The 288,358-nt window shown below is 47.1% G+C and overlaps 3 protein-coding genes and 1 long non-coding RNA gene across 5 annotated transcripts in view; all 4 read right to left on the bottom strand.

The window, feature by feature from the left end:
* Positions 1-52,567: 52,567 nt before the first annotated feature.
* LOC135057084 (uncharacterized) lies at positions 52,568-193,270 on the bottom strand. The gene is made up of 11 exons (XM_063962983.1): positions 193,188-193,270; positions 179,857-180,004; positions 177,275-177,466; positions 175,908-175,986; positions 175,692-175,789; positions 174,444-175,161; positions 155,045-156,519; positions 73,564-73,630; positions 73,347-73,444; positions 72,045-72,813; positions 52,568-54,685 (listed from the first exon to the last, which is right to left on the bottom strand). Exons 2-11 carry the CDS (start codon positions 179,959-179,961, stop codon positions 53,208-53,210), a joined length of 5,079 nt encoding a protein of 1,692 aa, XP_063819053.1. The 5' UTR covers positions 179,962-180,004; positions 193,188-193,270; the 3' UTR covers positions 52,568-53,207.
* Positions 75,978-95,759, bottom strand: LOC135054564 (uncharacterized). Of its 2 annotated transcripts, none has more exons than XR_010243534.1 (3): positions 95,639-95,759; positions 82,536-82,683; positions 75,978-76,164 (listed from the first exon to the last, which is right to left on the bottom strand). It is a non-coding gene; the product is annotated as an uncharacterized LOC135054564 (long non-coding RNA). The 2 variants fall into 2 exon arrangements; XR_010243535.1 differs by lacking the exon at positions 95,639-95,759 and adding an exon at positions 94,603-94,867.
* A 52,964-nt stretch (positions 193,271-246,234) lies between the features above and the next one.
* LOC135057083 (oocyte zinc finger protein XlCOF6.1-like) lies at positions 246,235-248,197 on the bottom strand (the record flags this gene model as incomplete). The annotated part of the gene is made up of 2 exons (XM_063962982.1): positions 246,235-247,203; positions 247,372-248,197. Coding segments are annotated over 2 exons (1,332 nt in total), but the record flags the coding sequence as incomplete, so codon positions are not given.
* A 27,025-nt stretch (positions 248,198-275,222) lies between these two features.
* LOC135057466 (uncharacterized) overlaps positions 275,223-288,358 on the bottom strand; it is a 13,375-nt gene continuing 239 nt past the window's right edge. Inside the window, exons 2-6 of the mRNA XM_063963354.1 lie at positions 282,043-282,190; positions 279,150-279,341; positions 277,192-277,270; positions 276,975-277,072; positions 275,223-276,440 (exon numbers count right to left, since the gene is read on the bottom strand). Of these exons, the coding sequence (XP_063819424.1) occupies positions 276,012-276,440; positions 276,975-277,072; positions 277,192-277,270; positions 279,150-279,341; positions 282,043-282,147 (903 nt within the window). The 5' untranslated portion in view covers positions 282,148-282,190 and the 3' untranslated portion in view covers positions 275,223-276,011. The remainder of the gene's footprint in view (positions 276,441-276,974; positions 277,073-277,191; positions 277,271-279,149; positions 279,342-282,042; positions 282,191-288,358) is intronic.

Here is a 288,358-nt window from a genome sequence, read left to right as displayed (position 1 = left end):
ACTGAAGCCAAACGGCTCGGTGAGATCTGAAATATTTGAACACTTACATACAAGCGTTCAAATCAAGATGGAGTCACTCAGAACAGTGATGGCGAACCAGGAAGAAGGGGACGATATGGTGTCACTGGATATCAGGGACACTTACCTACATGTCCAAAATTGCCCTTCTCACCAAGGGTACCTCAGGTTCGTGGTACAGAACTGTCACTATCAGTTCAGACGCTGCCGTTTGGATTGTCCACGGCGCCCCGGGTCTTTTCCAAGGTAATGGCCGAAATGATGATTCTTCTTAAAAGAAACTTGGACGCTTTCCTGATAAGGGCAAGGTCCAGAGAACAGTTGGAGGTCGGAGTAGCACTATCTTTAATAGTTCTACGACAGCACGAGTGGATTCTAAATATTCCAAAATCGCAGCTTTTCCGAGGACACGTCTACTGTTCCTAGGGATGATTCTGGACACAGTCCAGAAAAAGGTGTTTCTCCCAGAGGAGAAAGCCAGGGAGTTATCCGAGCTAATCGGGATCCTCCTAAAACCAGGAAAAGTGTCAGTGCATCATTGCATAAGAGTCCTGGTAAAAATGGTGGCTTATTACGAAGCAATTCCATTCGGCAGATTTCACGCAAGAACTCTTCAGTGGGATCTGCTGGACAAATGGTCCGGATCGCATCTTCAGATGCATCAGCGGATAGCCCTATATCCAAGGAAAAGGGTGTCTCTCCTGTGGTGATTACAGAGTGCTCATCTTCTAGAGGGCCACAGATTCAGCATTCAGGATTGGATGCTGGTGACCACGGAGGCCAGCCTGAGAGGCTGGGGAGCAGTCACACAGGGAAAAAAAAAATTTCCAGGAAAGTGTGATCAAGTCTGGAGAATTCTCTCCACATAGATGGAGCTAAGAGCAAAATTATAATGCTCTAAACTTAGCAAGACCTCTGCTTCAAGGTCAGCCGGTATTGATCCAGTGGGATAACATCACGGCAGTCGCCCACGTAAACAGAAAGGGCGGCACAAGAAGCTGGAGGGCAGTGAAAAAACTGCAAGGATTTTTCGCTAGGCGGAAAATCATGTGATAGCACTGTCAGCAGTGTTCTCTCCGGGAGTGGACGACTGGGAAGCAGACTTCCTCAGCAGGCATGACCTCCACCCGGGAGAGTGGGAACTTCATAGGGAAGTTTTTCCGCATGATTGTGAACCATTGGCAAAGACCAAAGGTGGAAATGATGGCGTCCCGCCCGAACAAAAAACGGGACAGGTATTGCGCCAGGTCATGAGACCTTCAGGCGATAGCTGTGGATGTCCTGGTAACACCGTGGGTGTAACAGTCGGTGTATGTGTTCCCTCCTCTGCTTCTCATAACCAAGGTATTGAGAATTATAAGACATAGAGGAGTATGAACTATACTCGTGACTCCGGATTGGCCAAGAGGGACTTGGTACCCGGAACTTCAAGAGATGCTCACAGAGGACTAAGGGCCTGGGGAGCTAAGAAGGGACTTGCTTCAGCAGGTACCATGTCTATTCCAAGACTTACCGCGGCTGCGTTTTGACGGCATGGCGGTTGAATGCCGGATCCTGAAGGGAAAAGGCATTCCATAAGAGGTCATACCTACCCTGGTCAAAGCCAGGAAGGAGGTGACCGCACAACGTCATCGCCACATGTGGTGAAAATATGTTGCGTGGGTGAGGCCAGGAAGGCCCCACGAAGAGAATTCAACTAGGTCGATTTCTACACTTCCTGAAAACAGGAGTGTTTTGAGCCTAAAATTGGGGTTCTTTAAGGTTTTAAGTTTCGGCCCTGTAGAATTTCTTCCGGAAGGAATTGACTTCAGTTCCTGAAGTCCAGATTGTCAAGGGAGTATTGCATATACACCCCTTTTTGTGCCTCTAGTGGCACCGTGGGATCTCAACATAGTGTTGGGATTCCTTAAAATCATATTGGTTTGAACCGCTCAAATCTGTGGATTTGAAATATCTCACATGGAAAGTGAACATGCTGTTGACCAATATCTCACATGGACAGTGACCATGCTGTTGGTCCTGGCCTCGGCCAGGCGATTGTCTGAATGGGCGGTTTTGTCTTACAAAAGCCCATATTTAATTTTCCATTCGGACAGGGCAGAACTGGGACTCGTCTCCAGTTTCTTCCTAAGGGGGTGTCAGGTTTTCACCTGAAACAACCTATTATGGTGCCTGCGGCTACTAGGGACTTGGAGGACTCCAAGTTACTAGACGTTGTCAGGACCCTAAATATATATATATATATATATATATATATATATATAGTTTAGGACGGCTGGAGTCAGAAAGTCTGACTTGCTGTTTATATTGTATGCACCCAACAAGATGGGTGCTCCTGCGTCTAAACAGACGATTGCACGTTGGATCTGTAGCACAATCCAACTTGCACATTCTGTGGCAGGCCTGCCACAGCCTAAATCTGTAAAGGCCCACTCCACTAGGAAAGTGGGCGCATCTTGGGCGGCTGCCCGAGGGGTCTCGGCATTACAACTTTGCCGAGCAGCTACGTGGTCAGGGGAGAACACGTTTGTAAAATTTTACAAATTTGATACTCTGGCTAAGGAGGACCTGGAGTTCTCTCATTCGGTGCTGCAGAGTCATCCGCACTCTCCCGCCCGTTTGGGAGCTTTGGTATAATCCCCATGGTCCTGACGGAGTCCCCAGCATCCACTAGGACGTTAGAGAAAATAAGAATTTACTTACCGATAATTCTATTTCTCGTAGTCCGTAGTGGATGCTGGGCGCCCATCCCAAGTGCGGATTGTCTGCAATGCTTGTACATAGTTATTGTTACAAAAATCGGGTTATTACTATTGTTGTGAGCCATCTTTTCAGAGGCTACTTCGTTTTGTTATCATACTGTTAACTGGGTTCAGATCACAAGTTGTACGGTGTGATTGGTGTGGCTGGTATGAGTCTTACCCGGGATTCAAGATCCTTCCTTATTGTGTACGCTCGTCCGGGCACAGTACCTAACTGAGGCTTGGAGGAGGGTCATAGGGGGAGGAGCCAGTACGCACCATGTGACCTAAAAGCTTTTTTAGATGTGCCCTGTCTCCTGCGGAGCCCGCTATTCCCCATGGTCCTGACAGAGTCCCCAGCATCCACTACGGACTACGAGAAATAGAATTATCGGTAAGTAAATTCTTATTTTCTCTGACGTCCTAGTGGATGCTGGGGACTCCGTAAGGACCATGGGGAATAGACGGCTCTGCAGGAGACTGGGCACATCTAAAGAAAGATTTAGGACTATCTGGTGTGCACTGGCTCCTCCCCCTATGACCCTCCTCCAAGCCTCAGTTAGATTTCTGTGCCTGGCCGAGCTGGATGCACACTAGGGGCTCTCCTGAGCTCCTAGAAAGAAAGTATAGTTTAGGTTTTTTATTTTACAGTGAGACCTGCTGGCAACAGGCTCACTGCAACGTGGGACTAAGGGGAGAAGAAGCGAACCTACCTAACTGGTGGTAGCTTGGGCTTCTTAGGCTACTGGACACCATTAGCTCCAGAGGGATCGAACACAGGACCCGACCTCATCGTCCATTTCCGGAGCCGCGCCGCCGTCCCCCTTACAGAGCCAGAAGCAAGAAGGTCCAGGAAAATCGGCGGCTGAAGACTTCTGTCTTCTCCAAGGTAGCGCACTGCAGCTGTACGCCATTGCTCCTCATGCACACCACACACTGCGGTCACTGATGGGTGCAGGGCGCTGGGGGGCGCCCTGAGCAGCAATTAAAAACACATTGGCTGGCAAACTGACACCATATATAGCCCCAGGGGCTATATAGGTGTAAATTAACCCCTGCCAGAATTATTAAAATAGCGGGAGAAAGCCCGCCGAAAAAGGTGCGGAGCCATCTCCCTCAGCACACTGGCGCCATTTTCCCTCACAGCTCCGCTGGAAGGATCGCTCCCTGGCTCTCCCCTGCAGTCCTGCACTACAGAAAGGGTAAAAAAGAGAGGGGGGGCACAAATTTAGGCGCAGTATACAATATATATGCAGCTATAAGGGAAAACACTTTTTATAGGTGATATCCCTGTGTTATATAGCGCTCTGGTGTGTGCTGGCATACTCTCCCTCTGTCTCCCCAAAGGGCTTTGTGGGGTCCTGTCCTCTGTCAGAGCATTCCCTGTGTGTGTGCTGTGTGTCGGTACTGCTGTGTCGACATGTATGATGAGGAAAATGATGTGGAGGCGGAGCAAATGCCTGTGAATGTGCTGTCACCCCCATGCGGGGTCGACACCTGTGTGGATGGACTTATGGAAGGAATTGACGACATAGGGCAGCCGGCTACTCAGCTTGTGCCTGTTCCAGCGTCTCAAATGTCATCAGGGGCTTAAAAACGCCCGCTACCTCAGATGACAGATACAGATGTCGACACGAATACCGACTCCAGTGTCGACGACGATGAGACTAGTGTACCCTCCAATAGGTCCACCCGTTACATGATTGAGGCAATGAAAAATGTATTACACATTTCTGATAATACCCCAGGTACCACAAAAAAGGGTATTATGTTTGGTGAGAAAAAACTACCAGTAGTTTTTCCTACATCTGAGGAATTAAATGAGGTGTGTGAGGAAGCGTGGACTTCCCCAGATAAGAAATGGATAATTTCAAAACGGTTATTGGCAGCGTACCCTTTTCCGCCAGAGGATAGGTAACGTTGGGAAACACCCCCTAGGGTAGATAAAGCGCTGACACGCTTATCAAAAAAGGTGGCACTACCGTCTCCGGATACGGCTGCCCTAAAGGAACCTGCTGATAGAAAGCAGGAGGCTACCCTTAAAGCTATATACACACACACGGGCATTATATTGCGACCAGCTATTGCATCGGCATGGATGTGCAGTGCTGCAGCTGCGTGGTCAGATTCCCTGTCGGATAATATTGATACTATTGATAGGGACAATATTTTGCTGACGATAGAGCATATAAAAGACGCTGTCTTATACATGCGTGATGCACAGAGGGATATTTGCCGGCTGGCATCAAAAATAAGCGTTATGTCCATTGCCGCCAGACGGGGGTTATGGACTCGGCAATGGTCTGGCGATGCCGACTCGAAGCGGCACATGGAAGTTTTGCCCTATAAGGGGGTGGAACTGTTTGGGGATGGTCTTTCAGACCTCGTTTCCACAGCTACTGCTGGGAAATCGACTTTTTTGCCACAGACTACCCCACAGCAAAAGAAAGCACCGTATTATCAGGTACAGTCCTTTTCGGTCCCAGAAAAGCAAGAGGGTTAGAGGCTCATCCTTTCTGCCGAGAGGCAGAGGTAGAGGGAAAAAGCTGCAGCACACAGCTAGTTCCCAAGAGCAGAAGTCCTCCCCTGCGTCCGGTAAGTCCACAGCATGACGCTGGGGCTGCTCAGGCGGACCCGGGTACGGTGGGGGCCCGTCTCAGGACTTTCAGCGCACAGTGGGCTCTCTCACAGGTGGATCCCTGGGTCCTTCAAGTAGTATCTCAGGGGTACAGTCTGGAATTCGAGACGTCTCCCCCCTGCCGTTTCCTAAAATCTGCCTTACCGGCAACTCCCTCTGCCAGGGAGGCAGTGTTGGTGGCTATTCAAAAACTGTATTCACAGCATGTGATTGTCAAGGTATCCCTCCTTCAACAAGAAAGGGTTACTATTCCACAATGTTTGTGGTACCGAAACCGGACGGTTCGGTGAGACCCATCTTAAATTTAAAATCCTTGAACACTTGTATCAAAAGATTCAAGTTCAAGATGGAATCGCTCAGGGCGGTTATTGCGAGCCTGGACGAGGGGGATTACATGGTCTCCCTGGACATCAAGGATGCGTACCTGCATGTCCCCATTTACCCTCCTCACCAGGAATACCTCAGATTTGTGGTACAGGACTGTCACTATCCGTTCCAGACGCTGCCGTTTGGGTTATCCACGGCACCGAGGGTCTTTACCAAGGTAATGGCCGAAATGATGATACTCCTTCGCAAGAAGGGAGTTTTAATTATCCCGTACTTGGATGATCTCCTGATAAAGGCGAGGTCCAAGGAACAGTTGGTAGTGGGGGTAGCACTTTCCCGGGAAGTGCTGCAACAGCACGGCTGGATTCTCAATATTCCAAAGTCATAGCTGGTCCCGACGACACGTCTTCTGTTCCTGGGAATGATTCTGGACACAGATCAGAAAAAAGTGTTTCTTCCAGTGGAAAATGCAGAGGAGTTGTCATCTCTAGTCAGAAACCTCCTAAAACCAGGACAGGTGTCGGTACATCAATGCACACGAGTCCTGGGAAAAATGGTAGCTTCGTACGAAGCAATTCCATTCGGAAGGTTCCACGCAAGGATTTTCCAGTGGGACCTGTTGGACAAATGGTCCGGGTCCCATCTCCAGATGCAGCAGCGGATAACCCTGTCGGCAAGGACCAGGGTGTCGCTGCTGTGGTGGCTGCAGAGGGCTCATCTACTAGAGGGCCGCAGATTCGGAATACAGGACTGGGTCCTGGTGACCACGGATGCCAGCCTTCGGGGCTGGGGTGCAGTCACACAGGGAAGAAATTTCCAAGGACAACTCAGGAGATTTCACTTCACATAAATATTCTGGAGCTAAGGACCATTTACAATGCCCTAAGCCAAGCAAGACCCCTGCTTCAGAGCCAGCCGGTACTGATCCAATCAGACAACATCACGGCGGTCGCCCATGTAAACAGACAGGGCGGCACTAGAAGCAGGAGGGCAATGGCAGAAGCCACAAGGATTCTCCGATGGGCGGAAAATCACGTGTTAGCACTGACAGCAGTGTTCATTCCGGGAGTGGACAACTGGGAAGCAGACTTCCTCAGCAGGCACGACCTCCACCCAGGAGAATGGGGACTTCATCCAGAAGTCTTCCAAATGCTGGTAAACCGTTGGGAAAGACCACAGGTGGACATGATGGCGTCCCGCTGTTAGGGTCTCCTGCCCTGTGCTGCCACGTCGTCATGGCAACCGGGAGACAAGTGCTAGCGGAGTAACCTGAGCGCAGCTGATACTCCGGTTCGGGTCTTTTGCTGTGCAGTGGTTACAAGCTCTGTACACGGCAGGGGATCCGGTGCTGGTTTTTGTGCTCACAGTCTGTGAGGTCTGAGTGGGGCGTGGACAGCACCTGCTTTATAAACCCTCTTCTCAGGTTAAGCAGATGCTGCTGAATCTTTGTTGGTTAGTTAGTTCCTGAAAGTTAGCCAGTACTGTGTAGCTTTGTATTTGTTGTTGCTTACTGCAAATAGGCCTGGGGATTTGGTACTACACTCTGCCAATCCAGACCTAGCAGTAAGACTGGAGTCTTACGGGCGATTAGTAATCCTTCTTCCAGTGGAAGACCTTCCCCTCTTCTGATACGTGGCCAGAGGGAGTTTGTTGTTGAAAGGATTCTTGACTCCAAGGTGGTTCGGGGTCGGCTGTCATTTTTGGTGCACTGGAAGGGGTATGGCCCGGAGGAGCGGTCGTGGGTGCGCAGTTGTGATCTTCATGCCCCCAGACTGATACGCTCTTCTTCTCGCAGTTCCCTGATAAACCCGGTGGTAGGGGTTCTTTGACCCCTCGTCAGAGGGGGGGGGGTACTGTTAGGGTCTCCTGCCCTGTGCTGCCACGTCGTCATGGCAACCGGGAGACAAGTGCTAGTGGTGTGGCCTGAGCGCAGCTGATACTCCGGTTCGGGTCTTTTGCTGTGCAGTGGTTATGGGCTCTGTGCACGGCAGGGGATCCGGTGCTGGTTTTTGTGCTCACAGTCTGTGAGGTCTGAGTGGGGCGTGGACAGCACCTGCTTTATAAGGCCTCTTTTCAGGGTAAGCAGATGCTGCTGAATCTTTGTTGGTTAGTCAGTTCATGAAAGTTAGCCAGTACTGTGTAGCTTTGTATTTGTTTGTTGCTTACTGCAAATAGGCCTGGGGATTTGGTATTGCACTCTGCCAATCCAGACCTAGCAGTAAGACTGGAGTCAGTCGTTTAGCTTGTTGGGGTTCTGTTACTATTCTGTGAACTTAGCAAGTTTGCGGCTGTATTCTAAGACTTGCCTGTCTAATCCTGTCTCACTGTGCTAGGTGTCAGGGGTCAGTTTAGTGGCAGTAAGCTAAAACCTGTGCACTGCAAGTGAGAATTAGGATTGTGGAGATTCTCCTTGTGTCTATCATTCCATCTCTGACCAAGGAGTTTACTGCCACACCCGTTGGTAACCCTTTAGGGTTTTGCTGTTGCCCTTAGCAACAGCATTTCGGGTTCTCTACGTATTAAAACACAACATCTTGCTTTTCCATCTGAGCAGTTCTAATACAAGGGAGATACCCAGTTCCTTAGCCTCTGGGCTTCTCTGTTCACTTTGTGTGTATTTTGTTACCCTATCACCTTCTGTGTACATTATGTCATATCCCCCAGTTTGTCTGTGAGTCCATCTGTTTTGCATAACAGTTCAAACACCAGTACATTCCTGCAGACACTGGAGTGCATAACAGTTCTGACACCAGTACTTTCCTGCAGGCACTGGTGTGCATAACAGTCACATACTAAAATGGACAGAACTCCATCATCCAGCCTTGTCCGCAGTATTTATTCTGGGAGTCCTAATCTGGGAAGTGGACTTTCTCAGTCGACACAGCATTCAAGCAAGCGAATGGGCTCTACACCCGGAGGTCTTCCAGACTCTAGTAGACAAATGGAGGTTGCCAGAGATAGAGCTCATGGCATCCCGTCTGATTAATAAAGTGCCCGCATACGGGTCAAGAACATAGGATCCCAGAGCAATCTTTGTGGACGCTTTGTTGGTGAGATGGGACTTCCATCTGACTTATGTGTTTCCTCGGGTCTGGGACTCAGGGTCGACAGCACAAAGGTCGACACACTTTAGGTCGACACCAATTGGTCGACACACATTAGGTCGACAGGGTCAAAAGGTTGACAGGGGTCAAAAGGTCGACAGGAACAAGGTCGACATGGAAAAAGGTCGACATGAGGTTTTTATGTTTTTTTGGTGTCGTTTTCTTCGTAGAGTGACCGGGAACCCGAATTAGTGCACCGCGTCCCCTCGCATGGCTCGCTTCGCTCGCCATGCTTCGGGCATGGTGCCTTCGCTCCGCTACCGCTTCGCTCGGCACACTTTACCGTTCCAATCGTAGTCCACGTGGATCGTTAAGTATGAAAAGGTTCAAAAAAAGAAAAAAATCATGAAAAACTCATGTCGACCTTTTTCCATGTCGACCTTGTTCATGTCGACCTTTTGACCCTGTCGACCTTTTGACCCTGTCGAACTAATGTGTGTCGACCAATTGGTGTCGACCTAAAGTCTGTCGACCTTTGTGCTGTCGACCTGGAGTCCGGATACCGTTTCCTCTGATCACCCTATTACCCAGGGTGGTGAGGAAAATAAAGCAAGCAAAGGGTGCCGTGATTCTAATAGCTCTGGCTTGTCCCAGAAGACATTGGTATATGGATCTGTAGATAATGTCAATGGATGCTCCATTTCTGCTCCCTCAATGTCCAGACCTACTGACGCAGGGTCCTCGTTATCACGAACATCTGACTCTACAGTCTTTGATGGCATGGCTCTTGAAACCTCTATTCTGAAGTCAAGAGGATTCTCACAACAGGTAATTCAAACAATGATCAGAGCAAGGAAACCTTCCTCAGCTCGTATTTATCACCAAATATGGCAAACCTATATTCATTGGTGTAGTGAAAGAAAGGAGGATCCTAAATCTTTCATCATTTCCACAGTCCTAGCATTCCTGCAGGCATGAATGGATAAATGTTTGAAGGTGGCTTCTTTTAGAGTACAAGTATCGGCATTGACTGTATGGTTCCAAAAGAAAATTGCCATGCAATCTTGCACATTCAGCCTTTGTTTGTTCCACCTACAGTGCCTTGGGACTTAAATTTAGTCCTAAAGGCCCTTCAAGTGGCCCCATTTGAACCACATAATAAAGTGGATCTTAAATGGTTGACAGCTAAAGTGCTCTTTCTACTGACTATGGCATTAGCTAGAAGAGTATCAGATTTAGGAGTGCTGTCATATCGTTCCCCATTTCTGATTTTTTTTTATCCAGATAAAGCAGTTCTCAGAACTAAGTCTAGGTATCTTCCTAAGGTGGTGTCTAAATTCCGCCTTAATGAAGAAATTGTAGTCCTGGCTTTTCAGGTACTGGGACTTTCTGCGGGAGATGCATCGCTGGACATGGTCCGGGCATAAAGGATCTACGTGGACCGTACCAGTGCCATCAGAAAGACAGATTCTCTCTTCATTCTCTACGGATTTCACAAAAGAGGATGGCCTGCTAGTAAACAGACGCTGGCAAGATGGCTTCGAATGACGATTTCAGAAGCATATTCTCATGCTGCTCTCCCTGTTCCGTTCAATATCTCTGCTCACTCTACTCATAAGGTAGGTCCATCATGGGCAGCACAACATGGTTCTTCAGCAGAACAGATATGTAAGGGCAGCCACATGGTCTTCCATTAACACATTCATTAGACATTATGCCTTGGATACCTTTGCCTCTCATGACGCTGAATTCGGGCGTAGGGTTCTCCTGTCCGATCAGGAGCGTCCCCACCACTAAGTTGCTTCGGGAAATCCCATTGTTATCCTGTGGATAACCTGTGGACCCTGCCGGAGAAATATATGTTATGGTAAGAACTTACTGTTGATAACTGTATTTCTCCTAAGTCCACAGGATACTCACTAACCTCTTTCTTCTTGTATGGAAAGGTGTGCATGTGTGTTCTTATCGCCTGATTAGGATTTTACATTATGCTCCTTCCTTATGCTTTGGAATACAACCCATTTGCCGGAGCCAGTGGGTGGGGATTTATGGAAGGGCCCGTTGCATCCTGAGAGGCCAGAAAGCTTTGATCGATTGGTGCCAATCCGCTGTCGCTCCATCATATCTCATTGTTATCATGGGGACTTAGGACAAATACCATTATCAACGGTAAGTTCTTACCATAACGTATATTTTTTCTTGCAGGTTGGTCTATAAATAGGTAAAAAAAAACTTTATTGAAAATACCAGAAATGCCCGGAACCAGGAGTTAAAATCGGCGGCAGCCTCATGTTTTTGATAATGTTGTGATATGCTTTTAAGGAAAGAAAAAAGTAGGTGGGAGAAATTAACTTAAAGAATGGAAATAAAGTGAGAAGAATGATGACACTGTGGAAACAAATTTATCTTTCACTCATTTCAACCACCTATAGGCGTGGTGGTGAAAATGAGCCATATGTGGTGGAAATTAGTGAAAGATAAATAAAAATGAAAAAAGCAAAGTATAGAGAAGAAAAAAGTAAACATAAAAATGAAAAAATATAAACAAAGATAAAATAAAAATAATAAAAGATGAAATTAAAATTAAAATTGAAGCAATGAATGAAAAAAATAAGGTAGTGAAAATATGAATATAAAAATAAAATTTAAGTTCAAAATAAAGAAAGACATGGGACAAAATATTGAAATAAGTAAACCAAGAATTTGGTGTTGCTGAGTGTAAAGGGCCCTACACACTATGCGATCCGCCACCGAGCTGCCCGATGGCGGGGACGGGCGACCCGGCGGTGGGGGGGAGATGACAGGGGGACTGAAGTTTCTTCACTATCCCGTCACCCGGCTCCATAGCAGTGCAGGCAAATATTAATAAAAGCAGCCATATTGGTCTGCATGCAAAAGCGACGGGGCACCAACGATGAACGAGCGCGGGGCCGCGCATCGTTCATCGCTGGTGCCTCCACACTGAAAGATATGAACGGTATCTCGTTCATTAATGAACGAGATCGTTCATATCTTTCAGTAATATCGCCCAGTGTGTAGGGCCTATACGTGTTAAGGTTACATTTTTCAAATGATGTATGTGGGTTGCAGGATCCTTTAGTGGATTAAAGGAAAGTATTCGGCTTACTATCTATATTCAGGCCTTGTGTCGCCGTGAGACACACACACCTGCGATTGAGTGTGTAATGATGTTTGCAATCTAGAAATGTTATACAAGAATGATAGAAACATCACTGTTAAAAATCAAACTCACGGGGCGTGGCCTAGCTGGAGCTGTAGCAGGATGTGTGCTTGAAGAGCTCCTGCTTGCTAAGGTCTCCTTCGGCCATAAATACCTGGGGTGGCTGGAAAATTTCCCCCATTACTAACAGCCTGCACTGTCCTGGGACCCCTAGACGTGAGCTGCGGAGCCGGGAGGTCCTTTACTGGGCCTCTGCAGGGTTGCGGCCTACGCCGGTTCCTGAATCCCCGGGCTCGATTTCTACATCACCCGAGCCGCGGGCCCGCGATCGGCAGAGAGGACACCTGCCCTTCCCCACGTTTCTACCACTGGGTGCCTGGTCCCCTGGGCCCCGTGGACCGGTGCTTGCGGTCCGGGCGTGTTCCCTCCAGCAACTACGATGGAGAGCTCGGGAGCCGGAGGCGGCGGCGGGAGCCTGAATGCGGGTGTGCGGCTGGCGGCTTCTCGGCGGCACCCGGCGCAGTGATCTCCGGAGCGGGAGCTGAAGCACAGCTGACTCCCTGGACCCTGGCAGCGGCGGTGGGGGTCCAATCGGAGGGCGGAGGTGAGATAGACCCCTCATATATAAGAGAGGCCGGGTCTCCCCTGGATCCCCCCCCCCTGCTCCTAGGTGGTGGAAGAGAGAAAGGCCCCACAGATTATACGGTGGCCTGGTTGATAGACCTCAGGGTTGATTCCCCTGCACAGCTGTTCTCCTCTTTTCTTCTCCAGTACAGACCCCCCTAAGGATTACCCCTGTCCCCCAATATCTTACATTGCCTGCTACATTATAGCTGGCTGCTGGCCTGGAGGCTCCATCTAGTGTTCACTTTGATATACTACGCTCTCCCTGGAAGGGAGGCTCTGCTCACACATGATGGCTGCGATTTGATTTGATTACTACTTCTCCCTCCACCGTCCCAGCCCGGGATGTGCACCGATTGGTAACCCATCGCGTGGAACCCTCGCTCTCAACACTTGCAACTTTGACAGTTCCCCCAGATCATCCTGACCTCTGTTATGGCTCCCAAGCGTCAGAAAGCCTCCAAATCTGTGTCGCAAATATCATTCTTTAAATCTTCCCCTCAACCTCCTAAAAAAATGTTAGATAAACCTCAGATGAAGAAGGCTGACCCCCCGCCTCCACCTCTTACCTCTGACATATCTCCCCCGAGAAAGCCCTCCCATCCGTGGAAGCTGTCAACGACTCTGATGCGTTAACAGTGGGTACAATGAAATTGCTCTTGTCACAATTTAAATCAGACATCGCGGCGGAGTTTGGCTCCACTCTCCAGGCATGTCAGCAATCCATCGACGAGATAGGAGATCATACCAACCATCTGGAAACAAAAATGGAGGAGGTGGTGGGGTCCCACAACCAACTATTGGACTCCCACGATAACCTAGAGGATGAGGTGCACAAACTTAGAGATAAGATCGCAGATCTCGAGGACAGATCTAGACGAAGCAATATTAAACTGCGCGGGGTCCCTGAGGAGATATCTAACAGTAGCCTTCATGATTTCGCCGTTAACCTATTCGGAAAACTCCTACCGCAGGCCGCATCGGCTGATCTCCTTATTGACAGGATCCACAGACTTCCTAAAGCCAGAGCAGCCCCGGCCCACGCTACAAGGGATGTTTTGATGAAAATGCACTATTTTCATATTAAAGAGGCAATCCTTAAAGCAGGCATGTCCAAACTGTGGCCCTACAGCTGTTGTGAAACTACATATCCCAGCATACCCTGACACAGTTTTGCTGTCAGAGAATGCTAAAGCTGTGTCAAGGCATGCTGGGATGTGTAGTTTCTCAACAGCTGGAGGCCCGCAGTTTGGACATGCCTGCCTTAAAGCATCAAGACCATCATCAGATACCGCAAAGGCTCTTGGGGACCTGCAACTGTTTGGAGACCTGTCTCAAACTACCCTCCTCAGACGTCGCTCCTTTCAACCCATTACACTGGCACTAAGGAAAGCCAATATCTCTTACCGTTGGGGATTTCCTGTCAAGCTTCTCATTGCACGTGAGGGTTCCACGATCGTGATTGATAATGTCGATGAAGGAATGAAGCTCCTAAACTCCTGGAACATTACGAGTCCATCCGGGGGAGATTCCTCCCCTCAGCGTAGACTCCCAACAGGACTGGTCCACGGTGATGTAGGAGTCAAGTCTAGGCGATGGCTGACTCTTCATTTGTCGCATTTAAAGTATATATTGCTTTGATACATGCATTCCCTCCTTTCACCTTCACGGGTTAATGTTTTCTCCAGATTCTTATGTGTTCTGTTATATACATGTTCTTTGAGAGGTTTAAATTCTAGAGGAGGGTGAGTGTGGCCAGGAACTACCTCTAAGATAGACCGGTCAATTCAAAGTGTTATTTTTTCTCTCCTCCTTCTTGATATTGTTGCCTATTTCAGTATATTATAACACGTAGATTTAGCGATGATGGGCTCCTGGCTTGGCTCCCCCCACCCCGGGGTCCCCCCTCCCTCCTCCGTAGTGCCATGGGTGAGTCCCGGGTGGTGTGGTGGGGGGAAGGGGTCTCGGGGGGGGGGGGGGGGGGGGGCTGAGTCGGGGGTTCACACATATCCCTGGGTGGGGGTGGTGGATGGCTGTCATGCCACTAACCCCCAACGGTTCTACACAGACGCCTGGTCAATGCGTCTGGTTCTGGTCTCAAGGGAGACTAGTTATGTTCTTTGCTGTTTTTTATTTCTTGCGTTTTGTTTTTGTTTTTTCTCCTGCTCCCAGTTTTGCAAGCCATTCTATGTTACCTCTATTGTCGAGTATGTTTTATTTACATCCTTTGATTCGCTTATGCTACGCAGTTCCTTTTCTTGACCCATGGTGAATGTTATCTCAATTAATGCTAAGGGAATAAACTCTCCCCACAAGAGGAAACTAGCCCTTACTTATTTCGCTAAACAAAAAGCACATATTGCATCTGTGCAAGAGACACACTTCCCAATTACTAATCCCCCGCGTTTCTCTAACCCTAAATACCCCCAATGTTATACGGCTAATGGCCCTGTTAAGAAGGCTGGGGTAGCTATTCTTATAGCCCATAACTGCCCGTTTGTGCTCTCGACCCAATACTCAGACCCAGATGGTAGATACCTAATACTGGTTGGCCATCTGGAAAAAGTTGAGGTAACCATTGCCTGCTGCTACGCGCCTAACACCAAGCAGATTCCCTTTTGTAGAAAGCTCTTTCAAACCCTCCAGGAGAAGTCCAGGGGAGCTGTTTTGCTTCTGGGCGATTTTAATATAGCCCCGGATCCTAACATAGATAGATCCAACCCGCCTATACTTCCTCATCCGCTAAAACCCCACATGTCAGCCGGGCCCTTTAAAACATTATTAGCTGACTACAACTGGTATGATGCCTGGCGAGTTAAACATCCCATGACACGAGATTACACCTTCTATTCGCATGTACATAGATCATACTCCCGAATTGACATGGCCATTGTAGATAGACCAACGTTAGCCTCTATACACAAGATTACCATCTTGCCAATGACTTGGTCGGATCATTCCCCTCTACTTCTGAGCTGGGATGTCTTCTCATATAATGCTCCCCCGGGACCCTGGAGATTAGGCTCCCACCTTTTAAATAGGCCTGAGGGTCTACAGGCTGTACAGGCAGCTCTGGAACTGTACTTATGCACTAATCAACCATCAGACACTTCCACGTTCACCCATTGGTGCGCGTTGAAAGCCGTGGTCCGAGGCTCAGCGATACAAATCGCGGCTAAATTGAAACGAGACTCACGCCAACAGCTTGCCTCCGTGGAGCAGGAGTTCGCCTCCCTAGAAAAGGCCCATAAAAAAGACCCCTCAAACAAAACCATTTTCTCTAAGCTATTATCAGCCAGGGACAAAGTTAATTCCTTTGCGCTTGCTGAGGTCCACCGCAACATTCAGCGGCTTAATCAAACATATTACTCCCTAGGCAATAGAGCGGGTAGACTTCTTGCTCGCAAACTTCGTGGACGCAGAGCTCGGGAACGGATACAGGCAGTATATAATTCCAAAGGCACCAAAGTTATGGACCCCTCAGATATAGCCAACACGTTCGCGGACTACTATTGCCAATTATATAATTTAAAAAATGACCCTGATACTCCTCAACCTGAGCCTCTGGAAATTTCTGAGTTCCTCCAGACTCTTCCTCTCCCATCTTTGTCGAAACAAGACACTGAACACATTAACTCCCCATGGACTCCGGAGGAAATAGATACTGCTATTACCTCCCTTCCTCTTAATAAGGCCCCTGGCCCCGACGGTTACCCGTCTAACTTCTATAAGCAATTTAATAAACTGCTCGCCCCTACCTTATTGAATGTGTTTCATGAAGCCTCCACCAATTCCTATTTCCCGAAAGAAATGCTAGAATCCCAAATTGTAACAATTCCGAAACCCAGTAAATCACCCACTTCCGTCCAAAACTATCGCCCCATAGCTTTGCTTAACGTTGATGTCAAACTTTTTGCAAAACTAATAGCAAATAGACTTGCTCCCCTTTTACCCGCCCTGATCGACCCAGATCAGGTTGGATTTGTAGTAGGTAGACAGGCTTCTGATAACACTAGGAGAGTGATCAATATCATTGAACACTGCCGACAGGCCGATCAACCTTTCTTGCTTATGTCACTAGATGCCGAAAAGGCATTCGACAGGCTCCATTGGAAATATATGCAGCACACGCTCCGCAGGTTTGGCAATAGAGGTCACTTTCTCAACTCTTAGCCCTATATTCCTGTCCATCGGCTAGAGTGTTCACAAATGGGTGCCACTCTACGAGATTTGAAATTACTAATGGTACCCGACAGGGATGCCCCTTATCCCCGTTAATATTCGCTCTTGCGATTGAACCATTAGCGGAATGTATTAGAAGAGATAATCTAATCTTGGGTCCCCATATAGGCGGGAAACAGCACAAAATAAGTCTCTTTGCAGATGACATTTTGCTCTGTCTCTTGCAACCGAGATCCTCCTTACCCCGCCTACATGCTGTCCTTGACGATATGCTAAAATGTCGTATTACAAGCTCAATACCGCTAAAACCGAAGCCCTCCCATTGAACATAAATACAGACGAGGTCCTCTCCTTGAAAACAAAGTATAAATACTCCTGGCAATCACTATCTCTTCGATACCTGGGAGTTCACCTCTCTAGGGAGGCATATCTCCTGACATGTAACTTCGGCCCACTTCTCGCAGCATTTAGAACACTTACCAAAGATTGGATGTTGCAGGATGTCTCCTGGCTTGGGCGCATGGCGGCGGCAAAAATGGTGCTTCTACCGAAGCTAATGTACCTTTTTAGAACTATCCTTCGCCCCCTCCCAAAGAAAACTTGTAACGATTTCAATAAGATCCTTTCCAACTACATCTGGGTGAAAGGGGGGAACTAAAATAGCTAGATCCACCCTTTCAGCCCCTAAGGTCAAGGGAGGAGCGGCCTACCCTGATATAGAAAACTACCACAAAGCGTGCATTTTGAGCCACATCAGAGATTGGGTCGACGTGGATATAGTGAAACCATGGGTACTTGTCGAACAGACAACAGTGTCTCCATACTGCCTTGCAGATCTGTTGTGGCTCCCAATGTCTGCTATCCCTACGTCAGTTCATAAAAGTAAAGCGATCCAATGCACACTAAATGCCTGGCATACTCTTCTCTCACCAGAGGCTAAGCAATCTCTCCCCTTCCTCCAGCTTTCATTAAAAACGATAACTCTAATGATCCCCAACCTGTCCCTACTCTCCTGGTCAGACCGGGGCCTACAGACGCTTCAGGATATTCATTCACAGGGTATGTTGGTCTCATTCACCCATTTACAAACGCATTTCCATATTCAGAAACAGGACTTCTATAAGTATCTCCAAATACGAAACTGGCTTTCCAGGTATCGCCCTAATCCCTCAGCCTCTAAATCTCTCCCCAAGATGCTCCCTCTCCTGGTCCGCACTAAACAGAGTCGAGGCAATGTCTCCAGATGGTATAATTACTTGATTTCAGAAATGACGACCCATACGTTTGGGTCCCAAGGTAGATGGGAGGCTGACCTGCCCAATGTTTTCACTGAAGAGATATGGTTGAGAATTTATCACTCATGCTTTAAAATTTCACGCTGTATGGGTCATTCCGAAATGTTTTTTAAACTAATCCACAGAGCGTACCTCACCCCAGATCGGCTGCATAAGATATGGCCGGATGTCTCCCCCTACTGTTGGAGAGGGTGTGGACAAATTGGGAACATTATGCATGTGTTTTGGTCCTGCCCAATGTTACAACCCTTGTGGGAAGAAGTTTTTGTCTTGATCTCAGATGTGCTTGGATATACGGTCCCCTTAGATCCCCTTATAGCCCTATTTCACTACCCCCATCCGCACGTAGCTGTCTCAGATACGTACTTGCTGGGACACATACTTATAGCTTCGAAAGCCTCCATAGCCCAATTATGGAAATCAGCAAAATTACCTGACATTATAGCCATTAAAAAGAAAATTCATAATCATCATGTCTTTGAAACGTCAGGTAAACTATATTCCCAGTCTGGCTCTCGTGTTTTTGATGGCTGGTTGAAATGGGATGAATATATCAGAAGAAGTACCCCCTGGGCTGGCATCCCACACCTTACCATGGATAATCTTATGTCACCCCCCTTATGCACATAAATTTTAGCCAGAAATGAGTTTGACCACATAGACCTCAGGTCAGGAGATCTCCTAATTTCCTATGGATTCATGTGTCTCAATGAATATGATATTCTCGACTATAATGTTTGCCATACAGATAGACATGTTGGCTTCCCCCCTCCCCCTCCCCTTTTTTCTTTTTTTTTTCTTTCTGCTCTATCTTTTTCTCTTTCTTTTCTCTGATTACATGTTTAACCAACTTCTTTATAGAAATGATAGCTAATGCTCCGCTGTTTGATATCTGCGTGTTCTTTCATTGTAACTGCTATTCATAAACTTCAATAAAAACTATTGTAAAAAAAAATAAAACTCACTTTACCAATGTTACTTTCCTAATTACACCCATATCAAACCAATTATCTAAACAACTGAAATTATTTTAATATCTAATCCCTTCTGTTTTTGTAAACCCAAATTGTATAAGAAAATTCATGTTGAAATATGATATTGAATTTTGTAAAAACATTTTTAAACAACCCTAAGAAACACATTACCTATGTACCTCCCCTAATTAATACCATTAATGCTTTTTCTGTATACATTCTCACCTCTAATACCTTAACTGACAATGTAAATGTGTATATTATTTATAATGTCTCATGAAATGAGTAATGAGTATGCATTGTAAAATGGAATAATAAATAATTTAACTTTTAGGGAGGAATTCAATTAGCCACATAATTTACAATGATTTCTCTTCTCACAGCTTTTTTACGCTCCCGCGATTCATTTATTGAATTGCAAATTCACGAAAATGGGATTACTGCAAAATCGTTGCCGGCAGTGAAAAATGAAATATCGGTAAATCTGCCTGTACCCCCCAATAAAGCTAAAGTAACATCAGATAACAGGATAGAAGTTTATTATTGGTTATAATAAAAGTATTTATGGTGCTTAAACTGGGTCACATGACTCTTGTATGCATTTTTGTGGTAGCAGAAAAGGGGTGGTCATTATCATTGCCCTGCTTGCTTCTTCTACAGTGTGACTGTATACTGTATCTTATATTTTCTAGGTATTGTGAGTGGTGGAGGCTGTGCCACTACCCACTGACATGCCGTGCAGTGCAAGCAGATCAGAAGTTATCTTTAATGGTTACGTGTAAATCGTGTAGTGTGTACGGCCAACCAGACATATATTGTTAATGATCAAATGACCAAACAATGCAAGACATCATTCGGTCATTTGAAGGATTGCACAGTGTGTACGCACTATGGGGGTCATTCCGAGTTGATCGCTCACTGTCTACTTTTTGCAGCCGTGCAAACACATAGATGCCGCCCACAGGGGAGTGTACTTTCGCTTTGCAAGTGTGTGAACGCGTGTGCAGCCGAGCGGGACAAAAAAGTTTTTGCAGTTTCTCAGTAGCTCTGAACTTACTCTGCCCTTGCGATCACTTCAGTTTTCTCTGACGTCCTAGTGGATGCTGGGACTCCGTAAGGACCATGGGGAATAGCGGCTCCGCAGGAGACAGGGCACACGAATAAAAGCTTTAGGATCAGGTGGTGTGCACTGGCTCCTCCCCCTATGACCCTCCTCCAAGCCTCAGCTAGGGGGGGGGGGGGCGCCCTGAGACGCAATATAACAGATATACCTTAGGTTGGCAAATAGAAATACATCACATATAGCTCCTGGGCTATATGGATGTATTTAACCCCTGCCATTTTTACAGAAAAGAGCGGGAGATAAGGACGTCGTGAAGGGGCGGAGCCTATCTCCTCAGCACACAAGCGCCATTTTCCCTCACAGCTCCGCTGGAAGGACGGCTCCCTGACTCTCCCCTGCAGACCTGCTACAGAATCAGGGTAAAAAAGAGAAGGGGGGGCACTATTGGCAGCTAATAATAATAAAAAGCAGCTATAAAGGGAATAACACTTATAAAAGTTATCCCTGTATATATATATATATATATATATATATAGGGCTTGGTGTGTGCTGGCAAACTCTCCCTCTGTCTCTCCAAAGGGCTAGTGGGGTCCTGTCCTCTATCAGAGCATTCCCGGTGTGTGTGCTGTGTGTCGGTACGTGTGTGTCGACATGTATGAGGAGGAAAATGATGTGGAGGCGGAGCAGTTGCCTGTGTTAGTGATGTCACCCCCTAGGGAGTCGACACCTGACTGGATGATCGTATTTAAAGAATTACGTGACAATGTCAGCAACTTGCAAAAAACTGTTGACGACATGAGACAGCCGGCAAATCAATTAGTGCCTGTCCAGGCGTCTCAGACACCGTCAGGGGCCCTAAAACGCCCGTTACCTCAGTGGGTCGACACAGACCCAGACACAGATACTGAGTCTAGTGTCGACGGTGAGGAGACAAACGTAATGTCCAGTAGGGCCACACGTTACATGATCACGGCAATGAAGGAGGCATTGAACATTTCTGACACTACAAGTACCACAAAGATGGGTATTATGTGGGGGGTGAAAAAACTACCAATAGTTTTTCCTGAGTCAGACGAATTAAATGAGGTGTGTGATAAAGCGTGGGTTTCCCCCGACAAAAAACTGCTAATTTCTAAGAAATTATTGGCACTATATCCTTTCCCGCCAGAGGTTAGGGTGCGTTGGGAAACACCCCCTAGGGTAGATAAGGCGCTCACACGTTTATCTAAACAAGTAGCGTTACCGTCTCCTGATACGGCCACCCTCAAAGAACCAGCTGATAGAAGGCTGGAAAATATACTAAAAAGTATATACACACATACTGGTGTTATACTGCGACCAGCAATCGCTTCAGCCTGGATGTGCAGTGCTGGAGTAGCGTGGTCGGATTCCCTGACTGAAAATATTGATACCCTGGACAGGGACAATATATTGTTAACTATAGAGCATTTGAAGGATGCATTACTATATATGCGTGATGCACAGAGGGATATTTGCACCCTGGCATCAAGAGTAAGTGCTATGTCCATTTCTGCCAGAAGAGCGTTATGGACGCGACAGTGGTCAGGGGATGCAGATTCCAAACGACATATGGAAGTATTGCCGTATAAAGGGGACACATCAGCAGAAAAAGACACCGTCTTTTCAAACTCAGTCCTTTCGTTCCCATAAGTACAAGCGAGCAAAAGGCCACTCATTTCTGCCCCGGGGCAGAGGAAGAGGAAAAAGACTGCACCATGCAGCCGCTTCCCAGGAGCAGAAGCCCTCCCCTGCTTCTGCCAAGTCTTCAGCATGACGCTGGGGCTTTACAAGCAGACGCAGACACGGTGGGGACCCGTCTCAAGAATTTCAACGCGCAGTGGGCTCACTCGCAAGTGGACCCCTGGATTCTACAGGTAGTATCGCAGGGGTACAAACTGGAATTCGAGGCGTTTCCCCCTCGCCGGTTCCTGAAGTCTGCTCTACCAAAGTCTCCCTCCGACAGGGAGGCAGTTTTGGAAGCCATTCACAAGCTGTATTCCCAGCAAGTGATAATCAAGGTACCCCTCCTACAACAGGGAAAGGGGTATTATTCCACACTGTTTGTGGTACCGAAGCCGGACGGCTCGGTGAGACCAATTTTAAATCTGAAATCCTTGAACACTTACATAAAAAGGTTCAAATTCAAGATGGAGTCACTCAGAGCAGTGATAGCGAACCTGGAAGAAGGGGACTATATGGTGTCTCTGGACATCAAGGATGCTTATCTCCACGTCCCAATCTACCCTTCTCACCAAGGGTACCTCAGGTTTGTAGTACAAAACTGTCATTATCAGTTTCAGACGCTGCCGTTTGGGTTGTCCACGGCACCTCGAGTCTTTACCAAGGTAATGGCCGAAATGATGATTCTTCTTCGAAGAAAAGGTATATTAATTATCCCTTACTTGGGCGATCTCCTGATAAGGGCAAGGTCCAGGGAACAGTTAGAAGTCGGAGTAGCACTATCGCAGGTAGTGTTACGTCCGCACGGGTGGATCCTAAATATCCCAAAATCGCAGCTGATTCCAACGACACGTCTACTGTTCCTAGGAATGATTCTGGACACAGTCCAGAAGAAGGTGTTTCTCCCGGAGGAGAAAGCCAGGGAGTTATCCGAGCTAGTCAGGAACCTCCTAAAACCAGGCCAGGTGTCAGTGCATCAGTGCACGAGGGTCCTGGGGAAAATGGTGGCTTCTTACGAAGCGATTCCATTCAGAAGATTCCATGCAAGATTGGATCCTGGTGACCACGGATGCCAGCCTGAGAGGCTGGGGGGCAGTCACACAGGGAAAAAATTTCCAGGGCTTGTGGTCAAGCATGGAAATATCTCTTCATATAAACATTCTGGAACTAAGGGCCATTTACAATGCCCTAAGTCAAGCGAAACCCCTGCTTCAGGGTCAGGCGGTATTGATCCAATCGGACAACATCACGTCAGTCGCCCACGTAAACAGACAGGGCGGCACGAGAAGCAGGAGGGCAATGGCAGAAGCTGCAAGGATTCTTCGCTGGGCGGAAAATCATGTGATAGCACTGTCAGCCGTGTTCATTCCGAGAGTGGACAACTGGGAAGCAGACTTCCTCAGCAGACACGACCTTCACCCGGGAGAGTGGGGACTTCACCCAGAAGTCTTCCCCCTGATTGTAAACCGTTGGGAAAAACCAAAGGTGGACATGATGGCGTCCCGTCTAAACAAAAAACTAGACAGATATTGCGCCAGGTCAAGGGACCCTCAGGCAATAGCGGTGGACGCTCTGGTAACACCGTGGGTGTACCAGTCAGTGTATGTGTTCCCTCCTCTGCCTCTCATACCAAAAGTACTGAGAATCATAAGAAGGAGAGGAGTAAGAACTATACTCGTGGTTCCGGGTTGGCCAAGAAGGACTTGGTACCCGGAACTGCAAGAGATGCTCACGGAAGACCCGTGGCCTCTACCTCTAAGAAAGGACCTGCTCCAGCAGGGGCCTTGTCTGTTCCAAGACTTACCGCGGCTGCGTTTGACGGCATGGCGGTTGAACGCCGGATCCTGAAGGAAAAAGGCATTCCAGATGAAGTCATCCCTACCCTGATCAACGCCAGGAAGGATGTAACCGCAAAGCATTATCACCGCATTTGGCGAAAATATGTTGCGTGGTGTGAGGCCAAAAAGGCCCCTACAGAGGAATTTCAACTGGGTCGTTTCCTCCATTTCCTGCAAACAGAACTGTCTATGGGCCTAAAATTAGGGTCCATTAAGGTTCAAATTTCGGCCCTGTCGATTTTCTTCCAGAGAGAACTGGCTTCAGTGCCTGAAGTTCAGACATTTGTAAAAGGGGTACTGCATATACAGCCTCCTTTTGTGCCTTCAGTGGCACCTTGGGATCTCAATGTTGTTTTGAGTTTCCTAAAATCACATTGGTTTGAACCACTCACCACTGTGGACTTAAAATATCTCACATGGAAGGTGACGATGCTGTTAGCCCTGGCTTCAGCCAGGCGTGTGTCAGAATTGGCGGCTTTATCATATAAAAGCCCTTACTTAATTTTTCATTCTGACAGGGCAGAATTGAGGACTCGTCCTCAATTTCTCCCTAAGGTGGTTTCTGCGTTTCACATGAACCAACCTATTGTGGTACCTGCGGCTACTAGGGACTTGGAGGACTCCAAGTTGCTTGACGTAGTCAGGGCCCTGAAAATATATGTTTCCAGGACGGCTGGAGTCAGAAAATCTGACTCGCTGTTTATCCTGTATGCACCCAACAAGCTGGGTGCTCCTGCTTCTAAGCAGACGATTGCTCGTTGGATTTGTAGTACAATTCAGCTTGCGCATTCTGTGGCAGGCCTGCCACAGCCAAAATCTGTAAAAGCCCATTCCACAAGGAAAGTGGGCTCATCTTGGGCGGCTGCCCGAGGGGTCTCAGCTTTACAACTTTGCCGAGCAGCTACTTGGTTAGGAGCAAACACGTTTGCTAAATTCTACAAATTTGATACCCTGGCTGTGGAGGACCTGGAGTTCTCTCATTCGGTGCTGCAGAGTCATCCGCACTCTCCCGCCCGTTTGGGAGCTTTGGTATAATCCCCATGGTCCTTACGGAGTCCCAGCATCCACTAGGACGTCAGAGAAAATAAGATTTTACTCACCGATAAATCTATTTCTCGTAGTCCGTAGTGGATGCTGGGCGCCCATCCCAAGTGCGGATTGTCTGCAATACTTGTACATAGTTATTGTTACAAAAATCGGGTTATTCTTGTTGTGAGCCATCTTTTCAGAGGCTCCGTCGTTGTTATCATACTGTTAACTGGGTTCAGATCACAAGTTGTACGGTGTGATTGGTGTGGCTGGTATGAGTCTTACCCGGGATTCAATATCCTTCCTTATTATGTACGCTCGTCCGGGCACAGTATCCTAACTGAGGCTTGGAGGAGGGTCATAGGGGGAGGAGCCAGTGCACACCACCTGATCCTAAAGCTTTTATTCTTGTGCCCTGTCTCCTGCGGAGCCGCTATTCCCCATGGTCCTTACGGAGTCCCAGCATCCACTACGGACTACGAGAAATAGATTTATCGGTGAGTAAAATCTTATTTTTTTTGGTTCCGGAATTGACGTCAGACACCCGCCCTGCAAACGCTTGGACACGCCTGCGCTTTTACAAACACTCCCAGAAAATGGTCAGTTGCCACCCACAAACGCCTTTTTCCTGTCAATCTCCTTTCGATCGATTGTGCAAAAGGATTCTTCATTACATCTATCGCCCAGCAACGATCCGTTTTGTAACCGTACGATGCGCATGCGCAGTTTTGCAGAGTTTTGACCTGATCGCAGCAAAAAGTTGCTAGCGAGCGATCAACGTGGAATGACCCCCTATATCACTTGTTCTGAGGATGAAGGGAAATCAAGATGACCATCACGTCATTTGCACAATGTCTAGTGTGTTCCCACCTTAAAGGTCTGAATTCTCCTAATAAAAGGAGGTCGGCCTTGCAATATATAAAGATAATCTCCTTACCTAGAAAAAAAACACAGGTGCACTCTCCAAACATTACTAATCAGAATAATTGTAATACATTTTGCAATTTTACATCAAGTAAAAGTGAGGTTATTAGCATAATTTTGGCCAAAAGTATGAGCCTATCCACTGCGTCCAGGAAAGCTCATCAGGTAGGTCCCGAACATTATAAAGGTTCAAGTCAAGGTGCAAGCCGTTCAGCCAAACCATACTAAGGCACCACACTAGAGAAAGATATCAAGTAAAGTGTTAGAGGGTGCAGATAATATGACATGGGTGACAGATAATAATAAATGTGTTAAAAATTATTAAAAAAACAAATAATTTTGCTGTAAAGTGCTAAATTAAGGGTTACATTGTGATGCCATGAAGCAGCCTGGCCACACCAACCCAGAGGGTCCCACACCCCAAACTCATCCTCATTACTAACACTATATAAATGTATTCAGGCCTTACCATTATTAATGACTTGTTCAATATCCATTCTGCAAATGCAAGGGTTCATAATTAAAATCACCCAGCGGTAGGTGGGAGGGGTGCCAATCCCGACTGAAGGAGTCTCCACCTTCAACTGTAGAATATTAAGGGCAGGGGGCCCTGAACTGCACACCCTAACTAAATATGAGGTGCTACCATGCTGAAACTTGTAGTGCCACACAGAAAAAAAAGAATGCAGGTGCACTCTCCAAACATTACTAAAATCAAAATAATTTAAAAAAATTTGGCAATTGAACATTAGTAAAAGTAAGGCTCTTTAAATTATTTTTTTCTGTGTGTGGCATGGTAGCCACTTTTATTATGTTTAGTTAGGGTGTGCAGTCCTGACCCCCCCCCCCCCCCCCCTATATAATCTCCATACCTAAAATGAAGGCTGGTTTTGTTGCTGTACAGGAAATCCATCTGAATGCTGACTCTCCTATATTGCTATGAATACCACAGCTATGATGCTAGTGGACCCCATAAACATTTTGCATTTGCCATTTTGAGTGACTGTGGTTGGCCTTTCACTTTGGTTACATTTTCTGATAGCAATGATCCAAGTGGGCTCTGTAGATAATCCAAGTACCTAAATCTCCATATATGCTCCAAACAAACCTCTCTTTCTCCATACTGGGAATAAGAATCAGTACCTGTATAGATACAGGCACAATTCCAGTGGACTGGAAGTGAGCAAATGTAGTTCCACTGTACAAAAGTGAAATCAAGGAAGAAGCAAGTAACTACAGACCAGTAAGCCTTACATCAGTAGTAAGAAAAGTAATGGAAAAACTATTAAAAGAAAGAGTTTTTTGACTCTGTGACTAAAATAATAGATCAACGGGGGCTATAGATGTAGCATAATCTAGACTTCAGTAAGACATTTGACACTGTCTTATATCACAGACTGCTAACTAAACTCAAAAGCTTGGGGTTGGATTATAAAACAAATGGATAAGAACCTGGTTGCAGGAAAGGAAACAGACGGGATACATATGATATCCTGGCAGATGGGATGCCGGCTGTCTTTATACCGTCAGCGGAATCCCGGCTCTGATGCAGCGAGTGCACTCGCTGCGTTCACCATAGGTTATATTACCACTCGGTTGGTGGTGTGGACTCACCAACCGAGTGGGAATACCGGGCGGGTGTCGGGATTCTGGCAGTTGGTAAAATGCTAGCTGCCGGGATTCCGGCATCGGTCTCCTAAACGCCGAGATCCCGACAGCCGGTAAATTGACTGCATCCTGAAACAGACAGTTATAGTAAATGGAGTCCATTTTATGAAGGGAAATGTTACCCGTGGAGTACCCCAAGAATCTGTACTTGGACCAGTGCTTTTTAATATATTTATTAAAATATGCCTTTTTTCACATGATACAAAGATATTATTATTATCCTTTATTTATATTGCGCCACAAGGGTTCCGCAGCGCTCAATTACAGAGTACATAAACAAATAATCAAAACAGGAAAACAGTGACTTAAGGTGTGTACACATGGTGAGATTTATCTGTCCAATCTGTCTGGTGAGAACAAAAATCTGGTAATGGATGAGAGCAAATGACAATAGACCATTTGCTCCCAACCACTGGAAAATAGACAATGGTTGTTCAAACAAATAGGTTATATCAGTTTGTTTGGAAAAATGTGTTAAATCAATAGTTTTAATCCATTTTCCAGTGTTTGGGAGAAAATGGTTGATTGTCATTTGCTCTCATCCATTGCCAGATTTTTCAGATTGTGTCGAGCTTGCGAGAAATGTTGTGCCACCGGTTGTTCGCTTGTGCCAGTTAAAAGAGCGTTCCGTATGGCCGATCTGTGTTGGGTCAACCTAACCTTAAGTTGGCACTCAGTTTTGCCTACAGAGTATAAGCCGCATGGGCACAAGCGAACAACCGGTGGCACGACATTTCTCGCAAGCTCAACACAATCTGGCTAGCCTGAAATACAAAGCAATTGATTGCGTACCAGCCTCCCGCCGAGGCGGCAACCAGGGCAAAAAGCTGTTACAACTAGAGTCCCGTTGGATTTTCAGACTGGATTGTTTATCCAGGCTTAAATGAAACCCTAGATTTATCTCATTTTCTATAAGGCAGGTCCAATGGACTTCTCACTCTTAACGATCACTCTTATGGATTAATTTTTTTAAAAAGGAACCCTTTAAATATAAGCTTGATTAATCCAATGAGTGTAGTTATGATTTTTGGCCAGCAGATGGCAGCAATTCTATGCATTATGTCAGTTGTGCCATTTTACAGTATTTACGCGAGTGACTTTGACAAACATATGGTGATTTTGACACAGGAGAAATGATACATTGTAACCAATTTTTAGAATATTGCACTTTTTCTATATATATATATATATATATATATATATTTTTTTTTTTTTTTAAATGATAGTTCAGCTTAACACTGGTATTTATTAATCATTATGCATTATTTATTGATATTTATTGACGGATTTGTGTGCACAAAGTTTTTTGCAGCTAAACATGTTCACATGATTTGTTTGAGAAGGGGCACTCAGGTGCCCGCACAAGGTGTCATAACGATATGAACATTTTTGTATTTACACATTGTTTTCTATTACAGTGTGTTCCCATAGCAACCGGGGCCGGACAATGTGACGTCACTTCTGGCGCGACGGGAGACCCGCGACCGGAAGTGCCACTACGGGACGGCGGCCGGGAGCATGGGACACACATGGAGGTTGCACAGGAGGGTCACAGGTTAGTTTTTGTTATAAATGTCACTGTTATTCACTATTTGGTTGTCTGTGGAATGGGATTATACCCCGAAACGTTACCAATAAAACGGCCCGGTGGGGTCCTTTTTTTCACTTAATCCGTTTCATACAAATCTCTGAGTGCCGCCCATAAGAGAGGAGATATATATATATATATATATATATATATATAGATATATAGATGAAGGAATATTCTAGAACAAATGATGTCAGGGTTACACATAACATAAGAGTATAAATTCAGGGACACACCCAGATTTGCTGTACTGTACCTGTTAGTTCTGTATAGAACACTAAGAGATATACTTTCTCTTAGCACAAGGGCGAGTCTTTAAATAAATAACTAAGTATTAAGCTGAATCTGATGCAATCTTTTACCTCATGCAACATGGAACAAACAGTATTTCACAAATGATACCAAACTTTTTATTTTTCAAGATTATTTTATTTTTCAAGAATATTCTGTGGGGGTTACTAAAGCCCATAAAGAATTCTCTCCCATTTGTTCCCGTCATATCAAATCAATTCTATAAAGGTGACATTTTGCGTTGCTGTATCCAGCATATCTGTGTATATATGATGGCTCGTCTTATAAAGATTTCCCCAGAGCAGTAGATGCGGAAGGTTTTCTGAAGGAAGAACTGGCAGTTGGAGGTCAAGATACCACCTCTACATCTAATGAGGGTCCTGCTTCTTCATAACTTCTGGATATTTCCATGGCTATTTATGTGACTTTGTCAGCTTATGTTTAAATCACATTCTTCAATGCGATATTGTATTATTTATCAATGACTTGCTTGACTGCTTTTTATTGATCGTGTTTTTTTATTTTATTTTTTATAATTATACATTTTATTGAATAAAATTGAAGTTGACAGCAAATAGAGTCTTTGCAAAAGTAAAGTCACAACAAAAACAATCAAAATCTGCAGTGACAAAGTTATAAAGAACAACAACATTTAGTTTTTTTTAAGTACAGGTATAGTAGCTGAGAGAATATATATGAGATGCGTACATAAGACCTACGTAAGAATGCAGCGGGATTTCCAGAGGACCAGCCAGTGGTACCCTAGGAAAAGCTATAGTGAACTACAAACATTATGAGGGAGGAGAGTGAGTGAGAACCGGATGTAGACTTGAACAGTGGAATCAATACTGAGGGGTAGAAAAGCATCAGAAGAGTGGTGAAGAAAAAAGGAAAAGAGTAGGTGTGTGTGTGTGGAGGGGGGGGGGGGGGGCAGAAGGAAAAGGTAGAATGAGAAAGTGAGGGAGCGAGCCGGAGAAAGGGCAAGGGAAAAAAATAGGAAAATTGCTTCAATGAAGTCCTGGAAGCCGAGTTATACTTTGCATACCAGGGAATCCAAGTGTTATGAAATTTGTCCACTGTGTTGTTCACTAGAGAAGACAGATATTCCATCTTTGCCACGAACCAGATGCGGTTCACAAGTTCAGTGCTGGTAGATGGGTGTATTTGTTTCCACGATTTGGAATTTAGCTGCACAGGCTATATGTAAAATCATTTTATTCTCCTATTTATTTAACTGGCAAGCAGGGGCACACAGAAGAAGCAACGCCGGGGTCAGATACAACTGAGCGTATGAGAATTTGGACCAGGGACCAAAAGGGGATAATCTTAGGACAGCTCCACTAAATATGACAAAAAGAGCCTATTTGGCCGCACTGGCGCCAACAGAGATTCGAAGTGGCTTGGTAAATCTGATGCAATCATTCTGGGACTAGATACCAGCGTGTGGAGACTTTATAGGAATTTCTGCAGCAGGGTACACTGTGTTCCACAGGGAAACAGTGGGGTGTAGAGTGGATCTTGATCCAGAGGCCCCAACAGGCTAAAGCTTTCCCAGGATGCATCCTCCTACTATAACCCCGCCTCCAGGCACTGTGAGCTCAGTTTCGATGCTGGTGCCTGCAGCAACAGGTCACTTAACGGGGGCTTCGCTCGGCAGACCTGAAAAAGCTTTCTAAGAAGACTTCAAGGGCCACAGCACTGTTATGTCAGTGTGACATTCAGAGCTGCAGCTCCATTACCTCACAAGCGTTCCTGTTGCGGTCTGGGGAGATGGACAGCAACGCTCGTGTGAACAGTCACCGAGCAGGGACCCCACTAGACTACCGGGGCGTATTGAGTACAGGTCAGGTGTACTAACACCCCACTTAATAAGGTTCACAGTACCTGGGGTGGAAGTCCAGCATAGGGGAGTCAGCGCTTGACCTGTAGCCACTCCCCGGCCCATGGCACCATCTACTGCATATTTCTGCTGTGGGGTACACTGGACTCCACAAGGAATGGACAATGTGGTGTAGAGTAGGATCTTGATCCGAGGCACCAACAGGCTCAAAGCTTTGACTGTTCCCAGAATGCATAGCGCCGCCTCCTATATCACCCCACCTCCCTGCACAGGATCTGTTTTGTAGTTGGTGCTGCAGTAGCAGGCACTTATCAGAGGGGCTGCTCTAGGCAGCCCTAAGAAGCCCTTTTTTTCTGAGGAAAAGGTGAAGACTTCAAGGGCAGCAGCAGTGTTACATGTCAGTGGACATTCACGGCTGCAGCTCCGGCTCTCCCCAGCGGCGCTGTACAGTCCCAAGCCCTGGTTGCCGGGTAACTACAGCAGGAGGCTCCGGTTTTCTTCTTGTCAGGCACACACACGGGGGCTCTCCGGGATCGTGTGGCCACGCGAGGTGGTAAGTGGGTCCCACTCGCGGGACCCAGTCTTTATCGCGATCCGGCGCGGTCAATGGGAGGCGGGCCACTCGTGCTGGCGGTGGACACTGTGGCAGTACAGGCGATCCCACTAGATCACCAGGGCATGGGACAGGTCAGGTTTTCTCTATAAACCATTTTATTAGAGCCCGCAGTACCCGGTGGTTTTGCCGGCAGGGGGATAGAGCTTGGACGGTCACTCAAACTATGTTGCGGGCCCAGAAACCGACTTCGGCTCGGATTTACAATAGGGTCTGGCATTCTTACTTTGTTTGGTGCGCATCTAACGATTATGACGCTTCCAAGTTTAGTATAGCCAAGTTGTTGGCTTTTCTTCTGCAGGGCCTGGACTTAAGCCTGCGTCTGGCCTCTCTCAAGGTTCAAATATTTGCCTTGTCGGTGTGGTTTCAGAAAAAAATTGTGACCTTACATAATATGCATACCTTTACTCAGGGCATGTTGCGTATCCAACCTCCCTATGTCCCGCCTGTGGCTCCTTGGGACTTGTCGGTTATTTTGGAGGCGTTACAAGAGTCTCCGTTTGAACCTCTAAGTTCAGCTGACCTTAAGTGGCTTTCCCTTAAGGTGGTGTTTCTGCTGGCTATTGCTTCAGCTAGAAGCGGTTTTGGGTGCCTTGTCCTGTAGTTCCCCATATCTGATATTTCACCGTGACCGGGCGGTTCTTAGGACTCGTCCCGGCTATCTACCTAAGGTGGTTTCTTTGTTCTACCTTAATCAGGAGATTGTAGTTCCGGCACTTGTTTCTCCTGATCTGTCTCCCAAAGAGCGGTCTTTGGATGTGGTACGGGCTCTCCGTATCTATGTGAAGAGAACTGCTCCTATTAGGAAATCTGATTCTCTTTTTGTTGTGTTTGGGTTTCACAAACGTGGCTGGACTGCTCACAAGCAAACCCTGCCAGATGGATTAGAATGGTGACTGCACATGCTTATGTGAAGGCTGGTCTCTCTGCTCCTGATCACATTAAGGCCCATTCTTCTCGGTCTGTTGGACCTTCTTGGGCGGCCCTACGTGGTGCGACCCTTGAACAATTGCGCAAGGCGGCTACGTGGTCCTCTGTAAACACGTTCATAAGGTTCTATGCCTTCGATACTGCCGCTTCCCAGGATGCTTCCTTTGGACGCCGGGTTCTTGTGCCCGCTACAGTGCATCCCCTCCCATAAGGAACTGCTTTAGGACATCCCCATTGTCCATTCCTTGTGGAGCCCAGTGTACCCCGCAGCAGAAAATTAGTTTTATGGTAAGAACTTACCTTTGTTAAAACTCTTTCTGCGAGGTACACTGGGCTCCACAAGGCGCCCACCCTGACGCACTTAGCTTCTTTGGGTTGGTATGGCATTAGCCGCTGACACATCTCCTGTCGTGAGAATGCGGTGTTGTGGCTAACCATTGTCGTCTCTTTTCCTGCTACTGCATTAGACTGGTTAACTAAAAATTGAGATCCTGTGCAGGGAGGCGGGGTGATATAGGAGGCGGCGCTATGCATTCTGGGAACAGTCAAAGCTTTGAGCCAGTTGGTGCCTCGGATCAAGATCCTACTCTACACCCCATTGTACATTCCTTGTGGAGCCCAGTGTACCTCGCAGAAAGAGTTTTAACAAAGGAAAGTTCTTACCATAAAACTTGTTTTTCCTGCCCTAGAGCTGCCTCACACTCTCCCTCATGCTGGACGCCATCTTCTAAGCATAGCTGTGGCTGGTCTCCGGGACTGCAGGGCTTGGTCTCCTTGTAAAGCCACCTGTATACAGCGCTGTGACTTTACAAACACTGGAGTATTCTACATGTCTTTACAGAGATAGTGTTAGTTAAGAAAAAGTGTACCTAATACATGATGTATTGTACGAGTATTCTGATATATACCTCCGGTCTAGGACCGCGCTGTTATTTCCATACATATACTAGTCCAGTGCAGTTTTATTGTCATACTAATAATTGTCTGCATTGCCAATGTGACTGTGTGTGTCTGTATCTGCTGTGTGGTTTCACTTTTCAGCGTTTCCCTGATATCTATCACTATATTCTGTACCCTAAAGGACTAGGTGCGTCAGGGTCATTTATATAGTGCATCACAGTATTTACCTATTACGTGTAATCTACTGTGTACTCAGTCACATAATACTGGAATTAATCACTGGTGTGTTGTATACACAGTAGTGTACAGTCACATACTATCTGATTTATTTGCAGGTATTATACTCTATTTGGATTAATCGTACTAAATCGCTCTGTGTTACATTTTTGTACAATGTCTAACAAGAAGGGCAGTAAGTCTGTGAATGCTCCTGCATCATGCAGAGCATGTGCCAAGGATTTACCAGAGAGAAGCTGTGTATAATGGTCTGTGTACTATGTGTCATACACTTAGTCAGTCCGTAGATCCTGTATCCAATCAGGAGCCACCCTGGGCCGTGTTCTCAAACCTACTGGGTACTCTGGTAGACCGCCTAACGCCCCCTATGGGACCACCTGTGCTATTACAGCCACAAATAGTCCCTATGGTTAATCCGCCTTGGGCGGAAAACTTGTCTAACCAGTTGCAGCAGTCAAATCATTCCTTGGTCAGACAAAAATCTACTCCAGGTCACTCCCGTGTCTCTGGGTCATCTAAGCGGGCTGCTTCCTCCTCACAATCCACAAACCTCTCAGATGTTTCATCTGAAAAGGAGGGGGGAGCATACTCTCTTGTCAGACACTAATCAGTGTTAAGGACGAGGATTCTCCATTGCAAATTGATGTCCCTGCTCTAGTGGTTGCTATTAAGCAGATCCTACAAATCACTGATGATGAGGAATCCACTACTGTAGCTAAGAAAACTGATATGTTTAAACGGCAGAAGGTGGTTAAAAATCTATTACTCCATTCTGACCATTTGGTGGACATGAGGTAGGAACCCTGGTCTAATCCAGGGAAGAAATTCCCTGTCAAAACGGGCCTTGGCTCGCTATCCTCTCCTTGCAGAGTTATGTAGCAAGTGGGAAAATTCACTGCCGGTAGATTCTCATGTCACCTGCCTAGTGTTGTCATCTACGCTGCCGGTCACCACTGTCACTTCACTGAAGAATCGACAGATAAGTGTGTGGAGGGATGCCTGAAATGCATCTACTCCCTTATGCTGTACATAGACCCACTATTGCAGCCTCTTGGGCTGCTAAAGGTATTGAAGATTGGGCTCAGGCATTAGAGGAAGAGCTGCCCGAGGATATATCTGACAATACCAGACAATACCTGTCTCACATTACCACCATCACCTATTACATTCAGGAGGCGTCCTCTGAGACAGGTGTGTTGGCGGCCATAGCGTCGACTACGTCTGTCCTGGCTCACCGCATTCTGTGGTTGAGGTCATGGAAGGTGGACCTAGACTCCAAAAAGACCTTGGAGGTATTTCCCTTAAGGGGGACATTTTGTGTGAGGAAGACCTTAATAAAATTGTGTCTGAACCGGTGGCTGCCAAGACTGCCTTTCTCCCAAATACTAATCCTTCTGCACAGAAGACTAAAGGTACCACTTTTTGTTCCTTTCGGCTTCAAGAGAAAGCAAAAGGTCAGGCATACCCGAGACAATCTCGTACTCCCAAAACCCTTAAGCCCAAGGCAAAGCAGTCCTGGGCGGCCTGTCAGCCTGCTCATAAACAAGACAAGACTGCTGCATGACTGGGCGGGCCTCCCCCTAGGGGAACCCAGGGTGGGAGGCCAACTTTTGCTTTTCACCCAGGTCTGGTTAAAGACCACTTCAGAAGCATGAGTGTGAGAAGTTGTCTCTCATGGGTACGCAGTTTCTTTCAAGAGACGTCCCCTTCGTCAGTTTTGCACCACGGAAACCCAATGGGTCTTTCTGGCATATTCTCAACCTCAAATCACTAAACAAGTTTGTGAGAGTGTACAAGTTCTGATCTCAATTGTACTGGCTATGGAACCTAAAGACTATATAGTATCCCTGGATATTCAGGATGCGTACCTGCATATACCTATTGCTAAGTCACATCAGCCCTACCTGCGGTTTGTTATTGGTAACCTACACTATCAGTTCCAGGCTCTACTATTTGGACTGGCTATGGCTCCTCAGATTTCACCAAGATCATGGTCGTAATGACGGCCCATCTCCGTCGACAGGGAGTCAGGATCCTGCCGTATCTGGACGACTTGCTGATTCTGGCAAACTCCCACGATGTCCTCCTCAGTCATCTGCAACTGACGGTAAGCTTCCTACAAGCCCACAGGTGGCATATCAATTGAAAGAAATTCTTGCTGGTCCCAGCTCAGAGCATGGTGCACCTGGGGGCACTCCTGGACACACAGAGTCTAAGTCTGTTTCTGTCTCCAGAGAAAGTCCTGAAGCTTCAGGACAGGATACAATGCTTCTTTTGTCACCCCTGTGTCAATACACTCGACGATGCAAATACCTGGCCTAATGGTATCAGCATTCGACATGGTAGAGTACGCTCAATTTCAATTCTGCCCTATGCAGAGGTTAATCCTTTCCAAGTGGGATGGCCTACCTCATCGGATCAGATCTCACATAATCATTTTGACTCCGGAGGTTCGTCTGTCACTGACCTGGTGGCTACAGGACCAGCAATTGAGCAGGGCCTGTCCCTTTTGGATCCCTGACTGGGTCCTGCTGACAAAGGATGACAGTCTGCGGGGATGGGGTGCTGTGTTGGTCCAGCGACCCTGGAAAGAGTGTTGCTCCAAGGAGGAATCACTCCTCTCGATAAACATTCTGGAGTTGAGGGCAGTGTTCTATGCATTAACTCTCTACCTGCCTCTAGTACAGAACAGGCATGTTCAAGTACGGTGAGACAACGCCACCACAGTGGCATACATAGACCATCAAGGCAGCACTCAAAGCCCAATGGCAATGATGGAAGTGTCAAGAATGCTTCATTGGGCGGAAAGCCATCTGCCAGCAATATCAGCAGTGTTCATTCCGGGCATCCTAAACTGGGAAGCGGACTTCCAGATGTAGAACTGATGGCGTCTTGACACAATCACAAGGTTCTGGATCAAGGACCAGGGATTCTCAAGCAGTGTTCATGGACTCACTAGCCATTCCACTGAACTTTCAGCTGCTTTATGTGTTCCCTCCAGTGTCACTCCTGCCCAGGGTCCTGCGGAAGTTCAAGCAAGAAGGAGGAATATGACTTCTAGTCACTCCAGCGTGGCCCAGAAGGCATTGGTTCTCAGACCTGCAGGGTCTATCGACAGAGCGTCCTCTTCTACTTCCTCTACGCCCAGACCTCCTCATACAGTGCCTTTGTCTCTATCCAGACCTGGCAAGACCGGCTTTGACAGTGTGGCTCTTGAAACATCACTCCTGAGGGCCAAAGGATTTGCCGAGGTGGTTATACAAACTATGTTGAAAGCTCGTAAACCAGCATCTGCCCAGATCTATTACATGGTCTGGAATTCTTACTTCACCTGGTGAGTTGATAAGAATTATGATGCATACAGAGTCAGAACTTACAGAATTCTGGCTTTTCTGCAACAAGGCCTGGAATTAGGCCTTTGTCTGGCCTTCCTCAAGGTTCACATATCTGCCTTGTCCGCATGGTTTCAGAGAAAAATTGCATCTATACCGGACGTTCATGCATTCACTCAGTGTGTTATGGATTCAGCCTCCCTATGTCCCTCCTGTGGCTCCATGGGATCTATATATTGTCCTGAATGCCCTGCAAGAGTCTCCATTTGAACCTCTTGAGTCGATGGACCTTAAATGGCTCATGGCCAAGGTCCTGTTTCTACTGGCTATTGCCTCTGCTAGAAGGGTGTCGGACTTGGGCGCATTGTCCTGTCCTCCCCCCTTTCTGATATTTCATCGTGACCAGGCAGTTCTTAGAACTCGTCCAGGTTATTTACCTAAGGTGGTGTCATCTTTTCACCTAAACAAACAGATTGTGTTCCCGGCCTTAATCTCTAATGACTTGTTCCCCAAAGAGCAGTCTTTGGATGTGGTAGGGACTCTCTCTCTCTCTATATATATATATATATATATATGTGGAGAGGACTGCCTCTATCAGGTCAGATACGCTTTTTGTCCGGTTTGGTTTCCACAAACGTGGCTGGCCTGCGAATAAGCAAACCTTGGCCAGATGGATTAGAATGGTGATTGCACAAGCTTATGCGCAGACTGGTCTCCCAGCTCCTGTTGCTATTAAAGCCCATTCTACTCGGTCTGTTGGACCTCCTTGGGCGGTCCACCGTGTTGCGTCTGCAGAACAATTGTGCAAGGCGGCTACGTGGTCATCAGTGAACACGTTCATTAGGTTCTATGCCTTTGATACTTCCGCCTCCCAGGATGCTTCCTTCGAATGCCGGGTTCTCATACCTGCTAGGGCGCATCCCCTCCCTTGAGGAACTGCTTTAGGACATCCCGGGTGTTTTCCTGTGGAACACAATGTACCCTTCTGCAGAAAAGGAGAAATATGGTACTTACCATGGTTAACTCTCTTTCTGCGAGGTATGTTGGGTTCCACAGGGCACCCGCCCTTACGCACCTAGCCTATGTGGGTTTGTATGGCATTAGCCAATGGTCCCGTCTCCTGTCATGAGAATGTGGTTCTATGTGACTAACATCTGTCTTCTCTCTTGCCTGTTCCTGCATTGGACTGGTTAACAAAATTAAGCTCACAGTGCCTGGAGGCCCCAATGCATCCTGGGACAGCCTAAAGCTTTAGCCTATTGGTGCCTCTGGATCAAGATCCACTCTACACCCCGATGTTTCCCTGTGGAGCCCAATGTACCTTGCAGAGAGTTAAACATGGTAAGACTTCCATAACTTTCCATTTTTCCTCCTTTAAGAGAAATTTCACATACCTAAACAAGTCTTTTATAAGTACCTCCAATTGTGACACTAGCTCTAAGGTTGCCATCACAAATGTCACTGCCACATTGGTCTCCCAAAAATATTGATATCTCTTCTAACGTCTCGAACCAATAGAGGTGGGATTATGGTATCTCGAAGTGTTTCCCTCACAGACCAAATGGGAAAAAGACATTCCTAATGTGTTTACACATGCTATTTAGAAAGACGTATTTCATTCCTGTTTTAAAATCTCCAAATGTGTGAATCATTCCGAAATGTACTACAAGTTGGAGCGACTACATAGGATTTGGCCTGATGTCTCTTCTAGCTGTTGGAGGAATTGTGGGATGGTAGGCGATATCCTTCATATCTACTGGTTGTGTCCGGTGATACAGCCACGTTGGCGAGATGTATTTCTTTTTATTTCCAAAGTATTAGGAGTGGTTATTTTAGCTGATCCCATCTTAGCGCGTTTCCATTACTAGGTGAGATGTCTCGTGGGGATAAATACCTTCTGGGCCATATTCTGCTGGACTCTAAGGCCGCTATCGCCCAAATGTGGAAGTCTGCCCTATTTCTTACTATATTGATCATTGAAAATAAGGTCCATCAACATTTTGTTTTTGAAACGGCGGAATGTAACTATTCTTCGCTGGCTTCCGCTATTCACATGCAATGGTAGAAATGGACCCTATATAAAGAGAGATCAGGCCAATCCTATATTTATAGTGCTTTTGTGGACTTGTGTGCTAAGGCCTCCAAGGTCAGACTCGACCTTGAATCCTTAAATGTTGTAGACTTAATGTTATTTTAACTTACTATGGGTCTAATTCAGTCCTGATCGTAGCTGCGCGGCTACGATTAGTTACTCAGGCATGCGGGGGGACGCCCAGCACAGGGCTAGTCCTCCCCCTGCACAAGTACAAAAGCAATGCACAGCGGCAATGCATCTGTACTTGAGTAGCTCCGTACCCGAGCAGCTCCTGTGCGCTGGCAGGGAGATACCTATCGCTGTCCGGGTCACATTGGCTGCGTGTGACGTCACGTAGCCGCCGTGGCCCGCGTCCCACAGGGTTCGGTCACGCCTGCATTGCGCCCCCTCCCGCCGGGCTGAGATGGCCATCAGCTGTCTGGCATGCACCGGCGCAGTTCAGACCTGATCAGCTGCTGTGTGAAAATGCCCAGCAGCTGATCAGGTCTGAATTAGGCCCCATGTCCTAACTCTGTTAATGTATTCTTCCTTACCCGATATGTCCCCATCCCCCCATGTCCCTATTGGTTTCCTTTTTTTTCTGCACCCCCCCCCCCCCCCCCTTCTTGTTATGTAATTTGGTGTTTATGTAAAACCTCAATTAAAATGTAATATAAAAAAAAAAAAAAGAAAAAGAAGGAAAGTCTTCCGTCCAGCCATCTAGAGCACCCGTATGTAAAGCCAATGCCTTGGTGTTTTACTTATTTATCAGAAATCCTGAAATACTCTGTAAAAGCTGCCGGAAGCCCGGGAATGCTTCTTGGGGTTTAATAAAATATAACAATAGATCGTCTGCATATGGTGACACTTTCAGAGTATTTGGGACCACCGATATTCCTCGCCAAGGAGTATGTAGATAAAAGTGCCTAATTAGGGGATCTAGTGCCAGGTTGAAGAGTAGAGGGGATAGTGGACAGTCCTGTCTGGTGCCACGATAGAGTGTGAGGTTAGTGGTGTTCAAAATTTGGTGTGTGTAAATGGGTCCAGGACACTGTCAAACGCTTCATCTGCGTCTCAGCTGACTTAGAGTGATGTGCCTGAGGGTTCATTCATAGATTGAGTCAGCACCACCATTACCTGTCGAATATTATGCACAGACGATCGGCATTTCACAAAGCAGGTTTGAGAGAGATGGAGCTATTTTGGCAAGATGACCTGTAAACGCTGTGCCGCTATAATTGTTAGTAATTTAAGATTCATTAAGGAAATGGGTCGATATGATTGGACCTGTGTGGGGTCTTTCACAGATTTTGGCGGCATAATGATCCTGGTCTGGTTAAATTTCACCTGACAATATGGAAATTAAATTTTTTAGTGGATGCGGTAATAGATGAGGGGACAGCAGTTTACAGTATTCAGCACCTAGTCCATCAGGACCTGGGACTTTACAGTTAGCTAATCAACTAATAGTAGAACAAATTTCCTGCTCTGAACTAAGGTGTCATGTCCATCCTCTGTTAATGTCGGCGCTGCCGCCTCCCTAATAAATTCCATACCTAGAGACGGGTTATCAGGGGAAGCAGTATATAAACGTGTATAATAATATAAAAACAAATGATCAATGTCAGGAGCAGAGGTCAGTTGTCCTGTGTCTGAGGTGATTTTCAGGATGATTACCGGGGGTTGAGGACTGTGAACCACGGAGGCTAATAACTTGCCAGCTTTATTGCCCCATGTAGAGTTTCAGGGTTTTGGTAGTCCAGGGAGTATTGGGCTTTCTCTGTACATAAAGTATCATACAGTGATTTAGTGTCTGTGTACACCTGACGGGTCTCCGGGGTGTTGCTATTAAGCAGGTCGGAGTAAGAATTGGAGACAGCTAAACTAAGTTCCTGCAGCCTCTTATTTAGTGTTATAGCGTGACATATGCAATAACGTGACCCCGGAGTACCGGCTCGAATGCAGCTCAAAACAAATGTATGTCCTCTGTATGTTGGATATTGTCGTCTGTATAAATTAAAAAGCGATTATCCAAAGTCTGGTGAGTTTACTAAATAAGACAGAATCCTCCAATTAAAGGAGAGCAATCTTAGGGGAAGAGAGCGTCAGTGTGAACCTTGTTGGCGCATGGTCCGGGATAACAATATTTTCTATCTTTGAAAAATGTACTCTGGACATATTTGTGTATCTTATTATATCACTTTTGATGAGACTAAATAGAACATTGATGCACTTTCCATTTTATTTGTGCTATTACATATCTTGTTACACCAGGAGTATTCTCCATAACATTGGCTTTAGAGAGGCTAGAGGCTATAGGTCAGGGAGGAACAAGTTCCATTTTATTTGACCATACTTGTAAAGAACATATGGAGTTATAGCAATAGGTAGATCTACAAGGACATGTGGTATTCCATATATTTTATTTGGGCACCACTATCTCCAATAAGACACACAACTTATGTGTTATTTCTGTAGCATCCTTTAGGGATACTGGGTCTTAATACGATGGTGTATAGATGGTGTCCAAAGGAGCCGGTGCACTTTAAATTTCTTCAACTAGTTGTGCTGGCTCCTCCCCTATGCTCCCTCCCAGAGCCAGTTTAGAAAAATTTGCCTTTAGGGGAGGATACACACTGCAACAGCATACCTGCACCGTGGGAGTTAGGGGGGGCAGACGGTCACTGGCCTCTGTAAGGTGTCAGAGCCGCTTACCCCACTGCAGGACCACCATCCTGAGAGGTTGTGGTACCGCGTGCATGGCGCCTTAAAGAACACAATCACAGCACGCCGCACACACCTAACATTGCCTGAAGGTGAGAAGAGTGGTGATTACAAACCTCAGGCCCCGCTAGGGCGGTCTCCCAGTTCTTGGTGCAGTGCAATCACAAGGACGGCATCCAGACCCCCCCCTGCGTAAACTGGGATCTAGAGACTTGCCAGTATAAATAAATCCACTGCACCGGTGCCATTACAGGGGGCAAAGCTAACTCAGAGCAGGACCAGCGTCTTCTTGGCATCTCCCTCTGCTTACAGCTGCGGCAGCAAGGCACACAGCTCCTCCAGAACACCAAGGATACGCAGGAAACTGCTACAGGGGTGTAAATAAGGGGGGGGGGGCGCTATTATACATAATATAGTGTCCTGAAAAAGACAAACTCTGGTGTTACACCATATAAATACAGCCTGCAGTCTTACGGAGTCTGCTAGGCTTGGGTGTGCTGGTCTTTCTCTCTGGGTCTCCTCCTCACATACCAGTCTGAGCAGGCTTGCTATATATACTTGTCTGTTTGTGTGTGAGTGTTTTGTCTCCTGTAAACATGGTAAAAACACCAATTATGTAAAGTATGTAATACCAGATTCTCTCCCTTCGTGGCTGGTTCCCTCTCATGTGAACAATGCAACCAGTCCTCCCAAGTTAGTGAGGAAGCTGGAGGTGCTGGTGGGGGGGGGGGGGGGGGGGTTCAGGAGCCATCCTGGTTAGGTATGAAAAATCCATGATGGCTGATATGTCTTCTCAGGTCACTGCAAATAGTCAAAAGACACAGCAATTGCAGCAGGCTGTAGCAGACCTGGCTGCAAAAGCTTCTGACAGACATACCCCTTTTCCTAAGCTCAGGGACACAAACATGGGATCCCTGACTTATTTTCTGAAGCTGAAGAGGGACTAGAGGAGGGGGAAGAGCTGGACCCTATTACAGAGGATTCATATCCAGCATAAGTGATTGAACCCCTCATGTTATCAGGGATGCTTTCAAAATCCAAGTGGAAGACGATGCAGCACAGCAGCCATTCTTCTCCTCCCAGAAAAAGGTTAGCATCACTTTCCCTGAATCTAAGGAATTAGATGACATGTTCAAGTTCACCTGGACAAATCCCAGTAGGAAATTCCAGGTAACAAGGCGTTTTCCAAGCACTTTCCCATTTACTCCGGATGGCATGAAAAATTGGGAAGATCTCCCGGCTGTGGACGTGTCAGTCTCATACCTATCTAAAAAGGTATTACCAGTCCCTTGCCTCTCTGCCTTAAAGGGCCCTGGGGTTAGTAAAATAGAGACATTAAAGTCTATTTACACAGCGGCTGGTGTATCACAAAGACCTGTGATAGCGGGTTGCTGGATGACACATGCCATTTATACCTAAGTGAGCCAGATTCAAGAGGGCCTTGCTGGGGATATGTCTCTGGTGAATATGGTTACACTGATCAAACACATTCAGGAAACTGCACATGTCTTGTGTGATTCTATCAAGGAGATAACCGCTATTAATGCTAGGACTACTGCCATGGCAAAGTCTGTGCGTAGAGCTTTGTGGCTGCATCAGTGGATAGCTGATGCAGATTCCAAGCGCAGTGTGGAGTCTCTTCCTTTCTCAGGAGAGTGGCTATTCAGGGTTGAGTTGGATACATGGATTTCGAAAGCTACTTCGGGGAAATACACATTTCTCCCCTATGGGGGCCCACCGGCCAGGTGCTCTTACCTGGGGCCATGTACACAGTCCTTTCAGACCAATGGATTTAGGTCAAGAGCCAGAGGCACCTCAAACGCTTCAAGAGGCACCAGGGGCAAGACAAGAAAACCAGCCGCCGCTGGTTCTCAGGAACAAAGCTCCAGCTCTGCTTCCACCAAGACCTCAGCATGACGGTGTTCCCCCACCCCGAGGGAATCTCGAGGTGGGAGCTTGGTTATGTCACTTCAGCTGCATCTGGGAAAGCTCCTGCCAGGATGCCTGGGTAAAGGAGCAAATTTCTCATGGGTACAAGCTGGAGTTCGACAGTGCTCCTCCCCACCGATTTTTCAAATCAAGCTTACCAATTTTGGAGGATACGCGAGTTACACTGCAACAGGCCATCCTGAAATTGGTCCAGTCCCAAGTCATTGTTCCAGTGCCACTACAACAGGGAAAGGGTTACTACTCCATCCTGTTTGTAGTACCAAAACCGGACAGTTCGGTAAGGCCCATTTTGAATCTAAAATCCTTGAACCTTTACCTAAAGGTTTTCAAGTTCAGGATGGAATCCTTGCGAGCAGTGATTGCAGGTCTGGAAGAATGTTCATGGTTTTGCTGGATAAAAAGGCAGCTTATTTCCATATCGCGAATTGGCTGCCTTGCCAGGCTTACCTACGGATTTTCATGTTGAACGATCACTACCAGTTCCGGGCACTGCCCTTCGGCCTGTCCACAGATTCGAGGGTCTTCACAAAGATGATGGTGGAAATGATGTTCCAACTCCAAGGGGTTAATATTGTCCCTTACCTAGACGATCTAAAGACCGCACTATTCAGCTTCTGTCACGTCATGGCTGGATCCTCATTTTACAGAAGTCTCACCTGGAGCCTACTCAGCGGCTCCTGTTCCTGGGAATGTTTCTGGATACAGTGGCCCAGAAAGTATTCCTCCCAGAGGACAAAGAAAGGACGCTCCAAGAGATGGTCTGAGCGGTTCTACGACCTAATCGGATCTCCATCCATCTTTGCATAAGATTGGGAAAGATGGTAGCCTTAACAAAGGCAATCCAGTACGGAAGGTTCCATACCAGAACTTTTCAATTGGATCTCCTGAGCAAGTGGTCCGGATCACATCTTCAGATGCATCGGATCATACGTCTATCACCTCAGGATTTCCCTCCTATGGTGGCTACAGTCCTCAAACCTGCTGGAAGGTCACAGTTTCGGGATTCAAGATTGGATACTCCTCACAATGGACACAAGTCTGAGAGGATGGGGAGCTGTCACCCGAGTGGCTCAGTTCCAAGGCAGGTGATCAGCCCACAAAGCCCTACAAAGATCAACATTCTGGAACGTCGGGCGATCTACAACGCTCTGCTTCAGGCCTATCCTCTACTTCGAGATCAGGACATTCAAGTTCAGTTGGACAATGCCACGGCCATGGCATACATCAATCGACAAGGTGGAACAAAGAGCAGAGCCTGCATGCGAGACGTGTCAAGGATACTCCTCTAGGCAGAAAGAAATACAAGAGCAATGTTGGCCATCTTTATTCCGGAAGTGGACAACTGGGAAGCAGACCTCCTCAGTCGTCACGACTTACACCCGCAGGAGTGGAGCCCCCCCCCACAGGTATTTTGTCAGATCACTGATCTGAGGGGCTGCCCGCAGATCGACTTAATGGCATCTTGGCTCAACAAGAAACTTCACCAGTATTGTTCGAGGACCAGGGACCCTCAGGCGGGAGCAGTGGATGCACTGACAACCCTGTGGCGTTACAGGTTGGTCTACCTGTTTCCTCCGATTCCGTTGCTTCCGAAGGTGCTAAAGAGAATCGGGCATCAAGGAGTCCAGGCAATTCTGATTGCCCCAGACTGGCCTCAGAGGGTATGGTATGTAGATCTTCTGGACATGTCCGTCGAAGACCCTTGGTCTTTGCCAATGAGAAGAGATCTTCTACAACAAGGACCATTCATCTACCCGGACTTACAGTGGCTTCGTTTGACGGCATGGCGGTTGAGCAGAACATCCTAGCTCGCAAAGGCCTTTCTAAGAAGGTTATTGCAACCATGGTTCAGGCCAGATAACCTGTGACGTCAAAGCACTATCATCATATCTGGAGGAGATATGTCTCTTGGTGTGAGGAGTGCAAGTATCCTCTGGTGGATTTTCACTTGAGACGTTTCTACCGTTTCCTCCTGGCTGGAGCGGATATGGGTTTACATCTGGGTTCTCTTAAGGTCCAGATTTCAGCCCTCTCAATTTTCTTTCAGAAGAAGTTGGCAGTGTTGCCAGAAGTTCAGACCTTCTTGCAAGGGATTCTTCGCATACAGCCTCCCTTTGTGTCACCAATGGCAACCTTGGATCTGAATGTGGTATTGGAATTTCTAGTCCTCGTGGTTTGAACCGTTGAGGATGGTAGAAGACAAATACGTCACGTGGAACACAGTGATGTTACTGACCGTGGCTTCTGCTAGGCATGTCTCAGAATTGGAGGCCTTATTGTGTAAAAGACCATACTTGGTCTTTTATGAAGACAGAGAAGAGCTCAGGACTAGGCAGCAGTTCCTGCTGATGGTTGTCTCTGCATTCCACTTGAACCAACCTATTGTGGTTCCATCAGGTCCTGGCACTTCTGCCCCTCCAGAGGCGCTGGATGTTGTGCGGGCCTTGAAGACCTACGTCAAGAGAACGGCTTGGTTCGGATTCCCTGTTTATGCTTTATGATGTGCAGAAAAAGGGTTACCCTGCTTCTAAGCGGTCCACTAGTCGATGGATTAGGCTGACTACCCAACAGGCCTATGTGTCGGCAGCCTTAGCTATTCCAGTCTTTGAAGGCCCACTCTACAAAATCGGTGGGGTCTTCCTGGGCAGCTGCCCATGGAGTCTCGGCCTTACAACTATGCTGTGCTGCTACCTGGTTGGCGAAGAACACCTTTGTGAAGTTCTACAGGTTTGATACCCTTGACAAAGAGGATACCCAGTTTGGGCAGGCAGTGCTGCAGATGTCTCTGCACATTCCTGCCCGTTCTGGAAGCTTTGGGACGTCCCCATCATGCTAAGACCCCGGTATACCTTATGGATGCTAAAGAAAATAAGAATTTACTCACCGGTAATTCTATTTCTCGTAGTCCGTAGTGGATGCTGGGAACTCCAAAAGGACCATGGGGAATAGCGGGCTCCGAAGGAGGCTGGGCACTCTAGAAAGATTTATGACTACCTGGTGTGCACTGGCTCCTCCCACTATGACCCTCTTCCAAGCCTCAGTTAGGACACTGTGCCCGGACGAGCGTACACAATAAGGAAGGATTTTGAATCCCGGGTAAGACTCATACCAGCCACACCAATCACACCGTATAACTCGTGATATTATACCCAGTTAACAGTATGAAACAACAGAGCCTCTCAACAGATGGCTCAACAATAACCCGATTTAGTTAACAATAACTATGTACAAGTATTGCAGATAAACCGCACTTGGGATGGGCGCCCAGCATCCACTACGGACTACGAGAAATAGAATTACCGGTGAGTAAATTCTTATTTTCTCTGACGTCCTAGTGGATGCTGGGAACTCCGAAAGGACCATGGGGATTATACCAAAGCTCCCAAACAGGCGGGAGAGTGCGGATGACTCTGCAGCACCGAATGAGAGAACTCCAGGTCCTCCTTAGCCAGGGTATCAAATTTGTAGAATTTTGCAAACGTGTTTGCCCCTGACCAAGTAGCTGCTCGGCAAAGTTGTAAAGCCGAGACCCCTCGGGCAGCCGCCCAAGATGAGCCCACCTTCCTTGTGGAATGGGCATTGACAGATTTTGGCTGTGGCAGGCCTGCCACAGAATGTGCAAGCTGAATTGTACTACAAATCCACTGAGCAATAGTCTGCTTAGAAGCAGGAGCACCCAGCTTGTTGGATGCATATAAAATAAACAGCGAGTCAGATTTTCTGACTCCAGCTGTCCTGGAAACATATATTTTCAGGGCCCTGACAACGTCTAGCAACTTGGAGTCCTCCAAGTCCTTAGTTGCCGCAGGCACCACAATAGGCTGGTTCAGGTGAAACGCTGACACCACCTTAAGGAGAAACTGGGGACGAGTCCTCAATTCTGCCCTATCCGTATGGAAAATCAGATAAGGGCTTTTATATGATAAAGCCACCAATTCTGATACTCGCCTGGCCGAAGCCAAGGCCAATAACATGACCACTTTCCACGTGAGATATTTCAGATCCACGGTCTTAAGTGGCTCAAACCAATGTGATTTTAAGAAACTCAACACCACGTTGAGATCCCAAAGTGCCACAGGAGGCACAAACGGGGGTTGAATATGCAGCACTCCTTTCACAAATGTCTGAACTTCAGGTACTGAAGCTAGTTCTTTTTGAAAGAAAATCGACAGAGCCGAGATCTGTACCTTAATGGAACCTAATGTTAGGCCCATGTTCACTCCTGCTTGCAGGAAATGCAGAAATCGACCTAGTTGAAATTCCTCTGTTGGGGCCCTTTCGGCCTCACACCATGCAACATATTTCCGCCATATGCGGTGATAATGATTAGCTGTAACCTCTTTCTTGGCTTTAATAAGCGTAGGAATGACTTCCTCCGGAATGCCCTTTTCCTTCAGGATCCGGCGTTCAACCGCCATGCCGTAAAACGCAGCCACGGTAAGTCTTGGAACAGACAGGGCCCTTGCTGTAGCAGGTCTTGTCTGAGCGGCAGAGGCCACGGGTCCTCTGAGATCATCTCTTGAAGTTCCGGGTACCAGGCTCGTCTTGGCCAATCCGGAACCACGAGAATTGTGTTTACTCCTCGCCTTCTTATTATTCTCAATACCTTTGGTATGAGTGGCAGAGGAGGGAACACAAACTGACTGATACACCCACGGTGTCACTAGAGCGTCCACAGCTATTGCCTGAGGGTTTCTTGACCTGGCGCAATACCTCTTTAGTTTTTTGTTTAGGCGGGACGCCATCATGTCCACCTGTGGACGATCCCACTGATTTACAATCATTTGGAAGACTTCTGGATGAAGTCCCCACTCTCCCGGGTGGAGGTCGTGCCTGCTGAGAAAGTCTGCTTCCCAGTTGTCCACTCCCGGAATGAACACTGCTGACAGTGCTAGTACATGATTTTCCACCCATCGGAAAATTCTTGTGGCTTCTGCCATTGCCATCCTGCTTCTTGTGCCGCCCTGTCGATTCACATGGGCGACTGCCGTGATGTTGTCTGACTGGATCAGCACCGGCTGGTGTAGGAGCAGGGATTTTGCTTGACTTAGGGCATTGTAAATGGCCCTTAGTTCCAGAATATTTATGTGAAGGGAAGTCTCCTGACTTGACCATAGTCCTTGGAAGTTTCTTCCCCGTGTGACTGCCCCCCAGCCTCGAAGGCTGGCATCCGTGGTCACCAGGACCCAGTCCTGAATGCCGAATCTGCGGCCCTCCAGAAGATGAGCACTCTGCAGCCACCACAGAAGAGACACCCTGGTTCTTGGAGACAGGGTTATCAAGCGATGCATCTGAAGATGCGATCCGGACCACTTGTCCAACAGGTCCCACTGAAAAATTCTGGCATGGAACCTGCCGAATGGAATTACTTCGTAAGAAGCCACCATTTTTCCCAGGACCCGCGTGCAGTGATGCACTGATACCTGTTTTGGTTTCAGGAGGTCTCTGACTAGAGAAGACAACTCCCTGGCTTTCTCCTCCGGGAGAAACACTTTTTTCTGGACTGTGTCCAGAATCATCCCCAGGAACATTAGACGTGTCGTCAGAACCAGCTGTGACTTTGGGATATTCAGAATCCAGCCGTGCTGGTGCAGCACTTCCTGAGATAGTGCTACTCCCACCAACAACTGTTCCTTGGACTGTGCCTTTATTAGGAGATCGTCCAAGTACGGGATAATTAAAACTCCCTTTTTTCGAAGGAGTATCATAGTTTCCGCCATAACCTTGGTAAATACCCTCGGTGCCGTGGAGAGTCCAAACAGCAGCGTCTGGAATTGGTAATGGCAATCCTGTACCACAAATCTGAGGTACTCCTGGTGAGGATGGTAAATGGGGACATGCAGGTAAGCATCCTTGATGTCCAGGGATACCATGTAATCCCCCTCGTCCAGGCTTGCAATAACCGCCCTGAGCGATTCCATCTTGAACTTGAATTTTTTTATGTATGTGTTCAAGGATTTCAAATTTAAAATGGGTCTCACCGAACCGTCCGGTTTCGGCACCACAAATAGTGTGGAATAGTAACCCCGGCCTTGTTGAAGTAGGGGTACCCTGATTATCACCTGCTGGGAATACAGCTTGTGAATCGCTGCTAGCACCGCCTCCCTGTCTGAGGGAGCAATCGGCAAGGCAGATTTTACGAACCGGTGGGGTGGAGCCGCCTCGAATTCCAGCTTGTATCCCTGAGATACTATTTGAAGGATCCAGGGATCCACCTGTGAGCGAGCCCACTGATCGCTGAAATTCATGAGGCGGGCCCCCACCGTACCTGGCTCCGCCTGTGGAGCCCCACCGTCATGCGGCGGACTTGGAAGAGGAAGCGGGGGAGGACTTTTGTTCCTGGGAACCTGCTGTTTGCTGCAGCCTTTTTCCCCTACCTCTGCCTCTAGACAGAAAAGATCCTCCTTTTCCCCGCTTGTTTTTCTGGGTCCGAAAGGACTGAACCTGATAAAATGGCGCCTGTGGGGACATGGGGGGGCTGTGAGGGGACATGGGGTAAAAATGCTGACTTCCCAGACGTTGCTGTGGAAACTAGGTCGGAGAGACCATCCCCAAATAATTCCTCCCCTTTATAAGGCAAAACTTCCATGTGCCTTTTGGAATCTGCATCTCCAGTCCACTGGCGAGTCCATAAGCATCTCCTAGCAGAGATGGATAATGCACTTACTTTAGATGCCATCCGGCAGATTTCCCTCTGTGCATCTCTCATGTATAAGACTGAGTCTTTGATATGGTCAATTGTTAGCAGGATCGTGTCTCTGTCTAATTTGTCAATATTTTCTGACAGTTTATCTGACCACGCAGCGGCAGCACTGCACATCCATGCTGACGCAATAGCTGGTCTAAGTATAATGCCTGAGTGTGTATATACAGACTTCAGGATCGCCTCCTGCTTTCTATCAGCAGGTTCCTTAAGGGCGGCTGTATCCTGGGACGGTAGTGCCACCTTTTTAGACAAACGTGTGAGCGCTTTATCCACCCTAGGGGGTGTTTCCCAACGTAACCTATCCTCTGGCGGGAAAGGGAACGCCATTAGTATCTTTTTAGGAATTACCAATTTTTTATCCGGGGAAAGCCACGCTTCTTCACACACTTCATTTAATTCCTCTGATGGGGGAAAAACTACGGGTAGTTTTTTCTCCCCAAACATAATACCCTTTTTAGTGGTACCTGGATGTAAATCAGAAATATTTAACACCTCTTTCATTGCCTCAATCATGCAGTGAATGGCCTTAGTGGGCATCAGATTAGACTCATCGTCGTCGACACTGGTGTATCAGTGTCGACATCAGTCTGAGGTAACGGGCGTTTTACAGCCCCTGAAGACCTTTGAGACACCTGAACAGGCACGAGCTGAGAACTCGGCTGTCCCACATTAGGCATGTCGTCAAATTTTTTATGTAAGGAGTCTATACGTGCACTCATTTCTTTCCATAAGCTCATCCACTCAGGTGTCTGCCCCGCAGGGGGTGACATCCCTTCCACAGGCATCAGCTCCGCCTCCACATCATTATCCTCATCAAACATGTCAACACAGCCGTACCGACACACCGCAGACACACAGGGAATGCTCTAAACGAGGACAGGACCCACAAAAGCCCTTTGGGGGGACAGAGTGTGAGTATGCCAGCACACACCAGAGCGCTATATAATGCAGGGACTAACTGAGTTATGTCCCCTATAGCTGCTTTCATGTATAATATATATATTGCGCCTAAATTTAGTGCCCCCCTTTCTCTTTTTTACCCTTACTGTGGTTGCAGACTGCAGGGGAGAGCCAGGGATCTTCCTTCCAGCGGAGCTGTGAGGGAAAAATGGCGCCAGTGTGCTGAGGGAGATAGCTCCGCCCCTTTTCCCGCGGACTATTCTCCCGCTTTTTTCTGGAATCTGGCAGGGGTATTTACCACATATATAGCCCAGGGGCTATATATTGTGGTATTTTTGCCAGCCAAGGTGTTCTTATTGCTGCTCAGGGTGCCCCCCCCAGCGCCCTGCACCCTCAGTGACCGGAGTGTGAAGTGTGTGTGAGGAGCAATGGCGCACAGCTGCAGTGCTGTGCGCTACCTTGGTGAAGACAGAGTCTTCACGCCGCCGATTTTCCGGACCTCTTCTTGCTTCTGGCTCTGTAAGGGGGACGGCGGCGCGGCTCCGAGACCGAACATCAAGGCTGGGCCTGCGGTCGATCCCTCTGGAGCTAATGGTGTCCAGTAGCCTAAGAAGCCCAATCCGGCTGCAAGCAGGCGAGTTCGCTTCTTCTTCCTAGTCCCTCGCTGCAGTGAGCCTGTTGCCAGCAGGTCTCACTGAAAATAAAAAACCTAAGTCTATCTTTCTAAGAGCTCAGGAGAGCCCCTAGTGTGCAGCCAACCTCGGCCGGGCACAAAATCTAACTGAGGCTTGGAGGAGGGTCATAGTGGGAGGAGCCAGTGCACACCAGGTAGTCATAAATCTTTCTAGAGTGCCCAGCCTCCTTCGGAGCCCGCTATTCCCCATGGTCCTTTCGGAGTTCCCAGCATCCACTAGGACGTCAGAGAAAATAGGATTTTAATTATCTACCGGTAAATCCTTTTCTCGTAGTCCATAAGGGATATTGGGCACCCGCCTCAGTCCGTTTACTTGTCTGCAGGGTTCTCGTTTATAAAAGTTTACCTGTTCAGCTGTTGCTGGTCAGTTACATTGTTGTGGCTGCTGTAAATGTCACCACTCATTATTGTTCTGTTCCTTCTCTCAAGTATGTCCATTCTCCTTCGGGCACAGTTTTACCTAGACTGGCTTTAGGAGGGGTCATAGAGGGGAGGAGCCAGCACATCCAGTTGAAGAAATTTAAAGTGCAACGGCTCCTCTGGACCCCATCTATACCCCCATTGTATTAGGACTCCAGTATAATCCTATTTTTAATCTCTGCTATATTGAGATTTTTTTATGCAAATGACATTTTCTAATATTGAAAGTTACACTTTGATTATTAAATGTTTTATACAAAGTCTCCACATTTTTCTATATCTACACAGAGTCTGCACAGCGCCAGTAACATGTAACAAATTGCCCGTACTATATTGTTTGTAAAGTATTAATAAAAATAATATTAAATCAAGAACAAAATACAATCATAAAAATAATGGTACAATTGTACATGAGCATAGTGTGATGTGCTTGTTAAATCTTTGTATGTTTCTCAAATATATTTATAAATTTTAATTAGGTCACCTCAATGGGGTTTGCTTTTTTTATACAAATTAAACAAATATTTTTGTAAACTCTCTTTATCATTTTTCCATTCCCTTTATTAATGAAGTTGTATTTTGTTCTTTTATTTGAAAGCCAACTCTAGAATATCCTCTCTAAAAATATTGAGTGGATTTGTGTGTAAACATTTCCCACACTCGGAGCATGAAAATGGCCTCTCACCTGTGTGACTTCTCTGATAACAAGCTGTGATTTGTGTATAAAACATTTTCAACATTCAGAAAATGGAAATGGCCTCTCACTTGTGAATTCTCTGATGTCTAACAAGATATGATTTGTGTGTAAAACATTTTCTACACTCAGAACATGTAAATGGCTTCTCACCTGTATGACATCTCACATGTTGATCAAGCTTCGACTTCTGAGTAAAACATTTTGTACACTCAGAGCATGGAAATGGCTTTTCACCTGTGTGACTTCTCTCATGTCTAACAAGATTTGATTTCAGTCTAAAACATTTCCCACACTCAGAGCATGGAAATGGTTTCTCACCTGTGTGATTTATCTGATGTCTAACAAGATTTGATTTCTGTCTGAAACATTTCCCACACTCAAAGCATGGAAATGGTTTCTCACCTATGTGAATTTTCAAATGTTCAACAAGCAGTGATTTTCGAGTAAAACATTTCCCACACTCAGAACATGGAAATGGTTTCTCACCTGTGTGACTTCTCTGATGTGTAACAAGATGTGATTTGTGTTTGAAACATTTTCTACACTCAGAGCATGGAAATGGTTTCTCACCTGTGTGACTTCTCTGATGTGTAACAAGATATGATTTGCGTTTGAAACATTTTCTACACTCAGAGCATGGAAATGGCTTCTCACCTGTGTGATTTCTCTCATGTATAACAAGCTGTATTTTGTCAGCAAAACATTTTGTACACTCAGAGCATGAAAATGGTCTCTCACCTGTATGATGTCTCTCATGCACAACAAGATATGATTTGCGTGTAAAACATTTCCCACACTCAGAGCATGAAAATGGCTTTTCACCTGTGTGAGTTCTCTCATGTCTAACAAGATCTGCTTTGAAACTAAAACATTTCCCACACTCAGAACATGTAAATGGCCTCTCACCTGTATGACATCTCACATGTTGAACAAGCTTCGACTTCTGAGTAAAACATTTTGCACACTCACAACATGTAAATGGCTTCTCACCTGTATGACATCTCACATGTTGAACAAGCTTCGACTTCTTAGTAAAACATTTTGTACACTCAGAGCATGGAAATGGCTTTTCACCTGTGTGACTTCTCTCATGTCTAACAAGATCTAATTTCAGTCTAAAACATTTCCCACACTCAGAGCATGGAAATGGCCTCTCAACTGTATGACATCTCACATGTTTAACAAGCTGTGATTTGTATGTAAAACATTTCCCACACTCAGAGCATGGAAATGGCCTCTCACCTGTCTTAGGTGGCTGATGGGTAATAATCTTGCTCTGAGTAAAACATATGTCATGTGCATCATTGGGAAATGACGTATCTATTCTAAGAGCTGTGATAGATGGACCAATATCTGAGGTATCAGGTGAGATTTCCTCATGATTACAGGTAAGAGATGATATATCTGCACTGTGAGGTACTGGATGTATAATTGGGATCACATGGTCTTCCAGAGAATCTTGCATGATGTCTTTAGCTTCAATTTCACAATCTGGAGATACAATGGGACGTTCAGCCAATATATTTCTTCTGTTACATTCACCTACAGAGAATAAAAAATATATATAAGAAAATTATGTTAATGGAAGAACTATACAGCAGCCATAACTAGGGGGATAAAGCCTCTTCCCCATGAGATACAGGTAAAAGTTCACATCCCCAGAAGGTCTATCCCTGACCTCTCTACCATCCTTGTCTGAAGTGACTTCCACAGCTTTTTCTACAAAATATAAACACATAGAAGGGAGGGATATATGGGGCTACCATGGAGTTCTACAGAGTAACAAAATTATCAGGTAACAACTAATGAGATGTACCAAAGCAGGTTCTATATTGGGGAAACATGTGAAATATACATTATGGTAAGAACTTACCATTGATAATGGTGTTTCTCCTAAGTCTACAGGATCACAATGAGATATGGATGAAGCGACAGCGGATTTGCACCAATCGGTCAAAGCTTTCTGGCCTCCCAGCATTCAATGGGCCCTTCCATATATCCCCGCCTCCTGGCTCAGGCAAATCAGTTGTATTCCAAAGCTCAAGGCAGGAGCATCATAGATAGTCCTAATCAGGCGATAAGAACACACATGCACACCCTTCCGTACAAGAAGGAAGAGATTAGTGAGTAAAAGGATCCACAAATCAGGTGCTTCAGGATGGGACCCCTGTGGATCCTGTGGACTTAGGAGAAATACCGTTATCAACGGTAAGTTCTTACCATAATGTATATTTCTCCGGGAAGGGTCCACAGGTTATCCACAGGATAACAATGGGATTTACCAAAGCAATTTAGTGGTGGGAACGCTCCTGATTGGAAAGGAGAATATTTCGCCTGAATTCAGCGTCATGAGAGGCAAAGGTATCCATGGCATAATGTCTAATGAATGTGTTAATGGAAGACCATGTGGCTGCCTTACATATCTGCTCTGAAGAACCACGTTGTGCTGCCCATAATGGACCTACCTTACAAGTAGAGTGAGCAGAGACATTAGCCAGAACAGGGAGATCGGCTTGAGAATATGCTTCTGAAATCATCACCCGAAGCCATCTTGCCAGTGTCTGCTTATCAGCAGGCCATCCTCTCTTGTGAAATCCATAGAGAATGAAGAGAGAATCTGTCTTTCTGATGGCACTGGTACGATTCACGTAGATCCTTAATGCACGGACCACGTCCAGCAATGCATCTCCCGCAGAGAGGCCCGGTACTTGGAATGCAAGGACTACAATTTCTTCATTAAGGTGGAATTTACACACCACCTTCGGAAGATACCCAGATCTAGTTCCTAGAACTGCTTTATCTAAATAAAAAAAAATCAGAACTGGGGAACGACCTGACAATGCCCCTAAATCTGACACTCTTCTAGCTTACGCCATAGCCAGTAGAAAGAGAACTTTAGCTGTCAAGCATTTAAGATCCACTTTATTAAGTGGTTCAAATGGGGCAACTTGAAGGGCTTTCAGGACTAGACGTAAGTCCCAAGGAACTGTAGGAGGAACAAAAGGAGGTTGAATGCGCAGCATTCCCTGGAAAAAAAGTATGCACATCCTGTAAGTTGGCAATTTTCTTTTGGAACCATACAGTCAATGCCAACACTTGCACTCTCAAGGTAGCCACCTTCAAACCTTTATCCATTCCTGCCTGAAGGAATGCTAAGATCCGGGAAACTCTGAAAGACTTGAGGTCCATTTTCCGTACACTACACCAATGAAAATAGGTTTGCCATATTCGGTGATAAATGCGAGCTGAGGAAGGGTTCCTTGCTCTAAGCATAGTTTGAATTACCTGTTGTGAGAATCCTCTTGACATCAATATAGAGGTTTCAAGAGCCATGCCATCAAAGACTGTAGAGAGTCAGATGTTCGTGATAACGAGGAACCTGCGTCAGTAGGTCTGGACGTTGAGGGAGCAGAAATGGAGCATCCATCGACATTCTCTGCAGATCTGTGTACCAATGCCTTCTGGGCCAGGCTGGAGCGATTAATATCATGGCACCTTTCCCTTGTTTTATCTTTCTCTCCACCCTTGGTAATAGGCTGATTGGAAGAAACACATAAGCCTGATGAAAGTCCCATGTCACCGACAGGGCATCCACAAAGATCGCTCTGGGATCCTTTGTTCTTGACCCATATGCGAGCACTTTGTTGTTCAGACGGGATGCCATGAGATCTATCTCTGGCAACCCCCACTTGTCTACTAGAGTCTGGAAGACCTGTGGGTGCAGAGCCCATTCGCTTGCCCGAATGGTGTGTCGACTGAGAAAGTCTGCTTCCCAGTTTAGGACTCTCGGAACGAATACTGCGGACAAGGCTGGAAGATGAAGTTCTGCCCACTTTAGTATGTGACTTACCTCCTGATGGTTAAGGTACGCTACTGCCGTCACATTGTCCGAGCGGATCTGGACTGGTTTTCCCCAAAGACTGTCCTTTGACTGAATCAGTGCCATGTATATGGCCCGAAGTTCCAATATGTTTATTGGCAGGCAACCTTCTTCCTTGGTCCATTGCCCCAGGAAACACAATCTTCCTGACACTCCTCCCCAGCCCTGGAGACTGGCATTCGTTTTCAGAATTTCCCAATCTGATATCCACAAGGGTCTCCCCTTGTCCAGGTGGGATGTCTGTAGCCACCAGGCTAATGACCTACCTTACTTCTATCGAAAGAACCATAGTCTGTGATTTTATCATGTAATGCAGGCCATTCCATTTGGCAAGACTCAGGCACTGCAGAGGCCTCGAGTGGAATTGTGCATACTCCACCATGTCGATTGTTGACGCCATCAAACCCATCACACGCATTGCTGCGTGAATGGATACCTTTTGACTGTGTAGCAAGTCCTGAATCCTTGACTGAACCTTGGATATCTTGTTCAGAGGTAACATTACTCTATGAAGACTTGATCCAGTACAGCACCCAAGTGAGTCATCCGCTGTGACGGAACCAAAGATGATTTTGCCCAATTTAGGAGCCACCCATGTTTCTGCAGATACATTTCTGTCTGTTGCAGATGACATAGGAGCAATTCTTGCAACTGTACCAGGATTAAAAGGCCGTTGAGGTATGGAAAAATTCGTATGCCCTGCTGTCAGAGATAAGTTACCATTACCACCATAATCTTGGTAAATACTCTGGGGGCTGTGGCTAACCCAAAAGGTAGGGCCTGGAACTGAAAATGCTGTTGGAGGATAGCGAACCTGAGATAGCACTGATGGGACAGTGCTATAGGAACATGTAGGTAATCAAAATCCCCAGGATCTATGGCCAAAATGATGGAATGTAAGGTGTCCATGTGAAACCGAGGTACCCAAATGTATTTGTTCAGCAGTTTCAGATTGAGAATGGGCCGAAATTACCCATTTGGCTTCTGAACTTTAAACAGGTTGGAGTAAAAACCCTGTCCTCGTTGTGCAGGAGGAACTGGAATGACTACTCCTGACTGAAGCTATTTCTGAAATCATTGAATCTGGCCCAGCATTTAATACAGAACAGACATGTTCAAGTACAGTCGGACAACGCCACCCCAGTGGCATACATAAATCATCAAGGCGGCACTCGAAGCCGCATGGCAATGAGGGAAGTATCACGGATTCTCCAGTGGGCGGAAAGTCATCTACCAGCCATATCGGCAATGTTCATTCTGGGGGTCCTGAACTGGGAAGCGGACTTTCTCAGTCGTCAGGACGTACACGCTGGAGAGTGGGGCCTCCATCCAGAAGTGTTTCAACTCCTTGTGGACAGGTGGGGCCTTCCAGACGTGGATCTGATGGCGTCTCGACACAATCACAAGGTTCCGGTCTTCGGAGCAAGAACAAGGGGATCCTCAAGCAACATTAATGGACGCACTGGCAATTCAGCAGGACCCAATTGGAGATCCAGAAAGGGACCACCCCTGCTCAATCGTTGGTCCTGGAGCCACCAGCTCAGTGACAGACGGACCTCCAGATTCAAGGACATCATGTGAGACCTGATCCGGTGAGGCAGGCCATCCAACCTTGCAAGAATCAGCTACTGCAGAGGGTGAGAATGGAATTGAGCATACTCCACCATGTCGAATGCCGACACCATGAGACCTAGCACTTGTATTGCCGCATGTATCGACACTTGCGGATGAGATAGGAAGCATTGAATCCTGTCCTGAAGCTTCAGGACTTTCTCTTGAGACAAGAACAACCACTGGTTGTGAGTGTCCAACAATGCCCCCAGGTGCACCATGCTCTGAGCAGGGACCAGGGAGGATTTCTTTCAGTTGACGGGCTACCCGTGGGTTTGCCGAAACTGGACAGTCAGATGTAGATGACATAGGAGAATATCTGGGGAATTTGCAAGGATCAACAAATCATCCAGGTACGGTAGGATCCTGACCCCTTGACGGCGTAGTACAGTCATCATTACCGCCATGACTTTGGTGAAGACTAGTGGAGCCGTGGTCAAACCAAAAGGTAAAGCCCGAAATTGGTAATGGAGGTTGCCAACCGCAAACCTTAGGTATTGCTGATGCGACATAATAGTGAATAGTACCCCTGCCTCTCTGAGCTAGAGGCACCTGTACCACCACTCCTGTATCCAGGAGGGTCTGTACCACCGAATAAAGAGTTTTTGCCTTCACCTGATACGAAGGGACGTCTGTCAGGCAAAATCAATGAGGCAGACAATTTTTGAAGGACATGGCGTAACCTCGAGTAACGACGTCCCGTACCCAGGCATCGAAAGTGGTCTTCAATCATTCCTGGGTATACCCTAGAAGTTGGCCCCCCCCACCCTGGGATACCCCAGGGTGAGGCCCGTCCCATCATGCGGCAGGCTTATCAGTTTTGGAAGCAGGCTGACTGGCAGCCCAGGCCCGTTTGGGTTTGGGCTTACCGGGTTTGGAAGTGTGACCCTGTTTGGGGTACGCCTGACCCTTTGCTTTCCCTGAAAGACGACAGGAGCGAAAGGAAGTACTTTTAGCCTTCGGCACCGAAGGGGCAGTACTAGGCAGACAGGCTGTTTTAGCAGAAGCCAAGTCAGCCACAATCTTGTTGAGGTCTTCTCCGAAAAGGATGTGTCCCTTAAAAGGGAGACCCTCCAGGGTTTTCTTAGAGTCTAGATCCACAGACCAGGACCACAGGCATAGAATCCGGCGGGCCAGAATGGACGTAGTAGAAGCCTTGGTCGCCAGAATACCGGCATCAGAAGCCGTCTCTTTAACATAATGAGAAGCTGTGACAATATACGACAAGTATTGTCTAACATGATCAGAAGCATCGATGGGCCCACGCTTCAATAGCTTCTGCAGCCCATGTCGCTGCAATAGTGGGCCGATGCGCAGCACCTGCTAGGGTGTAAATCGCCTGTAGACAACCCTCCGCACGCTTATCCGTTGGCTCTTTCAGAGACGTGACGGTAGTGACAGGTAGAGCTGAGGAAACCACCATTCGCACCACATGTGAATCCACCGGCGGGGTGTCTCCCAATTTTTACTCAGCTCCAGGGTGAGGGGATAGTGAGCTAGCATCTTGTGAGGCGTGAACTTCTTTCCTAGATTTTCCCAGGACTCCTGACGTATGTCAACCAGATGGTCAGAATGAGGTAAAACTTGTTTAACCACCTTCTGACGTTTGAATCTATCAGGTTTCTTAGAAGCAACGGTAGGCTCCGGGTCATCAGTAATCTGAAGAATGAGCCTGATAGCATCCAATAAATCCGGAACATCCACCCGTGAAACAACTTCCCCATCAGAAGCATCAGAACCTGTGGGGTCAGTATAAACGCCATCCTCATCAGACGAGGTGTCAGGGACAGTGGTGGATTGTGAGGAAGTAATGGTCTGCTTAGAGGACCCCTTGGTCTTAGGTGGGCGAGGGTTAGACTTCTTAGCAGTCAGTGAGTCATTCAATTGCTGTAACTGAGTGGACAGTTGATCTGCCCATGGCGGATTAACAGCGGGGACCATGAACGGTTGTACCAACACAGGAGGTCCCATAGGGGGCGTCAGTTTAGTTACCAGCGTATTAAGTAGCATGGAGAAGGTAGCCCAAGGTGGGTCATTCTGAACACCCATTGCTACAGTCCCACTGGGGGGCAAGGAACCCCCAGAACCCATAGCGGCTATATTTTCCACAAACGTGTCTGCAGCGTCACCACCACTCACTGTGGGATCAGCCCCAGCACAGTTGCCCTTTGTAGCATATTATAGAGCGCAATATAAGGCAACACAGTACAAAAACAGCAGCACAATACCTGACCAGAACCCCTGCGCAGTGTATCAGCACAAACAGGAATTCAGGAGAGATATGGTGACTAAATATCACAGAGAAAAATACAGAGTATATCCTGTGAACCCTATATATATATATATATATATATATATATATATATATATATATATATAAAAACAAACCTGACGCACCTAGCCCCCACAGGTTATAGAATATAGAGATAGCAATCTGAGTGAGATACAAGAAATGGAGGTCACACAGCAGCTAGATGCACACACATATAGTCACATTGTACAATGCAGAAGTTATGACTGGCAATAATACTGCAATGGACTAGCCATTTAATATAGCTATATATAAGATATATATATAACAATGCACAGTAAAGACTGGATGTATATCACAGGGTACTTGTACTAGATAACCCTGACTAAATGCACTTTTTCTAAACACTGTCAGCAGACATGTAGAATACTTAAGTGTCCTGTAAAATGCACAGCGCTGACATGCAGGCGGCTCTGCAGAGGAGGATATTCCCAAACAATCCCAGGAATAGTGCTGCTCTGTGTAATGGCGCCCAAACACTGACAGGGAGTGAGGGGGAAAGAGATGCAGCTCCAGGGCGGGAACATTTACTCTAAATGGCGCCCTGGGGCTGGGGGAGGGGCTACAGGTTAAAGCCTTATCCCCCTGCTGGACTTCACCATCGGGTACTGTGGGCTGAAATAAACGGTTTTATGAGAGAAAACCGACCTGCGCCCATGCCCTGGTGGTCTAGTGGGGTCCCTGTACTGCCACAGTGTCCACGCCAGCGCGCACGGCCCGCCTCCAACCGTCCGCGCTGCACCGCGACAAAGAGCGTGTCCCGCCGGGGAAACCCACCTACCTCCTCCCTATGTGTGGCCACGCAATCCAGGAGAGCAGCGGTCGTGTGTGCGACTATCCAGAAGAAAATCCGGAGCCTCCGCTATAAGTACCCGGTAACCAGGGTGCGGGAGTGTACAGCGCCGCTGGGGGAGTGATGGAGCTGCAGCAGGAGATGTCTTCTGACATCTAGCACAGACAGTGCCTCTGCTGCAGCCCTTGAAGTCTTTTTTTTCTTCAAAAAGCTTCTTCTCAGGGCTGCTGGAGCAGCCCCCCTGTTGTATGCCTGCTCACTGCAAGCACCAACTACAAAACTGAGCTTCTGTGCACGGAGGCCGTGCTGTACATTCTGGGAACAATCAAAGCTTTGAGCCTGTTGGTGCTTCAGATCAAAATCCTACTCTACATCCTAATGTCAATCCTTGTGGAGCCCAGTGTACCCCGCAGAAGAAATAAATATTTGGACAATCAAAAAGTTTAACTCAATACTTTGTAATATAACCTCGGTTGGCAATTACTGAGGTCAAACATTTCCTATAGTTCTTGACCAGGTTTGAACACACTGTAGCAGGTATTTTGGCCCACTCTTCCATGCAGATCTTCTCTAGATCTGTCATGTTTTGGGGCTATCGCCAGGCAACACGGACTTTCAACTCCCTCCACAGATTTTCTATTGGGTTGAGGTCTGGAGACTGGCTAGACCACTCCAGGACCTTGAAATGTTTCTTACGGAGCCACTCCTTAGTTGCCCGGGCAGTGTGTTTGGGGTCATTGTCATGCTGGAAGACCCAGCCACATTCCATCATCAATGCTCTTACTGAGGGAAGGAGGTTTTTGCCCAAAATCTCACGATACATGGCCCCATTCATCCTCTCCTTAATATGGATCAGTCGTCCTGTCCCCTTTGCAGAAAAGCAGCCCCAAAGCATGATGTTTACACCCCCATGCTTCTTGGGATGCCATTCATCATTCTTCTCCCTCCAAACACGGCAAGTGGAGTTTATACCAAAAAGTTAGATTTTGTTCTCATCTGACATTCTCCCAATCCTCCTCTGGATCATCCAGATGGTCACTGGCAAACTTTAGGCGGGCCTGGACATGTGCTGGCTTAAGCAGGGGGACCTTTCGGGTGCTGCAGGATTTCAATCCATGACGAAGTGTGTTACTAATGGTAACCTTTGTGACTGTGGACCCAGCTCTCTTGAGGTCATTGACCAGGTCCCCCCGTGTAGTTCTGGGCTGATTCCTCACCGTTCTCAAGATCATTGAAACCCCACGAGGTGAGATCTTGCATGGAGCCCCGGATCGAGGGAGACTGTCCGTGATCTTGTATTTCTTCCATTTTTAAATAATTGCGCCAATAGTTGATCTCTTCTCAGCAAGCTGCTTGCCTATTGTCGAGTAGCTCATCCCAGCCTTGTGCAGATCTACAATTGTGTCCCTGGTGTACTTAGACAGCTCTCTGGTCTTGGCCACGGTGGAGAGGTAGCAGTCTGACTGTTTGAGGGTGTGGACAGGTGTCTTTTATACAGATAACCAGTTCAAACAGGTGCCATTAATACAGGTAATGAGTGGAGGATAGAAGAGTCTGTGAGAGCCAGAAATCTTGCTGCTTGGTAGGTGTCCAAATATTTATTTTCCACAAGAATATACAAGTAAATTGTTTAAAAATCATACAATGTGATTTCCTGGGGTTTTTTTTTCTTCAGATTTTGTCTCTCACAGTTGAAGTGTACCTATGATAGAAATTACAGACCTCTCTCAGCTTTTTAAGTGGGTCAACTTGCACAATCGATGGCTGTCCAAATACTTTTTTGCCCCACTGTATGTTAGTACAACTTAAAACGGGTTTGCTCGTTAGAGAAGCTATAAAACTTCCTTAGAGCTACTTGAGTATCTGGAGCGTCACATTTGTGGGTTCGATTGTACTCTCAAAATAGCAAGAAAAAGAGAACTTTCATGTGAAACGCGACAGCATATTCTTGTACTTAGAAATGAAGACTATTCCACGCGAGAAATTGCCATCAAGCTGAACATTTCCTACAACGGTGTGTACTCCTCCATTCAGAGAACAGCACAAACAGGCTCTAACCAGAGTAGAAAGAGAAGTAGGAGGCCCTGGTGCACAACTGAGCAAGAAGACAAGTACATTAGAGTTTCTAGTTGGAAAAATAGACTCCTCACAGGTCCTCAACTGGCAGCATCATTAAATGGTACCCGCAAAACGCCAGTGTCAACGTCTACAGCCAGCATCCCGGCTGCCGGTAAATTATACCCAACCCATCAGAACAGCCAGAATGGGAAGGTCCACATAATTAGAAATCTCATGCAGCTGCACTGCTGCACGTACCCTAAGCATCCAGACTCTTAGGTAACCACAGTCGCCATAGCTATCTGGCATCCTGGTTGCATAGCAACCAGCGGGACCTATGGTGTCCCGGATGCCTATCAACAACTGGGACTTGTCAGGGAGACAAGCCGCCAGCAGTGGCTTTTAACATTTACAAGTCTGAGCAATTGCATGTCTTCTCCACCTTTGGGAAACATATTTCAACTTGGACTCCCTGGTGCTCTTAGATCCTCTATTACTGTGCTTGGCAATCCCTGTGATCAGTGTGACGGAGGGAAACATATCTCAGCTTGGGCTGCATTGCTGCTGTTAGACCATCTATTGCTGCTGCTTGGCAATCCCTGTGATCAGTGTGATGGCGGGAAACATATCTCAGCTTGGGCTCTCCTGGTGCTGTTAGACCCTCTATTGCTGTTGCTTGGCAATCCCTGTGATCAGTGTGACGGAGGGAAACATCTCAGCTTGGGCTCCTCTGGTGCTGTTAGATCCTCTATTACTGTGCTTGGCAATCCCTGTGATCAGTGTGACAGAGGGAAACATATCTCAGCTTGGGCTCTCCTGGTGCTGTTAGACCCTCTATTGCTGCCGCTTGGCAATGCCTGTGATCCGTGTGACGGAGGGAAACATATCTCAGCTTGGGCTCTCCTGGTGCTGTTAGACCCTCTATTGCTGCTGCTTGGCAATCCCTGTGATCAGTGTGACAGAGGGAAACATATCTCAGCTTGGGCTCCTCTGGTGCTGTTAAATCCTCTATTACTGTGCTTGGCAATCCCTGTGATCAGTGTGACAGAGGGAAACCTCTCAGCTTGGGCTCCTCTGGTGCTGTTAGATCCTCTATTACTGTGCTTGGCAATCCCTGTGATCAGTGTGACAGAGGGAAACATCTCAGCTTGGGCTCCTGTGGTGCTGTTAGATCTTCTATTACTGTGCTTGGCAATCCCTGTGATCAGTGTCACGGAGGGAAACATATCTCAGCTTGGGCTCCTCTGGTGCTGTTAGACCCTCTATTGCTGCTGCTTGGCAATCCCTGTGATCAGTGTGACGGAGGGAAACATCTCAGCTTGGGCTCCTCTGGTGCTGTTAGATCCTCTATTACTGTGCTTGGCAATCCCTGTGATCAGTGTGACAGAGGGAAACATATCTCAGCTTGGGCTCTCCTGGTGCTGTTAGACCCTCTATTGCTGCCGCTTGGCAATGCCTGTGATCCGTGTGACGGAGGGAAACATATCTCAGCTTGGGCTCTCCTGGTGCTGTTAGACCCTCTATTGCTGCTGCTTGGCAATCCCTGTGATCAGTGTGACAGAGGGAAACATATCTCAGCTTGGGCTCTCCTGATGCTGTTAGACCATCTATTGCTGCAGCTTGGCAATCCCTGTGATCAGTGTGACGGAGGGAAACATATCTCTGTCCGCAGCAATCATGGATCGGGCGTCTGAGGCCGCCAGGCAAAGTGACATCATCATGTGGGTCCAGGTGCTTGAAGCGGACCTGACTTCTTGCCCGCCGCTGGCATCACAGATAAAGGAGACACACTTATTTAAGGTAACATTGTAACACTTCTTGTTTCTTAACAGTTCTGAGCAGACATTATGCCTGCACATTTAATTTAAGAACTAAATACACGTTATCTTGAGTGATAAATCCGGCGAGTGCCGCCTAGTTCTTGTGTTTTGTCTGTTTCAGGAACCTTATTCTCATATGGTATGAGAGGAAGGCACAGCGGTTAGTGTATTGCATTGGAGTGAATATTACCAACATGGTGACATGATGTGAGGGGAGAGCAGAAGAATAAATAAGAATTTACTCACCGGTAATTCTATTTCTCGTAGTCCGTAGTGGATGCTGGGACTCCGTAAGGACCATGGGGAATAGAAGCTCCGCAGGAGACTGGGCACAACTATAAAGAAAGCTTTAGGTCTAACTGGTGTGCACTGGCTCCTCCCCCTATGACCCTCCTCCAGACTTCAGTTAGGATACTGTGCCCGGAAGAGCTGACACAAGAAGGAAGGATTTTGAATCCCGGGTAAGACTCATACCAGCCACACCAATCACACCGTATAACTCGTGATACAATACCCAGTTAACAGTATGATAACAACTGAGCCTCTCAACAGATAGCTCAACAATAACCCTTTAGTTAAGCAATAACTATATATAAGTATTGCAGACAATCCGCACTTGGGATGGGCGCCCAGCATCCACTACGGACTACGAGAAATAGAATTACCGGTGAGTAAATTCTTATTTTCTCTGACGTCCTAAGTGGATGCTGGGACTCCGTAAGGACCATGGGGATTATACCAAAGCTCCCAAACGGGCGGGAGAGTGCGGATGACTCTGCAGCACCAATTGAGAGAACTCCAGGTCCTCCTCAGCCAGGGTATCAAATTTGTAGAATTTTGCAAACGTGTTTGCCCCTGACCAAGTAGCTGCTCGGCAAAGTTGTAAAGCCGAGACCCCTTGGGCAGCCGCCCAAGATGAGCCCACCTTCCTTGTGGAATGGGCATTTACAGATTTTGGCTGTGGCAGGCCTGCCACAGAATGTGCAAGCTGAATTGTACTACAAATCCAACGAGCAATCGTCTGCTTAGAAGCAGGAGCACCCAGCTTGTTGGGTGCATACAGGATAAACAGCGAGTCAGTCTTTCTGACTCCAGCCGTCCAGGAAACATATATTTTCAGGGCCCTGACAACGTCTAGCAACTTGGAGTCCTCCAAGTCCCTAGTAGCCGCAGGCACCACAATAGGTTGGTTCAGGTGAAACGCTGACACAACCTTAGGAAGAAACTGGGGACGAGTCCGCAGTTCTGCCCTGTCCAAATGGAAAATCAGATATGGGCTTTTGTAAGACAAAGCCGCCAACTCTGACACTCGCCTGGCCGAGGCCAGGGCCAACAGCATGGTCACTTTCCATGTGAGATATTTTAAATCCACAGATTTGAGCGGTTCAAACCAATGTGATTTGAGGAATCCCAGAACTACATTGAGATCCCACGGTGCCACTGGAGGCACAAAAGGGGGTTGTATATGCAGTACTCCCTTGACAAACGTCTGGACTTCAGGAACTGAAGCCAATTCTTTCTGGAAGAAAATCGACAGGGCCGAAATTTGAACCTTAATGGACCCCAATTTGAGGCCCATAGACACTCCTGTTTGCAGGAAATGCAGGAATCGACCGAGTTGAAATTCCTCCGTGGGAGCCCTCCTGGCCTCACACCACGCAACATATTTTCGCCAAATGCGGTGATAATGTTGTGCGGTCACCTCCTTCCTGGCTTTGATCAGGGTAGGAATGACCTCCTACGGAATGCCTTTTTCCTTCAGGATCCGGTGTTCAACCGCCATGCCGTCAAACGCAGCCGCGGTAAGTCTTGGAACAGACAGGGCCCCTGCTGCAGCAGGTCTTGTCTGAGCGGTAGAGGCCATGGGTCCTCTGAGATCATTTCTTGAAGTTCCGGGTACCAAGCTCTTCTTGGCCAATCCGGAACAATGAGTATAGTTCTTACTCCTCTTCTCCGTATTATCCTCAGTGCCTTTGGTATGAGAGGAAGAGGAGGGAACACATAAACCGACCAGTACACCCACGGTGTCACTAGAGCGTCCACAGCTATCGCCTGCGGGTCTCTTGACCTGGCGCAATACTTTTCTAGCTTTTTGTTTAGGCGGGACGCCATCATGTCCACCTGTGGCCTTTCCCAACGGTTTACAATCATTTGGAAGACTTCTGGATGAAGTCCCCACTCTCCCGGGTGGAAGTCGTGCCTGCTGAGGAAGTCTGCTTCCCAGTTGTCCGCTGACAGTGCTAACACGTGATTTTCCGCCCATCGGAGAATCCTTGTGGCTTCTGCCATTGCCGTCCTGCTTCTCGTGCCGCCCTGTCGGTTTACATGGGCGACCGCCGTGATGTTGTCTGACTGGATCAGTACCGGCTGGTTTTGAAGCAGGGGTTTTGCCTGACTTAGGGCATTGTAAATGGCCCTTAGTTCCAGAATATTTATGTGCAGGGAAGTCTCCTGACTTGACCATAGTCCTTGGAAGTTTCTTCCCTGTGTGACTGCCCCCCAGCCTCGAAGGCTGGCATCCGTGGTCACCAGGACCCAGTCCTGTATGCCGAATCTGCGGCCCTCTTGAAGATGAGCACTCTGCAGCCACCACAGCAGAGACACCCTTGTCCTTGGAGACAGGGTTATCAGTCGATGCATCTGAAGATGCGATCCGGACCACTTGTCCAACAGGTCCCACTGAAAGGTTCTTGCATGAAACCTGCCGAATGGAATCGCTTCGTAGGAAGCTACCATTTTTCCCAGGATCCGCGTGCAGTGATGCACCGACACCTGCTTTGGTTTTAGGAGGCCTCTGACTAGAGATGACAGCTCCTTGGCCTTCTCCTCCGGGAGAAACACTTTTTTCTGTTCTGTGTCCAGAACCATCCCCAGGAACAGTAGACGTGTCGTAGGGACCAGCTGTGACTTTGGAATGTTTAGAAGCCAGCCGTGCTGTTGGAGCACTTCCCGAGATAGTGCTACCCCGACCAACAACTGCTCTCTGGACCTCGCCTTTATCAGATCGTCCAAGTACGGGATAATTAAAACTCCCTTCTTTCGATGGAGTATCATCATTTCGGCCATTACCTTGGTAAAGACCCTCAGAGCCGTGGATAGACCGAACGGCAACGTCTGGAATTAGTAATGACAATCCTGTACCACAAATCTGAGGTACTCCTGGTGAGGGTGGTAAATGGGGACATGCAGGTAAGCATCCTTGATGTCCAGGGATACCATGTAATCCCCCTCGTCCAGGCTTGCAATAACCGCCCTGAGCGATTCCATCTTGAACTTGAATTTTTTTATATATGTGTTCAAGGATTTCAAATTTAAAATGGGTCTCACCGAACCGTCCGGTTTCGGTACCACAAACATTGTGGAATAGTAACCCCTTCCTTGTTGAAGTAGGGGTACCTTTACTATCACCTGTTGTGAATACAGCTTGTGAATTGCCTGTAACACTGCCTCCCTGCCTGAGGGAGTGGTTGGTAAGGCAGATTTGAGGAAACAGCGGGGGGGGGGGGGGGGGGAAGACGCCTCGAATTCCAGCTTGTACCCGAGATACTATCTGAAAAATCCAGGGATCCACCCGTGAGCGAGCCCACTGATTGCTGAAATATTTGAGACGGGCCCCCACCGTACCTGGCTCCGCCTGTGGAGCCCCCGCGTCATGCTGTGGACTTAGAGGAAGCGGGGGAGGACTTTTGCTCCTGGGAACTGGCTGTATGCTGCAGCTTCTTTCCCCTACCTCTGCCTCTGGGCAGAAAGGACGCGCCTTTAGCCCGCTTGCCCCTATTGGGCCGAAAGGACTGTACCTGATAATACGGTGCTTTCTTTGGTTGTGATGGAACATGGGGTAAAAATGTAGACTTCCCAGCTGTTGCTGTGGAAACGAGGTCCGAGAGACCATCCCCGAACAACTCCTCACCCTTATAAGGCAGAACTTCCATGTGTCTTTTGGAATCTGCATCTCCTGTCCACTGCCGAGTCCATAACCCTCTCCTGGCAGAAATGGACATTGCACTAATTTTGGATGCCAGCCGGCAAATATCCCTCTGTGCATCCCTCATGTATAAAAGTGCGTCTTTTATATGCTCTACGGTTAGCAATATAGTGTCCCTGTCTAGGGTATCTATATTTTCTGACAGGGAATCTGACCATGCAGCAGCAGCACTGCACATCCAGGCTGAAGCAATAGCCGGTCTCAGTATAACACCTGTGTGTGTATATATAGATTTCAGGATAGCCTCCTGCTTTCTATCAGCAGATTCCTTCAGGGCGGCCGTATCCGGAGACGGTAGTGCCACCTTCTTTGACAAGCGTGTGAGCGCTTTATCCACAATATGGGATGTTTCCCAGCGTGACCTATCCTCTGGCGGGAAAGGGTACGCCATTAGTAACCTCTTAGAAATTAACAGCTTTTTAACAGGGGAAGCCCACGCTTCTTCACACACTTCATTTAACTCCTCAGATGGAGGAAAAGCTACTGGTAGTTTTTTGTCTCCAAACATAATACCCTTTTTTGTTTTACCGGGGTAACATCAGAAATGTGCAACACATTTTTCATTGCCTCAATCATGTAACATGTGGCCCTACTGGAAGTTACATTAGTCTCATCGTCGTCGACACTGGAGTCAGTATCCGCATCGACATCTGTGTCTGCCATCTGAGGTAGCGGGCGTTTTAGAGCCCCTGATGGCTTTTGAGACGCCTGGGCAGGCACAGGCCGAGAAGCCGGCTGTCCCACATTAGGTATGTCGTCAAACCTTTTATGCAAGGAGTCGACACTGTCGTGTAATTCCTTCCACAGAACCATCCACTCAGGTGTCGACCCCGCAGGGGGTGACATCACATTTACAGGCATCTGCTCCGCCTCCACATAAGCCTCCTCATCAAACATGTCGACACAGCCGTAGCGACACACCGCAAACACACAGGGAATGCTCTGACAGAGGACAGGACCCCACAAAGCCCTTTGGGGAGACAGAGAGAGAGTATGCCAGCACACACCAGAGCGCTATATAACACAGGGATCCCACTATAAATGAGTGTTTTCCCTTATAGCTGCTTTTTATATATCAATATATATATATATCTATCCTGCGCCTAAATTTAGTGCCCCCCCCTCTCTTTTTTACCCTTCTGTAGTGTTCAGACTGCAGCCAGGGAGCTTCCTTCCAGTGGAGCTGTGATGGAAAAGTGGCGCCAGTGTGCTGAGGGAGATGGCCCCGCCCCTTTTCCGGCGGACTTCTCCCGCTTTTTCTGGAATACTGGCAGGGGTATTTTTACATCTATATAGCCTCTAGGATTTATATATGATGTAGATTTGCCAGCCAAGGTGTCATATATTGCCCTCAGGGCGCCCCCCCCCCCCCCCCCCCTGCGCCCTGCACCCATCAGTGACCGGAGTGTGAGGTGTGCATGAGGAGCAATGGCGCACAGCTGCAGTGCTGTGCGCTACCTTGGTGAAGACCGAAGTCTTCTGCCGACGATATTCCGGACCTCTTCATGCTTCTGGCTCTGTAAGGGGGACGGCGGCGCGGCTCCGGGAACGAACACCAAGGTCGGGTCTTGCGGTTGATCCCTCTGGAGCTAATGGTGTCCAGTAGCCTAAGAAGCCCAAACTACCACCTGTTAGGTAGGTTCGCTTCTTCTCCCCTTAGTCCCTCGCTGCAGTGAGTCTGTTGCCAGCAGATCTCACTGTAAAATAAAAAACCTAAATATACTTTCTTTCTAGGAGCTCAGGAGAGCCCCTAGTGTGCATCCAGCTCAGCCGGGCACAAGATTCTAACAGAAGTCTGGAGGAGGGTCATAGTGGGAGGAGCCAGTGCACACCAGTTAGACCTAAAGCTTTCTTTATAGTTGTGCCCAGTCTCCTGCAGAGCCGCTATTCCCCATGGTCCTTACGGAGTCCCAGCATCCACTTAGGACGTCAGAGAAATAGGGGCTGATGGATCCTGATGTATGATATACACCAGAGAGTGTGGGGAGGAGACTAGTCAGATCTCTGGGCTGGTAACACACAGTGACATGATGTGAGGGGGAGAGCAGGAGTATAATAGGGGCTGATGGCACCTGATGTATGAGATACACCAGAGAGTGTGGGGAGGAGACTGGTTAGATCTCTCGGCTGGTAACACACAGTGACATGATGTGAAGGGGAGAGCAGGAGTATAATAGGGGCTGATGGATCCTGATGTACGAGATACACCAGAGAGTGTGGGGAGGAGACTGGTCAGATCTCTGGGCTGGTAACACACAGTGACATGATGTGAGGGGGAGAGCAGGAATACAATAGGTGCTGATGGCTCCTGATTCCCCCACTTTACAGATACATTTCCCTCATTAGTATGAAATGACAGGGGAGGGTGAAGTATGGGAGATTTTGTAGTAACTGGACAAGAAGAATATGTGACTATTTCCTGTAATAAGTGCTTATTACTCACCTGTGCTGATATCTGAAGGGATTTTCTCCTCCTTACACTGCTGATCACCCGTCACGTATGTCACTTCTTCTCCCTCTGTATCTTCTGCCTTCATATCAGTCACATACGTCTCTTCTTCTCCCTCTGTATCTTCTGCCTTCATATCAGTCACATACGTCTCTTCTTCTCCCTCTATATCTTCTGCCTTCATATCAGTCACATACGTCTCTTCTTCTCCCTCTATATCTTCTGCTGTCATATCAGCCACATACGTCTCTTCTTCTCCCTCTATATCTTCTGCCTTCATATCAGTCACATACGTCTCTTCTTCTCCCTCTATATCTTCTGCCTTTATATCAGTCACATATGTCTCTTCTTCTCCCTCTATATCTTCTGCCTTCATATCAGTCACATACGTCTCTTCTTCTCCCTCTGTATCTTCTGCCTTCATATCAGTCACATACGTCTCTTCTTCTCTCTCTATACCTTCTGCCTTCATATCAGTCACATACGTCTCTTCTTCTCCCTCTATATCTTCTGCCTTCATATCAGTCACATACGTCTCTTCTTCTCCCTCTATATCTTCTGCCTTCATATCAGTCACATACGTCTCTTCTTCTCCCTCTGTATCTTCTACCTTCATATCAGTTACATACGTCTCTTCTTCTCCCTCTATATCTTCTGCCTTCATATCAGTCACATACGTCTCTTCTTCTCCCTCTGTATCTGCTGGCCTCATATCAGCCACATACGTCTCTTCTTCTCCCTTTATATTAGTCAGATCTTCACCCTGAATAACCCATATATAAATGAATGCGTTATTAATGCCGGACATCATTACTCAGAGTAATCAGGAGACTATCAGAGTATTAGACACACAGCTCTGTACAGACCATATAGTGTAATGGTTCTCAGTCATATCCCGCTGGGTTCCCCCATCCAGTCTATTTGCCTTATTTGTACCCCTGACATTTGCAAAGCAATACATTTGTAATTAATATAATTGCTATCAGATAAAATGTTTAGGTGTCGTTATATAGAAATGAAATAAACATTTAAGAAAAATAACACAATAGAACTAATTGCCCAGATTTCTCACATATTACACTTTATGACATATGTAAAATATACAATAAATCTGTGATCCCCATCTGCTTTCTTATACAGGGATAGATGTTTTGATGTTATCAGGGTCCTACTGTGGTGCATGGGGCTAGAGACCCCCAATTACACTGCTTTCCCTGTGTGTCTCATTATCACCTGGAATGACTGATACAGTGACCGTCACTTTGGTATATTGGTGAGACCCTAAATCCCACCTACCTGATCCTCCTGTGGGATCCTGTGATTCTCCTCTGTACAGTCCTGGGAATACAGAGGACGGGGACATCTCTCTGGGGTATCTCTGTTGCTGGGCCCATCTGTAGGAGACACACAGTGACTGAGTACAGTGTATATATGTGATTATCAGATGATGTGTGTATATAGGGAGCCCCCATACCTGCTCTCCCCTGTACAATACATGACAGTCTCCTCTTACCCAGTGATGTGAGGGGCCGGTGATTCTCCATCATCACGTCCTTGTACAGACCCCTGTGTTCCTCTATATACTCCCCCTCCTGCATGGAGACATAGACAGTGACACCCTGACACCTTATAGGAACCTGACACACACAATGATACAGTCATCACCCAGACACGTCCCCTGGTGTTACTGTATAATGCCCCATTCCCAGCAGTCACCTCTCCAGTCATCACCCAGACACATCCCCTGGTGTTACTGTATAATGTCCCATTCCCAGCAGTCACCTCTCCAGTCATCACCCAGACACATCCCCTAGTGTTACTGTATAATGCCCCATTCCCAGCAGTCACATCTCCAGTCATCACCCAGACACATCCCCTGGTGTTACTGTATAATATCCCATTCCCAGCAGTCACCTCTCCAGTCATCACCCAGACACATCCCCTGGTGTTACTGTATAATGTCCCATTCCCAGCAGTCACCTCTCCAGTTATCACCCAGACACGTCCCCTGGTGTTACTGTATAATATCCCATTCCCAGCAATCACCTCTCCAGTCATCACCCAGACACGTCCCCTGGTGTTACTGTATAATGTCCCATTCCCAGCAGTCACTTCTCCAGTCATCACCCAGACACGTCCCCTGGTGTTACTGTATAATGTCCCATTCCCAGCAGTCACCTCTCCAGTCATCACCCAGACACATCCCCTAGTGTTACTGTATAATGCCCCATTCCCAGCAGTCACCTCTCCAGTCATCACCCAGACACATCCCCTGGTGTTACTGTATAATATCCCATTCCCAGCAGTCACCTCTCCAGTCATCACCCAGACACATCCCCTGGTGTTACTGTATAATGTCCCATTCCCAGCAGTCACCTCTCCAGTCATCACCCAGACACATCCCCTGGTGTTACTGTATAATGTCCCATTCCCAGCAGTCACCTCTCCAGTTATCACCCAGACACGTCCCCTGGTGTTACTGTATAATATCCCGTTCCCAGCAGTCACCTCTCCAGTCATCACCCAGACACATCCCCTGGTGTTACTGTATAATGTCCCATTCCCAGCAGTCACCTCTCCAGTCATCACCCAGACACATCCCCTGGTGTTACTGTATAATGTCCCATTCCCAGCAGTCACCTCTCCAGTCATCACCCAGACACATCCCCTGGTGTTACTGTATAATGTCCCATTCCCAGCAGTCACCTCTCCAGTCATCACCCAGACACATCCCCTGGTGTTACTGTATAATGTCCCATTCCCAGCAGTCACTTCTCCAGTCATCACCCAGACACGTCCCCTGGTGTTACTGTATAATGTCCCATTCCCAGCAGTCACCTCTCCAGTCATCACCCACACACATCCCCGTGTTACTGTATAACGTCCCATTCCCAGCAGTCATCACCCAGACACATCCCCTGGTGTTAGTGTATAATGTCCCACTCCCAGTAGTCACCTCCCAAGTCATCACCCAGACACGTCCCCTGGTGTTACTGTATAATGCCCCATTCCCAGCAGTCACCTCTCCAGTCCTCACCCACACACATCCCCTGGTATTACTGTATAATGACACATTCCCAGCAGTCATCTCTCCAGTCATCACCCAGACACGTCCCCTGGTGTAACTGTATAATGTCCCATTCCCAGCAGTCATCACCCAGACACATCCCCTGGTGTTAGTGTATAATGTCCCACTCCCAGCAGTTACCTCTCCAGTCATCACCCAGACACATCCCCTGGTGTTACTGTATAATGCCCCATTCCCAGCAGTCACCTCTCCAGTCATCACCCAGACACATTCCCTGGTGTTACTGTATAATGTCCCATTCCCAGCAGTTACCTCTCCAGTCATCACCCAGACACATCCCCTGGTGTTACTGTATAATGTCCCATTCCCAGCAGTCATCACCCAGACACATCCCCTCTTGTTACTGTATAATGTCCCACTCCCTGTAGTCACCTCCCCAGTCATCACCCGGACACATTCCCTGGTGTTACTGTATAATGCCCCATTCCCAGCAGTTACCTCTCCAGTCATCACGCAGACACATCCCCTGGTGTTACTGTATAATGCCCCATTCCCAGCAGTCACCTCTCCAGTCATCACCCAGACACGTCCCCTGGTGTTACTGTATAATGTCCCATTCCCAGCAGTCACCTCTCCAATCATCACCCAGACATGTCCCCTGGTGTTACTGTATAATGCCCCATTCCCAGCAGTTACCTCTCCAGTCATCACCCAGACACATCCCCTGGTGTTACTGTATAATGTCCCTTTCCCAGCAGTCACCTCTCCAGTCATCACCCAGACACATTCCCTGGTGTTACTGTATAATGTCCCATTCCCAGCAGTTACCTCTCCAGTCATCACCCAGACACATCCCCTGGTGTTACTGTATAATGTCCCATTCCCAGCAGTCACCTCTCCAGTCAGCAGCTGAATGATCTTGTTGGTGAGTTCCAGGATCTTCTGGTCATTGTCTCTCTCATGTATCAGTGAGTGAGGTGGAGGCACCGTGATGGGGCTCTGGATCCTGCTCAGTCCTCCTGACACAATAGGACTGCTGCTTGGTAATTCACACTCAACAGATATCTTCCTCACTATGGTGTAATCCTTTATTTTGTGAAAGACACCAAATATTACTGCATACACTCCCAGATCCCCTCACCTCCCCAGTAACATAGTAACTAAGGTTGAAAAAAGACAATTGTCCTTCGAGTTCAACCTATTTGTGGTCTCCTATGCAGTCTTATTATAGGACTAGTTATCTTTATGTTAGGACTAGTTATAGTAACTATAATGCGTGCCTACGCACCATAACCCTGAATATCTTTATCCAGTAGGAATTTATCGAACCCATTCTTAAAGGTGTTGACTGAGTCGGCCATTACAACTCCCTCAGGCAGGGAATTCCAAACACGTATTGACCTTACTGTGAAAAAACCTTTTCACCTCAATGTGCGGAAACTCCTCTCCTCTAACCTAAGTGAGTGACCACGTGTCCTCTGTGCTGATCTTATAGGAAACAGGTCCCTCCCATGCTCTGTGTACTGACCCCTTATATAGTTGTAGATGTTGATCATGTCCCCTCTTAATCTCCTCTTTTCCAATGTAAACATGCCTAACCTTGCAAGCCTTTCCTTGTATTCCAGCGTCTCCATGCCCTTGATTAGTTTGGTCGCCCGCCTCTGAACCTTTTCTAGCTCCAGGATATCCTTTTTGTAATATGGTGCCCAAAATTGCACAGAGTATTCAAGATGTGGCCTCACTAGTGATTTATATAATGGGAGTATAATACTCTCGTCCCTTGCATCAATTCTCCGTTTTATGCATGATAATATCTTATTAGCCTTCTTTGCTACAATCCTACTTTGGGTACTGCTGCTTAATTTATCTATGTGAACACCCAAGTATTTTTTCCAGTACAGTATCCCCTAATATTACCCCATTTAGTATGTAGGTGTAATTTTTGGTCTTGCCCCCACAGTGCATTACCTTACACTTGTCTGTGTTTAATCTCACTCTCCATTTTGCTGCCCATGTTTCCAGTTTAGTTAAGTTGTTCTGAAGAGACTCAGCATCCCCCTCCGTATTTATAACCTTACACAATTTGGTATCGTCTGCGAAAATTGACACCATACTCTCTAGACCTACTGTTAGGTCGTTGATGAAAATGTTGAACAAAAGTGGTCCAAGTACAGACCCTTGTGGCACACCACTTCGTACTTTAGTCCAAATTGAAAATGATCCATTGACCACAATGCGCTGCTCCCTGTTAACTAACCAATTACTGACCCAAGTGCATATTGTGCTCCCTAGCCCTATTTTTGTAGTTTATAGATACGACGCATGTGTGGTACAGTGTCGAAAGCTTTGGCAAAGTCTAAAAAGATTATATCCACCTCCTTACCCTGATCCAGGTTCGCACTTACTGTTTCATAAAAGCCAAGTTGGTCTGACATGATCTGTCCTTCACAAATCCATGTTGGTTCCTTTTAATGACCTTATTTGCTTAAACGAACTTTTTAATACTGTCCCTTAGAATACCTTCCAATACTTTCCCCACTATAGATGTAAGACTAACTGGTCTAGAATTACCTGGTTCAGCTATGCTCCCCTTTTTGAATATCGGCTCTACCTCCGCTATACGCCACTCTTTGGGAATCATACCCGATTTAACCGAATCCACAAAGATCAAAAATAGAGGTCTTGCTAGTTCAGCGTGCAGCTCCATAAGAACCCAGGGGTGAATTCCACCGGGACCAGGTGACTTATTAATCTTTAACTTTTTTAATTGGTCACAGACTACCTCCTCACACAAATAATAAGATTTTACTTACCGATAAATCTATTTCTCATAGTCCGTAGTGGATGCTGGGACTCCGTAAGGACCATGGGGAATAGCGGCTCCGCAGGAGACAGGGCACAAAATAAAAGCTTAAGGATCAGGTGGTGTGCACTGGCTCCTCCCCCTATGACCCTCCTCCAAGCCTCAGTTAGGATACTGTGCCCGGACGAGCGTACATAATAAGGAAGGATATTGAATCCCGGGTAAGACTCATACCAGCCACACCAATCACACCGTACAACTCGTGATCTGAACCCAGTTAACAGTATGATAAATGCAAAGGAGCCTCTGAAAAGATGGCTCAACAATAATAACCCAAATTTTTTGTAACAATAACTATATACAAGTATTGCAGACAATACGCACTAGGGATGGGCGCCCAGCATCCACTACGGACTATGAGAAATAGATTTATCGGTAAGTAAAATCTTATTTTCTCTAACGTCCTAAGTGGATGCTGGGACTCCGTAAGGACCATGGGGATTATACCAAAGCTCCCAAACGGGCGGGAGAGTGCGGATGACTCTGCAGCACCGAATGAGAGAACTCCAGGTCCTCCTCAGCCAGGGTATCAAATTTGTAGAATTTAGCAAACGTGTTTGCCCCTGACCAAGTAGCTGCTCGGCAAAGTTGTAAAGCCGAGACCCCTCGGGCAGCCGCCCAAGATGAGCCCACTTTCCTTGTGGAATGGGCTTTTACAGATTTTGGCTGTGGCAATCCTGCCACGGAATGTGCAAGCTGAATTGTACTACAAATCCAACGAGCAATCGTCTGCTTTGAAGCAGGAGCACCCAGCTTGTTGGGTGCATACAGGATAAACAGCGAGTCAGATTTTCTGACTCCAGCCGTCCTGGAAACATATATTTTCAAGGCCCTGACAACGTCAAGCAACTTAGAGTCCTCTAAGTCCCTAGTAGCCGTAGGTACCACAATAGGTTGGTTCATGTGAAATGCAGAAACCACCTTAGGTAGAAATTGAGGACGAGTCCTCAATTCCGCCCTGTCAGAATGAAAAATTAAGTAAGGGCTTTTACATGATAAAGCCGCCAATTCTGACACACGCCTGGCTGAAGCCAAGGCTAACAGCATTGACACCTTCCACGTGAGATATTTTAAGTCTACCGTGGAAAGTGGTTCAAACCAATGTGATTTTAGAAAACTCAACACAACATTGAGATCCCAAGGTGCCACTGGAGGCACAAAAGGAGGCTGTATGTGCAGCACCCCTTTCACAAATGTCTGAACTTCAGGTACTGAAGCCAGTTCTTTCTGGAAGAAAATCGACAAGGCCGAAATTTGAACCTTAATGGAACCTAATTTTAGGCCCATAGACAGTCCTGTTTGCAGGAAATGCAGGAAACGACCCAGTTGAAATTCCTCTGTAGGGGCCTTCTTGGCCTCACACCACGCAACATATTTACGCCAAATACGGTGATAATGTTTTGCGGTTACTTCCTTCCTGGCTTTGACCAGGGTAGGGATGACTTCTTCTGGAATGCCCTTTTCCTTTAGGATCCGGCGTTCAACCGCCATGCCGTCAAACGCAGCCGCGGTAAGTCTTGGAACAGACAAGGCCCTTGTAGTAGCAGGTCCTTTCTTAGAGGTAGAGGCCACGGTTCGTCCGTGAGCATCTCTTGAAGTTCCGGGTACCAAGTCCTTCTTGGCCAATCCGGAACCACGAGTATAGTTCTTACTCCTCTCCTTCTTATGATTCTCAATACTTTTGGTATGAGAGGCAGAGGAGGGAACACATACACTGACTGGTACACCCACGGCGTTACCAGAGCGTCCACTGCTATTGCCTGAGGGTCCCTTGACCTGGCGCAATATCTGTCCAGTTTTTTGTTTAGACGTGACGCCATCATGTCCACCTTTGGTTTTTCCCAATGGTTTACAATCAGGTGGAAGACTTCCGGGTGAAGGTCGTGTCTGCTGAGGAAGTCTGCTTCCCAGTTGTCCACTCCCGGAATGAACACTGCTGACAGTGCTATCACATGATTTTCCGCCCAGCGAAGAATCCTTGCAGCTTCTGCCATTGCCCTCCTGCTTCTCGTGCCGCCCTGTCTGTTTACGTGGGCGACTGACGTGATGTTGTCCGATTGGATCAACACCGCCTGACCCTGAAGCAGAGGTTTTGCTTGACTTAAGGCATTGTAAATGGCCCTTAGTTCCAGAATGTTTATATGAAGAGATGTTTCCATGCTTGACCACAAGCCCTGGAAATTCCTTCCCTGTGTGACTGCTCCCCAGCCTCTCAGGCTGGCATCCGTGGTTACCAGGATCCAATCCTGAATGCCAAATCTGCAGCCCTCTAGTAGATGAGCACTCTGCAGCCACCACAGGAGAGACACCCTTGTCCTTGGCGACAGGGTTATCCGCTGATGCATCTGAAGATGCGATCCGGACCATTTGTCTAGTAGATCCCATTGAAACGTTCTTGCATGGAATCTTCCAAATGGAATCGCTTCGTAAGAAGCCACCATTTTCCCCAGGACCCTCGTGCACTGATGTACTGAGACCTGTCCTGGTTTTAGGAGGTTCCTGACTAGCTCGGATAACTCCCTGGCCTTCTCCTCCGGGAGAAACACCTTCTTCTGGACTGTGTCCAGAATCATTCCTAGGAACAGTTGACGTGTCGTTGGAATCAGCTGCGATTTTGGAATATTTAGAATCCACCCGTGCTGACGTAGTACTACCTGAGATAGTGCCACTCCGACTTCTAACTGTTCCCTGGTTCTTGCCCTTATCAGGAGATCGTCCAAGTAAGGGATAATTAAGATGCCTTTTCTTCGTAGAAGAATCATCATTTCGGCCATTACCTTGGTAAAGACCCGAGGCGCCGTGGACAATCCAAACGGCAGCGTCTGAAACTGATAATGACAGTTTTGTACTACAAACCTGAGGTACCCTTGGTGAGAAGGGTATATTGGGACGTGGAGATAAGCATCCTTGATGTCCAGAGACACCATATAGTCCCCTTCTTCCAGGTTCGCTATCACTGCTCTGAGTGACTCCATCTTGAATTTGAACCTTTTTATGTAAGTGTTCAAAGATTTTAGATTTAAGATTGGTCTCACCGAGCCGTCTGGCTTCGGTACCACAAACAGCGTGGAATAATACCCCTTTCCTTGTTGTAAGAGGGGTACCTTGATTATCACCTGCTGGGAGTACAGCTTGTGAATGGCTTCCAGAACTGCCTCCCTGTCGGAGGGAGACTTTGGTAAAGCAGACTTCAGGAACCGACGAGGAGGAAACGCCTCGAATTCCAGTTTGTACCCCTGTGATACTACCTGTAGAATCCAGGGATCCACTTGCGAGTGAGCCCACTGCGCGTTGAAATTCTTGAGACGGGCCCCCACCATGTCTGAGTCTGCTTGTAAAGCCCCAGCGTCATGCTGAAGACTTGGCAGAAGCAGGGGAGGGCTTCTGCTCCTGGGAAGCGGCTGCATGGTGCAGTCTTTTTCCTCTTCCTCTGCCCTTGGGCAGAAAAGAGTGGCCTTTTGCTCGCTTGTACTTATGGGAACGAAAGGACTGAGTTTGAAAAGACTGTGTCTTTTTCTGCTGATGTGAAGTAACCTGGGGTAAAAAGGTGGATTTTCCAGCCGTTGCCGTGGCCACCAGGTCCGATAGACCAGCCCCAAATAACTTTTATTCTAAGCAGCTCAGGAGAGCCACCTAGATTGCACCCTTCTCGGCCGGGCACAAAAATCTAACTGAGGCTTGGAGGAGGGTCATAGGGGGAGGAGCCAGTGCACACCACCTGATCCTTAAGCTTTTATTTTTTGCCCTGTCTCCTGCGGAGCCGCTATTCCCCATGGTCCTTACGGAGTCCCAGCATCCACTTAGGACGTTAGAGAAAAGCATTTAGCAGTGGGAAATTATCTTTGTTGAGATTTTGTGTTAGACCCAGCATTAGGTTCTCTCTGGTAAATACCGTTGAAAAAAACTTGTTTAGTTTGTTTGCTATGTAATTATCATTTTTGATTAAGACTCCCCCTCCAGTCATGTCCCTGTATTATTACTATAGATATGTGATGTCACTGTGACACTCCCATATCCCCTCACCTCCCTAGTCATGTCCCTGTATTATTACTATAGATATATGATGTTACTGTGACACTCCCATATCCCCTCACCTCCAGTCATGTCCCTGTATTACTACTATAGATATGTGATGTCACTGTGACACTCCCAGATGCCCTCATCTCGCCAGTCATGTCCCTGTATTATTACTATAGATATAAGTGATGTCACTGTGACACTCCCATATCCCCTCATCTCCCCAGTCATGTCCCTGTATTATTACTATAGATATAAATGATGTCACTGTGACACTAACAGATCCCTTCACCTCCCCAGTCATGTCCCTGTATTATTACTATAGATATATGATGTTACTGCATACACTCCCAGATCCCCTCACCTCCCCAGTCATGTCCCTGTATTATTACTATAGATATGTGATGTCACTGTGACACTCCCAGATCCTCACCTCCCCAGTCATGGCCCTGTATTATTACTATAGATATAAATGATGTCACTGTGACACTCACAGATCCCTTCACCTCCCCAGTTATGTCCCTGTATTATTATTATAGATATGTGATGTCACAGTGACAGTCCCAGATCCCCTCACCTCCCCAGTCAGCAGGTAGATGATCTCCAGGGTGAGATTTAGGATCCTCTCAGACATGTGACTCCTGTCGTGCTCCATCCTCAGGGAATCAGTGATGCATCTCATCCTCACGTCTAGTAAACACTCTGGTTCCTCACAGGTCAGTGGTCTAGGAGCAAGTATAATAATCATAAAAACACCACAGAGCACACATGTAATATACTGTAAATATAAAGCACACATGTAATAAAGTCAAATAATAAGCACTGAGTGACCGTTAAATTCTCCTCATATAGCCCTGGGCACACATAAGACTCCCCAGTGACTAACACACACAATGCTGTATTGCTAAATGGTTACACCGCACACCTCATGGCCGGGAGTCTGACACACATCTGCTTCACACTGCTCCGACTATCATCTGTTACACATGTCTGACACGGGGACATTAGGGATATTATGGGCTCTGTTTTAATATATCCTAGAAAATTAGCAATAAGGAGAGTTATGGTAGACTTACCATGGTTAACTCTCTTTCTGCGAGGAACATTGGGTTCCACAGGAAAACATCAGGGGTATAGAGTGGATCTTGATCCAGAGATACCAACAGGCTAAAGCTTTAGGCTGTCCCAGGATGCATTGGGGCCTCCTCTATAACACTGGCTCCAGGCACTGTGAGCTCAGTTTAGTTACCCAGTCTAATTAAGGAGCAGGCAAGAGAGAAGGCAGATGTTAGTCACATAGAACCACATTCTCACAACAGGAGAAGGGACCAGCGGCTAATGCCATACAAACCCATAGATGCTAGGAGCGTCAGGGTGGGCGCCCTGTGGAACCCAATGTACCTCGCAGAAAGAGAGTTAATCATGGTAAGTCTACCATAACTCTCCTTTTCTGCAGCAGGGTACATTGTGTTCCACAGAGAAACATCAGGGATGTCCTAAAGCAGTTCTCAAGGGAGGGGACGCGCCTTAGCGGATAGGAGAACCCGGCGTCCAATGGAACCATCCCGGGATGCGGAAGTATCAAAGGCATAGAACCTAATGAACGTGTTCACTGAGGACCACGTAGCCGCCTTGTACAATTGTTCTGCGGACGCGCCACGGTGGGCCACCTAATAAGGTCCAACAGACCGAGTAGAATGGGCTTTAGAAATAGCAGGAGCTGGGGGACCACCCTGCGCATAAGCTTGTGCAATCACCATTCTAATCCTATTGGCCAAGGATTGCTTATTCGCATGCCAGCCACGTTTGCGGAAACCAAACAGGACAAAAAGGGTATCTGACCTCCTGATAGAGGCAGTCCTCTCCACATATATGCGGAGAGCCCTTACCGCATCCAAAACCCGCTCTTTGGAGGACAAATCAGAAGAGATAAAGGCCGGGACCACAATCTCTTGTTTAAGGTGAAAAGATGACACCACTTTAGACAAAAAACCTGGGTGAGTTCTAAGAACTGCCCGGTCATGATGAAATATCAGAAAGGGTGGACGACAGGACAACACACCTAGTCCAACACCCTTCTAGCAGAGGTAATAGCCAGTAAAAACAGGACCTTGGCCGTGAGCTATTTAAGGTCCACCGACTCAAGAGCTTCAAATAGAGACTCTTGCAGGGCATTCAGGACAACATATAGATCCCATGGAGCCACAGGAGGGACATAGGGAGGCTGAATCTGTAACATACCCTGAGTGAATGTCAGGTATAGACGCAATCTTTCTCTGAAACCATACCGACAAGGCAGATATGTGAACCTTGAGGGAGGCTAGACGAAGGCCTAAGTCCAGACCTTGTTGCAGAAAAGCCAGAATTCTGGAAGTTCTGAATCTGTATGCATCTTAATTCTTATCAGCACACCAGGTGAAATAAGAATTCCAGACCCTATAATAAATACGGGCAGATGCTGGTTTGCGGGCTTTCAACATAGTTTGTATAACAGCCTCGGAAAATCCTTTGGCCCTCAGGAGTGATGCTTCAAGAGTCATGCCATCAAAGGCAGTCTGGCCAGGTCTGGGCAGAGACAAGAGCCCTTTACGAGGAGGTCTGGGTGCTGAGGAAGTAGCAGGGGACGCTCTGTCAATAGACTCTGTAGGTCTGAGAACCAATGCCGTCTGGGCCACGCCGGAGCGACTAGAAGTAGTATTGCTCCTTCTTGCTTGAACTTCCGCAGGACCCTGGGCAGGAGTGACACTGGAGGGAATACGTAGGGCAGCCGAAAGTTCCCTGGAACGGCTAGTGCATCCACAAATGCTTCTTGAGGATCCCTGGTCCTTGATCCGAAGACCAGAACCTTGTGACTGTGTCAAGACGCCATCAGGTCTACATCAGGTAGGCCCCACGTCCACTAGCAGTTGAAAGACTTCTGGATGAAGACTCAACTCTCCTGCGTGCACGTCCGGACGACTGAGGAAGTTTGCTTTCCGGTTCAGGACACCCGGAATGAACACTACCGATATTGCTGGCAGATGGCGCTCCACTCAACAAAGGAATTTTGACACTTCCATCATTGCCATGTGGCTTCGAGTGCCGACTTGATGGTTAATGTATGCCACCACAGTGGCGTTGTCTGACCGTACTTGAACAGGCCTGTTCTGTACCAGAGGCAGGGCGAGAGTTAATGCGTTAAACACTGCCCGCAACTCCAGAATGTTTATTGGGAGGAGTGATTCCTCCTTGGTTCAGCAACCCTGAAAAGAGTGTTGCTCCAACACCGCATCCCATTCCTGCAGACTGGCATATGTTGTCAGGATCCCCAGTCAGGGATCCAGAAGGGACGGCCCCTGCTCAATTGCTGGTCCTGTAGCCACCAGGTCAGCGACAGACGAACCCCCGGAGTCAAAGTGATCATGTGAGATCTGATCTGATGAGGTAGGCAGTCCCACTTGGAACGGATTAACCTCGGCAAAGGGCGAGAATGAAATCGAGCGTACGCCAACATGTCGAATGCCGACACTATTAGGCTATGTACTAGCATCGCCGAGTGCTTTAACACTTCCGGGACAACAAAGGAAGCATCGTATCCTGTCCTGAAGCTTCAGGACTTTCTCCAGAGACAAGAACAGACGTTGACTGTGTGTCTAGGAGTGCCACCATGTGCACCATGCTCTGACCTGGGACCAGCGAGGATTTCTTCCAATTGATGAGCAACCCGTGGGCTTGTAGGAAGTTTATCGTCAGTTGTAGATGACAGAGGAGGACATCGTGGAAGTCTGCCAGAATCAGCAAGTCGTCCATATACGGCAGGATAATGACTCCCTGGCAACGCAGATGGGCCGTTTTTACGGCCATTACCTTGGTGAAGATCCGAGGAGCCATAGCCAGTCCAAATGGCAGAGCCTGGAACGGATAATGGAGGTTGCCAATAGCAAACCGCAGACACTGCTGATGTGACATGGCAATAGGTATATGCAGGTAAGCATCCTAGATATTCAGGGATACCACATAGTCTCCGGGTTCCATCACCAGTACAATAGAGCACAGCATTTCCATACGGAACTTGGACACTCTCACAAACTTGTTCAGTGATTTGAGGTGGAGTATAGGCCGGAAAGACCCATTGGGTTTCTGAACTAGAAACAGGGTCGAGTAGTAACCTCTGCCTCTCTGGGCCAGAGGTACCGGCACTACCACTCCTGTATTCAGGAGAGAACTCGCAACCTTTTGCAGAGCTTGCATCTTTAACGGATCCGAGGAAATAACCGTGGCACAAAACTGGCGAGGGGGACCTCTCTTGAAAGAGACTGCATACCCGTGAGAGACAACTTCTCGCACCCATGCGTCTGAAGTGGTATTTAACCAGACCTGGGTGAACTGCCAAAGTCGGCCTTCCACCCTGGGGTTCCCCAGGGGAAGGCCCGGCCCGCAATGCGGCAGGCTTGTCTTGTTTGGAAGCAGGCTGACGGGTCGCCCAGGACTGCTTTGTCTTGAGCTAAGTGGTTTTGGTAGCACGAGATTGTCTTGGGTATGCCTGATTATTTGCTTTACCTTGAGGCCGAAAGGAACGAAATGTGGTACTTTTAGCCTTCTGTGCAGAAGGATTAGTATTTGGGAGAAAAGCAATCTTAGCATCCGCCAGTTTAGACACAATTTTATTAAGGTCTTCCCCACACAAAATGTCCCCCTTAAAGAGGAGTATCTCCAAGGTCTTTTGGAGTCTAGGTCCACCTTCCATGACCTCAACCACAGAATACGGCAAGCCAGCACAGACGTAGCTGACGCCTTGGCAGCCAACACAACCGCCTCAGAGGACGCCTCCTGAATTTAATAGGCGGCATTGGTAATGTGAGACAGGTATTGTCAGATATATCCTCGGGCAGCTCTCCCTCTAATGCCTGAACCCATGCTTCAATACCTTTAGCAGCCCAGGGGGCAGCCATAGTGGGTCCAGTGATCGCACTGAGCAAAAAAATTTGTGTGTCCCAGGGACCCCTCACTTCCAAAAAATGGGGTCCTACTCCAATATTTCTGGGTCCCATCACATATTATGGGGAGTAAGGGCAGGCAAGGAGGGAGGTAGGTACAAGCAGTACTGGGGGTTTGGAGGCATTACGGGTAAATAGAAGTTTGGGCGGTACTGGGGGAAAGGTGGGGGGTTAGGTTTATAATACACACAATAATAACTAACTATCTATGTACACACACACACACACGTAGAAGGGCACTCCGAGATATGGGGTAAAGCTCTCGGGGTGCCTTCCCAAAGGAATCATTTACAAATACAGGTGTCCCCCAATGGAAAGAAGAGGCAGCACTCCTCCAGTCTCGGAGAAAAAGTGAAGCTATGGTTTTATTGAAGCAACGTGAGAAGGCCAACGGGCCTTTACATACTTTATACTAAATAAAGTAGCATATGGTCTGGCACTCCATTCAACAGAAAAACTATGCCGGTTGCCTCCAGAAACTGTAGCATATCCACACCGGCGGTGACTTTTTCCACTTGTTACATAACTCTGCCGGGAGAGGATAGCGAGCCAAGGCCGGTAGACCAGGGTTCCTGTCTGATGTCCACCAAATGGTCAGACTGGGATAATAGATTTTATAGCCACCTTCTGCCGTTTAAACATGTCCCTTTTCTTGGTGACAGTAGTGGAATCCTGATCATCAGTGATTTGTAGGATCTGCTTAATAGCAACCACAGGGACATCAATTTGCAATGGAGAATCCTCGTCAGAAACACCTGATTCAGTGTGTGACAGGACAGTATGCTCCCCCTCCTCTTCAGATGAAACATCTGAGAGATTAGTGGATTGTCAGGAGGAAGCAGCCGCTTAGATGACCCAGAGACACGGGAGTAACCTGGAGTAGATTTTTGTCTGACCAAGGATTGATTTAACTGCTGCAACTGGGTAGACAAAGTTTCCGCCAAAATCGGATTAACCATAGTGGCAATTTGTGGCTGTAGTGGCACAGGTGGTCCCATAGGGGGAGTAAGGCGTTCCATCAGAGTACCCAGTAGGTTTGAGAATGCAGCCAAGGGTGGCTCCTGATTAGTTATAGGAGCTACAGACTGACTGGGAGATGTATGACACACAGTACACAGACCATCATGCACAGCTTCCCTCTGGTAAATCATTGGCGCCTGCTCTGTATGATGCAGGAGCGTCCCCAGACTTACTGCCCTTCTTGTTAGACATTGTACACAAATGCAACAGAGCAGTTTAGTATGATTAAGCCAGACACCTGCGAAAAAATCCGGTATTATGTGACTGAGTAGAATACACGTATTTGGTAAATACTGTGGCGCATTATATATATATGACCCAGACGCACCTAATCCCTTAGGGTACAGAATGTAGTGATAGATATATCTGGGAAACATTGAAAGTGAAACCACACAGCAGATACAGGCACACACAGTCACAGGCAATGCAGATAATGATCATGACAATATCACTGCACTGGACTAGTATATGTACAGATATATAATAAGAATTTACTTACCGATAATTCTATTTCTCGGAGTCCGTAGTGGATGCTGGGGTTCCTGAAAAGACCAGGGGGATAGCGGCTCCGCAGGAGACAGGGCACAAAAGTTAAGCTTTAGGATCAGGTGGTGTGCACTGGCTCCTCCCCCTATGACCCTCCTCCAAGCCTCAGTTAGGATACTGTGCCCGGACGAGCGTACATAATAAGGAAGGATTTTGAATCCCGGGTAAGACTCATACCAGCCACACCAATCACACTGTACAACCTGTGATCTGAACCCAGTTAACAGTATGAGAACAGAGGAGCCTCTGGAAAGATGGCTCACTACAACAATAACCCGATTTAGTTAACAATAACTATGTACAAGTATTGCAGATAATCCGCACTTGGGATGGGCGCCCAGCATCCACTACGGACTCCGAGAAATAGAATTATCGGTAAGTAAATTCTTATTTTCTCTATCGTCCTAGTGGATGCTGGGGTTCCTGAAAAGACCATGGGGATTATACCAAAGCTCCCAAACGGGCGGGAGAGTGCGGATGACTCTGCAGCACCGAATGAGAGAACTCCAGGTCCTCCTTAGCCAGGGTATCAAATTTGTAGGATTTTACAAACGTGTTCTCCCCCGACCACGTAGCCGCTCGGCAAAGTTGTAAAGCCGAGACCCCTCGGGCAGCCGCCCAAGATGAGCCCACCTTCCTTGTGGAATGGGCATTTACATATTTTTGGCTGTGGCAAGCCTGCCACAGAATGTGCAAGCTGAATTGTACTACAAATCCAACGAGCAATAGTCTGCTTAGAAGCAGGGGCACCCAGCTTGTTGGGTGCATACAGGATAAAACAGCAAGTCAGATTTCCTGACTCCAGCCGACCTGGAAAACTATATTTTCAGGGCCCTGACAACATCCAGCAACTTGGAGTCCTCCAAGTCCCTAGTAGCCGCAGGTACCACAATAAGCTGGTTCAGGTGAAACGCTGACACCACCTTAGGGATAAACTGGGGACGAGTCCGCAGCTTTGCTCTGTCCGAATGGACAATCAGATATGGCTTTGTGAGACAAAGCCGCCAATTTTGACACTCGCCTGGCCGAGGCCAGGACCAACCGCATGTTCACTTTCCATGTGAGATATATCAAATCCACAGATTTGAGTGGTTTAAACCAATGTGATTTTTGGAATCCCCAAAACTACGTTGAGATCCCCCAGTGCCACTGGAGACATCAAAAGGGGTTGTATATGCAGTACTCCCTTGACAAACTTCTGGACTTCAGGAACTGAAGCGAATTCTTTCTGGAAGAAAATCGACAGGCCAAAATTTGAACCTTAATGGACCCCAATTTGAGGCCCATAGACACTCCTGTTTGCAGGAAATATAGGAATTAACCTAGTTGAAATTCTTCCGTGAAGCCTTCCTGGCCTCACACCATGGAACATATTTTCACCTAAACTGTGATAATGTTGTGCGGTCACCTCTTTCCTGGCTCTGACCAGGGTAGGGATGACCTCTTCCGGAATGCCTTTTTTCCCTTAGGATCCGGCGTTCACCCGCCCCTGCGTCAACGCAGCTGCGGTAAGTCTTGGAACAGACATGATTCTTGCTGAATCAAGACCCTTCTTATCTCTTGAAGTTCCGGTTACCAAGTCCTTCTTGGCCAAACCGGAGCCACGAGTATAATTCTTACTCCTCTCCTTCCTATAATTCTCAATACCCTGGGTATGAGAGGCAGAGGAGGGAACACATACCCGACTGGTACACCTACGGTGTTACCAGAGCGACCCAGCTATTGCCTGAGGGTCTCTTGAACTGGCGCTTCAGGTGGGACGCCATCTTATGACCACCTTTGGTCTTTCCCAACGGTTTACAATCATGTGGAAACTTCCAGATGAAGTTCCCACTTCTCCGAGTGGAATTCATTCCTGCTGAGGAAATTCAGTTTTCCACTCCCGGAATGAACACTGCTGACAGTGTTATCACATGATTTTTCGCTCAGCGAAAAGTTCTTGCTGTCATTGCCCTCCTGCTTCTTGTGCCGCCCCGTCTGTTTACGTGGGCAACTGCCATGATGATGTCCGACCAGATCAGCACCGACTGACTTTGAAGCAGAGGTCTTCCTAGGCTCAGAGTATTGTAAATTGCTCTTAGCTCCAGTATATTCATGTGGAGAAAAGTCTCCAGACTTGACCACACTCCTTGGAAATTTCTTCCCTGTGTGACTGCTTCCCAGCCTCTCAGGCTGGCATCCGTGGTCACCAGAACACAGTCCTGAATGCTGAATGTGCTGTCCTCTAGAAGATGAGCACTCTGCAGCCCCCACAGAAGAGACACCCTTGTCCTTGGAGACAGGATTATCTGCTGATGCATCTGAAGATGCGATCCGGACCATTCGTCCAGCAAATCCCCCTGAAAATTTTTTGCGTGAGATCTGCCGAATGGAATTGCTTCGTAAGAAGCCACCATTTTTCCCAGGACTCCTGTGCATTGATGCACTGATACTTGGCCTGGTTTTAGGAGGTTTCAGACTAGTTCGGATAGCTCCCTGGCTTTCTCCTCCAGGAGAAACACCTTTTTCTGGACTATGCCCAGAATCATTCCTAGGAACAGCAGACGTATCGTCGTAAAAACGCTGCGACTTTTGGAATATTTAGAATCCACTCGTGCTGTCGTAGAACTACTTTAGATAGTGCTATTCCGACCTCCAACTGTTCTCTGGACCTTTCCCTTTTCAGTATATCGTCCAAGTAAGGGATAATTAAGATGCCCTTTTCTTTGAAGAGAATCATCTTTTCGGCCATTACCTTGGTAAAGGCCCGGGGTGCCGTGGATAATTCAACGGCAGCGTCAGAAACTGATATTGACAGTTCTGTACCACGAACCATAGGTACCCTTGTTGAGAAGGGCAAATTTGGACATGGAGGTAATCCTTGATGTCCAGGGACACCATATAGTCCCCTTTTTTCCGGTTCGCTATCACTGTTCTGAGTGACTCCATCTTGATTTGAACCTTTGTATGTAAGTGTTCAAAGATTTCAGATTTAGAATATGTCTCACCAAGCCGTCTGGCTTCAGTAACACAATATAGTGTGGAAGACTAATACCCTTTTCCTTGATTGTAGGAGGGGTACTTTGATTATCACCTGCTGGAAATACAGCTTGTGAATTTTTTCCAATACTGCCTCCCTGTCGGAGGGAGCCTTTGGTAAAGCAGACTTCAGGAACCTGCGAGGAAAAGATGTCTCGAATCTCCAAACTGTACCCCTGGGATAATACTTTGTACGATCTAGGGGTCAACTTGCGAGTGATCCCACTGCACGCTGAGACTCTTGAGACGACCCCCCACCTCACCTGAGTCAGCTTGCACGGCCCCAGCGTCCTGCTGAGGACTTGGCAGACTCGGTGGAGGGCTTCTGTTCCTGGAAAGGGGCTGCCTTCTGCAGTCTACTTCCCTTTCCTCTATGTCTGGGCAGATATGACTGACCTTTTGCCCGCATGCCCTTATGGGAACGGAAGGATTGAGGCTGAAAAGACAGTGTCTTTTTCTGCTGAGATGTGACTTGGGGTAAAAAGGTTGGATTTCCCAGCTGTTGCCGTGGCCCCCAGGTCCGATGGACCGACCCCCAAGTTCCTTTATACGACCATACTTTCATGTGCCGTATGGGATCTGCATCACCTGACCACTGTCGTGTCCATAACATCTTCTGGCAGATATGGACAACGCACTTATCTTGATGCCAGAGTGCAAATATCCCTCTGTGCATCTCGCATATATATATATATATATATATATATATATAGACTGCATCCTATTAAATGCTCTATATCACTAAAATATTTTCAGTCAGGAATCCGACCAAGCCAACCCAGTACTGCATTTCCAGGCTGAGGCGATCGCTGGTCGCAGTATAACCACCGTATGTGTGTATATACTTTTTAGGATATTACTCCAGCTTCATATCAGCTGGCTCCTTGAGGGCGGCCGTATCTGGAGACGGTAACGCCACATGATAAGCGTGTGAGCGCCTTATCCACCCTAAGGGGTGTTTCCCAACGCGCCCTAACTTCTGGCGGGAAAAGGTATAACGCCAATATTTGCTATCGGGGTAAACCCACGCCTCATCACACACTTCATTTTATTTTATCTGATTCAGGAAAAACTACGGTAGTTTTTTCACTCCCACATAATACCCATCTTTGTGGTACTTGTAGTATCAGAAATATGTAACACCTCCTTCATTGCCCTTAACGTGTGGCCCTAATGAGGAATACGTTTGTTTATTCACCGTCGACACTGGATTCAGTGTCCGTGTCAATGTCTGTGTCGACCGACTAAGGTAAACGGTCGTTTTAAACCCCTGACGGTGTTTTTGAGACGTCTGGACCGGTACTAATTGTTTGTCGGCCGTCTCATGTCGTCAACCGACCTTGCAGCGTGTTGACATTATCACGTAATTCCCTAAATAAGCCATCCATTCCGGTGTCGACTCCCTAGAGAGTGACATCACCATTACAGGCAATTGCTCCGCCTCCTCACCAACATCGTCCTTATACATGTCGACACACACGTACCGACACACCAGCACACACACAGGGAATGCTCTGATAGAGGACAGGACCCACTAGCCCTTTGGAGAGACAGAGGGAGAGTTTGCCAGCACACACCAAAAACGCTATAATTATATAGGGACAACCTTATATAAGTGTTTTCCCTTATAGCATCCTTATATATATTTCTAACGCCAAATTAGTGCCCCCCCCTCTCTGATTTAACCCTGTTTCTGTAGTGCAGTGCAGTGCAGGGGAGAGCCTGGGAGCCTTCCCTCCAGCCTTTCTGTGAGGGAAAATGGCGCTGTGTGCTGAGGAGATAGGCCCCGCCCCTTTTTCGGCGGGCTCGTCTCCCGCTCTTCAACGGATTCTGGCAGGGGTTAAATATCTCCATATAGCCCCCGGAGGCTATATGTGAGGTATTTTTTTGCCAAATAACAGGTTTCCATTGCTGCCCAGGGCGCCCCCCCCCAGTGCCCTGCACCCTCAGTGACTGCCGTGTGAAGTGTGCTGAGAGCAATGGCGCACAGCTGCAGTGCTGTGCGCTACCTTAAGAAGACTGAAGAGTCTTCTGCCGCCGATTTCTGGACCTCTTCTCTTTTCGGCATCTGCAAGGGGGCCGGCGGCGCGGCTCCGGTGACCCATCCAGGCTGTACCTGTGATCGTCCCTCTGGAGCTAATGTCCAGTAGCCTAAGAAGCCAATCCATCCTGCACGCAGGTGAGTTCACTTCTTCTCCCCTAAGTCCCTCGATGCAGTGATCCTGTTGCCAGCAGGACTCACTGTAAAATAAAAAACCTAAAACTAAACTTTTCTAAGCAGCTCTTTAGGAGAGCCACCTAGATTGCACCCTTCTCGGCCGGGCACAAAAACCTAACTGAGGCTTGGAGGAGGGTCATAGGGGGAGGAGCCAGTGCACACCACCTGATCCTAAAGCTTAACTTTTGTGCCCTGTCTCCTGCGGAGCCGCTATCCCCCTGGTCTTTTCAGGAACCCCAGCAACCACTAGGACGATAGAGAAATATATATATATATATATATATATATAGATAGATATATAGATAGATAGATATATAGATAGATATAGAATGGTCCTAGACCAGAGGTATATATCAGAATACTCGTACAATATATTCTGTAGTAGGTACACTTTTTCTTAACTAATGCTGTCTGTATAAAGACATGTAGAATACTCAAGTGTTTGTAAAGTCACAGCGCTGTATACAGGCGGCTTTACATGGAGACCTAGCCCTGCAGTCCCGAAGACCAGCCACAGCTATGCTTAGAAGATGGCCACAGCTATGCTTAGAAGATGACGCCCAGCGTCTCTGTCAGGGAGTAAGGGAGAGTGTGAGGCAGCTCCACGGTGGGAAAATCTGCAGTAGATGGCGCCCTGGGCCGGGGCTACAAGTCTAGCGACGACTCCCCTATGCTGGACTTCCACCCTGGGTACCGTGAGCCTTATTAATGGGGTGTTAGTACACCCAACCTGTACGCAATACGTCCCGGTGGTCTAGTGGGGTCCCTGCACTGTGGCAGTGTAAACGCCAGCGACGCGGTCCATCACCCTAAACCACAACAGGAACACGATTTAACGGCGGGTCCCGCCTGGGGGATCCTCTTACCTCCTCACCGTAGCAGCCACGCGAACCAGGAGAGTGTCTGTGACTATGTGACTAAAGCCGGAGCATCTCCGCCGTAAGTTACCGGGAACAAACTGCGGAAATATGCGACACCGCTTGGGAGATGATGGCGCCGCAGTTCTGAATGTCACACTGAAATAACAGCGCTGCGGCCCTTGAAGTCTTCTTAGAAAGCTTTTTCAAGGCTGCCTAGCGAAGCCCCCCTGTTAAGTGACCTGCTAAAAACTGAGCTCACGGTGCCTGGAGGCGGGGTTCTAGAGGAGGCCCCAATGCATCCTGGGACAGCCTAAAGCTTTAGCCTGTTGGTGCCCCTTGATCAAGATCCACTCTACACCCCTGATGTTTCCCTGTGGAACACAATGTACCCTGCTGCAGAAATATTAAATCCCTACAATTACATATAATAATAATAAGAAGAAGACACTAAACGTTGCTCCCCGTGTATAAAAATAATAACAGGACACCACTGACCACTCTTCCTGTATAGTAGGACATAACCTACTACTCCCAAAGTAAAACAATAGTAAGGACACCACAGGCTGCTCTCCCTGTATAATAGTAACAGGACACCAAAGGCTGCTCCCCCATATAATAATCATAACAGGACACCACAGGCCGCTCACCCTGTTTAATAATAATAACAGGCCACCACAGGCTGCTCCCCCTGTATAATAATAACATGACACCACAGTCTGCTCCCCCTGTATAATAATAACATGACACCACAGTCTGCTCCCCCTGTATAATACTGTTAACAGGACACCACAGGCTGCTCCCCCTGTATAATAATAACTGGACACCAAAGGCTGCTCCCCCTGTGTAATAATAACAGGACACTACTGGCTGCTCCCCCTGTATAATAAAAATAACAGGACACCACAGGCTGCTCCCCCTGTATAATAAAAGCATGACACCACTGGCTGCTCCCCCTCTATAATAATGTTAACTGGACACCACAGGCTGCTCCCCCTGTATAATAATCATAACAGGACACCCCTGTATATAAAGAAGCCATTACCTGATCACGACGGAAACTGGAAGGCTGCAGCAACCAATAGAATCTCACTTCCTGTGTATGGAACACACAGCCCGGAAGTAAGGTGAAACGCACAGGACGGAATAATGGTATGATTGGCACAGGCTGCTTCCTGATGACTGGCCCCTCCGCTTCTACAGCACCACACTCTGTATTTACTATTACCATACATGTCCTCTGTGTGGGAGGCCGGCGGCCATTTTCTTATAGACCAGTACGGCAGCTGCAGCAGCAATATGTTCCCCCGTCCATGTAGTGACGTCAGGAGCGGCGGCCATTTTCCCCTGGTCTGAGCTCCGCCTTCCTTCTACCATCGGCATCTACCAGCTCCTCCCCCTTGCGTCGTAACTCCTCCCCCTTACGGAAAAGGTCCCTTAGCCCACTTGATTCTAGCATCTACCATTTCCACAAGGCAGCATGAGCAGAGAGCAGCCATTGCTGTGTCTGGCAGCAGGTAATGATATTATTATTATTATTGTTAATATTATTATTATTCTATATGCTGAGCAGCTCTGGTGTCAGGTTGCTGTACTACAGGGGGAGCAGCCTCTTGTTCCTTGTTATAGTGCAGCTGGAGCAGCCTCTGGTGCCGCATTATCCCTGCACAGGTGGCTGACACTCTAGTGTCCTATTACTGTAATACATGTGGCGCAGACCCCGCCGTTACCGTAATACAGGTGGCGCAGACCCCGCCGTTACTGTAATACAGGTGGAGCAGACCCCGCCGTTACCGTAATACAGGTGGCGCAGACCCCGCCGTTACTTAATACAGGTAGCGCAGACCCCGCCGTTACCGTAATACAGGTGGCGCAGACCCCGCCGTTACCGTAATACAGGCTGCGCAGACCCCACCGTTATCGTAATACAGGCGGTCGCAGACCCCACCGTTATCGTAATACAGGCGGTCGCAGACCCCACCGTTACCGTAATACAGATGGCGCAGACCCCGCCGTTACCGTAATACAGGTGGCGCAGACCCTGCCGCTACCGTAATACAGTTGGCGCAGACCCTGCCGCTACCGTAATACAGTTGGCGCAGACCCCGCTGTTACCGTAATAGAGGTGGCGCAGACCCTGTCGTTACCGTAATACAGGTGGTGCAGACACCGTCGTTACCCTAATATAGGTGACGCAGACCCCACCGTTACCGTATTACAGGTGGCGCAGACTTCACCGTTACCGTAATACAGATGACGCAGACTCTACCGTTACCGTAATACAGGTGGCGCAGACTCCGACGTTATCGTAATACAGGTGGCGCAGACCCCGCCGTTACTTAATACAGGTAGCGCAGACCCCGCCGTTACCGTAATACAGGTGGCGCAGACCCCGCCGTTACCGTAATACAGGCTGCGCAGACCCCACCGTTATCGTAATACAGGCGGTCGCAGACCCCACCGTTATCGTAATACAGGCGGTCGCAGACCCCACCGTTACCGTAATACAGATGGCGCAGACCCCGCCGTTACCGTAATACAGGTGGCGCAGACCCTGCCGCTACCGTAATACAGTTGGCGCAGACCCCGCTGTTACCGTAATAGAGGTGGCGCAGACCCTGTCGTTACCGTAATACAGGTGGTGCAGACACCGTCGTTACCCTAATATAGGTGACGCAGACCCCACCGTTACCGTATTACAGGTGGCGCAGACTTCACCGTTACCGTAATACAGATGACGCAGACTCTACCGTTACCGTAATACAGGTGGCGCAGACTCCGACGTTATCGTAATACAGGTGGCGCAGACTCCGACGTTATCGTAATACAGGTGGCGCAGACCTCACCGTTATCATAATACAGGTGGCGCAGACCCCGCCGTTACTGTGATACAATGGCCGCAGACCAATAATATACAGGGGGAGTTGCATGTGACATCCTACTATACAGGAGGAGCGGCCTGAGTTGTCATAATGTAACCCCCTCTTACCACCTATGGGTAATTAATACAGAAGTGCCTCCATCCAAGCTGTAATTAATCTATGGGCGTTGCTTGGGTAAGCACGATTGTGTAGGCAATCTAATAGTCTCCTACATGTAGGTGTGTAATATATTTCTCATAGGTCCTAGAGGATGATGGGGATTCCAAAAGTACCATGGGGTATAGATGGATCCGCAGGAGCTTTTGCACATTATAAAGACTTAAACTGGGTGTGAACTGGCTCCTCCCTCTATGCCCCTCCTCCAGACCTCAGTTAGACTTTGTGCCCAGGAGTGATGGGTCACACACTAGGGGAGCTCTCCTGAGTTTCTCTGAAAGACTTTATGTTAGGTTTTTTATTTTCAGGCAGACCTGCTGGCTACAGGCTCCCTGCAGCGTGGGAGTGAGGGGAGAGAAGCAGGACCTACTTCTGTGAGTTTCAAGGCTCTGCTTCTCGGCTACTGGACACCATTAGCTGCAGAGGGTTCGATCACTTGGTGCGCCTAGCTGCTCGTTCCCGGAGCCACGCCGTCACCCCCTCACAGAAGCCAGAAGAAAGAAGCCGGGTGAGTATGAGAAGAACAGAAGACTTCAGTAACGGAGGTAACAGATTGTGCTACACTCCATGCTCCCACACACCAACGCACTCACTGGGTGCAGGGCGCTGAGGGGGGAGCGCCCTGGGCAGCAGGTTGCTGATGTCTTTTTTTGTTTGTAGCTGGCAAAAAAAGTATCTGGGTGCCTCAGCACCGTATCCCATACCCCCGCCAGCATATAGTGCGCGCCATTACTCCCCCGCCGCAGGCTTCCATGGGTGCAGGGCGCTGGGGGGGGAGCGCCCTGGGAAGATGTGTTATGGCCTCTGTGACTCTGCAGGTGCCGGAGCTCTGTGTTCCGGACACCCGCCACTATGTATAGCGCACTAGGCGCCATTTTTCCACGACAGACTGGCACAGTAAGCTGGCGGGCCAGGGCTCCGTGTCTCGGACCCCACCAGCGTGTTGGAGCGCACTGTGCGCTACCTATTCACCGCCTCCAGCCCCATGGGTGCAGGGCGCTGAGGGGGGGAGCATCCTGGGCAGCATTTTTTAACTTTTCCCGGGCGGGGGGGGGGGGGGGGGTCATACCCGGGCTCCGGGTGTCTTCACCCCGCCAGGGCACCGCAGCGTGAGCACTGTGCTCCATCGCTCCCACACACCAACGAGTTCCGTGGGTGCGGGGCGCAGGGGGCGCCCTGGGCTGCGTGTTGGATATATAGGGATATATACAGGGGATTAGTCCCTAGCTAAATTTCAGTTATATGTTCGGCGGGCTTAAGCGCGCAGGGAGGGGGCGGAGCTTAGCCCTTACACAGGAGTGGGCGACATTTTCCCTCAGGTCCCCGCCAAAATTTACTGAAGGAGGGGGGACACAGTGCTTTTAATGCTATAGGGGTGTAATATAGCATTAGGTTACTTAATGGGCGCATAATCCTGGTTGTGTTAACATAATGTCACTGTTTCCCTTTTTATTTACCCACTATTGGTTAGTCGACATGTGTCGACAGGTGTGAGGGCTTTGTCAAAAGCTCCTGTGGCGATAACTGTCGGTTTCGCCGACGCTTGCCGGTACTTGATTCAAACGACTAAGTATTAGCAGGTTGCTTTTGTGTGCTTAAAAACAAGTAAACACGCTAGGGGAGACACGGCGGTCGGTCGATGCCCTGTCGGCATCAACAGTAATTCCTGGGTAAAAGAATTAACAGGCTGTTATTGCCTTGTACCTGTATTGGTATATATATATATATATATATAATATAAGGAGGGGGAGTGTTATTACAATTGTAGGTGTATGCTTCCCTCAGACCCCTTGGGGTTCCAGGGTTATTATTATTTTTGCCCGCTTACTATTCCGTGCTGTCGACATTTACTTAGTTTCTGTCGGCCGTAAAGTTCCTGGTAGATCCACATCGGGGGCACGTCAGTACATGGTCATACACAGTCACAACACATTACTGTCACTAGGGACCCGACGGGTCTGGACAATCCACTTGCGTATAGGTTATCTCTATATGTATATATGTGTGGTTATAACTTTATATATGCATGGTTAGGATATGGGTGTTTTATTGTGTATTACATGATGTATATCCATGAATGCTGACATAATGGTATTCTTCTCATGTGCTGGTCGCTCTGTTGATTAAGCTCTAGATTGGCCGGGACGAGTCGGATTCGATCCTCTCAAGGAGTCCGAATATTTGTCTCTTCACAACCCGGAGAGAACATTATGACAGTCAACTCCTGGTCGACGCAGAGCCCGGTCGCAAAGGATCTTACACCGGCAGCTAGGTGAAATTTTATTTCTATACTTTGACCTTATTTGCAATGTATGCACTTGAGGGAGTGTGGTAGTTGGGTAAGCATCCGATAGAATGATCCTACCCAGAGTGGGTAGTCTTGCCTATGTTATTTTTCCTTATAACATTACAGCAAGCTGTCACGTGACGACAGGTGGTGTGGCCAGAAAAATGCGGAGGATGTCTCCGGGAGAGGCTGGTGGGAGGTATACGGCTGTTTGGTGTGGCCTCTGTTCAGTCAATCTCGGCGGTATCCGCTGGTAAGTCTAATTTTGTGAGTTAACCTCCTTCACAATGGTGACGCATTCTTTTGTGGGATTCAGTCGTTTAACGGGTTCGATACCATTCCTTTTTCCTTTTCTGTGTAGTCAGTGGAAGGTGAAAAGGTAAGTGTTCTGCAGCCTGGTTAGGTTCGCAGAAGTGGACGTAGTTTCTGTTTCCACTACATCCACCACTTGTCGCTGAGTCTATCTGGCTGGTCCCAACTCCGGTGACCACTTGTCTACTAATTTTCAGTTAGTCCAGGAATAGACTAGGACCTGTGAGTTACTTATAGAAGCCAAAGGGGAACATTCTGAGTTATGGTTGTTTCCCCTTACTGTTTTTTCTAATCGTTTTTTTTTTTTGCCTCTCCCCTATGGTAGGGGAGGTAACACGCGACGCCATACAGAGGTGTGTCATGTTCAGGACATTGTCTGGTTGTCCCTGTAAAAAGGGTGAATATATCTGACTGTTCTTCGGCGCAGAAATTGGCCTGTTGTTCCCAACGACGCAGTTGTCAGACGTGGGTTTCAGAGTAGATACTGACCGGTTAAGGTTCTGTGTTTTTCCTGTGGAAAGAGGTCTGCGGATCCAGAGCTGGATCGGCTTTGAGGTGACACCTCATCAATAGGTTCCATTAATAGATGGATGCGACATAAGAGGCCTTTTTCAAAGAGCAGGTCTAATACCAGAGTGGGTTTCATGGGACCAGTTGGAAATTTGCTTCGGGTCTCACCTGTGCATGCACCGGAATATAATCAAAATGGCCAGGACATCGCGCCTGTGGTGTCTGCTCAGTTCTTTCCTTCTAGAGGAATGAAGGTTAGGGATCCAGGTTTAGATCCTGGTGTCAGTGCATATAGATCTCCGAAGCTGGGGAGCAATCCTTTGCAAGGGACGTATTTCCAGAGGATGAGGTCAAGTTGGGAAACATGTCTGCTGTAGGCTTTCTTGAATTAAGAGCTACTTTAGAAGAACGTATTCTTCGTGTTCTGCCCGTGTTAATTCTGCCAGAAGACTTGTCAGCAATGGCGTAAGTAAGCCGCTAGGGCAGAACAAAGAAAAAGCGGAAATGGCAGAAGTTGCACAGTTTGCAGTTGAGGGGGAAATCTGGTAAACGCTATGTTAGCAGTCTTCGTTACGGAGGTAAACGACGGAGAAATAGATTTCCTTTGCGGACAGGATATCCAGCCGGGAAAAATACTGTCATCATCAAGAAGCTTTCCCAGACGTGACAAGGTCTTTGTGGAGTGTCGCAACTGGACATGTTGGCGTCTCGCCTCAACGAGAGGCCTCGCGGAGATTGTTCCAGGTTAAGGGTCACTCAGGATATAGCGGCGGACATCCTCGTGACGCCGTGGGTGTTTTTGGTCGGTCTAGGTGACCTCTCTGCTTTCACTTTTCTGACAGTGGTAAGCATAAGATGATCGATGGTTCCGATGATCCTCTGAAATCCGGTCTAACTAGAGAGGCTTGGCTATCCAGTTTTTCATGGTTTACTCATAGAAAGTTACTGCCCTTTTCTCTGACTTCCTAGTGGATGCTGGGGACTCCGTAAGGACCATGGGGAATAGACGGCTCTGCAGGAGACTGGGCACATCTAAAGAAAGATTTAGGACTATCTGGTGTGCACTGGCTCCTCCCCCTATGACCCTCCTCCAAGCCTCAGTTAGATTTCTGTGCCTGGCCGAGCTGGATGCACACTAGGGGCTCTCCTGAGCTCCTAGAAAGAAAGTATAGTTTAGGTTTTTTATTTTACAGTGAGACCTGCTGGCAACAGGCTCACTGCAACGTGGGACTAAGGGGAGAAGAAGCGAACCTACCTAACTGGTGGTAGCTTGGGCTTCTTAGGCTACTGGACACCATTAGCTCCAGAGGGATCGAACACAGGACCCGACCTCATCGTCCGTTCCCGGAGCCGCACCGCCGTCCCCCTTACAGAGCCAGAAGCAAGAAGGTCCAGGAAAATCGGCGGCTGAAGACTTCTGTCTTCTCCAAGGTAGCGCACAGCACTGCAGCTGTGCGCCATTGCTCCTCATGCACACCACACACTGCGGTCACTGATGGGTGCAGGGCGCTGGGGAGGGGGGGCGCCCTGAGCAGCAATTAAAAACACCTTGGCTGGCAAACTGACACCATATATAGCCCCAGGGGCTATATAGGTGTAAATTAACCCCTGCCAGAATTATTAAAATAGCGGGAGAAAGCCCGCCGAAAAAGGTGCGGAGCCATCTCCCTCAGCACACTGGCGTCATTTTCCCTCACAGCTCCGCTGGAAGGATCGCTCCCTGGCTCTCCCCTGCAGTCCTGCACTACAGAAAGGGTAAAAAAGAGAGGGGGGGCACAAATTTAGGCGCAGTATACAATATATATGCAGCTATAAGGGAAAACACTTTTTATAGGTGATATCCCTGTGGTATATAGCGCTCTGGTGTGTGCTGGCATACTCTCCCTCTGTCTCCCCAAAGGGCTTTGTGGGGTCCTGTCCTCTGTCAGAGCATTCCCTGTGTGTGTGCTGTGTGTCGGTACTGCTGTGTCGACATGTATGATGAGGAAAATGATGTGGAGGCGGAGCAAATGCCTGTGAATGTGCTGTCACCCCCTGCGGGGTCGACACATGTGTGGATGGACTTATGGAAGGAATTACGTGACAGTGTCAACTCCTTACACAAAAGGTTTGACGACATAGGGCAGCCTGCTACTCAGCTTGTGCCTGTTCCAGCGTCTCAAATGTCATCAGGGGCTTTAAAACGCCCGCTACCTCAGATGACAGATACAGATGTCGACACGAATACCGACTCCAGTGTCGACGACGATGAGACTAGTGTACCCTCCAATAGGTCCACCCGTTACATGATTGAGGCAATGAAAAATGTATTACACATTTCTGATAATACCCCAGGTACCACAAAAAAGGGTATTATGTTTGGTGAGAAAAAACTACCAGTAGTTTTTCCTACATCTGAGGAATTAAATGAGGTGTGTGAGGAAGCGTGGACTTCCCCAGATAAGAAATGGATAATTTCAAAACGGTTATTGGCAGCGTACCCTTTTCCGCCAGAGGATAGGTCACGTTAGGAAACACCCCCTAGGGTAGATAAAGCGCTGACACGCTTATCAAAAAAGGTGGCACTACCGTCTCCGGATACGGCTGCCCTAAAGGAACCTGCTGATAGAAAGCAGGAGGCTACCCTTAAAGCTATATACACACACACGGGCATTATATTGCGACCAGCTATTGCATCGGCATGGATGTGCAGTGCTGCAGCTGCGTGGTCAGATTCCCTGTCGGATAATATTGATACTATTGATAGGGACAATATTTTGCTGACGATAGAGCATATAAAAGACGCTGTCTTATACATGCGTGATGCACAGAGGGATATTTGCCGGCTGGCATAAAAAATAAGCGCTATGTCCATTGCCGCCAGACGGGGGTTATGGACTCGGCAATGGTCAGGCGATGCCGACTTGAAGCGGCACATGGAAGTTTTTTCTGGCTGGGTCCACAGGATTATCCACAGGATAACATTGGGATATTGTCGAGCGACAGCGAAAATTGCACCAACGCAGTCACAAGCTTTCTGGCCTCCCAGGATGCATTGGGGCCTCCACTATATAGTCCCGCCCCCTGACTCAGTCAGATCAGTTTTTTGCTTGGTGTGGCAGGAAGCCGCATGGTCAGGGCTGCTGTGAAAGCAGCCTCAAGTTTTCATTACTTTATTTTTATAGACTTACTGTTTTGGTTTGAGCGACTTCTCTTAACAGCGTCTTAAACGTGTATTAGAAAGAGTCGCTCCAACAACTCTCCACCGGGTCGCAACAACGCTTACCTTCGCGGTACAGTGCTGTCTCGACGGGCGTCTGTGTCGGATGTTCTAGCAGGTCCAGCAGACGTTACCAGGCTGTGGCCGGAGCATGGGGAGACAGTGAGTATATGGACTTCCTCTTACTAGAGGGGTCAGGACACAGCTACGCTGATTTGGTGGAGACTACAAACAGCGTGTTGATGCGCCGAACATCTCGAGTGTGACAGCGCTACGCTCCGGGGATCATAGGCGCCAGGACTAGGTGAGGCCGTGATCCTGGGAGTTTAAGTCAACAGGGGGTTTCAGACGCTCTCCTGGCCGTCCCTCCTCCGAGTTCATGGCCAGTTCCCGCGGGTCTCTCGTTTCATGAACTGAATGACCTCACTTCCGGCTCAGACGCTACCACGAGGGTACTCGGTCGCAGCTTAGACGCTGCGGTTGTGTACACTGGATATAAACCCGCCAGACCGAGTCGCAGGCCTTTAGTGTCTGCATGCACGTAGAGTCGCTCAGCGTCCGTGTCCGTTATCAGTTACCAAGAGCGGCAGTGTACACCAGTAGCGTCTGAATCCACTCAGCGTCTTTCGAGCGTCTTTGCTTGGATATGGAAGTGTGGTGAGTCTCCCTGTATCCCGCTCCCTGGAGGCAGGGTATACAGTACTAAAAATTCCTTCTACTTCTTAGTGTGCACTGTTAATTTTTAGTACCTATTGCATATGAGACCTGTATATTACTGTGTTTTCTGCATGTTATGTTGAAAAAGAACCAGTTAAACAGAAGTACAATTTTCCTACTTATGTATAAGTTATTATGGAGGTTGTATTCTCATATGACAATGTCTAATGCTTTAACATGTGACTGACTGCTAGTATGTGTGCTGACTTTTCTGTGTAATGTCAGTCCTGTTCTGACCCTCAAATCAGGTGCACTGTGGTCAGATTGATTTCACCTCTATATACTGATTATAGGGTGTGGTTCAGTCACAAAATTGTGTAGTCAATATCAGAAAAAATGTCTGTGAGCGGCAAAAGTGATGAGGAGAATTTGTCAAGCACTCCTACAGCCCTAACATGCTTATCTTGTAAGTCAGGGGTAATTGATATGATTCAATTGGTCACTTATGAGGGTTTGTGTGCAAATTGTTTTGCTTTTCAGCGAAGTAAAAAACAGGAGTTAGTTCAACCTCCAGTAGAGCCACCATGGAATATGTTCGCAAAGACTCTGTCTTCAATAGCGGACAGGTTAGCTCCAGTAGCACCACCTCAGGGGTTAGGTTACACTATGAACCCATACATGCAGCTCCCTTCCTATGGTTTGGTTCCAGTAGCCTCTACAAGCAACCAAGGGGTAGGTAAGACTAAGACAGATACGTCTGTATGGCAGACTACACAAGAGGATACATCGGATGATGATGCGGAAACAATAGATTCAACTCCGTATGATGATCAGTCGCAGAGCTTTAGTTCAGATGATGTAGCTGAACTCATTAATGCAGTAAAGGCTGTGCTTTCTCTGGAAGAACCAGCTAAGATGGCGTTAAAAGCAAAAGCACCTGTATTCAAACGAACAAAGTCAGTAAAAGCTGAATTTCCAGCATCAGAGGAGTTGACGGAAATGATGGATGAGTCTTGGGCAGCGCCCGGTAAAAAGTATAAGATTCCTAGGAGATGGGATTCTTATTATCCATTTCCTGCTGGAGATTGTTCGAAGAGAGAAGTTCCTCCAAAAGTAGATGCGCATGTTCTGCGACTCGTGCACAAATCTGCTTTGCCACTGTCATCTACCTCTTTAAATGATGTCACAGACAGGAGGGTAGAGAGCCTATTGAAAAATATTTTTTCTCTTGTGGGTGCAGTGGTAAGACCTGCTATGGCTTCGGCCTGGGTAGCAAAGGCAATGGGCGAATGGATAGAGGAACTAGAGAATGACATCCCCTCTCCTACTAGGGAGCAAGAGGATCGTCTTTGCCGTTTAAGACAATCTGCCCAGTATTTAGAAGAAGCAGCCATTGATGTATGCACTGTTGCTTCTAAAGCTTCAGCCCTGGCAGTAGTCGCTCGCAGAGCAGTCTGGCTACGGACCTGGAAGGCAGATGCGGAGTCCAAGAAGGAATTGGAAGCATTGCTTTTCGTGGGTAATATATTATTTGGAAAACCTTTATCGGATATCCTAGAGTCAGAGGCTGAATCGAAGAAGGTCAGATTTCCGGCTACCTACAACCCTAAGTCCAAGGGTTTAAAATTTCGCTCATTTCGCTGGCAAAGCAAAGCGAAAGGTAAAGAGGAGCCTAAACAACCCCAGGTTAAATCCAGGGGTAGGAAGCAGTGGGCTAGCAAAAAGCCAGCTTCCAAACCTGAACAGAAGCCCTCAGCCTGAAGAGACGGGCCTCCGCCTGGAGGATTCCAGGGTTGGGGGCCGACTCCTGCAATTTGCACACACATGGCAACATTCAACAACAGATGCCTGGGTGCAGAAGGTAGTATCTCAGGGGTATGGGTTCCCATTCAGGAGGCAGCCTCCTCAAAGATTTTTTCGCACCAGCCCGTCTCGTATAGAGTCGAAGGCCAATGCCCTGCAAGAAGCAGTCCAAATATTACTGCAGTCAGGTGTGATTGTCCCAGTACCTCCATCACAAAAGGGACAGGGGTATTACTCCAATCTGTTTCTAATCCAGAAACCAAATGGGTCATATCGACCAATTTTAAATCTGAAGATGTTGAACGATTACATATGGATCCCGAAGTTCCACATGGAAACGTTACGCTCCATAACACCCAGGGTGTTTACCAAGATCATGGTGGTTATGGCAGCTTGTCTGCGCAAACAAGGGATAAGGATATTCCCATACCTAGACGACCTATTAATCTTAGCACAGTCGCAAGATTTACTGTTGAGCCATCTCCGACAGACGATAGTTTGTTTACAGAGACACGGGTGGCTCATAAATTGGGAGAAGTCGTCCCTGAATCCATCACAGCGGATGGTTCATTTGGGAGCCATATTGGATTCAGACCTACAGAGAGTTCTCTTACCAAAGAAGAAAATAGTCAAGGTGCAGGTCATGGCTCAGGAAGCGTTGCAAGCCCAGACAATGTCAGTCCATGCAGCAATGCGACTGTTGGGTCTGATGGTATCAACGTTCGACATGGTGGAATATGCGCAATTCCACTCCAGACCATTGCAGCATCTCATTTTGACAAAATGGAACGGAAATCATCAAACAATAAAGAAGCAGATGATAAAGATTCCAGTAAATGTAAAAAGGTCTCTAGCATGGTGGCTACAGACAGACCATTTAAACAAGGGGAGACCCTTTTGGATAAAAGAGTGGCAAGTCCTGACGACAGATGCCAGCCTGCAAGGTTGGGGGGCGGTACTCGGAAGCCTATGGTTCCAGGGAAAATGGACCGCAAGGGAAAGTCGCCTGCCGATAAATCTGTTAGAAATAAGAGCCATTTACTTGGCCCTAGTTCAGGCAAAGGAAAATCTACAAGGAAGACCAGTCCAGATCCGCTTAGACAATGCGACGGCAGTAGCATACCTAAATCATCAAGGAGGGACTCACAGCAAGAGTCTGATGGAGGAAGTAACTCCCATTCTAAAGTGGGCAGAACTCCATCTCCCAGCATTGTCAGCAGTATTTGTCCCGGGTGTACTAAATTGGGAAGCGGATTTTCTCAGTCGGCACACCATTCAGGAAACCGAATGGGCACTACACCCAGAAGTGTTTCAGACACTGGTGAACAGATGGGGTCTACCGGAGATAGACCTTATGGCGTCTCGTCTAAACAACAAAGTTCCGAGGTACGGAGCAAGAATAAGGGACCCAGGAGCAGTCCTGGTAGACGCACTGTCAGTAGAATGGAGGTTTCAGCTGGCATATCTGTTCCCTCCAATATCTCTGTTACCCAGAGTAGTGAGAAAGATAAACAGGCAAAAGGAGCAATCATTCTAATAGCTCCAGCTTGGCCAAGAAGGCATTGGTACACAGATCTGTGGAGAATGTCTGTGGAAGCACCGATACTGCTCCCTCAACGTCCAGATCTGTTAATGCAGGGTCCTTGTTGTCACAGTCATCTGGATCGCCTGTCTTTGACGGCGTGGCTGTTGAAACCTCTATCTTAGAGGCTAAAGGATTTTCAAAGCAAGTAATCCAAACCATGCTTAGAGCAAGAAAGCCTTCTTCGGCCCGTGTATATCATAGAATATGGCAAGCCTATATTCATTGGTGTTCTGGAAAAAATTACAATCCAAGAGCCTTTAAAGTAGCTAGAATTTTGGATTTTCTGCAGGCAGGATTGGATAAGGGGTTGAAGTTGCTTCCTTGAGGGTGCAAGTCTCAGCGTTGACTGTATGGTTTCAGCAGAAGATTGCTGACCTACAGGATGTACGTACTTTTTTCCAAGGAGTAGTACATATTCAACCTCCATTTGTTCCTCCTGCAGCTCCCTGGTATTTGAATTTAGTTCTTAAATTTCTCCAGGGTCCTTTGTTTGAACCACTTGAGAGAGCAGATCTTAAGTGGTTAACAGTTAAAGTTCTTTTTTTTACTGGCAATGGCGTCAGCCAGAAGAGTGTCAGATTTAGCAGCATTATCATGTAAGTCTCCTTTCCTAAGTTTTTTTCCAGACAGAGCAGTTCTCAGAACGAGATCTAGTTATCTTCCAAAGGTGGTGTCAAAGTTTCACCTGAACGAAGAGATTGTAGTCCCAGCTTTTCAGGTATCGGGACTATCTGCGGGAGAAGCGTCGCTGGACGTGGTCCGGTCTTTAAAAATCTACATAGATCGTACTAGTGCCATCAGGAAAACAGATTCCCTCTTCATCCTCTACGGATTCCATAGGAGAGGTTGGCCTGCTAGTAAACAGACGCTGGCGAGATGGCTCCGAATGGTAATATCTGAAGCTTATTTTCATGCAGATCTCCCTATTCCGGCTAATGTCTCTGCACACTCTACACGTAAGGTAGGTCCTTCTTGGGCAGCACAACAGGGTGCATCAGCAGAACAGATATGTAAGGCAGCCACATGGTCTTCCATAAACACATTCATCAGACATTATGCCTTGGATACTTTTGCCTCTCATGACGCAGACTTCGGGCGAAAGGTCCTCCTGTGCAATCAGGAGCGTCCCCACCACTAAAATGGCTTTGGGAATCCCAATGTTATCCTGTGGATAATCCTGTGGACCCAGCCAGAGAAATAAACGTTATGGTAAGAACTTACCGTTGATAACGTGATTTCTCTTATGTCCACAGGTATCCACAGGGATCCCACCCGGACGCATCTGATTTGAGGATCTAGACAAACACTAAAAACCTCTTCCTTCTTGTATGGAAGGGTGTGCATGTGTGTTCTTATCGCCTGTACAGGTCTCTACCTAATGTTCCTGCCTATAATCGCTGTGGAAAGAACTGATCTGACTGAGTCAGGGGGCGGGACTATATAGTGGAGGCCCCAATGCATCCTGGGAGGCCAGAAAGCTTGTGACCGTGTTGGTGCCATTTTCGCTGTCGCTCGACAATATCCCAATGTTATCCTGTGGATACCTGTGGACATAAGATAAATCACGTTATCAACGGTAAGTTCTTACCATAACGTTTATTTGCCCTATAAGGGGGTGGAACTGTTTGGGGATGGTCTTTCAGACCTCGTTTCCACAGCTACTGCTGGGAAATCGACTTTTTTGCCACAGACTACCCCACAGCAAAAGAAAGCACCGTATTATCAGGTACAGTCCTTTTCGATCCCAGAAAAGCAAGAGGGTTAGAGGCTCATCCTTTCTGCCGAGAGGCAGAGGTAGAGGGAAAAAGCTGCAGCACACAGCTAGTTCCCAAGAGCAGAAGTCCTCCCCTGCGTCCGGTAAGTCCACAGCATGACGCTGGGGCTGCTCAGGCGGACCCGGGTACGGTGGGGGCCCGTCTCAGGACTTTCAGCGCACAGTGGGCTCTCTCACAGGTGGATCCCTGGGTCCTTCAAGTAGTATCTCAGGGGTACAGTCTGGAATTCGAGACGTCTCCCCCCTGCCGTTTCCTAAAATCTGCCTTACCGGCAACTCCCTCTGCCAGGGAGGCAGTGTTGGTGGCTATTCAAAAACTGTATTCACAGCATGTGATTGTCAAGGTATCCCTCCTTCAACAAGAAAGGGTTACTATTCCACAATGTTTGTGGTACCGAAACCGGACAGTTCGGTGAGACCCATCTTAAATTTAAAATCCTTGAACACTTGTATCAAAAGATTCAAGTTCAAGATGGAATCGCTCAGGGCGGTTATTGCGAGCCTGGACGAGGGGGATTACATGGTCTCCCTGGACATCAAGGATGCGTACCTGCATGTCCCCATTTACCCTCCTCACCAGGAATACCTCAGATTTGTGGTACAGGACTGTCACTATCCGTTCCAGACGCTGCCGTTTGGGTTATCCACGGCACCGAGGGTCTTTACCAAGGTAATGGCCGAAATGATGATACTCCTTCACAAGAAGGGAGTTTTAATTATCCCGTACTTGGACGATCTCCTGATAAAGGCGAGGTCCAAGGAACAGTTGGTAGTGGGGGTAGCACTTTCCCGGGAAGTGCTGCAACAGCACGGATGGATTCTCAATATTCCAAAGTCATAGCTGGTCCCGACGACACGTCTTCTGTTCCTGGGAATGATTCTGGACACAGACCAGAAAAAGGTGTTTCTTCCAGTGGAAAAAGCCGAGGAGTTGTCATCTCTAGTCAGAAACCTCCTAAAACCAGGACAGGTGTCGGTACATCAATGCACACGAGTCCTGTGAAAAATGGTAGCTTCGTACGAAGCAATTCCATTCGGAAGGTTCCACGCAAGGATTTTCCAGTGGGACCTGTTGGACAAATGGTCCGGGTCCCATCTCCAGATGCAGCAGCGGATAACCCTGTCGGCAAGGACCAAGGTGTCGCTGCTGTGGTGGCTGCAGAGGGCTCATCTACTAGAGGGCGGCAGATTCGGAATACAGGACTGGGTCCTGGTGACCACGGATGCCAGCCTTCGGGGCTGGGGTGCAGTCACACAGGGAAGAAATTTCCAAGGACAACTCAGGAGATTTCACTTCACATAAATATTCTGGAGCTAAGGACCATTTACAATGCCCTAAGCCAAGCAAGACCCCTGCTTCAGAACCAGCCGGTACTGATCCAATCAGACAACATCACGGCGGTCGCCCATGTAAACAGACAGGGCGGCACTAGAAGCAGGAGGGCAATGGCAGAAGCCACAAGGATTCTCAGATGGGCGGAAAATCACGTGTTAGCACTGACAGCAGTGTTCATTCCGGGAGTGGACAACTGGGAAGCAGACTTCCTCAGCAGGCACGACCTCCACCCAGGAGAATGGGGACTTCATCCAGAAGTCTTCCAAATGCTGGTAAACCGTTGGGAAAGACCACAGGTGGACATGATGGCGTGCCGCTGTTAGGGTCTCCTGCCCTGTGCTGCCACGTCGTCATGGCAACCGGGAGACAAGTGCTAGCGGAGTAACCTGAACGCAGCTGATACTCCGGTTCGGGTCTTTTGCTGTGCAGTGGTTACAGGCTCTGTACACGGCAGGGGATCCGGTGCTGGTTTTTGTGCTCACAGTCTGTGAGGTCTGAGTCGGGCGTGGACAGCACCTGCTTTATAAACCCTCTTCTCAGGTTAAGCAGATGCTGCTGAATCTTTGTTGGTTAGTTAGTTCCTGAAAGTTAGCCAGTACTGTGTAGCTTTGTATTTGTTGTTGCTTACTGCAAATAGGCCTGGGGATTTGGTACTACACTCTGCCAATCCAGACCTAGCAGTAAGACTGGAGTCAGTCGTTTAACTTGCTGGGGTTCTTTTGCTACTCTGTGAACTTAGCAAGTTTGCGGCTGTATTCTCAGACTTGCCTGCCTAAATCCTTTCTCACTGTGCAAGGTGTTCAGGTGTCAGTTTAGTGGCAGTAAGCTGAACCTGTGCACTACAAGTGAGGATTAGGATTGTGGAGACTCTCCTTGTGTCTATCATTCCATCTCTGACCAAGGAGTTTACTGCCAAACCCGTTGGTAACCCTTTAGGGTTTTGCTGTTGCCCTTAGCAACAGCATTTCGGGTTCCCTACGTATTAAAACACAACATCTTGCTTTTTCCATCTGAGCATTCCTAATTCTAGGAAGACACCCAGTTTCTTAGCCTCTGGGCTTCTCTGTTCACTTTGTGTTTGTTTTGTTACCCTATCACCTTCTGTGTACGTAATGTCATATTCCCCAGTCTGTCTGTGAGTTCATTTGTTTTGCATCCCTATCCGTTCAGATACCAGTACATCCCTGCAGGCACTGGTTTGCATAACAGTTCAGACACCAGTACATTCCTGCAGGCACTGGTGTGCATAACAGTTCAGACACCAGTACATTCCTGCAGGCACTGGTGTGCATAACATATTCAGCAGCCAAATACTCCTGTTGAAATTTTGTGGGAATATGGAGCATACCCCTCAAAATACGTTGCAACAGGTGGTCGATCAGGTGCAGGTCCTGACTCGACAATTTAATGATTTATCCATTAAAATGCACACCTCCCAGGCCGCTGGCGGAGCTCCCGCAGCAGCAGCACCTTCAGGGGTTAAGGAGCCGAAAGTAAATCTCCCGGATCGTTTTTCTGGAGATCGCTCGCAGTTCTTTTGTTTCAAGGAGAGCTGCAAGCTATACTTCCGGCTTAGGCCTCAGTCTTCTGGGTCGGAGATTCAGCGGGTGGGCATAGTGATTTCCTTGCTACAAGGAGACCCACAGGTCTGGGCATATGGGTTGCAGCCTGACTGTCCGTCGCTTAAAAGTGTTGATGCTTTTTTTACGGCACTGGGCATGTTGTATGATGACCCTGACAAGACGGCCTCAGCCGAGGCTCAGATTTCGATCCTTAAGCAAGGGCGAAGGCTAGTTGAGGTTTACTGTACGGAGTTTCGGAGGTTGGCCCATGATACCCAGTGGAATGACCCAGCCCTGAGACACCAGTACCGAAGAGGTCTTTCTAACCAGATAAAAGACCAACTGGTACAATATACCTTGCCTGATAGCTTGGATCAGCTCATGCAGTTATCCATCCGGGTGGATAGACGGCTGAGAGAGCGTAGGCTTGAAAGGGAGACCGAGGTTTCCTTCTTTCCCAAGGGAACCTCAGACTCTGAGGAATTTTCCGAGGAGCCTATGCAGATTGGGGCTACCCGCCTCTCCTCGCGTGAGAAGACACGGAGGAGACAGCAGGGGTTGTGTTTGTACTGTGGGAATAAAGGTCATGTGGTAGTATCATGCCCAGAAAAGCCGGAAAACTTCAGGGCCTGAGGGTGATGGTAAATATCCTGTCAGGCCAGAAGTCAGAATTTCCCAAGAAGACTTTTATCATTCCGGTGACCTTGAAGATCCTCGGTCAAACTGTCAAGACTGAGGCCTTTGTGGACAGTGGGGCCGACGGGGTTTTTATGGACCGCCAATTCGCCCTGAAACACTCTGTTCCCTTAGTACCCTTGGCATTGGAAATTGAGATTTGTGGGTTAAACGGGGAACCATTATCCCAAGGTAAAATTACCTCTTGCACTAGCCAGATTTCTTTGTTTATTGGAGCCACACACTCTGAAAAATTGTCCTTTTATGTGACTGTCTGTACTTTTGCCCCAGTGGTGTTGGGTTTACCCTGGTTAAGGGCCCACAATCCTCAATTTGACTGGGTCTCTGGGGAGATTCTTAGTTGGGGTACTGATTGTTTCAGGAGTTGCTTGAGCCTTCCAGTCAGGCTCTCGCAGCTAAGTTTGCCAGGATTGCCAGGGTGTTATGCAGATTTTGCGGACGTGTTCTCCAAAAAAGTTGCAGAGGTACTACCTCCCCATCGCCCTTATGACTGTGCCATTGATTTGCCGAATGCTAAGCTTCCCAAGAGCAGGTTGTACTCCCTGTCACGTCCTGAGACTCAGGCTATGGCAGAGTACATTCAGGAGAACTTGGCTAAGGGATTTATCAGACCTTCACAGTCTCCAGTTGGGTCGGGGTTCTTCTTCGTTGGTAAAAAGGACGGTTCGTTGCGACCCTACATCGACTTCAGGGAATTGAACCGTATCACGATTAAAAACTCATACCCACTGCCTCTCATTTCGGTCTTGTTTGACCAGCTTCGTACTGCCACCATTTATTCTAAGATTGACCTACGCGGGGCATACAATCTAATCCGAATAAGAGAGGGGGATGAATGGAAGACTGCCTTTAATACCCACTCAGGGCATTATGAATATTTGGTGATGCCTTTTGGGCTCTGTAATGCCCCGGCAGTCTTCCAGGATTTCATGAACGATGTACTCAGGGAATATTTGGATAGATTCTTAGTTCTATACTTAGATGACATCCTAATCTTCTCCCATTCCCTGGAGGAACATCGGAAGCATGTACGCTTAGTCCTCCAGAAACTCAGAGACCACCGGCTTGGGGCGAAGCTGGAGAAGTGCGAATTTGAAGTTCAGCAAATCGCATTTCTAGGATATATTATCTCCCCAGACGGTTTCCAAATGGAGGGTTCCAAGGTACAGGCAGTCCTGGATTGGGTGCAGCCCACTAGTTTGAAGGCGCTTCAGCGTTTCCTGGGCTTTGCGAATTTTTATAGACGATTTATCGCTGGATTTTCGTCTATAGTGGCGCCCTTGGTGGCACTCACTAAGAAAGGGGCGGATGTTGCTCACTGGTCTTGTGAGGCTAAAGCGGCTTTTGCCCGTCTCAAAAGGGCATTTGTCTCGGTCAAGGTACTGCGACACCCAGATCCAGAGCGTCCTTTTGTGGTGGAGGTGGATGCCTCTGAGATGGGTATTGGGGCAGTGCTCTCTCAGATGGGAGTGTCTGATAATCACCTTCATCCCTGTGCTTACTTTTCCCGTAAATTTTCGCCTGCCGAGATGAATTATGACGTGGGTAACCGGGAATTGTTGGCTATTAAGGATGCACTCGAGGAGTGGAGACACTGGCTTGAGGGGGCTAAGTTTGTGGTCTCAATTCTCACCGACCATAAGAATCTGGCATATTTAGAGTCAGCGAAGCGTCTCAATGCCAGGCAGGCACGATGGGCTTTGTTTTTTGCTCGCTTTAATTTTTTGATTACATATCGCCCTGGGTCAAAAAACATCAAGGCTGATGCGCTCTCGCAGAGTTTTGCTCCAATCCAGGAGATCACCGAGGAGCCGTTGCCCATTGTGTCCCCATCATGTATTAAAGTGGGCATAACCCAGTTCCTCTTGTTATTAGTCCTTAGAGCACAGAAGCAGGCTCCTCCAGACCTTCCGGTAGGTCTTTTGTTTGTGCCTCCTAGGTTAAGACAGCGAGTGTTCCTGGAATTCCATTACAACTTTGCCGAGCTGTTACTTGGTCAGGGGTAAACACGTTTGCAAAATTCTACAAATTTGATACCCTGGCTGAGGAGGACCTGGAGTTCTCTCATTCGGTGCTGCAGAGTCATCCGCACTCTCCCACCCATTTGGGAGCTTTGGTATAATCCCCATGGTCCTTACGGAGTCCCCAGCATCCACTAGGACGTCAGAGAAAATAAGAATTTACTCACCGGTAATTCTATTTCTCGTAGTCCGTAGTGGATGCTGGGCGCCCATCCCAAGTGCGGATTGTCTGCAATACTTGTAAATAGTTATTGTTACACAAATCGGGTTGTTATTGCGAGCCATCTGTTCAGAGGCTCCGTTGTTATCATACTGTTAACTGGGGTTCCTATCACGAGTTATATGGTGTGATTGGTGTGGCTACACCAGTAAATGACAGAGATAAGTTCCTGGTGGCCCAAAACCTGTGTGATTTGGGCAGTTGAGAATTATTAAAGTAAGAAAAGGGTGAGCACATGAGGGAAGAGGGCCCTACTCGTGAGAGCTTACATTCTACATTCTGTAGCTTGTAATTCTTTAAAGCTTAAAGATGTAGTGATTATTGTCTCAGAAATCAGGGTCAGTTCTCTTAGTATTAAACATAACTCTCCGATCTGATATCAGTGGTAGCTTTCAGTAGTAATGATATCCTTGTGGTTCTCACTGCAAAATGCTACAACAATTTCTGCATAACTGGGATGGAACTCTAGCCATAAGTCTGTTACGGGATGTAGTTAGTCTACCGCCGGTCGGGATCTTAAGGACTTAATGTTAGGATATGGTGTGCTCTGTACCTGTCTCCTTCTGTGTATTAGTCTATGGGTGCATCCCCTAGTGTTAGAGCTCTAGTGCCAGGAGTCACTAAGAGGCGGAGTCATATGATGTAAGTTCCTGTTCCTCCATCTCAGGGAGGGTGTGACACACAGAGAGACTGAGAGACAGAGTCCTGTGTGTACAAGTATGCAGAGCTGAGACTGGGAGCAGATCTCAGCTACAGAGACTCAGTGTTCCAGTGCATGCATCATCTTCTCTGCAGTGGGAGTCAGACTGCACGGCTGTGCAGTCCTCCATGCTTCACCACCACAGACACCTCCTGATAAGTACCACTATCTAATGCTGTTACCTTGTGTGATATATGGGCTCCTGATTACCGCTATTAGTGTTACATCTGAGTCACCTGTGTACACTAAATAAACCTGTATTACTGTTTAAGTCTTCACGTGTGTGGACTGACGTCACTGCACCAGATAGCCCAGTACACTCTGCCAACACTTATCATGTTGTAATGTAACCAAATGCTTTAGAAAAACAATTCTAATTCACAAATCCTCTACTACAGTCTGTGATAATTAGAAGCTAACTGCAGTTATATTAATGTATATAGTTCTATTGCTATACACTAATGCAGTTGCCGATATCTTCCTATCTGAATGCGGCACAGGCAGGGTTATGTGCTGCCACCACTACCGCACTGTAAAGGGTTATGGCTATTAGCCGAGTCCAGTGGTTCCCGAACTTTTTTGAATCATGGCTCCTTAGATTATCCGGCACACAATTTGAGAACCTTTGGGCTAGTATCTGTCATTGCTGAGCCTTGTAGCTTAGATAGACAACCACTATCAAGCAATGCCGCATGTGGCCAATAGGTGGCGCTGGTTTGCTAATAGTGAAGTGTGTTGGCAGCAGCTATAGAATGAATTGCTTCTACTCATGGAGGTTTGTATGAAGACAGAATATATGTATATGCAGAATGGCTGACCTTGCATGTGGTGGTAAGTAGCTCCAGCCTTATCCCTAGACTCTGGTTACCAGTGAGGGGTGCAGCGTGCTTGCTTAGGTCTCACCCTCCAGCTGTTCGTTCCGTTTCTCTCAGCTGCTCATGCTGCTGCTGCCTGTAGCCACTCCCCTGACTCCGCCCTGCACTCTCCTATTGGTGGCCAGTGAATGCTCTCTCAGTCAGGTCACTGAAGCCGGCTTTTCCATCAGCAGCTCCTGCCCCCTGCTGTCACTGCAGTCACATGGCTGTCAGTACTGGGATACTCTCTGCCACAGCTGTCCTCCTGTCACCTCCGCTCAGGCAGCCGGTACCAGCCCCCATCCTGGCACCACTCTCCCACCGCTCACTGCCATTGCCTGTTTACAGCTCTACTGCAGCAGCACTGTAAGCGGGGAGTTTAGCACAGGGTGAATACGGGATGTGAACCCTGACCCCAGGCGGTCTAAACCACACTAACGAATTAAATGATATTTGATACCATATGTTTTTAGTCTCATGTTTTACTAATTACTGGCAACAAAACTTTTATTTGTATATATATATATATATATATATATATATACTGCTCAAAAAAATAAAGGGAACACTTAAACAACACAATGTAACTCCAAGTCAATCACACTTCTGTGAAATCAAACTGTCCACTTAGGAATCAACACTAATTGACAATCAATTTCACATAATATTGTGCAATTAGGTGGAAATTATAGACAATTAGCAAGACACCCCCAATACTGGAGTTGTTCTGCAGGTGGTGACCACAGACCACTTCTCAGCTCCTATGCTTTCTGGCTGATGTTTTGGTCACTTTTGAAAGCTGGCGGTGCTTTCACTCCAGTGGTAGCATGAGACGGAGTCTACAACCCACACAAGTGGCTCAGGTAGTGCAGCTCATCCAGGATGGGACATCAATGCGAGCTGTGGCAAGAAGGTTTGCTGTGTCTGTCAGCGTAGTGTCCAGAGCATGGAGGCGCTACCAGGAGACAGGCCAGTACATCAGGAGACGTGGAGGAGGCCGTAGGAGGGCAACAACTCAGCAGCAGGACTGCTACCTCCGCCTTTGTGCAAGGAGGAGCACTGCCAGAGCCCTGCAAAATGACCTCCAGCAAGCCACAAATGTGCATGTGTCTACTCAAATGATCAGAAACAGACTCCATGAGGGTGGTATGAGGGCCCGACGTCCACAGGTGTGGGTTGTGCTTACAGCCCAACACCGTGCAGGACATTTGGCATTTGCCAGAGAACACCAAGATTGGCAAATTCGCCACTGGCGCCCTGTGCTCTTCACAGATAAAAGCAGGTTCTCACTGAACACATGTGACAGACGTGACAGAGGCTGGAGACACCAAGGAGAACATTGTGCTGCCTGCAACATCCTACAGCATGACCGGTTTGGCAGTGGGTCAGTAATGGTGTGGGGTGGCATTTCTTTGTGGGGCCGCACAGCCCTCCATGTGCTCGCCAGAGGTAGCCTGACTGCCATTAGGTACCGAGATGAGATCCTCAGACCCCTTGTGAGACCATATGCTGGTGCGGTTGGCCCTGGGTTCCTCCTAATGCAAGACAATGCTAGACCTCATGTGGCTGGAGTGTGTCAGCAGTTCCTGCAAGATGAAGGCATTGATGCTATGGACTGGCCCGCCCATTCCCCAGACCTGAATCTAATTGAGCACATCTGGGATATCATGTCTTGCTCCATCCACCAACGCCATGTTGCACCACAGACTGTCCAGGAGTTGGCGGATGCTTTAGTCCAGGTCTGGGAGGAGATCCCTCAGGAGACCATCCGCCACCTCATCAGGAGCATGCCCAGACGTTGTAGGGAGGTCATACAGGCACGTGGAGGCCACACACACTACCGAACCTCATTTAATTTGTTTTAAGGACATTACATCAAAGTTGGATCAGCCTGTATTGTGTTTTTCCACTTTAATTTTGAGTGTAACTCCAAATCCAGACCTCCATGGGTTAATAAATTTGATTTCCATTGATAATTTTTGTGTGATTTTGTTGTCAGCACATTCAACTATGTAAAGAACAAAGGCCCTCATTCTGAGTTGATCGCAGCAGCAAGAAAGTTAGCAATTGGGCAAAACCATGTGCACTGCAGGAGGGGTAGATATAACATGTGTAGAGAGAGTTAGATTTGGGTGGGGTGTGTTCAATCTGCAATCTAATTTGCAGTGTAAAAATAAAGCAGCCAGTATTTACCCTGCACAGAAACAAAATAACCCACCCAAATCTAACTCTCTCTGCACATGATATATCTGCTTCCCCTGCAGTGCACATGGTTTTGCCCAATTGCTAACTTTCTTGCTGCTGCGATCAACTCAGAATGAGGGCCAAAGTATTTAATAATAATATTTCATTCATTCAGATCTAGGATGTGTTATTTTAGTGTTCCCTTTATTTTTTTGTGCAGTGTATATATCCTATGATGTATTTTTATATGCATATACATTTGTTAGTTTATATTATAATTAAGTATTATGTTTTTATATTTGTTGTGAAGTTGTCAAAGGAGATAATATATTGACCGTTAGAATAGAAACAGTAACTTATATAAGAGTACTGATTAGCGCTAATATTATTAGTATTAATAACACTGATAAGAACTGTTGGTATATATATTTGGAGCAAAGGAACGCTGGTAACTGCAGCCGCTGGAACACGGATGTCTGACCAATGGAACGCAAGTCGGAAGGCGATAAAGAGCACTACAGGTGTGCATTATTTAAAGGCATCAATTAAACAAATAGCAGGGTTTAGAAGCCAATCCTGGACAATACAATATAATCCTTACTGTCTGAGGAAGCTGCTGATTACTCACATCGAGAGGCGGGGAAACGCGTTACAGGATTCTCCCTGCATCCACCTTGTCCCGTGATTATCGGGACCCACACTACATATGGCAATTCGGGATGCCAGTGCGCTGCAGGCTAAAAGCTGCTCCCTATTCTTTGAACTAATATCTAATTGCAGGAATCATCTTTTTCTCTGACGTCCTAGTGGATGCTGGGGACTCCGTCAGGACCATGGGGATTAGCGGCTCCGCAGGAGACAGGGCACAAAAGTAAAAGCTTTAGGATCAGGTGGTGTGCACTGGCTCCTCCCCCTATGACCCTCCTCCAAGCCTCAGTTAGATTTTTGTGCCCGGCCGAGAAGGGTGCAATCTAGGTGGCTCTCCTAAAGAGATGCTTAGAGTAAAAGTTTTGAAAGGTTCTTTATTTTCAGTGAGTCCTGCTGGCAACAGGCTCACTGCTACGAGGGACTTAGGGGAGAAGAAGTGAACTCACCTGCGTGCAGGATGGATTGGCTTCTTAGGCTACTGGACACCATTAGCTCCAGAGGGAGTCGGAACACAGGTCTCACCCTGTGGTTCGTCCCGGAGCCGCGCCGCCGACCCCCTTGCAGATGCCGAAAAGTGAAGAGGTCCAGAAACCGGCGGCAGAAGACTCTTCAGTCTTCATAAGGTAGCGCACAGCACTGCAGCTGTGCGCCATTGTTGTCAGCACACTTCATAGCAGCGGTCACTGAGGGTGCAGGGCGCTGGGGGGGGCGCCCTGGGCAGCAATGATAGTACCTTATTATGGCTAAAAATACATCACATATAGCCCCTGGGGGCTATATGGATGTATTTAACCCCTGCCAGGTCTCAGAAAAACGGGAGAAGAAGCCCGCCGAAAAGGGGGCGGGGCCTATTCTCCTCAGCACACAGCGCCATTTTCCCTCACAAAAATGCTGGTGGGAAGGCTCCCATGCTCTCCCCTGCACTGCACTACAGAAACAGGGTTAAAACAGAGAGGGGGGGCACTGATTTGGCGATATGTATATATATATTAAAATGCTATAGGGGAAAAACACTTATATAAAGGTTGTCCCTGTATAATTATAGCGTTTTTGGTGTGTGCTGGCAAACTCTCCCTCTGTCTCCCCAAAGGGCTAGTGGGGTCCTGTCCTCTATCAGAGCATTCCCTGTGTGTGTGCTGTATGTCGGTACGTGTGTGTCGACATGTATGAGGACGATGTTGGTGAGGAGGCGGAGCAATTGCCTGTAATGGTGATGTCACTCTCTAGGGAGTCTACACCGAAATGGATGGCTTATTTATGGAATTACGTGATAATGTCAACATGCTGCAAGGTCGGTTGACGACATGAGACGGCCAGCAAACAAATTAGTACCTGTCCAGGCGTCTCAAACACAGTCAGGGGCTGTAAAACGCCCATTTACCTCAGTCGGTCGACAGACACAGACACGGACACTGATTTCAGTGTCGACGGTGAAGAAACAAACGTATTTTCCTGTAGGGCCACACGTTACTTGTTAAGGGCAATGAAGGAGGTGTTACATATTTCTGATACTACAAGTACCACAAAAAAGGGTATTATGTGGGATGTGAAAAAACTACCTGTAGTTTTTCCTGAATCAGGTAAATTAAATGAAGTGTGTGATGATGCGTGGGTTTCCCCCGATAGAAAATTATTGGCGGTATACCCTTTCCCGCCAGAAGTTAGGGCGCGTTGGGAAACACCCCTTAGGGTGGATAAGGCGCTCACACGCTTATCAAAACAAGTGGCGGTACCGTCTACAGATAGGGCCGTCCTCAAGGAGCCAGCTGATAGGAGGCTGGAAAATATCCTAAAAAGTATATACACACATACTGGTGTTATACTGCGACCAGCAATAGCCTCAGCCTGGATGTGCAGAGCTGGGGTGGCTTGGTCGGATTCCCTGACTAAAAATATTGATACCCTTGACAGGGACAGTATTTTATTGACTATAGAGCATTTAAAGGATGCATTTCTATATATGCGTGATGCACAGAGGGATATTTGCACTCTGGCATCAAGAGTAAGTGCGATGTCCATATCTGCAAGAAGATGTTTATGGACACGACAGTGGTCAGGTGATGCAGATTCCAAACGGCACAAAGATGTATTGCCGTATAAAGGGGAGGAGTTATTTGGGGTCGGTCCATCGGACCTGGTGGCCACGGCAACTGCTGGAAAATCCACAGTTTTTTACCCTAAGTCACATCTCTGCAGAAAAAGACACCGTCTTTTCAGCCTCAGTCCTTTCGTCCCTATAAGAGTCATATCTGCCCAGGGATAGAGGAAAGGGAAGAAGACTGCAGCAGGCAGCCCATTCCCAGGAACAGAAGCCCTCCACCGCTTCTGCCATGTTCTCAGCATGACGCTGGGGCCGTACAGGACCCCTAGATTCTACAAGTAGTATCCCAGGGGTACAGATTGGAATGTCGAGACGTTTCCCCCTCGCAGGTTCCTGAAGTCTGCTTTACCAATGTCTCCCTCCGACAGGGAGGCAGTATTGGAAACAATTCACAAGCTGTATTCCCAGCAGGTGATAATCAAATTACCCCTCCTACAAGAAGGAAAGGGGTATTATTCCACACTATATTGTGGTACTGAAGCCAGACGGCTCGGTGAGACCTATTCTAAATCTGAAATATTTGAACACTTACAAAGGTTCAAATCAAGATGGAGTCACTCAGAGCAGTGATAGCGAACCAGGAAGAAGGGGACTATATGGTGTCCCGGGACATCAGGGATGCTTACCTCCATGTCCCAAATTTGCCCTTCTCACCAAGGGTACCTCAGGTTCGTGGTACAGAACTGTCACTATCAGTTTCAGACGCTGCCGTTTGGATTGTCCACGGCACCCCGGGTCTTTACCAAGGTAATGGCCGAAATGAGGATTCGTCTTCAAAGAAAATGGACGACCTCTTGATAAGAGCAAGGTCCAGAGAACAGTTGGAGGTCGGAGTAGCACTATCTCAAGTAGTTCTACGACAGCACGGGTGGATTCTAAATATTCCAAAACCGCAGTTGTTTCCGACGACACGTCTGCTGGTCCTAGGGATGATTCTGGACACAGTCCAGAAAAAGGTGTTTCTCCCGGAGGAGAAAGCCAGGGAGTTATCCGAGCTAGTCAGGAACCTCCTAAAACCAGGAAAAGTGTCAGTGCATCATTGCACAAGAGTCCTGGGAAAAATGGTGGCTTATTACGAAGCGATTCCATTCGGCAGATTCCACGCAAGAACTCTTCAGTGGGATCTGCTGGACAAATGGTCCGGATCGCATCTTCAGATGCATCAGCGGATAACCCTATATCCAAGGACAAGGGTGTCTCTCCTGTGGTGGTTACAGAGTGCTCATCTTCTAGAGGGCCGCAGATTCGGCATTCAGGATTGGATGCTGGTGACCACGGAGGCCAGCCTGAGAGGCTGGGGAGCAGTCACACGGGGAAAAAATTTCCAGGGAGTGTGATCAAGTCTGGAGTCTTTTCTCCACATAAATATACTGGAGCTAAGGGCAAATTTATAATGCTCTAAGCTTAGCAAGACCTCTGCTTCAAGGTCAGCCGGTATTGATCCAGTGGGACAACATCACGGCAGTCGCCCACGTAAACAGACAGGGCGGCACAAGAAGCAGAAGGGCAATGGCAAAAACTGCAAGGATTTTTCGCTGGGCGGAAAATCATGTGATAGCACTGTCAACAGTGTTCATTCCGGGAGTGGACAACTGGGAAGCAGACTTCCTCAGCAGGCACGACCTCCACCCGGGAGAGTGGGAACTTCATCGGGAAGTTTTCCACATGATTGTGAACCGTTGGGAAAGACCAAAGGTGGACATGATGGCGTCCTGCCTGAACAAAAAACGGGACAGGTATTGTGCCAGGTCAAGAGACCCTCAGGCAATAGCTGTGGACGTCCTGGTAACACCGTGGGTGTACCAGTCGGTGTATGTGTTCCCTCCTCTACTTCTCATACCCAAGGTATTGAGAATTATAAGACGTAGAGGAGTAAGAACTATACTCGTGGCTCCGGATTGGCCAAGAAGGACTTGGTACCCGGAACTTCAAGAAATGCTCAGAGGACTAATGGCCTCGGGAGCTAAGAAGGGATTTGCTTTCAGCAAGTACCATGTCTGTTCCAAGAGGAACCGTGGCATCTGCCTCTAAGAAAGGACCAGCTCCAGCAGGGACCTTGTCTGTTCCAAGACTTACCGCGACTGCGTTTGACGGCATGGCGGTTGAACGCCGAATCCTAAGGGAAAAGGCATTCCGGAAGAGGTCATACCTACCCTGGTCAAAGCCAGGAAGGAGGTGACCGCACAACGTTATCACCACATGTGGTGAAAATATGTTGCGTGGGTGAGGCCAGGAAGGCCCCACGAAAAAATTTCAACTAGGTCGATGTCTGCATTTCCTGCAAACAGGAGTGTCTATGAGCCTCAAATTGGGGTCCATTAAGGTTCAAGTTTCGGCCCTGTAGATTTTCTTCCAGAAAGAATTGGCTTCAGTTCCTGAAGTCCAGACGTTTGTCAAGGGAGTATTGCATATACAGCCCCTTGTGTGCCTCCAGTGGCACCGTGGGATCTCAACATAGTGTTGGGATTCCTCAAATCATATTGGTTTGAACCGCTCAAATCTGTGGATTTGAAATATCTCACATGGAAAGTGACCATGATGTGGCCCTGGCCTCGGCCAGGCGATTGTCAGAATTGGTGGCTTTGTCTTAAAAAAGCCCATATTTGATTTTCCATTCGGACAGGGCAGAACTGCGGACTCGTCCCCAGTTTCTTCCTAAGGTGGTGTCAGCGTTTCACCTGAAACAACCTATTGTGGTGCCTGCGGCTACTAGGGACTTGGAGGACTCCAAGTTGCTAGACGTTGTCGGGGCCCTAAAAATATATAGATATAGATATAGATATATATATATATATATATATATATATATTTCCAGGACGGCTGGAGTCAGAAAGTCTGACTTGCTGTTTATATTGTATGCACCCAAAAAGCTGGGTGCTCCTGCTTCTAAGCAGACTATTGCTCGTTGGATTTGTAGTACAATTCAGCTTGCACATTCTGTGGCAGGCCTGCCACAGCCAAAATCTGTAAATGCCCATTCCACAAGGAAGGTGGGCTCATCCTGGGCGTATGCCCGAGGGGGTCTCGGCTTTAAAACTTTGCCGAGCAGCTACGTGGTCAGGGGGGAACACGTTTGTAAAATTCTACAAATTTGATACCCTGGCTGAGGAGGACCTGGAGTTCTCTCATTCGGTGCTGCAGAGTCATCCGCACTCTCCCGCCCGTTTGGGAGCTTTGGTATAATCCCCATGGTCCTGACGGAGTCCCCAGCATCCACTAGGACGTTAGAGAAAATAAGATTTTACTTACCGATAAATCTATTTCTCATAGTCCGTAGTGGATGCTGGGCGCCCATCCCAAGTGCGGATTGTCTGCATTACTTGTACATAGTTATTGTTACAAAAAATCGGGTTATTATTGTTGTGAGCCATCTTTTTTAGAGGCTACTTCATTGTTATCATACTGTTAACTGGGTTCAAATCACAAGTTGTACGGTGTGATTGGTGTGGCTGGTATGAGTCTTACCCGGGATTCAAGATCCTTCCTTATTGTGTACGCTCGTCCGGGCACAGTACCTAACTGAGGCTTGGAGGAGGGTCATAGGGGGAGGAGCCAGTACACACCATGTGATCCTAAAAAAGCTTGCTTTTGTGCCCTGTCTCCTGCGGAGCCGCTATTCCCCATGGTCCTGACGGAGTCCCCAGCATCCACTACGGACTATGAGAAATAGATTTATCGGTAAGTAAAATCTTATTTTTTAAACAACCCTAAGAAACACGTTACCTATGTACCTCCCCTATTAATACCATTAATGCTTTTTCTGTATACATTCTCACCTCTAATACCTTAACTAACAATGTAAATGTGTATATTATTTATAATGTCTCATGAAATGAGTATGCATTGTAAAATGGAATAATAAATACTTTAACTTATAGGGAGGAATTCAATTAGCCACATAATTACAATGATTTCTCTTCTCGCAGCTTTATTGCACCTTCTGCGATTCACCTATTGAATTGCAAATTCGCAAAAATGGGATTACTGCAAAATCGTTGGCGGCAGTGAAAAGTGAATATGGGTATATCTGCCTGTACCCCCCAATAAAGCTAAAGTAACATCAGATAACAGGATAGAAGTTTATTATTGGTTATATTAAAAGTTATTATGGTGCTTAAACTGGGTCACATGACTCTTGTATGCATTTTTGTGGCAGCAGAAATGGGGTGGTCATTATCATTGCCCCGCTTGCTTCTTCTACAGTGTGACTGTATACTGTATCTTATATTTTCTAGGTATAATGAGTGGTGGAGGCTGTGCCACTACCCACTGACATGCCGTGCAGTGCAGGCAGATCAGAAGTTATCTTCAATGGTTATGTGCAAATCGTGTAGTGTGTACGGCCAACCAGACATATATTGTTAATGATCAAATGACCAAACAATGCAAGATGTATCATTCGGTCATTTGAAGGATTGCACAGTGTGTACACACTGTAGGGGTCATTTCAAGTGCAAACGCATAGATGCCGCCCACAGGGGAGTGTATTTTCGCTTTGCAAGTGTGTGAACGCCTGTGCAGCCGAGCGGGACAAAAACGTTTTTTGCAGTTTCTGAGTAGCTCTGAACTTACTCAGCCCTTGCGATCACTTCAGTCTTTTTGGTTCTGGAACTGACGCCCTGCAAACGCTTGGACACGCCTGCGATTTTACAAACACTCCCAGAAAACGGTCAGTTGCCACCCACAAACGCCTTCTTCCTGTCAATCTCCTTTCGATTGGCTGTGCAAAAGGATTCTTCATTACATCTATCGCCCAGCAACGATCCATTTTGTACCCGTACGATGCACATGCGCAGTTTTGCAGAGTTTTGACCTGATCGCAGCAATGTTCTGAGGATGAAGGGAAATCAAGATGACCATAACGTCATTTGCACAATGTCTAGTGTGTTCCCACCTTAAAGGTCTGTATTATCCTAATAAAAGGAGGTCGGCCTTGCAATATATAAAAATAATCTCCTTACCTAGAAAAAAAAAACCACAGGTGCACTCTCCAAACATTACTAATCAGAATAATTGTAATACATTTTGCAATTTTACATCAAGTAAAAGTGAGGTTATTAGCATAATTTTGGCCAAAAGTATGAGCCTATCCACTGCGTCCAGGAAACCTCATCAGGTAGGTCCTGAACATTATAAAGGTTCAAGTCAAGGTGCAAGCCGCTCAGCCAAACCATACTAAGGCACCACACTAGAGAAAGATATCAAGTAAAGTGTTAGAGGGTGCAGATAATATGACATGGGTGACAGATAATAATAAATGTGTTAAAAATGATTACAAAAACAAATCATTTTGCTGTAAAGTGCTAAATTAAGGGTTACATTGTGATGCCATGAAGCAGCCTGGCCACACCAACCCAGAGGGTCCCACACCCCAAACTCATCCTCATTACTAACACTATATAAATGTATTCAGGCCTTACCATTATTAATGACTTGTTCAATATCCATTCTGCAAATGCAAGGGTTCATAATTAAAATCACCCAGCGGTAGGTGGGTGGGGTGCCAATCCCGACTGAAGGAATCTCCACCTTCAACTGTAGAATATTAAGGGCAGGGGGCCCTGAACTTCACACCCTAACTAAATATGAGGTGCTACCATGCTGAAACTTGTAGTGCCACACAGAAAAAAAGAATGCAGGTGCACTCTCCAAACATTACTAAAATAAAAATAATTTTAAAAAATTTGGCAATTGAACATTAGTAAAAGTAAGGCTCTTTAAATTCTTTTTTTCTGTGTGTGGCATGGTAGCCACTTTTATTATGTTTAGTTAGGGTGTGCAGTCCAGACCCCCCCCCCTATATAATCTCCATACCTAAACTGAAGGCTTGTTTTGTTGCTGTACAGGAAATCCATCTGAATGCTGACTCTCCTATATTGCTATGAATACCACTGCTATGATGCTAGTGGACCCCATAAACATTTTGCATTTGCCATTTTGAGTGACTGTGATTGGCCTTTCACTTTGGTTACATTTTCTGATAGCAATGATCCCAGTGGGCTCTGTAGATAATCCAAGTACCTAAATCTCCATATATGCTCCAAACAAACCTCTCTTTTTCCATACTGGGACTAAGAATCAGTACCTGTATAGATACAGGCACAATTCCAGTGGACTGGAAATGAGCAAATGTAGTTTCACTGGACAAAAGTGGAAGCAAGGAAGAAGCAAGTAACTACAGACCAGTAAGCCTTACATCAGTAGTAAGAAAAGTAATGGAAAAACTATTAAAATAAAGAGTTTTTGACTCTGACTAAAATAATAGATCAACGGGGGCTATAGATGTAGCATAATCTAGACTTCAGTAAGACATTTGACACTGTCCTACATCGCAGACTGCTAACTAAACACGAAAGTTTGGGGTTGGATTATAAAACAAATGGATAAGAACCTGGTTGCAGGAAAGGAAACAGACGGGATACATATGATATCCTGGCAGATGGGATGCCGGCTGTCATTATACTGTCAGCGGAATCCCGGCTCTGATGCATCAAGTGCACTCGCTGCGTTCACCATAGGTTATATTACCACTCGGTTGGTGGTGTGGACTCACCAACCGAGTGGGAATACCGGGCGGGTGTCGGGATTCTGGCAGTTGGTAAAATGCAAGCTGTCGGGATTCCGGCATCGGTCTCCTAAACGCCGAGATCCCGACAGCCTGTAAATTGGCTGCATCCTGAAACAGACAGTTGTAGTAAATGGAGTCCATTTTATGAAGGGAAATGTTACACTTGGAGTACCCCAAGAATCTGTACTTGGACCATTGCTTTTTAATATATTTATAAAAATGTGCCTTTTTTCAGATGATACAAAGATATTATTATCCTTTATTTATATTGCGCCACAAGGGTTCCACAGCGCTCAATTACAGAGTACATAAACAAATAATCAAAACAGGAAAACAGTGACTTACAGTTGAAGACAATATTGGACAAGTACAGAGTAAATAAACATCAGCAGATGACACTGAAATAAGTATCAGGTGGCAGAAGACTGCTGGATTTTGTGCAGTTGAAGATTATTAAAGTAGGAAAAAGGATAAGCACATGAGGAAAGAGGGCCCTGCTCGTGAGAGCTTAAATTCCAAAGGATTCTAATATGCAACAGGGTAGACACACCAGGAGGGGTAGAACAAATGATTGAAGATCTAGGTAGACTAGAGGAATGTCAAGAGTGTGGCAATTAAAGTTTAATGTAAAATCATGCACTTTGGTATAAAAAACCAAAAGGCTAAATATAGTAATGGCAATATACTGCAAACTACTGAGGAAAGGGATCTAGGAGTCACTATTTCATGTGACTTATATGCAGGTAAGCAATGTAACAAAGCAATGAGGAAGGCTAGTCAGATGCTTGGCTGCATTGGGAGAGGAATCAGCAGCAGAAAGAAGTAATAATTACACTGTATAGGTCATTGGTACGGCCTCATCTGGAATACTGGGCCTAATTCAGACCTTATCGCACGATAGCTTTTTTTGCAGTGCTGCGATCAGATCAGAATTGCGCATGCGTATGCGCGTCGCATGAGTACAAAGCGGATTGTTGCTGTGCGATGGGTTTTATGAAGAATCCATTCACACAGCCGATCACAAGGTGATTGACAGGGAAAGGGTGTTTGTGGGTGGCAACTGACCATTTTCTGGGAGTGGTTGGGGAAGCACAGGCGTGTCCAAGCATTTGCAGGGTGGGTGTCTGACATCAATTCCGGCCCCGGACAGGCTGAAGTGATCGCAGCGGCTGAGTAAGTTCTGGGCTACTCAAGAGACTGCACAAAGTTTTTTTGTACCGCTCGGCTGAACATGCGTTCGCACACTTGCAAAGCGAAAATACTCTCCTTTATAGGCGGTGACTATCTGATCGCTGGACTGCAAAAAACTGCTAGTGCGCGATCTGGTCTGAATTAGGCTCACTGTGTCCAGTTCTGGAGGCCATATCTCCAGAAGGATATTAATACATTAGAGACTGTACAAAGAAGGGCAACTAACATGGTGCATGGCCTATATCACACAACATACCCAGAAAGACTAAAAAATCTTAACATGTATAGTTTGGAGCAGAGAAGGGAAAGGGGGGACGTGATAGAAACTTTCACATATACCAAGGGTTTTAGCAAAGTACAGGAGGGAAGAGAAGTATTAGAACATGAGGACATGCACTGAAAATATAATAGATTTTCCTAATTCTATATACATGCTTATTTTGTAGGTATACAGGTATACCTATCATATAATATACAGTACCTTACATGAAAAGTGAGCATATTCCATAAAGGTCCCCTTGAATACACGTTGCACTAAAACATCTCATATCTGTGTAAAAGAATTGGAATTAAACCCAAATAAGGCTATATCTCACCAAGCCCAAAGTCCTAATATATATATATATATATATATAAAGGAATATTCTAGAACGAATGATGTCAGGGTTACACATAACATAAGAGTATAAATTCAGGGACACGCCCAGATTTGCTGTTGCTGTACTGTACCTGTTAGTTCTGTATATAACACTAATGGGCCCTACTCACTGGCCGAGGTGCCCGACGGCCGATACGGCCGACGAGCGACCCGGCGGCGGGGGGGGGGGGGGGGCAGTGACGGGGGGAGTGAAGCTTCTTCACTCCCCCCGTCACCCGGCTCCATAGACGTGCAGGCAAATATGGACGAGATCGTCCATATTGGCCTGCATGCACAGCCGACAGGAGACCAGCGATGAACGAGCGCGGGGACGCACATCGTTCATCGCTTAAGTCTCCACACTGAAAGATATGAACGAGATCTCGTTAATTTATGAACGAGATCGTTCATATCTTTCAAAATATCGGCCAGTGTGTAGGGCCCATAAGAGATATACTTTCTCTTAGCACAAGGGCGAGTCTTTAAATAAATAACTAAGTATTAAGCTGAATCTGATGCAATCTTTTATCTCATGCAACATGGAACAAACAGTATTTCACAAATTATAACAAATGTTTTATTTTTCAAGATTATTTTATTTTTCAAGAATATTCTGTGGGGGTTACTAAAGCCCATAAAGAATTCTCTCCCATTTGTTCCCGTCATATCAAATCAATTCTATAAAGGTGACATTTTGCGTTGCTGTATCCAGCATATCTGTGTATATATGATGGCTCGTCTTATAAAGATTTCCCCAGAGCAGTAGATGCGGAAGGTTTTCTGAAGGAAGAACTGGCAGTTGGAGGTCAAGATACCACCTCTACATCCAATGAGGGTCCTGCTTCTTCATAACTTCTGGATATTTCCATGGCTATTTATGTGACTTTGTCAGCTTATGTTTAAATCACATTCTTCAATGCGATATTGTATTATTTATCAATGACTTGCTTGACTGCTTTTTATTGATCGTGTTTTTTTATTTATTTTTTATAATTATACGTTTTATTGAATAAAATTGAAGTTGACAGCAAATACAGAGTCTTTGCAAAAGTAAAGTCACAACAAAAACAATCAAAATCTGCAGTGACAAAGTTATAAAGAACAACAACATTTAGTTTTTTTTAAGTACAGGTATAGTAGCTGAGAGAATATATATGAGATGCGTACATAAGACCTACGTAAGAATGCAGCGGGATTTCCAGAGAACCAGCCAGTGGTACCCTAGGAAAAGCTATAGTGAACTACAAACATTGGCCCTCATTCCGAGTTGTTCGCTCGGAGATTTTCATCGCATCGCAGTGAGAATTCTCTTAGTGCGCATGCGCAATGTTCGCACTGCGACTGCGCCAAGTAACTTTACTATGAAGTTAGTATTTTTACTCTTGGCTTTTTCATCGCTCCGGCGATCGCATTGTGATTGACTGGAAATGGGTGTTACTGGGCGGAAACACGGCGTTTTATGGGCGTGTGGCTGGAAACGCTACAGTTTCCGGAAAAAACGCAGGAGTGGCCGGGGAAACGGTGGGTGTGCCTGGGCGAACGCTGGGTGTGTTTATGACGTCAGCCAGGAACGAAAAGCACTGAACTGATCGCACAGGCAGAGTAAGTCTGAAGCTACTCAGAAACTGCTAACTCGTTTGTAATCGCAATATTGCGCATACGTCGGTCGCAATTTTAAGAAGCTAAGATTCACTCCCAGTAGGCGGCGGCTTAGCGTGTGTAACTCTGCTACATTCGCCTTGCGAGCGATCAACTCGGAATGAGGGCCCTTATGAGGGAGGAGAGTGAGTGAGAACCGGATGTAGACTTGAACAGTGGAATCAATACTGAGGGGTAGAAAAGCATCAGAAGAGTGGTGAAGAAAAGAGTAGAAGAGTGTGTGTGTGTGTGTGTGTGTGTGTGGGAGGGGGCAGAGCTGGATTAAGGCCTCGGGGGGCCCGGTGTACTTAAGACAGGAGGGCCCTAAGATCTAATATATCATATCAACTCCTGTATGCTTCTTCAAATTATTCAAATTGTCGTCAGGAAACATTTTTTTTTTCTGACGACAATTTGAATAATAAATTGAAACATTGAAGAAGCATACAGGACAGCTGTCCTTTTTTTTACATGAGACAAGCATGAGTGCCGCACCTATGGGACATTTTATATATATATATAAAATATATATAGATAGACACACACATACACCCAAATGCTTGTTCCGGTATAAAAACCATGAAATGTCAATCATAACCTGTGGATTACAGTGTTATTTGCAAGATGCCTTGGAGTGCCACTTCAGAAGCAAATATATATATATATATATATATATTACACATAATACCGTATATACTTGAGTATAAGTCGGCCCGCATATAAGCCGAGGCACCTAATTTTACCACAAAAACCTGGGAAAACTTATTGACTCGAGTATAAGCCTAGGGTGGGAAAAGCAGCTCTAGCCGTACACAGCCATCAGTGCCAGATATGCCCTCATAGTGCCAGATATGCCCTCATACTACCAGATATGCCCCCACAGTGCCAGATATGCCCTCATGCTGCCAGATATGCCCCACAATGCCAGATATGACCTCATACTGCCAGATATGCCCCCACAGTGCCAGATATGCCCTCATGCTGCCAGATATGCCCCCACAGTGCCAGATATGCCCTCATGCTGCCAGATATGCCCTCATGCTGCCAGATGTGCCCCACAGTGCCAGATATGTCCTCATGCTGCCAGATATGCCCTCATGCTGCCAGATGTGCCCCACAGTGCCAGATATGCTTTCATGCTGCCAGATATGCCCCCACAGTGCCAGATATGCCCTCATACTGCCAGATATGCCCCACAGTGCCAGATATGCCCTCATAGTGCCAGATATGCCCCCACAGTGCCAGATATGCCCCACAGTGCCAGATATGCCCTCATGCTGCCAGATGTGCCCCACAGTGCCAGATATGCTTTCATGCTGCCAGATATGCCCCCACAGTGCCAGATATGCCCCACAGTGCCAGATATGCCCTCATGCTGCCAGATATGCCCTCATACTGCCAGATATGCCCCCACAGTGCCAGATATGCCCCCACAGTGCCAGATATGCCCTCATGCTGCCAGATATGCCCCACAATGCCAGATATGCCCTCATGCTGACAGATATGCCCCACAGTACCAGATATGCCCTCATAGTGCCAGATATGCCCCCACAGTGCCAGATATGCCCCACAGTGCCAGATATGCCCCACAGTGCCAGATATGCCCTCATTCTGCCAGATATGACCTCATGCTGCCAGATATGCCCCCACAGTGCCAGATATGCCCTCATGCTGCCAGAAATGCCCTCATGCTGCCAGATATGCCCCACAGTGCCAGATATGCCCTCATGCTGCCAGAAATGCCCTCATGCTGCCAGATATGCCCCACAGTGCCAGATATGCTTTCATGCTGCCAGATATGCCCTCATGCTGCCAGATATGCCCCACAGTGCCAGATATGCCCTCATGCTGCCAGATATGCCCCACAGTGCCAGATATGCCCTCATGCTGACAGCTATGCCCCACAGTGCCAGATATGCCCTCATGCTGCCAGATATGCCCCACAGTGCCAGATATGTCCTCATGCTGCCAGATATGCCCCACAGTGCCAGATGTGCCCTCATGCTGCCAGATATGCCCCACAGTGCCAGATATGCCCTCATACTGCCAGATATGCCCCACAGTGCCAGATATGCCCTCATACTGCCAGATATGCCCTCATGCTGACAGATATGCCCCACAGTGCCAGATATGTCCTCATGCTGCCAGATATGCCCCACAGTGCCAGATATGTCCTCATGCTGCCAGATATGCCCCAAAGTGACAGATGTGCCCTCATGCTGCCAGATATGCCACACAGTGCAAGATATGCCCTCATGCTGCCAGATATGCCCCACAATGGCAGATGTGCCAGATATGCCCTCATGCTGCCAGATATGTCCCACAATGCCAGATATGCCCCACAGTGCCAGATATGCCCCACAGTGCCAGATGTGCCCTCATGCTGCCAGATATGCCCCACAGTGCCAGTTTGTTACTTACCCTCCGTCGCTGTCTTCTGAAGGAGGGACACGGAGGGCACAGCGCTCGGCTCTCCTCTGTCCCTCCTGCGTGTGTGTGTTAAAGGAAGTGCCGGTTCGTGAACTTCGTTTAACACACACACGCCGGAGACGCAGGAGGGACACAGGAGAGCCGAGCGCTGTGCTCTCTGTGTCCCTCCTAAATACTCACACCTAAGCTGGGATGGGTGCAAGCTGGCTCCACAAGCCGCGTCTTCCTTGTTCTCGTCGCTCAGCTGTCCTGCCTCCCTGCAGGCGGCGGCGGGATCCGCCGGGACAGGCATCACTCAGCTGCCCCTGCGTGTGGCACTGCCGGCGGTGTTTGCCAGCACAGTGGGGAGCCAGGACCGGGAGCGCAGCCAGTACAGTGGGGAGTCGGGACCTATCTGTGGAGGTGGTGCTGGCAGGGGGCCCTTTTAAAAAAGGGGGCCCGGGGTACTTAACCCCAGGGCCCCCCTTAATCCGGCTCTGGGGGGGGGGCAGAAGGAAAATGTAGAGTGAGAAAGGGAGGGAGCGAGCCGGAGAAAGGGGAAGGGAAAAAAATAGGAAAATTGCTTCAATGAAGTCCTGGAAGCCGAGTTGTACTTTGCATACCAGGGAATCCAAGTGTTATGAAATTTGTCCACTTTGTTGTTCACTAGAGAAGACAGATATTCCATCTTTGCCACGAACCAGATGCGGTTCACAAGTTCAGTGCTGGTAGATGGGTGTATTTGTTTCCACGATTTGGAATTTAGCTGCACAGGCTATATGTAAAATTATTTTATTCTCCTATTTATTTAACTGGCAAGCAGGGGCACACAGAAGAAGCAACGCCGGGGTCAGATACAACTGAGCGTATGAGAATTTGGACCAGGGACCAAAAGGGGATAATCTTAGGACAGCTCCACTAAATATGAAAAAAAGAGCCTATTTGGCCGCACTGGCGCCAACAGAGAGTCGAAGTGGCTGGGTAAATCTGATGTAATCATTCTGGGACTAGATACCAGCGTGTGGAGACTGTATAGGAATTTCTGCAGCAGTGTACACTGTGTTCCACAGGGAAACATTGGGGTGTAGAGTGGATCTTGATCCAGAGGCACCAACAGGCTAAAGCTTTAGGCTGTCCCAGGATGCATTAGGGCCTCCTCCTATAACCCCGCCTCCAGGCACTCTGAGCTCAGTTTCGATGTTGGTGCCTGCAGCAACAGGTCACTTAACGGGGGCTGCACTGGGCAGTCCTGAAAAAGCTTTCTAAGACGACTTCAAGAGCCGAAGCACTATGTCAGTGTGACATTCAGAGCTGCAGCTCCATCACCTCCCAAGCGGCATTGCATACTCCCGCGGCCTGTTCCCAGGTACTTGTGGCGGAGACGTTGCGGCTTTAGGAACACGGTCGCAGATGCTCTCGTGGTTTGTGTGGCTGCTACGGGGAGGAGGTAAGAGTGTCTACCAGGCTGGATCCGCCATTAAATCATGTTCCTGTCGCAGTCTGGGGAGACGGACAGCGACGCTGGTGTTTACACGGTCACCGAGCAGGGACCCCACTAGACCAGCGGGGCATATTGAGTACAAGTCAGGTGTACTAACACCCCATTTAATAAGGCTCACAGTACCCGGGGTGGAAGTCCAGCATAGGGGAGTCAGCTCTTGACCTGTAGCCAGTCCCCGGCCCATGGCACCATCTACTGCAGATTTTCCTGCCCTAGAGCTGCCTCACACTCTCCCTCACGCTGGACGCCATCTTCTAAGCATAGCTGTGGCTGGTCTCCAGGACTGCAGGGCTCGGTCTCCTTGTAAAGCCGCCTGTATACAGCGCTGTGACTTTACAAACATGTCTTTACAGAGATAGTGTTAGTTAAGAAAAAGTCTACCTAATACATGATATATTTTACGAGCATTCTGATATATACCTCCGGTCTAGGACCGCGCTGTTATTTCCAACATATACTAGTCCAGTACAGTTTTATTGTCATACTAATAACTGTCTGCATTGCCAATGTTACTGTGTGTACCTGTATCTGCTGTGTGGTTTCACTTTTCAGTGTTTCCCAGATATCACTATAACTATATTCTGTACCCTAAAGGACTAGGTGCGTCAGGGTCATTATATAGTGCATCACAGTATTTACCAATTACGTGTAATCTACTGTGTACTCAGTCACATACCAGAATTAATCGCTGGTGTTGTGTACTGTGTATACAGTCACATACTATCTGATTTATTTGCAGGTATTATACTCTGTCTGGCTTAATCGTACTAAATCGCTCTGTGTTACATTTGTACAATGTCTAACAAGAAGGGCAGTAAATCTGTGGATGCTCCTGCATCATGCAGAGTATGTGCCAAGGATTTACCAGAAGGAAGCTGTGTATGATGGTCTGTGTACTGTGTCATACACCTAGTCAGTCCGTAGAACTGTACCCAATCAGGAGCCACCCTGGGCCACGTTCCCAAACCTACTTGGTACTCTGGTAGAACGCCTAACGCCCCCTATGGGACCACCTGTGCTATTACAGCCACAAATAGTCCCTATGGTTAATCCGCCTTGGGCGGAAAACTTGTCTAACCAGTTGCAGCAGTTAAATCATTCCTTGGTCAGACAAAAATCTACTCCAGGTCACTCCCATGTCTCTGGGTCATCTAAGCAGGCTGCTTCCTCCTCACAGTCCACGAACCTCTCAGATGTTTCATCTGAAGAGAAGGGGGAGCATACGGTCCTGTCAGACACTAATCAAGTGTTTCTGATGAGGATTCTCCATTGCAAATTGATGTCCCTGCTCTAGTGGTTGCTATTAAGCAGATCCTATAAATCACTGATGATGAGGAATCCACTACTGTAGCTAAGAAAACTGATATGTTTAAACGGCAGAAGGTGGTTAAAAATCTATTACCCCAATCTGACCATTTGGTGAACCCTGGTCTAATCCAGGGAAGAAATTCTCTGTCTAAACGGGCCTTGGCTCGCTATCCTCTCCTTGCAGAGTTATGTAGCAAGTGGGAAAGTTCACCGCAGGTGGATTCTCATGTCACCTGCCTAGTGGTGTCATCTACTCTGCCGGTCACCACTGTCACTTCACTGAAAGAATTGACAGATAAGTGTGGATGGATGCCTGAAATGCATCTACTCCCTTATAGGTGCTGTACATAAACCCACTATTGCAGCCTCTTGGGCTGCTAAAGGTATTGAAGATTGGGCTCAGGCATTAGAGGAAGAGCTGCCCGAGGATATATCTGACAATACCAGCAAATACCTGTCTCACATTACCACCGCCGCCTATTACATTCAGGAGGCGTCCTCTGAGGCAGGTGTGTTGGCGGCCAAGGCGTCGACTACGTCTGTCCTGGCTCGCCATATTCTGTGGTTGAGGTCATGGAAGGTGGACCTAGACTCCAAAAATAAGTGGGACATTTTGTGTGGGTGGCCCCCCCCCCCCGCCTAGGCCCCCTAGGGGAACCCAGGGTGGGTGGGCCCCCCCTAGGGGAACCCAGGGTGGGAGGCCAACTTTTGCAGTTCATCCAGGTCTGGTTAAAGACCACTTCAGACGCATGAGTGCGATAAGTTGTCTCTCACGGGTACGCAGTTTCTTTTAAGAGACGTCCCCCTCGTCAGTTTTGCACCACGGAAACCCAATGGGTCTTTCTGGCCTATTCTCAACCTCAAATCACTAAACAAGTTTGTGAGAGTGTCCAAGTTCTGCGCTCAATTGTACTGGCTATGGAACCTGGAGACTATATGGTATCCCTGGATATTCAGAATGCGTACCTGCATATACCTATTACTAAGTCACATCAGCCCTACCTGTGGTTTGTTATTGGCAACCTACACTATCAATTCCAGGCTCTGCCATTTGGACTGGCTATGGCTCCTCAGATCTTCACCAAGGTCATGGCCGTAATGACGGCCCATCTCCATCGCCAGGTAGTCAGGATCCTGCTGTATCTGGACGACTTGCTGATTCTGGTAAACTCCCACGATGTCCTCCTCAGTCATCTGCAACTGACGGTAAGCTTCCTACAAGCCTACGGGTGGCATATCAATTGGAAGAAATTCTCGCTGGTCCCAGCTCAGAGCATGGTGCACCTGGGGGCACTCCTGGACACACAGAGTCAAAGTCTGTTTCTGTCTCCGGAGAAAGTCCTGAAGCTTCAGGACAGGATACAATACTTCCTTTGTCACCCCTGTGTCAATACACTCGACGATGCAAATACTTGGCCTAATGGTATCAGCATTCGACATGGTAGAGTACGCTCAATTTAATTGCTGCCCTATACAGAGGTCAATCCTTTCAAAGTGGGAAGGCCTACCTCATCGGATCTGATCGCACATAATCACTTTGACTCCGGAGGTTTGTCTGTCACTGACCCGGTGGCTACAGGACCAGCAATTGAGCAGGGGCCGTCCATTCTGGATCCCCGACTGGGTCCTGCTGATGACAGTCTGTGGGGATGGGGTGCTGTGTTGGTCCAGCAACCCTGGAAAGAGTGTTGCTCCAAGGAGGAATCACTCCTCCCGATAAACATTCTGAAGTTGAGGGCGGTGTTCAATGCATTAACTCTCTCCCTGTCTTTAATACAGAACAGGCATGTTCAAGTACGGTGAGACAACGCCACCACAGTGGCATACATAGACCATCAAGGCAGCTCTCGAAGCCCAATGGCAATGATGGAAGTGTCAAGAATGCTTCATTGGGCGGAATGCCATCTGCCAGCAATATCAGGAGTGTTCATTCCAGGCATCCGAAACTGGGAAGCGGACTTCCAGATGTAGACCTGATGGCGTCTTGACACAATCACAAGGTTCCGATCTTCGGATCAAGGACCAGGGATTCTCAAGCAGTGTTCGTGGACTCACTAGCCATTCTACGGAACTTTCAGCTGCTTTACGTGTTCCCTCCAGTGTCACTCCTGCCCAGGGTCCTGGCCAGACTGGCTTTGACAGTGTGGCTCTTGAAACATAACTCCTGAGGGCCAAAGGATTTTCCAAGGTGGTTATACAAACTATGTTGAAAGCCCGTAAGCCAGCATCTGCGCGGATCTATTACATGGTCTGGAATTCTTACTTCACCCGGTGTGCTGATAAGAATTATGATGCATACAGAGTCAGAACTTCCAGAATTCTGGCTTTTTCTGCAACAAGGCCTGGACTTAGGCCTTCGTCTGGCCTCCCTCAAGGTTCACATATCTGCCTTGGTATGATTTCAGAGAGAAATTGCATCTATACCGGACGTTCATGCATTCACTCAGTGTGTTATGGATTCAGCCTCCCTATGTCCCTCCTGTGGCTCCATGGGATCTATATGTTGTCCTGAATGCCCTGCAAGAGTCTCCATTTGAACCTCTTGAGTCGATGGACCTTAAATGGCTCATGGCCAAGGTCCTGTTTCTACTGGCTATTGCCTCTGCTAGAAGGGTGTTGGACTTGGGCGCATTGTCCTGTCGTCCACCCTTTCTGATATTTCATCGTGACCAGGAAGTTCTTAGAACTTGTCCAGGTTATTTACCTAAGGTGGTGTCATCTTTTCACCTCAACCAACAGATTGTGTTCCCGGCCTTTATCTCTTCTGACTTGTCCCCCAAAGAGCAGTCTTTGGATGTGGTAGGGGCTCTCCGTGTATATATATATATATATATATATATATATGGAGGACTGCCTCCATCAGGAGGTCAGATACACTTTTTGTCCTGTTTGGTTTCCGCAAACGTGGCTGGCCTGCGAATAAGCAAACCTTGGCCAGATGGATTAGAATGGTGATTGCACAAGCTTATGCGCAGGCTGATCTCCCAGCTCCTGTTGCTATTAAAGCCCATTCTACTCGGTCTGTTGGATCTTCTTGGGCGGTCCACCGTGTCGCATCTGCAGAACAATTGTGCGAGGCGGCTACATGGTCCTCAGTGAACACTTTCATTAGGTTCTATGCCTTTGATACTTCCGCCTCCCAGGATGCTTCCTTTGGATGCCGGGTTCTCATACCCGCTAGGGCGCATCCCCTCCCTTGAGGAACTGCTTTAGGACATCCCGGATGTTTCCCTGTGGAACACAATATACCCTTCTGCAGAAAAGGAGAAATATCGTAGACTTACCATGGTTAACTCTTTCTGCGAGGAACATTGGGTTCCACAGGGCACCCACCCTTACGCACCTAGCCTCTATGGGTTTGTATGGCATTAGCCCCTGGTCCCTTCTCCTGTCATGAGAATGTGGTTCTATGTGACTAACATCTACCTTCTCTTTTGCCTGTTCCTACATTGGACTGGTTAACAAAATTAAGCTCACAGTGCCTGGAGGCGGGGTTATAGAGGAGGCCCCAATGCATCCTGGGACAGCCTAAAGCTTTAGCCTGTTGGTGTCTCTGGATCAAGATCCACTCTACACCCCGATGTTTCCCTGTGGAGCCCAATGTACCTTGCAGAGAGTTAAACATGGTAAGTCTTCCATAACTTTCCATTTTTCCTCCTTTATGAGAAATCTCACATACCTAAACAAGACTTTTATAAGTACCTCAAATTGTGACACTGGCTCCAAGGTTGCCATCCCAAATGTCCCTGCCACATTGGTCTCCCTAAAATATTGATATCTCTTCTAACGTCCAGAACCAATAGAGGTGGGATTATGGGATCTCGAAGTGAGGTGTTTACTTCACAGACCAAAAGGGCAAAAGACATTCCTAATGTGTTTACACATGCTATTTAGAAAGACATTTAATGCCGGTTTTAAAATCTCCAAATGTGTGAATCATTCCGAAATGTACAAGTTGGTTCATAGGGTGTATTTTACACCAGAGCGACTACATAGGATTTGGCCTGATGTCTCTTCTAGCTGTTGGAGGAATTGTGGGATGGTAGGCGATATCCTACATATCTACTGGTTGTGTCCGGTGATACAGCCACGTTGGCGAGATGTATTTCTTTTTATTTCCAAAGTATCAGGAGTGGTTATTTTAGCTGATCCCATCTTAGCGCGTTTCCATTACTAGGTGAGATGTCTCGTGGGGATAAATACCTTCTGGGCCATATTCTGCTGGACTCTAAGGCCGCTATCGCCCAAATGTGGAAGTCTGCCCTAATTCTTACTATATTGATCATTGAAATAAGGTCCATCAACATTTTGTTTTTGAAACGGCGGAATGTAAATATTCTTCGCTGGCTTCCGCTATTCACATGCAATGGTAGAAATGGACCCTATATAAAGAGAGATCAGGCCAATCCTATAGTTATAGGGCTTTTGTGGACTTGTGTGCTAAGGCCTCCAAGGTCAGACTCGACCTAGAATCCTTAAATGTTGTAGACTTAATGTTATTTTAACTGAGATGGCCATCAGCTGTCTGGCATGCACCGGCGCATGCGCAGTTCAGACCTGATCAGCTGCTGTGTGGAAATGCACAGCAGCTGATCAGGTCTGAATTAGGCCCCATGTCCTAACTCTGTTAATGTATTCTTCCGTACCCGATATGTCCCCATCCCCCATGTCCCTATTGGTTTCCTTTTTTTTCTGCACCCCCCCCCCCCCCCCTTCTTGTTATGTAATTTGGTGTTTATGTAAAACCACATTCAATTAAAATGTAATATAAAAAAAAAAAAGAAGGAAAGTCTTCCGTCCAGCCATCTAGAGCACCCGTATGTAAAGCCAATGCCTTGGTTTTTTTACTTATTTATCAGAAATCCTGAAATACTCTGTAAAAGCTGCCGGAAGCCCGGGAATGCTTCTTGGGGTTTAATAAAATATAACAATAGATCGTCTGCATATGGTGACACTTTCAGAGTATTTGGGACCACCGATATTCCTCGCCAAGGAGTATGTAGATAAAAGTGCCTAATTAGGGGATCTAGTGCCAGGTTGAAGAGTAGAGGGGATAGTGGACAGTCCTGTCTGGTGCCACGATAGAGTGTGAGGTTAGTGGTGTTCAAAATTTGGTGTGTGTAAATGGGTCCAGGACACGGTCAAACGCTTCATCTGCGTCTCAGCTGACTTAGAGTGATGTGCCTGAGGGTTCATTCAGAGATTGAGTCAGCACCACCATTACCTGTCGAATATTATGCACAGACGATCGGCATTTCACAAAGCAGGTTTGAGAGAGATGGAGCTATTTTGGCAAGATGACCTGTAAACGCTGTGCCGCTATAGTTGTTAGTAATTTAAGATTCATTAAGGAAATGGGTCGATATGATTGGACCTGTGTGGGGTCTTTCACAGATTTTGGCGGTATAATGATCCTGGCCTGGTTAAATTTCACCTGACAATATGGAAATTAAAAATTTTAGTGGATGCAGTAATAGATGAGGGGACAGCAGTTTACAGTATTCAGCACCTAGTCCATCAGGACCTGGGACTTTACAGTTAGCTAATCAACTAATAGTAGAACAAATTTCCTGCTCTGAACTAAGGCGTCATGTCCATCCTCTGTTAATGTCGGCACTGCCGCCTCCCTAATAAATTCCATACCTGGAGACGGGTTAACAGGGGGAGCAGTATATAAACGTGTATAATAATATAAAAACAAATTATCAATGTCAGGAGCAGAAGTCAGTTGTCCTGTGTCTGAGGTGATTTTCAGGATGTTTACCGGGGGTTGTGGACTGTGAACCACGGAGGCTAATAACTTGCCAGCTTTATTGCCCCATGTAAAGTATCAGGGTTTTTTTGGTAGTCCAGGGAGTATTGGCTTTCTCTGTGCATAAAGTATCATACAGTGATTTAGTGTCTGTGTACACCTGATGGGTCTCCAGGGTGTTGTTATTCAGCAGGTCGGAGTAAGAATTGGACACAGCTAAACTAAGTTCCTGCAGCCTCTTATTTAGTGTTATAGTGGTGACATATGCAATAACGTGACCCCGGAGTACCGGCTCGGATGCAGCTCAAAACAAATGTATGTCCTCTGTATGTTGGATATTGTCGTCTGTATAAATTAAAAGCGATGCTCCAAAGTCTGGTGAGTTTACTAAATGAGACGGAATCCTCCAATTAAAGGAGAGCAATCTTAGGGGAAGAGAGCGTCAGTGTGAACCTTGTTGGCGCATGGTCCGGGATAACAATATTTTCTATCTTTGAACAATGTACTCTGGACATATTTGTGTATCTTATTATATCACTTTTGATGAGACTAAATAGAACATTGATGCACTTTCCATATTATTTGTGCTATTACATATCTTGTTACACCAGGAGTATTCTCCATAACATTGGCTTTAGAGAGGCTATAGGTCAGGGAGGAACAAGTTCCATTTTATTTGACCATACTTGTAAAGAACATATGGAGTTATAGCAATAGGTAGATCTACAAGGTCATGTGGTATTCCATATATTTCATTTGGGCACCACTATCTCCAATAAGACACACAACTTATGTGTTATTTCTGTAGCATCCATTAGGGATACTGGGTCTTAATACGATGGTGTATAGATGGTGTCCAAAGGAGCCGGTGCACTTTAAATTTCTTCAACTAGTTGTGCTGGCTCTCCTCCCCTATGCCCCCTCCCAGAGCCAGTTTAGAAAAAATAAGAATTTACTTACCGATAATTCTATTTCTCGGAGTCCGTAGTGGATGCTGGGGTTCCTGAAAGGACCATGGGGAATAGCGGCTCCGCAGGAGACAGGGCACAAAAAGTAAAGCTTTTCCAGATCAGGTGGTGTGCACTGGCTCCTCCCCCTATGACCCTCCTCCAGACTCCAGTTAGGTACTGTGCCCGGACGAGCGTACACAATAAGGGAGGATTTTGAATCCCGGGTAAGACTCATACCAGCCACACCAATCACACCGTACAACTTGTGATCTAAACCCAGTTAACAGTATGATAACAGAGGAGCCTCTGAAAGATGGCTCCCTAAACAATAACCCGAATTAGTTAACAATAACTATGTACAAGTATTGCAGATAATCCGCACTTGGGATGGGCGCCCAGCATCTACTACGGACTCCGAGAAATAGAATTATCGGTAAGTAAATTCTTATTTTCTCTATCGTCCTAGTGGATGCTGGGGTTCCTGAAAGGACCATGGGGATTATACCAAAGCTCCCAAACGGGCGGGAGAGTGCGGATGACTCTGCAGCACCGAATGAGAGAACTCCAGGTCCTCTTTTGCCAGGGTATCAAATTTGTAGAATTTTACAAACGTGTTCTCCCCTGACCATGTAGCTGCTCGGCAGAGTTGTAATGCCGAGACCCCTCGGGCAGCCGCCCAAGATGAGCCCACCTTCCTTGTGGAATGGGCCTTAACAGATTTAGGCTGTGGCAGGCCTGCCACAGAATGTGCAAGTTGAATTGTGTTACAAATCCAACGAGCAATCGACTGCTTAGAAGCAGGCGCACCCAACTTGTTGGGTGCATACAGTATAAACAGCGAGTCAGATTTTCTGACTCCAGCCGTCCTTGAAATGTATATTTTTAAAGCTCTGACAACGTCCAACAACTTGGAGTCCTGCAAGTCGCTTGTAGCCGCAGGCACTACAATAGGCTGGTTCAGGTGAAACGCTGATACCACCTTAGGGAGAAAATGCGGACGCGTCCGCAGCTCTGCCCTATCCGAATGGAAAATTAAATAAGGGCTTTTATAAGATAAAGCCGCCAGTTCAGATACTCTCCTGGCGGACGCCAGGGCCAGTAACATAGTCACTTTCCATGTGAGATATTTCAAATCCACATCTTTTAGTGGTTCAAACCAATGGGATTTGAGGAAATCTAAAACTACATTTAGATCCCACGGTGCCACCGGAGGCACCACAGGAGGCTGTATATGCAGTACTCCTTTGACAAAAGTCTGGACCTCAGGGACTGAGGCCAATTCTTTTTGGAAGAATATTGACAGGGCCGAAATTTGAACCTTAATAGATCCCAATTTGAGACCCATAGACAATCCTGATTGCAGGAAATGTAGGAAACGACCCAGTTGAAATTCCTCCGTCGGAGCACTCCGATCCTCGCACCACGCAACATATTTCCGCCAAATGCGGTGATAATGCTTCGCGGTGACTTCCTTTCTTGCCTTAATCAAGGTAGGAATGACTTCTTCTGGAATGCCTTTTCCTTTTAGGATCTGGCGTTCAACCGCCATGCCGTCAAACGCAGCCGCGGTAAGTCTTGGAATAGACACGGTCCCTGCTGAAGCAGGTCCTGTCTTAGAGGTAGAGGCCACGGATCGTCCGTGACCATCTCTTGAAGTTCCGGGTACCAAGACCTTCTTGGCCAATCCGGAGCCACTAGTATCGTTCTTACTCCGCTTTGCCGTATGATTCTCAATACCTTTGGTATGAGAGGCAGAGGAGGAAACACATACACCGACTGGTACACCCAAGGTGTTACCAGCGCGTCCACAGCTATTGCCTGCGGATCTCTTGACCTGGCGCAATACCTGTCCAGTTTTTTGTTGAGGCGAGACGCCATCATGTCCACCATTGGTCTTTCCCAATGGTTTATTAGCATGTGGAAAACTTCTGGATGAAGTCCCCACTCTCCCGGGTGAAGATCGTTGTCCACGCCCGGGATGAACACTGCTGACAGTGCTATCACGTGATTCTCCGCCCAGCGAAGGATCCTGGCAGCTTCTGCCATTGCACTCCTGCTTCTTGTGCCGCCGTGTCTGTTTACATGGGCGACTGCCGTGATGTTGTCCGACTGGATCAACACCGATCTTCCTTGAAGCAGAGGTTCCGCCTGGCTTAGAGCATTGTAGATTGCTCTTAGTTCCAGAATGTTTATGTGAAGAGACTTTTCCAGGCTCGACCACACTCCCTGGAAGTTTCTTCCTTGTGTGACTGCTCCCCAGCCTCTCAGGCTGGCGTCCGTGGTCACCAGGATCCAATCCTGTATGCCGAATCTGCGGCCCTCCAATAGATGAGCCCTCTGCAACCACCACAGAAGAGATACCCTTGTCTTTGGAGACAGGGTTATCCGCAGGTGCATCTGAAGATGCGACCCTGACCATTTGTCCAACAGATCCCTTTGGAAAATTCTTGCATGGAATCTGCCGAATGAAATTGCTTCGTAAGAAGCCACCATTTTTCCCAGGACTCTTGTGCATTGATGTACAGACACCTTTCCTGGTTTTAGGAGATTCCTGACCAGGTCGGATAACTCCTTGGCTTTTTCCTCGGGAAGAAAAACCTTTTTCTGAACCGTGTCCAGAATCATCCCTAGGAACAGCAGACGAGTTGTCGGCATTAATTGGGATTTTGGAATATTCAGAATCCATCCGTGCTGCTTTAGCACCTCTTGAGATAGTGCTAATCCCATCTCTAGCTGTTCTCTGGACCTTGCCCTTATTAGGAGATCGTCCAAGTATGGGATAATTAATACGCCTTTTCTTCGAAGAAGAATCATCATCTCGGCCATTACCTTTGTAAAGACCCGAGGTGCCGTGGACAAACCAAACGGCAGCGTCTGAAACTGATAGTGACAGTTTTGTACAACGAACCTGAGGTACCCCTGGTGTGAGGGGTAAATTGGAACGTGGAGATACGCATCCTTGATGTCCAAGGATACCATAAAGTCCCCTTCTTCCAGGTTCGCTATCACTGCTCTGAGTGACTCCATCTTGAACTTGAACTTCTTTATGTACAGGTTCAAGGACTTCAGATTTAGAATAGGCCTTACCGAGCCATCCGGCTTCGGTACCACAAATAGAGTGGAATAATACCCCTTCCCTTGTTGTAGAAGAGGTACCTTGACTATCACCTGCTGAGAGTACAGCTTGTGAATGGCTTCCAAAACCGTCTCCCTTTCGGAAGGGGACGTTGGTAAAGCAGACTTCAGGAAACGGCTAGGTGGATCTGTCTCTAATTCCAACCTGTACCCCTGAGATATTATCTGCAGGATCCAGGGATCTACCTGCGAGTGAGCCCACTGCGCGCTGTAATTTTTGAGACGACCTCCCACCGTCCCCGAGTCCGCTTGAGAAGCCCCAGCGTCATGCTGAGGCTTTTGTAGAAGCCGGGGAGGGCTTCTGTTCCTGGGAAGGAGCTGCCTGTTGCTGTCTCTTCCCTCGACCTCTGCCTCGTGGCAGATATGAATAGCCCTTTGCTCTCTTATTTTTAAAGGAACGAAAGGGCTGCGGTTGAAAAGTCGGTGCCTTTTTCTGTTGGGGAGTGACTTGAGGTAGAAAGGTGGATTTCCCGGCTGTAGCCGTGGCCACCAAATCTGATAGACCGACTCCAAAGAACTCCTCCCCTTTATACGGCAAAACTTCCATATGCCGTTTTGAATCCGCATCGCCTGTCCACTGTCGCGTCCATAAAGCTCTTCTGGCCGAAATGGACATAGCACTTACCCGTGATGCCAGTGTGCAGATATCCCTCTGTGCATCACGCATATAAAGAAATGCATCCTTTATTTGTTCTAACGACAGTAAAATATTGTCCCTGTCCAGGGTATCAATATTTTCAATCAGGGACTCTGACCAAACTACCCCAGCACTGCACATCCAGGCAGTCGCTATAGCTGGTCGTAGTATAACACCTGCATGTGTGTATATACTTTTTTGGATATTTTCCATCCTCCTATCTGATGGATCTTTAAGTGCGGCCGTCTCAGGAGAAGGTAACGCCACTTGTTTAGATAAGCGTGTTAGCGCCTTGTCTACCCTAGGAGGTGTTTCCCAGCGCTCCCTAACCTCTGGCGGGAAAGGGTATAATGCCAATAATTTCTTTGAAATTATCAGCTTTTTATCAGGGGCAACCCACGCTTCATCACACACGTCATTTAATTCTTCGGATTCAGGAAAAACTATAGGTAGTTTTTTCACACCCCACATAATACCCTGTTTAGTGGTACCTGTAGTATCAGCTAAATGTAACGCCTCCTTCATTGCCAAAATCATATAACGTGTGGCCCTACTGGAAAATACGGTTGATTCGTCACCGTCACCACTGGAATCAGTGCCTGTGTCTGGGTCTGTGTCGACCGACTGAGGCAAAGGGTGTTTTACAGCCCCTGACGGTGTTTGAGGCGCCTGGACAGGCACTAATTGATTGTCCGGCCGCCTCATGTCGTCAAACGACTGCTTAAGCGAGTTGACGCTATCCCGTAATTCCACAAATAAAGGCATCCATTCTGGTGTCGACCCCCTAGGAGGTGACATCCCCATATTTGGCAATTGCTCCGCCTCCACACCAATATCGTCCTCATACATGTCGACACACACGTACCGACACACAGCAGACACACAGGGAATGCTCTAAACGAAGACAGGACCCACTAGCCCTTTGGGGAGACAGAGGGAGAGTCTGCCAGCACACACCAAAAAGCGCTATATATGACAGGGATAGCCTTATAATAAGTGCTCCCTTATAGCTGCTTTATATATATCAAAATATTGCCATTAAATTTGCCCCCCCTCTCTGTTTTACCCTGTTTCTGTAGTGCAGTGCAGGGGAGAGACCTGGGAGCCGTCCTGACCAGCGGAGCTGTGAGATGAAATGGCGCCGTGTGCTGAGGAGATAGGCCCCGCCCCTTTTTCGGCGGGCTCGTCTCCCGCTATTTTGTGAATCCAGGCAGGGGTTAAATATCTCCATATAGCCTCTGGGGGCTATATGTGAGGTATTTTTAGCCTTTTAATAGGTTTTCATTTGCCTCCCAGGGCGCCCCCCCCCAACGCCCTGCACCCTCAGTGACTGCGTGTGAAGTGTGCTGAGAGGAAAATGGCGCACAGCTGCAGTGCTGTGCGCTACCTTAAGAAGACTGCAGGAGTCTTCAGCCGCCGATTCTGGACCTCTTCTTACTTCAGCATCTGCAAGGGGGCCGGCGGCGCGGCTCCGGTGACCATCCAGGCTGTACCTGTGATCGTCCCTCTGGAGCTGATGTCCAGTAGCCAAGAAGCCAATCCATCCTGCACGCAGGTGAGTTCACTTCTTCTCCCCTCTGTCCCTCGTTGCAGTGATCCTGTTGCCAGCAGGAATCACTGTAAAATAAAAAACCTAAGCTAAACTTTCTCTAAGCAGCTCTTTATGAGAGCCACCTAGAATTGCACCCTTCTCGGCCGGGCACAAAAATCTAACTGGAGTCTGGAGGAGGGTCATAGGGGGAGGAGCCAGTGCACACCACCTGATCTGGAAAAGCTTTACTTTTTGTGCCCTGTCTCCTGCGGAGCCGCTATTCCCCATGGTCCTTTCAGGAACCCCAGCATCCACTAGGACGATAGAGAAATGTGCCTTTAGGGGAGGATACACACAGCAACAGCATACCTGCACCGTGGGAGTTAGGGGGGTCAGATGGTCACTGGCCTCTGTAAGGTGTCAGAGCCGCTTCCCCACTGCAGGACCACCATCCTGAGAGGTTGTGGTACCGCGTGCATGGCGCCTTAAAGAACACAATCACAGCATGCCGCACACACCTAACATTGCCTGAAGGTGAGAAGAGTGGTGATTACAAACCTCAGGCCCCGCTAGGGGGGGGGGGGGGGGGGTCTCCCAGTTCTTGGTGCAGTGCAATCACAAGGACGGCATCCAGACCCCCCCCACCCCTGCGTAAACTGGGGTTTCAGGAGCCATCCTGGTTAGGTATGAAAAATCCATGATGGCTGATATGTCTTCTCAGGTCACTGCAAATAGTCAAAAGACACAGCAGTTGCACCAGGCTGTAGCAGACCTGGCTGCAAAAGCGTCTGACAGACATACCCCTTTCCCTAAGCTCAGGGACACAAACATGGGATCCCTGACTTATTTTCTGAAGCTGAAGAGGGACTGGAGGAGGGGGAAGAGCTGGACCCTATTACAGAGGATTCATATCCAGCATAAGTGATTGAACCCCTCATGTTATCAGGGATGCTTTCAAAATCCAAGTGGAAGACGATGCAGCACAGCAGCCATTCTTCTCCCAGAAAAAGGTTAGCATCACTTTCCCTGAATCTAAGGATTTAGATGACATGTTCAAGTTCACCTGGACAAATCCCAGTAGGAAATTCCAGGTAACAAGGCGTTTTCCAAGCACTTTCCCATTTACTCCTGATGGCATGAAAAATTGGGAAGATCTCCCGGCTGTGGACGTGTCAGTCTCATACCTATCTAAAAAGGTATTACCAGTCCCTTGCCCCTCTGCCTTAAAGGGCCCTGGGGTTAGTAAAATAGAGACATTAAAGTCTATTTACACAGCGGCTGGTGTATCACAAAGACCTGTGATAGCGGGTTGCTGGATGACACATGCCATTTATACCTAGGTGGGCCAGATTCAAGAGGGCCTTGCTGGGGATATGTCTCTGGTGAATATGGATACACTGATCAAACACATTCAGGAAACTGCACATGTCTTGTGTGATTCTATCAAGGAGATAACCGCTATTAATGCTAGGACTACTGCCATGGCAAAGTCTGTGCGTAGAGCTTTGTGGCTGCATCAGTGGATAGCTGATGCAGATTCCAAGCGCAGTGTGGAGTCTCTTCCTTTCTCAGGAGAGTGGCTATTCAGGGTTGAGTTGGATACATGGATTTCGAAAGCTACTTCGGTGAAATACACATTTCTCCCCTATGGGGGCCCACCGGCCAGGTGCTCTTACCCGGGGCCATGTACACAGTCCTTTCAGACCAATGGATTTAGGTCAAGAGCCAGAGGCACCTCAAACGCTTCAAGAGGCACCAGGGGCAAGACAAGAAAACCAGCCGCCGCTGGTTCTCAGGAACAAAGCTCCAGCTCTGCTTCCACCAAGACCTCAGCATGATGGTGTTCCCCCACCCCGAGGGAATCTTGAGGTAGGAGTTTGGTTATGTCACTTCAGCTGCATCTGGGAAAGCTCCTGCCAGGATGCCTGGGTAAAGGAGCAAATTTCTCATGGGTACAAGCTGGAGTTCGACAGTGCTCCTCCCCACCGATTTTTCAAATCAAGCTTACCAATTTTGGAGGATACGCGAGTTACACTGCAACATGCCATCCTGAAATTGGTCCAGTCCCAAGTCATTGTTCCAGTGCCACTACAACAACAGGGAAAGGGTTACTACTCCATCCTGTTTGTAGTACCAAAACCGGACGGTTCGGTAAGGCCCATTTTGAATCTAAAATCCTTGAACCTTTACCTAAAGGTTTTCAAGTTCAGGATGGAATCCTTGCGAGCAGTGATTGCAGGTCTGGAAGAATGTTCATGGTTTTGCTGGATAAAAAGGCAGCTTATCTCCATATCGCGAATTGGCTGCCTTGCCAGGCTTACCTACGGTTTTTCATGTTGAACGATCACTACCAGTTCCGGGCACTGCCCTTCGGCCTGTCCACAGATCCGAGGGTCTTCACGAAGATGATGGTGGAAATGATGTTCCAACTCCAAGGGGTTAATATTGTCCTTTACCTAGACGATCTAAAGACCGCACTATTCAGCTTCTGTCACATCATGGCTGGATCCTCAATTTACAGAAGTCTCACCTGGAGCCTACTCAGCGGCTCCTGTTCCTGGGAATGTTTCTGGATACAGTGGCCCAGAAAGTATTCCTCCCAGAGGACAAAGAAAGGACGCTCCAAGAGATGGTCTGAGCGGTTCTACGACCGAATCGGATCTCCATCCATCTTTGCATAAGATTGGGAAAGATGGTAGCCTTATACAAGGCGATCCAGTACGGAAGGTTCCATACCAGAACTTTTCAATTGGATCTCCTGAGCAAGTGGTCCGGATCACATCTTCAGATGCATCGGATCATACGTCTATCACCTCAGGATTTCCCTCCTATGGTGGCTACAGTCCTCAAACCTGCTGGAAGGTCACAGTTTCGGGATTCAAGATTGGATACTCCTCACAATGGACACAAGTCTGAGAGGATGGGGAGCTGTCACCCGAGTGGCTCAGTTCCAAGGCAGGTGATCAGCCCACAAAGCCCTACAAAGATCAACATTCTGGAACGTCGGGCGATCTACAACGCTCTGCTTCAGGCCTATCCTCTACTCCGAGATCAGGACATTCAAGTTCAGTTGGACAATGCCACGGCCGTGGCATACATCAATCGACAAGGGGGAACAAAGAGCAGAGCCTGCATGCGAGACGTGTCAAGGATACTCCTCTAGGCAGAAAGAAATGCAAGAGCAATGTTGGCCATCTTTATTCCGGAAGTGGACAACTGGGAAGCAGACCTCCTCAGTCGTCACGACTTACACCCGCAGGAGTGGAGCCTCCTCCCACAGGTATTTTGTCAGATCACTGATCTGAGGGGCTGCCCGCAGATCGACTTAATGGCATCTCGGCTCAACAAGAAACTTCACCAGTATTGTTCGAGGACCAGGGACCCTCAGGCGGTAGCAGTGGATGCACTGACAACCCTGTGGCGTTACAGGTTGGTCTACCTGTTTCCTCCGATTCCGTTGCTTACGAAGGTGCTAAAGAGAATCAGGCATCAAGGAGTCCAGGCAATTCTGATTGCCCCAGACTGGCCTCAGAGGGTATGGTATGTAGATCTTCTGGACATGTCCGTCGAAGACCCTTGGCTTTTGCCAATGAGAAGAGATCTTCTGCAACAAGGACCGTTCATCTACCCGGACTTACAGTGGCTTCGTTTGACGGCATGGCGGTTGAGCAGAACATCCTAGCTCGCAAAGGCCTTTCTAAGAAGGTTATTGCAACCATGGTTCAGGCCAGATAACCTGTGACGTCAAAGCACTATCATCATATCTGGAGGAGATATGTCTCTTGGTGTGAGGAGTGCAAGTATCCTCTGGCGGATTTTCACTTGAGACGTTTCTTACGTTTCCTCCTGGCTGGAGCGGATATGGGTTTACATCTGGGTTCTCTTAAGGTCCAGATTTCAGCCCTCTCAATTTTCTTCCAGAAGAAGTTGGCAGTGTTGCCAAAAGTTCAGACCTTCTTGCAAGGGATTCTTCGCATACAGCCTCCCTTTGTGTCACCAACGGCAACCTTGGATCTGAATGTGGTATTGGAATTTCTACAGTCCTCCTGGTTTGAACCGTTGAGGATGGTAGAAGACAAATACGTCACGTGGAACACAGTGATGTTACTGGCCATGGCTTCTGCTAGGCATGTTTCAGAATTGGAGGCCTTATTGTGTAAAAGACCATACTTGGTCTTTTATGAAGACAGAGCAGAGCTCAGGACTAGGCAGCAGTTCCTGCTGAAGGTTGTCTCTGCATTCCACTTGAACCAACCTATTGTGGTTCCATCAGGTCCTGGCACTTCTGCCCCTCCAGAGGCGCTGGATGTTGTGCGAGCCTTGAAGACCTATGTCAAGAGAACGGCTTGGTTCGGATTCCCTGTTTGTGCTTCATGATGTGCAGAAAAAGCGTTACCATGCTTCTAAGCGGTCCACTGGTCGATGGATTAGGTTGACTACCCAACAGGCCTATGTGTCGGCAGCCTTAGTTATTCCAGTCTTTGAAGGCCCACTCTACGAAATCGGTGGGGTCTTCCTGGGCAGCTGCCCATGGAGTCTCGGCCTTACAACTATGCTGTGCTGCTACCTGGTTGGCGAAGATCACCTTTGTGAAGTTCTACAGGTTTGATACCCTTGACAAAGAGGATACCCAGTTTGGGCAGGCAGTGCTGCAGATGTCTCTGCACATTCCTGCCCATTATGGAAGCTTTGGGACGTCCCCATCATGCTAAGACCCCGGTATCCCTTATGGATGCAAGAGAAAATAGGATTTTAATTACCTACCGGTAAATCCTTTTCTCGTAGTCCATAAGGGATATTGGGCACCCGCCTCAGTCCGTTTACTTGTCTGCAGGGTTCTCTTTTATAAAAGCTTACCTGTTCAGCTGTTGCTACCAGCTGTTGCTGGTCAGTTACATTGTTGTGTGCTGGTGTAAATCTCACCACTCATTATTGTTCTGTTCCTTCTCTCAAGTATGTCCATTCTCCTTCGGGCACAGTTTTACCTAGACTGGCTTTAGGAGGGGTCATAGAGGGGAGGAGCCAGCACATCCAGTTGAAGAAATTTAAAGTGCATCGGCTCCTTTGGACCCCATCTATACCCCCATTGTACTAGGACTCCAGTATAATCCTATTTTTAATCTCTGCTATATTGAGACTTTTTATGCAAATGACATTTTCTAATATTGAAAGTTACTTTTATTATTAAATGTTTTATACAAAGTCTCATCATTTTTCTATATCTACACAGAGTCTGCATAGCGCCAGTAACATGCAACAAATTGCCCGTACTATATTGTTTGTAAAGTATTAATAAAAATAATATTAAAACAAGAACAAAATACAATCATAAAAATAATGGTACAATTGTACATGAGCATAGTGTGATATGCTTGTTAAATCTTTGTATATTTCTCAAATATATTTATACATTTTAATTAGGTCACCTCAATGGGGTTTGCTTTTTTTATACAAATTAAACAAATTTTTGTAAACTCTCTTTATAATTTTTCCATTCCCTTTATTAATGAAGTTGTATTTTGTTCTTTTATGTGAAAGCCAACTCTAGAATATCCTCTCTAAAAATATTGAGTGGATTTGTGTGTAAACATTTCCCACACTCGGAGCATGGAAATGGCCTCTCACCTGTGTGACTTCTCTGATAACAAGCGGTGATTTGTGTATAAAACATTTTCAACATTCAGAAAATAGAAATGGCCTCTCACTTGTGAATTCTCTGATGTCTAACAAGATATGATTTGTGTGTAAAACATTTTCTACACTCAGAACATGGAAATGGTTTCTCACCAGGGTGAGTTCTCTTATGTTCAATTACAGCTGATTTTTGTGCAAAACATTTCCCACACTCAGAACATGGAAATGGTTTCTCACCTGTGTGAATTCTCAAATGTTCAACAAGCAGTGATTTTCGAGTAAAACATTTCCCACACTCAGAACATGGAAACGGTTTCTCACCTGTGTGACTTCTCTGATGTGTAACAAGTAGTGATTTGTGTTTGAAACTTCTCCCACACTCAGAACATGGAAATGGCAGCTTACCTGTGTGATTTCTCTGATGTATAACAAGATGTGATTTCTGTGTGAAACATTTCCCACACTCAGAGCATGGAAATGGTTTCTCACCTGTGTGAATTCTCAAATGTTCAACAAGCAGTGATTTTCGAGTAAAACATTTCCCACACTCAGAACATGGAAACGGTTTCTCACCTGTGTGACTTCTCTGATGTGTAACAAGATATAATTTGTCTTTGAAACATTTTCTACACTCAGAGCATGGAAATGGTTTCTCACCTGTGTGATTTCTCTGATGTGTAACAAGATGTGATTTGCGTTTGAAACATTTTCTACACTCAGAACATGTAAATGGACTCTCACCTGTATGACATCTCGCATGTTGAACAAGCTGCGACTTCTGAGTAAAACATTTTGCACACTCAGAGCATGGAAATGGTCTCTCACCTGTATGATGTCTCTCATGCACAACAAGATATGATTTGCGTGTAAAACATTTCCCACACTCAGAGCATGAAAATGGCTTTTCACCTGTGTGAGTTCTCTCATGTCTAACAAGATTTACTTTGAAACTAAAACATTTCCCACACTCAGAACATGTAAATGGCTTCTCACCTGTATGACATCTCGCATGTTGAACAAGCTGCGACTTCTGAGTAAAACATTTTGCACACTCAGAGCATGGAAATGGCTTTTCACCTGTGTGACTTCTCTCATGTCTAACAAGATCTAATTTCAGTCTAAAACATTTCCCACACTCAGAGCATGGAAATGGTGTCTCACCTGTATGACATCTCACATGTTTAACAAGCTGTGATTTGTATGTAAAACATTTCCCACACTCAGAGCATGGAAATGGCCTCTCACCTGTCTTAGGTGGCTGATGGGTAATAATCTTTGTGCTCTGAGTAAAACATAGGTCATGTACAGCATTGGGAAATGGTGTATCAACTCTAAGAGATGTGATAGATTGACCAATATCTGAGGTATCAGGTGAAAATTCCTCATGATTAAAGGTAACAGATGATATATCTGCACTGTGAGGTACTGGATGTATAATTGGGATCACATGGTCTTCCAGAGAATCTCGCATGATGTCTTTAGCTTCAATTTCACAATCTGGAGATACAATGGGACGTTCAGCCAATATATTTCTTCTGTTACATTCATCTACAGAGAATAAAATATATATAGAAGCAAATTATGTTAATGGAAGAACTATACAGCAGCCATAACTAGGGGGATAAAGCCTCTTCCCCATGAGATACAGGTAAAAGTTCAGATCCCCAGAAGGTCTATCCCTGACCTCTCTACCATCCTTGTCTGAAGTGACTTTCACAGCTTTTTCTACAAAATATAAACACATAGAAGGGAGGGATATATGGGGCTACCATGGAGTTCTACAGAGTAACAAAATTATCAGGTAACAACTAATGAGATGTACCAAAGCAGGTTCTATATTGGGGGAAACATGTGAAATATACATTATGGTAAGAACTTACCGTTGATAATGGTATTTCTCCTAAGTCTACAGGATCACAATGAGATATGATGAAGCGACAGCGGATTTGCACCAATCGGTCAAAGCTTTCTGGCCTCCCAGCATGCAATGGGCCCTTCCATATATATCCCCGCCTCCTGGCTCAGGCAAATCAGTTGTATTCCAAAGCTCAAGGCAGGAGCATCATAGATAGTCCTAATCAGGCGATAAGAACACAAATGCACACCCTTCCGTACAAGAATGAAGAGGTTAGTGAGTAAAAGGATCCACAAATCAGGTGCTTCAGGGTGGGACCCCTGTGGATCCTGTGGACTTAGGAGAAATACAGTTATCAACGGTAAGTTCTTACCATAACGTATATTTCTCCGGGAAGGGTCCACAGGTTATCCACAGGATAACAATGGGATTTACCAAAGCAATTTAGTGGTGGGAACGCTCCTGATTGGAAAGGAGAATCCTTCGCCCGAATTCAGCGTCATGAGAGGCAAAGGTATCCATGGCATAATGTCTAATGAATGTGTTAATGGAAGACCATGTGGCTGCCTTACATATCTGCTCTGAAGAACCACGTTGTGCTGCCCATGATGGACCTACCTTACAAGCAGAGTGAGCAGAGACATTAGCCAGAACAGGGAGATCAGCTTGAGAATATGCTTCTGAAATCGTCATCCGAAGCCATCTTGCCAGTGTCTGCTTATCAGCAGGCCATCCTCTCTTGTGAAATCCATAGAGAATGAAGAGAGAATCTGTCTTTCTGATGGCACTGGTACGATTCACGTAGATCCTTAATGCACGGACCACGTCCAGCAATGCATCTCCCGCAGAGAGGCCCGGTACCTGGAATGCCAGGACTACAATTTCTTCATTAAGGTGGAATTTACACACCACCTTCGGAAGATACCCATATCTAGTTCCTAGAACTGCTTTATCTAGATAAAAAAAAATCAGAACTGGGGAACGACCTGACAATGCCCCTAAATCTGACACTCTTCTAGCTTACGCAATAGCCAGTAGAAAGAGAACTTTAGCTGTCAAGCATTTAAGATCCACTTTATTAAGTGGTTCAAATGGGGCAACTTGAAGGGCTTTCAGGACTAGATGTAAGTCCCAAGGAACTGTAGGAGGAACAAAAGGAGGTTGAATGCGCAGCATTCCCTGGAAAAAAGTATGCACATCCTGTAAGTTGGCAATTTTCTTTTGGAACCATACAGTCAATGCCAACACTTGCACTCTCAAGGAAGCCACCTTCAAACCTTTATCCATTCCTGCCTGAAGGAATGCTAAGACCCTGGAAACTCTGAAAGACTTGAGGTCCATTTTCCGTTCACTACACCAATGAAAATAGGTTTGCCATATTCTGTGATAAATGCGAGCCGAGGAAGGTTTCCTTGCTCTAAGCATAGTTTGAATTACCTGCTGTGAGAATCCTCTTGACATCAATATAGAGGTTTCAAGAACCACGCCATCAAAGAAAGCCGATCCAGATGTCTGTGATAACAAGGACCTCGCATCAGTAGATCTGGATGTTGAGGGAGCAGAAATGGAGCATCCATCGACATTCTCTGCAGATCTGTGTACCAATGCCTTCTGGGCCAGGCTGGAGCGATTAGTATCACGGCACCTTTCCCTTGCTTTATCTTTCTCACCACCCTTGGTAATAGGCTGATTGGAAGAAACACATAAGCCTGATGAAAGTCCCATCTCACCGACAGGGCATCCACAAAGATCGCTCTGGGATCCTTTGTTCTTGACCCATATGCGAGCACTTTGTTGTTCAGACGGGATGCCATGAGATCTATCTCTGGCAACCCCCACTTGTCTACTAGAGTCTGGAAGACCTGTGGGTGCAGAGCCCATTCGCTTGCCCGAATGGCGTGTCGACTGAGAAAGTCCGCTTCCCAGTTTAGGACTCTCGGAACGAATACTGCGGACAAGGCTGGAAGATGAAGTTCTGCCCACTTTAGTATGTGACTTACCTCCTGATGGTTAAGGTACGCTACTGCCGTCACATTGTCCGAGCGGATCTGGACTGGTTTTCCCCAAAGACTGTCCTTTGACTGAATCAGTGCCATGTATATGGCCCGAAGTTCCAATATGTTTATTGGCAGGCAACCTTCTTCCTTGGTCCATTGCCCCTGGAAACACAACCTTCCTGACACTCCTCCCCAGCCCTGGAGACTGGCATTCGTTGTCAGAATTTCCCAATCTGATATCCACAAGGGTCTCCCCTTGTCCAGGTGGGATGTCTGTAGCCACCAGGCTAATGACCTACCTTACTTCTATCGAAAGAACCATAGTCTGTGATTTTATCATGTAATGCAGGCCATTCCATTTGGCAAGACTCAGGCACTGCAGAGGCCTCGAGTGGAATTGTGCATACTCCACCATGTCGATTGTTGACACCATCAAACCCATCACACGCATTGCTGCGTGAATGGATACCTTTTGACTGTGTAGCAAGTCCTGAATCCTTGACTGAACCTTGGATATCTTGTTCAGAGGTAACATTACTCTATGAAGACTTGATCCAGTACAGCACCCAAGTGAGTCATCCGCTGTGACGGAACCAAAGATGATTTTGCCCAATTTATGAGCCACCCATGTTTCTGCAGATACATTACTGTCTGTTGCAGATGACATAGGAGCAATTCCTTCAACTGTACCAGGATTAAAAGATCGTTGAGGTATGGAAAAATTCTTATCCCCTGCTGTCAGAGATAAGTTACCATTACCACCATAATCTTGGTAAATACTCTGGGGGCTGTGGCTAACCCAAAAGGTAGGGCCTGGAACTGAAAATGCTGTTGGAGGATAGCGAACCTGAGATAGCACTGATGGGACAGTGCTATAGGAACATGTAGGTAATCGTAATCCCCAGGATCTATGGCCAAAATGATGGAATGTAAGGTGTCCATGTGAAACCGAGGTACCCAAATGTATTTGTTCAGCAGTTTCAGATTGAGAATGGGCCGAAATGACCCATTTGGCTTCTGAACTTTAAACAGGTTGGAGTAAAAACCCTGTCCTCGTTGTGCAGGAGGAACTGGAATGACTACTCCTGACTGAAGCAATTTCTGAACTCATTGAATCTGGCCCAGCATTTAATACAGAACAGACATGTTCAAGTACAGTCGGACAACGCCACCACAATGGCATACATAAATCATCAAGGCGGCACTCGAAGCCGCATGGCAATGAGGGAAGTATCACGGATTCTCCAGTGGGCGGAACGTCATCTACCAGCCATATCGGCAATATTCATTCTTGGGGTCCTGAACTGGGAAGCGGACTTTCTCAGTCGTCAGGACGTACACGCTGGAGAGTGGGGCCTCCATCCAGAAGTGTTTCAACTCCTTGTGGACAGGTGGGGCCTTCCAGACGTGGATCTGATGGCGTCTCGACACAATCACAAGGTTCCGGTCTTCGGAGCAAGAACAAGGGGATCCTCAAGCAACATTAATGGACGCACTGGCAATTCAGCAGGACCCATTTGGAGATCCAGAAAGGGACCACCCCTGTTCAATCGTTGGTCCTGGAGCCACCAGCTCAGTGACAGACGGACCTCCAGATTCAAGGACATCATGTGAGACCTGATCCGGTGAGGCAGGCCATCCAACCTTGCAAGAATCAGCTACTGCAGAGGGTGAGAATGGAATTGATCATACTCCACCATGTCGAATGCAGACACCATGAGACCTAGCACTTGCATTGCCGCATGTATCGACACTTGCGGATGAGATAGGAAGCATCGAATCCTGTCCTGAACCTTCAGGACTTTCTCCTGAGACAAGAACAACCACTGGTTGTGAGTGTACAACAATGCCCCCAGGTGCACCATGCTCTGAGCAGGGACCAGGGAGGATTTCTTCCAGTTTATGGGCTACCCGTGGGTTTGCCGAAACTGGACAGTCAGATGTAGATGACATAGGACAGGCTTTTTCAACCAGTGTGCCGTGGCACACTAGTGTGCCGCGACCAGTTGCAAGGTGTGCCGCGGAGCCAGAGCAGCTTCCAGCACCTTTAGAGTGAACTGTTGGCTCAGGCTCTTCTTAGAGGATCAGTCGTGCTCCGGCCATGACCTATGCCTTGAAAACGGTGTGATATCATAGGTCACGGCCGCCGTGTCTCACCACCCAGCCAGCCCACCTGCCTGCATACACATCTTCCAGTTCCCGCCTGCATACACAGCTTTCCTTGCCAACCCACATCCACACCTGACCGACCGCCCGCTGCTCAGTATTCACAGAACTGCACTATGAACAACCCCCGCCACTGAGGGACAGGGAGGACAGCTGATAATATTTGTTATTTTATTTCTCCTGTGGGGAACAATAGGATTTCAATGGGATTTATGTGGGGAGAATAAGAATTTATGGATTTATGGGGGGAACAATGTGAATAATTCATGTGGGGAGCAATGTGATTGTATTTTCTGTGTAAGCCAATGTATGTGTGGATTTTTTTATTTACTGTGTGTGTTTTGTTTTTTCTGTGGGGAACTGATGGTGTGCCTTGGCAATTTTAAAATGTTGTTCGGTGTGCCACGAATAAAAAAAAGGTTGAAAATCACTGACATAGGAGAATATCTGGGGAATTTGCAAGGATCAACAAATCATCCAGGTACGGTAGGATCCTGACCCCTTGAAGGCGTAGTACAGTCATCATTACCACCATGACTTTGGTGAAGACTAGTGGAGCCGTGGTCAAACCAAAAGGTAAAGCCCGAAATTGGTAATGGAGGTTGCCAACCGCAAACCTCAGGTATTGCTGATGCGACATTGCAATGGGAATATGCAGGTAAGCATCCTGAATGTCCAGGGAGACCATATAATCCCCAGGTTACAATGCCAGAACAATAGAGCGAAGAGTTTCCATACGAAACTTGGAGACCCTCACAAAATTGTTCAATGCCTTGATGTTGAGAATGGGCAGGGAGGACCCATTCGGTTTCGGGACTAGGAACAGCGGTGAATAGTACCCCTGGCCTCTCTGAGCTAGAGGCACCTGTACCACCACTCCTGTATCCAGGAGGGTCTGTACCACCGAATGAAGAGTTTTTGCCTTCACCTGATACGAAGGGACGTCTGTCAGGCAAAATCAATGAGGCAGACAATTTTTGAAGGACATGGCGTAACCTCGAGTAATGACTTCCCGTACCCAGGCATCGAAAGTGGCCTTCAATCATTCCTGGGTATACCCTAGAAGTCGGCCCCCCCACCCTGGGATACCCCAGGGGGAGGCCCGCCCCATCATGCGGCAGGCTTATCAGTTTTGGAAGCAGGCTGACTGGCAGCCCAGGCCCGTTTGGGTTTGGGCTTACCGGGTTTGGAAGTGTGACCCTGTTTGGGGTACGCCTGACCCTTTGCTTTCCCTGAAGGACGACAGGAGCGAAAGGAAGTACTTTTAGCCTTCGGCACCGAAGGGGCAGTACTAGGCAGACTGGCTGTTTTAGCAGAAGCCAAGTCAGCCACAATCTTGTTGAGGTCTTCTCCGAAAAGGATGTCTCCCTTAAAAGGGAGAACCTCCAGGGTTTTCTTAGAGTCTAGATCCACAGACCAGGACCGCAGGCATAGAATCCGGCGGGCCAGAATGGACGTAGTAGAAGCCTTGGTAGCCAGAATACCGGCATCAGAAGCCGTCTCTTTAACATAATGAGAAGCTGTGACAATATACGACAAGTATTGTTTAACATGATCAGAAGCATCGGAAGAGATTTCAGCTTCCAACTCCTGGGCCCACGCTTCAATAGCTTCTGCAGCCCATGTCGCTGCAATAGTGGGCCGATGCGCAGCACCTGCTAGGGTGTAAATCGCCTTTAGACAACCCTCCACATGCTTATCCGTTGGCTCTTTCAGAGACGTGACGGTAGTGACAGGTAGAGCTGAGGAAACCACTATCCGCACCACATGTGAATCCACCGGCGGGGTGTCTCCCAATTTTTATTCAGCTCCAGGATGAGGGGATAGTGAGCTAGCATCTTGTGAGGCGTGAACTTCTTTCCTTGATTTTCACAGGACTCCTGACGTATGTCAACCAGATGGTCAGAATGAGGTAAAACTTGTTTAACCACCTTCTGACGTTTGAATCTATCAGGTTTCTTAGAAGCAACGGTAGGCTCCGAGTCATCAGTAATCTGAAGAATGAGCCCGATAGCCTCCAATAAATCAGGAACATCCACCCGTGAAACAACTTCCCCATCAGAAGCATCAGAACCTGTGGGGTCAGTATAAACGCCGTCCTCATCAGACTGGTGTCAGGGACAGTGGTGGATTGTGAGGAAGTAATGGCTCGCTTAGAGGACCCCTTGGTCTTAGGCGGGCGAGGGTTAGACTTCTTAGCAGTCAGTGAGTCATTCAATTGCTGTAACTGAGTGGACAGTTGATCTGCCCATGGCGGATTAACAGCGGGGACCATGAACGGTTGTACCAACACAGGAGGTCCCATAGGGGGCGTCAGTTTAGTTACCAGCGTATTAAGTAGCATGGAGAAGGTAGCCCAAGGTGGGTCATTCTGAACCCCCATTGCTACAGTCCCACTGGGGGGCAAGGAACCCCCAGAACCCATAGCGGCTATATTTTCCTCAAACGTGTCTGCAGCGTCACCACCACTCACTGTGGGATCAGCTCCAGCACAGTTGCCCTTTGTAGCATATTATAGAGTGCAATATAAGGCAACACAGTACAAAAACAGCAGCACAATACCTGACCAGAACCCCTGCGCAGAATATAGAGATAGCAATCTGAGTGAGATACACGAAATGGAGGTCACACAGCAGCTAGATGCACACACACACGCATTGTACAATGCAGAAGTTATGACTGGCAATAATACTGCAATGGACTAGCCATTTAATATAGCTATATATAAGATATATATAACAATGCACAGTAAAGACTGGATGTATATCACAGGGTAATTGTACTAGATAACCCTGACTAAATGCACTTTTTCTTAACACTGTCAACAGACATGTAGAATACTTAAGTGTCCTGTAAAATGCACAGCGCTGACATGCAGGAGGCTCTGCAGAGGAGGATATTCCCAAACAATCCCAGGAATAGTGCTGCTCTGTGTAATGGCGCCCAAACACTGACAGGGAGTGAGGGGGAAAGAGATGCAGCTCCAGGGCGGGAACATGTACTCTAAATGATGCCCTGGGGCTGGGGGAGGGGCTACAGGTTAAAGCCTTATCCCCCTGCTGGACTTCACCATCGGGTACTGTGGGCTTAAATAAACGGTTTTATGAGAGAAAACCGACCTGCGCCCTTGCCCTGGTGGTCTAGTGGGGTCCCTGTACTGCCACAGTGTCCACGCCAGCGTGCACGGCCCGCCTCCAACCGGCCACGCTGGACCGCGACAAAGAGCGGGTCCCGCCGGGGAAACCCACTTACCTCCTCCCTATGTGTGGCCACGCAATCCAGGAGAGCAGCGGTCGTGTGTGCGACTATCCAGAAGAAAATCCGGAGCCTCCGCTATAAGTACCCGGCAACCAGGGCGCGGGAGTGTACAGCGCCGCTGGGGGAGTGATGGAGCTGCAGCAGGAGATGTCTTCTGACATCTAGCACAGACAGTGCCTCTGCTGCAGCCCTTGAGGTCTTCTTTTTCTTCAAAAAGCTTCTTCTCAGGGCTGCTGGAGCAGCCCCCCTGTTGTATGCCTGCTCACTGCAAGCACCAACTACAAAACTGAGCTTCTGTGCACGGAGGCCGTGCTGTACATTATGGGAACAGTCAAAGCTTTGAGCCTGTTGGTGCTTCAGATCAAAATCCTACTCTACATCCCAATGTCAATCCTTGTGGAGCCCAGTGTACCCCGCAGAAGAAATAAATATTTGGACAATCAAAAAGTTTAACTCAATACTTTGTAATATAACCTCGGTTGGCAATTACTTAGGTCAAACGTTTCCTGTAGTTCTTGACCAGGTTTGAACACACTGTAGCAGGTATTTTGGCCCACTCTTCCATGCAGATCTTCTCTAGATCTGTCATGTTTTGGGGCTATCGCCAGGCAACACGGACTTTCAACTCTCTCCACAGATTTTCTATTGGGTTGAGGTCTGGAGACTGGCTAGACCACTCCAGGACCTTGAAATGTTTCTTACGGAGCCACTCCTTAGTTGCCCGGGCAGTGTGTTTGGGGTCATTGTCATGCTGGAAGACCCAGCCACATTCCATCATCAATGCTCTTACTGAGGGAAGGAGGTTTTTGCCCAAAATCTCACGATACATGGCCCCATTCATCCTCTCCTTAATATGGATCAGTCGTCCTGTCCCCTTTGCAGAAAAGCAGCCCCAAAGCATGATGTTTACACCCCCATGCTTCTTGGGATGCCATTCATCATTCTTCTCCCTCCAAACACGGCAAGTGGAGTTTATACCAAAAAGTTAGATTTTATTCTCATCTGACATTCTCCCAATCCTCCTCTGGATCATCCAGATGGTCACTGGCAAACTTTAGGCGGGCCTGGACATGAGCTGGCTTAAGCAGGGGGACCTTTCGGGTGCTGCAGGATTTCAATCCATGACGAAGTGTGTTATTAATGGTAACCTTTGTGACTGTGGACCCAGCTCTCTTGAGGTCATTGACCAGGTCCCCCCGTGTAGTTCTGGGCTGATTCCTCACCGTTCTCAAGATCATTGAAACCCCACGAGGTGAGATCTTGCATGGAGCCCCGGATCGAGGGAGACTGTCAGTGATCTTGTATTTCTTCCATTTTTAAATAATTGCGCCAATAGTTGATCTCTTCTCAGCAAGCTGCTTGCCTATTGTCGAGTAGCTCATCCCAGCCTTGTGCAGATCTACAATTTTGTCCCTGGTGTACTTAGACAGCTCTCTGGTCTTGGCCACGGTGGAGAGGTAGCAGTCTGACTGTTTTAGGGTGTGGACAGGTGTCTTTTATACAGATAACCAGTTCAAACAGGTGCCATTAATACAGGTAATGAGTGGAGGATAGAAGAGCTTCTTAAAGAAGAAGTAACAGTTCTGTGAGAGCCAGATATCTTGCTGCTTGGTAGGTGTCCAAATAGTTATTTTCCACAAGAATATACAAGTAAATTGTTTAAAAATCATACAATGTGATTTCCTGAGGGGTTTTTTTCTTCAGATTTTGTCTCTCACAGTTGAAGTGTACCTATGATAAAAATAACAGACCTCTCTCAGCTTTTTAAGTGGGTCAACTTGCACAATCGATGGCTGTCCAAATACTTTTTTGCCCCACTCTATGTTAGTACAGCTTAAAACGGGTTTGCTCGTTAGAGAAGCTATAAAACTTCCTTTGAGCTACTTGAGTATCTGGAGCGTCACATTTGTGGGTTCGATTGTACTCTCAAAATAGCAAGAAAAAGAGAACTTTCATGTGAAACGCGACAGTCTATTCTTGTACTTAGAAATGAAGACTATTCCACGCGAGAAATTGCCATCAAGCTGAACATTTCCTACAACGGCGTGTACTCCTCCATGCAGAGAACAGAACAAACAGGCTCTAACCAGAGTAGAAAGAGAAGTAGGAGGCCCTGGTGCACAACTGAGCAAGAAGACAAGTACATTAGAGAGTTTCTAGTTGGAAATATAGACTCCTCACAGGTCCTCAACTGGCAGCATCATTAAATGGTACCCGCAAAACGCCAGTGTCAACGTCTACAGCCAGCATCCCGGCTGCCGGTAAATCATACCCAACCCATCAGAACAGCCAGAATGGGAAGGTCCACATAATTAGAAATCTCATGCAGCTGCACTGCTGCACGTACCCTAAGCATCCAGACTCTTAGGTAACCACAGTCGCCATAGCTGTCTGGCATCCTGGTTGCATAGCAACCAGCGGGACCTATGGTGTCCCGGATGCCTATCAACAACTGGGACTTGTCAGGGAGACAAGCCGCCAGCAGTGGCTTTTAACACTTACAAGTCTGAGCAATTGCATGTCTTCTCCACCTTTGGGAAACATATTTCAACTTGGACTCCCTGGTGCTCTTAGATCCTCTATTACTGTGCTTGGCAATCCCTGTGATCAGTGTGACGGAGGGAAACATATCTCAGCTTGGGCTGCATTGCTGCTGTTAGACCATCTATTGCTGCTGCTTGGCAATCCCTGTGATAAGTGTGATGGCGGGAAACATATCTCAGCTTGGGCTCTCCTGGTGCTGTTAGACCCTCTATTGCTGTTGCTTGGCAATCCCTGTGATCAGTGTGACGGAGGGAAACATCTCAGCTTGGGCTCCTCTGGTGCTGTTAGATCCTCTATTACTGTGCTTGGCAATCCCTGTGATCAGTGTGACGGAGGGAAACATATCTCAGCTTGGGCTCTCCTGGTGCTGTTAGACCCTCTATTGCTGCTGCTTGGCAATCCCTGTGATCAGTGTGACAGAGGGAAACATCTCAGCTTGGGCTCCTCTGGTGCTGTTAGACCCTCTATTGCTGCTGCTTGGCAATCCCTGTGATCAGTGTGACGGAGGGAAACATCTCAGCTTGGGCTCCTCTGGTGCTGTTAGACCCTCTATTGCTGCTGCTTGGCAATCCCTGTGATCAGTGTGACGGAGGGAAACATCTCAGCTTGGGCTCCTCTGGTGCTGTTAGATCCTCTATTACTGTGCTTGGCAATCCCTGTGATCAGTGTGACGGAGGGAAACATATCTCAGCTTGGGCTCTCCTGGTGCTGTTAGACCCTCTATTGCTGCCGCTTGGCAATGCCTGTGATCAGTGTGACGGAGGGAAACATATCTCTGTTCGCAGCAATCGTGGATCGGGCGTCTGAGGCCGCCAGGCAAAGTGACATCATCATGTGGGTTCAGGTGCTTGAAGCGGACCTGACTTCTTGCCCGCCGCTGGCATCACAGATAAAGAAGACACCCTTATTTAAGGTAACATTGTAACACTTCTTGTTTCTTAACAGTTCTGAGCAGACATTATGCCTGCACATTTAATTTAAGAACTAAATACACATTATCTTGAGTGATAAATCCGACGAGTGCCGCCTAGTTCTTGTGTTTTGTCTGTTTCAGGAACCTTATTCTCATATGGTATGAGAGGAAGGCACAGCGGTTGGTGTATTGCATTGGAGTGAATATTACCAACATGGTGACATGATGTGAGGGGAGAGCAGAAGAATAAATAAGAATTTACTCACCGGTAATTCTATTTCTCGTAGTCCGTAGTGGATGCTGGGACTCCGTAAGGACCATGGGGAATAGAAGCTCCGCAGGAGACTGGGCACAACTATAAAGAAAGCTTTAGGTCTAACTGGTGTGCACTGGCTCCTCCCACTATGACCCTCCTCCAGACTTCAGTTAGGATACTGTGCCCGGAAGAGCTGACACAAGAAGGAAGGATTTTGAATCCCGGGTAAGACTCATACCAGCCACACCAATCACACCATATAACTCGTGATACAATACCCAGTTAACAGTATGATAACAACTGAGCCTCTCAACAATAACCCTTTAGTTAAGCAATAACTATATATAAGTATTGCAGTCAATCCGCACTTGGGATGGGCGCCCAGCATCCACAACGGACTACGAGAAATAGAATTACCGGTGAGTAGATTCTTATTTTCTCTGACGTCCTAAGTGGATGCTGGGATTCCGTAAGGACCATGGGGATTATACCAAAGCTCCCAAACGGGCGGGAGAGTGCGGATGACTCTGCAGCACCGAATGGGCAAACTCTAGGTCCTACTCAGCCAGGGTGTCAAACTTGTAGAATTTAGCAAACGTGTTTGACCCGACCAAGTAGCTGCCCGGCAAAGTTGAAGAGCCGAGACCCCTCGGGCAGCCGCCCAAGAAGAGCCCACCTTCCTCGTGGAATGGGTTTTCACTGATATAGGATGCGGCAGTCCAGCCGCAGAATATGCAAGCTGAATCGTACTACAGATCCAGCGAGCAATAGTCTGCTTTGAAGCAGGTGCACCCAACTTGTTGGGCGCATACAGGATAAATAGCAAGTCAGTCTTTCTGACTCCAGCTGTCCTGGAAACATATATTTTCAGGGCCCTGACTACGTCCAACAACTTGGAAGCCTCCAAGTCTTTTGTAGCCGCAGGCACCACAATAGGTACGTTCAGATGAAACGCCGATACCACTTTAGGGAGAAACTGGGGACGAGTCCTCAATTCTGCCCTATCCATATGGAAAATCAGATAAGGGCTTTTACATGACAAAGCTGCCAATTCTGATACACGCCTGGCCGAAGCCAAGGCCAACAACATGACCACTTTCCACGTGAGATATTTCAAATCCACGGTTTTCAGTGGCTCAAACCAATGTGACTTTAGGAAATCCAACACCACGTTGAGATCCCAAGGTGCCACAAAAGGGGGCTGAATATGCAGAACTCCCTTGACAAAAGTCTGAACTTCAGGTAGTGAAGCCAGTTCTCTATGGAAGAAAATCGATAGAGCCGAAATCTGGACCTTAATGGAACCCAATTTAAGGCCCATAGTCACCCCTGACTGTAGGAAGTGCAGTAAACGGCCCAGCTGAAATTCTTCCGTTGGGGCCTTCCTGGCCTCACACCACGCAACATATTTTCGCCATATGCGGTGATAATGGTTTGCGGTTACTTCTTTCCTAGCCTTAATCAGCGTAGGAATGACTTCCTCCGGAATGCCCTTTTCCTTCAGGATCCGGTGTTCAACCGCCATGCCATCAAACGCAGCCGCGGTAAGTCTTGGAACAGACAGGGCCCCTGCAGCAGCAGGTCTTGTCTGAGGGGTAGAGGCCATGGGTCCTCTGAGATCATTTCTTGAAGTTCCGGGTACCAAGCTCTTCTTGGCCAATCCGGAACAATGAGTATAGTTCTTACTCCTCTTCTCCGTATTTTCCTCAGTGCCTTTGGTATGAGAGGAAGAGGAGGGAACACATAAACCGACCAGTACACCCACGGTGTCACTAGAGCGTCCACAGCCATCGCCTGCGGGTCCCTTGACCTGGCGCAATACTTTTCTAGCTTTTTGTTGAGGCGGGACGCCATCATGTCCACCTGTGGCCTTTCCCAATGGTTTACAATCATTTGGAAGACTTCTGGATGAAGTCCCCACTCTCCCGGGTGGAGGTCGTGCCTGCTGAGGAAGTCTGCTTCCCAGTTGTCCGCTGACAGTGATAACACGTGATTTTCCGCCCATCGGAGAATCCTTGTGGCTTCTGCCGTTGCCGTCCTGCTTCTCGTGCCGCCCTGTCGGTTTACATGGGCGACCGCCGTGATGTTGTCTGACTGGATCAGTACCGGCTGGTTTTGAAGCAGGGGTTTTGCCTGACTTAGGGCATTGTAAATGGCCCTTAGTTCCAGAATATTTATGTGCAGGGAAGTCTCCTGACTTGACCATAGTCCTTGGAAGTTTCTTCCCTGTGTGACTGCCCCCCAGCCTCGAAGGCTGGCATCCGTGGTCACCAGGACCCAGTCCTGTATGCCGAATCTGTGGCCCTCTTGAAGATGAGCACTCTGCAGCCACCACAGCAGAGACACCCTTGTCCTTGGAGACAGGGTTATCAGTCGATGCATCTGAAGATGCGATCCGGACCACTTGTCCAACAGGTCCCACTGAAAGGTTCTTGCATGAAACCTGCTGAATGGAATCGCTTCGTAGGAAGCTACCATTTTTCCCAGGATCCGCGTGCAGTGATGCACCGACACCTGTTTTGGTTTTAGGAGGCCTCTGACTAGAGATGACAGCTCCTTGGCCTTCTCCTCCGGGAGAAACACTTTTTTCTGTTCTGTGTCCAGAACCAGCCCCAGGAACAGTAGACGTGTCGTAGGGACCAGCTGTGACTTTGGAATGTTTAGAATCCAGCCGTGCTGTTGGAGCACTTCCCGAGATAGTGCTACCCCGACCAACAACTGCTCTCTGGACCTCGCCTTTATCAGATCGTCCAAGTACGGGATAATTAAAACTCCCTTCTTTCGAAGGAGTATGATCATTTCGGACATTACCTTGGTAAAGACCCTCAGAGCCGTGGATAGACCGAACGGCAACGTCTGGAATTGGTGAGGGTGGTAAATGGGGACATGCAGGTAAGCATCCTTGATGTTCAGTGATACCATGTAATCCCCCTCGTCCAGGCTTGCAATAACCGCCCTGAGCGATTCCATCTTGAACTTGAATTTTTTTATATATGTGTTCAAGGATAAATAAATGGGTTTCGGTACCACAAACATTGTGGAATAGTAACCCCTTCCTTGTTGAAGTAGGGGTACCTTTACTATCACCTGCTGTGAATACAGCTTGTGAATTGCCTGTAACACTGCCTCCCTGCCTGAGGGAGTGGTTGGTAAGGCAGATTTGAGGAAACAGCACGGGGGGGGGGGGGGGGACGTCTCGAATTCCAGCTTGTACCGCTGAGATACTATCTGAAAAATCCAGGGATCCACCCGTGAGCGAGCCCACTGATTGCTGAAATATTTGAGACGGGCCCCCACCGTACCTGGCTCCGCCTGTGGAGCCCCAGGGTCATGCTGTGGACTTAGAGGAAGCGGGGGAGGACTTTTGCTCCTGGGAACTGGCTGTATGCTGCAGCTTCTTTCCTCTACCTCTGCCTCTGGGCAGAAAGGACGCGCCTTTAACCTGCTTGCCCCTATTGGGCCGAAAGGACTGTACCTGATAATACGGTGCTTTCTTTGGTTGTGAGGGAACATGGGGTAAAAATGTAGACTTCCCAGCTGTTGCTGTGGAATTGAGGTCCGAGAGACCCTCCCCGAACAACTCCTCACCCTTATAAGGCAGAACTTCCATGTGTCTTTTGGAATCTGCATCTCCTGTCCACTGCCGAGTCCATAAGCCTCTCCTGGCAGAAATGGACATTGCACTAATTTTGGATGCCAGCCGGCAAATATCCCTCTGTGTATCCCTCATGTATAAAAGTGCGTCTTTTATATGCTCTACGTTTAGCAATATAGTGTCCCTGTCTAGGGTATCTATATTTTCTGACAGGGAATCTGACCATGCAGCAGCAGCACTGCACATCCAGGCTGAAGCAATAGCCGGTCTCAGTATAACACCTGTGTGTGTATATATAGATTTCAGGATAGCCTCCTGCTTTCTATCAGCAGATTCCTTCAGGGCGGCCGTATCCGGAGACGGTAGTGCCACCTTCTTTGACAAGCGTGTGAGCGCTTTATCCACCCTAGGGGATGTTTCCCAGCGTGACCTATCCTCTGGAGGGAAAGGGTACGCCATTAGTAACCTCTTAGAAATTAACAGCTTTTTAACAGGGGAAGCCCACGCTTCTTCACACACTTCATTTAACTCCTCAGATGGAGGAAAAGCTACTGGTAGTTTTTTGTCTCCAAAAATAATACCCTTTTTTGTGGTACCGGGGGTAACATCAGAAATGTGCAACACATTTTTCATTGCCTCAATCATGTAACGTGTGGCCCTACTGGAAGTTACATTAGTCTCATCGTCGTCGACACTGGAGTCAGTATCCGCGTCGACATCTGTGTCTGCCATCTGAGGTAGCGGGCGTTTTAGAGCCCCTGATAGCTTTTGAGACGCCTGGGCAGGCACAGGCTGAGAAGCCGGCTGTCCCACATTAGGTATGTCGTCAAACCTTTTATGCAAGGAGTCGACACTGTCGCGTAATTCCTTCCACAGCACCATCCACTCAGGTGTCGACCCCGCAGGGGGTGACATCACATTTACAAGCATCTGCTCCGCCTCCACATAAGCCTCCTCATCAAACATGTCGACACAGCCGTACCAACACACCGCAAACACACAGGGAATGTTCTGACAGAGGACAGGACCCCACAAAGCCCTTTGGGGAGACAGAGAGAGAGTATGCCAGCACACACCAGAGCGCTATATAACACAGGGATCCCACTATAATGAGTGTTTTCCCTTATAGCTGCTTTTTATATATATATATATATATATATATATATATATATCTCTATCCTGCGCCTAAATTTAGTGCCCCCCCTCTCTTTTTTACCCTTCTGTAGTGTTCAGACTGCAGGGTAGAGCCAGGGAGCTTCCTTCCAGCGGAGCTGTGAGGGAAAAATGGCGCCAGTGTGCTGAGGGAGATGGCCCCGCCCCTTTTCCGGCTGACTTCTCCCGCTTTTTCTGGAATACTGGAAGGGGTATTTTTACATCTATATAGCCTCTAGGACTATATATGATGTAGATTTGCCAGCCAAGGTGTCATATATTGCCCTCAGGGCGCCCCCCCCCCCCCCCCCTGCGCCCTGCACCCTGCACCCATCAGTGATCGGAGTGTGAGGTGTACATGAGGAACAATGGCGCACAGCTGCAGTGCTGTGCACTACCTTGGTGAAGACCGAAGTCTTCTGCCGACGATTTTCCGGACCTCTTCATGCTTCTGGCTCTGTAAGGGGGACGGCGGCGCGGCTCCGGGAACGAACACCAAGGTCGGGTCCTGCGGTCGATCCCTCTGGAGCTATTGGTGTCCAGTAGCCTAAGAAGCCCAAACTACCACCTGTTAGGTAGGTTCGCTTCTTCTCCCCTTAGTCCCTCGCTGCAGTGAGTCTGTTGCCAGCAGATCTCACTGTAAAATAAAAAACCTAAATATACTTTCTTTCTAGGAGCTCAGGAGAGCCCCTAGTGTGCATCCAGCTCAGCCGGGCACAAGATTCTAACAGAAGTCTGGAGGAGGGTCATAGTGGGAGGAGCCAGTGCACACCAGTTAGACCTAAAGCTTTCTTTATAGTTGTGCCCAGTCTCCTGCGGAGCTGCTATTCCCCATGGTCCTTACGGAGTCCCAGCATCCACTTAGGACGTCAGAGAAATAGGGGCTGATGGCTCCTGATGTATGAGATACACCAGAGAGTGTGGGGAGGAGACTAGTCAGATCTCTGGGCTGGTAACACACAGTGACATGATGTGAGGGGGAGAGCAGGAGTATAATAGGGGCTGATGGCTCCTGATGTATGAGCTACACCAGAGAGTGTGGGGAGGAGACTGGTCAGATCTCTGGGCTGGTAACACACAGTGACATGATGTGAGGAGGAGAGCAGGAGTATAATAGGGGCTGATGGCTCCTGATGTATGAGATAAACCAGAGTGTGTGAGGAGGAGACTGGTCAGATCTCTGGGCTGGTAACACACAGTGACATGATGTGAGGGGGAGAGCAGGAGTATAATAGGGGCTGATGGCTCCTGATGTATGAGATACACCAGAGAGTGTGGGGAGGAGACTGGTCAGATCTCTGGGCTGGTAACACACAGTGACATGATGTGAGGTGGAGAGCAGGAGTATAATAGGGGCTGATGGCTCCTGATGTATGAGCTACACCAGAGAGTGTGGGGAGGAAACTGGTCAGATCTCTGGGCTGGTAACACACAGTGACATGATGTGAAGGGGAGAGCAGGAGTATAATAGGGGCTGATGGATCCTGATGTATGAGATACACCAGAGAGTGTTGGCAGGAGACTGGTCAGATCTCTGGGCTGGAACACACAGTGACATGATGTGAGGGGGAGAGCAGGAATACAATAGGTGCTGATGGCTCCTGATTCCCCCACTTTACAGATACATTTCCCTCATTAGTATGAAATGACAGGGGAGGGTGAAGTATGGGAGATTTTGTAGTAACTGGTCAAGAAGAATATGTGACTATTTCCTGTAATAAGTGCTTATTACTCACCTGTGCTGATATCTGTAGGGATTTTCTCCTCCTTACACTGCTGATCACCCGTCACGTATGTCTCTTCTTCTCCCTCTGTATCTTCTGCCTTCATATCAGTCACATACGTCTCTTCTTCTCCCTCTATATCTTCTGCCCTTATATCTGCCACATACGTCTCTTCTTCTCCCTCTGTATCCTCTGCCTTCATATCAGTCACATACGTCTCTTCTTCTCCCTCTATATCTTCTGCCTTCATATCAGTCACATACGTCTCTTCTTCTCCCTCTATATCTTCTGCCTTCATATCAGTCACATACGTCTCTTCTTCTCCCTCTGTATCTTCTGCCTTCATATCAGTCACATACGTCTCTTCTTCTCCCTCTATATCTTCTGCCTTCATATCAGTCACATACGTCTCTTCTTCTCCCTCTATATCTCCTGCCTTCATATCAGTCACATACATCTCTTCTTCTCCCTCTGTATCTTCTGCCTTCATATCAGTCACATACGTCTCTTCTTCTCCCTCTGTATCTTCTGCCTTCATATCAGTCACATACGTCTCTTCTTCTCCCTCTGTATCTTCTGCCTTCATATCAGTCACATACGTCTCTTCTTCTCCCTCTATATCTTCTGCCTTCATATCAGTCACATACGTCTCTTCTCCCTCTATATCTTCTGCCCTCATATCAGCCACATACGTCTCTTCTTCTCCCTTTATATTAGTCAGATCTTCACCCTGAATAACCCATATATAAATTAATGCGTTATTAATGCCGGACATCATTACTCAGAGTAATCAGGAGACTATCAGAGTATTAGACACACAGATCTGTACAGACCATACAGTGTAATGGTTCTCAGTCATATCCCGCTGGGTTCCCCTTCCAGTCCATTTGACTTATTTGTACCCCTGACATTTGCAAAGCAATACATTTGTAATTAATATAATTGCTATCAGATAAAATGTTTAGGTGCCGTTATATAGAAATGATATAAACATTTAAGAAAAATAACACAATAGAACTAATTGCCCAGATTTCTCACATATTACACTTTATGACATATGTAAAATATACAATAAATCTGTGATCCCCATCTGCTTTCTTATACAGGGATAGATGTTTTGATGTTATCAGGGTCCTACTGTGGTGCATGGGGCTAGAGACCCCCAATTACTCTGCTTTCCCTGTGTCTCATTATCACCTGGAATGACTGATACAGTGACCGTCACTTTGGTATATTGGCGAGATCCTAAATCCCACCTACCTGATCCTCCTGTGGGGTCCTGTGATTCTCCTCTGTACAATCCTGGGAATACAGAGGACGGGGACATCTCTCTGGGGTATCTCTGTTACTGGGCCCATCTGTAGGAGACACACAGTGACTGAGTACAGTGTATATATGTGATTACCAGGTGATGTGTGTATATAGGGGCCCCCATACCTGCTCTCCCCTGTACAATACATGACAGTCTCCTCTTACCCAGTGATGTGATGGGCCGGTGATTCTCCATCATCACGTCCTTGTACAGACCCCTGTGTTCCTCTATATACTCCCCCTCCTGCATGGAGACATAGACAGTGACATCCTGACACCTTATAGGCACCTGACACACACAGTGATACAGTCATTACCCAGACACATCCCCTGGTGTTACAGTATAATGTCCCATTCCCAGCAGTCACCTCTCCAGTCATCACCCAGACACATCCCCTGGTGTTACTGTATAATGTCCCATTCCCAGCAGTCACCTCTCCAGTCATCACCCAGACACATCCCCTGGTGTTACTGTATAATGTCCCATTCCCAGCAGTCACCTCTCCAGTCATCACCCAGACACGTCCCCTGGTGTTACTGTATAATGTCCCATTCCCAGCAGTCACCTCTCCAGTCATCACCCAGACACGTCCCCTGGTGTTACTGTATAATGTCCAATTCCCAGCAGTCACCTCTCCAGTCATCACCCAGACACGTCCCCTGGTGTTACTGTATAATGTCCCATTCCCAGCAGTCACCTCTCCAGTCATCACCCAGACACATTCCCTGGTGTTACTGTATAATGTCCCATTCCCAGCAGTCACCTCTCCAGTCATCATCCAGACACATCCCCTGGTGTTACTGTATAATGTCCCATTCCCAGCAGTCACCTCTCCAGTCATCACCCAGACACGTCCCCTGGTGTTACTGTATAATGTCACATTCCCAGCAGTCACCTCTCCAGTCATCACCCAGGCACGTCCCCTGGTGTTACTGTATAATGCCCCATTCCCAGCAGTCATCGCCCAGACACATTCCCTGGTGTTACTGTATAATGCCCCATTCCCAGCAGTTACCTCTCCAGTCATCACCCAGACACATTCCCTGGTGTTACTGTATAATGCCCCATTCCCAGCAGTCACCTCTCCAGTCATCACCCAGACACATACCCTGGTGTTACTGTATAATGTCACATTCCCAGCAGTCACCTCTCCAGTCATCACCCAGGCACGTCCCCTGGTGTTACTGTATAATGCCCCATTCCCAGCAGTCATCACCCAGACACATTCCCTGGTGTTACTGTATAATGCCCCATTCCCAGCAGTTACCTCTCCAGTCATCACCCAGACACATTCCCTGGTGTTACTGTATAATGCCCCATTCCCAGCAGTTACCTCTCCAGTCATCACCCAGACACATCCCCTGGTGTTACTGTATAATGTCCCATTCCCAGCAGTCACCTCTCCAGTCATCACCCAGACACATTCCCTGGTGTTACTGTATAATGTCCCATTCCCAGCAGTCACCTCTCCAGTCATCACTTAGACACATCCCCTGGTGTTACTGTATAATGCCCCATTCCCAGCAGTCACCTCTCCAGTCAGCAGCTGAATGATCTTGTTGGTGAGTACCAGGATCTTCTGGTCATTGTCTCTCTCATGTATCAGTGAGTGAGGTTGAGGCACCGTGATGGGGCTCTGGGTCCTGCTCAGTTCTCCTGACATGATAGAACTGCTGCTTGGTAATTCACACTCAACAGATATCTTCCTCACTATGGTGTAATCCTTTATAATGTGAAAGACACCAAATATTACTGCATACACTCCCAGATCCCCTCACCTCCCCAGTAACATAGTAACTAAGGTTGAAAAAAGACAATTGTCCTTCGAGTTCAACATATTTGTGGTCTCCTATGCAGTCTTATTATAGGACTAGTTATTTTTATGTTAGGACTAGTTCAACACCTTTAAGAATGGGTTAGATAAATTCCTATTGGATAAAGATATTCAGGGTTATGGTGCGTAGGCACGCATTATAGTTACTATAACTAGTCCAACCCTGAATATCTTTATCCAATAGGAATTTATCGAACCCATTCTTAAAGGTGTTGACTGAGTCGGCCCAGGGAATTCCAAACACGTATTGTCCTTACTGTGAAAAAACCTTTTCGCCTCAATGTGCGGAAACTCCTCTCCTCTAACCTAAGTGAGTGACCACGTGTCCTCTGTGCTGATCTTATTGAAAACAGGTCCCTCCCATGCTCTGTGTATTGACCCCTTATATAGTTGTAGATGTTGATCATGTCCCCTCTTAATCTCCTCTTTTCCAATGTAAACATGCCTAACCTTGCAAGCCTTTCCTTGTATTCCAGCGTCTCCATGCCCTTGATTAGTTTGGTCGCCCGCCTCTGAACCTTTTCTAGCTCCAGGATATCCTTTTTGTAATATGGTGCCCAAAATTGCACAGAGTGTTCAAGATGTGGCCTCACTAGTGATTTATATAATGAGAGTATAATACTCTCTTTTCTTTTGCATCAATTCTTCGTTTTATGCATGCTAATATCTTATTAGCCTTCTTTGCTACAATCCTACTTTGGGTACTGCTGCTTAATTTATCTATGTGAACACCCAAGTATTTTTTCCAGTACAGTATCCCCTAATATTACCCCATTTAGTATGTAGGTGTAATTTTTGGTCTTGCCCCCACAGTGCATTACCTTACACTTGTCTGTGTTTCATCTCACTCTCCATTTTGCTGTCCATGTTTCCAGTTTAGTTAATTTGTTCTGAAGAGACTCAGCATCCCCCTCCGTATTTATAACCTTACACAATTTGGTATTGTCTGCGAAAATTGACACCATACTCTCTAGACCTACTGTTAGGTCGTTGATGAAAATGTTGAACAAAAGTGGTCCAAGTACAGACCCTTGTGGCACACCACTTAGTACTTTAGTCCAAATTGAAAATGATCCATTGACCACAATGCGCTGCTCCCTGTTAACTAACCAATTACTGACCCAAGTGCATATTGTGCTCCCTAGCCCTATTTTTTGTAGTTTATAGATACGACGCATGTGTGGTACAGTGTCGAAAGCTTTGGCAAAGTCTAAAAAGATTATATCCACCTCCTTACCCTGATCCAGGTTTGCACTTACTGTTTCATAAAAGCCAAGTTGGTCTGACATGATCTGTCCTTCACAAATCCATGTTGGTTCCTTTTAATGACCTTATTTGCTTAAACAAACTTTTTAATACTGTCCCTTAGAATACCTTCCAATACTTTCCCCACTATAGATGTAAGACTAACTGGTCTAGAATTACCTGGTTCAGCTATGCTCCCCTTGTTGAATATCGGCACTACCTCCGCTATACGCCACTCTTTGGGAATCATACCCGATTTAACCGAATCCACGAAGATCAAAAATAGCGGTCTTGCTAGTTCAGCGTGCAGCTCCATAAGAACCCAGGGGTGAATTCCATCGGGACCAGGTGACTTATTAATCTTTAACTTTTTTAATCGGTCACAGACTACCTCCTCACACAAATAAGCATTTAGCAGTGGGAAATTATCTTTGTTGAGATTTTGTGTTAGACCCAGCATTTGGTTCTCTCTGGTAAATACCGTTGAAAAAAACTTGTTTAGTTTGTTTGCTATGTCATTATCATTTTTGATTAAGACTCCCCCTCCAGTCATGTCCCTGTATTATTACTATAGATATGTGATGTCACTGTGACACTCCCATATCCCCTCACCTCCCTAGTCATGTCCCTGAATTATTACTATAGATATATGATGTTACTGTGACACTCCCATATCCCCTCACCTCCAGTCATGTCCCTGTATTACTACTATAGATATGTGATGTCACTGTGACACTCCCAGATGCCCTCATCTCCCCAGTCATGTCCCTGTATTATTACTATAGATATATGTTACTGCATACACTCCCAGATCCCCTCACCTCCCCAGTCATGTCCCTGTATTATTACTATAGATATGTGATGTCACTGTCACACTCCCAGATCCTCACCTCCCCAGTCATGTCCCTGTATTATTACTATAGATATAAATGATGTCACTGTGACACTCACAGATCCCTTCACCTCCCCAGTCATGTCCCTGTATTATTATTATAGATATGTGATGTCACAGTGACAGTCCCAGATCCCCTCACCTCCCCAGTCAGCAGGTAGATGATCTCCAGGGTGAGATTTAGGATCCTCTCAGACATGTGACTCCTGTCGTGCTCCATCCTCAGGGAATCAGTGATGCATCTCATCCTCACGTCTAGTAAACACTCTGGTTCCTCACAGGTCAGTGGTCTAGGAGTAAGTATAATAATCATAGTAAACACCACAGAGCACACATGTAATATACTGTAAATATAAAGCACACATGTAATAAAGTCAAATAATAAGCACTGAGTGACCGTTAAATTCTCCTCATATAGCCCTGGGCACACATAAGACTCCCCAGTGACTGTTATGAGCCACGGCTGTGGCTCATTCCTGTTTTGCATTTTTGTTAGGTATTTCATGTTATACTTCTGTTTATGTTCCCCGTGGGTGTTATGGGGTGCTCGGAGCTCACCCTTAAGGAGGGGATACTGTTATGAACCACAGGTAGTGGTTCATTTCTATTTTATGTTTATTAAGTTGTCTTGCATGCCAGGATTTCCTGTTGCTCTGTTTTAGCATGCTCTTGTCTGCTGCCGCTGGTTAGTCTGTGTAATTGCAGCTTGTTCCATGTGTTCAGCCTCACCTGGCTGCTAATTGCATCTTGTCAGTTGGAATCATGCAATAGGCCAGCTGCTCTGGATTATTAATTAGGCCTCTCTGTTATATGCTGGCTGATTGCAGTTCACAGACGCTGGTGATATTTCTGGGTTTTCAGTCTGCTTGAGTTCTGAGCTTGGTTCCTGCTAGTTCCTGAGCTTCCTGTTTGCCAGTGTCTGCTGCAGAGAGTTTCCAGTCCTGCTCATCCGGTTGTTCCTGTCCTCAGAGATCCTGTACTCGGAAGTTTACCATCTGTTCCTGGAGTCTGACCGAGCACCTTTAACATCCTGTGGTGTTCGTGAGTCGCGGCTCAGCCGTGTGTTGCGGCGTGTCCGCTTACTGTTTATTATTTAGTTAATTAGTGTTCTGGAGCTTTTGCGGAGGATTCCGCTCCCACAGATCCACTCTGGTATCCAGCGGTGCTGGATAGGAGTAACGGATCAGTGGATCTTTGGTTGTCCTTTTCCCTGGCGGCTAGTCCGCACATACCTTTGGTTTAAGTTAGTTAGCTTGTAACCCCTGGCCTGGTTGCTTAGTCAGAGGGCCCCTTGTTATCACCCTGTCTCGGATTTCCCTTTGTCTCCCATTAAGACCTGCGGGGGCATCGGGGTTGGGCAGACATAATCCGCCCTTCGAACGCGGCTGCCATGGGCTCAAGCAACCATAGTCTTGCAAGGGATTTCTGATAACACGGGCGAGTTAGGGCGCCAGGGGTTACTAGGCTCTCCCGCTCCCACAACCAGCATATCTTCCCAGTACTCAGACCTCTTCCATAAGATCTCCTCTGGTCTGGAGTATGGGAATCATAACATTATCACCAGCCATACCACAAAAAAGAAATAAAACTTTTTTTATTTTTTGGCCCAGTCCAGTGTCTAGTCTAGAATCCAGTCCTGTCTAGAATTCAGTGTGCAGAATCCAATCTGGTGTTTAGAATCCAGTCCTGTATAGAATTCAGTGTGCAGACTCCAGTCCGGTGTTTAGAATCCAGTCCGGTGTTTAGAATCCAGTCCGGTGTTTAAAAAAATAAAAATAAAAAAATAAAAAAAAAAGTCTTGATTTGTTTAGCAAAATTTAGTCTTGCCTTGTCTTGCCTTGTCTTGTCTTGCCTTGTCTTGTCTTAAATCCTCCTATGTCTACTATGCAAGCCCTGCAGGCATCTCTCGAAGCCCTGAACTCTGTATTCAGTGCTTTGAGACCAGAGCGACTACAAGTTTGGCAGCAATCCCTAAAGCAACTGCAAAACCTTCTGACTAAAATCTTGCTCATTTTTCCAGAAGTCGTTGAGAGTACATCTATCTCTAAAGAGACTCTTGTTCACAGTATGGTGACAAGAGAATCCTCTGGTTTAATTGAAGAGAAAAGGTTTAAAAGTTTTCTGCGGCCCAGGCTCTCAGAAGAGGAGCGTCTGCGTCGCAGAAACTTAAACTTATGCCTATATTGTGGGGGTTTAGGCCATTATCTGCAGACCTGTGAGTTGCGCAAACCAAAGTGTGGTGGCGAGTCTTGCCCTCTGGCCAAGTTGAGTCATGATACAAGACCTACTCCTGTCTCTACTGTGGCAGAGGTACTTGTCACACAACCCACACAAAAAAGCTCTCTGTCCTATAATTGGGGTCCTTGGGCAAGGGAGCCCCATTATAGATTCAGGAATCAAAAGAGAATGTTTCTCTCCTCTCTTGAGGTTCCTGTGGAAGCGGAGTTGCAAGTCCCTGGAGGGGTGCCCGATGCCCTGGTTCCTAGAGTGGTGCCCGTTGCCCAGGGTCCTGGAGTGGTGCCCGATGCCCAGGGTCCTGGAGTGGTGCCCGATGCCCAGGGTCCTGGAGTGGTGCCCGATGCCCAGGGTCCTGGAGTGGTGCCCGATGCCCAGGGTCCTGGAGTGGTGCCCGATGCCCAGGGTCCTGGAGTGGTGCCCGATGCCCAGGGTCCTGGAGTGGTGCCCGATGCCCAGGGTCCTGGAGTGGTGCCCGATGCCCAGGGTCCTGGAGTGGTGCCCGATGCCCAGGGTCCTGGAGTGGTGCCCGATGCCCAGGGTCCTGGAGTGGTGCCCGTAGCCCAGGGTCCTGGAGCGGTACCCGATGCCCAGAGTGCTGGAGCGGTACCCGATGCCCTAGCTTATAGAGGGACATCAAATATTATAGTTCAGGTGTCCATACCGGAAGGGGTCTCAGAAGCTGTTACCCCAGGTAGGGATTTGAAAAGCGCAATCCCAGAAAGGGTATCTAAAACCATAAATCTTGAAGGGAACTCGAGAAGCAAAACCCCAGAAGGGATCTTTGAAGTAATATCCCCAAGTGGGGTCTCGAGAGACGCAGCCCCAAAGAAGGGTCTAGAAGTCGCTTCCCCAGGAAAGAACTTAAGAAGCATAGCATTAGTGGAGGATCTGAACGTTATTGCTTCAGCAAAAGTCCCGGAAGTCATAGTCCCGGGAGAACTTTCGATAATTATCGACTCAGAGAGGGAGGCCGGTGGCCCGATCCCAGTCAGGGAGGCCAACGGCCCGGTCCCAGTAAAAGAATCCGAGGTGCTGATCCCAGCGGGGTTCCCGGAGGACACTGCCCCAGCGGGGTTCCCGGAGGCCACTGCCCCAGCGGGGTTCCCGGAGGCCACTGCCCCAGGTGGGGTTCAGGAAGTCACTGCCCCGGGTGGGGTTCAGAAAGTCACTGCCCCGGGTGGGGTTCAGAAAGTCACTGCCCCGGGTGGGGTTCAGAAAGTCACTGCCCCGGGTGGGGTTCAGAAAGTCACTGCCCCGGGTGGGGTTCAGAAAGTCACTGCCCCGGGTGGGGTTCAGAAAGTCACTGCCCCGTGTGGGGTTCAGAAAGTCACTGCCCCGTGTTGGGTTCAGAAAGTCACTGCCCCGGGTGGGGTTCAGAAAGTCTCAGCCCCGGGTGGGGTTCAGAGAGTCTCAGCCTCGAGTAAGGTCAATAGTGACCAGGTCCTAGCAAAGCACTCCAGTCAGTCAGATGAAAAGGAAACAGATCCTGACTCTGATATTTCAACATCCATAACCTTTGATGGGGACTTCGCCCAATTTATGGCGCTTTTCAAACACTATTACACTATTATGTTGTCTAGACCATTTCTGGGCATCACTTCAGAGAACCTTGGGCTCTATCTGATTTATTCTTTTAGAGGAGAGCCTTCTGAGTGGGCGACCAGCCTAATGAAAGCTGAAGATCCCATTCTTCAGGATCCCCAAGCATTCTGTGATGCAATTGTTAAAAGATACGGTTCCAAAGAAATTGGTTCAGGTTCCTCTAAGTCACCCGTCTTGTCTGCTGAGAGTCCACCAAATACTGTAAACTCGGCACAAGAGTCCCAGCCCGTTGCTTTGACTGCAGGATGTGCTCTTTTGACTTCTTCTTCTAATAATAGTACTTTACCAGAAAGTTCAGCTCCCAAGGGTAAGAGACCTGTCTCTGATTTGAACGCAGCCTTGCTGGGTGGTACCATCAGTTCAGACAATGTTTGGGGAATTACCTTGGTCAGACCTAAAGAGCTTTGTAAAAAGAAGAAGAAGAAAAAGAAATAATTTTTGACTCTTGCCTTGATAAAAAAAAAGAGAGATATTTTTTTTTTCCTTGTCTTGTGTCCAGTGGCCACCATCAAGGGGAGGGCACTGTTACAAGTTGTTGCTACAGCTTGTTTTTTGTTATTTTGTCTGTTAGACCAGTGTGTCAGGTTTTTTTTTTTTTTTTATCCCTTGTTCTGGATAGTCTGAATATTGGGGTCTTTTGACCCCTCCTCAAGGGGGGGGTAATGTTATGAGCCACGGCTGTGGCTCATTCCTGTTTTGCATTTTTGTTAGGTATTTCATGTTATACTTCTGTTTATGTTCCCCGTGGGTGTTATGGGGTGCTCGGAGCTCACCCTTAAGGAGAGGATACTGTTATGAACCACAGGTAGTGGTTCATTTCTATTTTATGTTTATTAAGTTGTCTTGCATGCCAGGATTTCCTGTTGCTCTGTTTTAGCATGCTCTTGTCTGCTGCCGCTGGTTAGTCTGTGTAATTGCAGCTTGTTCCATGTGTTCAGCCTCACCTGGCTGCTAATTGCATCTTGTCAGTTGGAATCATGCAATAGGCCAGCTGCTCTGGATTATTAATTAGGCCTCTCTGTTATATGCTGGCTGATTGCAGTTCACAGACGCTGGTGATATTTCTGGGTTTTCAGTCTGCTTGAGTTCTGAGCTTGGTTCCTGCTAGTTCCTGAGCTTCCTGTTTGCCAGTGTCTGCTGCAGAGAGTTTCCAGTCCTGCTCATCCGGTTGTTCCTGTCCTCAGAGATCCTGTACTCGGAAGTTTACCATCTGTTCCTGGAGTCTGACCGAGCACCTTTAACATCCTGTGGTGTACGTGAGTCGCGGCTCAGCCGTGTGTTGCGGCGTGTCCGCTTACTGTTTATTATTTCGTTAATTAGTGTTCTGGAGCTTTTGCGGAGGATTCCGCTCCCACAGATCCACTCTGGTATCCAGCGGTGCTGGATAGGAGTAACGGATCAGTGGATCTTTGGTTGTCCTTTTCCCTGGCGGCTAGTCCGCACATACCTTTGGTTTAAGTTAGTTAGCTTGTAACCCCTGGCCTGGTTGCTTAGTCAGAGGGCCCCTTGTTATCACCCTGTCTCGGATTTCCCTTTGTCTCCCATTAAGACCTGCGGGGGCATCGGGGTTGGGCAGACATAATCCGCCCTTCGAACGCGGCTGCCATGGGCTCAAGCAACCATAGTCTCGCAAGGGATTTCTGATAAAACGGGCGAGACAACGGAGTTAGGGCGCCAGGGGTTACTAGGCTCTCCCGCTCCCACAACCAGCATATCTTCCCAGTACTCAGACCTCTTCCATAAGATCTCCTCTGGTCTGGAGTACGGGAATCATAACAGTGACTGACACACAATGCTGTATTGCTAAATGGTTACACCGCACACCTCATGGCCGGGAGTCTGACACACATCTGCTTCACACTGCTCCAACTATCATCTGTTACACATGTCTGACACGGGGACATTAGGGATATTATGGGCACTGTTTTAATATATCCTAGAAAATGAGCAATAAGGAGAGTTATGGTAGACTTACCATGGTTAACTCTCTTTCTGCGAGGAACATTGGGTTCCACAGGAAAACATCAGGGGTATAGAGTGGATCTTGATCCAGAGACACCAACAGGCTAAAGCTTTAGGCTGTCCCAGGATGCATTGGGGCCTCCTCTATAAGCCTGGCTCCAGGCACTGTGAGCTCAGTTTTGTTACCCAGTCCAATTGAGGAGCAGGCAAGAGAGAAGGCAGATGTTAGTCACAGACAACCACATTCTCACAACAGGAGAAGGGACCAGCGGCTAATGCCATACAAACCCATAGATGCTAGGTGCGTCAGGGTGGGCGCCCTGTGGAACCCAATGTACCTCGCAGAAAGAGAGTTAATCATGGTAAGTCTACCATAACTTTCCTTTTCTGCAGCAGGGTACATTGTGTTCCACAGGGAAACATCAGGGATGTCCTACAGCAGTTCTCAAGGGAGGGGACGCGCCTTAGCGGATTTGAGAACCCGGCGTCCAATGGAAGCATCCTGGGAGGCGGAAGTATCAAAGGCATAGAACCTAATGAACGTGTTCACTGAGGACCACGTAGCCGCCTTGTACAATTGTTCTGCGGACGCGCCACGGTGGGCCGCCTAAGAAGGTCCAACAGACCGAATAGAATGGGCTTTAGAAATAGCAGGAGCTGGGGGACAACCCTGCGCATAAGCTTGTGCAATCACCATTCTAATCCTATTGGCCAAGGATTGCTTATTCGCATGCCAGCCACGTTTGCGGAAACCAAACAGGACAAAAAGGGTATCTGACCTCCTGATAGAGGTAGTCCTCTCCATATATATGCGGAGAGCCCTTACCGCACCCAAAACCCGCTCTTTGGAGGACAAATCAGAAGAGATAAAGGCCGGGACCACAATCTTTTGTTTAAGGTGAAAAGATGACACCACTTTAGACAAAAAACCTGGGTGAGTTCTAAGAACTGCCCGGTCATGATGAAATATCAGAAAGGGTGGACGAAAGGACAACACACCTAGTCCGACACCCTTCTAGCAGAGGCAATAGCCAGTAAAAACAGGACCTTGGCCGTGAGCTATTTAAGGTCCACCAACTCAAGAGGTTCAAATGGAGACTCTTGCAGGGCATTCAGGACAACATATAGATCCCATGGAGCCACAGGAGGGACATAGGGAGGCTGAATCCGTAACATACCCTGAGTGAATGTCAGGTATAGACGCAATCTTTCTCTGAAACCATACCGACAAGGCAGATATGTGAACCTTGAGGGAGGCTAGACGAAGGCCTAAGTCCAGACCTTGTTGCAGAAAAGCCAGAATTCTGGAAGTTCTGAATCTGTATGCATCTTAATTCTTATCAGCACACCAGGTGAAATAAGAATTCCAGACCCTATAATAAATACGGGCAGATGCTGGTTTGCGGGCTTTCAACATAGTTTGTATAACAGCCTCGGAAAATCCTTTGGCCCTCAGGAGTGATGCTTCAAGAGTCACGCCATCAAAGGCAGTCTGGCCAGGTCTGGGCAGAGACAAGAGCCCTTTACGAGGAGGTCTGGGTGCTGAGGAAGTAGCAGAGGACGCTCTGTCAATAGACTCTGTAGGTCTGAGAACCAATGCCGTCTGGGCCACGCCGGAGCGACTAGAAGTAGTATTGCTCCTTCTTGCTTGAACTTCCGCAGGACCCTGGGCAGGAGTGACACTGGAGGGAATACGTAGGGCAGCCGAAAGTTCCATGGAACGGCTAGTGCGTCCACAAATGCTTCTTGAGGATCCCTGGTCCTTGATCCGAAGACCAGAACCTTGTGATTGTGTCAAGACGCCATCAGGTCTACATCAGGTAGGCCCCACGTCCACTAGTAGTTGAAAGACTTCTGGATGAAGACTCAACTCTCATGCGTGCACGTCCTGACGACTGAGGAAGTTCGCTTTCCAGTTCAGGACACCCGGAATTAACACTACCGATATTGTTGGCAGATGGCGCTCCACTCAACAAAGGAATTTTGACACTTCCATCATTGCCATGTGGCTTCGAGTGCCGACTTGATGGTTAATGTATGCCACCATGGTGGCGTTGTCTGACCGTACTTGAACAGGCCTGTTCTGTACCAGAGGCAGGGCGAGAGTTAATGCGTTAAACACTGCCCGCAACTCCAGAATGTTTATTGGGAGGAGTGATTCCTCCTGGTTCAGCAACCCTGAAAAGTGTTGCTCCAAAACCGCATCCCATTCCCGCAGACTGGCATATGTTGTCAGGATCCCCAGTCAGGGATCCAGAAGGGACGGCCCCTGCTCAATTGCTGATCCTGTAGAAACCAGGTCAGCGACAGACGAACCCCCGGAGTCAAAGTGATCATGTGAGATCTGATCTGATGAGGTAGGCAGTCCCACTTGGAACGGATTAACCTCGGTAAAGGGCGACAATGAAATCGAGCGTACGCCAACATGTCGAATGCCGACACTATTAGGCTATGTACTAGCATCGCCGAGTGCTTTAACACTCCGGGACAACAAAGGAAGCATCGTATCCTGTCCTGAAGCTTCAGGACTTTCTCCAGAGACAAGAACAGACGTTGACTGTGTGTCTAGGAGTGCCACCATGTGCACCATGCTCTGACCTGGGACCTGCAAGGATTTCTTCCAATTAATGAGCAACCCGTGGGCTTGTAGGAAGTTTATCGTCAGTTGTAGATGACAGAGGAGGACATCGTGGAAGTCTGCCAGAATCAGCAAGTCGTCCATATACGGCAGGATAATGACTCCCTGGCAACGCAGATGGGCCGTTTTTACGGCCATTACCTTGGTGAAGATCCGAGGAGCCATAGACAGTCCAAATGGCAGAGCCTGGAACGGATAATGGAGGTTGCCAATAGCAAACCGCAGATACTGCTGATGTGACATGGCAATAGGTATATGCAGGTAAGCATCCTAGATATTCAGGGATACCACATAGTCTCCGGGTTCCATCACCAGTACAATAGAGCACAGCATTTCCATATGGAACTTGGACACTCTCACAAACTTGTTCAGTGATTTGAGGTGGAGTATAGGCCGGAAAGACCCATTGGGTTTCTGAACTAGAAACAGGGTCGAGTAGTAACCTCTGCCTCTCTGGGCCAGAGGTACCGGCACTACCACTCCTGTATTCAGGAGAGAACTCGCAACCTTTTGCAGAGCTTGCATCTTTAACGGATCCGAGGGAATAACCGTGGCACAAAACTGGCGAGGGGGACCTCTCTTGAAAGAGACTGCATACCCGTGAGAGACAACTTCTCGCACCCATGCGTCTGAAGTGGTATTTAACCAGACCTGGGTGAACTGCCAAAGTCGGCCTTCCACCTTGGGGTTCCCCAGGGGAAGGCCCGGCCCGCAATGCGGCAGGCTTGTCTTGTTTGGAAGCAGGCTGACGGGTCGCCCAGGACTGCTTTGTCTTGAGCTAAGTGGTTTTGGTAGCACGAGATTGTCTTGGGTATGCCTGATGATTTGCTTTACCTTGAGGCCGAAAGGAACAAAATGTGGTACTTTTAGCCTTCTGTGCAGAAGGATTAATATTTGGGAGAAAAGCAATCTTAGCAGCCGCCAGTTTAGACACAATTTTATTAAGGTCTTCCCCACACAAAATGTCCCCCTTAAAGAGGAGTATCTCCAAGGTCTTTTGGAGTCTAGGCCCACCTTCCATGACCTCAACCACAGAATACGGCAAGCCAGGACAGACGTAGCTGACGCCTTGGCAGCCAACACAACCGCCTCAGAGGACGCCTCCTGAATTTAATAAGCGGCATTGGTAATGTGAGACAGGTATTGTCAGATATATCCTCGGGCAGCTCTCCCTCTAATGCCTGAACTCAATACCTTTAGCAGCCCAGGGGGCAGCCATAGTGGGTCCAGTGATCGCACTGAGCAAAAAAATGTGTGTGTCCCAGGGACCCCTCACTTCCAAAAAATGGGGTCCTACTGCAATATTTCTGGGTCCCATCACATATTATGGGGAGTAAGGGCAGGCAAGGAGGGAGGTAGGTACAAGCAGTACTGGGGGTTTGGAGGCGGTAAGGGTAAATAGAAGTTTGGGCAGTACTGGGGGAAAGGTGGGGGGTTAGGTTTATAATACACACAATAATAACTATCTATGTACACACACACACACACACACACACACACACACACACACACACACACACACGTAGAAGGGCACTCCGAGATATGGGGTAAAGCTCTCGGGGTGCCTTCCCAAAGGAATCATTTGCAAATACAGGTGTCCCCCAATGGAAAAGAAGAGGCGGCATTCCTCCAGTCTCGGAGAAAAAGTGAAGCTATGGTTTTATTGAAGCAACGTGAGAAGGCCAACGGGCCTTTACATACTTTATACTAAATAAAGTAGCATATGGTCTTGCACTTCATTCAACAGAAAAACTATGCCGGGTGCCTCCAGAAACTGTAGCATATCCACACCGGCGGTGACTTTTTCCACTTGTTACATAACTCTGCCGGGAGAGGATAGCGAGCCAAGGCCGGTAGACCAGGGTTCCTGTCTGATGTCCACCAAATGGTCAGAATGGGATAATAGATTTTATAGCCACCTTCTGCCGTTTAAACATGTCCCTTTTCTTTGTGACAGTAGTGGAATCCTGATCATTAGTGATTTGTAGGATCTGCTTAATAGCAACCACAGGGACATCAATTTGCAATGGAGAATCCTCGTCAGAAACACCTGATTCAGTGTGTGACAGGACAGTATGCTCCCCCCTCCTCTTCAGATGAAACATCTGAGAGATTAGTAGATTGTCAGGAGGAAGCAGCCGCTTAGATGACCCAGAGACACGGGAGTAACCTGGAGTAGATTTTTGTCTGACCAAGGATTGATTTAACTGCTGCAACTGGTTAGACAAATTTTCCGCCAAAATCGGATTAACCATAGGGGCAATTTGTGGCTGTAGTGGCACAGGTGGTCCCATAAGGGGAGTAAGGCGTTCCATCAGAGTACCCAGTAGGTTTGAGAATGCAGCCAAGGGTGGCTCCTGATTAGTTATAGGAGCTGCGGACTGACTGGGAGATGTATGACACACAGTACACAGACCATCATGCAGAACTTCCCCCTCTGGTAAATCCTTGGCGCCTGCTCTGCATGATGCAGGAGCGTCCCCAGACTTACTGCCCTTCTTGTTAGACATTGTACACAAATGCAACAGAGCAGTTTAGTATGATTAAGCCAGACAGAGTAAAACACCTGTGAATAAATCAGTTAGGATGTGACTGAATATCCAGTACACAACACCTGCAAATAAATCCGGTATTACGTGACTGAGTAGAACACACGTATTTGGTAAATACTGTAACGCATTATATATATATATATATATATATATATATATATATATATATACACAATGCTCCGGGGTCTGGCACTCCCTTTAGAATAATATAATAGTCACTGGTGCCCTCGCAGGTAATTGCATGTAGAATCTCGGCGGCGCGGCACTCAGCAGTTTCAGTAAGAAAAACACGGAAAGCTTCTTGCTTATCAACGTTTCAATGTATTATTCACATGTATCCTGACGAAAATGTGAATAATACATTGAAACGTTGATAAGCAAGAAGCTTTCCGTGTTTTTCTTACTGAAACTGCTGAGTGCCGCGCCGCCGAGATTCTATATATATATATATATATATATATATATATATATATATAGCGAAGATAGCAGGCGGCACTCCAAGGACTTCAACAGGCAGAAGAATAATATCAACGTTTCGATTTTATTCAAATCGTCATCAGGATATATTTTTTACACATCGAGGTGAGCACCTGGGCCTGTTGTATTATTGTACTGTGAGTGCCGGCCAGAATTTCGTTTATATATATATATATATATATATATATATATATATATATATATATATTTATATATGACCCTGACGCACCTAATCCCTTAGGGTACAGAATATAGTGATAGATATATCTGGGAAACATTGAAAGTGAAACCACACAGCAGATACAGGCACACACAGTCACAGGCAATGCAGATAATGATCATGACAATATCACTGCACTGGACTAGTATATGTACAGATATATATAGATATATAGAGATAGATAGATAGATACAGCATGGTCCTAGACCAGAGGTATATATCGGAATACTCGTACAATATATTCTGTAGTAGGTACACTTTTTCTTAACTAATGCTGTCTGTATAAAGACATGTAGAATACTCAAGTGTTTGTAAAGTCACAGCGCTGTATACAGGCGGCTTTACATGGAGACCTAGCCCTGCAGTCCCGAAGACCAGCCACAGATATGCTTAGAAGATGGCCACAGCTATGCTTATAAGATGGCGCCCAGCTGTCAGTCAGGGAGTGAGGGACAGTGTGAGGCAGCTCCACGGTGGGAAAATCTGCAGTAGATGGCGCCCTGGGCCGGGGCTACAAGACTTCCACCCCGGGTACCGTGAGCCTTATTAATGGGGTGTTAGTACACCCAACCTGTACGCAATACGTCCCGGTGGTCTAGTGGGGTCCCTGCACTGTGGCAGTTTAAACCCCAGCGGCGCGGTCCATCACCCTAAACCGCGACAGGAACACGATTTAACGGCGGGTCCCGCCTGGGGGATCCTCTTACCTCCTCACCGTAGCAGCCACGTGAACCAGGAGAGCGTCTGTGACTATGTGACTAAAGCCAGAGCATCTCCGCCGTAAGTACCCGGGAACAAACCGCGGGAGTATGCGACACCGCTTGGGAGAGGATGGCGCCGCAGTTCTGAATGTCACACTGAAATAACAGCGCTGCGGCCCATGAAGTCTTCTTAGAAAGCTTTTTCAAGGCTGCCTAGCGAAGCCCCCCTGTTAAGTGACCTGCTAAAAACTGAGCTCATGGTGCCTGGAGGCGGGGTTCTAGAGGAGGCCCCAATGCATCCTGGGACAGCCTAAAGCTTTAGCCTGTTGGTGCCCCTTGATCAAGATCCACTCTACACCCGTTATGTTTCCCTGTGGAACACAATGTACCCTGCTGCAGAAATATTAAATCCCTACAATTACATATTATAATAAAATAATAATAATAATAATAATAATAATAATAATAGGACACTAAACGTTGCTCCCCGTGTATAAAAATAATAACAGGACACCACTGACCACTCTTCCTGTATAGTAGGACATAACCTACTACTCCCAAAGTAAAACAATAGTAAGGACACCACAGGCTGCTCTCCCTGTATAATAACAACAGGACACCATAGGCTGCTCCCCCATATAATAATCATAACAGGACACCACAGGCTGCTCACCCTGTTTAATAATAATAACAGGACACCACAGGCTGCTCTCTTTGTATAAAAATAATAATAATAATACAAACAGGCCACAACAGGCTGCTCCCCCTGTATAATAATAACATGACACCACAGTCTGCTCCCCCTGTATAATACTGTTAACAGGACACCACAGGCTGCTCCCCCTGTATAATAATAACTGGACACCAAAGGCTGCTCCCCCTGTTTAATAATAACAGGACACTACTGGCTGCTCCCCCTGTATAATACAAATAACAGGACACCACAGGCTGCTCCCCCTGTATAATAAAAGCATGACACCACTGGCTGCTCCCCCTGTATAATAATGTTAACTGGACACCACAGGCTGCCCCCCCTGTATAATAATCATAACAGGACACCCCTGTATATAAAGACGCCATTACCTGATCACGACGGAAACTGGAAGGCTGCAGCAACCAATAGAAAGTCACTTCCTGTGTATGGAACACACAGCCCGTAAGTGAGGTGAAACGCACAGGACGGAATAATGGTATGATTGGCACAGGCTGCTTCCTGATGACTGGCCCCTCCCCTTCTACAGCACCATACTCAGTATTGACTATTACCATACATGTCCTCTGTGTGGGAGGCCGGCGGCCATTTTCTTATAGACCAGTCCTGCAGCTGCAGCAGCAATATGTTCCCCCGTCCATGTAGTGACGTCAGGAGCGGCGGCCATTTTCCCCTGGTCTGAGCTCCGCCTTCCTTCAATCGTTCCCACAAAGCAGCAGGAGCAGAGAGCAGCCATTGCTGTGTCTGGCAGCAGGTAATGATATTATTATTATTATTATTATTCTATAGGCTGAGCAGCTCTGGTGTCAGGTTCTGTACTACAGGGGGAACAGCCTCTGGTGCGTTGTTATAGTGCAGCTGGAGAAGCCTCTGGTACTGCATTATCCCTGTACAGGTGGCTAGCACTCTAGTGTTCTATTACCGTAATACAGGTGGCGCAGACCCCGCCGTTACCGTAAATACAGGTGGCGCAGACCCTGCCGTTACCGTAATACAGGTGGCGCAGACCCCGCCGATACTTAATACAGGTAGCGCAGACCCCGCCGTTACCGTAATACAGGTGGCGCAGACCCCGCCGTTACCGTAATACAGGCGGTCGCAGACCCCACCGTTATCGTAATACAGTCGGTCGCAGACCCCACCGTTACCGTTATACAGATGGCGCAGACCCCGCCGTTACCGTAATACAGATGGCGCAGACCCCGCCGTTACCGTAATACAGGTTGCGCAGACCTCGCCATTTTTACCATAATTTAGGCGGTGCAGACCACGCTGTTACCGTAATAGAGGTGGCGCAGACCCCACCGTTACCGTATTACAGGTAGCGCAGACTCCTCCGTTACCGTAATACAGGTGGCGCAGACTCTACCGTTACCGTAATACAGGTGGCGCAGACTCCGACGTTATCGTAATACAGGTGGCGCAGACCTAACCGTTATCATAATACAGGTGGCACAGACCCCGCCGTTACTCTAATACAGGTGGTGCAGACACCGTCGTTACCCTAATATAGGTGACGCAGACCCCACCGTTACCGTATTACAGGTGGCGCAGACTTCACCGTTACCGTTATACAGATGACGCAGACTCCACCGTTACCGTAATACAGGTGGCGCAGACTCCGACGTTATCGTAATACAGGTGGCGCAGACCCCGCCGTTACTGTGATACAATGGCCGCAGACCAATAATATACAGGGGGAGTTGCATGTGACATCCTACTATACAGGAGGAGCGGCCTGAGTTGTCATAATGTAACCCCCTCTTACCACCTATGGGTAATTAATACAGAAGTGCCTCCATCCAAGCTGTAATTAATCTATGGGCGTTGCTTGGGTAAGCCCGATTATGTAGGCAATCTAATAGTCTCCTACATGTAGGTGTGTAATATATTTCTCATAGGTCCTAGAGGATGCTGGGGATTCCAAAAGGACCATGGGGTATAGATGGATCCGCAGGAGCTTGGGCACATTATAAAGACTTAAACTGGGTGTGAACTGGCTCCTCCCTCTATGCCCCTCCTCCAGACCTCAGTTAGACTTTGTGCCCAGGAGTGATGGGTCACACACTAGGGGAGCTCTCCTGAGTTTCTCTGAAAGACTTTATGTTAGGTTTTTTATTTTCAGGCAGACCTGCTGGCTACAGGCTCCCTGCAGCGTGGGACTGAGGGGAGAGAAGCAGGACCTACTTCTGTGAGTTTCAAGGCTCTGCTTCTCGGCTACTGGACACCATTAGCTGCAGAGGGTTCGATCACTTGTCGGCATCACCGGTAATTCCTGGGTAAAAGAATTAACAGGCTGTTATTGCCTTGTACCTGTATTGGTATATATATATATATATATATATATATATATAAAATATAAGGAGGGGGAGTGTTATTACAATTGTAGGTGTATGATTCCCTCAGACCCCTTGGGGTTCCAGGGTTATTATTATTTTTGCCCGCTTACTATTCCGTGCTGTCGACATTTACTTAGTTTCTGTCGGCCGTAAAGTTCCTGGTAGATCCACATCGGGGGCACGTCAGTACATGGTCATACACAGTCACAACACATTACTGTCACTAGGGACCCGACGGGTCTGGACAATCCACTTGCGTATAGGTTATCTCTATATGTATATATGTGTGGATATAACTTTATATATGCATGGTTAGGATATGGGTGTTTTATTGTGTATTACATGATGTATATCCATGAATGCTGAAATAATGGTATTCTTCTCATGTGCTGGTCGCTCTGTTGATTAAGCTCTATATTGGCCGGGACGAGTCGGTTTCGATCCTCTCAAGGAGTCTGAATATTTGTCTCTTCACAACCAGGAGAGAAAATTATGACAATCAACTCCTGGTCGACGCAGAGCCCGGTCGCAAAGGATCATACACCGGCAGCTAAGTGAAATTTTATTTCTATACTTTGACCTTATTTGCAATGTATGCACTTGAGGGAGTGTGGTAGTCGGGTAAGCATCCGATAGAATGTTCCTACCCAGAGTGGGTAGTCCTGCCTATGTTGTTTTTCCTTATAACATTACAGCAGGCTGTCACGTGACGACAGGTGGTGTGGCCAGAAAAATGCGAAGGATGTCTCCAGGAGATGCTGGTGGGAGGTATACGGCTGTTTGGTGTGGCCTCTCTTCAGTCAATCTCGGCGGTATCCGCTGGTAAGTCTAATTTCGTGAGTTAACCTCCTTCACAACGGTGACGCATTCTTTTGTGGGATGCAGTCGTTTAACCGGTTCGATACCGTTCCTTTTTCCTTTTCTGTGTAGTCAGTGGAAGGTGAAAAGGTAAGTGTTCTGCAACCTGGTTAGGTTCGCAGAGGTGGACGTAGTTTCTGTTTCCACTACATACACCACTTGTGGCTGAGTCTATCTGGCTGGTCCCCACTCCGGTGACCACTTGTCTACTAATTTTCAGTTAGTCCAGAAATAGACTAGGACCTGTGAGTTATTTATAGAAGCCAAAGGGGAACATTCTGAGTTATGGTTGTTTCCCCTTACTGTTTTTTCTAATCGTTTTTGTTTTTTTGCCTCTCTCCTATGGTAGGGGAGGTAACACGCGACGCCATACAGAGGTGTGTCATGTTCAGGACATTGTCTGGTTGTCCCTGTAAAAAGGGTGAATATCTCTGACTGTTCTTCGGCGCAGAAATTGGCCTGTTGTTCCCAACGACGCAGTTGTTAGACGTGGGTTTCAGAGTAGATACTGACCGGTTAAGGTTCGGTGTTTTTCCTGTGGAAAGAGGTCTGCGGATCCAGAGCTGGATCGGCTTTGAGGTGACACCTCATCAATAGGTTCCATTAATAAGACAGATGGATGCGACATAAGAGGCCTTTTTCAAAGAGCAGGTCTAATACCAGAGTGGGTTTCATGGGACCAGTTGGAAATGTGCTTCGGGTCTCACCTGTGCATGCACCGGAATATAATCAAAATGGCCAGGACATCGCGCCTGTGGTGTCTGCTCAGTTCTTTCCTTCTAGAGGAATGAAGGTTAGGGATCCAGGTTTAGATCCTGGTGTCAGTGCATATAGATCTCCGAAGCTGGGGAGCAATCCTTTGCAAGGGACGTATTTCCAGAGGATGAGGTCAAGTTGGGAAACTTGTCTGCTGTAGGCTTTCTTGAATTAAGAGCTACTTTAGAAGAACGTATTCTTCGTGTTCTGCCCGTGTTAATTCTGCCAGAAGACTTGTCAGCAATGGCGTAAGTAAGCCGCTAGGGCAGAACAAGGAAAAAGCGGAAATGGCAGAAGTTGCACAGTTTGCAGTTGAGGGGGAAATCTGGTAAACGCTATATTAGCAGTCTTCGTTACGGAGGTAAACGACGGAGAAATAGATTTCCTTTGCGGACAGGATATCCAGCCGGGAAATATACTGTCATCATCAAGAAGCTTTCCCAGACGTGACAAGGTCTTTGTGGAGTGTCGCAACTGGACATGTTGGCGTCTCGCCTCAACGAGAGGCCTCGCGGAGATTGTTCCAGGTTAAGGGTCACTCAGGATATAGCGGCGGACATCCTCGTGACACCATGGGTGTTTTTGGTCGGTCTAGGTGACCTCTCCGCTTTCACTTTTCTGACAGTGGTAAGCGTAAGATGATCGATGGTTCCGATGATCCTCTGAAATCCGGTCTAACTAGAGAGGCTTGGCTATCCAGTATTTCATGGTTTACTCATAGAAAGTTACTGCCCTTTTCTCTGACGTCCTAGTGGATGCTGGGGACTCCGTAAGGACCATGGGGAATAGACGGCTCTGCAGGATACTGGGCACATCTAAAGAAAGATTTAGGACTATCTGGTGTGCACTGGCTCCTCCCCCTATGACCCTCTTCCAAGCCTCAGTTAGATTTCTGTGCCTGGCCGAGCTGGATGCACACTAGGGGCTCTCCTGAGCTCCTAGAAAGAAAGTATAGTTTAGGTTTTTTATTTTACAGTGAGACCTGCTGGCAACAGGCTCACTGCAACGTGGGACTAAGGGGAGAAGAAGCGAACCTACCTAACTGGTGGTAGCTTGGGCTTCTTAGGCTACTGGACACCATTAGCTCCAGAGGGATCGAACACAGGACCCGACCTCATCGTCCGTTTCCGGAGCCGCGCCGCCGTCCCCCTTACAGAGCCAGAAGCAAGAAGGTCCAGGAAAATCGGCGGCTGAAGACTTCTGTCTTCTCCAAGGTAGCGCACAGCACTGCAGCTGTACGCCATTGCTCCTCATGCACACCACACACTGCGGTCACTGATGGGTGCAGGGCGCTGGGGGAGGGGGGCCCTGAGCAGCAATTAAAAACACCTTGGCTGGCAAACTGACACCATATATAGCCCCAGGGGCTATATAGGTGTAAATTAACCCCTGCCAGAATTATTAAAATAGCGGGAGAAAGCCCGCCGAAAAAGGTGCGGAGCCATCTCCCTCAGCACACTGGCGCCATTTTCCCTCACAGCTCCGCTGGAAGGATCGCTCCCTGGCTCTCCCCTGCAGTCCTGCACTACAGAAAGGGTAAAAAAGAGAGGGGGGGCACAAATTTAGGCGCAGTATACAATATATATGCAGCTATAAGGGAAAACACTTTTTATAGGTGATATCCCTGTGTTATATAGCGCTCTGGTGTGTGCTGGCATACTCTCCCTCTGTCTCCCCAAAGGGCTTTGTGGGGTCCTGTCCTCTGTCAGAGCATTCCCTGTGTGTGTGCTGTGTGTCGGTACTGCTGTGTCGACATGTATGATGAGGAAAATGATGTGGAGGCGGAGCAAATGCCTGTGAATGTGCTGTCACCCCCATGCGGGGTTGACACCTGTGTGGATGGACTTATGGAAGGAATTACGTGACAGTGTCAACTCCTTACACAAAAGGTTTGACGACATAGGGCAGCCGGCTACTCAGCTTGTGCCTGTTCCAGTGTCTCAAATGTCATCAGGGGCTTTAAGACGCCCGCTACCTCAGATGACAGATACAGATGTCGACACGAATACCGACTCCAGTGTCGACGACGATGAGACTAGTGTACCCTCCAATAGGTCCACCCGTTACATGATTGAGGCAATGAAAAATGTATTACACATTTCTGATAATACCCCAGGTACCACAAAAAAGGGTATTATGTTTGGTGAGAAAAAACTACCAGTAGTTTTTCCTACATCTGAGGAATTAAATGAGGTGTGTGAGGAAGCGAGGACTTCCCCAGATAAGAAATGGATAATTTCAAAACGGTTATTGGCAGCGTACCCTTTTCCGCCAGAGGATAGGTCACGTTGGGAAACACCCCCTAGGGTAGATAAAGCGCTGACACGCTTATCAAAAAAGGTGGCACTACCGTCTCCGGATACGGCTGCCCTAAAGGAACCTGCTGATAGAAAGCAGGAGGCTACCCTTAAAGCTATATACACACACACGGGCATTATATTGCGACCAGCTATTGCATCGGCATGGATGTGCAGTGCTGCAGCTGCGTGGTCAGATTCCCTGTTGGATAATATTGATACTATTGATAGGGACAATATTTTGCTGACGATAGAGCATATAAAAGACGCTGTCTTATACATGCGTGATGCACAGAGGGATATTTGCCGGCTGGCATCAAAAATAAGCGCTATGTCCATTGCCGCCAGACGGGGGTTATGGACTCGGCAATGGTCAGGCGATGCCGACTCGAAGCGGCACATGGAAGTTTTGCCCTATAAGGGGGTGGAACTGTTTGGGGATGGTCTTTCAGACCTCGTTTCCACAGCTACTGCTGGGAAATCGACTTTTTTGCCACAGACTACCCCACAGCAAAAGAAAGCACCGTATTATCAGGTACAGTCCTTTTCGGTCCCAGAAAAGCAAGAGGGTTAGAGGCTCATCCTTTCTGCCGAGAGGCAGAGGTAGAGGGAAAAAGCTGCAGCACACAGCTAGTTCCCAAGAGCAGAAGTCCTCCCCTGCGTCCGGTAAGTCCACAGCATGACGCTGGGGCTGCTCAGGCGGACCCGGGTACGGTGGGGGCCCATCTCAGGACTTTCAGCGCACAGTGGGCTCTCTCACAGGTGGATCCCTGGGTCCTTCAAGTAGTATCTCAGGGGTACAGTCTGGAATTCGAGACGTCTCCCCCCTGCCGTTTCCTAAAATCTGCCTTACCGGCAACTCCCTCTGCCAGGGAGGCAGTGTTGGTGGCTATTCAAAAACTGTATTCACAGCATGTGATTGTCAAGGTATCCCTCCTTCAACAAGAAAGGGTTACTATTCCACAATGTTTGTGGTACCGAAACCGGACGGTTCGGTGAGACCCATCTTAAATTTAAAATCCTTGAACACTTGTATCAAAAGATTCAAGTTCAAGATGGAATCGCTCAGGGCGGTTATTGCGAGCCTGGACGAGGGGGTTTACATGGTCTCCCTGGACATCAAGGATGCGTACCTGCATGTCCCCATTTACCCTCCTCACCAGGAATACCTCAGATTTGTGGTACAGGACTGTCACTATCCGTTCCAGACGCTGCTGTTTGGGTTATCCACGGCACCGAGGGTCTTTACCAAGGTAATGGCCGAAATGATGATACTCCTTCGCAAGAAGGGAGTTTTAATTATCCCGTACTTGGACGATCTCCTGATAAAGGCGAGGTCCAAGGAACAGTTGGTAGTGGGGGTAGCACTTTCCCGGGAAGTGCTGCAACAGCACGGCTGGATTCTCAACAAAGTTATAGCTGGTCCCGACGACACGTCTTCTGTTCCTGGGAATGATTCTGGACACAGACCAGAAAAAAGTGTTTCTTCCAGTGGAAAAAGCCGAGGAGTTGTCATCTCTAGTCAGAAACCTCCTAAAACCAGGACAGGTGTCGGTACATCAATGCACACGAGTCCTGTGAAAAATGGTAGCTTCGTACGAAGCAATTCCATTCGGAAGGTTCCACGCAAGGATTTTCCAGTGGGACCTGTTGGACAAATGGTCCGGGTCCCATCTCCAGATGCAGCAGCGGATAACCCTGTCGGCAAGGACCAGGGTGTCGCTGCTGTGGTGGCTGCAGAGGGCTCATCTACTAGAGGGCCGCAGATTCGGAATACAGGACTGGGTCCTGGTGACCACGGATGCCAGCGTTCGGGGCTGGGGTGCAGTCACACAGGGAAGAAATTTCCAAGGACAACTCAGGAGATTTCACTTCACATAAATATTCTGGAGCTAAGGACCATTTACAATGCCCTAAGCCAAGCAAGATGGCGTCCCGCTGTTAGGGTCTCCTGCCCTGTGCTGCCACGTCATCATGGCAACCGGGAGACAAGTGCTAGCGGAGTAACCTGAGCGCAGCTGATACTCTGGTTCGGGTCTTTTGCTGTGCAGTGGTTACAAGCTCTGTACACGGCAGGGGATCCGGTGCTGGTTTTTGTGCTCACAGTCTGTGAGGTCTGAGTGGGGCGTGGACAGCACCTGCTTTATAAACCCTCTTCTCAGGTTAAGCAGATGCTGCTGAATCTTTGTTGGTTAGTTAGTTCCTGAAAGTTAGCCAGTACTGTGTAGCTTTGTATTTGTTGTTGCTTACTGCAAATAGGCCTGGGGATTTGGTACTACACTCTGCCAATCCAGACCTAGCAGTAAGACTGGAGTCAGTCGTTTAACTTGCTGGGGTTCTTTTTCTACTCTGTGAACTTAGCAAGTTTGCGGCTGTATTCTCAGACTTGCCTGCCTAAATCCTTTCTCACTGTGCAAGGTGTTCAGGTGTCAGTTTAGTGGCAGTAAGCTGAACCTGTGCACTACAAGTGAGGATTAGGATTGTGGAGACTCTCCTTGTGTCTATCATTCCATCTCTGACCAAGGAGTTTACTGCCACACCCGTTGGTAACCCTTTAGGGTTTTGCTGTTGCCCTTAGCAACAGCATTTCGGGTTCCCTACGTATTAAAACACAACATCTTGCTTTTTCCATCTGAGCATTCCTAATTCTAGGAAGACACCCAGTTTCTTAGCCTCTAGGCTTCTCTGTTCACTTTGTGTTTGTTTTGTTACCCTATCACCTTCTGTGTACGTAATGTCATATTCCCCAGTCTGTCTGTGAGTTCATTTGTTTTGCATCCCTATCCGTTCAGATACCAGTACATCCCTGCAGGCACTGGTGTGCATAACAGTTCAGACACCAGTACATTCCTGCAGGCACTGGTGTGCATAACAGTTCAGACACCAGTACATTCCTGCAGGCACTGGTGTGCATAACATATTCAGCAGCCAAATACTCCTGTTGAAATTTTGTGGGAATATGGAGCATACCCCTCAAAATACGTTGCAACAGGTGGTCGATCAGGTGCAGGTCCTGACTCGACAATTTAATGATTTATCCATTAAAATGCACACCTCCCAGGCCGCTGGCGGAGCTCCCGCAGCAGCAGCACCTTCAGGGGTTAAGGAGCCTAAAGTAAATCTCCCGGATCGTTTTTCTGGAGATCGCTCGCAGTTCTTTTGTTTCAAGGATAGCTGCAAGCTATACTTCCGGCTTAGGCCTCAGTCTTCTGGGTCGGAGATTCAGCGGGTGGGCATAGTGATTTACTTGCTACAAGGAGACCCACAGGTCTGGGCATATGGGTTGCAGCCTGACTGTCCGTCGCTTAAAAGTGTTGATGCTTTTTTTACGGCACTGGGCATGTTGTATGATGACCCTGACAAGACGGCCTCAGCCGAGGCTCAGATTTCGATCCTTAAGCAAGGGCGAAGGCTAGTTGAGGTTTACTGTATGGAGTTTCGGAGGTTGGCCCATGATACCCAGTGGAATGACCCAGCCCTGAGACACCAGTACCGAAGAGGTCTTTCTAACCAGATAAAAGACCAACTGGTACAATATCCCTTGCCTGATAGCTTGGATCAGCTCATGCAGTTATCCATCCGGGTGGATAGACGGCTGAGAGAGCGTAGGCTTGAAAGGGAGACCGAGGTTTCCTTCTTTCCCAAGGGAACCTCAGACTCTGAGGAATTTTCCGAGGAGCCTATGCAGATTGGGGCTACCTGCCTCTCCTCGCGTGAGAAGACGCGGAGGAGACAGCAGGGGTTGTGTTTGTACTGTGGGAATAAAGGTCATGTGGTAGTATCATGCCCAGAAAAGCCGGAAAACTTCAGGGCCTGAGGGTGATGGGAAATATCCGGTCAGGCCAGAAGTCAGAATTTCCCAAGAAGACTTTTATCATTCCGGTGACCTTGAAGATCCTCGGTCAAACTGTCAAGACTGAGGCCTTTGTGGACAGTGGGGCCGACGGGGTTTTTATGGACCGCCAATTCGCCCTGAAACACTCTGTTCCCTTAGTACCCTTGGCATTGGAAATTGAGATTTGTGGGTTAAACGGGGAACCATTATCCCAAGGTAAAATTACCTCTTGCACTAGCCAGATTTCTTTGTTTATTGGAGCCACACACTCTGAAAAATTGTCCTATTATGTGACTGTCTGTACTTTTGCCCCATTGGTGTTGGGTTTACCCTGGTTAAGGGCCCACAATCCTCAATTTGACTGGGTCTCTGGGGAGATTCTTAGTTGGGGTACTGATTGTTTCAGGAGTTGCTTGAGCCTTCCAGTCAGGCTCTCGCAGCTAAGTTTGCCAGGATTGCCAGGGTGTTATGCAGATTTTGCGGACGTGTTCTCCAAAAAAGTTGCAGAGGTACTACCTCTCCATCGCCCCTATGACTGTGCCATTGATTTGCCGAATGCTAAGCTTCCCAAGAGCAGGTTGTACTCCCTGTCACGTCCTGAGACTCAGGCTATGGCAGAGTACATTCAGGAGAACTTGGCTAAGGGATTTATCAGACCTTCACAGTCTCCAGTTGGGTCGGGGTTCTTCTTCGTTGGTAAAAAGGATGGTTCGTTGCGACCCTACATCGACTTCAGGGAATTGAACCGTATCACGATTAAAAACTCATACCCACTGCCTCTCATTTCGGTCTTGTTTGACCAGCTTCGTACTGCCACCATTTATTCTAAGATTGACCTACGCGGGGCGTACAATCTAATCCGAATAAGAGAGGGGGATGAATGGAAGACTGCCTTTAATACCCACTCAGGGCATTATGAATATTTGGTGATGCCTTTTGGGCTCTGTAATGCCCCGGCAGTCTTCCAGGATTTCATGAACGATGTACTCAGGGAATATTTGGATAGATTCTTAGTTCTATACTTAGATGACATCCTAATCTTCTCCCATTCCCTGGAGGAACATCGGAAGCATGTACGCTTAGTCCTCCAGAAACTCAGAGACCACTGGCTTGGGGCGAAGCTGGAGAAGTGCGAATTTGAAGTTCAGCAAATCGCATTTCTAGGATATATTATCTCCCCAGACGGTTTCCAAATGGAGGGTTCCAAGGTACAGGCAGTCCTGGATTGGGTGCAGCCCACTAGTTTGAAGGCGCTTCAGCGTTTCCTGGGCTTTGCAAATTTTTATAGACGATTTATCGCTGGATTTTCGTCTATAGTGGCGCCCTTGGTGGCACTCACTAAGAAAGGGGCGGATGTTGCTCACTGGTCTTGTGAGGCTAAAGCGGCTTTTGCCCGTCTCAAAAGGGCATTTGTCTCTGCCAAGGTGCTGCAACACCCAGATCCAGAGCGTCCTTTTGTGGTGGAGGTGGATGCCTCTGAGATGGGTATTGGGGCAGTGCTCTCTCAGATGGGAGTGTCTGATAATCACCTTCATCCCTGTGCTTACTTTTCCCGTAAATTTTCGCCTGCCGAGATGAATTATGACGTGGGTAACCGGGAATTGTTGGCTATTAAGGATGCACTCGAGGAGTGGAGACACTGGCTTGAGGGGGCTAAGTTTGTGGTCTCAATTCTCACCGACCATAAGAATCTGGCATATTTAGAGTCAGCGAAGCGTCTCAATGCCAGGCAGGCACGATGGGCTTTGTTTTTTGCTCGCTTTAATTTTTTGATTACATATCGCCCTGGGTCAAAAAACATCAAGGCTGATGCGCTCTCGCAGAGTTTTGCTCCAATCCAGGAGATCACCGAGGAGCCGTTGCCCATTGTGTCCCCATCATGTATTAAAGTGGGCATTACCCACGAGCTCTTGTCATTAGTCCTTAGAGCACAGGAGCAGGCTCCTCCAGACCTTCCGGTAGGTCTTTTGTTTGTGCCTCCTAGGTTAAGACAGCGAGTGTTCCTGGAATTCCATTACAACTTTGCCGAGCTGTTACTTGGTCAGGGGTAAACACGTTTGCAAAATTCTACAAATTTGATACACTGGCTGAGGAGGACCTGGAGTTCTCTCATTCGGTGCTGCAGAGTCATCCGCACTCTCCCGCCTATTTGGGAGCTTTGGTATAATCCCCATGGTCCTTACGGAGTCCCCAGCATCCACTAGGACGTCGGAGAAAATAAGAATTTACTCACCGGTAATTCTATTTCTCGTAGTCCGTAGTGGATGCTGGGCGCCCATCCCAAGTGCGGATTGTCTGCAATACTTGTAAATAGTTATTGTTACACAAATCGGGTTGTTATTGCGAGCCATCTGTTCAGAGGCTCCGTTGTTATCATACTGTTAACTGGGGTTCCTATCACGAGTTATATGGTGTGATTGGTGTGGCTACACCAGTAAATGACAGAGATAAGTTCCTGGTGGCCCAAAACCTGTGTGATTTGGGCAGTTGAGAATTATTAAAGTAAGAAAAGGGTGAGCACATGAGGGAAGAGGGCCCTACTCGTGAGAGCTTACATTCTACATTCTGTAGCTTGTAATTCTTTAAAGCTTAAAGATGTAGTGATTATTGTCTCAGAAATCAGGGTCAGTTCTCTTAGTATTAAACATAACTCTCCGATCTGATATCAGTGGTAGCTTTCAGTAGTAATGATATCCTTGTGGTTCTCACTGCAAAATGCTATAACAATTTCTCCATAACTGGGATGGAGCTCTAGCCATAAGTCTGTTACGGGATGTAGTTAGTCTACCGCCGGTCGGGATCTTAAGGACTTAATGTTAGGATATGGTGTGCTCTGTACCTGTCTCCTTCTGTGTATTAGTCTATGGGTGCATCCCCTAGTGTTAGAGCTCTAGTGCCAGGAGTCACTAAGAGGCGGAGTCATATGATGTAAGTTCCTGTTCCTCCATGTCAGGGAGAGTGGGACACATAGAGAGACTGAGAGACAGAGTCCTGTGTGTACAAGTATGCAGAGCTGAGACTGGGAGCAGATCTCAGCTACAGAGACTCAGTGTTCCAGTGCAGGCATCATCTTCTCTGCAGTGGGAGTCAGACTGCACGGCTGTGCAGTCCTCCATGCTTCACCACCACAGACACCTCCTGATAAGTACCACTATCTAATGCTGTTACCTTGTGTGATATATGGGCTCCTGATTACCGCTATTAGTGTTACATCTGAGTCACCTGTGTACACTATATAAACCTGTATTACTGTTTAAGTCTTCAAGTGTGTGGACTGACGTCACTGCACCAGATAGCCCAGTACACTCTGCCAACACTTATCATGTTGTAATGTAACCAAATGCTTTAGAAAAACAATTCTAATTCACAAATCCTCTACTACAGTCTGTGATAATTAGAAGCTAACTGCAGTTATATTAATGTATATAGTTCTATTGCTATACACTAATGCAGTTGCCGATATCTTCCTATCTGAATGCGGCACAGGCAGGGTTATGTGCTGCCACCACTACCGCACTGTAAAGGGTTATGGCTATTAGCCGAGTCCAGTGGTTCCCGAACTTTTTTGAATCATGGCTCCTTAGATTATCTGGCACACAATTTGAGAACCTTTGGGCTAATATCTGTCATTGCTGAGCCTTGTAGCTTAGATAGACAACCACTATCAAGCCATGCCGCATGTGGCCAATAGGTGGCGCTGGTTTGCAAAGAGTGAAGTGTGTTGGCAGCAGCTATAGAATGAATTTCTACTCATGGAGTCTTGTATGAAGACAGAATATATGTATATGCAGAATGGCTGACCTTGCATGTGGTGGTAAGTAGCGCCAGCCTTATCCCTAGACTCTGGTTACCAGTGAGGGGTGCAGTGTGCTTGCTTAGGTCTCACCCTCCAGCTGTTCGTTCCGTTTCTCTCAGCTGCTCATGCTGCTGCTGCCTGTAGCCACTCCCCTGACTCCGCCCTGCACTCTCCTATTGGTGGCCAGTGAATGCTCTCTCAGTCAGGTCACTGAAGCCGGCTTTTCCATCAGCAGCTCCTGCCCCCTGCTTTCACTGCAGTCACATGGCTGTCAGTACTGGGATACTCTCTGCCACAGCTGTCCTCCTGTCACCTCCGCTCAGGCAGCCGGCACCAGCCCCCATCCTGGCACCACTCTCCCACCGCTCACTGCCATTGCCTGTTTACAGCTCTACTGCAGCAGCACTGTAAGCGGGGAGTTTAGCACAGGGTGAATACGGGATGTGAACACTGACTCCAGGCAGTCTAAATGACACTAAAGAATTAAATGATATTTGATACCATATGTTTTTAGTCTCATGTTTTACTAATTACTGGCAACAAAACTTTTATGTGTATATATATATATATATATATATATATATATACTGCTCAAAAAAATAAAGGGAACACTTAAACAACACAATGTAACTCCAAGTCAATCACACTTCTCTGAAATCAAACTGTCCACTTAGGAAGCAACACTAATTGACAATCAATTTCACATAATATTGTGCAATTAGGTGGAAATTATAGACAATTAGCAAGACACCCCCAATACTGGAGTTGTTCTGCAGGTGGTGACCACAGACCACTTCTCAGCTCCTATGCTTTCTGGCTGATGTTTTGGTCACTTTTGAAAGCTGGCGGTGCTTTCACTCCAGTGGTAGCATGAGACGGAGTCTACAACCCACACAAGTGGCTCAGGTAGTGCAGCTCATCCAGGATGGGACATCAATGCGAGCTGTGGCAAGAAGGTTTGCTGTGTCTGTCAGCGTAGTGTCCAGAGCATGGAGGCGCTACCAGGAGACAGGCCAGTACATCAGGAGACGTGGAGGAGGCCGTAGGAGGGCAACAACTCAGCAGCAGGACTGCTACCTCCGCCTTTGTGCAAGGAGGAGCACTGCCAGAGCCCTGCAAAATGACCTCCAGCAAGCAACAAATGTGCATGTGTCTACTCAAATGATCAGAAACAGACTCCATGAGGGTGGTATGAGGGCCCGACGTCCACAGGTGGGGGTTGTGCTTACAGCCCAACACCGTGCAGGACATTTGGCATTTGCCAGAGAACACCAAGATTGGCAAATTCGCCACTGGCGCCCTGTGCTCTTCACAGATAAAAGCAGGTTCTCACTGAGCACATGTGACAGTCGTGACAGAGTCTGGAGACACCAAGGAGAACGTTCTGCTGCCTGCAACATCCTCCAGCATGACCAGTTTGGCAGTGGGTCAGTAATGGTGTGGGGTGGCATTTCTTTGTGGGGCCGCACAGCACTCCATGTGCTCGCCAGAAGTAGCCTGACTGCCATTAGGTACCGAGATGAGATCCTCAGACCCCTTGTGAGACCATATGCTGGTGCGGTTGGCCCTGGGTTCCTCCTAATGCAAGACAATGCTAGACCTCATGTGGCTGGAGTGTGTCAGCAGTTCCTGCAAGACGAAGGCATTGATGCTATGGACTGGCCCGCCCATTCCCCAGACCTGAATCCAATTGAGCACATCTGGGATATCATGTCTTGCTCCATCCACCAACGCCATGTTGCACCACAGACTGTCCAGGAGTTGGCGGATGCTTTAGTCCAGGTCTGGGAGGAGATCCCTCAGGAGACCATCCGCCACCTCATCAGGAGCATGCCCAGACGTTGTAGGGAGGTCATACAGGCACGTGGAGGCCACACACACTACCAAACCTCATTTAATTTGTTTTAAGGACATTACATCAAAGTTGGATCAGCCTGTATTGTGTTTTTCCACTTTAATTTTGAGTGTAACTCCAAATCCAGACCTCCATGGGTTAATAAATTTGATTTCCATTGATAATTTTTGTGTGATTTTGTTGTCAGCACATTCAACTATGTAAAGAACAAAGTATTTAATAATAATATTTCATTCATTCAGATCTAGGATGTGTTATTTTAGTGTTCCCTTTATTTTTTTGTGCAGTGTATATATCCTATGATGTATTTTTATATGCATATACATTTGTTAGTTTATATTATAATTAAGTATTATGTTTTTATATTTGTTGTGAAGTTGTCAAAGGAGATAATATATTGACCGTTAGAATAGAAACAGTAACTTATATAAGAGTACTGATTAGCGCTAATATTATTAGTATTAATAACACTGATAAGAACTGTTGGTATATATATTTGGAGCAAAGGAACGCTGATAACTGCAGCCGCTGGAACGCGGATGTCTGACCAATGGAACGCAAGTCGGAAGGCGATAAAGAGCACTACAGGTGTGCATTGTTTAAAGGCTTCAATTAAACAAATAGCAGGGTTTAGAAGCCAATCCTGGACAATACAATATCCTTACTGTCTGAGGAAGCTGCTGATTACTCAGATCGAGAGGCGGGGAAACGCGTTACAGGATTCTCCCTGCATCCACCTTGTCCCATGATTATCGGGACCCACACTACATATGGCAATTCGGGATGCCAGTGCGCTGCAGGCTAAAAGCTGCTCCCTATTCTTTGAACTAATATCTAATTGCAGGAATCATCTTTTTCCAATATATTAATAAATAGTATTTAAAGACTATTGTATGATGTGAGGTGTTTTTAATATATTGCATATGTTTGTATTAATAAAGTGTTAATTTTTTTAAATTATATTGATGTGTCATTGTATCTAGTTGAGCAGCGTGTCTTCAACAATTATATCTTTGCTGCTGTTCCCGCTCCTCTGTTTCTCCAACACATTTCAAATCTATTCAGAATATTTTTCAAGGATGTTTTAACAATGGGATATGATGGAGCGACAGCGGATTGGCACCAATCGATCAAAGCCTTCTAGGCTCACAGGAAGCAATGGGCCTGCCCATATATCCCCGCCCCCTGGCTCAGGCAAATCTGTTTTTTGTTTGGTGCAGCAGGAGCCAGACCGTGGTCAGAGGGCAGCTGTTTTTTTAGCAGCCCTACGCTCTTATTTTATTTTTTTAAACAGCGTCTTATATGCTTAGAAAGAGTCACTCCAACAACTCTCCGCCGGGTCGCGACAACGCTTACCCGCGAGTACAGTGCTGTTTCGGCAGGCGTCTGTGTCGGATATACTAGCAGGTCCAGCAGATGTTACCAGGCTGTGGCCGGAGCACGGGAAGAAGGTAAGGCATCGGTTCCGCTTAGTAGATGGAATACGGACACAGCTGCACTGTTTTGGGAGGAGACTACCAAACAGTAGCTGATGCGGCTGCCACCATGGGTGCACCAGCGCTAGGCCTTAGGTATCATAGGCACCAGGAATAGCATGAGGCTGCGATCCCTAGGGTTGATGTCAGCAGTGGGGAGTCAGACACTCTCCTGGTCACCCCTCCCCCCGGTTCATGACCAGTTTCCGCTGAGTCTCCTGCCATGAACTGTTTCCTAGCTTCCATCCCAGATGCTACCACGAGGGGACCCGGTCGCAGCATAGGCGGCTGTGTGACCAGTGCGGCTGTGTTAGCTGAGCACTACCACCAGAGGTCACGGTCACAGCATAGTTAGCTGTGTGACCGGTGCGTCTGTGTTCACTATAGGTTCAGGGAGCGGCAGTGTACACTAGTAGCGTCTGGATCCACTCAGCGTTCGCTAACGTATTGATTGATCCTGGATGCGAGGTGAGTCTCTCTGTATCCCACTCTACTGAGTACAGGCTATACAGCACTAAGGGGGTCATTCCGAGTTGATTGCTCGCTAGTAGTTTTTAGCAGCCGTGCAAACGCTATGCCGCCGCCCACTGGGAGTGTATTTTAGCTTAGCAGAAGTGCGAACGAATGTATCGCAGAGCGGCTACAAAGGTTTTTTGTGCAGTTTCAGAGTAGCTCAAAACCTACTAAGCGATTGCGATCACACTGTTTAGTTCCTGTTTTGACGTCACAAACCCGCCCAGCGTTCGGCCAGCCACACCTGAGTTTTTCCTGGCACGCCTGCGTTTTTCCAAACACTCCATGAAAACGGTCAGTTGACACCCAGAAACGCCCACTTCATGTCAATCACACTGCGGCCACCAGTGCGACTGAAATGCTTTGCTAGACCCTGTGCAAAACTACATCGTTCGTTGTGCCTGTACGATGCGCGTGCACATTGCGCCGCATGCGCAAAACTGCCATTTTTTAGCCTGATCGCTGCGCTGCGAACAAATGCAGCTAGCGATCAACTTGGAATGACACACTAAATCTCTATCTACTTTTTTGAGTACGAAAAGTTAGATAAGTGCCTATTGCATATGAGTCTGTATACATTTACTGTTGTTTCTTTCGCATTGCGTCTGAATACGTTTAAACATGATCAGTAATATGTTCTACTACATACTTAAAAATGTGTTTGTAGTTGATGATGTGCTCATATTGCTAATGTATAACATGTGACTGACTGCTAGTGTGATTGCTGACTTTACTATATGTTTGTCAGTTGTTTATTCTGATCCTCAATGCTGATGCATGGGTAGGGTCAGATTGTATATCACTTTAGAAGGTTTAAAGTGATTACAGTCACAAATTGTGTAGTACACTGTGAAATTGCTGATTATTTATCATGTCTTAGAGCGGCAAAGGTGAAGAAGGTACAATCACAGGAGTACCAACACTCATATCATGTTTGTCTTGCAAGACTGTATTATCCTCTCAGGATCTGGTTCAAGATGGTTTGTGTGCAAATTGTTTTAGTTTTCAGCAAAATACAAGGCAGATCCCTGTACAACGTCGGGTACAGATGGATCCACCTTGGGCTATGTTTGCACAGACCTTGTCCAGTATAGCTGAACGGATAATTCCTACAGCTTCTGTACCAGGAGTGGGGTACACTATTAACCCATACATGCATCATTTCCCCCAGCAGCTTCTCAGATGAAACAAGCTGATAAACCGATGGTAAGTAAATCTTCACCTTCACAGGCTACACATGAGGATTCATTGGACTATGAAAGCTCAATTTATTCTACTTTGGCATACAAAGAGGAGGAAGAAGGCCTCAGCTCAGTGGATATAGCTGAGTTAATTAGAGCAATGAAAGCCATTCTATCCTTAGAGGATTCAGCAGAGCCTGTGTTAAAAACCAAGGCACCTGTGTTTAAACGTCCCAAAACAGTTAAGACGGAGTTTCCAGGGTCAGATCAGCTGATGGTAATCATGGAAGAGGCTTGGGCTACACCCAATAAGAAATATAGAATTCTTAAAAAATGGGATTCCGATGATCCTTTTCCAGCTGGGGATTGTTTAAAAGGGGAGGTGGCTCCTAAAGTAGATACGCATGTGTTTCAATTAGTGCGAAAATCTATATTGCCTTTGCCGTCAACATCATTAAATGATGTCACGGATAGGAGAGTGGATGGTTTTCTAAAAACCATATTTTCTCTGGGGCAGTCATAAAGCCAGCCGTGGCTTCAGCTTGGATGGCATAGACAGTGGCTGCCTGGGCTGATGCATTGGAAGGGGATTTTTCATTAGCTTCCAGAGAGCAAAAATCCCATACAGCTCATATAAACCAGGCTGCAATGTTCTTGGAAGAAGCTGCATTAGATATGGGTATTATTGCTTCTAGGGCATCAGCTTCAACAATAGCTGCTCGCAGAGCAGTTTGGTTACGTACGTGGAAAGCTGATTCAGAGTCTAAGAAGGTTTTGGAATCTTTTTTGTAAAATTATTATCTTTGGTAAAGAATTGACAGATATTCTGGAGTCAGAAGCAGACTCCAAAAAGGTCAAGTTTCCATCCACATATAACTCCAAACCTAAGGGTCCGGCTTTTTGGCCCTTTCGGTCTCAAGGAAAAGCGACGGGAAAAAGTGATCGCAAGCAGCCCCAATACAATAGGTTTGGTAAGTCAAAAAAGCATTTGGCCACCAGAGAGCCGGCTTACAAACCAGAAGACAAGCCATTAGCCTGATCGTGCAGGCCTCCACCTGGGGGACCCCAGGGTGGGGGGCCGACTTCTTCAGTTTGCACAGATCTGGCAGCAGTGTACAACAGATGCCTGGGTGCAGGATGTGGTATCTCTAGGTTATGTTTTTCTCTTCAAGAAGCATCCTCCTCGAAGGTGGTCCTGCACCAGCCCACCTCGAGTAGAGACGAAGTCCAGGGCTTTGCAAGAAGCAGTTCAGAAATTGCTTCAGTCAGAAGTAGTCAGTCCAGTACCCCCTGCACAACGAGGACAATGTTTTTACTCCAACCTGTTTTTGGTTCAGAACCCAAATGGGTCATTTTGGCCCATTCTCAATCTCAAAATGCTAAACAAATACATTTGGGTACCTCGGTTTCACATGGAGATGTTATGTTCCATAATTTTGCCCATGGAACCAGGGGATTATATGGTCTCCCTGGATATACAGGATGCTTACCTACATGTTCCTATAGCACTGTCCCGTCAGTGTTATCTCAGGTTCGTAATCCAACAACAGCATTTTCAGTTCCAGGCTCTACCCTTTGGGTTAGCCACAGCCCCCCAGAGTATTTACCAAGATTATGGTGGTTATGGCAGCTTATCTCTGCCAGCAGGGGATAAGAATTTTTCCATACCTTGACGACCTTTTAATCGTGGCACAGTCACAGGAGTTGCTCCTATGTCATCTCCAATAGACAATAGCTTGTCTGCAGAGACATGGGTGGCTCATAAATTGGGCAAAATTGTCTCTAGTTCCGTCACAACGGATGACTCACTTGGGGGCTGTACTGGATTCAGGTCTGTAGAGAGTATTTTTACATTGGGACAAGATATCCAAGGTACAGTCAAGGATTCAGGCCTTGTTACACAGTCAGATGGTATCCATTCACACAGCAATGCGAGTGATGGGTTTAATGGTGTCAACATTCGACATGGTGGAGTATGCACAATTCCACTCAAGACTTCTGCAGCGTCTGATTCTTGCCAAATGGAATTGAATACATCAGACAATAAAGAAACAGACTATGGTACTTTTGGTAAAAGTAAGAAAGTCATTAGCCTGGTGGCTACAAACATCCCATCTAGACAAGGGGAGACCCTTTTGGATATCAGATTAGGAGATTCTGACAACAGATTCCTGTCTTCAGGGCTGTAGTGCAGTGTCTGGAAGATTGTGGTTCCAGGGACAATGGACCAAAGAAGAAAGATGCCTGCCAATAAATCTGTTGGAACTTTGGGCCATATACATGGCACTGATTCAGACAAAGGACATTCTTCAAGGAAAACCAGTCCAGATCCGCTCGGACAATGCAACGGCAGTAGTGCACCTCAACCATCAGGGAGGAACTCGCAGCCAAAAAGCAATGAAGGAGCTTAGTCACATACTAAATTGGGCAGAACTCCATCATCCAGCCTTGTCCACAGTATTTATTCTGGGAGTCCTAATCTGGGAAGTGGACTTTCTCAGTCGACACACCATTCAAGCAAGCGAATGGGCTCTACACCCGGAGGTCTTCCAGGCTCTAGTAGACAAATGGGGGTTGCCAGAGATAGAGCTCATGGCATCCCGTCTGATTAACAAAGTGCCCGCATACGGGTCAAGAACAAAGGATCACAGAGCAATCTTTGTGGACGCTTTGTTGGTGAGATGGGACTTTCATCTGGCTTATGTGTTTCCTCTGATTTTACCTATTACTCAGGGTGGTGAGGAAAATAAAGCAAGCAAAGGGTGCCGTGATTCTAATAGCTCCGGCTTGTCCCAGAAGGCATTGGTATATGGATCTGTAGATAATGTCGATGGATGCTCCATTTCTGCTCCCTCAACGTCCAGACCTACTGACGCAGGGTCCTCGTTATCACGAACATCTGACTCTACAGTCTTTGATGGCATGGCTCTTGAAACCTCTATTCTGAAGTCAAGAGGATTCTCAAAACAGGTAATTCAAACAATGATCAGAGCAAGGAAACCTTCCTCCGCTCGTATTTATCACCAAATATGGCAAACCTATATTCATTGGTGTAGTGAAAGAAAGGAGGATCCTAAATCTTTCATCATTTCCACAGTCCTAGCATTGCTGCAGGCATGAATGGATAAATGTTTGAAGGTGGCTTCCTTTAGAGTACAAGTATCGGCATTGACTGTATGGTTCCAAAAGAAAATTGCCAATTTACAGGATGTGCATTTATTTTCCATGCAATGTTGCACATTCAGCCTTTGTTTGTTCCACCTACAGTGCCTTGGGACTTAAATTTAGTCTCAAAGGCCCTTCAAGTGGCCCCATTTGAACCACATAATAAAGTGGATCTTAAATGGTTGACAGCTAAAGTGCTCTTTCTACTGACTATGGCATCAGCTAGAAGAGTATCAGATTTAGGAGTGCTGTCATATCGTTCCCCATTTCTGATTTTTTTTTATCCAGATAAAGCAATTCTCAGAACCAGGTCTAGGTATCTTCCTAAGGTGGTGTCCAAATTCCACCTTAATGAAGAAATTGTAGTCCTGGCTTTTCAGGTACTGGGACTTTCTGCGGGAGATGCATCGCTGGACATGGTCCGGGCATTAAGGATCTACATGGACCGTACCAGTGCCATCAGAAAGACAGATTCACTCTTCATTCTCTACGGATTTCACAAGAGAGGATGGCCTGCTACTAAACAGACGCTGGCAAGATGGCTTCGAATGACGATTTCAGAAGCATATTCTCAAGCTGATCTCCCTGTTCCGGCTAATGTCTCTGCTCACTCTAATCATAAGGTAGGTCCTTCATGGGCAGCACAACATCGTGCTTCAGCAGAACAGATATGTAAGGCAGCCACATGGTCTTCCATTAACACATTCATTAGACATTATGCCTTGGATACCTTTGCCTCTCATGACGATGAATTCTGGCGTAGGGTTCTCCTGTCCAATCAGGAGCGTCCCCACCACTAAGTTGCTTCGGGAAATCCCATTGTTATCCTGTGGGTAACCTGTGGACCCTGCCGGAGAAATATATGTTATGGTAAGAACTTACTGTTGATAACTGTATTTCTCCTAAGTCCACAGGATACTCACTAACCTCTTCCTTCTTGTATGGAAAGGTGTGCATGTGTGTTCTTATCGCCTGATTAGGATTCTACATGATGCTCCTCCCTTGTGCTTTGGAATACAACCCATTTGCCTGAGCCAGTGGGCGGGGATTTATGGAAGGGCCCGTTGCATCCTGAGAGGCCAGAAAGCTTTGATCGATTGGTGCCAATCCGCTGTCGCTCCATCATATCTCATTGTTATCCTGTTGACTTAGGACAAATACCATTATCAATGGTAAGTTCTTACCATAACGTATATTTTTTCTTGCAGGTTGGTCTATAAATAGGTTAAAAAAAAACTTTATTGAAAATACCAGAAATGCCCGGAACCAGGAGTTAAAATCGGCGGCAGCCTCATGTTTCTGATAATGTTGTGATATGCTTTTAAGGAAAGAAAAAAGTAGGTGGGAGAAATTAACTTAAAGAATGGAAATAAAGTGAGAAGAATGATGACACTGTGGAAACATATTTATCTTTCACTCATTTCAACCACCTATGGCCGTGGTGGTGAAAATGATCCATAGGTGGTGGAAATTAGTGAAAGATAAATAAAAATGAAAAAAGCAAAGTATAGAGAAGAAAAAAGTAAACATAAAAATGAAAAATATAAACAAAGATAAAATAAAAATAATAAAAGATGAAAATAAAAAATAAAATTGATGTAATGAATGAAAAAATAAGGTAGTGAAAATATGAATATGAAAATAAAATTTAAGTTCAAAATAAATAAAGACATGGGACAAAATATTGAAATAAGTAAACCAAAAATTTGGTGTTGCTGAGTGTAAAGGGCCCTACACACTATGCGATCCGCCGCCGAGCTGCCCGATGGCGGATACGGGCGACCCAGCGTTGGGGGGGAGGTGACAGGGGGACTGAAGTTTCTTCACTACCCCGTCACCCGGCTCCATAGCAGTGCAGGCAAATATTAATAAAAGCGTCCATATTGGTCTGCATGCAAAAGCGACGGGGCACCAACGATGAACGAGTGCGGGGCCGCGCATCGTTCATCGCTGGTGCCTCCACACTGAAAGATATGAATGGTATCTCGTTCATTAATGAACGAGATCGTTCATATCTTTCAGTAATATCGCCCAGTGTGTAGGGCCTATACGTGTTAAGGTTACATTTCTCAAATGATGTATGTGGGTTGCAGGATCCTTTAGTGGATTAAAGGAAAGTATTCAGCTTACTATCTATATTCAGGCCTTGTGTCGCCGTGAGACTCACACACCTGCGATTGAGTGTGTAATGATATTTGCAATCTAGAAATGTTATACAAGAATGATAGAAACATCACTGTTAAAAATCAAATCCACTTTACCAATGTTACTTCCCTAATTACACCCATATCAAACCAATTATCTAAACAACTGAAATTATTTTAATATCTAATCCCTTCTGTTTTTGTAAACCCAAATTGTATAAAAAAATTCATGTTGAAATATTTTTTTTTAATTTTGTAAAAACATTTTTAAACAACCCTAAGAAACACGTTACCTATGTACCTCCCCTAATTAATACCATTAATGCTTCTTCTGTATACTTTCTCACCTCTAATACCTTAACTAACAATGTAAATGTGTATATTATGTATAATGTCTCATGAAATGAGTAATGAGTATGCATTGTAAAATGGAATAATAAATACTTTAACTTATAGGGAGGAATTCAATTAGCCACATAATTTACAATGATTTCTCTTCTCGCAGCTTTATTGCACCTTCTGCGATTCACCTATTGAATTGCAAATTCGCAAAAATGGGATTACTGCAAAATCGTTGGCGGCAGTGAAAAGTGAATATGGGTATATCTGCCTGTACCCCCTAATAAAGCTAAAGTAACATCAGATAACAGGATAGAAGTTTATTATTGGTTATAATAAAAGTATTTATGGTGCTTAAACTGGGTCACATGACTCTTGTATGCATTTTTGTGGCAGCAGAAATGGGGTGGTCATTATCATTGCCCCGCTTGCTTCTTCTACAGTGTGACTGTATACTGTATCTTATATTTTCTAGGTATAATGAGTGGTGGAGGCTGTGCCACTACCCACTGACATGCCGTGCAGTGCAGGCAGATCAGAAGTTATCTTCAATGGTTATGTGCAAATCGTGTAGTGTGTACGGCCAACCAGACATATATTGTTAATGATCAAATGACCAAACAATGCAAGATGTATCATTCGGTCATTTGAAGGATTGCACAGTGTGTACACACTGTAGGGGTCATTTCAAGTGCAAACACATAGATGCCGCCCACAGGGGAGTGTATTTTCGCTTTGCAAGTGTGTGAACGCCTGTGCAGCCGAGCGGGACAAAAACGTTTTTTGCAGTTTCTGAGTAGCTCTGAACTTACTCAGCCCTTGCGATCACTTCAGTCTTTTTGGTTCTGGAACTGACGCCCTGCAAACGCTTGGACACGCCTGCGATTTTACAAACACTCCCAGAAAACGGTCAGTTGCCACCCACAAACGCCTTCTTCCTGTCAATCTCCTTTCGATCGGCTGTGCAAAAGGATTCTTCATTACATCTATCGCCCAGCAACGATCCATTTTGTACCCGTACGATGCACATGCGCAGTTTTGCAGAGTTTTGACCTGATCGCAGCAATGTTCTGAGGATGAAGGGAAATCAAGATGACCATAACGTCATTTGCACAATGTCTAGTGTGTTCCCACCTTAAAGGTCTGAATTATCCTAATAAAAGGAGGTCGGCCTTGCAATATATAAAGATAATCTCCTTACCTAGAAAAAAAACCACAGGTGCACTCTCCAAACATTACTAATCAGAATAATTGTAATACATTTTGCAATTTTACATCAAGTAAAAGTGAGGTTATTAGCATAATTTTGGCCAAAAGTATGAGCCTATCCACTGCATCCAGGAAACCTCATCAGGTAGGTCCCGAACATTATAAAGGTTCAAGTCAAGGTGCAAGCCGCTCAGCCAAACCATACTAAGGCACCACACTAGAGAAAGATATCAAGTAAAGTGTTAGAGGGTGCAGATAATATGACATGGGTGACAGATAATAATAAATGTGTTAAAAATGATTAAAAAAACAAATCATTTTGCTGTAAAGTGCTAAATTAAGGGTTACATTGTGATGCCATGAAGCAGCCTGGCCACACCAACCCAGAGGGCCCCACACCCCAAACTCATCCTCATTACTAACACTATATAAATGTATTCAGGCCTTACCATTATTAATGACTTGTTCAATATCCATTCTGCAAATGCAAGGGTTCATAATTAAAATCACCCAGCGGTAGGTGGGAGGGGTCCCAATCCCGACTGAAGGAGTCTCCACCTTCAACTGTAGAATATTAAGGGCAGGGGGCCCTGAACTGCACACCCTAACTAAATATGAGGTGCTACCATGCTGAAACTTGTAGTGCCACACAGAAAAAATAAATGCAGGTGCACTCTCCAAACATTACTAAAATAAAAATAATTTAAAAAAATTTGGCAATTAAACATTAGTAAAAGTAAGGCTCTTTAAATTCTTTTTTTCTGTGTGTGGCATGGTAGCCACTTTTATTATGTTTAGATAGGGTGTGCAGTCCAGACCCCCCCCTATATGATCTCCATACCTAAACTGAAGGCTTGTTTTGTTGCTGTACAGGAAATCCATCTGAATGCTGACTCTCCTATAGTGCTATGAATACCACTGCTATGATGCTAGTGGACCCCATAAACATTTTGCATTTGCCATTTTGAGTGACTGTGATTGGCCTTTCACTTTGGTTACATTTTCTGATAGCAATGATCCCAGTGGGCTCTGTAGATAATCCAAGTACCTAAATCTCCATATATGCTCCAAACAAACCTCTCTTTTTCCATACTGGGACTAAGAATCAGTACCTGTATAGATACAGGCACAATTCCAGTAGACTGGAAATGAGCAAATGTAGTTCCACTGCACAAAAGTGGAAGCAAGGAAGAAGCAAGTAACTACAGACCAATAAGCCTTACATCAGTAGTAAGAAAAGTAATGGAAAAACTATTAAAAGAAAGAGTTTTTGACTCTGACTAAAATAATAGATTAACGGGGGCTATAGATGTAGCATAATCTAGACTTCAGTAAGACATTTGACACTGTCCTACATCGCAGACTGCTAACTAAACTCGAAAGTTTGGGGTTGGATTATAAAACAAATGGATAAGAACCAGGTTGCAGGAAAGGAAACAGACGGGATACATATGATATCCTGGCAGATGGGATGCCGGCTGTCATTATACCGTCTGCAGAACCCCGGCTCTGATGCATTGAGTGCACTCGCTGCGTTCACCATAGGTTATATTACCACTCGGTTGGTGGTGTGGACTCACCAACCGAGTGGGAATACCGGGCGGGTGTCGGGATTCTGGCAGTTGGTAAAATGCAAGCTGTCGGGATTCCGGCATCGGTCTCCTAAACGCCGAGATCCCGACAGCCTGTAAATTGGCTGCATCCTGAAACAGACAGTTGTAGTAAATGGAGGCCATTTTATGAAGGGAAATGTTACCCGTGGAGTACCCGAAGAATCTGTACTTGGACCATTGCTGTTTAATATATTTATTAAAATTTGCCTTTTTCAGATGATACAAAGATATTATTATCCTTTATTTATATTGCGCCACAAGGGTTCCACAGCGCTCAATTACAGAGTACATAAACAAATAATCAAAACAGGAAAACAGTGACTTACAGATGAAGACAATATTGGACAAGTACAGAGTAAATAAACATCAGCAGATGACACTGAAATAAGTATCAGGTGGCAGAAGACTGCTGGATTTTGTGCAGTTGAAGATTATTAAAGTAGGAAAAAGGATAAGCACATGAGGGAAGAGGGCCCTGCTCGTGAGAGCTTACATTCCAAAGGATTCTAATATGCAACAGGGTAGACACACCAGGAGGGGTAGAACAAATGATTGAAGATCTAGGTAGACTAGAGGAATGTCAAGAGTGTGGCAATTAAAGTTTAATGTAAAATCATGCACTTTGGCATAAAAAACCAAAAGGCTAAATATAGTAAAGGCAATATACTGCACACTACTGAGGAAAGGGATCTAGGAGTCACTATTTCATGTGACTTATATGCAGGTAAGCAATGTAACAAAGCAATGAGGAAGGCTAGTCAGATGCTTGGCTGCATTGGGAGAGGAATCAGCAGCAGAAAGAAGTAATAATGCCACTGTATAGGTCATTGGTACGGCCTCATCTGGAATACTGGGCCTAATTCAGACCTTATCGCACGATAGCTTTTTTTGCAGTGCTGCGATCAGAATACTGGGCCTAATTCAGACCTTATCGCATGATAGCTTTTTTTGCAGTGCTGCGATCAGAATACTGGGCCTAATTCAGACCTTATCGCACGATAGCTTTTTTTGCAGTGCTGCGATCAGATCAGAATTGCGCATGCGTATGCGCGTCGCATGAGTACAAAGCGGATTGTTGCTGTGCGATGGGTTTTATGAAGAATCCATTCACACAGCCGATCACAAGGTGATTTACAGGAAAAGGGTGTTTGTGGGTGGCAACTGACCATTTTCTGGGAGTGGTTGGGGAAGCACAGGCGTGTCCAAGCGTTTGCAGAGCGGGTGTCTGACATCAATTCCGGCCCCGGACAGGCTGAAGTGATCGCAGCGGCTGAGTAAGTTCTGGGCTACTCAAGAGACTGCACAAAGTTTTTTTGTACCGCTCGGCTGAACATGCGTTCGCACACTTGCAAAGCGAAAATACTCTCCTTTATAGGCGGTGACTATGATCGCTGGACTGCAAAAAACTGCTAGTGCGCGATTTGGTCTGAATTAGGCCCACTGTGTCCAGTTCTGGAGGCCATATCTCCAGAAGGATATTAATACATTAGAGACTGTACAAAGAAGGGCAACTAACATGGTGCATGGACTACATCACACAACATACCCAGAAAGACTAAAAAATCTTAACATGTATAGTTTGGAGCAGAGTAGGGAAAGGGGGGACGTGATAGAAACTTTCACATATACCAAGGGTTTTAGCAAAATACAGGAGGGAAGAGAAGTATTAGAACATGAGGACATGCACTGAAAATATAATAGATTTTCCTAATTCTATATACATGCTTATTTTGTAGGTATACAGGTATACCTATCATATAATATACAGTACCTTACATGAAAAGTGAGCATATTCCATAAAGGTCCCCTTGAATACACGTTGCACTAAAACATCTCATATCTGTGTAAAAGAATTGGAATTAAACCCAAATAAGGCTATATCTCACCAAGCCCAAAGTCCTAATATATATATATATATATATATATATATATATATATATATATATAAAAAGGAATATTCTAGAACGAATGATGTCAGGGTTACACATAACATAAGAGTATAAATTCAGGGACACACCCAGATTTGCTGTTGCTGTACTGTACCTGTTAGTTCTGTATATAACACTAAGAGATATACTTTCTCTTAGCACAAGGGTGAGTCTTTAAATAAATAACTAAGTATTAAGCTGAATCTGATGCAATCTTTTACCTCATGCAACATGGAACAAACAGTATTTCACAAATTATACCAAACGTTTTATTTTTCAAGATTATTTTATTTTTCAAGAATATTCAGTGGGGGTTACTAAAGCCCATAAAGAATTCTCTCCCATTTGTTCCCGTCATATCAAATCAATTCTATAAAGGTGACATTTTGCGTTGCTGCATCCAGCATATCTGTGTATATATGATGGCTCGTCTTATAAAGATTTCCCCAGAGCAGTAGATGCGGAAGGTTTTCTGAAGGAAGAACTGGCAGTTGGAGGTCAAGATACCACCTCTACATCCAATGAAGGTCCTGCTTCTTCATAACTTCTGGATATTTCCATGGCTATTTATGTGACTTTGTCAGCTTATTGTTAGGCGCCGAGGGTCCGCTCGTCAGTGCGGCCGGCGCCTAGCAACGGGGACGCCACTGTCGGATCGTGTTCCCCGTTGCTGGGTCTAAGTTTATATCATCACTGGTTTCATGGCTGTGTAGCATGCAGCTGCACGGCATGTTGTAATTATCACTCATCTGTTTCCCTGGCCTTGCAGCTTGTCAGCTGCATTGCATTTAATCCAATCAGCCTCCAAACAGCTGATTGGAAGACTCTCTGTTAAAAGCACTCCCAGGACTCCTCACAGACGCCGGTGATAGCTTCCTGTTTGCCTGATTCTGCTGCAGAGAGAGTTCCCAGTCCCGGTCTGTTCGTTTGTTCCTGTTCTCAGTGATCCAGTACTCGGAAGTTACCATCTGTTCCTGGAGTCTGACCGAGCACCTTTAACATCTGGTGGTGTTCGTGAGTCGCGGCGCAGCCGTGTGTTGCGGCTTGTCCGCTACTATTTATTATTGTGTTTATTTTGAGTTCTGGAGCTTTGCGGAGGATTCCGCTTCCACAAGATCCACTCTGGTGTCCAGCGGTGCCGGACAGGAGTGTCGGATCCGTGGATCCTTGGTTGTCCTTTTCCCTGGCGGCTAGTCCGCACATACCTTTTGATTTAGTTAAGTTAGCTTGTAACCCCTGGCTTGGTTGCTTAGTCAGAGGGCCCCTTGTTATCACCCTGTCTCGGACTTCCCCTTGTCTCCCATTAAGACCTGCGGGGGCATCGGGGTTGGGCAGACATAATCCGCCCTTCGAACGCGGCTGCCATGGGCTCAAGCAACCATAGTCTCGCAGGGGATTTCTGATAACACGGGCGAGACAACGGAGTTAGGGCGCCAGGGGTTACTAGGCTCTCCAGCTCCCACAACCTGTATTTCATTCCTGTACTCAGATCTCTGCCATAAGATCTTCTCCAGTCTGGAGTACAGGAATAGAAACATTATCACCGGCCAGACAAAAGAAAAAATTTCAACAGGAGTTAATTTTTTCACTTATCCAGTAGGGAGAATTTTGTCGGCCTCATGAATCCCACCGGTGTTGGGCCAAATCCTGGCCAGTTTTTGGTTAGTCAGATTCAGGAACTTACCCAGATGGTTCAGGATCTGTCCCTCCGGGTGAGCTCACAGGAAGATCTGTTACGGACTTCCCCGAGGGTCATCCCTGAACCAAAAATGCATCTGCCTGACCGTTTTTCTGGGGATAGAAAACAGTTTTTTAATTTTAAAGAGTCTTGTAAACTGTATTTTCATTTAAGACCAGTTTCCTCAGGTACGGAGGCTCAGCGGGTTGGAATTATAATTTCTCTGCTTCAGGGGGATCCTCAGACCTGGGCTTTTGGTTTAAAGACAGACGATCCGGCCTTATCGTCTGTAGACGCTTTTTTGAAATCTTTAGGGCTATTGTATGACGACCCTGATAGAGAGGCATCCGCAGAAAGTCAGTTGCGTGCTCTAAGACAGGGTAGGAATCCTGCAGAGAATTATTGTACGGAGTTTCGCCGTTGGTCGAACGACTGTGGCTGGAATGATCCTGCCCTGCGCAGTCAGTTTCGCCTCGGCTTATCTGAATCTATAAAAGACAGCCTCCTTCAGTATCCCGCTCCTGAGAACCTTGATAAACTCATGGAGCTCTCTATTAAAATAGATCGTCGGCTCAGAGAGCGGAGGACTGAGAAAGGGGCATCTGTAGTTTCTTTTCCCTGTGTTTCTTCCATTCCGATAGACATGGAGGAGCCTATGCAGATTGGTCTCTCCAAATTGTCTCCGGAAGAAAGAACCAGGAGGCAAAATTCTGGTCTGTGTTTGTACTGCGGAGGTAAGGGACATTTTGCCCGTAGTTGCCCAAACAAGTCGGGAAACTTCCTGACCAAGTGAATAGTGAGGGGGTTCACTTTGGTCTACAGCTCATCTCCTCAAATAATTCACTATTGGTTCCTGCTAAAGTTTCTTATGACAGCCTCTGTTCCTCGGTCTCTGCTTTTGTGGACAGTGGAGCTGCAGGAAACTTTATGGACTTAACATGGGCCAAGGCCTTAGGTATTCCTCAGTTAACCTTAAGTAGGTGTATCACCATGCATGGTTTAGATGGGAGTCCCTTATCCAATGGGGTTATTTCTCTATGTACACCTCCTGTTTTGCTCTCGGTGGGAGCTCTACATTCTGAAAAGATTGAGTTTTTTCTTACCCATTGTCCAGCAGTTCCTGTGGTTCTGGGTCACCCTTGGCTGGCCTTTCATAATCCTATCATAGATTGGCAGTCTGGGGAGATTCTACAATGGAGTACCATCTGTGATAAAGAATGTATTACACTTCCTATCCGAGTAGCTGCTGCCAGGTCCGCACATATTCCTGGAGAGTACCAAGATTTTTTGGATGTGTTTTCCAAGGGCAATGCGGATATTTTGCCTCCCCATAGGCCTTATGATTGTACCATTGAGTTAATTCCTGGTGCCACGTTGCCTAAAGGAAGGTTATATGCATTGTCTGGTCCTGAAACTGTGGCCATGAATGAGTATGTGAAAGAAAGTCTTGAGAAAGGGTTTATCAGGCCATCTAAATCCCCTTTAAGTGCAGGTTTTTTCTTCGTAGAGAAGAAGGATGGTTCCCTCAGACCCTGCATTGACTTTCGAGCCCTGAATAAAATCTCAGTAAAGAATACTTACCCTCTGCCTCTGATCTCTGTCCTCTTTGATCAGCTACGTTCGGCTGTTATTTTTTCTAAGATTGACCTGAGAGGAGCATATAATCTCATTAGAATCAGATCGGGGGATGAGTGGAAAACGGCATTCAGTACTCAATCAGGTCACTATGAGTATCTGGTCATGCCTTTCGGCCTATCTAACGCTCCGGCAGTCTTTCAGGATCTCATTAATGATGTGCTCCGTGAGTTTCTGGGAAGATTTGTTGTGGTCTATTTAGACGACATTTTGATTTATTCTGACTCTATAGAACAACATGTTACCCAGGTGCGTCAGGTACTTAAGAAATTACGTGAAAATCACTTGTATGCCAAACCGGAGAAGTGTGAATTTCACGTCACGGAGGTATCCTTTTTAGGGTACATTATTTCCCCTCGGGGATTCCGAATGGAACCTAAGAAGCTCCAAGCCATCCTGAGTTGGGCGCAACCCACCAACTTAAAAGCAATTCAGCGCTTTTTAGGGTTTGCGAACTACTACAGAAGGTTTATTCACTCTTTCTCTGACATAGTTGCTCCCATTGTGGCACTCACTAAGAAGGGAGCAGATCCTACCAATTGGTCATGTGAAGCTAAAGTATCTTTTCAGGCCTTGAAACAAGCCTTTGTCTCAGCCCCTGTCCTTAGACATCCCAACCCAGAATTGCCTTTCATCGTTGAGGTAGATGCCTCGGAGGTTGGTGTAGGGGCTATCCTTTCTCAGAAGGATCCAGATTCCCTTGAGTTACATCCTTGTGCCTTTATGTCCAGGAAATTCTCATCTGCTGAATCCAACTACGATGTTGGTAATCGGGAGTTGCTGGCTATTAAATGGGCTTTTGAGGAGTGGAGACATTGGCTTGAAGGAGCGACCCATACCATTTCTGTTTTGACAGATCACAAAAATCTTCAATACATTGAATCAGCTAAGCGACTGAATGCCCGACAGGCTCGTTGGGCTTTATTTTTCACTCGTTTCAAATTCATTATCACCTTCAGACCTGGTTCCAAGAATACCAAGGCAGATGCCCTCTCACGCAGTTTTCTTCCCGCTCAAGACAACAGTCCTGTTACTCTCATACTTCCGCCTTCAGTCATTCAGGCAGGTCTCACACAGGATGTTTTTTCTCAATTGAAGCTGCTTCAACATCTAGCTCCGGGAAATACTCCTGCTGGTCGTCTTTTTGTTCCTGAGTTTTTGAGAGCAACTGTTTTGGAGGAATTTCATGATAGCAAAGTTGCAGGGCATCTGGGAGTCGCTAAAACTTTTGAATTGGTATCCCGCTCAGTGTGGTGGCCTGGTCTTTCTAAAGACATTAAAGAGTTTGTTTTTTCGTGTCAGGTCTGTGCACAGCATAAAGTTCCCCGTTCTTTGCCTATTGGTCAACTTATGCCATTGAATGTTCCTCTTAGACCATGGTCGCATATCTCCATGGATTTTGTGGTGGATCTCCCTCTGTCAGCTGGATGCACAGTCATATGGGTGGTAGTGGACCGTTTTAGTAAGATGGCTCATTTTATTGGTCTTCCCCGATTGCCATCTGCCCAGGGATTGGCAGTCTTGTTCCTCCGTCATGTTTTCAGACTCCATGGGTTACCCACTGATATTGTTTCTGACAGGGGTCCACAATTCATTGCACAGTTTTGGAAGTCTTTTTGTGCTTCGTTAAAAATGAAATTATCATTAACCTCCGGTTATCATCCACAATCAAATGGACAGACTGAGCGAGTGAACCAATCCTTAAAACAATATTTGCGTTTGTACTCGGCCAAACTCCAAAATGACTGGTCTGAGTTTCTTCCATTGGCAGAGTTTGCTTATAATAATGCCTGTCATTCCTCCACCAATGTGTCTCCATTTTTTGCAGTTTTTGGTTTCCACCCCAGAGCTAATTCATTTTTCCAACATTCCTCTGTCTCCTCTCTGGCCCTGACCTCTCATCTTAAACTTATTTGGAAAAAAGTGCACATAGCTCTCAGAAAAGCAGCTTTCAAGGAAAAAGATTTTTCGGACAGGTTCCGGCGGCCGTGCACTTTTAGAGTAGGAGACAGGGTGTGGCTGTCGACTCGCAATATCAAGCTTCGACAAACCTCAGCCAGATTGGGTCCTAGATTTATTGGACCATTTCTCATTATCAAAAAAGTCAATCCAGTTGCTTTCCGGTTACAGCTACCAAAAACGTTACGAATCGGAAATACCTTCCATTGCTCTTTGCTCAAACCATATGTTTCATCTAGTAGATTTCCTCGTAAAAAACCTCAGGGGAGATCACCAGTTAATGTACAGGGTCAGCAGGAGTTCGTGGTTGAGAAGGTTCTCGATTCCAAGCTGTCCCGGGGTCGGCTTTATTTTTTGGTGCATTGGAAAGGTTATGGTCCTGAGGAAAGGTCGTGGGTCCTAGATGAGGACCTTCATGCCCCAAGGCTCAAAAGGGCATTTTTTCAAGAATTTCCTCAGAAACCCGGATTTAGGGGTTCCTTGACCCCTCCTCAAGGGGGGGGTACTGTTAGGCGCCGAGGGTCCGCTCGTCAGTGCGGCCGGCGCCTAGCAACGGGGACGCCACTGTCGGATCGTGTTCCCCGTTGCTGGGTCTAAGTTTATATCATCACTGGTTTCATGGCTGTGTAGCATGCAGCTGCACGGCATGTTGTAATTATCACTCATCTGTTTCCCTGGCCTTGCAGCTTGTCAGCTGCATTGCATTTAATCCAATCAGCCTCCAAACAGCTGATTGGAAGACTCTCTGTTAAAAGCACTCCCAGGACTCCTCACAGACGCCGGTGATAGCTTCCTGTTTGCCTGATTCTGCTGCAGAGAGAGTTCCCAGTCCCGGTCTGTTCGTTTGTTCCTGTTCTCAGTGATCCAGTACTCGGAAGTTACCATCTGTTCCTGGAGTCTGACCGAGCACCTTTAACATCTGGTGGTGTTCGTGAGTCGCGGCGCAGCCGTGTGTTGCGGCTTGTCCGCTACTATTTATTATTGTGTTTATTTTGAGTTCTGGAGCTTTGCGGAGGATTCCGCTTCCACAAGATCCACTCTGGTGTCCAGCGGTGCCGGACAGGAGTGTCGGATCCGTGGATCCTTGGTTGTCCTTTTCCCTGGCGGCTAGTCCGCACATACCTTTTGATTTAGTTAAGTTAGCTTGTAACCCCTGGCTTGGTTGCTTAGTCAGAGGGCCCCTTGTTATCACCCTGTCTCGGACTTCCCCTTGTCTCCCATTAAGACCTGCGGGGGCATCGGGGTTGGGCAGACATAATCCGCCCTTCGAACGCGGCTGCCATGGGCTCAAGCAACCATAGTCTCGCAGGGGATTTCTGATAACACGGGCGAGACAACGGAGTTAGGGCGCCAGGGGTTACTAGGCTCTCCAGCTCCCACAACCTGTATTTCATTCCTGTACTCAGATCTCTGCCATAAGATCTTCTCCAGTCTGGAGTACAGGAATCGTAACACTTATGTTTAAATCACATTCTTCAATGCGATATTGTATTATTTATCAATGACTTGCGTGACTGCTTTTTATTGATCGTGTTTTTTTATTTTATTTTTTATAATTATACATTTTATTGAATAAAATTGAAGTTGACAGCAAATACAGAGTCCTTGAGTCTTTACAAAAGTAAAGTCACAACAAAAACAATCAAAATCTGCAGTGACAAAGTTATAAAGAACAACAACATTTAGTTTTTTTTAAGTACAGGTATAGTAGCTGAGAGAATATATATGAGATGCGTACATAAGACCTACGTAAGAATGCAGCGGGATTTCCAGAGGACCAGCCAGTGGTACCCTAGGAAAAGCTATAGTGAACTACAAACATTATGAGGGAGGAGAGTGAGTGAGACCGGATGTAGACTTGAACAGTAGAATCAGTAGCGGATCTTGCCACGGGCAAGCAGGACTTTTGCCCGGGGCGCCGCCTTCCGGAGGGCGCTGGCGCCGTCCGGAGGGTGCCGCACCGTGGCAAGATCCGCCACTGCTGCCCGCTCTGTCCCCCGTCCGCCTCCGCTGCCTCTCCCGTCCCCGTCCGCGGCGCCTCCAATGAAGGGAACTAGACGCTATGCGTCTAGTTTCCCTTCCTGGAGAGTAACTTTGCTGAGCGGTGCGCGATGACGTCATCGCGCACCGCACAGCAAAGGTCCTCTCTACGAAGGGAACTAGACGCATAGTGTCTAGTTTCCCTTCCTGGAGAGGACCTTTTGCTGTGCGGTGCGCGATGACGTCATCGCGCACCGCTCAGCATTCAAGCGGCGCCAGGAGTGTACAGGGGGCGTGACTGACCACGCCCCCTGTATTCGACCACGCCCACTTTCCTGCCCGGGGCGCTCTTTGAACCGGCCCTGAGTAGAATCAATACTGAGGGGTAGAAAAGCATCAGAAGAGTGGTGAAGAAAAAAGGAAAAGAGTAGAAGAGTGTGTGTGTGTGTGGGGGGGGGGGGGGGGGGCAGAGCTGGATTAAGGCCTCGGGGGGCCTGGGGTACTTAAGACAGGAGGGCCCTAAGATCTAATATATCATATCAACTCCTGTATGCTTCTTCAAATTATTCAAATTGTCGTCAGGAAACATTTTTTTTTTCTGACAACAATTTGAATAATAAATTGAAACATTGAAGAAGCATACAGGACAGCTGTCCTTTTTTTACATGAGACAAGCATGAGTGCCGCACCTATGGGACATTTTATATATATCTAAAATATATATATATAGACACACACACACACATACACCCAAATGCTTGTTCCGGTATAAAAACCATGAAATGTCAATCATAACCTGTGGATTACAGTGTTATTTGCAAGATGCCTTGGAGTGCCACTTCAGAAGCAAATATATATATATATATATATATATATATATATTACACATAATACCGTATATACTCGAGTATTAGTCGACCCGAATATAAGCCGAGGCACCTAATTTTACCACAAAAACCTGGGAAAACTTATTGACTCGAGTATTAGCCTAGGGTGGGAAAAGCAGCTCTAGCCGTACACAGCCATCAGTGCCAGATATGCCCTCATAGTGCCAGATATGCCCTCATACTACCAGATATGCCCCCACAGTGCCAGATATGCCCTCATGCTGCCAGATATGCCACCACAGTGCCAGATATGCCCCCACAGTGCCAGATATGCCCTCATGCTGCCAGATATGCCCCACAGTGCCAGACATGCCCTCATGCTGCCAGATATGCCCCACAATGCCAGATATGCCCCACAATGCCAGCTATGCCCTCATGCTGCCAGATATGTCCCACAATGCCAGATATGCCCCACAATGCCAGATATGCCCTCATGCTGCCAGATATGCCCCACAGTGCCAGATGTGCCCTCATGCTGCCAGATATGCTCTCATGCTGCCAGATATGCCCCACAATGGCAGATGTGCCAGATATGCCCCACAGTGCCAGATATGCTTTCATGCTGCCAGATATGTCCCACAATGCCAGATATGCCCTCATGCTGCCAGATATGCCCCACAATGGCAGATGTGCCAGATATGCCCCACAGTGCCAGATATGCCCTCATGCTGCCAGATATGTCCCACAATGCCAGATATGCCCCACAGTGCCAGATGTGCCCTCATGCTGCCAGATATGCCCCACAGTGCCAGATATGCCCCACAGTGCCAGTTTGTTACTTACCCTCCGTCGCTCCCGCGCTGTCTTCTGAAGGAGGGACACGGAGGGCACAGCGCTCGGCTCTCCTCTGTCCCTCCTGTGTGTGTGTGTTAAAGGAAGTGCCGGTTCGTGAACTTCGTTTAACACACACACGCCGGAGACGCAGGAGGGACACAGGAGGGCCGAGCGCTGTGCTCTCTGTGTCCCTCCTAAATACTCACACCTAAGCTGGGATGGGTGCAAGCTGGCTCCACAAGCCGCGTCTTCCTTGTTCTCGTCGCTCAGCTGTCCAGCCTCCCTGCAGGCGGCGGCGGGAGCCGCCGGGACAGGCATCACTCAGCTGCCCCTGTGTGGCACTGCCGGCGGTGTTTGCCAGCACAGTGGGGAGCCGGGACCGGGAGCGCAGCCAGTACAGTGGGGAGCCGGGACCTATCTGTGGAGGTGGTGCCGGCAGGGGGCCCTTTTAAAAAAGGGGGCCCGGGGTACTTAACCCCAGGGCCCCCCCTTAATCCGGCTCTGGGGGGGGGGGGGCAGAAGGAAAAGGTAGAGTGAGAAAGGGAGGGAGCGAGCCAGAGAAAGGGAAAAAAATAGGAAAATTGCTTCAATGAAGTCCTGGAAGCCGAGTTATACTTTGCATACCAGGGAATCCAAGTGTTATGAAATTTGTCCACTGTGTTGTTCACTAGAGAAGACAGATATTCCATCTTTGCCACGAACCAGATGCGGTTCACAAGTTCAGTGCTGGTAGGAGGGTGTATTTGTTTCCACGATTTGACGATTTGGAATTTAGCTGCACAGGCTATATGTAAAATTATTTTGTTCTCATATATAGATAACTGGCAAGCAGGGGCACACAGAATAAGCAACGCTGGGGTCAGATACAACTGAGCGTATGAGAATTTTGACCAGGGACCAAAAGGGGATAATCTTAGGACAGCTCCACCAAATATGAAAAAAAGAGCCTATTTGGCCGCACTGGCGCCAACAGAGAGTCGAAGTGGCTAGGTAAATCTGATGCAATCATTCCGAGACTAGATACCAACGTGTGTAGACTTTATAGGAATTTCTGCAGCAGGGTACACTGTGTTCCACAGGGAAACATTGGGGTGTAGAGTGGATCTTGATCCAGAGGCACCAACAGGCTAAAGCTTTAGGCTGTCCCAGGATGCATTGGGGCCTCCTCCTATAACCCCGCCTCCAGGCACTCTGAGCTCAGTTTCGATGTTGGTGCCTGCAGCAACAGGTCACTTAATGGGGGCTGCACTGGGCAGTCCTGAAAAAGCTTTCTAAGACGACTTCAAGAGCAGCAGCACTATGTCAGTGTGACATTCAGAGCTGCGGCTCCATCACCTCCCAAGCGGCATTGCATACTCCCGCGGCCTGTTCCCAGGTACTTGTGGTGGAGACGTTGCGGCTTTAGGAACACGGTCGCAGGTGCTCTCCTGGTTTGCGTGGCTGCTACAGGGAGGAGGTAAGAGTGTCTACCAGGCTGGATCCACCATTAAATCACGTTCCTGTCACGGTCTGGGGAGACGGACAGCGACGCTGGTGTTTACACGGTCACCAAGCAGGGACCCCACTAGACCAGCGGGGCATATTGAGTACAAGTCGGGTGTACTAACACCCCATTTAATAAGGCTCACAGTACCCGGGGTGGAAGTCCAGCATAGGGGAGTCAGCTCTTGACCTGTAGCCAGTCCCCGGCCCATGGCACCATCTACTGCAGATTTTCCTGCCCTAGAGCTGCCTCACACTCTCCCTCACGCTGGATGCCATCTTCTAAGCATAGCTGTGGCTGGTCTCCAGGACTGCAGGGCTCGGTCTCCTTGTAAAGCCGCCTGTATATAGCGCTGTGACTTTACAAACATGTCTTTACAGAGATAGTGTTAGTTAAGAAAAAGTGTACCTAATACATGATATATTTGTACGAGCATTCTGATATATACCTCCGGTCTAGGACCGCGCTGTTATTTCCAACATATACTAGTCCAGTACAGTTTTATTGTCATACTAATAACTGTCTGCATTGCCAATGTTACTGTGTGTACCTGTATCTGCTGTGTGGTTTCACTTTTCAGTGTTTCCCAGATATCACTATAACTATATTCTGTACCCTAAAGGACTAGGTGCGTCAGGGTCATTATATAGTGCATCACAGTATTTACCAATTACGTGTAATCTACTGTGTACTCAGTCACATACCAGAATTAATCGCTGGTGTTGTGTACTGTGTATACAGTCACATACTATCTGATTTATTTGCAGGTATTATACTGTCTGGCTTAATCGTACTAAATCGCTCTATGTTACATTTGTACAATGTCTAACAAGAAGGGCAGTAAATCTGTGGATGCTCCTGCATCATGCAGAGTATGTGCCAAGGATTTACCAGAAGGAAGCTGTGTATGATGGTCTGTGTACTGTGTCATACACCTAGTCAGTCCGTAGAACTGTACCCAATCAGGAGCCACCCTGGGCCACGTTCTCAAAGCTACTTGGTACTCTGGTAGAACGCCTAACGCCCCCTATGGGACCACCTGTGCTATTACAGCCACAAATAGTCCCTATGGTTAATCCACCTTGGGCGGAAAACTTGTCTAACCAGTTGCAGCAGTTAAATCATTCCTTGGACAGACAAAAATCTACTCCAGGTCACTCCCATGTCTCTGGGTCATCTAAGCAGGCTTCTTCCTCCTCACAATCCACGAACCTCTCAGATGTTTCATCTGAAGAGAAGGGGGAGCATACGGTCCTGTCAGACACTAATCAAGTGTTTCTGATGAGGATTCTCCATTGCAAATTGATGTCCCTGCTCTAGTGGTTGCTATTAAGCAGATCCTATAAATAACTGATGATGAGGAATCCACTACTGTAGCTAAGAAAACTGATATGTTTAAATGGCAGAAGGTGGTTAAAAATCTATTACCCCAATCTGACCATTTGGTGAACCCTGGTCTAATCCAGGGAAGAAATTCTCTGTCTAAACGGGCCTTGGCTCGCTATCCTCTCCTTGCAGAGTTATGTAGCAAGTGGGAAAGTTCACCGCAGGTGGATTCTCATGTCACCTGCCTAGTGGTGTCATCTACTCTGCCGGTCATCACTGTCACTTCACTGAAAGAATTGACAGATAAGTGTGGAGGGATGCCTGAAATGCATCTACTCCCTTATAGGTGCTGTACATAAACCCACTATTGCAGCCTCTTGGGCTGCTAAAGGTATTGAAGATTGGGCTCAGGCATTAGAGGAAGAGCTGCCCGAGGATATATCTGCCAGCAAATACCTGTCTCACATTACCACCGCCGCCCATTACATTCAGAAGGCATCCTCTGAGGCAGGTGTGTTGGCGGCCAAGGCGTCGACTACGTCTGTCCTGGCTCGCCATATTCTGTGGTTGAGGTCATGGAAGGTGGACCTAGACTGCAAAAATAAGGGGGACATTTTGTGTGGGCGGGCCCCCCCTAGGGGAACCCAGGGTGGGAGGCCAACTTTTGCAGTCCACCCAGGTCTGGTTAAAGACCACTTCAGACGCATGAGTGCGATAAGTTGTCTCTCACGGGTACGCAGTTTCTTTCAAGAGACGTCCCCCTCGTCAGTTTTGCACCACGGAAACCCAATGGGTCTTTCCGGCCTATTCTCAACCTCAAATCACTAAACAAGTTTGTGAGAGTGTCCAAGTTCTGCGCTCAATTGTACTGGCTATGGAACCTGGAGACTATATGGTATCCCTGGATATTCAGAATGCGTACCTGCATATACCTATTGCTAAGTCACATCAGCCCTACCTGTGGTTTGTTATTGGCAACCTACACTATCAATTCCAGGCTCTGCCATTTGGACTGGCTATGGCTCCTCAGATCTTCACCAAGGTCATGGCCGTAATGACGGCCCATGTCCGTCGCCAGGGAGTCAGGATCCTGCTGTATCTGGACGACTTGCTGATTCTGGTAAACTCCCACGATGTCCTCCTTAGTCATCTGCAACTGACGGTAAGCTTCCTACAAGCCTATGGGTAGCATATCAATTGGAAGAAATTCTCGCTGGTCCCAGCTCAGAGCATGGTGCACCTGGGGACACTCCTGGACACACAGAGTCAAAGTATGTTTCTGTCTCCGGAGAAAGTCCTGAAGCTTCAGGACAGGATACAATACTTCCTTTGTCACCCCTGTGTCAATACACTCGACGATGCAAATACTTGGCCTAATGGTATCAGCACTCGACATGGTAGAGTACGCTCAATTTAATTGCTGCCCTATGCAGAGGTCAATCCTTTCAAAGTGGGAAGGCCTACCTCATCGGATCTGATCGCACATAATCACTTTGACTCCGGAGGTTTGTCTGTCACTGACCCGGTGGCTACAGGACCAGCAATTGAGCAGGGGCAGTCCCTTCTGGATCCCCGACTGGGTCCTGCTGACATCGGATGACAGTCTGTGGGGATGGGGTGCTGTGTTGGTCCAGCAACCCTGGAAAGAGTGTTGCTCCATGGAGGAATCACTCCTCCCGATAAACATTCTGAAGTTGAGGGCGGTGTTCAATGCATTAACTCTCTCCCTGTCTTTAATACAGAACAGGCATGTTCAAGTACGGTGAGACAACGCCACCACAGTGGCATACATAGACCATCAAGGCAGCTCTCGAAGCCCAATGGCAATGATGGAAGTGTCAAGAATGCTTCATTGGGCGGAATGCCATCTGCCAGCAATATCAGGAGTGTTCATTCCAGGCATCCGAAACTGGGAAGCGGACTTCCAGATGTAGACCTGATGGCGTCTTGACACAATCACAAGGTTCCGATCTTCGGATCAAGGACCAGGGATTCTCAAGCAGTGTTCGTGGACTCACTAGCCATTCTACGGAACTTTCAGCTGCTTTACGTGTTCCCTCCAGTGTCACTCCTGCCCAGGGTCCTGGCCAGACTGGCTTTGACAGTGTGGCTCTTTAAACATCACTCCTGAGGGCTAAAGGATTTTCCAAGGTGGTTATACAAACTATGTTGAAAGCCCGTAAGCCAGCATCTGCCCGGATCTATTACATGGTCTGGAATTCTTACTTCACCCGGTGTGCTGATAAGAATTATGATGCATACAGAGTCAGAACTTCCAGAATTCTGGCTTTTCTGCAACAAGGCCTGGACTTAGGCCTTCGTCTGGCCTCCCTCAAGGTTCACATATCTGCCTTGGTATGATTTCAGAGAGAAATTGCATCTATACCGGACGTTCATGCATTCACTCAGTGTGTTATGGATTCAGCCTCCCTATGTCCCTCCTGTGGCTCCATGGGATCTATATATTGTCCTGAATGCCCTGCAAGAGTCTCCATTTGAACCTCTTGAGTCGATGGACCTTAAATGGCTCATGGCCAAGGTCCTGTTTCTACTGGCTATTGCCTCTGCTAGAAGGGTGTTGGACTTGGGCGCATTGTCCTGTCGTCCACCCTTTCTGATATTTCATCGTGACCGGGAAGTTCTTAGAACTTGTCCAGGTTATTTACCTTAGGTGGTGTCATCTTTTCACCTCAACCAACAGATTGTGTTCCCGGCCTTTATCTCTTCTGACTTGTCCCCCAAAGAGCAGTCTTTGGATGTGGTAGGGGCTCTCCGTGTATATATATATATATATATATATATATATATATATATAATATATATATATATGGAGGACTGCCTCCATCAGGAGGTCAGATACACGTTTTGTCCTGTTTGGTTTCCGCAAACGTGGCTGGCCTGCGAATAAGCAAACCTTGGCCAGATGGATTAGAATGGTGATTGCACAAGCTTATGCACAGGCTGATCTCCCAGCTCCTGTTGCTATTAAAGCCCATTCTACTCGGTCTGTTGGATCTTCTTGGGCGGTCCACCGTGTCGCATCTGCAGAACAATTGTGCAAGGCGGCTACATGGTCCTCAGTGAACACGTTCATTAGGTTCTATGCCTTTGATACTTCCGCCTCCCAGGATGCTTCCTTTGGATGCCGGGTTCTCATACCCGCTAGGGCGCATCCCCTCCCTTGAGGAACTGCTTTAGGACATCCCGGATGTTTCCCTGTGGAACACAAAATACCCTTCTGCAGAAAAGGAGAAATATGGTAGACTTACTATGGTTAACTCTTTCTGCGAGGAACATTGGGTTCCACAGGGGACCCACCCTTACGCACCTAGCCTCTATGGGTTTGTATGGCATTAGCCCCTGGTCCCTTCTCCTGTCATGAGAATGTGGTTCTATGTGACTAACATCTACCTTCTCTTTTGCCTGTTCCTGCATTGGACTGGTTAACAAAATTAAGCTCACAGTGCCTGGAGGCGGGGTTATAGAGGAGGCCCCAATGCATCCTGGGACAGCCTAAAGCTTTAGCCTGTTGGTGTCTCTGGATCAAGATCCACTCTACACCCCGATGTTTCCCTGTGGAGCCCAATGTACCTTGCAGAGAGTTAAACATGGTAAGTCTTCCATAACTTTCCATTTTTCCTCCTTTATGAGAAATCTCACATACCTAAACAAGACTTTTATAAGTACCTCAAATTGTGACACTGGCTCCAAGGTTGCCATCCCAAATGTCCCTGCCACATTGGTCTCCCTAAAATATTGATATCTCTTCTAACGTCCAGAACCAATAGAGGTGGGATTATGGGATCTCGAAGTGAGGTGTTTACTTCACAGACCAATAGGGCAAAAGACATTCCTAATGTGTTTACACATGCTATTTAGAAAGACATTTAATGCCTGTTTTAAAATCTCCAAATGTGTGAATCATTCCGAAATGTACTACAAGTTGGTTCATAGGGTGTATTTTACACCAGAGCGACTACATAGGATTTGGCCTGATGTCTCTTCTAGCTGTTGGAGGAATTGTGGGATGGTAGGCGATATCCTACATATCTACTGGTTGTGTCCGGTGATACAGCCACGTTGGCGAGATGTATTTCTTTTTATTTCCATCGTATTAGGAGTGGTTATTTTAGCTGATCCCATCTTAGCGCGTTTCCATTACTAGGTGAGATGTCTCGTGGGGATAAATACCTTCTGGGCCATATTCTGCTGGACTCTAAGGCCGCTATCGCCCAAATGTGGAAGTCTGCCCTAATTCTTACTATATTGATCATTGAAAATAAGGTCCATCAACATTTTGTTTTTGAAACGGCGGAATGTAAATATTCTTCGCTGGCTTCCGCTATTCACATGCAATGGTAGAAATGGACCCTATATAAAGGGAGATCAGGCCAATCCTATATTTATAGTGCTTTTGTGGACTTGTGTGCTAAGGCCTCCAAGGTCAGACTCGACCTTGAATCCTTAAATGTTGTAGACTTAATGTTATTTTAACTTACTATGGGTCTAATTCAGTCCTGATCGTAGCCGCGCGGCTACGATTAGTTACTCAGGCATGCGGGGGGGCGCCCAGCACAGGGCTAGTCCTCCCCCTGCACAAGTACAAAAGCAATGCACAGCGGCAATGCATCTGTACTTGAGTAGCTCCGTACCCGAGCAGCTCCTGTGCGCTGGCAGGGAGCTACCTATCGCTGTCCGGGTCACATTGGCTGCGTGTGACGTCACGTAGCCGCCGTGGCCCGCCTCCCACAGGGTTCGGTCACGCCTGCATTGCGCCCCCTCCCGCCGGGCTGAGATGGCCATCAGCTGTCTGGAATGCACCTGCGCATGCGCAGTTCAGACCTGATCAGCTGCTGTGTGAAAATGCACAGCAGCTGATCAGGTCTGAATTAGGCCCCATGTCCTAACTCTGTTAATGTATTCTTCCTTACCCGATATGTCCCCATCCCCCCATGTCCCTATTGGTTTCCTTTTTTTTTCTGCCCCCCCCCCCCCCTTCTTGTTATGTAATTTGGTGTTTATGTAAAACCTCAATTAAAATGTAATCTAAGAAGAAAAAAAAGAAGGAAAGTTTTCCGTCCAGCCATCTAGAGCACCCGTATGTAAAGCCAATGCCTTGGTGTTTTACTTATTTATCAGAAATCCTGAAATACTCTGTAAAAGCTGCAGGAAGCCCGGGAATGCTTCTTGGGGTTTAATAAATTATAACAATAGATCGTCTGCATATGGTGACACTTTCAGAGTATTTGGGACCACCGATATTCCTCGCCAAGGAGTATGTAGATAAAAGTGCCTAATTAGGGGATCTAGTGCCAGGTTGAAGAGTAGAGGGGATAGTGCACAGTCCTGTCTGGTGCCACGATAGGGTGTGAGGTTAGTGGTGTTCAAAATTTGGTGTGTGTAAATGGGTCCAGGACACGGTCAAACGCTTCATCTGCGTCTCAGCTGACTTAGAGTGATGTGCCTGAGGGTTCATTCAGAGATTGAGTCAGCACCACCATTACCTGTCGAATATTATGCACAGACGATCGGCATTTCACAAAGCAGGTTTGAGAGAGATGGAGCTATTTTGGCAAGATGACCTGTAAACGCTGTGCCATTATAGTTGTTAGTAATTTAAGATTCATTAAGGAAATGGGTCGATATGATTGGACCTGTGTGGGGTCTTTCACAGATTTTGGCGGTATAATGATCCTGGCCTGGTTAAATTTCACCTGACAATATGGAAATTAAAAATTTTAGTGGATGCAGTAATAGATGAGGGGACAGCAGTTTACAGTATTCAGCACCTAGTCCATCAGGACCTGGGACTTTACAGTTAGCTAATCAACTAATAGTAGAACAAATTTCCTGCTCTGAACTAAGGCGTCATATCCATCCTCTGTTAATGTCGGCGCTGCCGCCTCCCTAATAAATTCCATACCTGGAGACGGGTTAACAGGGGGAGCAGTATATAAACGTGTATAATAATATAAAAACAAATTATCAATGTCAGGAGCAGAAGTCAGTTGTCCTGTGTCTGAGGTGATTTTCAGGATGTTTACCGGGGGTTGTGGACTGTGAACCACGGAGGCTAATAACTTGCCAGCTTTATTGCCCCATGTAGAGTATCAGGGTTTTTTTGGTAGTCCAGGGAGTATTGGGCTTTCTCTGTGCATAAAGTATCATACAGTGATTTAGTGTCTGTGTACACCTGATGGGTCTCCGGGGTGTTGCTATTCAGCAGGTCGGAGTAAGAATTGGAGACAGCTAAACTAAGTTCCTGCAGCCTCTTATTTAGTGTTATAGCGGTGACATATGCAATAACGTGACCCCGGAGTACCGGCTCGGATGCAGCTCAAAACAAATGTATGTCCTCTGTATGTTGGATATTGTCGTCTGTATAAATTAAAAGCGATGCTCCAAAGTCTGGTGAGTTTACTAAATGAGACGGAATCCTCCAATTAAAGGAGAGCAATCTTAGGGGAAGAGAGCGTCAGTGTGAACCTTGTTGGCGCATGGTCCGGGATAACAATATTTTCTATCTTTGAACAATGTACTCTGGACATATTTGTGTATCTTATTATATCACTTTTGATGAGACTAAATAGAACATTGATGCACTTTCCATATTATTTGTGCTATTACATATCTTGTTACACCAGGAGTATTCTCCATAACATTGGCTTTAGAGAGGCTATAGGCTATAGGTCAGGGAGGAACAAGTTCCATTTTATTTGACCATACTTGTAAAGAACATATGGAGTTATAGCAATAGGTAGATCTACAAGGTCATGTGGTATTCCATATATTTCATTTGGGCACCACTATCTCCAATAAGACACACAACTTATGTGTTATTTCTGTAGCATCCATTAGGGATACTGGGTCTTAATACGATGGTGTATAGATGGTGTCCAAAGGAGCCGGTGCACTTTAAATTTCTTCAACTAGTTGTGCTGGCTCTTTCCCTATGCCCCCTCCCAGAGCCAGTTTAGAAAAATGTGCCTTTAGGGGAGGATACACACTGCAACAGCATACCTGCACCGTGGGAGTTAGGGGGGTCAGATGGTCACTGGCCTCTGTAAGGTGTCAGAGCCGCTTCCCCACTGCAGGACCACCATCCTGAGAGGTTGTGGTACCGCGTGCATGGCGCCTTAAAGAACACAATCACAGCACGCCGCACACACCTAACATTGCCTGAAGGTGAGAAGAGTGGTGATTACAAACCTCAGGCCCCGCTAGGGGGGTGTCTCCCAGTTCTTGGTGCAGTGCAATCACAAGGACGGCATCCAGACCCCCCCACCCCTGCGTAAACTGGGATCTAGAGACTTGCCAGTATAAATAAATCCACTGCACCGGTGCCATTACAGGGGGCAAAGCTAACTCAGAGCAGGACCAGCGTCTTCTTGGCATCTCCCTCTGCTTACAGCTGCAGCAGCAAGGCACACAGCTCCTCCAGAACACCCAGGATACGCAGGAAACGGCTACAGGGGTGTAAATAAGGGGGGGGGGGGGAGCCGCTATTATACATAATATAGTGTCCTAAAAAAGACAAACTCTGGTGTTACACCATATAAATACAGCCTGCAGTCTTACGGAGTCTGCTAGGTTTGGGTGTGCTGGTCTTTCTCTCTCGGTCTCCTCCTCACATACCAGTCTGAGCAGGCTTGCTATATATACTTGTCTGTTTGTGTGTGAGTGTTTTGTCTCCTGTAAACATGGTTAAAACACCAATTATGTAAAGTATGTAATACCAGACTCTCTCCCTTCGTGGCTGGTTCCTTCTCATGTGAACAATGCAACCAGTCCTCCCAAGTTAGTGAGGAAGCTGGAGGTGGTGGTGGGGGGGGGGGGTTTCAGGAGCCATCCTGGTTAGGTATGAAAAATCCATGATGGCTGATATGTCTTCTCAGGTCACTGCAAATAGTCAAAAGACACAGCAGTTGTAGCAGACCTGGCTGCAAAAGCTTCTGACAGACATACCCCTTTCCCTAAGCTCAGGGACACAAACATGGGATCCCTGACTTATTTTCTGAAGCTGAAGAGAGACTGGAGGAGGGGGAAGAGCTGGACCCTATTACAGAGGATTCATATCCAGCATAAGTGATTGAACCCCTCATGTTATCAGGGATGCTTTCAAATTCCAAGTGGAAGACGATGCAGCACAGCAGCCATTCTTCTCCCAGAAAAAGGTTAGCATCACTTTCCCTGAATCTAAGGAATTAGATGACATGTTCAAGTTCACCTGGACAAATCCCAGTAGGAAATTCCAGGTAACAAGGCGTTTTCCAAGCACTTTCCCATTTACTCCGGATGGCATGAAAAATTGGGAAGATCTCCCGGCTGTGGACGTGTCAGTCTCATACCTATCTAAAAAGGTATTACCAGTCCCTTGCCCCTCTGCCTTAAAGGGCCCTGGGGTTAGTAAAATAGAGACATTAAAGTCTATTTACACAGCGGCTGGTGTATCACAAAGACCTGTGATAGCGGGTTGCTGGATGACACATGCCATTTATACCTAGGTGGGCCAGATTCAAGAGGGCCTTGCTGGGGATATGTCTCTGGTGAATATGGTTACACTGATCAAACACATTCAGGAAACTGCACATGTCTTGTGTGATTCTATCAAGGAGATAACCGCTATTAATGCTAGGACTACTGCCATGGCAAAGTCTGTGCGTAGAGCTTTGTGGCTGCATCAGTGGATAGCTGATGCAGATTCCAAGCGCAGTGTGGAGTCTCTTCCTTTCTCAGGAGAGTGGCTATTCAGGGTTGAGTTGGATACATGGATTTCGAAAGCTACTTCGGGGAAATACACATTTTTCCCCTATGGGGGCCCACCGGCCAGGTGCTCTTACCCGGGGCCATGTACACAGTCCTTTCAGACTAATGGATTTAGGTCAAGAGCCAGAGGCACCTCAAACGCTTCAAGAGGCACCAGGGGCAAGACAAGAAAACCAGCCGCCGCTGGTTCTCAGGAACAAAGCGCCAGCTCTGCTTCCACCAAGACCTCAGCATGACGGTGTTCCCCCACCCCGAGGGAATCTCGAGGTGGGAGTTTGGTTATGTCACTTCAGCTGCATCTGGGAAAGCTCCTGCCAGGATGCCTGGGTAAAGGAGCAAATTTCTCATGGGTACAAGCTGGAGTTCGACAGTGCTCCTCCCCACCGATTTTTCAAATCAAGCTTACCAATTTTGGAGGATACGCGAGTTACACTGCAACATGCCATCCTGAAATTGGTCCAGTCCCAAGTCATTGTTCCAGTGCCACTACAACAACAGGGAAAGGGTTACTACTCCATCCTGTTTGTAGTACCAAAACCGGACGGTTCGGTAAGGCCCATTTTGAATCTAAAATCCTTGAACCTTTACCTAAAGGTTTTCAAGTTCAGGATGGAATCCTTGCGAGCAGTGATTGCAGGTCTGGAAGAATGTTCATGGTTTTGCTGGATAAAAAGGCAGCTTATCTCCATATCGCGAATTGGCTGCCTTGCCAGGCTTACCTACGGTTTTTCATGTTGAACGATCACTACCAGTTCCGGGCACTGCCCTTCGGCCTGTCCACAGATCCGAGGGTCTTCACGAAGATGATGGTGGAAATGATGTTCCAACTCCAAGGGGTTAATATTGTCCTTTACCTAGACGATCTAAAGACCGCACTATTCAGCTTCTGTCACATCATGGCTGGATCCTCAATTTACAGAAGTCTCACCTGGAGCCTACTCAGCGGCTCCTGTTCCTGGGAATGTTTCTGGATACAGTGGCCCAGAAAGTATTCCTCCCAGAGGACAAAGAAAGGACGCTCCAAGAGATGGTCTGAGCGGTTCTACGACCGAATCGGATCTCCATCCATCTTTGCATAAGATTGGGAAAGATGGTAGCCTTATACAAGGCGATCCAGTACGGAAGGTTCCATACCAGAACTTTTCAATTGGATCTCCTGAGCAAGTGGTCCGGATCACATCTTCAGATGCATCGGATCATACGTCTATCACCTCAGGATTTCCCTCCTATGGTGGCTACAGTCCTCAAACCTGCTGGAAGGTCACAGTTTCGGGATTCAAGATTGGATACTCCTCACAATGGACACAAGTCTGAGAGGATGGGGAGCTGTCACCCGAGTGGCTCAGTTCCAAGGCAGGTGATCAGCCCACAAAGCCCTACAAAGATCAACATTCTGGAACGTCGGGCGATCTACAACGCTCTGCTTCAGGCCTATCCTCTACTCCGAGATCAGGACATTCAAGTTCAGTTGGACAATGCCACGGCCGTGGCATACATCAATCGACAAGGGGGAACAAAGAGCAGAGCCTGCATGCGAGACGTGTCAAGGATACTTCTCTAGGCAGAAAGAAATGCAAGAGCAATGTTGGCCATCTTTATTCCGGAAGTGGACAACTGGGAAGCAGACCTCCTCAGTCATCACGACTTACACCCGCAGGAGTGGAGCCTCCTCCCACAGGTATTTTGTCAGATCACTGATCTGAGGGGCTGCCCGCAGATCGACTTAATGGCATCTCGGCTCAACAAGAAACTTCACCAGTATTGTTCGAGGACCAGGGACCCTCAGGCGGTAGCAGTGGATGCACTGACAACCCTGTGGCGTTACAGGTTGGTCTACCTGTTTCCTCCGATTCCGTTGCTTCCGAAGGTGCTAAAGAGAATCAGGCATCAAGGAGTCCAGGCAATTCTGATTGCCCCAGACTGGCCTCAGAGGGTATGGTATGTAGATCTTCTGGACATGTCCGTCGAAGACCCTTGGCTTTTGCCAATGAGAAGAGATCTTCTGCAACAAGGACCGTTCATCTACCCGGACTTACAGTGGCTTCGTTTGACGGCATGGCGGTTGAGCAGAACATCCTAGCTCGCAAAGGCCTTTCTAAGAAGGTTATTGCAACCATGGTTCAGGCCAGATAACCTGTGACGTCAAAGCACTATCATCATATCTGGAGGAGATATGTCTCTTGGTGTGAGGAGTGCAAGTATCCTCTGGCGGATTTTCACTTGAGACGTTTCTTACGTTTCCTCCTGGCTGGAGCGGATATGGGTTTACATCTGGGTTCTCTTAAGGTCCAGATTTCAGCCCTCTCAATTTCTTCCAGAAGAAGTTGGCAGTGTCGCCAAAAGTTAAGACCTTCTTGCAAGGGATTCTTCGCATACAGCCTCCCTTTGTGTCACCAACGGCAACCTTGGATCTGAATGTGGTATTGGAATTTCTACAGTCCTCCTGGTTTGAACCGTTGAGGATGGTAGAAGACAAATACGTCACGTGGAACACAGTGATGTTACTGGCCATGGCTTCTGCTAGGCATGTCTCAGAATTGGAGGCCTTATTGTGTAAAAGACCATACTTGGTCTTTTATGAAGACAGAGCAGAGCTCAGGACTAGGCAGCAGTTCCTGCTGAAGGTTGTCTCTGCATTCCACTTGAACCAACCTATTGTGGTTCCATCAGGTCCTGGCACTTCTGCCCCTCCAGAGGCGCTGGATGTTGTGCGAGCCTTGAAGACCTATGTCAAGAGAACGGCTTGGTTCGGATTCCCTGTTTGTGCTTTATGATGTGCAGAAAAAGCGTTACCATGCTTCTAAGCGGTCCACTGGTCAATGGATTAGGTTGACTACCCAACAGGCCTATGTGTCGGCAGCCTTAGTTATTCCAGTCTTTGAAGGCCCACTCTACGAAATCGGTGGGGTCTTCCTGGGCAGCTGCCCATGGAGTCTCGGCCTTACAACTATGCTGTGCTGCTACCTTGTTGGCGAAGAACACCTTTGTGAAGTTCTACAGGTTTGATACCCTTGACAAAGAGGATACCCAGTTTGGGCAGGCAGTGCTGCAGATGTCTCTGCACATTCCTGCCCATTATGGAAGCTTTGGGACGTCCCCATCATGCTAAGACCCCGGTATCCCTTATGGATGCTAGAGAAAATAGGATTTTAATTACCTACCGGTAAATCCTTTTCTCATAGTCCATAAGGGATACTGGGTGCCCGCCTCAGTCCGTTTACTTGTCTGCAGGGTTCTCTTTTATAAAAGCTTACCTGTTCAGCTGTTGCTACCAGCTGTTGCTGGTCAGTTACATTGTTGTGTGCTGGTGTAAATCTCACCACTCATTATTGTTCTGTTCCTTCTCTCAAGTATGTCCATTCTCCTTCGGGCAGTTTTACCTAGACTGGCTTTAGGAGGGGTCATAGAGGGGAGGAGCCAGCACATCCAGTTGAAGAAATTTAAAGTGCATCGGCTCCTTTGGACCCCATCTATACCCCCATTGTACTAGGACTCCAGTATAATCCTATTTTTAATCTCTGCTATATTGAGACTTTTTATGCAAATTACATTTTCTAATATTGAAAGTTACTTTTATTATTAAATGTTTTATACAAAGTCTCATCATTTTTCTATATCTACACAGCATAGCGCCAGTAACATGCAAGAAATTGCCCGTACTATATTGTTTGTAAAGTATTAATAAAAATAATATTAAAACAAGAACAAAATACAATCATAAAAATAATGGTACAATTGTACATGAGCATAGTGTGATATGCTTGTTAAATCTTTGTATATTTCTCAAATATATTTATACATTTTAATTAGGTCACCTCAATGGGGTTTGCTTTTTTTATACAAATTAAACAAATTTTTGTAAACTCTCTTTATAATTTTTCCATTCCCTTTATTAATGAAGTTGTATTTTGTTCTTTTATGTGAAAGCCAACTCTAGAATATCCTCTCTAAAAATATTGAGTGGATTTGTGTGTAAACATTTCCCACACTCGGAGCATGGAAATGGCCTCTCACCTGTGTGACTTCTCTGATAACAAGCAGTGATTTGTGTATAAAACATTTTCAACATTCAGAAAATAGAAATGGCCTCTCACTTGTGAATTCTCTGATGTCTAACAAGATATGATTTGTGTGTAAAACATTTTCTACACTCAGAACATGGAAATGGTTTCTCACCAGGGTGAGTTCTCTTATGTTCAATTACAGCTGATTTTTGTGCAAAACATTTCCCACACTCAGAACATGGAAATGGTTTCTCACCTGTGTGAATTCTCAAATGTTCAACAAGCAGTGATTTTCGAGTAAAACATTTCCCACACTCAGAACATGGAAATGGCCGCTTAGCTGTGTGACATCTCTGATGTGTAACAAGATGTGATTTCTGTGTGAAACATTTCCCACACTCAGAGCATGGAAATGGTTTCTCACCTGTGTGAATTCTCAAATGTTCAACAAGCAGTGATTTTCTAGTAAAACATTTCCCACACTCAGAACATGGAAACGGTTTCTCACCTGTGTGACTTCTCTGATGTGTAACAAGATGTGATTTGTCTTTGAAACATTTTCTACACTCAGAGCATGGAAATGGTTTCTCACCTGTGTGACTTCTCTGATGTGTAACAAGTTGTGATTTGTGTTTGAAACTTCTCCCACACTCAGAACATGGAAATGGCCGCTTACCTGTGTGATTTCTCTGATGTGTAACAAGATGTGATTTCTGTGTGAAACATTTCCCACACTCAGAGCATGGAAATGGCTTCTCACCTGTGTGAATTCTCAAATGTATAACAAGCAGTGATTTTCGAGTAAAACATTTCCCACACTCAGAACATGGAAACGGTTTCTCACCTGTGTGACTTCTCCGATGTGTAACAAGATGTGATTTGTCTTTGAAACATTTTCTACACTCAGAGCATGGAAATGGCTTCTCACCTGTGTGACTTCTCTCATGTATAACAAGATCTACTTTGAAACTAAAACATTTCCCACACTCAGAACATGTAAATGGCCTCTCACCTGTATGACATCTCGCATGTTGAACAAGCTGCGACTTCTGAGTAAAACATTTTGCACACTCAGAGCATGGAAATGGTCTCTCACCTGTATGATGTCTCTCATGCACAACAAGATATGATTTGCGTGTAAAACATTTCCCACACTCAGAGCATGAAAATGGCTTTTCACCTGTGTGAGTTCTCTCATGTCTAACAAGATCTACTTTGAAACTAAAACATTTCCCACACTCAGAACATGTAAATCGCCTCTCACCTGTATGACATCTCGCATGTTGAACAAGCTGCGACTTCTGAGTAAAACATTTTGCACACTCAGAGCATGGAAATGGCTTTTCACCTGTGTGACTTCTCTCATGTCTAACAAGATCTAATTTCAGTCTAAAAAATTTCACATACTCAGAGCATGGAAATGGTGTCTCACCTGTATGACATCTCACATGTTTCACAAGCTGTGATTTGTATGTAAAACATTTCCCACACTCAGAGCATGGAAATGGCCTCTCACCTGTCTTAGGTGGCTGATGGGTAATAATCTTTGTGCTCTGAGTAAAACATATGTCATGTGCATCATTGGGAAATTACGTATCTACTCTAAGAGATGTGATAGATTGACCAATATCTGAGGTATCAGGTGAAAATTCCTCATGATTAAAGGTAACAGATGATATATCTGCACTGTGAGGTACTGGATGTATAATTGGGATCACATGGTCTTCCAGAGAATCTCGCATGATGTCTTTAGCTTCAATTTCACAATCTGGAGATACAATGGGACGTTCAGCCAATATATTTCTTCTGTTACATTCATCTACAGAGAATAAAATATATATATAAGAAAATTATGTTAATGGAAGAACTATACAGCAGCCATAACTAGGGGGATAAAGCCTCTTCCCCATGAGATACAGGTAAAAGTTCACATCCCCAGAAGGTCTATCCCTGACCTCTCTACCATCCTTGTCTGAAGTGACTTCCACAGCTTTTTCTACAAAATATAAACACATAGAAGGGAGGGATATATGGGGCTACCATGGAGTTCTACAGAGTAACAAAATTATCATGTAACAACTAATGAGATGTACCAAAGCAGGTTCTATATTGGGGAAACATGTGAAATATACATTATGGTAAGAACTTACCGTTGATAATGGTATTTCTCCTAAGTCTACAGGATCACAATGAGATATGGATGAAGCGACAGCGGATTTGCACCAATCGGTCAAAGCTTTCTGGCCTCCCAGCATGCAATGGGCCCTTCCATATATCCCCGCCTCAGGTAAATCAGTTGTATTCCAAAGCTCAAGGCAGGAGCATCATAGATAGTCCTAATCAGGCGATAAGAACACACATGCACACCCTTCCGTACAAGAAGGAAGATGTTAGTGAGTAAAAGGATCCACAAATCAGGTGCTTCAGCGTGGGACCCCTGTGGATCCTGTGGACTTAGGAGAAATACAGTTATCAACGGTAAGTTCTTACCATAACGTATATTTCTCCGGGAAGGGTCCACAGGTTATCCACAGGATAACAATGGGATTTACCAAAGCAATTTAGTGGTGGGAACGCTCCTGATTGGAAAGGAGAATCCTTCGCCCGAATTCAGCGTCATGAGAGGCAAAGGTATCCATGGCATAATGTCTAATGAATGTGTTAATGGAAGACCATGTGGCTGCCTTACATATCTGCTCTGAAGAACCACGTTGTGCTGCCCATGATGGACCTACCTTACAAGCAGAGTGAGCAGAGACATTAGCCAGAACAGGGAGATCAGCTTGAGAATATGCTTCTGAAATCGTCATCCGAAGCCATCTTGCCAGTGTCTGCTTATCAGCAGGCCATCCTCTCTTGTGAAATCCATAGAGAATGAAGAGAGAATCTGTCTTTCTGATGGCACTGGTACGATTCACGTAGATCCTTAATGCACGGACCACGTCCAGCAATGCATCTCCCGCAGAGAGGCCCGGTACCTGGAATGCCAGGACTACAATTTCTTCATTAAGGTGGAATTTACACACCACCTTCGGAAGATACCCATATCTAGTTCCTAGAACTGCTTTATCTAGATAAAAAAAAAAATCAGAACTGAGGAACGACCTGACAATGCCCCTAAATCTGACACTCTTCTAGCTTACGCCATAGCCAGTAGAAAGAGAACTTTAGCTGTCAAGCATTTAAGATCCACTTTATTAAGTGGTTCAAATGGGGCAACTTGAAGGGCTTTCAGGACTAGATGTAAGTCCCAAGGAACTGTAGGAGGAACAAAAGGAGGTTGAATGCGCAGCATTCCCTGGAAAAAAGTATGCACATCCTGTAAGTTGGCAATTTTCTTTTGGAACCATACAGTCAATGCCAACACTTGCACTCTCAAGGAAGCCACCTTCAAACCTTTATCCATTCCTGCCTGAAGGAATGCTAAGACCCTGGAAACTCTGAAAGACTTGAGGTCCATTTTCCGTTCACTACACCAATGAAAATAGGTTTGCCATATTCTGTGATAAATGCGAGCTGAGGAAGGTTTCCTTGCTCTAAGCATAGTTTGAATTACCTGCTGTGAGAATCCTCTTGACATCAATATAGAGGTTTCAAGAGCCACGCCATCAAAGAAAGCCGATCCAGATGTCTGTGATAACAAGGACCTCGCATCAGTAGATCTGGATGTTGAGGGAGCAGAAATGGAGCATCCATCGACATTCTCTGCAGATCTGTGTACCAATGCCTTCTGGGCCAGGCTGGAGCGATTAGTATCACGGCACCTTTCCCTTGCTTTATCTTTCTCACCACCCTTGGTAATAGGCTGATTGGAAGAAACACATAAGCCTGATGAAAGTCCCATCTCACCGACAGGGCATCCACAAAGATCGCTCTGGGATCCTTTGTTCTTGACCCATATGCGAGCACTTTGTTGTTCAGACGGGATGCCATGAGATCTATCTCTGGCAACCCCCACTTGTCTACTAGAGTCTGGAAGACCTGTGGGTGCAGAGCCCATTCGCTTGCCCGAATGGCGTGTCGACTGAGAAAGTCCGCTTCCCAGTTTAGGACTCTAGGAACGAATACTGCGGACAAGGCTGGAAGATGAAGTTCTGCCCACTTTAGTATGTGACTTACTAAGGTACGCTACTGCCGTCACATTGTCCGAGCGGATCTGGACTGGTTTTCCCCAAAGACTGTCCTTTGACTGAATCAGTGCCATGTATATGGCCCGAAGTTCCAATATGTTTATTGGCAGGCAACCTTCTTCCTTGGTCCATTGCCCCTGGAAACACAACCTTCCTGACACTCCTCCCCAGCCCTGGAGACTGGCATTCGTTGTCAGAATTTCCCAATCTGATATCCACAAGGGTCTCCCCTTGTCCAGGTGGGATGTCTGTAGCCACCAGGCTAATGACCTACCTTACTTCTATCGAAAGAACCATAGTCTGTGATTTTATCATGTAATGCAGGCCATTCCATTTGGCAAGACTCAGGCACTGCAGAGGCCTCGAGTGGAATTGTGCATACTCCACCATGTCGATTGTTGACACCATCAAACCCATCACACGCATTGCTGCGTGAATGGATACCTTTTGACTGTGTAGCAAGTCCTGAATCCTTGACTGAACCTTGGATATCTTGTTCAGAGGTAACATTACTCTATGAAGACTTGATCCAGTACAGCACCCAAGTGAGTCATCCGCTGTGACGGAACCAAAGATGATTTTGCCCAATTTATGAGCCACCCATGTTTCTGCAGATACATTACTGTCTGTTGCAGATGACATAGGAGCAATTCCTTCAACTGTACCAGGATTAAAATATCGTTGAGGTATGGAAAAATTCTTATCCCCTGCTGTCAGAGATAAGTTACCATTACCACCATAATCTTGGTAAATACTCTGTGGGCTGTGGCTAACCCAAAAGGTAGGGCCTGGAACTGAAAATGCTGTTGGAGGATAGCGAACCTGAGATAGCACTGATGGGACAGTGCTATAGGAACATGTAGGTAATCGTAATCCCCAGGATCTATGGCCAAAATGATGGAATGTAAGGTGTCCATGTGAAACCGAGGTACCCAAATGTATTTGTTCAGCAGTTTCAGATTGAGAATGGGCCGAAATGACCCATTTGGCTTCTGAACTTTAAACAGGTTGGAGTAAAAACCCTGTCCTCGTTGTGCAGGAGGAACTGGAATGACTACTCCTGACTGAAGCAATTTCTGAACTCATTGAATCTGGCCCAGCATTTAATACAGAACAGACATGTTCAAGTACAGTCGGACAACGCCACCACAATGGCATACATAAATCATCAAGGCGGCACTTGAAGCCGCATGGCAATGAGGGAAGTATCACGGATTCTCCAGTGGGCGGAACGTCATCTACCAGCCATATCGGCAATATTCATTCTTGGGGTCCTGAACTGGGAAGCGGACTTTCTCAGTCGTCAGGACGTACACGCTGGAGAGTGGGGCCTCCATCCAGAAGTGTTTCAACTCCTTGTGGACAGGTGGGGCCTTCCAGACGTGGATCTGATGGCGTCTCGACACAATCACAAGGTTCCGGTCTTCGGAGCAAGAACAAGGGGATCCTCAAGCAACATTAATGGACGCACTGGCAATTCAGCAGGACCCAATTGGAGATCCAGAAAGGGACCACCCCTGTTCAATCGTTGGTCCTGGAGCCACCAGCTCAGTGACAGACGGACCTCCAGATTCAAGGACATCATGTGAGACCTGATCCGGTGAGGCAGGCCATCCAACCTTGCAAGAATCAGCTACTGCAGAGGGTGAGAATGGAATTGATCATACTCCACCATGTCGAATGCAGACACCATGAGACCTAGCACTTGCATTGCCGCATGTATCAACGCTTGCGGATGAGATAGGAAGCATCGAATCCTGTCCTGAACCTTCAGGACTTTCTCCTGAGACAAGAACAACCACTGGTTGTGAGTGTACAACAATGCCCCCAGGTGCACCATGCTCTGAGCAGGGACCAGGGAGGATTTCTTCCAGTTTATGGGCTACCCGTGGGTTTGCCGAAACTGGACAGTCAGATGTAGATGACATAGGACAGGCTTTTTCAACCAGTGTGCCGTGGCACACTAGTGTGCCGCGACCAGTTGCAGTTGCAAGGTGTTGCTCCGGCCATGACCTATACCTTGAAAACGGTGTAATATCATAGGTCACGGCCGCCGTGTCTCACCACCCAGCCAGCCCACCTGCCTGCATACACATCTTCCAGTTCCCGCCTGCATACACAGCTTTCCTTGCCAACCCACATCCACACCTGACCGACCGCCCGCTGCTCAGTATTCACAGAACTGCACTATGAACAATCCCCGCCACTGAGGGACAGGGAGGACAGCTGATAATATTTGTTATTTTATTTCTCCTGTGGGGAACAATAGGATTTCAATGGGATTTATGTGGGGAGAATAAGAATTTATGGATTTATGGGGGGAACAATGTGAATAATTCATGTGGGGAGCAATGTGATTGTATTTTCTGTGTAAGCCAATGTATGTGTGGATTTTTTTATTTACTGTGTGTGTTTTGTTTTTTCTGTGGGGAACTGATGGTGTGCCTTGGCAATTTTAAAATGTTGTTCGGTGTGCCACGAGTAAAAAAAGGTTGAAAATCACTGACATAGGAGAATATCTGGGGAATTTGCAAGGATCAACAAATCATCCAGGTACGGTAGGATCCTGACCCCTTGAAGGCGTAGTACAGTCATCATTACCACCATGACTTTGGTGAAGACTAGTGGAGCCGTGGTCAAACCAAAAGGTAAAGCCCGAAATTGGTAATGGAGGTTGCCAACCGCAAACCTCAGGTATTGCTGATGCGACATTGCAATGGGAATATGCAGGTAAGCATCCTGAATGTCCAGGGAGACCATATAATCCCCAGGTTCCAATGCCAGAACAATAGAGCGAAGAGTTTCCATACGAAACTTGGAGACCCTCACAAAATTGTTCAATGCCTTGATGTTGAGAATGGGCAGGGAGGACCCATTCGGTTTCGGGACTAGGAACAGCGGTGAATAGTACCCCTGGCCTCTCTGAGCTAGAGGCACCTGTACCACCACTCCTGTATCCAGGAGGGTCTGTACCACCGAATGAAGAGTTTTTGCCTTCACCTGATACGAAGGGACGTCTGTCAGGCAAAATCAATGAGGCAGACAATTTTTGAAGGACATGGCGTAACCTCGAGTAACGACTTCCCGTACCCAGGCATCGAAAGTGGTCTTCAATCATTCCTGGGTATACCCTAGATGTCGGCCCCCCCACCCTGGGATACCGCAGGGTGAGGCCCGCCCCATCATGCGGCAGGCTTATCAGTTTTGGAAGCAGGCTGACTGGCAGCCCAGGCCTGTTTGGGTTTGGGCTTACCGGGTTTGGAAGTGTGACCCTGTTTGGGGTACGCCTGACCCTTTGCTTTCCCTGAAGGACGACAGGAGCGAAAGGAAGTACTTTTAGCCTTCGGCACCGAAGGGGCAGTACTAGGCAGACTGGCTGTTTTAGCAGAAGCCAAGTCAGCCACAATCTTGTTGAGGTCTTCTCCGAAAAGGATGTCTCCCTTAAAAGGGAGAACCTCCAGGGTTTTCTTAGAGTCTAGATCCACAGACCAGGACCGCAGGCATAGAATCCGGCGGGCCAGAATGGACGTAGTAGAAGCCTTGGTAGCCAGAATACCGGCATCAGAAGCCGTCTCTTTAACATAATGAGAAGCTGTGACAATATACGACAAGTATTGTTTAACATGATCAGAAGCATCGGAAGAGATTTCAGCTTCCAACTCCTGGGCCCACGCTTCAATAGCTTCTGCAGCCCATGTCGCTGCAATAGTGGGCCGATGCGCAGGGTGTAAATCGCCTTTAGACAACCCTTCACACGCTTATCCGTTGGCTCTTTCAGAGACGTGACGGTAGTGACAGGTAGAGCTGAGGAAACCACCATCCGCACCACATGTGAATCCACCGGCGGGGTGTCTCCCAATTTTTACTTAGCTCCAGGATGAGGGGATAGTGAGCTAGCATCTTGTGAGGCGTGAACTTCTTTCCTTGATTTTCACAGGACTCCTGACGTATGTCAACCAGATGGTCAGAATGAGGTAAAACTTGTTTAACCACCTTCTGACGTTTGAATCTATCAGGTTTCTTAGAAGCAACGGTAGGCTCCGGGTCATCAGTAATCTGAAGAATGAGCCCGATAGCCTCCAATAAATCAGGAACATCCACCCGTGAAACAACTTCCCCATCAGAAGCATCAGAACCTGTGGGGTCAGTATAAACGCCGTCCTCATCAGACGAGGTGTCAGGGACAGTGGTGGATTGTGAGGAAGTAATGGCTCGCTTAGAGGACCCCTTGGTCTTAGGCGGGCGAGGGTTAGACTTCTTAGCAGTCAGTGAGTCATTCAATTGCTGTAACTGAGTGGACAGTTGATCTGCCCATGGCGGATTAACAGCGGGGACCATGAACGGTTGTACCAACACAGGAGGTCCCATAGGGGGCGTCAGTTTAGTTACCAGCGTATTAAGTAGCATGGAGAAGGTAGCCCAAGGTGGGTCATTCTGAACCCCCATTGCTACAGTCCCACTGGGGGGCAAGGAACCCCCAGAACCCATAGCGGCTATATTTTCCTCAAACGTGTCTGCAGCGTCACCACCACTCACTGTGGGATCAGCTCCAGCACAGTTGCCCTTTGTAGCATATTATAGAGTGCAATATAAGGCAACACAGTACAAAAACAGCAGCACAATACCTGACCAGAACCCCTGCGCAGTGTATCAGCACAAACAGGAATTCAGGAGAGATATGGTGACTAAATATCACAGAGAAAAATACAGAGTATATCCTGTGAACCCTATATATATATATATATATATATATATATATAAAGACAAACCTGACGCACCTAGCCCCCACAGGTTATAGAATATAGAGATAGCAATCTGAGTGAGATACACGAAATGGAGGTCACACAGCAGCTAGATGCACACACACATAGTCACATTGTACAATGCAGAAGTTATGACTGGCAATAATACTGCAATGGACTAGCCATTTAATATAGCTATATATAAGATATATATAACAATGCACAGTAAAGACTGGATGTATATCACAGGGTACTTGTACTAGATAACCCTGACTAAATGCACTTTTTCTTAACACTGTCAGCAGACATGTAGAATACTTAAGTGTCCTGTAAAATGCACAGCGCTGACATGCAGGCGGCTCTGCAGAGGAGGATATTCCCAAACAATCCCAGGAATAGTGCTGCTCTGTGTAATGGCGCCCAAACACTGACAGGGAGTGAGGGGGAAAGAGATGCAGCTCCAGGGCGGGAACATTTACTCTAAATGGCGCCCTGGGGCTGGGGGAGGGGCTACAGGTTAAAGCCTTATCCCCCTGCTGGACTTCACCATCGGGTACTGTAGGCTTAAATAAACGGTTTTATGAGAGAAAACCGACCTGCGCCCATGCCCTGGTGGTCTAGTGGGGTCCCTGTACTGCCACAGTGTCCACGCCAGCGTGCACGGCCCGCCTCCAACCGGCTGCGCTGGACTGCGACAAAGAGCGTGTCCCGCCGGCGAAACCCACTTACCTCCTCCCTATGTGTGGCCACGCAATCCAGGAGAGCAGCGGTCGTGTGTGCGACTATCCAGAAGAAAATCCGGAGCCTCCGCTATAAGTACCCGGTAACCAGGGTGCGGGAGTGTACAGCGCCGCTGGGGGAGTGATGGAGCTGCAGCAGGAGATGTCTTCTGACATCTAGCACAGACAGTGTCTCTGCTGCAGCCCTTGAAGTCTTTTTTTTCTTCAAAAAGCTTCTTCTCAGGGCTGCTGGAGCAGCCCCCCTGTTGTATGCCTGCTCACTGCAAGCACCAACTACAAAACTGAGCTTCTGTGCACGGAGGCCGTGCTGTACATTCTGGGAACAGTCAAAGCTTTGAGCCTGTTGGTGCTTCAGATCAAGATCCTACTCTACATCCCAATGTCAATCCTTGTGGAGCCCAATGTACCCCGCAGAAGAAATAAATATTTGGACAATCAAAAAGTTTAACTCAATACTTTGTAATATAACCTCGGTTGGCAATTACTGAGGTCAAACGTTTCCTGTAGTTCTTGACCAGGTTTGCACACACTATAGCAGGCATTTTGGCCCACTCTTCCATGCAGATCTTCTCTAGATCTGTCATGTTTTGGGGCTATCGCCAGGCAACACGGACTTTCAACTCTCTCCACAGATTTTATATTGGGTTGAGGTCTGGAGACTGGCTAGACCACTCCAGGACCTTGAAATGTTTCTTACGGAGCTACTCCTTAGTTGCCCGGGTGGTGTGTTTGGGGTCATTGTCATGCTGGAAGACCCAGCCACATTCCATCATCAATGCTCTTACTGAGGGAAGGAGGTTTTTGCCCAAAATCTCAGTATACATGGCCCCATTCATCCTCTCCTTAATATGGATCAGTCGTCCTGTCCCCTTTGCAGAAAAGCAGCCCCAATACCCAGTTAACAGTATGATAACAACTGAGCCTCTCAACAGATAGCTCAACAATAACCCTTTAGTTAAGCAATAACTATATATAAGTATTGCAGACAATCCGCACTTGGGATGGGCGCCCAGCATCCACTACGGACTACGAGAAATAGAATTACCGGTGAGTAAATTCTTATTTTCTCTGACGTCCTAAGTGGATGCTGGGACTCCGTAAGGACCATGGGGATTATACCAAAGCTCCCAAACGGGCGGGAGAGTGCGGATGACTCTGCAGCACCAATTGAGAGAACTCCAGGTCCTCCTCAGCCAGGGTATCAAATTTGTAGAATTTTGCAAACGTGTTTGCCCCTGACCAAGTAGCTGCTCGGCAAAGTTGTAAAGCCGAGACCCCTTGGGCAGCCGCCCAAGATGAGCCCACCTTCCTTGTGGAATGGGCATTGACAGATTTTGGCTGTGGCAGGCCTGCCACAGAATGTGCCAGTTGAATTGTACTGCAAATCCAACTAGCAATAGTCTGCTTAGAAGCAGGAGCACCCAGCTTGTTGGGTGCATATAGGATAAACAGCGAGTCAGATTTTCTGACTCCAGCCGTCCTGGAAACATATATTTTCAGGGCCCTGACCACGTCTAACAACTTGGAGTCCTCCAAGTCTCTAGTAGCCGCAGGCACCACAATAGGTTGGTTCAAGTGAAAAGCTGATACCACCTTCGGGAGAAACTGAGGACGAGTCCTCAACTCTGCCCTATCCATATGGAAAATCAGATAAGGGCTTTTACAAGACAAAGCCGCCAATTCTGATACACGCCTGGCCGAAGCCAGGGCCAACAGCATGACCACTTTCCACGTAAGATATTTCAAATCCACGGTTTTAAGTGGTTCAAACCAATGTGATTTCAGGAACCCCAAAACCACATTGAGATCCCAAGGTGCCACTAGAGGCACAAAAGGAGGTTGCATATGCAGAACTCCCTTGACAAATGTCTGAACTTCAGGCAGTGAAGCCAGTTCTTTCTGGAAGAAAATCGACAGAGCCGAAATCTGGACCTTAATGGACCCCAATTTGAGGCCCATAGACACTCCTGTTTGCAGGAAATGCAGGAATCGACCGAGTTGAAATTCCTCCGTGGGAGCCCTCCTGGCCTCACACCACGCAACATATTTTCGCCAAATGCGGTGATAATGTTGTGCGGTCACCTCCTTCCTGGCTTTGATCAGGGTAGGAATGACCTCCTCCGGAATGCCTTTTTCCTTCAGGATCCGGTGTTCAACCGCCATGCCGTCAAACGCAGCCGCGGTATGTCTTGGAACAGACAGGGCCCCTGCAGCAGCAGGTCTTGTCTGAGCGGTAGAGGCCATGGGTCCTCTGAGATAATTTCTTGAAGTTCCGGGTACCAAGCTCTTCTTGGCCAATCCGGAACAATGAGTATAGTTCTTACTCCTCTTCTCCGTATTATCCTCAGTGCCTTTGGTATGAGAGGAAGAGGAGGGAACACATAAACCGACCAGTACACCCACGGTGTCACTAGAGCGTCCACAGCTATCGCCTGCGGGTCTCTTGACCTGGCGCAATACTTTTCTAGCTTTTTGTTTAGGTGGGACGCCATCATGTCCACCTGTGGCCTTTCCCAACGGTTTACAATCATTTGGAAGACTTCTGGATGAAGTCCCCACTCTCCCGGGTGGAGGTCGTGCCTGCTGAGGAAGTCTGCTTCCCAGTTGTCCGCTGACAGTGCTAACACGTGATTTTCCGCCCATCGGAGAATCCTTGTGGCTTCTGCCATTGCCGTCCTGCTTCTCGTGCCGCCCTGACGGTTTACATGGGCGACCGCCGTGATGTTGTCTGATTTGGATCAGTACCGGCTGGTTTTGAAGCAGGGGTTTTGCCTGACTTAGGGCATTGTAAATGGCCCTTAGTTCCAGAATATTTATGTGCAGGGAAGTCTCCTGACTTGACCATAGTCCTTGGAAGTTTCTTCCCTGTGTGACTGCCCCCCAGCCTCGAAGGCTGGCATCCGTGGTCACCAGGACCCAGTCCTGTATGCCGAATCTGCGGCCCTCTTGAAGATGAGCACTCTGCAGCCACCACAGCAGAGACACCCTTGTCCTTGGAGACAGGGTTATCAGTCAATGCATCTGAAGATGCGATCCGGACCACTTGTCCAACAGGTCCCACTGAAAGGTTCTTGCATGAAACCTGCCGAATGGAATCGCTTCGTAGGAAGCTACCATTTTTCCCAGGATCCGCGTGCAGTGATGCACCGACACCTGCTTTGGTTTTAGGAGGCCTCTGACTAGAGATGACAGCTCCTTGGCCTTCTCCTCCGGGAGAAACACTTTTTTCTGTTCTGTGTCCAGAACCATCCCCAGGAACAGTAGACGTGTCGTAGGGACCAGCTGTGACTTTGGAATGTTTAGAATCCAGCCGTGCTGTTGGAGCACTTCCCGAGATAGTGCTACCCCGACCAACAACTGCTCTCTGGACCTCGCCTTTATCAGATCGTCCAAGTACGGGATAATTAAAACTCCCTTCTTTCGATGGAGTATCATCATTTCGGCCATTACCTTGGTAAAGACCCTCAGAGCCGTGGATAGACCGAACGGCAACGTCTGGAATTAGTAATGACAATCCTGTACCACAAATCTGAGGTACTCCTGGTGAGGGTGGTAAATGGGGACATGCAGGTAAGCATCCTTGATGTCCAGTGATACCATGTAATCCCCCTCGTCCAGGCTTGCAATAACCGCCCTGAGCGATTCCATCTTGAACTTAAATTTTTTTATATATGTGTTCAAGGATTTCAAATTTAAAATGGGTCTCACCGAACCGTCCGGTTTCGGTACCACAAACATTGTGGAATAGTAACCCCTTCCTAGTTGAAGTAGGGGTACCTTTACTATCACCTGTTGTGAATACAGCTTGTGAATTGCCTGTAACACTGCCTCCCTGCCTGAGGGAGTGGTTGGTAAGGCAGATTTGAGGAAACAGCACGGGGGGGGGGAAGACGTCTCGAATTCCAGCTTGTACCCCTGAGATACTATCTGAAAAATCCAGGGATCCACCCGTGAGCGAGCCCACTGATTGCTGAAATATTTGAGACGGGCCCCCACCGTACCTGGCTCCGCCTGTGGAGCCCCCGCGTCATGCTGTGGACTTAGAGGAAGCGGGGGAGGACTTTTGCTCCTGGGAACTGGCTGTATGCTGCAGCTTCTTTCCCCTACCTCTGCCTCTGGGCAGAAAGGACGCGCCTGATAATACGGTGCTTTCTTTGGTTGTGAGGGAACATGGGGTAAAAATGTAGACTTCCCAGCTGTTGCTGTGGAAACGAGGTCCGAGAGACCATCCCCGAACAACTCCTCACCCTTATAAGGCAAAACTTCCATGTGTCTTTTGGAATCTGCATCTCCTGTCCACTGCCGAGTCCATAACCCTCTCCTGGCAGAAATGGACATTGCACTAATTTTGGATGCCAGCCGGCAAATATCCCTCTGTGCATCCCTCATGTATAAAAGTGCGTCTTTTATATGCTCTACGGTTAGCAATATAGTGTCCCTGTCTAGGGTATCTATATTTTCTGACAGGGAATCTGACCATGCAGCAGCAGCACTGCACATCCAGGCTGAAGCAATAGCCGGTCTCAGTATAACACCTGTGTGTGTATATATAGATTTCAGGATAGCCTCCTGCTTTCTATCAGCAGATTCCTTCAGGGCGGCCGTATCCGGAGACGGTAGTGCCACCTTCTTTGACAAGCGTGTGAGCGCTTTATCCACAATAGGGGATGTTTCCCAGCGTGACCTATCCTCTGGCGGGAAAGGGTACGCCATTAGTAACCTCTTAGAAATTAACAGCTTTTTAACAGGGGAAGCCCACGCTTCTTCACACACTTCATTTAACTCCTCAGATGGAGGAAAAGCTACTGGTAGTTTTTTGTCTCCAAACATAATACCCTTTTTTGTTTTACCGGGGGTAACATCAGAAATGTGCAACACATTTTTCATTGCCTCAATCATGTAACATGTGGCCCTACTGGAAGTTACATTAGTCTCATCGTCGTCGACACTGGAGTCAGTATCCGCATCGACATCTGTGTCTGCCATCTGAGGTAGCGGGCGTTTTAGAGCCCCTGATGGCTTTTGAGACGCCTGGGCAGGCACAGGCCGAGAAGCCGGCTGTCCCACATTAGGTATGTCGTCAAACCTTTTATGCAAGGAGTCGACACTGTCGTGTAATTCCTTCCACAGCACCATCCACTCAGGTGTCGACCCCGCAGGGGGTGACATCACATTTACAGGCATCTGCTCCGCCTCCACATAAGCCTCCTCATCAAACATGTCGACACAGCCGTACCGACACACCGCAAACACACAGGGAATGCTCTGACAGAGGACAGGACCCCACAAAGCCCTTTGGGGAGACAGAGAGAGAGTATGCCAGCACACACCAGAGCGCTATATAACACAGGGATCCCACTATAAATGAGTGTTTTCCCTTATAGCTGCTTTTTATATATCAATATATATATATATCTATCCTGCGCCTAAATGTAGTGCCCCCCCCTCTCTTTTTTACCCTTCTGTAGTGTTCAGACTGCAGGGGAGAGCCAGGGAGCTTCCTTCCAGCGGAGCTGTGAGGGAAAAATGGCGCCAGTGTGCTGAGGGAGATGGCCCCGCCCCTTTTCCGGCGGACTTCTCCCGCTTTTTCTGGAATACTGGCAGGGGTATTTTGACATCTATATAGCCTCTAGGATTATATATGATGTAGATTTGCCAGCCAAGGTGTCATATATTGCCCTCAGGGCGCCCCCCCCACTGCGCCCTGCACCCATCAGTGACCGGAGTGTGAGGTGTACATGAGGAGCAATGGCGCACAGCTGCAGTGCTGTGCGCTACCTTGGTGAAGACCGAAGTCTTCTGCCGACGATATTCCGGACCTCTTCATGCTTCTGGCTCTGTAAGGGGGACGGCGGCGCGGCTCCGGGAACGAACACCAAGGTCGGGTCTTGCGGTTGATCCCTCTGGAGCTAATGGTGTCCAGTAGCCTAAACTACCACCTGTTAGGTAGGTTCGCTTCTTCTCCCCTTAGTCCCTCGCTGCAGTGAGTCTGTTGCCAGCAGATCTCACTGTAAAATAAAAAACCTAAATATACTTTCTTTCTAGGAGCTCAGGAGAGCCCCTAGTGTGCATCCAGCTCAGCCGGGCACAAGATTCTAACAGAAGTCTGGAGAAGGGTCATAGTGGGAGGAGCCAGTGCACACCAGTTAGACCTAAAGCTTTCTTTATAGTTGTGCCCAGTCTCCTGCAGAGCCGCTATTCCCCATGGTCCTTACGGAGTCCCAGCATCCACTTAGGACGTCAGAGAAATAGGGGCTGATGGATCCTGATGTATGATATACACCAGAGAGTGTGGGGAGGAGACTAGTCAGATCTCTGGGCTGGTAACACACAGTGACATGATGTGAGGGGGAGAGCAGGAGTATAATAGGGGCTGATGGCTCCTGATGTATGAGATACACCAGAGAGTGTGGGGAGGAGACTGGTCAGATCTCTCGGCTGGTAACACACAGTGACATGATGTGAGGGGGAGAGCAGGAGTATAATAGGGGCTGATGGCTCCTGATGTATGATATACACCAGAGAGTGTGGGGAGGAGACTAGTCAGATCTCTGGGCTGGTAACACACAGTGACATGATGTGAGGGGGAGAGCAGGAGTATAATAGGGGCTGATGGCTCCTGATGTATGAGATACACCAGAGAGTGTGGGGAGGAGACTGGTCAGATCTCTCGGCTGGTAACACACAGTGACATGATGTGAGGGGGAGAGCAGGAGTATAATAGGGGCTGATGGCACCTGATGTATGAGATACACCAGACAGTGTGGGGAGGAGACTGGTTAGATCTCTGGGCTGGTAACACACAGTGACATGATGTGAAGGGGAGAGCAGGAGTATAATAGGGGCTGATGGATCCTGATGTACGAGATACACCAGAGAGTGTGGGGAGGAGACTGGTCAGATCTCTGGGCTGGTAACACACAGTGACATGATGTGAGGGGGAGAGCAGGAATACAATAGGTGCTGATGGCTCCTGATTCCCCCACTTTACAGATACATTTCCCTCATTAGTATGAAATGACAGGGGAGGGTGAAGTATGGGAGATTTTGTAGTAACTGGACAAGAAGAATATGTGACTATTTCCTGTAATAAGTGCTTATTACTCACCTGTGCTGATATCTGTAGGGATTTTCTCCTCATTACACTGCTGATCACCCGTCACATACGTCTCTTCTCCCTCTGTATCTTCTGCCTTCATATCAGTCACATACGTCTCTTCTTCTCCATCTATATCTTCTGCCTTCATATCAGTCACATATGTCTCTTCTTCTCCCTCTATATCTTCTGCCTTCATATCAGTCACATACGTCTCTTCTTCTCCCTCTGTATCTTCTGCCTTCATATCAGTCACATACGTCTCTTCTTCTCCATCTATATCTTCTGCCTTCATATCAGTCACTGACAATGCTAAATTCCTTTGTCGTATAAACCACCCTTATGAAGCTAAGAACACTGTACGCTGTTTGCTTAAGAAGTACCGTAATGGTACGCTATCTGCGTAGCGATCGCTCAGCCGTAGGCGAGACGCTCAAGCGTCACGTTCGCTCACGGCCCAGTGATCACAGGACACGTTATTGGTTATGTCTAGGGGAATGATTCGCTGCAGCGTAGCGTACGCTCGAGACCACGAGGAGGTCACCAGCGATGCAGACGCTTACAGCACTATACCTTTATGTTAAAACCTTATACCAATAAAATACACTGAATACCTTAATGTGAGTACAGGGTGTAAGTGCAACCTTGTGTAACCTGACTATCTACAAAGCTGCTTGAGCGTCACCGACGCTCAAGTGAACACTTAACACTATAGAAAATACACAGATACTGGTTTAGGTTCCAAGGCCTATTAACTGTATTATATCTAATATACTTGTAAAAGGGGATAACAGTACATATGATACACTACAATATAACAAAGACTTCCTAACCACAGAACTAAACAATAAATACAAAAAGACAATACTATACTAACCTAAATGCTATACAATACAATGCTATAATACTATGAGAGATATAAGAGTAAAGAAGAGAGAGAGAGATGGAGAGAGAGAGAGAGAAATTGGCTCACAGAAAGACAATGAATACGGAGAGAAAACTTACGCACAAAGGGTATGATCGCCTGCGCCTCGATATCCAGCTCCCGATTATCAGCAGATAACCGTTGATGAGAGAGTGACTTTGGATATGGTCGGCCTGCCTATTTATGCCCCACACACAATGCAATCTCATAGTCCCTACAATCCCATTGTTCATTGGCCGAAGGAATTCGGCCCTACATCATAGTAAAAGGTCATAGGGTGATTCATACAGGTGGGCTGTGACGATTTCCAACAGCTCAGGTGGGTGGGAAACTGGGTTTCCCGCCGCATACCTGAGTATGTGTAAATCATAGAAATGGACATAAACTTCTTATGTCCATAACTATTCGCACGAGCGATTAATACGCTCCAAACCAACACCGGAATATTGCTAATTAAATACTCTTCCGATGGGTACCAAACACTGCTGTATGATTCCTGTTAGACCCTTCGTACGATGCAAAGAGGGACTCCTCAGCTCAGGGACCTTCTATATTAACTAAACTTTCAGAAACTACCAAAGGGACCATGATCTATAAACTACATTAATTGTGAACATTTGTAACGAATGAGTCGCACGCTACGATTACGTGAAACTCTACCGTAAATACGCATACCGCGCCTGCGAGTACACGCTATTGCGGGTATGCGCTTCCACGGGAGAGCGCACGCACGCGCAGCACGGACCAGTGTGCGGTGCAAATATGGCATCGTGCATAGAGACATTTTTCTGACTTCGACAGTCCACCCTTTGGCAGTCAATAATAACTGCCACAAAATATTTAAGGAGAAAAAAATGTAAGTCAGGGGTTAATTGATTTCCATGGTGGGGTAAGGAAGAAGAGAGGAGTAGGTGTGAAAAGGGTATGACCTAGTGAGAAAGTAGAAGCATGTGTGTATGAGTCCATGTTTGGGGGGTCATGTATCATCGTGCCGTACGTGTGGTAAATCAAGCTTCGAGGTATTGCGAAGTATACATTTGAATTCCTTCTTATCCCGTACTAAGGGTCTGTGGATGGGCTGTCAAACTCTACCGAGCTCATTTCGGCTATGGTTGTAACAAAATGGGGATGCACATTTTAGTTGATGATACATGAATGGGGGAGGTATGTGGTTGCTGATCTCTGTGCCTGTATTCCCTATCGTCTATGTGGGTTATTACCTGAGGGTTGTAGAGATGAAGATAAAGAACACTTATGGAAAATGCAATGATATTCTATGTCAGGGAAATGTACATCTGTCGTCGAAGTTGTTTTCGGTATCTGTTGAGAGTTGTCTTCTTTGCGCTGTATTGCTCCTTAGGCATGAGCAAATAGCTTTGTCTAAGCCATCAGATTTACAAAAAAATGTTGGGCTAGCGTGAGTTTAAAAGTACTAGGGAAACTGGGGATCCATGGCAAAGTTCATCAAGTGTCCATTTCTCAAGTGGTCAAAAGCTGCATCTTTGGTCTGGTCTGTTGTCTTGTCTGTATACCGTCTCGTCAACTTCCTCGTCCAAGGGGTCTTTGTATCTTGGAGAAAAGCAGAAAAACAGGTGAAAGAAACGGACCGCATAATCACATTTTCATCACATTCTGGTTTCTATCATTGGGTCATAAATCAAATCCAGGTTAATTACGGTTTCCTCACTCCTTAAGCTCATCACTTTTGTACTTTGTTTGCACCTCATCAAAGCCTGCCCGCATCTAAATATCAATCCAATTGATATAACGACACCTAAAATACATAGGAGAAACTTTCCAACATCCATGATGACTCCTTGAGCCCAGTCTCCCAAACCGGAGAACCAATTTCGCGGGTTCAACCATGACACCCAACCAGTCAGCTCATTACCTACAGCAGCAAGGGTGAGATTGTGTTTCCGACGAAATTCCCACTTTAATTGCAGAATATCGTCCATCTTTTGGTCTATGACCTCTACCGGATCCTCGGTGCTATTTGTGATATACGTGCAACACTTTATGCCGTACTGTGTTGCCAATGTAACACAATATCCGCCTGTTACTGCTGTAAGGTAATTAAGAACCATCCTATGCTGAACCAGTTCTGTTTTGTAAGCTTGGAGTTCTCTTCCTGTGTATCTAAACGTGTCATCATACATTTCAGTGATATTATCTAACAAATTGGCGAGTGCGGAAATGTATTTATAATTCATCACTCCTCGAGCGGTACGAGTGAAATCTAACGCTACCAGAACCTGAATCCCGGTGGATTCATGGATAAGATCAGAGGCCGGATGCTCTAACCTTTCTGACAGTTGTCTTTTAACCCGGTGCTCGTAGTGAGTGTGAGTATAAGGAGCTTGGGCACCACGGTGTATGTCCTTCATTTTGTCATGTGTAACAGTCATCACTTCAGGCAATACTTTTCCAATATAACACAATCCTTCAGAGTTTGGGGCAAGCCACTTGTACGCCTTTCTCCCGCATATGAAATATGCATCATCGGGGAGAACATATGGGACGGAGAAGGACATGACCATGTTACAAACCTTCCAGGTGAAATCTCCTGACCCTAATTCTTCCATCTGCTTAATGCACGTATCGGTTTGTACGATATGTGCACAGTATCCTGGTGATACCTCTCCAACTCTAGTAATCCTATTTCCTAAGGTATATCGATACCGAAAAGATTTTCCTCTACTGGCTATGTGGCGTACGAGCTCTGTATCTGTAGGCATTCTATCTGCTCTGTGTGAAAAGGTCATGGTAAGGTTGCTCCATGACACTTCCCAATTTCCCGGTTTTCTAGGATTGGAGATGTTAAAACATATGAGGGACCTATCCACATGGTATTGGTGGAGCTTCAAACTAGGAGGGCTGGAGATGTTAAATCTCCGGTCCACCGGTCTCCCACCACTTAGCTCAAGTACCTCCCCTAACGTTAAAGGAAATGGTACTAGCCCTGATTTGCTGTGACCCTGAGGTACTTGAGAGCATACCCAACAATCGGTCTTGTTTAATACGTTACCCACTAGAGAGTGATAGTCACTCAATGGATGCCGGTCCATATGGATATTAAAACTAGATTGGCATTTCTTTATGCATCCATCTTCAACCAGATTATCACAGAGCCTACAGATACAATTTTCTTCAGCTAACAATCCATCACAATTTCTTCTATCGGATCGTTTTCTGATACTCGCCTTTGCTTGTTGGTTTGGTTGATCTTGGAAAACTACGCCTCCATCATCATAATCGGAACCCATTCCAGAACCTCTCTCGACCTCTATGGTACTCTCGCCGGAACAGACTGCTCTGGTCAACATCATGGTTAACATCAAAATCCGGATTACAGTCTCTTGGGGCAAGTCCATCTTTGAGGAGGAAATGGAGAAGAATGAGAAGGGGGAAAAAGAAATTTTGTAAGGGAGAGGGGATGGGAAGTGGAGAAAAACAATAAAAGGGAGAGGGGAGTCGACAGCTGCTTTCGATCTTCAAGGCTCAGGTGCCGCCTCAGTCCTCCTGGAACAGACACTCCAGTGATACAACCTCTACCGTCTGTTCCTTATCACGGGACTTCTCTGGATCAGCAACCTTTTTGCAGTGGGATGAATGGACCCAAGTCTCTCTCTCAGCAACCTTCAATGCTGTGGTGCTAGTCAATAAGACCTGGTATGGTCCTTCCCATCTATCAATAAGACAACCTGAGCGTAGAAAATTTCGTATCATTACATAATCCCCAGGTTCAATGTCATGACAATTACTATCTGGTAAATCAGGAATCACCAACTTCAGATTATCATTTTGATTCCTCAACTGCTTACTCATGTTAATCAAGTATTTTACAGTTACTTCATTGTTACATTTCAAATCATCCCGAGGGTTAATCATGACATGCGGTTGTCGACCAAACAGAATTTCAAAAGGAGACAGATTAAGAGGGGATCTGGGAGTGGTTCTGATGCTATACAAAACAATGGGTAAAGCTTCTGGCCACGTCAATCCTGTCTCTGCCATTACTTTACTCAATTTATTTTTAATAGTGCTGTTCACTCTTTCGACCTTCGCGCTCGCCTGTGGACGGTACGGAGTGTGCAGCTTGCTATCAATTCCCATCAACTTACACATTCCTTGAAAGACATCACCTGTAAAATGGGTACCCCTATCACTTTCAATGATTCTAGGGATACCATATCTACATACAAATTCCTGCACAATTTTCTTAGCTGTAAACATAGCGGTATTTGTAGCTGCTGGAAAAGCTTCGACCCAATTCGAGAAAACATCTATACAAACAAGTACATACTTCAAATTTCTACATGGGGGTAATTGGATGAAGTCAATTTGTATTACTTGGAAAGGGCCGCCGGCAGGTGGGATATGGGAGGGTTCTGTAGGTATTGCCTTTCCAATATTCTTTCTCAGACAGGTAAGGCATGACAATGCTCTTTTACTAGCATGAGAGGAGAATCCTGGGGCGCACCAGTATGCTCTTACCAATTTGCACATCCCCTCCTTGCCTAGGTGAGTCAGCCCGTGAGCTGCTTCAGCCAGACATGGAAGGTATGCCCTGGGGGCCACTGGTTTACCATGTCCATCCGTCCAGAGCCCTGAGGACTCCTGGCCATATCCCTTTGCCTTCCAGACTGCTCTCTCCTGAGTGGAACACAAATTCTGCATCTCACACAACTTCTGTGTGTTGATGGTATTAAATACCATCAACTGTGTGGCGTCTGTCTGTATGGGGGTAGCAGCTGCAAGCTTTGCGGCTTCGTCTGCTCGGCTGTTACCAAGGGATACTGGGTCTTGGCTATATGTATGTGCTTTACATTTGATAACAGCCACTCTGTCGGGTTCCTGTATCGCTGTTAGAAGCCTTTTTATATGAGCTGCATGCGCTATCGGTGTACCAGCTGCCGTCATGAAATTTCTGAGCCGCCATAGGGCTCCGAAATCATGTACTACCCCGAACGCGTATCTAGAATCGGTGTAGATATTGGCTGACTTACCCTTAGCCAATTCACATGCTCTGGTTAGGGCGACCAGTTCAGCAACCTGGGCTGAGTGAGGTGGGCCTAGCGGTTCCGCTTCTATGGTGTCTTGGTCATCTACGACTGCGTATCCAGTACACAAGTCTCCCGAGTCTGACTGTCTGTGACAACTACCGTCCGTGTAGAACGTGAGTTCAGCATCTTCCAGTGGATTGTCACTGATGTCAGGCCTTGCGGTAAAATTTTGGGTCAAATATTCCATACAATCATGTGTATCTTCCTTTGCATTAAATCCTCCTTCCCCATCACTCTCACCTTCCACCCTTTGTGTCTGACCAGGCACACCTGGGAGAAATGTTGCAGGGTTTAATGCACTGCATCTCCTTATGGTGATGTTTACGGGGGCCATTAGTGCTAATTCCCATCTCGTAAACCTGGCTGATGAGACGTGTCTGGTTTGGGCAGAATTCAATAAGGCCGATACTGCATGTGGTGTATGGATTGTGAGGTTGTGGCCTAGCACGACATCTTCGCTTTTCGTCACTAGCAATGCTATCGCCGCAACGCTACGCAAGCATGTGGGGAGGGATCGCGCTACCGTGTCTAGCTGAGCGCTGTAGTATGCAACTGGTCTGCTGGCATCACCGTGTTTTTGTGTTAGTACCCCTGCTGCGCACCCAGCACTTTCTGTTCCGTATAGTTCAAAGGGTTTCCCATAGTCTGGCATACCTAGTGCTGGTGCCTGTGTTAGGCATTGCTTGAGTCTCTCAAATGCTGTTTCGGATTCGTCTGTATGCGAAATCCGATCAGGTTTGTTTGAGGAGACCATTTCCTGCAAAGGTAGCGCCAATATGGAAAATCCTGGGATCCAATTACGGCAATACCCACACATTCCTAAAAACGTCCTTATCTGTTGCTGGGTTTGTGGCAGTGTCATGTCTCTAATGGCTTGGATTCTATCAGCGGTCAGGTGTCTCAGTCCTTGTGTTAGACAGTGTCCCAAATATTTTACCTTAGTCTGGCATAATTGCAACTTGTCTTTGGAAACCTTGTGACCTGTGTCTGAAAGATGAAACAGGAGCTGTTTCGTATCCTTCAGGGAAGCTTCCAGTGAATCTGAACACAGCAGTAAATCATCCACATACTGTATCAATACTGATCCACTCTCTGGTTGGAAAGACTGTAAACAATCATGCAAAGCCTGAGAAAATATACTAGGACTGTCTATGAAACCTTGGGGTAACCGAGTCCACGTGTATTGGACTCCTCTGTATGTGAATGCAAACAAATATTGGCTGTCAGGGTGCAGAGGTACCGAAAAGAAAGCGGAGCAGAGGTCAATAACAGTGAAAAATTTGGCAGTGGGAGGAATTTGCATTAGGATGACAGCTGGATTAGGCACTACGGGGAACTGACTCTCAACTATTTTGTTAATCCCCCTTAGATCCTGCACTAGCCTGTAACCCCTCCCCCCACTCTTTTTAACAGGGAAGATGGGACTATTTGCTGTGCTGGACGTTCTTACTAGAATGCCCTGTTGTAGCAAGCGCTCTATTACGGGAAAAACTCCTAACTCCACCTCTGGCTTCAGAGGATACTGTGGGATTTTTGGAGCTATCCTACCATCTTTTACTTGTACTACTACTGGAGCTACGTTTGCCATTAATCCAGTGTCCTGTCCATCTTTTGTCCAAAGCGACTCTGGTATCTGAGATGTCATCTCTTCTACTTGGGATGGATTCCTATTTGTCATAATGGAATGTGACATTAATTTTGATGGGGAGTCTAACATGTCTCGTACCTCCTGAGCGTGATTCTCAGGTATGTCCAAGAATACACCTTCAGGAGTACAATAAATGACGCAACCCATTTTACATAGTAAGTCTCTTCCCAGGAGATTGGTTGGTGCCGATGCAGCCAGCAAAAAGGAATGCTTGGTATGCAAAGGCCCTATTGTAATCTCGGCTGGTTTGCTAACAGGGTAGTGCTGGACTACTCCTGTTACTCCCATGGCTGGAACTGTCCTAACAGTGGTTCTCATGCCCACTGTCGAATTTATCACTGACTTGGCCGCCCCTGTGTCTACAAGAAAGTTTAAAGTTTTACCAGCCACATTGATTGCAATCTCTGGTTCACTTCCAAGACTAGCAATCAATTTAACTGGTTGCAGATTACAGGTATGGCCACACCCCTATTGGGTATGCTGACCTCCCTGAATCCCATTGGCAGCAACTATTTGTGTGGGGTTTAGCTGGGAACTACCAGAGGCATGCCAGTCTCTGTTCGGGGGATATCTTTTTGTTTCCCCTGTATGTGGCTCAAAACTCCGCCTCTGTGGACCCTGCTCCCAATGTCGTGTGTTGTGTTGTTGTCTAGGGGGTTGAAAAGATCTTTGTACATTTCTTACTCTACAGTCTCGTGCAAAGTGTCCTGGTTTGTTACAAGAAAAACATGTTATTACACTTGCCTTACCCACAGGATTCGGTGGTACATACGCAGGCTGCCTTGTGGTCAGCGCCTGTATACTTACTGACATCAACTTATCACTTTGCGACTCCCTGTGCCTAGTGATGTTTTTGTCGTGATCAACAGCAGCCTCTCTCAAGCCGGACACTGACAGACCTCGCCAGCATGGTTGCGTGGTCTGAACCCTAGTCTTTAATGTTTCTTTCAAACCATCCATTAGTACAGACACTGCTACTTCCCGATGGTTTGGGTTGGTCTTTATGTCCTCTATACCAGTGTACTTTGCCATTTCTGATAGTGCCCGGTGGAAATATTCTGCTGCCGTTTCGGACTCTTTTTGCTTAATGGAAAATATTTTATTCCATTTAACAACGGCTGGGAAATACTCCTTTAGCTGTAAATTTATCCTTTTTTACATTATCCTTATTGTACACGTCTGTAAGCGGTACATCTTTATCCAATACACAGTCAGCTAAAAACTGAGTTGCATCGACATTGGAAGGTAAACAAGCTCTTAGCAGTATCTGCCAATCCTTGTTATTGGGCTCTACTGTGTTACCTAAATCCCTGATGTATTTTTGGCTAGCAACTAAGTCTTTCCTGGGGTCAGGAAATTCGGACACTATTGTTCTTATTTCCATTCTGGAAAATGGGGCGTACATGGCAATGTTCCTTATGGGAGTGGCTCCAGACACATCTGTTTTTCCATTGGGAACTGCTATTACCCTTACAGGAGCAATTCTAACAGCCTCTTCCTGTGTAGATTCTACAACTTGTGGTACAATGGTTTCAGTGTAGTGCATGGTGCCGTACTTACCCGTTGACACGACCTCACCTATCCCTCCGCTAGGGGCTTTCACTAATCTCGTGGGTGTTGCTGTGCCTACTGTGGTCTCTGCTATGGTGGCCGCAAGAGAGAGCGCTGAAATTGTTGCCGAATCGTCTTCTTGATCACACTCCTGAGGAAGGTTCAAAACAGGGTACAACTTGCACGGGTTAATACTTGCATGAGTTATTTGGTTAACATCATTAACATTTACAGTGTTACTAAGAGTTTGTGTTTTACAACCCAGTGCGTTTCTCTCCGCAATCAACTTCTCTCCTGCAATGTATGGTGGAGGAGGAGCTGTGGCAATCAACTTCCTGACTGCCCCAGATCCTGCCGCCAGAGCCAAACCTCTCTGTATCTCACCTTCCTGGTGCCATAACTGTAAGTAATCATGATGCTGAATTCGTCTCTTTGATGATTTTACGAGACATATCCTCCTCCTTAAATTTTGTAACACCTCTGGACTGAAGCTACCTATTCTTGGGAACTTGTCCCGGTCTTGTACAGTCATTCTCTCCCATTCATCACATAAAACCTCTGTGTGACTACCGTATTTTTCACACATTACATATCGTGCCGACCCAACTGGTCGGTTCACAGAATCAACCTGAACCTGGGTTGATCGCCCCCTACCTGAGCAACTGGCCCCCATAGTCTGTAGGTGTTGCTTAGTCCTCCTTGGATTTTCTGTATCAAGGTTTTCAGCAAGCCTTTACAGACAACCAAATTACTCCACAGTAGGCCGGCGGTGGCGGTTTACCGAGTACCCCACTCACTCGCCCACCTCGACCAATACGACCTGGTCACACCGATATGGTGCTGGCGTACTCGATACAGGGCCCCTATGGAACCTTCAGTTTACTGGAACATATGAGGGTTACCCGCAGGACACTTACTCTTTCCAGTAAAGTTGGGGTTGTTAGATAGTTCCTGAGTGACCAGCGAACTTCCCTTCCAAAAATAAAAAATTACACAAATCACGTCAGAATGTACAAATAGCGTTTGTGACCACTTTACTCTTATGGTAATAGGTCAGATTACTAACTACTGCACACAATTACGTGCGGTCCAATCGTTCAGTACACGAGCACTACTTGTCATGTATTGAAAGATTAATGGAATCGATGTTTCCGGCCACGATTCCTTCAGCAAGAGCTTGTATGGCCTATATGGGTTCTGCACCAACACCCCAGGCGTTGTGCCACTGGACTTTTATAGCGGACCTCTTTGTCTACCTTATGACCTCCTGGTCTTGTTACCTTATGACCTCCTGGTCTTGTTACCTTATGGTCCGCTATACTCTAATGCTCAAATATTATTTAACTAGAGATGCCTCCCTAGCCACCGTATATGTCACTTACACGTATGTCCCTTGACGAGTACTCGGCTTTCCTTGTGGTTCCACCTTTTAAATTGTATAAACACACTCACTCAACACATGTATACTTTGTTTCTATGTCTATTTCTGCGCAGAAATTGTCTTCAGGCCAAAAGTGTTACCAATTAGGAGCAGGATCTGTTAAACTAAATTTCAGATTTTCCAAAAATAGATTTGCGTTATTTACCGCGTCGCGTTATCTACCGCTGTGCGTTAATTATCGCCTTTGCGTTACTTCACTTTATCACAACTTGAGCTACGTGGGCGTAACCGGACGCTACGTTGCGTAATGTACGCTGCGTGCGTCTGCCTTTTGGATTGCGTACGCTAGTCTTTGTTAGCGACACGTGTACGCAATGCAAAGGATCCACCGTAACACAATATATACTTTTATCAATGTAAATGATCCCTGATCATCTACCGCAATCCACACTGACTGCCTTGTTTTCCAGACAAACCGTGTGTTGTTCTATACTTTAACTATTACCTCTACTATTAAATAACAGCAAATCTCCTTTTAGCCCTTTCTATCAACTATAAAAATTGGCAAACAGGAATAGTGATATACGAAAAATGAAATACACAAGTGAAAAGAAATGCAGGTATATGCGTGCGTACGCAAGACAAAAGAAAAATAAACAGTTTTAAAAAGACACAAGCGTTTTGTTCTTACTTCCGGTTACCGGGTTCCTTCAGCACTCTTTATCTAAGTGAAGCAGACGCTTATCCCGCCAGCACTATGAGACAATCTCCCACCCTTTGCTGGGGGATAATGTCTGCTGATCTACCTAGTGCAGATGTGAAAAGTATAGGACGAGTCCCCAATTGACAATGCTAAATTCCTTTGTCGTATAAACCACCCTTATGAAGCTAAGAACACTGTACGCTGTTTGCTTAAGAAGTACCGTAATGGTACGCTATCTGCGTAGCGATCGCTCAGCCGTAGGCGAGACGCTCAAGCGTCACGTTCGCTCACGGCCCAGTGATCACAGGACACGTTATTGGTTATGTCTAGGGGAATGATTCGCTGCAGCGTAGCGTACGCTCGAGACCACGAGGAGGTCACCAGCGATGCAGACGCTTACAGCACTATACCTTTATGTTAAAACCTTATACCAATAAAATACACTGAATACCTTAATGTGAGTACAGGGTGTAAGTGCAACCTTGTGTAACCTGACTATCTACAAAGCTGCTTGAGCGTCACCGACGCTCAAGTGAACACTTAACACTATAGAAAATACACAGATACTGGTTTAGGTTCCAAGGCCTATTAACTGTATTATATCTAATATACTTGTAAAAGGGGATAACAGTACATATGATACACTACAATATAACAAAGACTTCCTAACCACAGAACTAAACAATAAATACAAAAAGACAATACTATACTAACCTAAATGCTATACAATACAATGCTATAATACTATGAGAGATATAAGAGTAAAGAAGAGAGAGAGAGATGGAGAGAGAGAGAGAGAAATTGGCTCACAGAAAGACAATGAATACGGAGAGAAAACTTACGCACAAAGGGTATGATCGCCTGCGCCTCGATATCCAGCTCCCGATTATCAGCAGATAACCGTTGATGAGAGAGTGACTTTGGATATGGTCGGCCTGCCTATTTATGCCCCACACACAATGCAATCTCATAGTCCCTACAATCCCATTGTTCATTGGCCGAAGGAATTCGGCCCTACATCATAGCAAAAGGTCATAGGGTGATTCATACAGGTGGGCTGTGACGATTTCCAACAGCTCAGGTGGGTGGGAAACTGGGTTTCCCGCCGCATACCTGAGTATGTGTAAATCATAGAAATGGACATAAACTTCTTATGTCCATAACTATTCGCACGAGCGATTAATACGCTCCAAACCAACACCGGAATATTGCTAATTAAATACTCTTCCGATGGGTACCAAACACTGCTGTATGATTCCTGTTAGACCCTTCGTACGATGCAAAGAGGGACTCCTCAGCTCAGGGACCTTCTATATTAACTAAACTTTCAGAAACTACCAAAGGGACCATGATCTATAAACTACATTAATTGTGAACATTTGTAACGAATGAGTCGCACGCTACGATTACGTGAAACTCTACCGTAAATACGCATACCGCGCCTGCGAGTACACGCTATTGCGGGTATGCGCTTCCACGGGAGAGCGCACGCACGCGCAGCACGGACCAGTGTGCGGTGCAAATATGGCATCGTGCATAGAGACATTTTTCTGACTTCGACACACATATGTCACTTCTTCTCCCTCTGTATCTTCTGCCTTCATATCAGTCACATATGTCTCTTCTTCTCCCTCTATATCTTCTGCCTTCATATCAGCCACATACGTCTCTTCTTCTCCCTCTATATCTTGTGCCTTCATATCAGTCACATACGTCTCTTCTTCTCTCTCTGTATCTTCTGCCTTCATATCAGTCACATATGTCTCTTCTTCTCTCTCTGTATCTTCTGCCTTCATATCAGTCACATACGTCTCTTCTTCTCCCTTTATATTAGTCAGATCTTCACCCTGAATAACCCATATAAAAATGAATGCTTTATTAATGCCGGACATCATTACTCAGAGTAATCAGGAGACTATCAGAGTATTAGACACACAGCTCTGTACAGACCATATAGTGTAATGGTTCTCAGTCATATCCCTCTGGGTTCCCCCATCCAGTCCAATTGCCTTATTTGTACCCCTGACATTTGCAAAGCAATACATTTGTAATTAATATAATTGCTATCAGATAAAATGTTTAGGTGCCGTTATATAGAAATGAAATAAACATTTAAGAAAAATAACACAATAGAACTAATTGCCCAGATTTCTCACATATTACACTTTATGACATATGTAAAATATACAATTAATCTGTGATCCCCATCTGCTTTCTTATACAGGGATATATGTTTTGATGTTAGCAGGGTCCTACTGTGGTGCATGGGGCTAGAGACCCCCAATTACTCTGCTTTCCCTGTGTCTCATTATCACCTGGAATGACTGATACAGTGAAAAGTCAGTTCATAATATATAGGCGAGACCCTACATCCCACCTACCTGATCCTCCTGTGGGATCCTGTGATTCTCCTCTGTACAATCCTGGGAATACAGAGGACGGGGACATCTCTCTGGGGTATCTCTGTTGCTGGGCCCATCTGTAGGAGACACACAGTGACTGAGTACAGTGTATATATGTAATTATCAGATGATGTGTGTATATAGGGAGCCCCCATACCTGCTCTCCCCTGTACAATACATGACAGTCTCCCCTTACCCAGTGATGTGAGGGGCCGGTGATTCTCCATCATCACGTCCTTGTACAGACCCCTGTGATCCTCTATATACTTCCCCTCCTGCATGGAGACATAGACAGTGACATCCTGACACCTTATAGGAACCTGACACACACAATGATACAGTCATCACCCAGACACGTCCCCTGGTGTTACTGTATAATGTCCCATTCCCAGCAGTCACCTCTCCAGTCCTCACCCACACACATCCCCTGGTGTTACTGTATAATGCCCCATTCCCAGCAGTCACCTCTCCAGTCATCACCCAGACACATCCCCTGATGTTACTGTATAATGTCCCATTCCCAGCAGTCACCTCTCCAGTCATCACCCAGACACATCCCCTGGTGTTACTGTATAATGTCCCATTCCCAGCAGTCACCACTCCAGTCATCACCCAGACACATCCCCTAGTGTTACTGTATAATGCCCCATTCCCAGCAGTCACATCTCCAGTCATCACCCAGACACATCCCCTGGTGTTACTGTATAATATCCCATTCCCAGCAGTCACCTCTCCAGTCATCACCCAGACACATCCCCTGGTGTTACTGTATAATGTCCCATTCCCAGCAGTCACCTCTCCAGTCATCACCCAGACACATCCCCTGGTGTTACTGTATAATGTCCCATTCCCAGCAGTCACCTTTCCAGTTATCACCCAGACACGTCCCCTGGTGTTACTGTATAATATCCCATTCCCAGCAATCACCTCTCCAGTCATCACCCAGACACGTCCCCTGGTGTTACTGTATAATGTCCCATTCCCAGCAGTCACCTCTCCAGTCATCACCCAGACACATCCCCTGGTGTTACTGTATAATGTCCCATTCCCAGCAGTCACTTCTCCAGTCATCACCCAGACACGTCCCCTGGTGTTACTGATAATGTCCCATTCCCAGCAGTCACCTCTCCAGTTATCACCCAGACACATCCCCTGGTGTTACTGTATAATGTCCCATTCCCAGCAGTCACCTCTCCAGTCATCACCCAGACACATCCCCTGGTGTTACTGTATAATGTCCCATTCCCAGCAGTCACCTCTCCAGTTATCACCCAGACACGTCCCCTGGTGTTACTGTATAATATCCCATTCCCAGCAGTCACCTCTCCAGTCATCACCCAGACACATCCCCTGGTGTTACTGTATAATGTCCCATTCCCAGCAGTCACCTCTCCAGTCATCACCCAGACACATCCCCTGGTGTTACTGTATAATGTCCCATTCCCAGCAGTCACCTCTCCAGTCATCACCCAGACACATCCCCTGGTGTTACTGTATAATGTCCCATTCCCAGCAGTCACCTCTCCAGTCATCACCCAGACACGTCCCCTGGTGTTACTGTATAATGTCCCATTCCCAGCAGTCACCTCTCCAGTCATCACCCACACACATCCCCGTGTTACTGTATAACGTCCCATTCCCAGCAGTCATCACCCAGACACATCCCCTGGTGTTAGTGTATAATGTCCCACTCCCAGTAGTCACCTCCCAAGTCATCACCCAGACACATCCCCTGGTGTTACTGTATAATGTCCCATTCCCAGCAGTCATCACCCAGACACATCCCCTCTTGTTTCTGTATAATGTCCCACTCCCTGTAGTCACCTCCCCAGTCATCACCCGGACACATTCCCTGGTGTTACTGTATAATGCCCCATTCCCAGCAGTTACCTCTCCAGTCATCACCCAGACACATCCCCTGGTGTTACTGTATAATGCCCCATTCCCAGCAGTCACCTCTCCAGTCATCACCCAGACACGTCCCCTGGTGTTACTGTATAATGTCCCATTCCCAGCAGTCACCTCTCCAGTCATCACCCAGACATGTCCCCTGGTGTTACTGTATAATGCCCCACTCCCAGCAGTTACCTCTCCAGTCATCACCCAGATACATCCCCTGGTGTTACTGTATAATGTGCCATTCCCAGCAGTCACCTCTCCAGTCAGCAGCTGAATGATCTTGTTGGTGAGTTCCAGGATCTTCTGGTCATTGTCTCTCTCATGTATCAGTGAGTGAGGTGGAGGCACCGTGATGGGGCTCTGGATCCTGCTCAGTCCTCCTGACACAATAGGACTGCTGCTTGGTATTTCACACTCAACAGATATCTTCCTCACTATGGTGTAATCCTTTATTTTGTGAAAGACACCAAATATTACTGCATAAACTCCCAGATCCCCTCACCTCCCCAGTAACATAGTAACTAAGGTTGAAAAAAGACAATTGTCCTTCGAGTTCAACCTATTTGTGGTCTCCTATGCAGTCTTATTATAGGACTAGTTATTTTTATGTTAGGACTAGTTATAGTAACTATAATGCGTGCCTACGCACCATAACCCTGAATATCTTTATCCAGTAGGAATTTATCGAACCCATTCTTAAAGGTGTTGACTGAGTCGGCCATTACAACTCCCTCAGGCAGGGAATTCCAAACACGTATTGTCCTTACTGTGAAAAAACCTTTTCGCCTCAATGTGCGGAAACTCCTCTCCTCTAACCTAAGTGAGTGACCACGTGTCCTCTGTGCTGATCTTATAGAAAACAGGTCCCTCCCATGCTCTGTGTACTGACCCCTTATATAGTTGTAGATGTTGATCATGTCCCCTCTTAATCTCCTCTTTTCCAATGTAAACATGCCTAACCTTGCAAGCCTTTCCTTGTATTCCAGCGTCTCCATGCCCTTGATTAGTTTGGTCGCCCGCCTCTGAACCTTTTCTAGCTCCAGGATATCCTTTTTGTAATATGGTGCCCAAAATTGCACAGAGTATTCAAGATGTGGCCTCACTAGTGATTTATATAATGGGAGTATAATACTCTCGTCCCTTGCATCAATTCTCCGTTTTATGCATGATAATATCTTATTAGCCTTCTTTGCTACAATCCTACTTTGGGTACTGCTGCTTAATTTATCTATGTGAACACCCAAGTATTTTTTCCAGTACAGTATCCCCTAATATTACCCCATTTAGTATGTAGGTGTAATTTTTGGTCTTGCCCCCACAGTGCATTACCTTACACTTGTCTGTGTTTAATCTCACTCTCCATTTTGCTGCCCATGTTTCCAGTTTAGTTAAATTGTTCTGAAGAGACTCAGCATCCCCCTCCGTATTTATAACCTTACACAATTTGGTATCGTCTGCGAAAATTGACACCATACTCTCTAGACCTACTGTTAGGTCGTTGATGAAAATGTTGAACAAAAGTGGTCCAAGTACAGACCCTTGTGGCACACCACTTCGTACTTTAGTCCAAATTGAAAATGATCCATTGACCACAATGCGCTGCTCCCTGTTAACTAACCAATTACTGACCCAAGTGCATATTGTGCTCCCTAGCCCTATTTTTGTAGTTTATAGATAAGACGCATGTGTGGTACAGTGTCGAAAGCTTTGGCAAAGTCTAAAAAGATTATATCCACCTCCTTACCCTGATCCAGGTTCGCACTTACTGTTTCATAAAAGCCAAGTTGGTCTGACATGATCTGTCCTTCACAAATCCATGTTGGTTCCTTTTAATGACCTTATTTGCTTAAACGAACTTTTTAATACTGTCCCTTAGAATACCTTCCAATACTTTCCCCACTATAGATGTAAGACTAACTGTTCTAGAATTACCTGGTTCAGCTATGCTCCCCTTTTTGAATATCGGCACTACCTCCGCTATACGCCACTCTTTGGGAATCATACCCGATTTAACCGAATCCACAAAGATCAAAAATAGAGGTCTTGCTAGTTCAGCGTGCAGCTCCATAAGAACCCAGGGGTGAATTCCACCGGGACCAGGTGACTTATTAATCTTTAACTTTTTTAATTGGTCACAGACTACCTCCTCACACAAATAAGCATTTAGCAGTGGGAAATTATCTTTGTTGAGATTTTGTGTTAGACCCAGCATTTGGTTCTCTCTGGTAAATACCGTTGAAAAAAACTTGTTTAGTTTGTTTGCTATGTCATTATCATTTTTGATTAAGACTCCCCCTCCAGTCATGTCCCTGTATTATTACTATAGATATGTGATGTCACTGTGACACTCCCATATCCCCTCACCTCCCTAGTCATGTCCCTGTAATATTACTATAGATATATGATGTTACTGTGACACTCCCATATCCCCTCACCTCCAGTCATGTCTCTGTATTACTACTATAGATATGTGATGTCACTGTGACACTCCCAGATGCCCTCATCTCGCCAGTCATGTCCCTGTATTATTACTATAGATATAAGTGATGTCACTGTGACACTCCCATATCCCCTCATCTCCCCAGTCATGTCCCTGTATTATTACTATAGATATATGATGTTACTGCATACACTCCCAGATCCCCTCACCTCCCCAGTCATGTCCCTGTATTATTACTATAGATATGTGATGTTACTGCATACACTCCCAGATCCCCTCACCTCCCCAGTTATGTCCCTGTATTATTACTATAGATATGTGATGTCACTGTGACACTCCCAGATCCTCACCTCCCCAGTCATGTCCCTGTATTATTACTATAGATATAAATGATGTCACTTTGACACTCACAGATCCCTTCCCCTCCCCAGTCATGTCCCTGTATTATTACTATAGATATATGATGTTACTGCATACACTCCCAGATCCCCTCACCTCCCCAGTCATGTCCCTGTATTATTACTATAGATATGTGATGTCACTGTGACACTCCCAGATCCTCACCTCCCCAGTCATGTCCCTGTATTATTACTATAGATATAAATGATGTCACTGTGACACTCACAGATCCCTTCACCTCCCCAGTTATGTCCCTGTATTATTATTATAGATATGTGATGTCACAGTGACAATCCTAGATCTCCTCACCTCCCCAGTCAGCAGGTAGATGATCTCCAGGGTGAGATTTAGGATCCTCTCAGACATCTGACTCCTGTCGTGCTCCATCCTCAGGGAATCAGTGATGCATCTCATCCTCACGTCTAGTAAACACTCTGGTTCCTCACAGGTCAGTGGTCTAGGAGCAAGTATAATAATCATAAAAACACCACAGAGCACACATGTAATATACTGTAAATATAAAGCACACATGTAATAAAGTCAAATAATAAGCACTGAGTGACCGTTAAATTCTCCTCATATAGCCCTGGGCACACATAAGACTCCCCAGTGACTGACACACAATGCTGTATTGCTAAATGGTTACACCGCACACCTCATGGCCGGGAGTCTGACACACATCTGCTTCACACTGCTCCGACTATCATCTGTTACACATGTCTGACACGGGGACATTAGGGATATTACAGGCTAAAGCTTTAGGCTGTCCCAGGATGCATTGGGGCCTCCTCTATAACACTGGCTCCAGGCACTGTGAGCTCAGTTTAGTTACCCAGTCTAATTAAGGAGCAGGCAAGAGAGAAGGCAGATGTTAGTCACATAGAACCACATTCTCACAACAGGAGAAGGGACCAGCGGCTAATGCCATACAAACCCATAGATGCTAGGTGCGTCAGGGTGGGCGCCCTGTGGAACCCAATGTACCTCGCAGAAAGAGAGTTAATCATGGTAAGTCTACCATAACTCTCCTTTTCTGCAGCAGGGTACATTGTGTTCCACAGAGAAACATCAGGGATGTCCTAAAGCAGTTCTCAAGGGAGGGGACGCGCCTTAGCGGATAGGAGAACCCGGCGTCCAATGGAACCATCCCGGGATGCGGAAGTATCAAAGGCATAGAACCTAATGAACGTGTTCACTGAGGACCACGTAGCCGCCTTGTACAATTGTTCTGCGGACGCGCCACGGTGGGCCACCTAATAAGGTCCAACAGACCGAGTAGAATGGGCTTTAGAAATAGCAGGAGCTGGGGGACCACCCTGCGCATAAGCTTGTGCAATCACCATTCTAATTCTATTGGCCAAGGATTGCTTATTCGCATGCCAGCCACGTTTGCGGAAACCAAACAGGACAAAAAGGGTATCTGACCTCCTGATAGAGGCAGTCCTCTCCACATATATGCGGAGAGCCCTTACCGCATCCAAAACCCGCTCTTTGGAGGACAAATCAGAAGAGATAAAGGCCGGGACCACAATCTCTTGTTTAAGGTGAAAAGATGACACCACTTTAGACAAAAAACCTGGGTGAGTTCTAAGAACTGCCCGGTCATGATGAAATATCAGAAAGGGTGGACGACAGGACAACACACCTAGTCCAACACCCTTCTAGCAGAGGTAATAGCCAGTAAAAACAGGACCTTGGCCGTGAGCTATTTAAGGTCCACCGACTCAAGAGCTTCAAATAGAGACTCTTGCAGGGCATTCAGGACAACATATAGATCCCATGGAGCCACAGGAGGGACATAGGGAGGCTGAATCTGTAACATACCCTGAGTGAATGTCAGGTATAGACGCAATCTTTCTCTGAAACCATACCGACAAGGCAGATATGTGAACCTTGAGGGAGGCTAGACGAAGGCCTAAGTCCAGACCTTGTTGCAGAAAAGCCAGAATTCTGGAAGTTCTGAATCTGTATGCATCTTAATTCTTATCAGCACACCAGGTGAAATAAGAATTCCAGACCCTATAATAAATACGGGCAGATGCTGGTTTGCGGGCTTTCAACATAGTTTGTATAACAGCCTCGGAAAATCCTTTGGCCCTCAGGAGTGATGCTTCAAGAGTCACGCCATCAAAGGCAGTCTGGCCAGGTCTGGGCAGAGACAAGAGCCCTTTACGAGGAGGTCTGGGTGCTGAGTAAGTAGCAGGGGACGCTCTGTCAATAGACTCTGTAGGTCTGAGAACCAATGCCGTCTGGGCCACGCCGGAGCGACTAGAAGTAGTATTGCTCCTTCTTGCTTGAACTTCCGCAGGACCCTGGGCAGGAGTGACACTGGAGGGAATACGTAGGGCAGCCGAAAGTTCCCTGGAACGGCTAGTGCGTCCACAAATGCTTCTTGAGGATCCCTGGTCCTTGATCCGAAGACCAGAACCTTGTGATTGTGTCAAGACGCCATCAGGTCTACATCAGGTAGGCCCCACGTCCACTAGTAGTTGAAAGACTTCTGGATGAAGACTCAACTCTCATGCGTGCACGTCCTGACGACTGAGGAAGTTTGCTTTCCAGTTCAGGACACCCGGAATGAACACTACCGATATTGCTGGCAGATGGCGCTCCACTCAACAAAGGAATTTTGACACTTCCATCATTGCCATGTGGCTTCGAGTGCCGACTTGATGGTTAATGTATACCACCACAGTGACGTTGTCTGACCGTACTTGAACAGGCCTGTTCTGTACCAGAGGCAGGGCGAGAGTTAATGCGTTAAACACTGCCCGCAACTCCAGAATGTTTATTGGGAGGAGTGATTCCTCCTGGTTCAGCAACCCTGAAAAGTGCTGCTCCAAAACCGCATCCCATTCCCGCAGACTGGCATATGTTGTCAGGATCCCCAGTCAGGGATCCAGAAGGGACGGCCCCTGCTCAATTGCTGATCCTGTAGAAACCAGGTCAGCGACAGACGAACCCCCGGAGTCAAAGTGATCATGTGAGATCTGATCTGATGAGGTAGGCAGTCCCACTTGGAACGGATTAACCTCGGCAAAGGGCGAGAATGAAATCGAGCGTACGCCAACATGTCGAATGCCGACACTATTAGGCTATGTACTAGCATCGCCGAGTGCTTTAACACTTCCGGGACAACAAAGGAAGCATCGTATCCTGTCCTGAAGCTTCAGGACTTTCTCCAGAGACAAGAACAGACGTTGACTGTGTGTCTAGGAGTGCCACCATGTGCACCATGCTCTGACCTGGGACCAGCGAGGATTTCTTCCAATTGATGAGCAACCCGTGGGCTTGTAGGAAGTTTATCGTCAGTTGTAGATGACAGAGGAGGACATCGTGGAAGTCTACCAGAATCAGCAAGTCGTCCATATACGGCAGGATAATAACTCCCTGGCAACGCAGATGGGCCGTTTTTACGGCCATTACCTTGGTGAAGATCCGAGGAGCCATAGCCAGTCCAAATGGCAGAGCCTGGAACGGATAATGGAGGTTGCCAATAGCAAACCGCAGACACTGCTGATGTGACATGGCAATAGGTATATGCAGGTAAGCATCCTAGATATTCAGGGATACCACATAGTCTCCGGGTTCCATCACCAGTACAATAGAGCACAGCATTTCCATACGGAACTTGGACACTCTCACAAACTTGTTCAGTGATTTGAGGTGGAGTATAGGCCGGAAAGACCCATTGGGTTTCTGAACTAGAAACAGGGTCGAGTAGTAACCTCTGCCTCTCTGGGCCAGAGGTACCGGCACTACCACTCCTGTATTCAGGAGAGAACTCGCAACCTTTTGCAGAGCTTGCATCTTTAACGGATCCGAGGAAATAACCGTGGCACAAAACTGGCGAGGGGGACCACTCTTGAAAGAGACTGCATACCCGTGAGAGACAACTTCTCGCACCCATGCGTCTGAAGTGGTATTTAACCAGACCTGGGTGAACTGCCAAAGTCGGCCTTCCACCCTGGGGTTCCCCAGGGGAAGGCCCGGCCCGCAATGCGGCAGGCTTGTCTTGTTTGGAAGCAGGCTGACGGGTCGCCCAGGACTGCTTTGTCTTGAGCTAAGTGGTTTTGGTAGCACGAGATTGTCTTGGGTATGCCTGATTATTTGCTTTACCTTGAGGCCAAAAGGAACGAAATGTGGTACTTTTAGCCTTCTGTGCAGAAGGATTAGTATTTGGGAGAAAAGCAATCTTAGCAGCCGCCAGTTCAGACACAATTTTATTAAGGTCTTCCCCACACAAAATGTCCCCCTTAAAGAGGAGTATCTCCAAGGTCTTTTGGAGTCTAGGTCCACCTTCGATGACCTCAACCACAGAATACGGCAAGCCAGGACAGACGTAGCCGACGCCTTGGCAGCCAACACAACCCCCTCAGAGGACGCCTCCTGAATTTAATAGGCGGCATTGGTAATGTGAGACAGGTATTGTCAGATATATCCTCGGGCAGCTCTCCCTCTAATGCCTGAACTCAATAACTTTAGCAGCCCAGGGGGCAGCCATAGTGGGTCCAGTGATCACACTGAGCAAAAACATTTGTGTGTCCCAGGGACCCCTCACTTCCAAAAAATGGGGTCCTACTGCAATATTTCTGGGTCCCATCACATATTATGGGGAGTAAGGGCAGGCAAGGAGGGAGGTAGGTACAAGCAGTACTGGGGGTTTGGAGGCGGTAAGGGTAAATAGAAGTTTGGGCAGTACTGGGGGAAAGGTGGGGGGTTATGTTTATAATACACACAATAATAACTATCTATGTACACACACACACACACACACACACACACACACACACGCGTAGGCGGGCACTCCGAGATATGGGGTAAAGCTCTCGGGGTGCCTTCCCAAAGGAATCATTTGCAAATACAGGTGTCCCCCAATGGAAAGAAGAGGCGGCACTCAGTCTTGGAGAAAAAGTGAAACTATGGTTTTATTGAAGCAACGTGAGAAGGCCAACGGGCCTTTACATACTTTATACTAAATAAAGTAGCATATGGTCTGGCACTTCATTCAACAGAAAAACTATGCCGGTTGCCTCCAGAAACTGTAGCATATCCACACCGGCGGTGACTTTTTCCACTTGTTACATAACTCTGCCGGGAGAGGATAGCGAGCCAAGGCCGGTAGACCAGGGTTCCTGTCTGATGTCCACCAAATGGTCAGAATGGGATAATAGATTTTATAGCCACCTTCTGCCGTTTAAACATATCCGTTTTCTTGGTGACAGTAGTGGAATCCTGATTATCAGTGATTTGTAGGATCTGCTTAATAGCAACCACAGGGACATCAATTTGCAATGGAGAATCCTCGTCAGAAACACCTGATTCAGTGTGTGACAGGACAGTATGCTCCCCCTCCTCTTCAGATGAAACATCTGAGAGATTAGTGGATTGTCAGGAGGAAGCAGACGCTTAGATGACCCAGAGACACGGGAGTAACCTGGAGTAGATTTTTGTCTGACCAAGGATTGATTTAACTGCTGCAACTGGGTAGACAAAGTTACCGCCAAAATCGGATTAACCATAGGGGCAATTTGTGGCTGTAGTGGCACAGGTGTTCCTATAGGGGGAGTAAGGCGTTCCACCAGAGTACACAGTAGGTTTGAGAATGCAGCTAAGGGTGGCTCCTGATTAGTTATAGGAGCTGCGGACTGACTGGGAGATGTATGACACACAGTACACAGACCATCATGCAGAACTTCCCCCTCTGGTAAATCCTTGGCGCCTGCTCTGCATGATGCAGGAGCGTCCCCAGACTTACTGCCCTTCTTGTTAGACATTGTACACAAATGCAACAGAGCAGTTTAGTATGATTAAGCCAGACAGAGTAAAACACCTGTGAATAAATCAGTTAGGATGTGACTGAATATCCAGTACACAACACCTGCAAATAAATCCGGTATTATGTGATTGAGTAGAATACACGTATTTGGTAAATACTGTGACGCATTATATGTATATATATATATATATATATATATATATATATACTTGCAAAAAGGTGCGGCACTCCAGTCAGGAAGAAATTATTCACATGGAAACCAGTGGTTTTAGCAACGTTTCAATGCCTTTATTTTGGCATTTTCATCAGGCTCAATACATGATGTATTGAGCCTGATGAAAATGCCAAAATAAAGGCATTGAAACGTTGCTAAAACCACTGGTTTCCATGTGAATAATTTCTTCCTGACTGGAGTGCCGCACCTTTTTGCAAGTATATGTATATATATATATATATATATATATATATATATATATATATATACATATAATGCGTCACAGTATTTACCAAATACCACTGGTTTCCATGTGAATAATTTCTTCCTGACTGGAGTGCCGCACCTTTTTGCAAGTATCTATCCCAACGTGTGAGGGCAACCAGCAAAGTATCTTTTCAGCAGACAGAGGAGTGCCGGTAATATAAATCTATATATATATATATATATATGTATATATTAGGGCTGGGCAACGATTAAAATTTTTAATCGCAATTAATCGCAGGATTTCATGCGATTAATAGAGATTAATCGTATTGTTAGCCGACTAAAGTCAATAATGAATTCAAAAGTGGTGTATTGCGCACTTTTACTACTTCTATATGAACAGCAGTGCAATAACATTAAACAAC

The sequence above is a fragment of the Pseudophryne corroboree genome, chromosome 3, assembly GCF_028390025.1.
Source record: "Pseudophryne corroboree isolate aPseCor3 chromosome 3, aPseCor3.hap2, whole genome shotgun sequence".
Classification (NCBI taxonomy): Eukaryota; Metazoa; Chordata; class Amphibia; order Anura; family Myobatrachidae; genus Pseudophryne; species Pseudophryne corroboree.
This window is presented reverse-complemented; position numbering and strand designations above follow the sequence as displayed.

What these genes read in the sequence shown, in the direction of transcription:
- LOC135057084 (XM_063962983.1), bottom strand. Translation starts at nt 179,961, where the DNA reads ATGAGATGCATCACTGATTCCCTGAGGATGGAGCACGACAGGAGTCAC. An exon ending in CCGGCCCATCACATCACTGG is followed by an intron (nt 175,790 to 175,907) that starts GTAAGAGGAGAC and finishes TGTCTCCTACAG; the next exon opens with ATGGGCCCAGTAACAGAGAT. An exon ending in CCCTACAGATATCAGCACAG is followed by an intron (nt 156,520 to 174,443) that starts GTGAGTAATAAG and finishes TATTCTCTGTAG; the next exon opens with ATGAATGTAACAGAAGAAAT.